The sequence below is a fragment of the Myxocyprinus asiaticus genome, chromosome 1 (assembly GCF_019703515.2).
Source record: "Myxocyprinus asiaticus isolate MX2 ecotype Aquarium Trade chromosome 1, UBuf_Myxa_2, whole genome shotgun sequence".
Lineage (NCBI taxonomy): Eukaryota > Metazoa > Chordata > Actinopteri > Cypriniformes > Catostomidae > Myxocyprinus > Myxocyprinus asiaticus.
Window position 1 is genome coordinate 6,694,062 of NC_059344.1, and position 217,733 is coordinate 6,911,794.

The 217,733-nt window shown below is 38.4% G+C and overlaps 2 protein-coding genes and 1 pseudogene across 5 annotated transcripts; 1 reads left to right on the forward strand and 2 right to left on the reverse strand.

Moving 5' to 3' along the window:
• Nucleotides 1-4,832: 4,832 nt before the first annotated feature.
• Nucleotides 4,833-120,090, reverse strand: LOC127448761 (phosphofurin acidic cluster sorting protein 1-like). Of its 4 annotated transcripts, none has more exons than XM_051711624.1 (25): nucleotides 119,996-120,090; nucleotides 119,661-119,820; nucleotides 56,794-56,881; nucleotides 54,791-54,880; nucleotides 50,853-50,978; nucleotides 50,624-50,768; nucleotides 50,222-50,310; nucleotides 49,990-50,067; nucleotides 46,008-46,067; nucleotides 45,495-45,655; nucleotides 43,579-43,672; nucleotides 40,983-41,066; nucleotides 40,707-40,828; nucleotides 31,599-31,728; nucleotides 28,319-28,423; nucleotides 22,009-22,115; nucleotides 18,166-18,320; nucleotides 17,860-17,970; nucleotides 17,591-17,693; nucleotides 16,589-16,631; nucleotides 15,527-15,569; nucleotides 15,261-15,399; nucleotides 11,883-12,121; nucleotides 11,324-11,443; nucleotides 4,833-10,134 (listed from the first exon to the last, which is right to left on the reverse strand). In XM_051711624.1, the coding sequence occupies exons 2-25, from the start codon at nucleotides 119,807-119,809 to the stop codon at nucleotides 10,016-10,018; spliced, it is 2,700 nt and encodes an 899-aa protein (XP_051567584.1). In that variant the 5' UTR covers nucleotides 119,810-119,820; nucleotides 119,996-120,090; the 3' UTR covers nucleotides 4,833-10,015. The 4 variants fall into 4 exon arrangements, with proteins under 4 accessions (XP_051567584.1, XP_051567578.1, XP_051567587.1 ...); XM_051711618.1 differs by having other exon boundaries at nucleotides 119,926-120,082; XM_051711627.1 differs by having other exon boundaries at nucleotides 40,983-41,063; nucleotides 119,661-120,082.
• Nucleotides 120,091-126,558: 6,468 nt separating this feature from the next.
• LOC127448806 (splicing factor 3B subunit 2-like) lies at nucleotides 126,559-157,088 on the reverse strand. Its single transcript, XM_051711640.1, has 22 exons — nucleotides 156,956-157,088; nucleotides 156,509-156,552; nucleotides 156,364-156,420; nucleotides 154,784-154,939; nucleotides 154,518-154,580; nucleotides 152,699-152,825; nucleotides 151,545-151,648; nucleotides 151,349-151,457; nucleotides 148,567-148,655; nucleotides 148,259-148,453; nucleotides 142,297-142,416; nucleotides 142,131-142,211; nucleotides 138,491-138,718; nucleotides 136,231-136,380; nucleotides 133,458-133,547; nucleotides 133,151-133,258; nucleotides 131,889-131,996; nucleotides 131,292-131,434; nucleotides 127,806-127,907; nucleotides 127,521-127,620; nucleotides 127,006-127,209; nucleotides 126,559-126,807 (listed from the first exon to the last, which is right to left on the reverse strand). Exons 1-22 carry the CDS (start codon nucleotides 157,059-157,061, stop codon nucleotides 126,736-126,738), a joined length of 2,556 nt encoding a protein of 851 aa, XP_051567600.1. The 5' UTR covers nucleotides 157,062-157,088; the 3' UTR covers nucleotides 126,559-126,735.
• Nucleotides 157,089-183,884: 26,796 nt separating this feature from the next.
• LOC127445825 (calpain-1 catalytic subunit-like) lies at nucleotides 183,885-199,732 on the forward strand (annotated as a pseudogene).
• Nucleotides 199,733-217,733: the final 18,001 nt, after the last annotated feature.

The following is a 217,733-nucleotide window of genomic DNA, read 5'->3' on the forward strand; positions in this document are numbered from 1 at the left end:
CGCATTTTCCATGTTAACATACTACTCGCACTACTTACACTACAAAATGCCTTAGAATAGTGAAGAAGTGTGTGGTTTGGGATGCACCAATAGATATAGGCTGAGTTCAAAATGACATACTATTACTACTTCTGCCATAAATAGTAAGACTAGTGTCATTTTGAACTCAGTCAATGTCTACTATAGGTGCGTACCAAACCTAGAAATAGTAAGAGTAGTATGGTAGTGTGCCATTTCGAACTCAGTGATTGTAAAGTTGAGTAGATTTTTTTTCTTTTTTTTTTTTTGTCAAAGCACCTCCAGTGGTGAGTATAGGAAAAGTAGTTTAAAGGCTACATGCACCCTGTGTCCAAAATCACATACTGTCCGAGTATGTACTGTATTTGATGAAGGATGCACTTCTCAGCAGGTGAAACAGTATGTTCTTTATGTATGCATGTGAGTAGTATGAATAGATTCCAGACATACTTCATACAGGGACGTGGGTATTGACCCGTGACCCGAATATATGAAGTAAGAACAACCGTTGAAATAATTTACATTTATTCATTTGGCAGACGCTTTTATCCAAAGCGACTTACAGAAGAGGAAAACATACTGTAAGCGAATCATCTTAAGGAGACAGTGGTATGAAAAGTGCCGTATTACAAAGTTTCACTAGCATCAGAATAGTATTCAAAACAGAATAAAGTGCAACAGGAAATTTTTTATTTTTTATGACGGGTTAAGTGCTCATGGAAAAGATGTGTTTTTAGTCGTTTTTTGAAGACAGAGAGAGAGTCAGCTTCACGGATGGAGTTGGGAAGGTCGTTCCACCAACGTGGTATGATGAAGCTGAAAGTCCGGGAAAGCTTTTTGGTGCCTCTTTGTGTTGGTACAACAAGGCGACATTCCTTAGCAGACTGCAGGCTTTTAGTGGGCGTGTAGCTCTGCGTAAATGATTTTAGGTATGCTAGAGCAGACCCAGTGACTGTTCTGTATGCCAGCATCAGAGCCTTGAATTTGATACGTGCATCAACCGGCAGCCAGTGGAGAGAGACAAGGAGTGCTGTAATATGTGCTCTCTTTGGTTCATTAAAGACCAGACATGCTGCTGCATTCTGGATCATTTGCAGGGGTCTAATTGCACATGCAGGGAGGCCTGCAATGAGAGCGTTACAGTAGTCCAGTCTAGTTATGACAAGTGACTGGACAAGCAGTTGTGTGGCATGTTCAGAGAAGAAGGGTCTTATCTTCCTGATATTGTAGACTGTAAATCTACATGATCTTGCGGTCTTTGAGATGTGGTCTGTGAAATTTAGTCTGTTGTCGATGGTTACCCCTAGATTTCTGACTGATTTGGAAGGTGTTACTGTAGTTGCACCCAGCTGCACGGTGATGTTGTGTTCAACAGCAGGGTTGGCTGGAAAGACAAGGAGTTCAGTCTTGGCTGGATTGAGTTGCAGGTGGTGTTCCTTCATCCAGGCCGAGATGTCTGCCAGGCAGGCAGAAATTCGAGCAGTCACTGTGGTGTCGTTGGGCTGGAAATTCAAGTAGAGTTGCGTGTCATCAGCGTAGCAGTGAGAAACCATATGCCTGAATGATGGGTCCCAGTGATGTTGTGTATATAGAGAAGAGAAGTGGCCCAAGCACTGATCCCTGAGGTACCCCAGTAAGTAGCTGATGTGGCTTGGATACCTCACCTCTCCAGGCTACCTTGAAGGACCTACCTGAGAGATAGAAGTTAAACCAGTCAAGCACAGTTCCTGTGATGCCCAGCGAGGAGAGGGTAGAGAGTAAGGTCTGATGGTTGACTGTGTCAAAGGCTGCAGATAGGTCCAACAGAATCAGAACGGATGATCTGGATTCAGCTTTCGCCTGTCTCAGTGACTCAGTGACAGACAGCAGGGCAGTCTTGGTGGAGTGTCCACTTTTGAAGCCTGACTGATTGTCATCCAGCAGCTTGTTCTGTGAGAGATAGGCAGATATTTAATTGAAAACTGCCCTTTCAAGTGTTTTTGCCATGAATGGGATGAGAGAGACTGGTCTGTAGTGTTCTATTTGTGTGGGGTTAAGTGCAGGTTTCTTCAGCAGCAGGGTTACTCGAGCCTGCTTAAATGTAGTGGGAAAAGTGCCTGTAAGTAGAGATGTGTTAATTATGTGTGTGAGTGCAGGTAGGATGGATGGAGAAATGGCCTGGAGAAGGTGAGAAGGAATGGGGTCAAGGGAACAGGTGGTGGGGTGGTTGGATAGGAGGAGTTTAGAGACCTCACTGTCAGTCAGAGGAGAGAACATAGAGACAGAAGAGTTGCATAAAGGAGACAGGTGTTTGACAGGGTGTGGTGCTGAGAATGTATTGCTGATGGTTGTAACCTTGTTAGTAAAAAATGTGGCGAAGACATCTGTTGTCAGTGATGTGTCAGGTGGTGGAGGGGGAGGGCAGAGAAGTGTGTTGAATGTTCTAAACAAGCTGCGAGTGTCTGTGGTGCTGTTCATCTTGTTCTGGTAATAGGAGGTTTTTTGCAGATTTAACATTATCTGAAAAAGTTGCAAGCAGAGACTGATATTTACCTAGATCTGCTGGATCTTTAGATTTCCGCCATCTCCTCTCAGCTGCCCTGAGGTCAGTCCAATGTTCACGAAGGACGTCAGACACCCAGGGGCTGGGTGGTGTAGCACGTGCTGGCCTAGAGGAGATAGGACAGATGTTGTCTAGACAGGTTGTTAAAGTAGAGCTTAGTGTGTCTGTGGCAGTGTTTACATCAAGCGTGGTAAATACATTTAGTGTGGGAAGAGAGGTAGAGACAGCAGTGGAAAGGCATGAGGGTGAAAGAGAATGGAGGTTATGGCGAAAGGAAACCAAAGGTGGAGACTGGGGTCGCGTGGGAACAAACGTGACTTCCGTACACTGCAAATAAATTATGCTGCACTTTAGCAATAAATAATACTCTAAAACAAGTGAAGCACTGTTTATAGACACTAAAAACCATGATAGTTTTACACACACTGGACAACCAAAGCTAAATCTAGCAGTGAATACCCTGGGACAAGTCAAAACAATATAGCACACACACACACACCAACCCACGTTTAAGCGACGCGAGTTCAAGACAGTAAACAAACAGCACAAGTCTAGCAATGAATACCACTCTACAACAAAGTAAAACAATGAAATAAACACACACGCAACTGCAGACTCCTTTAGATAGATCGCTGCTCTGGTTTTGTTAAACAAGCACCATTTAAGCACAAGAAACAATTTTCTTGGTATATTTATCAACTACAGTTGTGAAGAGCTGTTTGACTCACGGTTCACTGCCGTTCTTTTAAATCCAGTGTTTTGAACGTGACGTCGCCTCAGCTCCTGAGGGATTGTGGGATCGTAAAGTGTTCAGTCGATCCGCACTTCAGAATCTCAATGGAAATAGCAGGTCATCCGAGTATTTCTGGCTTACTGCTTCATGAATACTGAGGGTTCGTACATACTATTCCATTGACATACTGGTTTTGGCATACTACATAGTAGGGAAGTATGGATATTCGGACACGGCAAATGTGTACTATTGTCCCAAATACAACACTTTTCACTATTTTTTTTACTACACGGAAACATTCACCATTTAACAACTGATGTTTGAACATGTGATGTGTTGTCGCTAGCTTTAGCGCGTTAGCCAAACTCAGTTCATCACTTAGGCTAAGTCTCAAATAATGAACATAGTTACACAGTGTGGGGTGATGGTAAAACATTCAACTCACATTTGTAAGGTGTTGTCTTCACTAAAGTTTAGCTAGTTTCTACATTCTCCATTATTTACAATTGTTTTGTCAGACCAGCGTCGCAGCCAGGTAACTGCTCCTTACGCTGCATACGGCAAGCCTCGAGCGCTGAGTGCACGAATGTCCAACATTCCACACTCTATTTTGACGAATGAAGTAGTAAATTTTTCAGGTACTCGTAATACACTTTTTTTTGTTGCATTTCCATTGTTAACATACTCCTCGAACTACTAACACTACAGAATGCTGTAGAATAGTGCAGAAGTGTGCGGTTTGTAATGCTCTTATAGACACAGGCTGTTCGAAATTACATAGTACTAGGGTAGTACCTACTTCTAGTAGAATGGTAGAGTGGCATTTTGAACACCTCCATTGCAAAGTTGAGTTGATTTGTTTGGTCTCAGCATTCCCAGTGGTGAATTTAGGCTACACCTAGATTTACCATTACAACTAACATATGACCAGTGGGTGGTGCTGTAAACACAAATGTGGAATTCTCATGGCAATGTTGGCAAAGACACATACAAGTTTTGTGTCAATATGCAAATCCATGTTGTAACCTTTTAATAGATAAACTAAGCCAATTTTGGCTTAGATTGGACAAACTTTGTAGAAGGCCAGGCAAATGGCAGGCCGTGAAAACATGTTAAATGAATCTTCTGGGTTCAATTCAAGTTAAGCACAATCACCATTTGTGGCATAATGTTGATTACCACAATAAAAGTAATTTTGACTCATTACCTAATTTCCTTAAAAAAATTAAAAAAATAAATAAGAAATAAATTTAGGTTGCAATGAGGCTCCTACAATGAAAGTGATTGGGGCCAGTTTTTGAAAGGGTTAAAGCCAGACATGTGACGCTTATTATTTTTTAAAGCACTTACATGAATTCTTCTGTTAAAACTTGTGTATTATTTGAGCTGTTAAGTTGTTTAAATCATCTAAATCCTTTACTGGGATTACAGGGTTTATGGCGTTACATCATAATGGAAGTTTTAAAATTGGGTATAACTTTATGCAGAAAAGGTTAGTAAGTGATTTTTATCACACAAAAATCACACAACACAAAGGAATACAAATCAGGTGTGTTTATTAATTAAAAAAAGAATACAAGTAACACTTCCACTGTCCATACCACATCTATTGATTGACAACTTAATTATGAAAAAGCAGTACTACAAAACATGTTAAATAATTAAAAAAACACACACAATAAAGGAACATAAGTTCTTATTACAAGCACTTTGGATATGTACAAGCATTACTGTCTAGAAGCAAAAAGGCAAACAGCTGAACACTGCTAAAAGATAATAAACGCATGTGCAAAATACTTCTCTCATCCACAAGCTTGGCTTCTTAGTGTTCCACATCTAAATATTGTGGGTTATTATTTTTACATTTGCTAACTTTGGCCAAATCTGCTGTTTGTAATCCGAAGCTTGTGGAATTCAGGAATATTATCTCTTGAACATCAACAAAAAGTATTTAATGAAGTGGACAGAGACCATTCTGATTGGCTGTTCAGATATTTAGTTTATCAAACAGAATGCTCAAATCCACTTCATGGTTTCTGAAGAAATTTCACATTACAAACCATCACAGAGGTACATAAGTAAAGAGGTACAGGTACAGCCAGGCAAAGACCAGACTCCAAACAGCACATGGATAAAAAGACAGTGCATGTTTGGATGAAGCAAAAGGTATTTTGTAGTTGTTGAAAACAGAATGGAATGTGGTGTGCCCATGAGTTTCTTTTTTCATATTGAAATGAACATTCGGAAAAATTCTGTTTTTCCAGACTGCTCCAAAAATACTGAAACTTGAATTTTTCAACTATACACAAACAAACAAAAACTAAATGTAACAGCTGAGACTCTTTTGCAGTAACACTTTTTTTTTTGCCTCTCCTTATTTCGTTTCAAGAAACACATTCACATACAATTTAAACCAGAACCCCAAAATAGATGCCATTTAAGGTGTAAACTTGTAAATGTGATTTACCTTAAAAGCTTGTATAAAGGTGGCTGCAAATTTTTGTTTGCCCATCATATAAGTTTAAAACACAAACAGCAAATGTAACATCATTACATACATTTGTATTTCTTTTAAAATGTAGCCTATAACGATCTAAATAAATGTAAAAAATAAATGCCATTAAAACTCAGAGTACTATATAGAAACTAGTAAAAGTGAACACATGTTAAGGTTTTTTTCTATTATTTGCCTTGACAGGATTTTTGTTCAATAGTGTGTTGTATTATAGTCACCCTAATGGATGGGAAACATCATTTTGAAGGTTTATTTAATCTTTTATAAGAATATGGGTAGAAATAAGAGAGCTGCATTTAATATACATGAAAGAAAACACTTCAAAAACAAAACACAAACCTAAAACTATTGCTAAACAAATATGTAAGGAGCAGGATGAAAGAATAAAACTAATTTACATTTATATTTTAATACTTAGTTGTTCAAAAATCACAAAAGTTGCTGTCTGCACACTGGATGACACTTTTTTCCCCCACACTGCACACTTTCATTATGCAAGTGAAAAAAAAAAAAAAAAAAATTTTTTTTTTTGCTAGACTCTTTTTCAGTCTGATTGTTATACAGTGTGCAGACAGCAACCTTTGTGATTTTTGTAGTATTAAGTTTTGTTTGAGTGAAACAATTCCCTCTACTTTTTAATACTAAGTTGTTCGTAATACTTTTTGCCACATAGGGATACTCTCATTGTGGAAAGAGACATGGAAAATATGACAAGTTACGCAAATTAGAAAGATTTTGAGAGAATTTTGTGAAAAAATGTCCGGGTCACATAAAAACTGTTAAGCCTAATTATGACCATTAAGATTTTTTGCATTGTGTCATTATTTTCATAAAAATTAAGTACATTTTTGAACTCAAATTTCTCATGACCATTATGCGTCCAGATGTTTTACATTTGTTTTTTGATAATTCCCTTTTTTTTTTTTTTATTGTCATTACTGTTCAAAAGTATTTTTACTGTATATACAGTATTTTTTATTGTATTAAAGTAAAAAAAAAAAAAAAAAGCATAAATTATAACAAAATGCAGTAAATATTTCCATGATTTACAAAATTTCAATTTCTTTATGCAAAATACAATTTCTAATTTGCTTCTGTTTTTGTAGTGAAATAGGACCCGGGCATGTTCTTGACAGATTTTGTCAGATTCAACCTTTCAGTCTGTAAGTGGAATTAATAATGAAATTCACAAGTAAATTGGGTAACACTTTACAATAAGGTTCCATTCATAAACATTAGTTAATGCATTAGGTTTCATGAACAAACAATTAACAATATATTTTTACAGCATTTTAATTTTAGATTTGTTTTTTGTTTTGTTTTTTATGTTAATCTTTGTTAATGTTAGTTAATAAAATACAATTGTTCATTGTTAGTTCATTTTAGTTTATAGTGCATTGACTAATGTTAATTTCAGCATATACAAATACATTTTTAAAATGCTGTAAAAGTATACACTGGCGGCCAAAAGTTTGGAATAATGTACAGATTTTGCTCTTATGGAAATAAATTGGTACTTTTATTCACCAAAGTGGCATTCAACTGATCACAATGTATAGTCAGGACATTAATAACGCTGTTTCTTTTTTGCCATTTTTGACCTAATATTGACCTTAAGACATGCCAGTCTATTGCATACTGTGGCAACTCAAAAACAAACACAAAGACAATGTTAAGCTTCATTTACCGAACCAAATAGCTTTCAACTGTGTTGGATATGATGACAAGTGATTTTCTAGTACCAAATTAGCTATTTAGCATGATTACTCAAGGATAAGGTGTTGGAGGGATGGCTGCTGGAAATGGGGCCTGTCTAGATTTGACCAAAAATGACTCTTTTCAAATAGTGATGGTGCTGTTTTTTTTTTACATCAGTGATGTCCTGACTATACTTTGTGATGTGAAGTTGAATGCCACTTTGGTGAATTAAAGTACCAACTTACTTCCGAAACAGCAAAATCTGTACATTATTTCAAACTTTTGGCCGCCAGTGTAGTTCATTGTTAGTTCATGTTAACTAATGTTAACAAAAAGGACCTTATTGCAAATTGTCACCATGAATTGTTATGTAACAATAATGATATGTTAATTCTTTAGTAGTTAAATTTTCAATTCTTAGAAGTAGGCAGGGTAAAAAAATGCTGAATCTTGTGTTGTGACCGAAGTGAATGTTTAGTGTACACCACAGACTAACCTTACCAGTGACCATTATTATCCCCCCCCCCCCAAAAAAGGCACACAAATCAACACACACAACATACTTGTATCACTCTAACTGTGGCACAACATTGTTTCATAGATAATGTTTTTTTTTTTTTTATCATTTCTTTTGTTCTTATTTAAAACCACATCACAAACATTTACATCTTTGTTAGTTACCCAACACTCACAAGAATATCTAACAAATGTTCTAGACAAAATAGAACAATGTTACATTCGTGAAAGCTGCCTTAAATAGTATTGTAACAGCTAGCAAATAAAGGGAGCTTGTAGCTCTAAAATGACTGATCCAAGATCAGTTATGCTGTTTAGCTCATGACTTTAAAGGTAGGTACTAATCGTGAGTGACGGTCTGATCCCATGCTTGTTTTAACTGGGCATTTTGTATGAGGATCTAGCTGGCAAAAACATTGTGCTTTGGATGAAGATGTGTAAGAGTAAAGTTGATTTGAAGTGCATAGCATCTAGCCCAGGTTGCCCTTCGGAAGATCTCCTCTAACCTGTTTACAACTGTAAAGATTCATACAAGAACACAAAATTGATAGATTTCCTCAATTCTGCTGACTACGCCACAACATTTTCACGTCTAACCTAGTCCAACCCTTTAGCTAATCGATATGACATCATTCTTTTTAGCTCTCTTTCGACAACACACTTTAAAATTTTTGCCATTGCCCATATTACCAAGGTGGCTTGGTCTTCATCCATCCTATCAATGTTCTGTAATGTTTACATTGTGATTGGCCAGAGTGATCTTTGAAGATATGGTTTATGTAAATAAATAAACAGACGAGCTACATATTTGAGCTAAAAGGTCACTTTTAAAAGTAGAACTAAACAATCACTTGCTCTTCTGACATGTTAAAGCATAATCCGTGTACAAAATAATATAAAACTAATGGAACTAGTTTATTCTAGTTATACTGATTAACCACTGTCACTGTGAACCACTACTTGTTAAGTCACTGATGTTAACCTTCTGTATACTGAGGGAAACGCAAGTTGTGGGATATAGCAGCACAGTAAGCACAGCTCAACACATGCACAAGTGCATAAAGTGCACCACAGAACCAACGTTAAAATAACGTTTTTTTTTTTTTTTTTTTTTTTTTTTATGGTTGTAATTTAAGACATGCAAGCTAGAGGTTAATGATGCATTTCTGAGTTTTGTCAACTAGAGGGAAGATGGCATGTGAGAGCAAGAGTAGTTTAAAGAATTGTTAAAAATTCACCAGTTGGCTAATGGGCAACTGGTCTTTAACTCCATCCTCTTCAATAATTGGAGGGTTCTTAATAGTTTTGAAATGCTAATTGGTGCTTTTTTTCCTCAAATTAGACAAAAACAGTAATCTTCTCCTACAAAAATGTATTACGATAACCATAGTTTCTACCAAAATACAATAGATATTGTAGCTAAGGTTAGTATAACAACTCAGTTGAAGCGATTGAAAGATTCTGAAAATTTCTAACACTTTTAGGAGATATCATATTAATTTGTTGTGATTTTACAGTACTAACAATAACTGCAGTAATAACTACAGTATTTTGGTGGAAACTACGGTTCCCATGGAACATTTTTATTGGTTTAAACTGCATTTGTTGGTTATGCTTAAATTTTAACGTTAATGAAAGCGATCCATTGTCAGGTCAGGCATTATATTTTAGGGACAAATGCCTTGTCATGTTGTTCAATAGTGATCAATAGTAATCAGGTTGATGGTTGACAGGTGGTGTATTCAAATTTTGTGCTTGGCCCCCCACATGTGGCTGTAGGACCTTTTGATTAATAAAAGTGACTAGCGCTCATAAAAGTCTACCAAACCTGCTAAATCCAACTTCTTTGACTACACCTTTCCACCCACCAGAGACTGCTACATAGGAGAGTCCTGTCTCACAACTACAACTGGCCGGCATTCTAAGCGGCGGGGGCAGTGTGCAATGGGGTGTAGGTTGCGGGTTGAAGGCGGGGTTTAGAGTGTGGGCCGTCCTAGGAGGGTGGTTTGCTGTAGCCAAACAATCCAACTGGGAGATACTTGACGTGAGTCGGCCATTGAGCTGCTAACTGGAAGAACTTCACGTCATTCCACTCACCTCCATCAATGGTAACTGAGAAAAGAGAGACAGACATTGTTTGTGAATTGATAGAGTCAGACATTTCTGTTTTGTTTTGTACTAAAGCACAATTAATAAAATTAAAATTGAAGTCGTGACATGGATATGTGCGATTATTAAACTGCAAAATGCTTTTGTTTAATTAAACAACTATTAGTGCGGTCAATCGATTAAAAATGTAGTTTAATTAAAGAGACAGTTCACCCAAAAATTTAAATTCTGTCATCATTTACTTACATAAAGGAAAAGGCAATGTATCTCAGTCACCATTCACTTTCATTGCATCTTTTTTTTTTTCCATATAATAAAAGTGAAAGGTGACTGGGGCTTACATTCTGCAAAACATTTCTCCTAACATTTCTCCTAACTATCCCTTAAAAAATGTTGTTCTCCTATAACAAATTGTTAATGCAAATCATTCCAAGTTTACTTTCACGTAACTTCGAATGATTTGCATCTTACAAGTAATTACTGAAATCTGGGGAGCAGTAAATCAAGTTTTGTTGTCAAGGAGGTGTAGGCGACTGAAACAGCACAAGCAAAAATGCTTGTGGTCCATGTTGACTTAATGGGTCTGTTCCAAAACCTAGTGAGCATCCTCCGGGGGCAGATTTTTAAGACATCATTTGCCTGATCCTGACACGAAGGCTGTTCCAAAAGCTAGGTACCTTAATTATGCTGCCTCCTAAGATCTCGTTTTGGCCAAAATCTAAGGTAGCATCGGATGTATCCTTCCGATAGGTAGGTGATCCCAAAATGCACCATGATGAGATTGGTGGAAAAACAAATCCAAGACGGCAGACAAAGTGAGAGAAATTTGGAATATAAATATACTTATCCATTTAATACTGAAAAGTATCGAAAAGTAACAGTTTAATATGATACAAAACCAATTATTTTACCCAAAATGTGTGCATGCTGTGCTTATTTATGCTCATTAGGAGTATAGTGTTGTTCCTCTCACGTCCCCTTGAAATCAGCTGCGAGTTGAGTGTCCTGTGCGCTGCGTGTGAGGAGTGCTATTTGAAAGATATGCAGAGCTGCCGCCTATGTAAAGCGTTCCAAACCGCTCTCTTATGATGCTCCATTTTCAGCTAGAATCTGAGCTGGCTCTTGTCCTACAGCACATCATACCCTATGAAGTATGGTATGTTTTTTTCTTACTGTAATCAAAGTCTGGTACCTTTCAGGATAGTCTGCTGCTGTTTGGCTGAGCAAATAAGCCGGCTGATGCCCTCAATGACCTGACTCTTAGAGTCCATCTCCCGCTCTTTAGGTTTCTTCCCCAGGAAAATAGTGGGAACTGCAAAAAGAAAGAGAGAAAAAGACCATATTAATTTGTGTGATTTTATAGTACTAACAATAACTGCAGTAACCAAATACCACTAAATCAAAAATAAAATTAAATATGGATTTTTTTTCTAGCAGTGCTGAATCTTTCTGTCTGTATCCATCCATCTGTCCAATCCATCTTTCCATCCATCCATCCATTTATCCATGTATCTAAATATGTATTTACACAAATATTTGTATTTTTCCACAAATGGTCAAAGAAGAGGAGGACAAACAAACAATTTTTTGGCAACCCTGTTACCAAAATTTGGTTTGTGTCTAACTAAGGTTTAAAAGATTACCTTTCTTGTTCTTCTCTTTGGTGACCACTTTCATGGCCATAGTTTTTAAGATCAGAATTATTTGATACTTTTCTTTCTTTTTTCTTCGCTTCCTTATGGTCTGCTTACCTTTCTTGTTCTTCTCTTTGGTGACCACTGTCATGGCCATAGTGTTGACGGGCGCTTGTGGCTCGCTGGCCCCCCCTCCTGGCAGCCGGCTGACCTGCAGGGACCAGAATGCGCTCTTCAGAGTATTCTTACAACTCGTATCTCTCCTTTCTCCCTCCCGACGCTTTTCAGCCAGAGACGCCAGCCAGTAATCCACCTGCAGTCCAATGGCATCCACGCCATGAGACATACTGGGGCTCCTGAGAGAGACACATTACACAGAAATCCAATCATACTAGCCAGAATACTTTTTTCCTCTTTGATACAAATGAGAATTGTCTTTTAACGATGCTGTAGGTGATTTTTTTATGGAATGGTATGCAGAAAATATTCCAACTACCTGAAAGATATCACTGGAAAAAAGTGTCCTGAGATATCTCACTGGTCCCTGTGACAGCACTAGACTGCAAACAACAAACGAAAATGTGGCCATGGGTGCTGTCCAACTCCTTGATAAGCCAATTAGAAGACTCTGATGCGCTTTCTGCCTGTCAATCATTTTGCACAATCTCAAAGCAGGAAGCTCAAGAAATCTCAAAGATAGAGGACTCAGCTGATGGAATTTATACTGCTCTTGGGTTTTTGAATTTTATACTTGCTTACGGACATAGCAACTGGATTACATTGATTCAACCCACAGGAACTTTCTCCCACCAGGCTTGCTGTTGTTAACCGGTCAAAAATTAAAGTTGTTACCAGCGATTTCCATGATAAAACATCTTTTGAATATCTTACCTTTAAAGTTGTTGAACGTACCCCGCTTTTCATATTATTAGTTCCTCTCCAGGACCCTGGAATAGGCTTTCCCAGGTAGGCTGAGAAGTGTAATCCATCAATAGATGGAACACACAATACGGTCCCCCTTTTTAAAAATGGGAATCACCACACCTGTCTGCCAATCCCCAGGTACTGCCCCCAACCTCCACGCAGTGCTGAAAAGGCATGTCTGCCATGACAGCCCAACAACATCCAGGGCCTTCAGCATCTCAGGGCGAATATCATCCACCCTTGGCGCCTTGCCACTTCAGAGCTCTCTGATCACCTCAGTGACCTCTGCTGGGGTAATGGGCTTTGGACCCCCTCCAAGTCCTTCGTCCCTGCCTCCTCCACAAAGTGTGTGTCGTCAGGTTTAGGAGTTCCTCAAAGTGTTCCTTCCACCGCTTGACTATACCGCCAGCAGTTCCCTGTCCAAGCCAACAATGGCCTGGGCAAAACCCTGCTTTCCATGCCTGAGCCATCTTACGGTTTGCCACAACCTCTTGTGGACTGCCAGAACCTGCCCGCTGAGTCTGGAGTTCCGCAGTCTAACCAGTCCCGAAAAGCCTACTCCTTCAGCCTGATGCTTCCTTCACCGCCGGTGTCCATCAGTGGGTTTTTTGGTTGCTGCCTGACAGCTGCCTCCATGATGAAGGCCTGGAATAGGATCCACTTGGACTCCTTGTCTCCATCCTCCTTCGGGATATGGGAGAAGCTCCTCAACAGGTGGTGGTTAAAGATCCAATGGACAGTGGTCTCCGCCTAACATTCCCAGTTCACCCTCACAATCCATTTAGGTTTGTCAGGTCTGTCCGGCAGTTTTCCCCACCATCTGATCCAATTCACCACCAGATGGTGATCAGTTGACAGCTCTGCTCCTCTCTTTACCAGAGTGTTCAAAACATAGAGCCGCAGGTGTGATATGAAAAAAATCGATGATTGACCTTTGGCCAAATGTGCTCTGGGTAAGTACACTTATGAACAACCTTATGCTCGAACATGGTGTTCGTTATGGCCAATCCATGACTAGCACAGAAGTTCAATATCAAAACAACGCTCGGGTTCAGATCAGGCAGGTCGTTCCTCCCAATCACTTTCCTCCAGGTTTCTCTGTCTTTGCCAACATAGGCGTAGAATTCGCCCAGCAGAACTATGGAGTCCCTAGATGGCGGCACCTCCAGAGGAACTTTGGATCGTTCTTCGTCTGGCCTCTCACCTGGGACCAATTTGCCCAGGGAGACCCTACCAGGAGCCAATGCTCCAGACAACACAGCTCTCAGGGTCATCGGGGCACACATACCCCTCCACCACTATGAGGTGTCTATCCATAATACATAATATATAAACTGTACATAATATCTCTGGTAGTAATGCTTACTCCCACCTGTTCATCCACTGTAAAATAATTAATTCTAAAATCAAATTCTTCATGTCAGCTCGGCTCTGCCCCTACATCTCTCCTCAAAACCTGTCTATCTCAGATTTCAACCCCGATCTCTCACTTGCTAGTGTCCCTCTGAAGCTAAAAACTGTGGCAATAATACAAATTTTGAAGAAACCTGGATTTTACCCTTCTGACTTCACCAGCTACAGGCCCATTTCCAATCCAAGTGGACCACCTTTTCTGGTATGTCCTGGATTTTTCCAGCAGGGATTATTAAGTAATTTGATAAACCTTGTGACAGCACAAATTCCCTCAACAATTCGGAAATGGGGGGCCTGGGTAGCTCAGCAAGAACTGATGCTTACTAACACCCCTGGAATCCAGGGCATGCTGAATGACTCCAGCCAGGTCTCCTAAGCAACAAAATTGGCCCGGTTGCTAGGGAGGGTAGAGTCACATGGGGGTAACCTCCTCGTGGTCGCTATAATGTGTGGTTCTCGCTCTCGGTAGGGCGCGTGATGAGTTGTGCGTGGATGCCGTGGAGAATAGCGTGGGCCTCCAGACGCGCTACGTCTCCGCGGTATCGCGCTCAACAAGCCACGTGATAAGATGCGCGTATTGACATCTCAGACGCGGAAGCAACTGAGATTCGTCCTTCGCCACCCGGATTGAGGCGAGTCACGACGTCACCACGAGGACTTAGAGCGCACTGGGAATTGGGCATTCCAAATTGGGGAGAAAAAGGGAGAGGAAAAAAAAAACAATTCGTAAATGTGCATGGAACAAATCCATGGCAGCTCAAACTAGCTCAACCCTCACAAATACATTTAAAACAAAAATGGGACAATTGCCATGGGAACTACTCAAGTAACCAAGATACTGCTACCCACATATGACTCAAACACCCTGAAAAAGTGAGTGTGTGCAAATATACAGATTTGAGGCTGAGTTTTTGATTTGTACTGCACCAGAATGCCACATTTAGGAACAATTATTTAGAGTAAATTTTGGTAGCTAGATAGATTGACTAGATAGACATCTCGTGTAAATGCCCACCCAAAGAAAGACGTCAGATCGGAGTCAGGTGAACCTAAAACCAGGTTATAGAGGGACTCCTTAAGACCAATTATTCGACTAGTCGTTCAAGCAACTAGTCGATTTTTTAAAATATGTAGTTTTCTCAGTGATTGGACACTCACCCCTGTACAGCCAATCCTCCACCCACTGACGGAGAGGAGGGGGGTGTGGCCGTCTCTTTCAGGCTGGCAGGTGATCCGTGAGAGGGTGGAGATGTGGAGGGAATGGCCAAACTCACAGCAACACTCTCTTCCATGTCACCTAGATAACAAAGGACAGATGGCAACACGGTGAGCTTTTGTAAACCATAAAATTATATCACATGCATAAAAAGCCACATGCAGAGTTATTATAAGCAATCAGTGCTTTTGTCTCCATGGAAACACACCTGCTGATGTTTGGCCAGGCTCAATCAATCCCACTTTCACCACCTGTGACACATCAAAAGATTCAATTAAATCTGCTTTGACAAATAAAGATTTATACCTCAAATTTTGTTTTAGCTGAACCAATATGACTGAACCCTAGACATCCACATGATGATACCCAACATCCACATGGGTCCAGAATTAAATGCAACTAAAATTGCCTTCATGGGAACCCCAGGAAGCTGTTCTATTACGGTATACTGTTAACTAAATTAAAGCAAAAATTATTTGGACACTTTCTGGTTGTCAAATGTTTTGGAACATGTCCATAGTTACTACAAGGTAGTTCCATGAAATATATAATCATCTCAAGTTGCTTGAAATGTATAGATATCATAGCACATTAATCTACATATTAATTTGTTTAGTGTGTATCTATTATAACTTTACTGCTAAAGAAATTATTAAACATATTATTGTAATTTTTATATTGCATATTTCTGCATATTATTTTCAGATTTAATGAAGTATATTTCAACCCCATTGTTATTGAATCCTCATTTTATGTTTTTGTTCATGGTGTTAGTGTGCAGTACATAGTGTCACACTCAGTGCACACTAAGTGTGACATGCACATGTGTCAGAAAAGCGCTTTGTGTAAAATTAATTCAAAATATGTAAATACGAGTGTAGTTTTTCTTTATCAAAGCAAGTCATATTTCTGTTTTAAACGTTTAACAGAATAATATTATATCAACTGAAAACTCCGGCTCTGAATATCTCCCAGTCATGATCAAACACAGGCGATGCCCAGGTAAAATCATGAGCTTCATCCACGTAGAAGAGCAGTGCCAAAACACAACTCTTGTAAAGTGCTCTTCCGCAAATTACACGCAATTTTAAGTTTCAACCACAGATGTCGCTAGAGAGAACAAAATTCCGTAGTTCAGCTTTAAGCAAATATTGCAAAATACAGTTTTGGGTGTTTATGGGCGCGTCAAATTTCCTCAACTCACCCGCCATGCGTTCAAAAGTCAATTTTGTAATCTTTGTATACAACCATCATTAGTTATACCACTCACCCCAATAAAAGGGACAAACTTCTGATAGGAATCCTCATCCCTCCTGCAGAAAAACAGAAAATTCAGACATATTCAAACACACGACTGTGTCTGTCATGGTATATTAACTAGAGGACGACCAATAGTGGAATTTGCAGAAACCGATAGCTAAGGTGGTGGAAAAGGCTGAAAACCTATTAATCAACCAATAGTTTTTAAAATCGATTTATTGAATAGAAAAACATTTTTAGTCTTTCCTTACTATGACGGGCACAGACACATAGGCTACAAAAGTCCAAAATGGAAAAAATAAATAAATAAATAAATAAATTCCAAAATACACCCGGGACTCTTATTTTGAAATGACGGAGACTTGGCTCCGTTACAGTGCTTTATTTTGAAGTATTTACTAAATTAAGCTTTTTATAGCCTATTCACCAGATGAAGGGTTTTGTATATATTCATCAAATGAGGTATAAGGTTTGCTATTTACTATAAGGTTTACTATTTACTATACACAAGATATGAAGTTGGAGACACGATGTATGTGCTGACGGGGCACATTTTTATACGTAGTTGCATTTTTCTTTGCATGCCCTTCAATTTATAACACTTGATTTATCTAATCAAAAAATAACAAAATATGCATTGAAGTGAGGATAAAACATATGGATGAATATTGTCAGTGATGACAGATTTATACACAGCAAATCCCCAAGAGGTGTCCCTGATTGTTTTATTTCACCTCTAGAGGCCGCTGTTACACTGTAGGACCAAGATGTTCTAACTATAGACTCCTCCAGCGATGGCAGCAAAGTAAAACACTGAGGAATACATTTTTTTTTTTAAGTATCGGCATAGACTTTTGCGCACAAATGAAAAAAGCAGTTCCAAAGAGCAACTAGCGGCACCAATTAATTGGTAAAACCGCTATATTGGTCCACCTCTAATATTAACCCTTTAATATATAGCTCACTAAACACTCAGACATTCACAAAACAAAAAACAGAGTTCCTGACATACGTTCTGTGTTTGCAGGTAAGCATGGCCTCTGCGATGGGCAGCTGGTGAGTGAGAACGGCTCCACTGATGTACTGAGCAATGCGACCAGCTACATCCACCAAATCTACAGAAAAACAGTTATATGACCGTCTCAGAACAGACAGTTCTCTGAATACCATTGTTTTTTAAATGCATTCAGAAAAGCGGAATCTGTGTGTGGGCGAATTTCTGTGTGCATTGATCTGTTGGATTGTCAGTGTGTGTGTGTGTGTGTGTGTGTGTGTGTGTACCTGTCTGTGGCGGTTCTGATCGGTTGAACAGGTCTCTCCAAGCTCCATCAAGGAAAGCTGCGCTGTAGCGGCTGTCAAGGACACCCAGGTGCTTAGCAACAGGATGAGAACCTGAATGAGAGTTTGAGGGAGAAGAAAAAACAACACAGAAAACTGAGAGCTGAAATTAACATCCAAATGCCAAGAGTAAAAAAAAAAAATCTAATTTAAATAGAAAAATTGCACAATGCAGCAATGATGATGTCATTAACAGTGTCATAACCTGAGTGATATCATGAGATGTTGGTCTTAATGTTGTATTCTTACCCAGAGGCACGATCAGAAAGCGGATGTGATTGAGCCAATCAGATGTCTTATTGGCCAATTGGGTGACGAAAAACTGCAACACAGAGCCCAGATAACTTTGACCTCCAACCACCGCCACCTTCACCGGCCGGGGCATGGATGAGTTACAGTTACAACTATAAACAGATAGACAGGCAGACAGAGAGAGAAAGACTGGTAATGAGAATTTACAGTACACAACACATTTCTAAAAAATTAAAGACCCGTTCACACCAAGCACAAATCTTTGCTGCAAATTTCACAGTGAAAAAAGACTTTTGTTGCCTTCAAGTGCACCTGGGAAGCTCCTACGTCCTAGTTGGACATTCGTTATAACTAAATGTCTCTCATTCAAGTCGGAAACAATAATAGGGAAGAAGCCAAATTAAAGCAACACAAAATTAACCTTGACTTCGCTATACGCAACACATAATTTAAATGAATTAAACCACCTGAATACTGTTCACAACACTCTACACTGTCATTTAAGGGTTAAACGTCTGGCGCACCGCGTCACGTGACAACAGCATGATGTCGATTTCTGTGAAGCACTACTACGGCCGCAGAGCCGACAAAAATGCCTCTGGTAAGAAACCTCTAAGTTTTTTGAATGAATCCTGTTTGGTTGTAAAGAGTAGCGTCTCAAGTTTAGTTTGATATCCCGCTTTAATAAATCCATTCATTTTTTGTGCATCAGCACGCTGATAAAAATCCACATATGAGGAAAATCTGACCTTATTCCCTCTAAAGTTGAAAAAAAAATGTTAGTTATTTTAAATAATTTTCAACATCTGTGGGTCATTTTGCTTCATTTTAATATAAACTTTGTTATATTTTATTTTATAACTGTACAACATTAATAAATGTATTTTCACACTAAGAATAAATGTATTCATCCAAAAGCTAAAAAAATATTGCTTTCAGAGGCTTTATATGGAATTAGGATGAAAATAAGTTGTTCTGAGACCAGTGTGGACAGACAGCACACTGGAGGTTAAGTCATTCACTTAATAGGGAGAAAGGGAGCAAGGAGACATCCTATAGCTTTCTATGCAGCCAAGTGCATTCACTCCTAAAATCTGACTAAAAGTTCAGTTTCAGGCTGCAGATGAAGTTTGGACCTCTCAACATGTTTGGCAGACATGGGTGAATGGTAATCAGTACATAGATTACACAGAATTTATAATGCTAAATTTTATTTTAACATGTTTGGCATTGATTTGATGATGCTGGCCGTTACTTTTAATCAGAATGATTTATTCAGCATTATAGAAAACCAGCTGTAATGTCTATAACGTCTTAAAAACATGCATAACCAACACTCCTGAACATATAATAAGCAATTTGATGAACAAAAATCTGACTTTCTATAGCTTGGCATTACTTAAAATTTCACAACTTAGTCCAACTGTCCACATATGTGGACATAAATTTTAAGAAAAACAATTTCCTCTATATTTTTTATTTTTTTATTTGCTTGTTTATTAGGCGCTACTAGTTACAAATCAAAAAGAGAAACGGAAAATGCACACAACAGTCATGCGGGGTCTCAGGAGGATAATGATGGCAAAAGCATGGTATCTAACAAATTACAATGCAAAGAGTGAGTCATAAGCTTATAACTGTGCTGGCTGTTTTGAACCAGGTCTGCTATAAGAAAGGGGGGATCACTTCTGCAAAATATCCAAATGGATACAGTGTACATCAAAACTGAAATAAAGTGTATGAATGACCAAATGACAACAGAAATTATTTTCATAAGTATATTCAACTATTTACAAACATATTTACAAAACTGAAATGGTCCATGAAGCAAACAATAACAAAATAAACCAATCCAAAAACGATGAACCAAGTGTGCTGTGAGAGTGTGCTTGGGAATGAGGTATGTCAGGTAAATGTAGTTGATGAATGAGCCAGTTCATGAGAATGAGAACATTCTTATCTGTGGGTATGATGAGTAATGATGGTTAGATGTCCTCTTCGTCAGCCTTGTGTTTCTTATCGACAGTCCATGGGCAGTTGCAATACTTCACCCAAGTGTAGTCAAATGTATCAGCATTCTCAGAATATAATCCAAGAAAAAAAATCCTAAATTTGAGAAGCAAACCAAACGCTGCGTCTCGTTTGGAAGGATGCGTCCTCCGGAGGTCGCATTTGTTGGCCGCATACGTCATCGAGGCTGTCTAGTTTCATTTTTATTAATTTTTTTGTCTTTCTTTTTCTTATTTTGTATCTATTGTTAATGCCTTTTATGTATATGCACTTATACAACTGTTAACCTTTTTTGCATTCCCAATAAAAAAAAAAAAGAAAAAAAAAAAGAAAAAAAAAAGAAACGAGACAGCCTCGATTAGGTATGCAGCCGACAAATCCGACCTCCGTAGGACACATCCTTCCAAACGAGACACAGCCAACGTTTCTCAAACAAGGATTTTTTTTACTACTTCCTGTATTTATACAAATCTGGAGTGCTAACTGAGACCCCTAGTGGCTAGGATGAGCATAACCACCAACAACAATACATGCCATGTGACAGGCAATGAGACTGTTCCAACCTTAACATTATTTTAAAATATGTTGTCATATATAGCAAATTTATGTTATTGAAATAAAGCACTGACATTGAATTTATTCTGCAAAATCACTGCCTTACATTATGTTTCATGCAAGGGACTCGCCCCTTCCAACGTTGCAACTCAGGTATCATCTAGTTTATGTAAATACGAGTTTGCTTGGTCATATGTGCTTGTAACTCGTAATTACGATATTTCCGGACTTCACTTGTAGGCCGGATTTATTGAGGACTTAAGGCCCTTTCACGCTGCACAAGCTCAAGCCCGTTTCAGGTACTTTTTGAGGAACTACTCTGTTTTCTGCGTTTTCGCGCATGAGGAACTATAGCCTCTCTTAGCCATTTAGAGGGAATTTTTTTAGCTCCTACTCTGGGCTAGGTACTTTTTGGGGGTAGAGGAACTGTGGGAGGTACTGCAGCCTGTGATTGGTCAAATGTGTATGACACACAAAGACATGAAGCAAAAAAATAAGTCAGCAGCTACCAGAAGTAAACAAACTTGTAGCTGCTAGCCTGCTACACAGAGGACTGCGCTAATTCCCTTAACATAAATAACAAAGATAACATACAGCCAACAAAGTATCCATAGATTATTGGCTGTTTCACCTATACTGTGTATGCGAGGCGTGACTTTAATGGCAGACACACTTTGGGTTTTAACCGCATCTCTATTGTGTGACAGCTGCTGCACTAATGGACATTAATAATAAGATATTTATAGAGAGTGGGTAATTGAGAACTATGATAAACTTAACCGTCATGAAATCTAATTTACATGAGGAAAGTATGGTGTGCCAGTTACGGTGTGTTTAACTTGCATCAAGACTTCACAATAAGTTTCCATTTGTTAACATTAGTTAACAGTGAACAATAGTTTTACAGCATTTATTAATCTGGTTAATGTTAATTTCAACATGTACTAATACATTTTCAAAAAGTTGTTTAGTTAACATTAGTTAACTAACATGAACTAACATAACAATATACAAATGTATTTTTATAAACTAACATATTAACATACAAAGATTATTAAATGTTGTAACAAATATATTGTTCCTTTTTTTGTTCACGATACCTAATGCATTAACTAATGTTAACGAATGGAATCTTATTGTAAAGTGTTATCCACAGATGTATTTTTTCATTCAATGGGTGAAACTGCAGCATTTTATTCAGTCAATTTGTTTCACTTTGTTATAACAGTCTTGTTGTGAATAGCGTTGTTGTGTATGTGCGCTTGTGTGACTCACAATTTCTGTATGCGTGTGAGCAGAGCGGACAGAACGGCCTGAATCTCTGCACCAGAACACGTGCACACCATAGGATGCTTCTGGACCTGCAACTGCTCTGTAACATACTGTGCGCACACACGCACACACACACACACACACACACACACACAAACTGTCAATATCAGTAGATCTAAAGCAAAACTGGCCAATTTATAAGCCTTTTTTTGACACACACACAAACATTTTGATTTTTGAACCTGTACAACAGAAAATTAAAGCATGAATGTTAGGTCTGTCTTAAAGGTGCACTCAGTCATTTTTCCTCATTAAAAAAAAGTTTTACTTCAAAAGAAATTAACAATAATTCTGAAATGTATGTAAAAATCAAGACCACATACATGAGAAGACGACTGCAGTCATATCAGTAACCTTATGAAAACTGTTTTATTCTACATAGAGGGGGTCCCCTCATGGGGGCAGCCAGGTAAAAAAAAAAAAAAATTACATGACCAGTTGTTGACCAGACCAATACTACTCACTTAATCTCAGTAACCACCCTGTTATTGGACACTTACTAATGGGTTAAATTAATCACGGCTGACTGTGTATAGTGAACTTATACAATGGCGTTGGCAACTGTAAACTATTGAATTTGAATGATACTGCATCCACACCAGTAGGTGTCACTGTAAAACCAAAACGAACACAAAGTTACTGAGTGCACCTTTAAGCAGTAAAAAGAGTAAAATAATTAATCACAATTATTGTCATGATTTTTTGTAGTGAATGCCTTAAAGGATGAGTTTAAAGGAACACATTTCTGGTTTGGTGTTGATTAAACGGTACTATTTTTATTTATGAGAATGTGGGGCTACATAAGACACAAAAGGTTGTGTAACACTGTGCTAGGAGATATAGTCCCTGACATGTACAGGTTAACAGTTGGCCTCTCTCTGAGATGAGCAGTGATATACATAGCAGCTAGGTGAACAGGTGTTTCACTTTATAGCTATATTGTGTATTTTAGCATGGCTGGAATGCTCTCTTAAACCAATCAACATCCAGGACCAGAACTGTCCATTTTATAACTGAGATTTAGGGGCCAAGATCCGGCGGGGAATAGCCCCTTGTTTCAGTTAGTTTTCTTATTATCATTTATCTGGCTGGGAGTCCAATAAACCATACATACAGTAGGAAAATTATGAAATTTGGCACACTGTTTGTATGAATACTCCCCAGACCAAATTTGGGGTCTTTAGGACAGACTCCATTCTACCACTACCACTTCTAACATTCCCTTTTCTTTTGTGCATATCTTTTGAACAGTTTGGTCTAGAAACAAAATTATTTTTGTCTATTTTCTCTCCTCATGTTGATTGTAAAGGATCCCTTATGTTAAAACTCCACCAATTACAATGGCCGCCATCTTGGATTATGACATTTATCCTTTAAACTTTTAACGTCCATCAACCTTCGTCTGATTCACCCTAAAAGTTGCTCAGATAATATTCAGACCTAGCCACACAGAAATTATTTTTTGCTTTTGTTGAAAAGTTACGGCAACGCAAAATTAACAAAGTCGAAGTAAAATGAGATGTGAAGCTGTATCTCCCCGATGCTTTGTCCTATTGAAACGAAACTTGGTTTGCTTCATTAGGACCATGGTCTGAGGGTACATGCCAAGTTTGATGACAGTGCCACCTATGGGTCAAGAAATGTCAAAAATGGGGCCTGGGTAGCTCAGTGGTAAAAGACGCTGGCTACCACCCCTGGAGTTCGCTAGTTCACTAGTTCGAATCCCAGGGCATGCTGAGTGACTCCAGCCAGGTCTCCTAAGCAACCAAATTGTCCCGGTTGCTAGGGAGTATAGAGTCACATGGGGTAACCTCCTCGTGGTCGCTATAATGTGGTTCATTTTCCGTGGGGCACGTGAGTTGAGCGCGGAGGATGGCGTGAAGCCTCCACACGCGCTATGTCTCCGTGGCAACGTGCTCAATAAGCCACGTGATAAGATGCACGGGTTGATGGTCTTAGACGTGGAGGCAACTGGGATTCATCCTCCACCACCCGGATTGAGGCGAATCATTACGCGACCACGAGGACTTAAAAGCGCACTGGGAATTGGTCATTCCAAACTGGGTGGAAAAAAACAAAAAATGGCTTTTTTTGCCCGTAACTTTTGAACCGTTTGTCCGTATAAGGTTGGTGTCAATTGATTCCTTGGGTCATGAAGATTTCGGCTATACCATTTTTCCCCAACATTGGCCATACTGACTCTCTCTCTAAAGTTTTGAAAAGCTTTCAGTTTTTCAGCCAGAAAGCTGGCAAGATGGCGCCAGGGTGGTTGTTGGAGTGTCGTCGCTCCTGTCCCGTGTTACCTGTCCTGGGTATGTTCGAGTTACTCGTGTGTGTACGCACAAGGGATTAGTGCCTTTGTGTGCTATGATGGCCAAGCTCTTCTTAACATACAATCCTCTGTTGTTGTCCTGTGCACTCGAAATCCTGGTGGAGAGCGATTTTTTTTTTTTTTTTTTTATACCCGCTTTTCTTCACATTTTCTCGTGAGTTTGTGCTGTTTGCCCGCCTGCACTCTCCATTGTAAGAAGTGCCATCCAGGTTAGGATTAAGAGATCTCTGGACATGTCTATGGTGATTGTCGGGTCTGCGTTTAGTGATCTTCGTGGAGATGATGGCTGGCAAAAATACAGCATCCCTCAGTGTTTCCTGGATCCCCAATACAACTGTCTCTTGCCCGTTCTGCCTAATTTGACTTTCTCTATGTGCACTCCAGTGATACCGCAAATCATCAGAATAGGTGCCAATTTCCGAAATCTTTGATCTCTGGAATACTCCAAGCCATTTAAAAGCACCATTTTTCGCTACAAGCTGGAAATTCCTAGAGTTTTGGTAACCGCATGATCTCTTTCCAATAAACCGGTTGTCTTAAATGACTTCATATCAAATAAACTGGATTTCTTATTTGTGACAGAGACTTGGCTGAATGTTGGTGAGTTGGATCCTTTATCCAGGGTTTGTACAGATGCTTCAAAGTTAAATTCAAGGATTTTCAAGCACATTTTTATTTGTTTTCAAGGACTATGCTCGAGATGTCATTAAAACTAATTATTTTGGTTAATTTTAAATAAAAATATTTTAACCATTCAGTTAATTTATTTTTATAAAACACCACTTATTACAAGTACAGCAATGAACATCTTTAACTACATATTCTCACAGTAACAATTCTTGGTTCATCCATGACGAAACGGATGTGCAATTGTAGTGTGCTCCCTTAAAACGCACTTCGCTTTCCAACAAAAGTGAATAACTGGGTCCATAAACAGTAGTCCATATGACTCATGTGCTGTGTTCCATGTTTTCTAGGGTGTGTTCACACTTGTAGTTCGGTTCTTTTGGTCCGGACCAAAAAAGAAAATGATACATATAGTCCTGGTTCGCTTAGCGTTCACACTGGCATTTTTAACACTGAACCTAACGATACAACACAAAAGGCATCAGGAAAAATTCATAACCTGATTGGACAGCTTTTATGACATATATTTTGCGACGGAACTTTCCGAACATCCAAAACAATGCTGGGCAAAATGTGCTATTTATATATGGTGGTATTTTTACCAGCTGAGAACAAACGAAGAGCTAATAAAATGTGTAAAGGAGTCAAAACAGTGCCAGGAATTCCTCCGTTGCACACACAAACGAAGATATGCTGCAAGGACAGCTGATGGCTGTTCTGACACCTGTACCGAACTGTAATGGGCAACATAGCTCCTATGATGAGAAGAACCAGGTATGCTTGAGGTCAGTATTAACTTGAGGGCAAATTAATTCCTATTTTTGGTCCGTTTAGACGTCTTTGGTCCATGTTGCATTCATATATCAATTGAACCGCACCAGAGTTTGTTTGGAAGCGGACCGAGACCCCACTATTCATGCGGTTTCGGTCCGCTTGTTTGGTGCGCACCAAGGTTCGGATGGCAGCGTTCACACTTGTTCAAATGATCCGCACTAACAGAGCAATCACACCCCTAAAGTCACACAACAGGTTTATATGAAGAACTTACCGAAATTACAAATGGGTAATTCTCAACAAAGTTTGACTTTCCAACTTACAAAATATTGACATTTTCCATTTAGTTAATTTTTTACCTATAAACGCTGAGGGTAAACATTTTGTAACATGCTGACATGAATTTTTATTCATAAAGGACAACTTGGCTGTTGTTCTTTTATTATTTAATTTTGTTTCACAAATTAAGCAAGTTAACACTAAGTTAACACTAATGAGGGTTAAATGGGGTACAACACCAAATATTTTTGTGTGAAAATATTAGTTAAAATGTGAATAACTTTTTAACATGCTGGGAAAAATCACTATATACATATGTAAGCAGCCACTGAACTTAAACCTTAATTATTTTCTACAACTTTTTGTATTTAAAAAAAATTTTAAACATAAAAAAAAAAGAAAATTAAAAAAAGGTTTTAACATTGACAAAACCAATAACATGAAATCAAGGGACAAACATTCTTTTTAAATTAAAAATAATAATAATTTTGTTTTGCTTTTTTGCACTAATGCTTTTATTAAAAATAAGTACAAAATAAATACACAAATAACTTTACATGTCATAGAAGTGGTGTACCAGATGAAGGGAACAAGGATTTTTTCAGGCAATTAACAATTTCAAATATATTTTCTGAAAAATTTGCAAAACAGAGTCAAGCCATTTCATATCATTAAAGGTTAGGTTATAAAAATGTTTTTTTTTTTTTCTTCACTATTTCATGACTAAAAAAGTCAAGGGACATGTTTATCAACATATTTTGATATTGACCCAAATGTTGTCAGAAATAACATATTTTGTGAACACAAAGCTTTCTTTACAGCAGGGGGCGCTAGATAGCTCACAAAACTGAATCCTCCACTGATCTGCATTCAAATCATTCAAAAGGTTTTACATCTCATATAATTGTGGAGAGTGAATTGTAAATAAAACTGATAGTTGCAAGGATTCATACTTGTTAAATCCACAACAGCAATATCTATAAAATATATATTTTTTAAATCCTCCAGTAACACTTGATTGTGATTGGCCCATTCTGAACAGCGCTGCCAAAAGTAACAGGTGCCACATGAAAGCGCCGTCTATGCACTGCCTGCTTCAGCAGTGGTCTAGTGGTCTGTCATCATGTTTTTCCCAAAATAAATAAATACATTTCATTTATTAAATGATTTAAGCAAAGTATTTTGAGATTTTCTATAATTCAAGAGCTTTTTAAGCAAATTTAAGCTAAATTCAGGTACTTCAAGTACTTCAAGCTCCTTGTACGAACCCTGTTTATCTGAACTCTCTCCAAGTGACTGTGACCTTTTTTTTAGCTGCTGTTGAAATGTGGGGCTAAGTGGGGGGCTGGCTTCAGTTTTTAAAAATCGTTTCAAGTTCAGATCACTGCCTTCAGAACATTATAATAGTTTTAAAGTGCAATTATGTGTCATCAACATCATTTCCTGAGCGTACTTGAGCAGTTTAAAGACAGTACCACATATTGGACAAAATGCTTAGTTAATTTAAACAAAACTTTGTATGTATCATTGCTTCCTTATCCTAAGTCTTCAGACAATGGCGGAAAGAATTAATGTTTTTTTTTTTTTTGTGTGTGTGTACTGACTCTGAGCTTGGTATGTCTCTTTGGCATAATCTAGACTTTTCGATAGTGTTGCGCAGTGGTTAAAGCTCTAGACTACAGTTCCAAAGGATGGGTGTTTGAGTCCAGCAAAGGGCGGTTTTAAAAATTTTACATCTGTTGACCTTTAAGTCTTCACATTGGGCTTACCACAACATAGGCCGTACTTCACTGCATTATTAAATGCTTCAATTCAAATTCTACTTAACTATGACAACATTTTCTCAGCAATAATTTTGTCCCAGCAACCCAGAATGTCTCTTTGGCATCATTTAGACTTGTCAATTGTGTGGTGTAGTGGTTAAAGCTCTGGACTACGGTTTAAAGATTGGGTGTTCTTGTGATTGAGTCTTACTGTTGTGCCTCTGTTGTACAAGAGCTTTTTGCATCGTGCTTAGTGAATGCCAGCGGGGCTTGGCCCTGATCATTGCTAACTGCAGCTATATTTGTAATTACAATTACTGTATATGTGGTGTCTATGTTTGTCATTCGACCTTACATCTTTTCCAAGGGTAAGTAAATGACAGAATTTTCATTTTTAGATGAAATGTCCCTTTAATGCTATATTAAACACACACACACACACACACACACACACACACACACACACACACTCTTGTACCTGTCCTTGCCAGTCTGTGCCATTGATCAGAATGAGACTTTCAGGAAGAACCGCATCAGATAACAGAATCTGATTTAACTGATCAAATACAGCCTTCCTGAGCACCTGCACACACACACACACACACAAAGGGAAAGGTTACATTGGGATGAGTCAGCCAAACATTAATAATTCAAAGTGACTCTGCAGAACATGTTGAAACAGCACATTAACATTCCTTATTTAAACCACAGAGAGCGCAAGAGAGAGCAGAAAATCACAGAGAATCCTTGAAGAACTACCTTTGATATTTAGTTTATTAATTTATTAATGAATTGTTTTAATAAATGGTATTCATCTTAGGATGTTGGTGGAGTAGAGTTCTATAAAACGGTGTAAAAGTGGTCAGACAACTCATCACATTTTGAGGTGGACAGAAATGCGTGTAACAAATCATAACAAAAAGCTAGACATCTCACCATCACTGTGTTGCATAAAACATTTCTCTAGAAGACAGTGGCTGCAGAGGCCATCAAGGACAAACATAAAGCAACTCTGTTTACCCTAGGCCAGGTCGTGATCACAAATATTTAATCCAACCGCGATTATTTGAGACAATCATGATTATTGTGCACTTCAGATTCTATTTTTACTATCTATTTTTGCACATTTACTCCCAAATAAGGGAACTTTAAGGGAAAATACAAATGCCATTAACTCATTGTGTCTCATTTTCTTGTATAATTTCATTATGTGAGCAGTGCACACCATCTGTAGATGTTCGTGCCAAATTCCCACGGAAAATATGAGTGAGGATTTTAATAGTGGACACAAAGTGCTCCGGTTTCACTTTAAATTATCGCTTGCATAATGACAAATGTTCTTCGTTGCGGGTTTATTACACGCAGTTTTAATGACACGCAGTTCAAAAGATGCGCAAAAACCTCCATTACTAAATCGAAAACGTCACTTTAGGACTAGAAACGATGGCTTGGGCTGTTTCTAACAAGTTATTGGAGAAACAAGGATGTGTGTTTGAGAGAGAGAGAGCGATTAAGCATGTGTGATTACCTGTGTGTCGCGACTCCCAAGCAGTGATGAACAGTAAAGCTATAGCTGTTTAACTTTAGTATAGCTGTAGTATAGTGTTAGCTTGCTGAAGATGATGGAATTTTGCTAAAATACATCCTATTTACTCTGTAAAAATAACCGTCCGAGCAGTGGGTCCCCCTCCGAGTATTTCGCGGTGGCCGGTGCGTATTCTCCTCTGTCATGTTGAATATTTACATTTCCCAACACGGAAACTCCGGTATTAGGTAAGTGCCCCGAGTATGTGTGATTACTCCATCGGATGCGTCTCTCAGCTGTGATAAGCCTTGATGCTAAAGCTGTTCCCATATATAAAGTAATATAATATGTAAGGAATAACTGACGACGGACCGCTGAATTATTGAAAAATAATGCACACCCAAGGTGGTAATTATTTTTCAATAATTCAATGGGCGGAGTCAATAATTCAGCTTATACCATGGTTACTCCTTAAGACATCATTTTGGGTTTTATCTCAAGACATTTCCTGATTTTGTCCCTAAAACGCTCTTGTGAGAGGAACTACTTTCTTCCGCTGGATTCAGCATCTAGCTTTGATAAAGCTCAAGCCTTTGTTGCTAGTTCAAAAACGTCATTTTAGAACTAGCAACGGCAGTGCTTAAGCTGCATTCCAGCACTTATTGAAGCAACAAGGTATTATTTGTGCGTGCGTGCGTGCGTGCAAGAGAGAGAGAGAGAAAGAAAGAAAGAAAAAACAACAGAGATCACGTCTGGAATTATAACTGTTTGTTTGTTGCGGCTCTCGTCAGCAGCTACATCGCTTCAAAAAGCAAGATGTAAGTGTAAGTAGCCTATACTTCTCAGCAGAAATTCTTGTATGTACAGTGTTGCTACACAACTGTTTTATTAAGTCACGGGGGTACGTTGATAAGCGTTCCAGCTCGCGAGTATGCGTGTGTGTACAGTATGTGTGTGTGTCCATGTGTGCGAGCGCGAGAGAGGGGGGTGCTTTTCATTGATATTAAAAGTTATTTCTGATAATATAGAAACTGTTGTATTGATCAATTCGTGGGAATGCTTTTTATATCAAGGCTCTGTTTGTTGGTCGCGACTCGAGTCTCTATGTGTGTGTGCATATGCGTGTGTTTGTTTGTATGTAGGTATGTGTCAGTGTGTGCACGTAAGTTTGTGTGTCTGTGTGCGTGTACGTGTATTTGTGTGTGTGTGCTCGTGTGCGTTTGTGTGACAGGGTGGGTGAGATTAAATTACGATTTCGATTTGATCCAATTCATGTGGGTACATTTCAGTTGTAATGTCCCTTTTACTTACATATGAAAGTAATTCTCTCCCAGCTAATGCTATTAATTATACAGGGGACCTTCTAACTAGGTACATTATGAAAATATAAATTTTACTAATTATATTTTATTACTTTTTCATAATTTTGGTCATATTTTAGCTTTTTAAAAATGAAAACTGGTAAATAAAAATTGTATTTAATAAAAATAAAAATATATATGAACATTTACCAGCCTAAAATAAATAATAAATAAATACATTTTAGTCACATAGCATGAAATTTGGCTGCAAATGAGAGTGATTTCCTCACTGTAGTAGAGGGTTGCACATAAGAGTAAAAGATTAATCTTGGGATTTAAGAATCGATAATGAGATTGTTCAAATGAAGATCACGATGCATTGAAAAATCTATATTTCTACCCACCCCATAATACTCTGGTATCATTAAAATAAAATGTAAACATTTAGGACAGAAAATATTACTACTGCAAAAATATAATATAATATAATACAATATATGATATAATAAAATATAATAACAAAAACAGTGTAAATGTAAAGTTGACAAAGACTATATTCCTATTATGTGCTTTTTATTGTGACAATATGTATGACAATTAATCATCATAATCTTGACAAGCACTTAAACAGCCAAATTTCATTATCACGACAAAATTTCGCAATGGTAGTCACCATCTCTCTTATGTCAAAGAGTCTAAAAATCAGAACAGAAATAATGGAGTCCTTTGTTGACACAGGTTTGCCAAAACTGTTTGACAGCAGTGGCAGATATTTGCATGTATGCCATAGAATACTGTGCAAACAGTTGTGAAAAACAGCCCTTTGTGATGCATATTCACCAGAGCTGCAAACATCTGGCAACTATTTGCTGCAAACTGTTTTATTTGCCTCAAATGACCCACCCAATGATCAGATTTTGCCAGGATCTCACCTGTGTGCTGTGGCCAAGCTCAGGTGATCTCTCACTATCTGAGCTGTTGGTTCGTTCACTCAGCGGTTTACAGAGCTGTCGATCCTTCACAGGAGTGCTACGCTTCCGGGGTGTGTGTCCTCCGTCCAACCTACACACACAAACACACACACTCCATCGATGCATGTCCAAACATGTGTTTCCTGACTTTAAGAGTTCCATCCTTTGCAAACTATACTTTGGGTACAAATTTACAAAAAATGTCTCCAGAAGTTAGCAAAATCTGATAAAATCTCCTTATGGGGAATCTCAAACTGAAAAATAAAATCATAAATAAAGTGAATATTGCTGAATTCTATAGTGATTTGTGACGAGGAGGAGGGCATGGGCGCTGAATCAGTTGATCAACAGGAGAGAGAGATAAAGGGGCGGCCGGAGACGCCAGTTCGAAAGAGAGAGACGCATGCGGCCGTGCTGCACCTTTGTTTATGTTGGTTTAAGTTTACCATTAAACTTTATATTTACTGTTCAGCTGGTTCCCGCCTCCTCCTTGCCCGTCCATTTTTTGGTGAAATGTGTGTGGCACTTCCCCACTCCTATCTACTTAAATGGTGAAAGATTGAAATCTCCAAAACAGTTGGTCAAGATCACGATCAAATAAAATATTTCAAATCAGCAGTAAAATCTGACAACAATCATATCATAATTTGTGCTACTTTAGCTCAGATCACACAATATATACATACACACACAGTATATACTACTGTGCAGAAGTCTTAGGCGCATTATATTTTCCACAAAACATTTGTCTTAAAACGGTTATATTATCTATTCTGCTTTTAGTTTATCAGTAGGAAATATACAATTTAGATTCCAACTTTCCCTTTGCAAATAAAATTGAATAGAAGAACAAGGAGCACTACAACAGATGGTATGGCCCCCACAGAGCCCGGATCTCAACATCGAAACAGCCAGCATTGATAGAAGAACTGTGGCAAGTTCTCCAAGAAGCTTGGAACATCCTGTCTGCCAACTATCAAGAAAAACTGTGTCCAGGTGAACCTAGGAGAATTGGTGCTGTTTTGAAGGCAAAGTTTGTCACACCAAATATTGATTTACCTTGTTTTATTTTTCCTGGACTTTGTATGACAATAATTGATGAATGAAAACTATTTATGGCATTATTATATACTACCTTTTTGAACTGTTGCCTTCTGGCCGGCGCTTCAGAGCTCTGAGCACCAGAACCGTCAGGCACAGGAACAGTTTTTTCCCTCAGGATATCCATCTCATGAACACTTAAAACTGCTCCATTGAGCAATAATTAATGTGCAATACACAGCTTAGTCTTTTATATTATCCAACACATCCAACCTCTTTTGCCATTACATTCCCTTGCACTGTACATAACCGATTTGTATTTAGATTTGCACTACATATGTGTATGTGTGTATGTATATATATATATATATATATAGATATATATATATATAATATATGTATATATGTATATATACTCTACCGTTCAAAAGTTTAGGGTCACTTATTCTTTATTTTGTTTTTTTTGTTTTTTCACATTTTAGAATAATAGTAAAGTCATCACAACTATGGAATAATAGAAATGGAAATATGGGAATTATGTTGTGACAAAAAAAAAAAAAAATCCAAAATAAATCAAAACTGTGTTATATTTTAGCATCTTCAAAGTGGCCACACTTTGCCTAGATTTTGCAGAAATGTACTCTTGACATTTTCTCAACCACCTTCTTGAGGTATCACCCTGGGATGCTTTTTAAACAGTATTGAAGGAGTTCTCATCTATATGCTGGGCAGTTATTGGCTGCTTTTCTTTATTATTCGGTCCAAGTCATCCATTTCAAAACCTTTTTTTTTTTTTTAAATAAAATTTTTGTTTTGTAATTAAATAAATTAATATGTTGGCACAATTATATTTTTGTCTACAAAACTTGTTTCAAACATTTAAGCATCTATATATATTGTCTATTGTGCATTCTATATATACTTTTTTCTTTTCAATATATATTTATTTTTTATTCAATTTTTAATTATTTTTTAAAAGTCTTGTTGCTGTTTTGTATTGTTGTGTACTGGAAGCTCTTGTCACCAAGACAAATTCCTTGTATGTGTAAGCATACTTGGCAATAAAGCTCATTCTGATTCTGATTATTTTTGAAGACATCCTCACTATGCAACATTTTTCACAAGTGCCTAAAGCTTTTGCACAGTACTGTTTGTGTTTTATATATATATATATATATATATATATATATATATATATATATATATATATATATATATATATATATATATATATATATATATGTGTGTGTGTATGTATGTATGTATGTATGTATGTATGTATGTATTTGTTAATACATGGAATTTGTACTTTTTAAAAAGTTGTTGCTTGTCTCTGTGGCTTTGTTCACACTGCAATGAAAAACTAATTTTTTCCTCAAATCTTATCACTAGTCGATATTCCTGTGATTTTCAGGAGTAAGCTTCATTAAAATAATCACCAGCCAGTAGGTCAGCGATGAAGCGCGCATTAGTGTCTCTCAGTGGGAGGTCGTTAATAACTTGACCGTCTGGTCTCCCTGCTTATTTAATGGCTTCAAAAACTGAAAAAGCACATCAAGCATGCTTGAAAAAAATAATTCTGTTGCCAGGATGGGCTCTTGTGTTCTCTTCAAGTGACCAATGAGTTTCTTCTTTTAAAGAAGAACTGATATGACGTCAAGCTGATCTGAACATTTTCATCTCTGATCACACTCAGCTGTAAACCATCACAAATGCTTATTTTAATCCATAGTGATTCTGTCACCAAGTGTTTTTCATGCTCTTTTCTCCTACACTAAAATGACATCAGAATGCAGAGCCACAACAGTCTGTTTTTATTGAACATACTGTAATTTCCTTCTGAAAGCTGCATATGGAAATACACATTCTATGGCAAGCCTCTTGGGGATAAAAACACAATCAAGCACTTTCACATGGTATGTTATTCCATGAATCATACACCTGGCTCATTTGGAGCATTTGTTTCGGAACCTTGTGCGTTTTTCTCCCTTGGTTCAGATCGTATAGGCATAGAATAGATGAACACGGCAATCGCACTCGGATCCACAGCAAAACAATCGGTCCGAGATCATCTGGACAGAGAAGAACTCTGTAGGTCAGCTTATCACTGTAATTCATCATCAAAACGTTACCTTTTGGCGGCTATGTTATAAAGGTCGATTTACACGATCGCTTCTCTCTTTTGGATGGCGGCAGAACAGACACAGATATAAACATGGCTTCACTCTGTCTGTGTGTGATTGTGTGCGTGCGCGAGTGGGAGAGAGAGAGCTCCATGACCGTGAGAGCAGGTACTTTTCAATGCAGAAATAATGCAAAAGCAACCAATGAAGGATAAAAATAACCACAACGGAAAATGTACAGTTTTGGACTGTTTTGAAAGCAAACTAAACCATGAAGAAAATCAAGCAAGCTACAGGCCTGAAAAAAATCTCTAAATCACTCTTTTACAATAGTTCATGCGAGACTTCCGGTTTGGCGATGCAGGGTTAGGATGCAAGAAAGCAGAGCTCCTGACATATTCTTATAATATACACTTTAAAGTGTCATTTAAGGCATCTAAGTCGTTCTTATAAGTATTGTAGTGGAGTTTGTCGCACTTCTAATGACAGCAGGATGAGCAAGAACATATCAGTATGTAGGGCTTTACTGGTTGTTTAGATCAGTGTTACTATCAGAAATAATTAATAATTATTTCTGTAGTTATTAATCAATATTTAAATTAATTATTTGGATCTAACTCATTAAAACCTCATATGGGGCTCCAGTAAATGTAGTTTGCTACGTTTAGGAGCAAGTTTGGTTATTAGCAATAATTAATAATTATCAAAGATCATTATTAATTATTAAAATCAATAGAACATTGATGAGAATCAATGTTAGCTTTTTTTAATCCTTTAAATCAACATTTATCAAAGATAATCGTTAATTGTTAACGTCGATGAAACATTAATTAAAATTAACACTAGCTTATTGATCATTCAAATTCAATCAAAGGTAATTATCAATTATCAAAAATCAATAGAATATTAATAAGGATTAACATTGACGGGGCACCACCCTTAAATCAGGGACTAATAACCGAATATTAAAACAGTCTCAATATTAGATTGTTTTCTTAGGAAAATCGGCATCCGAAGAATATCGATTTTCGGGAAAAAAAAACCCAATGAATGAAGGTTTGAATCCGAGCACTGACATCCCGTCAGCATGACACAGGCGTATGCAAAACAAACCAAAACACTTCTCTTTGTAATATAAACAAAAGTTTATTTATACAGTAATATCAATTAATAATTAATACAATGCAGTCAATAAACTTCCGACATACAACTACAAACTAAACAGTGATATGATTAGATATGGAAATAAAAATAATCCTATAACACAGAAGGTGTGTGTGACAGTGTGTGTGTGTGTGTGTGTGTGTGTGTGTGTGTGTGTCAGTATGGTTAGTGAGAGAGAGAGAGAGAAAGAGATTATTAAGTGACAGCCCGAAAGCTGATTTCGCGATAGCTGGAGATAAAGCAGCTGTGTTCATCACTCAGAGACGCGGTTTTACGAGCGGGGCTCGTAAAAGTCCTGCGTTATTTGACTCTAATGAATGAACTCAGTTTCTGTCTCACCCGCGAAGGCGAAAATGCACAACAATCCAATTTGGTTGGACCACAATACAGCAAAACAAATTTGTGATAATTAATACCCTGAGTGTTAATAATGAGCGGACATGGCGGTTCGTAAACTGTACAAGCAAAAACCTTGAAACACAAGAATAACACGCTATAATATTCTATCTCTGCCCAGACGTAAACCTCTTACTTGAATCGCATGAGGACACAGGTAGAATGTGTTTTCCTCCGTCCTTTAACTCTGACCCGGTTCCTTGAGGCTCGTGTGATGACGGGAGGCCGTTTCCTCGCGCTGTCGGCGGGCGGTACAGCTGTTGATTCTCGGCGGGCTGGCGGAAAACTCAGAAATGCCGACTTGATTGAAGATGGAAGAGAAATCTTTAATCTCTTCACTTCTGTAGGCCAGCGGATGAAGATGCGAATTGCTCGGCGGTCTCCTTCGGATCCGTTAGAGTGTTCGGCTGAGCGAGATGGAGATTGTATGGCTACAGTTTCAAGTCGGACATTACTTCCTTAAGCCACGAGGTTGCACCGGAGAGCAGCAAAAAGCTACGTCCGTATTCGGTGAACTAAGTCGCTGGAAGCAACTCTGGAAGCATTTTAGAATTATTTGAAGTCCTGATGATGTCATGTTTGAGGGACGTTCTGTCATGTGCCTCATCCAATAGGAGTTGAGAGCTCGATCCTTTAGAGGGCAAGGCTTCATGGATCTGTAGTCTGTTTTGGACTCCCTTTGTTTGATTTTGGTGTGATTTTTATCAGTAAAATTTACGACTTAGAAGGTGGGGGCTTGAGTTATGTTTTTATGACTGTTAGGCCTGCCTTTGTCTTCTATCTGAACACATGAGGCCCAACAAGTAGCAAATGCTCCTCTAACAACGCGAACTAGCATAGCTAGCATATAAGCCACAATGGCAAGAGCGGAAAAGTCTGACGGTGTCTCTATGAACCAACTAATAACAGAGCTGACAAAACAACGAATTTCGCTGAAAGAAGATATCTCTTCCCTTATTTGGCCCAGCTTCAAGCGTCCGTAAATGTGTTAACAGAGACAGTCACTGGTTTTCAGGCCCGCTTGTGTGCAACAGAATCGCTGGTGGGCGATAATTTCAACGCACTGACTGCCGCCGTAACAACTATCAAAACTCTGAAAGAACAAAATGCAACACTCTTAGATCGAGTCAAGGACTTGGAGAACCAATCTCGGAAAGCAAATCTCAGGATCCAGAGGACAGCGAGAAAGGCCAAACTACAACCACATTTGTAAATATATATGTTTCCAGTTGCTCCATCCAGCACGATTACGCGTTCACTTTGAAGATGAAACATTACTCTTCAGTACGCCTGACGAAGCTCAGCAGTTAATGATCGACGGGTTGCTTCACGTGAATAAATCTTTGGTGTGGTCGGAAAACAATTATGTGAATTACAGAAGAGCCATGGTCTATAGTATGTAGGAGCACTTGTCCTGGCATAACTGTTGTTTACACTTTGTCATATTGTTTTTTATGTGCTGTTATTTGTCCTGACACAATTGATATGCCCTGTTTAAATAGATTGCTGAGAATTTTCCTGGTTCGAGGTGGTTTAATGTTAAGTTAATGTCAAGCACTTTGTTAAAAAAATTATGTTGGATACCAATTTATTCAGTGTCCAAGAGAAGGAGAGCTACATTATTGTTGAATAGTTTATAAAGGTTTTGCTCTGCACTGTTTGAATGTTTATGCCACTGCAGTCCATTTAAGTGCTTATGCTCGTGGTCCATTTTGCTACTTATGTATGTATACCTAATTTCATATTGTATGCCTTGATTTACTTATTTAACCAACCATGCTGGGAGCCCTGGGGATAAGGTATGCAAAGACATGGACTTGAACAATCAGGAGTCATGTGACAATGGGGAGCTGTGGTTTGTCTTTGTTCAGAGGGCAAATCTAGAAAGTGCAGGTTTTTTTTTTTTTATTTGTTGTATGGTTTACCAACTGCTGACAGATAGCTTTCTTTTAGCGAATAAAACAGATTAAATATCACCATCATTATTGTGGGAGACGTTCAAGGTTGGAATAAGGGGAGAAATTATACCATATTCATTCTTATGCAATAAAGTAAAGAAACAAGCACAGGAAAAACGTAAGGATGTACTGTCACCCTAAACAAGCAGATATTACAGCTTTTCCTACTTGCATTACAACTTGTGGACAGTTTTGCTGCTTCATTTGGTGATTGTTGTGCTGCACTGATAGACTGAACACCGGGGCAGGTGAATGCTCTGACATCGCGATCCGCATATATCTTCTCCCTCGTAATGAATATTATCCATAACAAGCAAATCAAACAGAAATAGAGCTGTTCAGGTTGTAGTCCAAAAACCTGGAAGACCATTCGTTTTTTTCAGCAGTGGGTTCTTTTTGGATTTTCCTATGGGGTTTTATTATGGTGGTTTTGAATGAGTAAAATAAGGTCTGTGGTCAACATTATATGAAGATACTTCTACAACATAAATTAAACACAGTCATTGTGGCGTACATAAATCGCCAAGGGGGGAGTGCGATTGCGTCTGATGTAGGCTCTTGCTTGTTGTATTCTTTGGAGTGAGTGTCATCTCCAAGCGATACATGAGACCAGGGCTGTAACCACAATATACATTAAGGGGGACGAGTGCACTCCCCTCACTACAGTCCATTATGCACTTCTGTGTAATTGTCACTAAGTTGTTGCGAGAATAACATAACGGGTTAAAAAAAGTAAACTTTTTAGCATGCTCAATAGTCTAACACCGCTTGTCAATGTCATTTCAACCAGTCATGGGACTTAAGAAGCTATAGTGGGAACCTCGTGGATTATTCCAGCGCCAAGCATCAGCAAGTAGTTAATTTGAAAAGTGTTAGTGTCATGTAAGATGTAAGGATCTAACTAAACATGCAATATTTGCACTGTTTTATGATTGAAATGTTGTTCAAATTATACTCGTCTTTTCTTTGGGACAGCACAAAATAAGAAAGAAAAGATGACTGAAACAAGCAAATTGCTAGCGATGCAGAGACAGTGTTTGCTTGTATTGTGTGAACTTAAAAAAAACATGTATCTTTAAAACCAAAAATGATCAAATTTTGGGCTTTTATTGCATTTATAGCCTTTATTCAGAAAATTATTGCATTCAGTGCCTTAAATATTTTGAAGGAATTAAGAGGCTCATTACACCCGTGACCCCCACCCCCAAAATGGTTTGGTCCCCCCAGTGTTCATGGTTACGGCTTTGCATGCGACGAACATCCCCAGTCACCTGAACTGCAGGGCAGACTTGCTCTAGCGTCAGGGAATCAGACTGGGGGGAATGGAGACTTCATCCTCAAACAGTTCAGAGGATTTGGGAAGTATCTGGGGAAGCTGAGGTGGACCTGTTTGCCTCCCCATATACAATGCATTGTCGCTTCTGGTTCTCCATGACTCAAGCTCTGCTGGGCTTAGACGCCCTAGCTCACAAATGGCCAGCGAAATGCAAGTATACATCTCCTTCGGTCCACTCGTTACACCAAGTGATGTGCAAGGTTTCGGGAAGAAGTAAACTGTGCTTTGCACCGGAGTGGCCCAGCTACCCTTGGTTTTCGTAGCTGGTAGAGCTGTTAGATGCTCCCCCATGGGAAATACCCTTGAGGAGGGATCTGCTCTCGGAAGCTCGAGGCATGACCTAGCATCCCCTGACAGAGCTTTGAAGAATTCAAGTCTGGCCCCTGAACGGGACAAGTCAGACACTCAGTGCTCGACAGCCAGTGCTCGACACCATACTACAGGCTAGAGCCCTGATGAAGTGCCACCTTTTTGCTGACTGGTGCTCCTCCCAAGGTGAGGACCCAGCGCGTTGCCCTGTGAAGATGATACTTTAAGTTTTCAAGAGCATTTGGATGCATGACTCTCTCCATCCACGCTTAAGGTGTATCCTCCTGAGGCCCGAGCGTGACTGCTGTGTGCGTTTTTCATTTCCCTTTTTTATTTGTAGAGCAAATAGTTTTCCTAAAAAATTTATGTCCTCATATGGAGACAGCGGAACTAAGAATGCAAGCTATAGAAAGTCAGATTTTTTTTTTTAATCAAATTGTTTATTATGTTTCCATTAACTACTTTAAGTTGTTACGACCACCAACAACTGCACAAGTTGAGCCTGAAATTCCTTTTTACTCCAAATAACACTTAAATGGTTGTTGTTATCCATTTGGATAACTCATTTCGGTTAGTTTTACCTCGCGTCTTAAAACCAATCATTACAATCATCATGGCGCCGCCCAGTGGTTGCTTGAGTAAACTGTGGATATAGCAGGAACTTCCCACATTCATCTTTGAATGGTATATAGCATAAGGTCCCCATTTAGATAGTTGGGTATATGCGTGTGTGTGCTCTGACCTGGGTGACGGCATGGACTGTATCTCGCTCTTGCTTGTTTTTAATGGTGTTCGGGGTTTCTCAGCCACAGACACCATTATACAGGGACCGACTTCACTAAACAACTCCTGGTCATTCAGCTCCTACAAATACACACACACACACACACATTAAACCCAAAAGAGCATTACAAAACAAATAATAATAATCTCTGTGTTCATGAGCTTAGAACAGGGTGAGAGACACATTGTGTGTGTGTGTTTGTGTGTGTGTAAAATATGTGGGTCAGTGTCTCACCAGTGTGTCATTCTCAGACAGCGGCTCCTCCAGGTTGCTGCTAGGAGAGTGTTTGAGTTTATTTGATGGTGGCTGCTCCCCCTGCTGGACACACAAGGGAATTACATTCACTTAAATCAACTAAACACTCACCACTAATGATCATCCATATGGATTTAAGAAGCAGAGTGGCTGATGGCCAAAATAATGGTGGGATCCAAAAGTCTGAGACCACTAGTGAAAATTCTATTTAGCCTTTCTTCTAATTTGAAAATTACAAATATATTACCAGCACAACAATTAAGAGTAAAAATTGACAAATGCACATGAATTTCATGAATTGTGCAAGATGCTTTAATGAGTATGAACTCAAGCTGGCATAAACTCACGATCGTTTTAAATTAAATATTTTGAACTCACAAAACAAAACAAAAAATTAGAGGTCGACTGATAGCGGATTTTGCCAATACCGATAATTAAAGTGGTGGAAAAGACAGATAATCAATTAATCGGCCGATACTTTTTAAAAATTGATTTATAGAATAATACAAAATTTAAAAAAAACTTAGTCTTAGTTCCAAAATGCAACTATCGGCACAGATTAATCGGTAAAACCGATATATTGGTCTATCGCTATTTAAAAATTAAACCGTATTTACTCCAAACTCACTTCAAATATTCAGAAAAAAAAGAGACTGTATATTACCAATTGACTAGGCAGTTTTTCCTAACTGACACAAAGGAGAGAGAAATCTTATTAAATGACCAAGCAGGCAGAGTTATTGGCCAATGCCCATAATCTCAAAATGGTCAATATCGGATTTATCAGCCTGGCTGATATATTGAATTATCAATGCTCACCTCACACATGTACAAAAAAAAAAAAAAAAAAAAAAGAGAACAGATACATCACTAAGCTACTTGCCCATTTAATTTGTACCCTAGACACTAAGGGTACGTTTACACGACAACAATGTACTAAAAACAGAAAGTTTCGCGTACAGACGATAACGTTGTCAAAACGGTCCCCGTTCACACGGATCCACGAAAACGACTTAAATGCTGTATTATGCATGCCAGGCCAGTAGTTGGCGCTGTCACTTTGTAAAGAAACACTACACGCCTGCGCACATAAGCATTCTTCCACAGAGCGGTGAATACAAACAATGAAGATGGCGAAAGTATCGAGCAATTTTGTCTGGATGGACGATGAGGTTGCTTTATTACTACAATTACTTTGCTGGAGAAGCGTCAATAAACTCAAAATCTTGAGCAGCACAAACACAGTCCTGTAGTCCGCCATTGTAGTTTTGAATCTCTTGCGAGTTGTTTTCAAGTACTCGTGCGCATGCCTATAGACTAAACTCTCAAGATTATTCAATAAACTCTGCTCATTTTTACCATCACTTCGTCTCCTGCCTTCTGTATTCCCCCTGCTGACTCTTGGGCTGGTAGGAGAGTAAGTTAACATAACAAGCTGTTGATGTTGACTGGTTTTGGATATCAGACAGAACTCTGATATATGGATATCTTCTGACGGAGAGAGAGGTCTTGTGTACACTGGATCTAACATGCATTTTCACTGCCTCATGTTTTCATATTCTAAGCATATCATTGAATACTGTACATAGCATCACATCTCTGTCTATAGGCTATATACATAAGCGGTGGATGAATGAATTGCAAGATAAAGCTACATCAGATAAAATTAAGTAAATAAATATTTAAAATACAAATACATTTTCCCCATCTGAATCCATATATTAATTTCAAGATTTTCAAATTACAGGTTCTGCCTACTGTACAATGTTCACACTCCATACAAAACACTCCAAATGAATAAATTGTTGATTATTGTTATTTACACTGATACCAGTATTCATATTGATAATTATAAATCTCAAATTGATGCCTATCCATCCATCATTCTTTATATAACACGTAATACTCGTGCGCATGACGTCATCGTTTTCACAAATTCGAGTTTTTGTATGTTTACACGGAAACGATAACAGTATCGTTTTCAAAAACTTGCACTTTGAAACCCGTTTTCAAAAGTTTGCGTTTTCAGTCCCGAAAACGCCGTTGTAAACGAACAGCCAAAACGCATAAAAAGTTTTCCGTTTTTAGTTGAAAACTTTGAAGTGTAAACGGCCCCTAAGAGCACATGGGGCAGGGTTTTGATGAATGAGCTAGTTGTGATGTAATTTCTGATCTGGTCCACAATCTATTGAGCCCTGGCAGAGTTCAGTGCAAGCTTTGACTCACTGAACACTTCTAACACCTCAGAGCTGAATGTTAATGGATGTGTCAGTGGACAGCAGCAAGTTTTTTAAGCTTTCACACCACCGCTGGCATCACTAATTATACAGCTTGCAAGGCAGCAAGCACACTCTATTGATAGTCTTTAAACATTCTGGTTAACGGTTAACGTTTGTTCTTAACCGTATAACGCAAGTATTAAAATTCTGAAATTTCATTTACATAAAACCAAGGCCTAAAACCTAAGCTTACTCTGGCTGCCTTGAAAATTAAATTCTACTAGATACTAGTAGCGTAGAAACTACATACTACAGCTTTAAGCTTCCCACAAATACTCATGCAAACACACACTCACAGGGCTGAAGGGGTCTCTACTCAGACTTCCTTTACTGTTCAAGCTGCCGATTTCTGTCTGAGAGCTCGACTGAGACATTCCCTCGAAGAATGGTCTGTGAGAAACACAGTCAGGGAGGGAATGGGAGAGAAAGAGATTGCTAAATTAATATAATATAAAGAAAGTTAAAGCGTAAAAACACACAGGCAAAGCTGACTATATCCCATTTCTGTGTTCATAACTTTAGGTCAGCATAAAACTGCATTTGCAACCAATTTTACTTCCATAATGTGACACATTTCTGAGCGAAACAGGATATTCAACAAGAAATAAATGAAAGTGACTTGATTTTGTCCTTCAGGAATTGCAAAAAAAATGAATAAAACATAGGTCATAAAAAAGTTAACACTTATTACACATTTTCTGATAAAATAAACTTAAAGTCCTCCAGTCCTCTGATGAACTCAAGGCATGAAAATATTTCAGCAAGTAAAGGCCTGTCTTAAAGATTCACCCAAAATGAAGAAACAACAGTGAAGATTATCAGCAAAGACAACTTTGACAACTGACCAAGACAACTACTGGATCATGAGTTCATTATCAATGATCAAGGCTGTGCATTTTGATTGGACGGTTATGAGGTTTAAGCAAACAGAAGTATTTGGTTGTTAACCTCTTCAATTCCAAAAAGGGTTGCTATATCGCGAGAAAAGTTTTGCTTAAAATGTTCAAGTCCCCGGATACATAAGTCAGATATATGTGGCATCGTTTGAAAGCTTAGAATCTGAACTTTTCATAGATAACCATCATTTCTGCATTTATGTTGCATGAAATAACAAAATAAGGCTTGAAAATATCTGCATCGCAAATAAGCATCACCTACTGGTAATGTGGTAGAAATATTCAAATGAATATAAAAGTCTTTCAAATAACACTTAAATAGATAAGTCAAATATCAAATTACAGCGCTCATTCTCAGGAATGGATTTGTACAGTTTATTTTGTTGCCCTAATACCACAGTTCAAAAGATTATCAAAAGAATCACAAAGTGAAATATGATTTCTGTAAGACATCAAATACAAACATCTCAACCTCAAACCACCCCAAAAAGCTAAAAACTTTATATCTGCTCTTACCTTAGGCAGTTTTCTACAAAATGATTTTTTACTTGTCTGTGAGCTTGCTTGTGTGAATAATCTAATGTTTTATCTTAGATGTCCAGAAAAAAATGTGTGATCCAGCAGGAAAAACATGTTAAACAATTCATCAGAAATATATTTTATTATATATGTTATATGGGGAGGGATCTCAGCTTTCTAATGACAACTAGATTGAGCTTATAGTCCACTCAGAGGCCGAGATATTTGATGAAACAATGGGGATAGTGAACTGAAAATTAGACTGAATATTTATGGACAAGCACATCTGTGAGGGCTAAAATGTGTTAGAGCGACCACCTACATTTCAGATCTGTATATTGTGATGGAAGTTGATAGAGGTAAAGTTATTTTTCTAGTACTTGCTGCCATCAAGTGAAATAAAATAAGACCTTTGGAGGGATATAGAGCAAACAGAACCAGAATTCCGTGCTTACAACTTTAGGACAACAAAAAAAGATTTTCCTTTTTTTCAAACTTTTATTCATCATAAGATTGTAAATATACTGTATACAATATTATTTATGAACAACTGAAGTCTTTCTAAAAAAAAAATACAATAAAAAAATTGGCAATTAGTCCACAGTATGTATGACTGGTGAGCTTTTAAATTTGAATGTGAAAAATTGCAGGGAGCAGCCCAAAAATGTCCCACAGTTGAAGAGGTTAAAGAGCTGGTAGAGAGCTGATGGTTACGTAACAAGGGCAGACAGCCTGAACTCGCCACCAGAGGACGCCGCAGACAGTCTGAATTAGGTCTGTGTGAGTGTGCGTGTTACCTGAGTTTAGGTTTCGGAGTGCTGAGGATGCTGTCGGTCTCCTCCATCTCTGGTCCGCTGTCGCTGGGGTTGTACATCTCCAGACTGTCGTAGAGTTCATCCAGATCCTCCTCCACTTCCTGAATCTGCTCTCGAGACACATGCTCTAAACCAAATCCCACCTTCAAACACACACACAAATGTAGTTTTATTGCAGATGCAACTTGGTTTGATATTTTGTTTTCGAATGCAATGACATTCTGACATTTGTATGTGTCCAAAACAGTTTGAGGGGGCCAATGTATAACAGCAGTGAAGCTCAGATAAGACAATTTTTTTGAGAGAAAAGTGAGAATGGGAAGGTGTGAGACTAACAGACGGAGGTGAGACAGACCGAGAGAGAATGAAAGAAACATTAACATTACAAGAACATGAGTGTACAGAGAAGCGTCATCACAAGTCATTTTTCAGCAGTGTTCAAGCGAGCCGTCAGATGAGAAAAGCAGAGAGGAGCGAGACGAGAGGAGACGTTACCTCATCTGACACCTTAAACCTCTTCAACAATGCCACAAACTTCTGCTTGATGTTGGGTTGCTGGAGGATAAAAACAGAATTAAAGAGACAGATCAAAACAAGATTAAAACATAAATAACCTGCCAACCCAACCCTTAACTCAAATAGTTCTAAATAGACCCTTTTTTATTTCTTAATATGTGTTCCTGGTCTTACTGTACATGATTCATCAATGCACATTATAAATGTTCAAAAATATGTTTTGGTAATCTTTTATCATTATAATAACTCGCTCTGACTCTGAAACAACTTCCCTTTTTGGAAGACAAATCCCTCTTATTTTCAACCTCTAGCCTCCAACCACCATACCTGAAGAGCCCAATTTTACCATCCAATCAATTCTCGATGGATAAAGTTCCATCCTACATATTTCTCTCTGGATATCCTGTTTTACTTAGAAATGTCATATTGCCAACACCATTTCATGTTGATTTTAAAGGAGTAATATCATGGGGGGCCTGGGTAGCTCAGTGGTAAAAGACGCTGGCTACCACCCCTGGAGCTCGCTAGTTCGAATCCCAGGGTGTGCTGAGTGACTCCAGCCAGGTCTCCTAAGCAACCAAATTGGTCCGGTTGCTAGGGTGGGAAGAGTCACATGGGGTAACCTCCTCGTGGTCACTATAATGTGGTTCGTTCTCGGTGGGGCACGTGGTGAGTTGAGCGCGGATGCCTCGGTGGATGGCGTGAAGCCTCCACACGCGCTATGTCTCCGTGGCAACGCGCTCAACAAGCCACGTGATAAGATGCTCTGGTTGATGGTCACAGACGTGGAGACAACTGGGATTCATCCTCCGCCACCCGGATTGAGGCAAATCACTACGCAACCACAAGGACTTAAAAGCACACTGGGAGTAATATCATGAAAAACAGGATTTTTCTTGCTTTTAAAATTTAACAGTTTGTCGTACTAGGTATCAAAGTAATAATAGTTCTGACTTTTTCATTGAGTTTACTTAAATTGTCAGTTTCCAAATCTAATTTAGTTTGTCAGGATGTGTTTGTTAATTAGTTTGTTTGGATAATTAATTGTTATTGTATTTTATTATTATTATTCTTATATATATTCTTTTTTTTGTGATCATCATTTTTGATTGATTCTATTTAAAAAAAAAAATGATAACAGAAGTCGGTAATAGATGACAGGCTGGGATTTTTTTTTCCTGAAATAGTTTTGCCTGCCCTTGCAATAATTTTGCGTTCCCTCGCAATAAATTTACCATGGTTTTACAACAGTAACCATATTGTAACCTTGATATTCATAATAAAGCCATAATAAAGGCATGGTTTCCACCAAAAATACATGGTTAGCCTACAACAGGGATACTACAATATTACAATAGAAACATTATTTCCGCCAAAAACTAGGCTTACAGTCTACAATATTACTATAGCAAAACCACCGTTAAACTATGGTATTTGTATAGTAAAACCATAATAACCACAACATTATGGATTTTATTTCCATAGTTTTCGTTTTACTGTATTATCACTATGGTTTCACTACGACTATCATGGTTAAAATATGGTTACTGTAGTAAAACCATGGTAAATCTATTACGAGGGAATGCAAAACTGTTGCGAGGGAAAATCCTGCCCTGTCATCTAAGTGGCTCCATCGTAATGGATTTTCAAATTACTAATATTTAAAAATAATTTACACATTTTGTCAACCACAGTACGGACCTAATGCAAATGAAAACAAAAAAGAATTCATGGTAATTTCATTTTAGTTAGTTGAGCAATTTGTGCATTACAGCTGTTGTTTAATTTTAACCTCTTAAACCCTGAGCGACCTAGTTCCGGGCCCTCTAGGGGGCGCTGATCATGAATAAATATATATTATGGTGTTACTCAACAACCACTTGCTTGATCGGCAAAAATTAGGTGTCGTTTAAAAGCTTAAACTCTTATCTTTACAATGAATGTAGCTGATCTGACCTATTCTAAAATACTGCTTTTAAATTTGCAGATTAATTAGAACTGTTCCATTTGTATTTATTTTTTTATTCATGCACAGCAGCCCAGATGAGTTTGAATCAATCAGAATGGATATTCATCGTCATCTGCTTCCTTTCAAAATGCAGCCAAAAAAGGCAAAACGGAGGTAAAATGAAATATGCCTCCTTCCGCAGTTATACCAATCATTATCAGAGGTAACCATTCAAGCCAATAAGCTTTCAGTATCACATTAATGTGTCACAAAGCCTGCTTGTGGTTAACGCAACAGGTGAAGAGAAACTTTCAAAATTTGCCAAAATATCAATTAAATAAATTATTGGGAGGATCTGAAAACACACGAAAGACTGAACAACAGGATCATATATACATTTATTATATACAACTTATCGTACAGTGGCAAGAAAAAGTATGTGAACCCTTTGGGATTACCTGCATTTATGTATAAATTCTTAAAATCTGGTTTGATCATCATCTGCGTTACAATAATGAATAAACAGCACCTGTTTTAACTAATAACACACAAATTATTGTTTTGTTCTTGTACATATTGAATACATCATTCAAACATTCACAGTAGAGGTTGGAAAACGTATGTGAACCCCTAGGCTAATGATGTCAACAAAAGCTAATTAGAGTTTGGAGTTGGCAAACCTGGCATCCAATTAATGAAACGAGATTGGAGGTGTGGGTTAGAGCTACTTTGACTTATAAAAAGTACTCAAACATTTTGAGTGTGCTATTCACAAGAAACATCTGCTGACGTGGACCATACCTCATAAGAAAGCGATCTCAGAAGACCTACAATCAACAATTGTTGCTTTGCACAAAGCTGAGAAAGGGTTACAACGTTATCTTGAAGAGCTTAGATATTCATCTGTCCACAGTGAGACAAACCAACTATAAATGGTAACGATTTAGTACTGTGGCTACTCTCCCTTGAAGAGGCCGTCCAGCTAAGATGACTCAAAGGGTACACCACAGAATGCTCAATGAGGTAAAAAAAAAGACCCCTAGAGTGACAGCTAAAGACTTGAAGGAATCATTGGAACTGGATTACATCTCTGTTCATGAGTCTACTATACGAAAACATTAAACAAGCATGGTGTCCATGGCAGGACACCACGAAGGAAGTTGCTGCTTTCCAACAAAAAACACTTTGCTGCGCGCCTGAAGTTTGCAAAAGACCACCTTGACACTCCACAATGCTACTGGGAAATTTTTTTGTGGACTGATGAAACTAATGCATCAAATCCATTCCTTCCTTCTAATGTCAAACAATTTGTTGCAGTGTAAAGGCCCATGCACACTTCATATGAAATTGAAAAATAAACGGGTGTGACATCATTTAGAACAAAATCTGGCCAAAATGAAGGTGTTTTTGAGTTCGTTTTGGTGGTTCAACAGCTCGCCACCATGACCTTTCAGGAAAACTTCTAGCCAGCTGGTAGATATACTATAACTACCAGCCGGAAATAACCACTGAAACAGTTTTGTCTATCTACATAACCTTGGTAGATTTACTATAACGTTCATCTATTGCTGTAGATTTACTATAACATTCACAACTCAAACCTTCCTTTTCAGTCTGCCCAGCCAATTAAGTAATAAGAAACAAAACGCAAGCTGGCACATTCAGATCTCTTTGTGGTTGTGATGTCACAACCATGAACTCATTAACATATGACTGCCCAGTATGTGGAGGTTAGTTAATGATAACAGAGGTCATGTACATATTTACTTAAAGGTACAGTAGCAAAAACCACATGTTTAATTTTAAGTGTCAGAAATAAATTATAACCATTTCTGATGCAAGAAACTTTCTTGACTAAGATCAAAAGTGGATTTGAGGGAAAATGTAACATGCACAAATGTGTAGAAAGTGACCTCTTTAAGTGTAATGGCTGCATGTACGAGAGTGTTAAATGGAGCTCAGTATTGTAATTTACATCCATTAGTAAAGCTACTTGGAGAGTGTGTGTCTTACTCTGGTGATGGATGCGTTGGAGGTGAGTTTGCGTCTGGGTTTCTTCTTCCTCACCTCATCCTCTTCATCATCTAGATACTGAAACAGACACACACAACCTATTTAAGAAACACACTATACACACATAAACAGACACATTATTTATAGTCCCTGACACGTGAAATAAGGTTAACAGTTGGCCTCGGCGTGAGCTGCACAGCGGTATAAACAGTAACACACAAAATTAACTTACATGATGAACGGGGTCATCACTGCCCTCTTGTTCAGATGAATAGCTCTCCTCCTCTTCCTCCGAGTAGTTGTCAATGTCTGGAGAACGATCTGACCCAGAAAGGCACAAAAGAAAATGTATGAGAAAACAAGTACATGAAAAATAAGTTCATCTTATTTAGTGTTGTACTTGGTATGCAAGAGTTTCTCCCTCTGACTATATGAAGACTGTTCCATTGTTACATCAAACAATCTGTTTGACCGACCAACGGCTGAAAGGTGGAGTGTTCAGGAGTGTTTAAAATTGCGTTCGATGCCACTAGTGCACACTTCAGCTTTACATGCAAGGGATTAAACCTGATAAAATAAATGCTTTGGCTTAAAAGAAATGTTGTTTTCTCTGCTGAAATATATCAACTCTCACCGTTCATCTTGGCTTTGGGCCCCTCGTGGTCGATGGGTTGACTGGAAACAGAGTAAACTCTGATCTCAGCCACAGGGACAGACACTTCCTTCAGCTGACTGTGCAATCCCAGTACCTGAGCACCCTCCATCGGGTGTTGCATCACCTAACAACACAATCAATCATCAGTTACCATGTAAATTAATGAAAGATGGATTCAAGCTGAAATACTGTATGTTTTGGTGTTTACCTCTGCCATGTTGATGAGTCCGTGCGCGAGGGTCTTGTAGCCCAGGATGGTTCTGTTCTTGTATCTCTTCCTCCTCTGCAGCATGATCTGGAGTTTGTTGGCATCCCGTTTCAGGAAGTGAGGATACTGACAACCGACAGTGACATGATGAAGAAAACGAGTTAAGTTATAAAGTCACTAAGAATCTGTTACAGAACCTTGAGAGCTTCCAAAAAGACAGAACTTTAAGGCATCATAGATGCACTCCTGCAGAACGGCCTCTAAAATACCATCTTTTGGCAAAATTCTAATACCCTGTCTACACCAGATGCATTCGTTGACATGCCACGCTACAATGGCTTGAGGCTGACTACACTGCGAGCATCGAAGTAAACATTCTATATCAGCACCTTCTGTAAGGCTGAATTACCCCTTTACTGACACAAAAGCAAAGATGTGTATAAAAAGAGACATTATCAATGACAAATGGATTGCGTGGATCTCGTCTTTGGACACAGAACGAGTAAAACGAAACTCAGCAAGCTGTGAAAGGATATCTCTTAACTTTGCATATTAAAAGATCGATCTTGGGAGTTTAAGAATGGCTATCGAGATTGTTCAAATGAAGATCGCGATTAATTAGAAACATTTTTTTTTTTACCCAGTCCAATGTTTTATAAGTTCAAAATAGAAAAATCCAATTATTTTTGCATAACTCCTGGTATCTGCTTACGGGAATCACTGTTCTAAATGATGTGCAGAAAGCACAGACCAGTCACCTTGTGAGCTTGAGTATACTTCAGCAAATGTTAAATGGGTTAATAACTTGTATCTTTATTTTCAACGGAAATCCACTGGTATAAACATTTACTTATTATACTGTATAAGTATTATTGTTATTGTTATATATTATAATTATATTGTTACTAAAACTGTGGATACATGCATTTGATATTTAAATTAAACAAAAGATATTTTAAATCAGACAAAAAAATCTAAAACTTGCTGCAAATTTGTCACTTGTTATTTTCACATGAAAATGAGCTTTTCATTCACCGCAAACGTTTGTCAGAAGTTTGCAGCTCTTCACGGTAGTGGTGAACCTCCAGAAAACCTTTGGCAACAATGGACAATTTGCCGCAAAGATAATTTGCATGTGAAAATGATCAGTGGCGAATTTGCCATGAACTCTCGATTGTCGTAAGGGCAGTCAATCAGAGACCAGAAACATCACAAGCTAGCTTTAATGTAACAATCAGAAGTTGTTTTTATTTTTTTTATATGTGACAAATAAAATTCAATTAAAAAATACAGCTGCAAGCAGTGATTACAGGGCCAAGAACACCAATGGCAAACATTTACATTGAATATAGAATTCCGGTGATGATTTTAAGCAGAGTGGTTAAAAAAGACATTAGTTTTATTAACTTTAGTGTTATACAAATGCTTATAATTTCTGACCAATTGGTAGCGCTGTCACCAAATTGATATGGTATTGTAAGGGCTTGGTCACAATGCCATATATGAAGTTTCATGTCAAAACACCAAAGGTTTCAAGAGATACAGCCTCAGATCTTTATTGGCATCTTGCCATAAAATTTGTTGATGCGTTAAACGAGAATGGTTTGATCACTCAAAAAGCTTTTCATAACTTTTTGTCATGAGTATCTCTAGATGATACATGCAAAATTTTGTGAAAATCGGATTTAAGTTCTAGGAACAGTTTGAAAAAGTAAATTTTCAATGAAACTGAATTTAGGCCAAACTATTCAGAAGTTACAAGCAAAAATAGCCATTTTCTCATCTCTCCTGACCACTAGGTGGCACTGCGCCAAAACGCTGCAGGTTATGGTTATGATGACATATACCAAGGTTCGTGTCAATATGCTTAAGCATTGCCTAGTTAAAGCCCTTTTGGCATGCTTGCAGTCAAATTCTTTGAAGCGTAATTCGCGAACGATTAGGTCTATAATAATAAATCTCAAACCATTTTGTCATGAGTGACTCAAGATTTTACTCATGAAATTTCAAGCAAATCAAGCATATGGCCTAGGAGGAGTTTGAAAAAGTAAAGTTTTTGAAAATTCAAAATGGCGGAAAATCGAGTGGGCAAAGCTGAAAAATGATGCAATGTTTCGTTATGCGTCATGACCATTATGCATGATTTTCCTCCCTAAATCACTTAAGTGCAGACATCGCCCCACAGTCATGACTAAACCCTCAAGAACATTTTCACTGGTCATCTCAATCACGCAGTCACATGAAAGATTGTGAATGAATCTGATGCCGACAAAAACAGTAAGATACGCCTGCTGGTAATTTACAGTAACATTTTAATTTATTGTCAGAATTACGTGTTGCTTTTTGAAGAATTCAATGCGAGGTTTTTTCTTTTTTCATTTTCATCTCCATCGTATTAAGTCCATGTTATGAATTCTAGGATAGGACTGCATGTTACAAAGTCATATTAATTGCAAGGCTTTATTAAAGAATGATGAATGACTTAAAGCATTGAAAAGAATGTTTTTTTTTTTTTTATAAACATTTTTATTGTGTTGGCAGGGCCACAAATTGTCAGAATTTGTGGCAATCAATTGCTCACATCATACCAAGCTTGAAATGGTAAAAAGAAAATTTGTTTTTTTTGCATAGATTTAAAATTATATTTTTGGACACTGGTTAACACCAGCAAGTGCACAGAAAAAAACATGTCATAATCAAATCCCTTTATTGTCATTCCAAGCATATACACATGTGCAACAGTGGGTGCAGTTCCAAGCAACATAGTAGTATGACAATTACAATAAACATCTGATTTACACATAACACAGTTTTACACATCTGTTACACAACACAATATATAATATACACCTAATAATATACAATATACAGTATACACAAAATAAGATAACTGTATACAATAAAAATACACTGCCCCCCCCCCCCCAATGTAATCAGTGGAAATAAATATGAAGTGTTGTGTTGACATTCAGCTGTCGGTTGATTGTCAGTTGCCAGTGTGTTATTAAGAGAAGTATAAAATGTGTGTCCAGTCTGAGGCTAATAAAGTGCGGTGCTGATATATGTATCGTGATCAATCAAGAGTTCAAAAGTCTGATTGCTTGGGGGAAGAAGCTGTCATGAAGTCGGTTGGTGCGGGTTCTGATGCTGCGATACCGCCTGCCTGATGATAGCAGTGAGAGCAGCCCATATGGCTGGAGTCTCTGATGATCCTCAGAGCTTTTTTCACACACCGCCTGGTGTATATGTCCTGGAGGGAGGGAAGCTCACCTCCGATGATGTGTCTGGCACCTTTTTTAAGGTTTTTGTTTGTTTGTTTTTATAATTTGTAATTTGTATGTAATGTCTCATTTTGTTTATCCATTTCTGTACTTCTGACATTTTTGTATTTTGTGTATTTTAAAAAAAAATCCCACTTGGCGTAGCATTGTGTGGCCAATCAACACTGTGATTAAGATGACCAATGAAAAAGTTCCTGAGGGTTTAGTCATGACTGCAGGGTGTGATTTGTGCTTTAGTGGTTTGGGGGGGGGGGGGGGGGAAATCATGTGACCAGTGTTTTGAGGGGGGGTTTGGGGGGACCCCCCTTAAGAGTTAAGGGACCCCTCATAAGACCAAAATAATGTAACTTGGAAGTAACTTCAATGTAATTAAGTAACTTAATGTAACTTCATTCCAATAGGAGTCGAGCACCACACTAGTGAGATTTATTCTTTCCAGAATGAATTAAAAACACCCGCTAAGCTTCGCTCACCACGCACCAGTTGACACGTGCCATTAAAAGGTACTGGTACGTGTCATGTTCCTGCAAAAACCCCACCACATGCAGAGGTACAGTAATTTGGCCCATTTTTAGTGTATGTTCTGAGGTGACGCGCTGCATTGCTTCCAACGTTCACAGTGTAAGGTGCTAAAGAAGTGTTCAAAAACACACACACCTGCAATGAGAACGTGAGCTGCAGGTCTGTTTCTGTCTGGCCAGTTGATGGCAACAAGATCTCATTGGAACGAAGGATTCGCTTTGAGCCCTGAGAGAGAGAGAGAGAGAGAGAGAGAGAGAGAGAGAGAGAGAGATAGGTGAAGGAACAGAGGAAGGATGAATAAAGAAACAAGTGCTTAAATTGCTAGAGTGATTAAACAGAAGAAAGGGTGTTGTCTTCTGGATATCAAAAAGAGAAAGCAGGGAATGCAAGCCTCTTACAAAATCACAATCATGGTATCAGATGGTGATACCATGGTACTTTTATATATACCATGACTTTGACTAATTACCATTTTGATGTAACACAGTTTTTAAATACCACTTCAAGGTTCAGCACCAATCAAAACTTTGGACATACCAAACTCATGCTTTATTATTAGCCCACTATTTCACACATTTTTAAATAACGGTGAAGTCATAAAAACTATCAACACAAATGATAATTATATCATGTATTCACTTCTTCAAAGTTGCCACCTTTTGTCTAGATACAGCTCTGCACACTCTGGGCATTCTCAAACTAATTTCATAAAGTGCATTCTGGGATGCTTTTTAAACAGTATTTCCCACATATGATGGCCTTTTGTGGGCTGCTGATTCTTCACTATTTGGTCCAAGTACCTCATTAAAATATGATAATATAATTTTGTGAAGAAATTCATACATAAGCAGAATTTATAATTGTCTACAAAACAAATTTCAAGCATTTAAGCATCTAGATCAGGGGTGTCAAACTCGGTTCCTGGAGGGCCACAGTCCAGCTAACCTGAAGCAGCTAATCAAGGTCTTCAGGAGTGCTTGAAGATTACAAGGAGGCATTTTGGAGCAGGGCTGGAACTAAACTCTGCAGGGCTGCGGCCCTCCAGGAACTGAGTTTGACACCCCTGATCTAGATCATGATCATGACAAACATAAATTCAGTCAAAAAGTGTGTCAATACTTTTTTCTGGTAGTGTACTTCAAAAGGATGCAACTGTATTACCATTGTATGTCCAAAAACTATGCTATAACAATACAATTACTCCTTTTTCACTGTACATCTAGCCATTACAGTCTCTAGGTACGATCATGATTTCAAGCTCAATTACACTTCCTAGCACTTGACGCACGCACAGAGCGCTAGATGCCGCTATAGGATGTGTAATCGAGCTTGAAATCATGATCGCCAAGGAGAATGCTGTCAAGATTTACAGTGAAAAAGAAGAATATTTTAGTCTGTTCTCACTTAAACCAATTGCATTGCTTCAGAAGACATTGATTAAATTATGCATTATGATGCCTTTGTGATATTTGGACCTTCAGAGTTCTGGTCACCATTCACTTGCATTGTATGGAACCTACAGAGCTGAAATATTCTTCTAAAAATCTTTATTTGTGTTCAGCAGAAGAAAGACATACATCTTGGATGGCATGAGGGTGAGTAAATGAGAGAATTTTCATTTTTGGATGAACTATCCCTTTTTAGTCAAGAAGTTTTCTCAGGGTTACACCAAATGGCCTAAACAAAATGTGCCTTTTTATTAAAATGTCAAAATATTGATAATGATATGACAAATATATATATATATATATATATATATATATATATGCACACAAATGTATTTATTTTTATTCCCCAAACAGTCTCGAGGGTATAAAGAGGGCCTTCTCTCTCTTTTTTTATTTTTGTATTTTTTTTTATGGCTACCTGTATGTTAATTACACCACAAGAAATAAAATAAAATTGTTTCACTGCTTATTGTTTTAAGAAATAATAATAAAACATTATTGTACACTACTCAGCTTCTAATGAGACTTTTTCTTTGTTTTTAATGAGATTATTACAGTTACACAACAAGATTTTTTTTTTTTTTTTTAAGCCCCAGAAAAAAACATCAAAATGACTTTGAACTCAGCAACTGAAAAGAAGTCTTTAAGAATAATGAGTGCAGGAACATAAGTAAGGAGAAGTGTGAGCACCTGGAGTTTTACAGCAATAACCACAGAGGTCAAATCTTTATCCAGCTCTTTAAGCATGACCAGCTTCTTCAGCGTCAGGTTGAAGAGTCTGTGAACACACAGCATGAAGAAACTGTTAAAACACACAATGCAAAGCTACAAAGCTCTGATCCATTCATCAGTAGGTTAAACAGTTTAACACCCCTTATAAAATGGATATTTACAACTTAAATTGTGAATAGTGAATTGTACTAATTGAAAAACTAAACATTGCATTAACAGTGCTTGCACGTTTTGAAGATGCTGTTTCACATGGTTGTATATGAAAGCTTTGAATATTTCAATTGAAAACATTTCAGCATTAAACATTTAAGAAAAAATATTCGCCTTCCAAAGTTCACATCCAAAATATTTATTATTATTTACTAGGTTACATTCAGTTCATTATATTTTACTTTGCAAATGTGGCAAAAATTTCAGTGGTTAAAATTTGTTTGGAAATTCAACCTTGTACATCCTGGCATTGCATGTGCTGATGCACAATTTTCTGTGATGGGAGAAATGTGCCTCAGGTTGTTCCTAGCAGGGTACTCAGCCTTACAGGCTCCATATGGTTAGGATTAGGGTGGAGGCAGGGTTAGGGTATCTGGAGCCTGCCAGGAACAAACAAAGGCACCTTTGTACAATGGGCCCAATTTTCACTTGCTGCTACTAGCCTTCACCACTAGGTGGTGCAATCGGGTGTTGATGAAGACAAAGAGCAACAGGGAGAGGTTCTCCACAAACAAACCTTGATCACAATCTGTATATCACGTTCAGCTCCGACTAGTAGGGTTATAAAAGTTCCACATGCATTGTTGTCAATGGAAAATAGTCAGCTTTTATAAATCAGTTAAACTTAGCTGAACTTGACAAAGTCATTTTAAATTGTTTCTTCAGTGTTTCTGCTTTAAAGAAACTGTTTCTTGCTTTAAATAAAGCAATATTTCCAGCCAAACATTTGATTTCTTAAAGTATTTATATCCTCCCGTGTTGAGTGCAGTGATTGGGGAAGCATTCACTGGTGACCAAATATACAGTATATAACAAGAATGGCAGTCTGAGTTTAAATTTGTTGGTACTAATCTGATTTGAATGCATTGTAAATAAATAAATAAATAAATAAAAAAGATGAAAAAGTAATGGTGTCTACAACTGTATTATGCTTAAAATATAGAAGGACGATTAATCTAACATGCTAAAACAATGACAGTAATATTTAAAATACATTTTTTAGTCTCTTCGGACTTGAGTTGTGTTCATTAGTCTATTAGACTATTAGCCTGAATAGCAGCTCCTCTTTTTTTCTCATAAACAAGGAAAACTGGCCTGACAATTTCCTCACTCAGATACAGCTGTACATTAAAATGGAAGATGACACACATAGTAAAGCGTCATGTCAAACTGAAGAAACTGTTAAAAATGATTATTGTTCACTGTCAAGTCAGTTTAATTGATTTATCAAAACTGGTAATTGTCCAGGTCCTCTTCCTGTTCCTTATTGATATTCAATAATACTGGATTGCACCACCTAGTGGTGAACAATAGTAGCAGCAAGTGAAGATTGTCCATCTGCATTCTACATTTGCTACAATGCCAGGACGTAAAGGTGAATTTACAACATAATTTAAACTATTTACATTTTAGAGGCAAATTTAGAAAGCAAAATATAAATGGACCGAATAATAACTGTTGAATAATAAAGATAATAAAAATAATTATATTTTGGATGTGAACTTCGGAAGGTGAATATTTATTATTGAAAATGTAATGATGAAAGTTTGTGCAAAATGTTTTCAATTAAAATATCCAACCATATAAAACTGCATCACCAAAAAATGCTAGCACTGTTAATGCAGTGCGTTTATTTTTCAATTAGCTCAATTCAGTTTGCTTTTTTCCCCAAAGATATTTGACATCAATATACTTCCACAGCAGTTGAGCAGAAATGTCTGGGTCATAAGAAACCAAAGCTTATTTTTAGGACCATTAAGATTTTTGCATTTTGCCATGCAGCACTATAATCACTTCTGGAGCGATCTAGTTGTGTCACTGATCATGCAAAAGGTACGTTCACACTGACTATATCGTTGATCAACAGTAGGCAGATTTGTATATAAAGCGGTGAGACATATGGTTTGTTATAAGATCAACATGTAAAAATCAATGTGTGCAAATTTTGTTTTTGTCTTGTTTTGTAGAATGAGTTAAGGCTACTGACTGAATTATTTACGATTGCTCTTGAGAAGCCCCTGAAATGGAGGCTCTTCTGTCATACAGATCAATAACAATCTAAAACAGCTACTGACCAGACAACAACATAACCAGAAATCAATAAAGCACACATTTATTTTAACATCAATGCTGGGGGTTTTTCATTTATAAGGCATTTGCCTAAAAAAAATAATAAAAAAAAGTTAAAATACCTCTTCTATTCAACAATTTCAAAGCATATCACAATTCAATGTCTCTTTTTCAGCATGAGAAAGATACTAAAAAGTAAAGTGCAGAAAAAAAAGAAAAATAAATTCTCTGTGAAAGATGCAGAGTTAACAGACCAACATTATACATGACAGAAAACAATTTTAAAACAGTACTGAATATGAAGTGTTTTGTTCTGTTTATATCTGCAACATATTTGTCTCATCATCGATTGTTTTACTAGATAGTCACTAATGTCTTCATTGTTACAACTTTGCTGTCTTATTTCTGTGTATTATAAAAGGGTTGAAATTTTAATAAAATGTAGTTTTTGTAAACTATAACAAACTATCGTTTACCTTTTTTACTTTTATTTTTTATTATTTTAATTAATAAAGTTTGCACAAACATAAATTTCAAACTACTACTGTAATTTTAATTCAATTTACAAAATTTGTGTAATTTGAATAACATAAACTGTTTTTTTAATTAATTTAATTATTGTATTCTTATTCTTATTTATATATATATATATATATATATATATATATATATATATATATATATATATATATATATATAGACAGACACAGATATAAATAGTGTATATGTTTTGTTTTCTCATTTGTAGGTTGCTTCACACATTTTTTAATCTATATGGGCATATAAAATGTACTAATTTCAAATTATGATGAATTCTGAATATTTCTGTGCAATTTCAATTAGATATTACATTAATATTTTTTGATAATATTTAGAAACATTTCTTGTACACTGTATAATACAAACTGTTGTTTCCATTTGTACTTTTATAATTTTATTATTTAATCTGTTTTTTATCAGTGTATATACAGATTAAAATAATAAAATTATAAAAGTACAAACGGAAACAACATTTTGTGTGTGTATATGTATGTATGTATATATATATATATATATATATATATATATACACACACACACACACACACACACACACATATAGTATATATATATATATTAATCGGTACATAGTTAACTTGGTACATAATCGGATAGTTGCTTTTTTTTTTTTAATCGGTTATTGGCCTTTTCCACCACCTTAGTTATCGGTATCGGCAAAATCCACTGTCTGTCGACCTCTAACGTGGACGATCGGAGCTTGCCTTACGTAGCGGAACTGTTGGGGTAATCTGGCTGCAATCCTTGTCTGACAAACCTTTGTAATTCATTGTAATATTGTTAACTAGTTAAACATCTGTGAGGACAGCACCTTGCAAATGTAAGTTGAATGCTTAATCATCACCCCATGCTGTGTCAATTTTGAGATTATTTGAGATATAAATGTTGGACCGAGGTGGGTAACATGCTAAAGCTAACAAGAGCACATCATGTGTGTTTAAAACATCAATTTCTTAAATTGAAAAATTGTGAATGCTTCCATGTAGTAAAAAAAAGCTACTGTTCCATAATAATGTGTGTTTGGAATTAACTTATAACTGAATCATTCCTGTAGCATGTTGTGTTCCTCAAAATGGCAGAAATATGTCTTATTTGGGTTATTTGTGGTTTGATTGGTTTAGTCAATAACAAGTTCACAAATGGACCATCTTGTAGCCATGACAACACTAACAACAATGCAGCGGTGAAATTGCACTGAATGCACAGATGGCAGCAGTTGTCCTTGTGGGCCACGATCACAGCACACACACACACACACACACTAAAACAGGAGTCGGGAACCTTTTTTCAAGAAGGAGCCAATTTTTTAATTTTTGGTTGATGCATTTTTTTGAAAGAGACATAGCACAAACTAATAATTTACTGCTTTCAAAAAACTACATTTTCAATCAAATAAAATGTTTATTATGCCTATAAACTACTCAAAAACAAATATGCAAAAATTAATAGGTAACATGTTGCAATATGGAATTGAGTACACGTGGTTGTACGGGTCACCATGAAATTACTTCATTTTACAATTGTTCATGAAAAAGTTCACTTCCCTTTTAGGCTGGGTGATATGTAAAAAAAATCGTTTAACGATAGTCATAAAAAAAAAAATACCGCAATATCCGATTATATCTTCAACCCCCCCTGCCCAGGGTCAGTGAATATTTTTGCTTTATTGATTTTGCTCTAAAAATTAATTTATTGAAACACAAAAAAACTTAAGACATTTTCTAAATTCAAATTGCACTTTAAATTAAACGAAAAAGCAATTAAAATAATGAAGTAATCAAAAAATCATATACACTATAACCACCTCCCCAAATCCAAACATTTACCATCTCCAATGGCCCCATCTGCCATCACGCAAGCACCCGTCAACGACAACAGGTGGAAAATTACTTATAGCCTACAAATTAAGAACTAAAGACAATTATAAATGTAAAGTTATTAATAATCATCATAATAAATAAGCCTAATAAATTCCCATGTGTTCCCAAAAAATGCTGCCAAATGTGTGTTCTTTTCAAATGTGTATGTATTGCGTTTTGGTAATACAGTTTATGCTGCCTAAAGAAAACAAAACAAAACAAAATTTTAGGTTCAAGGTGTCTCATATTATTTTATGATTTAATCACTTTCCTCTTTGTTTAATATATATACATACACTGGTGGCCAAAAGTTTGGAATAATGTACAGATTTTGCTCATATGGAAAGAAATTGGTACTTTTATTCACCAAAGTGGCATTCAACTGATCAGAATGTATAGTCAGGACATTAATAACGTGAAAAATTACTATTACAATTTGAATTTTTTTTTCAGAACTTCTTAAACTATTTCAAAGATTTCTCATAAACAAATCCTCTACGTGCAGCAATGACAGCTTTGCAGATCCTTGGCATTCTAGCTATCAGTTTGTCCAGATACTCAGGTGACATTTCACCCCACGCTTCCTGTAGCACTTGCCATTGTATAGCCTTCATTCCTCAAAACAATGATTGACTGACGTGTTTCTAGAGAAAGCTGTTCCTTTTTTGCGATTTTTGACCTAATATTGACCTTAAGACATGCCAGTCTATTGCAAACTGTGGCAACTCAAAAGAAACACAAAGACAATGTTAAGCTTAGTTTAATGAACCAAATAGCTTTCAACTGTGTTTGATATGATGACAAGGGATTTTCTAGTACCAAATTAGCAATTTATGCTCAAGAAAGCCTAATTTTAACTGCAGCATGACTGTTTTGTGAAATGAACGTCTCCTGAACAGACATTCAAAAATCATAATTTTTCATATGAATCTACCAAGCAGGTCTATAATACCTGGAAAAATCTATCTAATAATATTTGCAATTTAAATGTAGCTTGCAATAAATTTCATTTCGTCAGGGTACACGGTTATGCTGCTTTCCATTCAAGCTGGATGTGGGATATTCCTACTTGATATCTCCGACCATAAATGCATTCCATTCCCCGATATTCGGAACTGCAATGCTCCCGTTAGCTTAGCAGGAGTTTGACTATAATTAGAGATGATGTCTCCTATCAACCCAACTGATAAACAATGCTGCAGCGCTAGCATTTGTGCTACAGGTGTACAATTATCAAAAGAGATAATGTTTTATACACCTGTTTCTGCAGGCGTTTGTTAAACAAGCTTTAATATCATGTAATGTGGAAACTAACTAATTTATCGATATTACTTAATAAAGTGAATGTTTATCACTTACTTTGTATATCTCCCTGAGTGTGGACATGTTTGTATGACATCATGCCCCTGCATCTCGGCGAAATCGGAGTTGAGAATTTCTGCACGAGCCACAAGTTGTAATTCTGACTTCAAGATGCATTCCATTGCACTTTTCCTAGTAGGAAGTTGTAAAATCCGACTTTCCGAGTTGAATGGAACGCAGCACTACTTTTCAAAACTTGATCCGACACTGAATGCTCAAGCAGCCTAATTTACACTTTGAAAATTCCTGATGTTGCTATAACAATGCAAAAAGCACTTACCAATTTACTTGAAGTGAAAATCAGCCCTCCTTTCCTGTTTAATAAATGAAGCAATCACACAGTCATGCAGAACATCTCGTGTTTTTAAATCCATAAGGATCTCTTTCTCAGCGGTGATGTGGCAGTGACAGCCAACTCGTCAGCAAGATCTCGTGTTTTTCTCTCTTGAATTACATACATCACTTAAAGCCTGATTGCGTCACTCAAGGCCAGCTAGAAGGCCTCGACTGGGACCTTTACTAAAGATCACACCCACCAAGAACAAATAAATCAATTTGACTGGCTGATGAATCTGACAATCTGACTTTAGTTGCCCATTCATTTGCACTGTTGAGGGATTCTGAAGAAATTCTGAAGGCCTGACGGGATGGAGCTCAAACTCACACGCTGCTTCGGGCATGCGATTTGTGAAACAGTTGTCACACTTTGCTTGTAAGCATCAAGGAATAAATTCAGACTGGATAAACTTTTTGTTTTTCTCTATTTGTTTGTAGATTAATTAAGAGTGGAAAGCGATTAAAAATACATAGGCAAAAAGGTGATTGACAATGAAAGGAATTATGAATATTATGTATATTATGAAAAATATTTCTTTATTTGGCATGTTAGGCCAGCAGAGAAGGCTTTGCTGGCCCTGAGAAATCGCCACTATATGTTACTAAACCTGCAGAATTGCATTCACAATGTGTAAGAGCGAACTGCTCCGTGGAAATATAGCGAACTAAACTCACAGCACCTCCTGAGATGATCGGAGATCATTTGCAGCATTTTCACAGACAACATTATTCTTGCAAACTGTTTTCAGACGAATGAAACGGAAGAAAGTAAGAGTGAAAACTCTTTACATGTGCTTGTTTCACGAGACAGGCTCGTGCTGCATGCCTCTGAACAAACAGTGAATCAAAAATCAAAAATCAAATCACTTTGTCACACAGCCATATACACAAGTGCAATGGTGTGTGAAATTCTTGGGTGCAGTTCCGATCAACATAGCAGTCGTGACAGTGATGAGACAGTACCAATACAATAACATCAAATTAACACAGCACAATTTAAACATCTGATATACACATAATTACACTCAACAATATACAAATAATAACATACACTGTACAGTATACAATACGCACTATATAGATACACATTATTCAATAAAATTAAAAAATAAAAATATATAAAAAAAGTATATATAGTAGTATATATAGAATGTACAGTATTGTATTGTATTGACATTCAGGCTGTCGGTTGATAGTCAGTTGTTAAGAGAGAATATAATATAATAATAATATAATTTATGACAGTCTGGTGTAAGATATAAGAGTAAGGGTAATAAAGTGCAGTGCTGATGTATTTTGATCGTGGGAGATCAAGAGTTCAAAAGTCTGATTGCTTGGGGGAAGAAGCTGTCATGGAGTCGGCTGGTGCGGGTCCTGATGCTGCGATACCGCCTACCTGATGGTGGCAGTGAGAACAGCCCATGGCTCGGGTGGCTGGAGTCTCTGATGATCCTCCAAGCTTTTTTCACACACCGCCTTGTATATATTTCCTGGAGGGAGGGAAGCTCACCTCCAATGATGTGTCTGGCAGTTCGCACCACCCTTTGCAGTGCTTTGCGGTTGTGGGCGATGCTATTGCCGTACCAGGCGGAGATGCTGCCAGTCAGGATGCACTCTACAGTGCAGGTGTAGAACCGTGTGAGGATGTGGTGGTTCATTCCAAACTTCCTCAGTCGTCTCAGGAATAAGAGGCGCTGATGAGCCTTCTTCACAATGACTTCAGTGTGGATGGACCATGTGAGTTCCTCAGTGATGTGGACACCCAGGAACTTGAAGCTGCTGACTCTCTCCACTGGTGCTCTATTGATAGTGATGGGACTGTGCTCTCTGTCTTTTCTTCTGAAGTCCACCACAAGCTCCTTTGTCTTACTGACATTGAGGGAGAGGTTGAGCTCCTGACACCAGTGTGTCAGAGTGTGCACCTCCTCTCTGTAGGCTGTTTCATCATTGTCAGTGATCAGACCTACCACCGTCGTGTCATCAGCAAACTTAATGATGGCACTGGAGCTATGTGTTGCCACACAGTCATGTGTGTACAAGGAATACAGTAGTGGGCTGAGAACACAGCCCTGCGGGGCTCCAGTGTCCGCTTGACAGGAAGTCCAGGATCCAGCTGCACAGCGAGCTGTTTAAGCCCAGAGCCCGGAGTTTCTCATCTAGCTTGGAGGGCACTATGGTGTTGAATGCTGAGCTGTAGTCTACAAACAGCATTCTCACATAAGTGTTCCTTTTTTCCAGGTGGGAAAGAGCAGTGTGTATTGTAGATGCAATGGCATCATCAGTGGAGCGGTTGTTGCGGTAAGCAAACTGCAACGGGTCAAGAGAGAGAGGCAGCACAGAGCAGATGTAATCTCTGATTAGTCTCTCAAAGCATTTGCTGATGATGGGGGTCAGAGCAACAGGACGCCAGTCATTTAAGCAAGTTATTTTTGATTGCTTTGGAACAGGCACAATGGTGGATGTTTTAAAGCATATGGGGACTACAGACAAAGAGAGGGAACGGTTGAAAATGTCCGTAAAAACACCAGCCAGCTGGTTCGCATGCTCTGATGACACGGCCCGGAATGCCGTCTGGGCCCGCGGCTTTGCGGATATTCACCCGTCAGAAGGATCGGGTTACATCCGCTACAGAGACGGAGAGTAAACTAACCTCTGTAGCTTTGGCCGCGAGAGCTCTCTCCGCGAGGGCGGTGTTATTTCCCTCAAAACGAGCATAAAAAGTATTTAGCTCATCCGGGAGAGAGGCAGCAGTGTTCATGGCGGAGTTTTAAAGTCTGTGATGATGTTAATTCCCTGCCACATGCTTCTAGAGTTGGTGGTGTTAAACTGTCCTTCAATCTTGCTCCTGAACTGGCTTGTTTATGCTCCTCCGCGTTCCCGGAATTAAAAGCGGAGGTCTGCACATTAAGTGCCGCGCGAACATCGTTATTCATCCATGGTTTCTGATTCGGATAGATCCGTATTGTTCTGGTCGGAACCACGTCCTCCACGCACTTTTTGATGAAACACATTATGCTATCAGCGTAGAGCTCGATGTCGTCATCAGAGGCGGACCGGAACATCTCCCAGTCCGTGTGATCAAAACAGTCTTGTAGCGTAGAATCTGATTGGTCTGACCAGCACTGGATCGTTCTGAGGGTGGGTGCTTCCTGTTTCAGTTTCTGCCTGTAAGCGGGCAGAAGCAGAATGGAAGAGTGGTCCGATTTGCCAAATGGTGGGCGGGGGAGGGATTTGTAGCCATCCCGGAAGGGAGAGTAGCAATGGTCCAAAACCCGGTCCCCTCGTGTGTTGAAACTAATATGCTGGTGGTATTTTGGTGCGACTGATTTTAAACTGGCTTTATTAAAGTCCCCGGTCACAATGAACGTGGCCTCATGGTGCGCGGTTTCCTGCTCACTTATACTCCCATACAGTTCCTTGAGTGCCCGGTCTGTGTCAGCTTGTGGGGGGGATGTACACAGCAGTGATAATGACCGCTGTGAATTCCCTCGGTAGCCAGAATGGTCGACACAGAAGCATGAGAAATTCCAGATCAGGAGAGCAGAAAGACTTGATAGAATGTACGTTCCTCTGATCACACCAGGAATTGTTGATCATAAAACATACACCACCACCTCTGCTTTTAACTGAGAGGTCTTTCGCTCTGTCCACTCGGTGCACAGAGAACCCCGCGAGTTCAATGGCTGAGTCTGGAATCTCCGCAGATATCCAAGTTTCTGTAAGGCAGATAATGCAGCAGTTCCTTGTATCTCGTTGGAAAGAGATCCGCGCTTTCAGCTCGCAGAGCTTGTTATCCAGAGACTGAACATTTGCCAGTAGAATACTGGGTAGCGGGGGTCGATTTGCGCAGCGTCTTACTCTGATGAGAACGCCGGCTCTGTTTCCCCTTTTCCTTTTCTTGTAAGACGTTTGGAGTGACACATTACAGGTCGCCCGCCTGTTGCGGGTAGATGAGCAAAATTACTCGCGCTTGAAATACATTTGGACGAGGAGCTTGCGAACTGGATTGAGCCTTGTCGCATTTGGCGGGTGCTATTTCACACCCTGGGCGCACATAAAAAATAACGAATATTCATAAAATCACTCATAACAAATGCACTTAACCAGGGACATAGCTAGGCCTATTTAACCCCCCCCAAGTCAATATATTTTCAATATCAGTCAATAGATTTTATCTGTGATTTTTTATTCATCAACTGTTCCACTGCATTTTAAACTTCTTACCGTGCAGGCACTAGGCTGCAGCTGCAGAGGCTGCTGCATGCACTAGTGACTGTACACAGCACGCTGAACCAGGACAGAAGCAGTGCTTATTGTTTTCGCCATCTATGTTAACAAATGAATGTATTTACATCGGAAGCAGAAGCAGCGCGTGAGCTGCACTGCAGCGGGAGTTTGGTCAAGTCTATTTTTGCAGCACAGCTCACACTGATATAGTCACACTGCACTGCTGATGGACATCATGAAGAGGAAATTATATAAAAAGTAGATATTGCGCAGAATAAGCATATATTTGTAGTCTTGTGTGTTTTTATTTTAATTACAGCTCACAGAGAATCCAAATAATAATAATAATAAAATAAAATCACAAAAACGAAATTAAATTTATTTTTTTTTTTTTTTTTTTTTTTTTGTGGTTTTATTACCATTATTATTATTTGGTTTTCCTGTGAGCTATAATTAAAATAAAAACATATATACCATATGACATATACCATATATCTGCATACAGTTTAAGTCAGAAGTTTACATACACCATAGCCAAATACATTTAAACTCAGTTTTTCACAATTTCTGACATTTAATCATAGAAAACATTCCCTGTCTTAGGTCAGTTAGGATCACTACTTTATTTTAAGAATGTGAAATGTCAGAATAATAGTAGATAGAATGATTTATTTCAACTTTTATTTCTTTCATCACATTCCCAGTGGGTCAGAAGTTTACATGCACTTTGTTAGTATTTGGTAGCATTGTCTTTAAATTGTTTAACTTGGGTCAAACGTTTTGGGTAGCCTTCCACAAGCTTCTCACAATAAGTTGCTGGAATTTTGTCCCATTCCTCCAGACAGAACTGGTGTAACTGAGTCAGGATTGTAGGCCTCCTTGCTCACACATGCTTTTTCAGTTCTGCCCACAAATTGAGGTCAGGGCTTTGTGATGGCCACTCCAATACCTTGACTTTGTTGTTCTTAAGCCATTTTGCCACAACTTTGGTGGTATGCTTGGGGTCATTGTCCGTTCGGAAGACCCATTTGCGACCGAGCTTTAACTTCCTGGCTGATGTCTCGAGATGTTGCTTCAGTATATCCACATAATTTTCCTTCCTCATGATGCCATCTATTCTGTGAAGTGCACCAGTCCCTCCTGCAGCAAAGCACCCCCACAAAATGATGCTGCCACCCCCATGCTTCACGGTTGGGATGTTGTTCTTGAAAGCCTCACACTTTTTCCTTTAAACATAATGATGGTCATTCTGGCCAAACAGTTATATTTTTGTTTCATCAGACCAGAGGACATTTCTCATAAAAGTAAGTTCTTTGTCCCCATGTGCACTTGTAACTGTAGTCTGGCTTTTTTTTATGGCAGTTTTGGAGTAGTGGCTCCTTCCTTGCTGAGCAGCCTTTCAGGTTATGTCAATATATGACTCGTTTTATTTTTCTGACGTCTTGGCTGATTTCTTTTGATTTTCCCTGATGTCAAGCAAAGAGGCACAGAGTTTGAAGGTAGGCCTTGAAATACATCCACAGGTACACCTCCAATTGACTCCAATTAGCCTATCAGAAGCTAATTGCCTAAAGGCTTGACATCATTTTCTGGAATTTTCCAAGCTGCTTAAAGGCACAGTTAACTTAGTGTATGTAAACTTCTGACCCACTGGAATTGTGATAGTCAATTAAATGTGAAACAATCTGTCTGTAAACAATTGTTGGAAAAAGTAATAATATGAAGTCTGTGGAGTGGTTAAAAAAATGAGTTTTAATGACTTCAGCCTAAGTGGATGTAAACTTCTGACTTCAACTGTAAATGCATAACTAGTCATAAGATCTGAAAACAAAAAATCAGTTTGCTACAATTTGCTACGGGCAAATGAGTTGACCTCTGCAGCCATCTGCTGGTTATATGTTGGAATTTAATTTCTAACGGGTTTTTTCTTCTTCTCTCCAACAGATGGCAGTAATCTGCACACAATGCATGACAATATGTCCATGAATAAAACTGTTACATAGTTAGAGTGTAAAAGTGAATTTAACATTAAATGTTCTTATTTTATATAAAAATGAATGGTGTTGTTTAGTAATTTAGAGGTAAACATGCCACAAACCCCACAAAAACGTCATAACTTTTACATTTTTAAATAAAACGTTAGTGATATAATTTTTTTTTTTTTTTAATCATGAGTTTGGTACAAATTACACTCTTAGTGTGTGAGGGTCAAAATTGACCCCTAACACACAGCATGTAAACCCTTAACGAACAGAATACAAGGGTTAAAATAAAGAAATTTTGGATAAGCTTCGGAGTTTCTCGTACCGCTTCGCATTTTCTTTCCACCATAAAAACAGGTCCTTGTCTGTAGGTATGTATGATTAACAAGAACTGAATACCAATTGACCTGTTTCATGTGACATCACTGTATGACCACGACACCATTTTTGTTACCAATATTCCATATACCTTCATTGTGCTGCGCTGTGAGACATGACAAAAACTAGTTAAATGAAGCTCTTACATTCATACAGATGGGATCATCTCAGATGTTTTTAAATACTGTGACTAAATCAGACCAGAAAACAACACAAAAACATTTGTAACTTCTGAATGAGAGATGTTTACAGGGATGTGCTGGTGGGCATGTGTACTCATCTGTTCACACATCAGACTTGCCTGCATCCGTGGATGAATCATGTATAAAATATCTTTAAATGTCGCGAAAAAATGCAAAAGTTCAATTTGGCAATATTTGTGCTGTCTTCAGACCTATATGAACTTTTTCTGGGATTTGGCATGGATCAAAAGCAATTTTTAATGTTTTTCTTGATATCGTTTTTCAGGTGTTTTTCCATTCACTGCCATTGTTTCCTCCCGCTGATGGTCACAAATATGGCAGCTGCAGGGAAAAGTGACCACTGAAACAAGTCAATAGAGTAGAATTCAATAAGAATAAAAATATCACAAGTATTGTTACACTTGTTGAAAGCGCTCACCAAAGACGCCATGATATCTTCTCTCTCCGACACCTTGACGACTCACATCCACAGCGCCCCCCAGTGGGCGCAGTTGTAACTGTGAGATTTGGTGAGAGATTCAGAAGGAAAGCACAGTATTCAGCGCTGCCCACAGCTGGCAAATGCGCAAAGGAATATCTATTTGAGTATTTAATAGAAACCACATAAAAAGGCTCTGACAATCACACAGCATTTTAGCACGGGCAGGCACCATTTTTCTAAGAAAATATAAAAATCTATTAGGCTAATCTTATTTTTCTATGCCCATCTAGCCTTGATTACATAAACAGAAAAGTGGTTTCAGAAGTTGTGAAAGTTATCATTTTGATGATAGATTCAGAAAACAACTTTTTAAAAATGTTTTATATATATATAATGTGCACTGATGACTTGTGAGGAATGTGTATTAACTTTAATGAGGCCAATTTTTTTCTTGTCTTTATTATTGCCACTTAAACTTCAAAACTAGGACAGGAGGAGCAGTAAAAGGATGTGTCATGTAGTTTCTGAGCTGGGCAGAAGACAGGAAGCCAAACCACATAGAGGACTTTCCAACAAGTGTCTTTAACAATAACAAACCTGATAAATGACTCGCAAGACCTTCAGTTCAGGTGCAGTGAGTGTGAGTGCAGTATATTGACTGAGTGTCTGATTATTTCTGGTGTGAAAATCAGATGTTTGACATCATGTGTCTCCCCGCATCATTCTAGAGTGTTAGATATTCAAAAACAAGTGCTTTACCAGGTGAATCTCATGAAGACTGCCAAGATATGTCCAGGTATGGGATGAAATATTCATTTATTTCTCAACTATTTGAAATCTGAAATATGACCTTACACCTCTTTGTGAAAATCACCCCAACAGTGTGTGTGTGGTAGACTGGCTTGGAGGTAATGAGAGGTAGATGGCAGGGATGCACCACCTACTCGAGTATAAAAAAAACAGTACTCGGAATATTGCAAATTAATTTTCGTTTGTGCATTTGCCTGCTGTGAGCAGCACTGAATTACACTCTTTTTCCTCTGAATCACTCACCAAATCTCGCAGTTACAATTGAGTCCACTGGGGGGCGCTGTGGATGTGTCATCGAGGTGTTGGAAAAAAGATGATGATATCATGGTGTCTGTGCTATTGAAAGCCAAGTCTGCCAAGTGTGGCAATAATTGTGATTCTTATTTAATTTTACTCTATTTATATTCAGTTCTTATTGGAGTCATGCAAACCAACGGACGAGGATCTACTTTTATGGTGGAAAGATTGAAGTAACTCGGAGGCATATCAGACCAGTATGTGTGTGCGCTAATTCTGAACACCGTCAGAGCACATTTTATAAAAAGCTAACTTTCACCATTTTTTTTCTGAATAATAACATGTGAAATGAAATGGCGTGATAGCCTTTAAGTAGACTCATAGTTTATATATGTGCTTTACCGTAATATATTTTTACCGTAAAATATTTTTGCTGATATTTTTTTTTATCTTTTTTGTTTTCAATTTTTATTAATGCATATTAAGTACATTTTCATAGTTTAAGTTTTATGAATCTTATTTTGAAACTGTCCTTGGTAACGTTTGTGAATAAATCAAAATATAAATTTCACGTACATGTCATGTGTGTTATTTTTAACATGCATTTGAATTAACCAGTAATCGGGTGCTCGTTTTTTGTTGGTTAGAGTACTCGACTACAAAATTACTCGAAAATGCCCATCCCTAGTAGATGGATCAATTCTGCCTATATAAAAAGAGAAGGGACTACACACACACACATACACACACTAACCTAAGACAGAACAGAGACTGTCTGGATCAACCAAATAAGCATGCATACTAATCAACTCTCCTTTTATTTCTTATCAGCTGTGTGTATGTTTGTGGGTGTGTGTTTATTGTAAGCATTAGCAGTGTGTTATGGTCCTGCAATAGTGTGTTTCTCAGTGTCTGTGTAAGTAAGTGACCTGCATACTAATCATACACTGTCTCTAACCCTCTCTCTCTCTCTCTCTCTCACCCACACACACACACACACACACACACACACACACACACACTCCCTCACTCTCACAGAGAGAGAGATCATTTATCATCTACATGGCTTATGAGGATAAACTTGTGAAATTGTCCTTGGAGACAGTTATGTATCTATATTATACACTATATTGCCAAAAGTATTCGCTCATCTGCCTTTAGACACATATGAACTTAAGTGACATCCCATTCTTAATCCATAGGGTTTAATATGACATCGGCCCACCCTGTGCAGCTATAACAGCTTCAACTCTTCTGGGAAGGCTTTCCACAAGGTTTAGGAGTGTGTTTATGGGAATTTTTGACCATTCTTCCAGAAGCGCATTTGTGAGGTCAGACACTGATGTTGGACGAGAAGGCCTGGCTCGCAGTCTTCGCTCTAATTCATCCCAAAGGTGCTCTATCGGGTTGAGGTCAGGACTCTGTGCAGGCCAGTCAAGTTCTTCCACACCAAACTCGCTCATCCATGTCTTTATGGACCTTGCTTTGTGCACTGGTGCGCAGTCATGTTGGAACAGGAAGGGGCCATCCCCAAACTGTTCCCACAAAGTTGGGAGCATGGAATTGTCCAAAATCTCTTGGTATGCTGAAGCATTCAGAGTTCCTTTCACTGGAACTAAGGGGCCAAGCCCAGCTCCTGAAAAACAACCCCACACCATAATCCCCCCTCCACCAAACTTCACAGTTGGCACAATGCAGTCAGACAAGTACCGTTCTCCTGGCAACCGCCAAACCCAGACTCGTCCATCAGATTGCCAGATGGAGAAGCGTGATTCGTCACTCCAGAGAACGCGTCTCCACTGCTCTAGAGTCCAGTGGCGGCGTGCTTTACACCACTGCATCCGACGCTTTGCATTGCACTTGGTGATGTATGGCTTGGATGCAGCTGCTCGGCCATGGAAACCCATTCCATGAAGCTCTCTACGCACTGTTCTTGAGCTAATCTGAAGGCCACATGAACTTTGGAGGTCTGTAGAGATTGACTCTGCAGAAAGTTGGCGACCTCTCCGCACTATGCGCCTCAGCATCCGCTGACCCCGCTCTGTCATTTTACGTGGCCTACCACTTCGTGGCTGAGTTGCTGTCATTCCCAATCGCTTCCACTTTGTTATAATACCACTGACAGTTGACTGTGGAATATTTAGTAGCGAGGAAATTTTACGACTGGACTTGTTGCACAGGTGGCATCCTATCACAGTACCACGCTGGAATTCACTGAGCTCCTGAGAGCGGCCCATTCTTTCACAAATGTTTGTAGAAGCAGTCTGCATGCCTAGGTGCTTCATTTTATACACATGTGGCCATGGAAGTGATTGGAACACCTGAATTCAATTATTTGGATGGGTGAGCGAATACTTTTGGCAATATAGTGTATTTGCATCCAAATATAACACACACACGCACACTATTCCTATACTGGTCTCATAATACTGTCAGGTCTTGATAGACTGATTGATTACTGTGGATGCTCCCAATGAGTAGTAAATGTTATGAACTCTTATCTTATAAAGACAGAAATATGGTTTTAGCCTTATTTACTATTAAGTGTCTCATGACCCTCACATACAAATCCAGTGACTAGTTCTTCCTCTGAAGCACTCATTGTAGCAGTCTGAAAACTTGTCAACTTAACTTTCCCAGATTGATAATAAACGTGACTCAGGGAAATTTCTGAAAGCAAGCCAATCGGATTAGAGCTTTTTTGAAAAAGCTCTTGCCATGTTTAGTGTGCAATTGCATCAGACAGTCTGTAAACAGTCAGTGGGGGTGCTGAATGAGACTAATGAACATTTAGCTTCTTGCATTGCTCATGCCTCTGTATCGCTGTGAGGGATAGACTTACTCTTCAATGGCACAAACAGTATAAAGCTGTAAAAAGATCCTTGATCACATCTGATTTTCCACAACTCGTGTTGTCTGGAGTTCTTTGTATACTGAATGTTCTTGGACAGATATTTGATCAATGTTTTGTCCGTGGAACGATCCAAAAACACTAAACAGCTGTACAGCCCATTGAAGAGATGGTAAGTCTATCCCTCACAACTTCGTTGCCATTCCCATTAGAAATCAAAGATGGCACTAGCGTGAATAAGGTCTATGCAAGTAATGGTGGCCAAAATTTTGAAGCTCCAAAAGAACATAAAGGGAGCATTAAAGTAACCCATAACACTCCAGTGGTTAAATCAATGTCTTGAGAAGCGACATAAGTGTGGGTGAGAAACAGATCAATATTTAAGACCTTTTTTACTATAAATTGTCCTCCCTGCCCAGTAGGTGGCGATACGCATGAAGAATGCGGATCACCAAAAGCAAAAGTAATGTGGAGATTTTTTCAGTGAACAATTCCTTTAATGCAAGGTGTTAATGGGGCCACAGGGTTGTTAAAGATACACATGGGTTTTGTTGTTAGTGGAATTTTAGAAAAGATTCAATTAAATATTTAATCAAATTTTTTGTTTGTTTATGATTTGTATTTAACATAGCCTTTAGTTAGGATCAATTATTGGATTGCATTTATGCCTCTTAAAACTCTGTGTAAACATACCTTTTACAAGAATTATATAACATTTATCTTAGATTTGTAATAAATGTTCTGTTGAAAAATAAAATTATCTAATCAATGGGCAGCAGGCTGCAGAGGGCATTCAATGCAACAAGAATTGCATTTCTTTTTTCCAAAAAATCACCACTCAGAAAGAATGGTTAATAAAAACGATTGAGGAACCAGAATTGTTAAGAGAAATTGGAAACAGAATCGTCAAATTCCTTACAATTCCATCCCTATTTCTCAGGCTGTGTATACACATGAACTCCCCCCCCCCAACCCCTGGAGGTCAGGATGTGTTGCAGGAGCCACGCCTATGTTGATGATCATGTCCACAGGTTGCGGTAAAAATAATTTTGACTCGATTGCACATTTTGTGTCATGCTATTTACCCATCTTTGTTTTCATTTTCGACTGACAAGTGTGAGTTTGGTCAAACACAAACCAGAGAGCCTACCTTATTTTTTATTTTTTTTTATCAAATGACGAAAAGCATTGTGAATTTGTTTTTCTTTAAAATTCTGTAAATGACTAAATGTTTTCTGTTAACACAACCTCTGGTCACATCCACCTCTAGGACAGTGGTGTTGGGGAGGTTAAACAGCATCTGTAGGCATGTTTGATGAATGGCGTTTCAGAGCTGTTCATGTTAGAGAATGGAGTGGGACAACAGCGGATCAAAGCTGTTCCAAAAGCGAATGATACTGAATTTGGACGCCAATCAGAGCGTCAGGTCGCAGTGGGAAAAGGGCTGTTTGGATTAGCTAGAACTTCCAAAGCTCCCAGACTGCTGCGGTTGGCTGATTAATGGATTGAGTTTCATCCAGTGCTGCGTCAGTTTGTTTGATTTTAATGTGTTTGTGTACGTGTGAATTTAACTGGTCTGTGAGTAAAAAAAAAAAAATGCCTGTGGACTCATGAATCTGTTACTTTGATGGGGGTTAATTCACCTAAATGTGACTAACACAAAATTACTCACTGATAATTTCACGGCTGTATCTGCAGTAGCAGGCTCATGATGAGCTTACACACTGGTGCTGTGTGACAGAGCTACAGCTCAATACAGATAATAAAATGATTTTTGTGTTATTATATTGAATATTTCCTATAATAACGGCCATACATTATAAAAAGATTATAGTAAAATTTTGGCCATTGAGAATTATTACAAACTTTTTCATTGTGAAATCTAATTTACACGAGGTGAGGTACTGCAGTACATGTGGATGGTGGTTAATCTAAACTGAAGGGAACATAAACCTCAAAATGTAGCTATAAGCTGCTTAAACCTTCTGTATTCATTCAGTTGTACTGAATAGAAAGTTTGTGAGGCTGCCACAAAAAAGACTGTTTGTGTACCTGTCACTCTGTGTGGAACTTGAATCAAACCCAACAGCCTGATTTCAAACATTTTATACTGCTTCATAAAAGCAAACATTTGTGAACCCTTATATGGTTGAATAGGGTTATACAAGGGTTCCCCCGATCATGGAAAGCTCATTGAAAAAGTAATTTTTTACATTTTAAAGTTATTTAAGTTAAAACAGTTTGGAAATTGTTTCAAAGTAAAAAATCTGTATCGAGTGATCACAAATGCCTGGAAAATCATGGAAATTCATTGGTCAAAAAGACCTGAAGACCTGATTTTATCATGCATTTTCACTGTATTTTATGCTGCAACGGCATTAATACTGTGACCTCTTAATACGGGCGCTGAAAAAAAAACACATGCACTGCATACACACTGCTTTCGCTTGCAGTGTGAAACAAACCTTAAAGTATACAACTTGAACCAACTAGGGATGTGAAAAAAAACACAATCACGCTAGTTGATTTTGATCACGCTACTTGTCTGGTCACACTAGCTGGTATTCAATATCAATTTGTTGAAGCTAAATAAAAACAGCAGTATATGTTGAGTTCACTGAAAACTTTGAACACTGGCTCTGTGGCGCTATCAAAACATGTTTGCTTGTGCATCCCGACAACAAAATATATAGATAAAATAGTCAACATTTGTGATCCATCCCTAAACCACACACACCGAGACCACCATAAAAACATTATATTAGTAAACTTTAATGATCACAAAAGTAAAAGTAAACATTATTTTTCAGAGGGCTATTGGTAGAGTTTACAACTGACGCAAGGAGAATTACAATTTCAGTTAATTGGCAAATACCGATATTCTCAAAATGGCCAAATATTGGAAGATTGATTGGCTTGTCAATATATCATTCTGGTAAATCATAATCGTCATAGTAGTTATAGTAGTGACCCTTTAGTTAGCACACTCTTCCCCACACCATCCAAACCTGATCTTTATTTCTCTTCATTTTCATCTAGTTTTTTCCCCACATGTATCTCTCTTGCATTTTCTCTCCTTCTTTATAGTCGTGATAAACTATAAAGAAGGAGAGAAAAAGTGCAAGAAAGAAACTAGATGAAAATGAAGAGAAATAAAGATCGAGTTTGGATGGTGTGGGGAAGAGTGTGATAACTAAAGGGTGAGGCAGAAAGAAAGAGTATGGAGGGAGGACAGGTACTCTGGGGAGGCTGGGAATTAAAAACAGACAAGTGTGTGGTACAATGAGCCTATCACCTCCCAGCATCTGTGTTGCTACTGAAGGTCATGGAAAATCAGTCATGTAATGAGAGGCCTTTTGGGAGGTGTGTGCGTTTGTGTATATGTGTGTGTATACTTGTGAACGGTGTGCTCATTGACAAGGTCAAATGTGCATGTGTGTGTGAGCAGAATATCTTAAGAACCTTTGTTAAGCCTCATTTATAGGCTGACCATTATAGTGTTCAAAGACACACCAAATAAATTAGATTTTTAAAAAGAGCATTTATTATGCATTACTACGAGTTCTCTGCAATATTCATTCAGTCTGTTGGAGAATGACCGATGCGAGGAATATTCTGAGTTATTTTTTAGTGCTGTGAGTTTAGAAGCTCTAACCAGAAGCTCTGCAAATGTTAAGGCCAGTTCACACCATGAAACGAATTGCAGGTGAAATGCGTATTCACAACACGTGTGAAGTGATAAAGTGAAACGAATTGCAGACAAATGGCCTTTTTACAACAACACCACAAAGATATTGTGAAATTAATTGCTTATTATGTAGAGACAATTGGAAATAAGCCATTTGTAGGTTGATTTCTAGAGATAGACCGATAATCGGTTTAACCGATTTTTTCAACTGATATTTACACTTTTCCACTTAATTGGTTAACACTTCTTTAATATCTGGTTTACCGATAAAGTTGGACACAAGACTTTACATTTTAAATATGAATAAGGCTAAGTGAGGGGTTTTGAACAAGTGTATAATGCAACTAAAACTAGTCAAATTAATTCTTTGTAGACTGTGTGCAATATTAGATTTGTAAAGCGGTTCACCAGAGGTTAGTGATAAATGATTAAGCTGTTAATGTTACTAAAAGCAGAAATAAAACAATAATTAAAAATTGGTTATGCATATCAGTAATCGGACACTTGCACAAAAATAATTAGTATCATATCGGTCTTTAAAAAACAATATCGATCGAACACTGTGTCTCTTTGGAGCTAAAAAAAAAAAATGATCTTTGTTTTGAGCTGCCTGGACAGACCGACACAGCAACATTGGCTCGATCAACGGCTTGATTTGGGGGCGGGACTATTTGTTTGTTTGATCAATGGCAAATGGGGGAGTGTTCAAAAAAGCTGTTTGAAAACAATGTTTATTTTTGCAATTCTCTTTGGTGATGCTAGCATCTCAGAAATTACACGCTTCCACTTTAATTGTAGCGAACAAGTCAATCAGGTTGACCGATTTATTCAAAGATCGACTTTGCCACAAAGTGATCAAATCTCATCTTTACACCCAACTATGTTGATTATTGACAAGCAAATCAAAGCGCACAAATACACATGCTAACAGAGAAATGGCGGTCATCTCCGCATGGACAGCGGTTTATGATTAATGATGTGTTGTCTGAAGCTGAAGGGACACTGTAGCACTGGAGGGAGTGTTTGACAAATGACCATCTGTCCGCACAAATCATGTAGGACCAGCTGAAGTCGGGAGCCTCTGTAGTTTACGGGGCTGCGCTTTCACCTCTGTGTGTGGCAGCAAACGGTCGACGCTGAGGGGTTCACAGCTGAAGTTAGAGAGTAATGGCTTCACAACAGTCTGCTAGAGAAGAGATAAGACCTAAACAACCAGAATTTTGCCACAAGTTTGTTTGTGTGTGTTCTTGTTTCAAAACTGCGCTTCTCAAAAATATAGTAAAACCTTTTAAAAGCAGTCCTCGGCATTAGAAAAGATCCATAAAGAGAGAACATTTTGTCTTAGTTAATAATAGGAATGCACCGATCCGATACCTGGATCGGTATCGGCTCCGAAACTGAAGCTTTTAGACGGATCGGGTATCGGTCCGACGAGCCCGATCCAAATCCGATACTTTGTGTTAGTCATGTTCGTTACTGTCAAGCTCCAAAAATGACATAAAAGAACCATAAAAACACCATTAAAGTAGTTCATATGACTCAGGCATTTTATTCAAAGCCACTTGAAGACGTGCGATAGCTCTGTGAATCACAAAAGGCTGTGTTTAATAAGTAAATATATAGTATGCGCAGCGCCAGCGCGTTAGTGAATGGTGCTGCTCTGTTGACACAAACTCACACACAGGCTGGTGATGCACTCGCGGCTATTTTTAGCCTTCACAGCGGTGTGCAATATTTGAGCGTTACTCAAGAACAGCATCTCAATGGGGGCCTGGGTAGCTCAGTGGTAAAATACGCTTGCTACCACCCCTGGAGTTCGCTAGCTCGCTAGTTTGAATCCCAGGGCATGCTGAATGACTCCAGCCAAGTCTCCTAAGCAAGGGAGGGTAGAGTCACATGGGGTAAATCCTCGTGGTCGCTATAATGTGGTTCGTTCTCTGGTGGGGCACGTGGTGAGTTGAGCATGGTTGCCGCAGTGGATGGTGTGAAGCCTCCACACGCGCTATGTCTCTGTGGCAACGCGCTAAACAAGCCACGTGATAAGATGCGCAGGTTGACAGTCTCAGACGCGGAGGCAACTGGGATTCGTCCTCCGCCACCCAGACTGAGGTGAATCACTACACGATCACGAGGACTTAAAAGCACATTCGGAATTGGGCATTCCAAATTGGGATTAAATAAATAAATAAATAAAATAAAAAACAGCATCTCAGATGTAGATGCTCAATAGTTCGGTTCACTTATAATATGCATTTAGAATGGCACCAGAGGTGCATTTTACCAGAATTTGAATAAGAAGCTAATTAAACTACTGTGAACTTGCCTACAAACACACACATACAGGACTTCCTGGAGAGTTTAGAATGTCAAAATAAAAGCGTGAGGGTTTAAAAAGTGCACGATTTAAATATATTACTGTTGTATTTAAAATTAAAAGTCAATAATAATAATAATAATAATAATAATATTAATAACAATTTATTATTATTATTATTGTCATCATTAGTATTTGTTTACAATTTATAATAATATTTAAGTTGAATGGGTTCCAAAAAATAACTGTGTGAATGAAAAGTGGACTGATGACTTGCAACTAAACTGAACAAAAAAGAGATCTGAATCCTAAGTCCAGATGCAAGTTGAAACATTTTTGGAAGAAAAAAAAATAAATAAATAAATCTGGTTTATTTTCTACTGAAGACTTGAAGACTGGAATTACTGTTAATTTTGCTGCTACATTATCCAGTATACTAGTTAATAATTAAGTTTTTCTTAATAAGCTATACATTTATATTGAAATAATGTGTAGTTAGAGGTTTGTGTTTCTTTACATATTAAAGAGCACACCCAATTAGTTCCACACAATAATGTAAAGATATTCTAAACTGATTATGCAAAAAAACAACACTGGTATCGGATCAGGATCGGTATCGGCCGATACTGAGATTTCCGATATCGGAATCGGAAGAGAAAAAAAGGTATTGGTGCATCCCTAGTTAATAATGGTGGTTTTAGGGTAATGGTAGGGGTGGTCTCATGTAGCCAGACATTTGTCTATCAGAATAAAATCTGGTCCTGACTTTTGCTTACTCTCACCCACTGAGACAAGAAGAACCATCTGATCAACATGGGAAGTGACCAACCACAATTATTTGTGTTTTTATATGCAGCTTAAGGGCAGGTTTATCTGAAATAATTGATACGATAATAAAAGATCAGTGCGTAACAAAACTTAAAATTTAAATAATGGCACTGCAGTGTCAGACCACAAAAAACAAAAAAAAAAACACCAGAATTTTTTTTGTTGCTGTCATCAGAACTTCTCTCCATCCAAAAGTATTAAGTACCAATTATTTCACCAGTATGCCTATATTCAGTTCTACTTGTGGATATCCACTTTACTTAGTAGAGTATCTTTCAATCTTTGATGCCACTAATCTGGGAAACTTTGGTAAATCCAGTTTGGGTTGGGTAAAATTATTGATTTTCTGATGAATTGCAACCTTCATTTGAACAATCTTAATGTTATTTACTATACATTTACATTTATGCATTTGGCCAACACTTTTATCCAAAGCGAGAAATTTTTTATCAATTTGTGTGCGAGATCAATTCTTAAATTCCAAAATCGATCTTTTACTCTATGCGAGGCCCTCTACAATGTGAGTAAATCACTTGCATATGCGACCAAATTTCCTGCTATCCGACTAAAAATATATGTAATTTGCCACTGGCTATTACATTTTCAGATTTCACTCACCAGTGATTGAGTATAGTGCCAAAGATGTTTAGCACCAAGATCCTTTCACTGGGTACTGAGAGTAAAATTATTTTCGACTTGTTCCGTGTAATGTGGGTATAAAGACATGATCCTTTGATTGCATAATATATGCAATTTTAACACATACTTATTTACGTAATACTTGGATTTGTAAATAATAATAATTTTTTTTTTTAAAAGTGTCAAAAACCAATGATAAAGTTTGTAAAACTCATATTTTTGTAAAGAAGGGCTTCTCTATTATTAACAGCATTAGCATTTTCTTCATATGTAAGCAAAATGGACATTATAAATGAAATATACTCAAATTAATTGGAATCAAATCAAATCAGAATCGAATTGAGAGTTTGTGAATTGAATCGAATTGGGAAATCTGTTTCAATACCCAGCCCTAAATCCACTGATTAGTTCATACTCAGTGCTCTTTATTTTAATCCTCTACTTTGTACCTGTAGTCGTGAATATTCAGGAATGCCTAGATTGGTTTAAACTAGGGATATAAATTTTCAGACATTTTCATAATCGATTGTCGTCGAAATTAACGATCAATTCATCGATTAACTGTTAACGTTAATATCGCAATACGCATGTGGAGGACTCCAAATAATATGAGCATGCAGCATACTGTTTAAATATAATTTACATTATATAATCTACATAATCCTCTTAAAATATTCTTCAGTGTATTTTAATACATTTAAGCTATGTTTATACCAATTTTGTGAGTTTTATTACTGTTAATGAATTAGGCCACCTCCAAAAAATTACTCGTGTACAAGATATATCACTTGTATACAAATTTGAGTTCATTAAAACTTGAGTTCACGTTGTGGATTGTGGGATATTTCAAACCTATGGACTTATTTTTTTTATTTGACATCAATTCAAATCATAACACGTTGCGTAAATACATTAACATACCGTTTCTAAGGTGATGATGTCAGCTGAATGTGCCTTTGTGCTTTCTCGGTGATCGCAGACTTAATTGTAGGTTGGGATGAAACAAGATCAACAGCGCTTGTTGACATGTTGTACTTTAACAAACTATCACGGTGTGAGCAGAAAACATTAAAGTTAATTTATAGAGAAACGCTCCAACATTGTTTACATTGACAATGTAAACTTCATAACTTCATTACAAGTGCAGCGCCAGGCAGCTATATACACAGCCTTATCAACATACAGTATGATTGCATGATTTCTGAAAGCATTTGTCCTGAAATTAATTAATTGACGATCGATAAGCTTAATCGATCAAATTATTCATGAAAATGTATCAATTTTCAATTAATCATTAACATCCCTAGTATAAACACGTGCACCCTGACTCCCACATGTTGCGTAAACCCAGCCAATCAAATTAGAGCTTGCCAGATCCAGAAAGTGATTTTTTTTTTATTTATTTTTTTATGCATCAGGACCGTGGGTGGTAGTGATAGGGTTATGGTGTAATTAGTATAATTTAAGAACAATAAAAGTAAATCAGAGATCCTCACAAGTATTTGTATGAATGTGCGCATGGCTGCAAGTTAAATTCCTAAAAAAACACTGCTTACTGACTGACTCAGATTGAGAGGTCATCTATGTTTTTCTTTCTCGTTTGTTCATTGACTTTTGAAAACACAGGCCATGATTGCAGTGGCAGTTCATTGTAAGATTTTATGAACCCATACAGCTGCAATCTTCGGCTTTATTACTGTAATAACCTGATTTATTATGCGGTTTATGAAAGATAAACTTGCAGTCCTGCAACTGCAAACATTTAGTCTATACACACACACACCCACACACATACAATCCAAAGAGCAGTTAGCTTTATATATTATTAATCAAAGAAATCAGTCACCGCTTAAATGTTTGTTCCATTCTGGCCAGGTCATGTATGCTCTTGCTATGACCATGTTGTGCTGTAATATACATACATCGACCATATCTGTCTTGAGTCTCTTTATTTAGCATATTTAAACAGATGTGTTTTAGTACAGTACACATACAAGAGGCTCATCGTCGGAAGCGGACGTGTCTTCAGTTCCCTGCTGATGTCAGTGTTTAATATTAATTCAGTTTAGTGTGCTCATGTTCCTACTTAAACATGCTATACTAAATGCCCCATTCACTCTCCATGCTAAACATACATTTACAGTAGCTGAATGATTTTCTGTTCAAGCATTACAAATTCCCCAAAATTCCTGATGACAAATGGAGTTTGAGTTTCTATTTTCCCATCTAAGCAAACTGCTGTCATCTGTGTTATTGTTCATGAACTCCAGACATCCTGAGGCAGGCGGAGGGCAGTTGCCGACATTTATGAATGCTACTTTCACCCAGATTTTCGCTGTGAGCAGCAGTGTCATTTTTGCAATGTGAAAGCATTTCACAAAAAAGACTCGTGACTTTAATGTCACAATGTTCTACTTCTGTTGCACAACCAGCTGAAAGACCTCCTAAATGATCTGAGATCAGTTTATATTAGGCCCTATAGTAGGATCAGATGTTAACTGGCTGCCACTCGCTACAATAAACCTGCAATAAAATACGTCACTTGCTATGTTTTTGCATCACTTTGTATTCTCTTGCGTCATTCACTATGTTTTGTGTGTGTGTTTGACATAGTTTAGTTGTCTGCAGTCAGGTGAGTTCAGTTTACTGTCTGTCTGCAACACATAGGTGCAGCTGTCTGTGCATAACATGAATGGCTTTTACGGTTTCTTTTATGATGGTTATTAGTTTTACCCTGTCTTCTCATGTTGACCACGTGTGTTTGTTGGGGAGTGCAAGTAGTGTATACAATATGGTTTAGAGTAGTTTCGACTAATGGATAATCTATAGCATCTATAATATTAAAACATACTGATTATTTGTATTGTCATTTTTAATGTCATGTTAAATTTTTTGCATCATAACAGGATAATAATAGGATTAAAAAAAGTTAACATAGGATTTAAAAAAAAGAATAATGAAATAATTCATCATAATATGAATTTATTAAACTTACATGCCCATATAGATTAAAAAATGTGCAATAAATTTATGTATCGATCTTATAAAATAGGAACAAAAATTAAATAAAAATTAAAACAACAGCTTATGTTATAGTTTACAAAAATTTTGTAAAATTAATTTCAAATTTCAAATTATATGCAGTTTGAAATGTGTGTGTGTATATATTTATATACACTACCGGTCAAAAGTTTTGAAACACTTGACTGAAATGTTTCTCATGATGTTAAAAATATTTTGTTTTAAAGGCGTATGCTTAAATGTTTGAAATTAGTTTTGTAGACAAAAATATAATTGTGCCACCATATTAATTTATTTCATTATAAAACTAAAATTTAATTAAAAAAAAAAGAAAAAAATTTGAAATTGATGATTTGGACCAAATAATAAAGAAAAGCTGCCAATAAGTGCCCAACGTAGATGGAAACTCCTTCAGTACTGTTTAAAAAGCATCTCAGGGTGATACCTCAAGAAGTTGGTTGATAAAATGTCAAGAGTACATGTCTGCAGATTCTAGGCAAAGGGTGACTACTATTAAGATGCTAAAATATAACACAGTTTTTATTTAATTTGGATTTTGTTTAGTCACAACATAATTCCCATAGTTCCATTTGTTATTCCATAGTTTTGATGACTTTACTATTATTCTAAAATGTGAAGAAAAAAAAAAAAAAAAAAACACACACACACACACACACACACACACACACACACACACACACACACACACACACACACACACAAACACACACACAAACACACACACACACACACCCCGATGAGCCACAAAATTAAAACCACCTGCCTAATATTGTGGCGCTGAATGTGATAAATGTTGTTTGTTCAATGACATGCACAGAATATGCAGTCATACATGCATAAACAAGCTAAGGTAAAGAGCCAGAGGAATGAGGACAGTGTATATATATATATATATATATATATATATATATATATATATATATATATATATATATATATACATACACACACACACACACACACACACACACACACTTCTCTTTCCCTCTCTCACTCCCACAGTGAATTCATCTAAAATTAAATGGGAAAGTAGGTGGGCAAACACAAACAAGAACAAGAGACATTTGGCTCAATCAGAGCTTAATGGACATTGTACAATTGATCAGTGGCTTTTTGCCAAATGCAAAATCCGTTTTGACAAAACACTCTCCTCCTTTCCATTCCTCCAGCTTCTCCTCCGTAATAACGCTCATTCCTGACCTGGACAGCGCTTGCGGGAAGGACGAGTCTGTTCCTTCACATCCTCAGTGACGATCCACTCACAAGTGGAACTCATTTTCCCAGACATGTGAAGAACCCCAGGGCTATGTTCATCTTACACACACTTTCTGCTCACTTGAACAGGCACACACACTTTGAATAGGGTTAGCCATGTCTCTGGTCCCATTAGCTGTTCCCACATCATCCATTAATGTTTTGAGAGTGAAGTTAACTTTATTAATATAGCATTTTTGGTTCATGTTGCTTACCACAACAACCACTCCACTGATGATGCCATTGCATCCACAATACACACTGCTGTCTCCCACTTGAAAAAAAGAACACTTATGTGAGAATGTTGTTTGTAGACTACAGCTCAGCATTCAACACCATAGTGCCCTCCAAGCTTTATGTGAAACTCTGGGCTCTGGGCTTAAACAGCTCGATGTGCAGCTGGATCCTGGACTTCCTGTCAAGCAGACGCCAGGTGGTTAGAATGGGCAGCAACATCTCCTCATCACTGACCCTCAACACTGGAGCCCCGCAGGGCTGTGTTCTCAGCCCACTCCTGTATTCTATAACACACAGCTCCAATGCCATCATTAAGTTTGCTGATGATACGACGGTGGTAGGTCTGATCACTGACAATGATGAAACAGCCTACAGAGAGGAGGTGCACACTCTGACACACTGGTGTCAGGAGCACAACCTCTCCCTCAACGTCAGTAAGACAAAGGAGCTTGTGGTGGACTTCAGGAGAAGAGAAAGAGAACACAGCCCCATCACCATCAATGGAGTACCAGTGGAGAGAGTCAGCAGCTTCAAGTTCCTGGGTGTCCACATCACTGAGGAACTCACATGGTCGGTCCACACTGAGGCTGTTGTGAAGAAGGCTCATCAGTGCCTCTTCTTCCTGAGACGGCTGAGGAAGTTTGGAATGAACCACCACATCCTCACGCGGTTCTACACCAGCACTGTAGAGAGCATCCTGACTGGCTGCATCTCCGCCTGGTACGGCAACAGCACCGCCCACAACCGCAAAGCCCTGTAAAGGGTGGTGCGAACTGCCAGACACATCATCAGAGGTGAGCTTACCTCCCTCCAGGACATATATACCAGGCGGTGTGTGAAAAAAGCTTGGAGGATCATCAGAGACTCCAGCCACCCGAGCCATGGGCTGTTCTCACTGCTACCATCAGGCAGGCGGTATCGCAGCATCAGGACCCGCACCAGCCGACTTCATGACAGCTTCTTCCCCCAAGCAATCAGACTTTTGGACTCTTGATGTCTCACGATCAATATACATCAGCACTGCACTTTATTACTCTTATTATCTCACACCGGACTGTCATAAATTATGTTCTCTCTTAACACACTGGCAACTTACTATCAACCGACAGCCTGAATGTCAATACAGTACAATACAACCTACTGTACATTTTATATTTACTATATATACTATTTTTATTGTATAATGTGTATTCTATATTGTGTGTATTGTATAATGTACATTGTATGTTATTATTTGTATATTGTGTTGTGTGTAATTATGTGTATATTAGATTTTAAATTGTGTTGTAAATCTGATGTTTATTGTAAATTGGTATATGTCTCATCACTGTCATGACTACTATGTTGCTCGGAACTGCACCCAAGAATTTCACACACTATTGCACTTGTGTATTGGTTGTGTGACAATAAAAGTGATTTGATTTTGATTTGATGACCGTCACGTTAGAGGGATAGTTCACCCAAAAATGAAAACTGTCTCATCATTTACTCACCCTCATGCCATCCCAAATGTGTATGACTTTTTCTTCTTGTGCTTGCAGAACACAAAGTTTTTAGAAGAATATCTCTGCTCTGTAGGTCCATACAATACAAAAGAATGGTGATCAGACCTTTGTAGCTCCAAAAATTACAAAGGAAACAAAAGTAATCCATATGACTCCAGTGTTTAAATCCATACCTTCAGAAGCAAAATAATAGGTGTGGGTGAGAAACAGAACAATATTTAAGTCATTTTTAAACTCTAAATCTCCACTTTAACATTCACTTTTATATCTGAAAGCCACATGTGGTGCTTGAATAGTTTTACTTTCACATCTGAAAGTGAAAGTTAAAGTGGATATTTAGCATAAAAAAATTGACTTGAATATTGTTCTGTTTCTCACCCACACCTACAGTGCGTTCAGAAAGTATTCAGACCCCTTCGTTTATTTTCCACATTTTGTTACATTGCAGCCTTATGATAAAATGCTTTAAATTATTTTATTTTTTTTCACATCAATCTACATTCCATACCCCATAATGACAAAGCAAAAACAAGATTTTTTAATAAATCTGCAAATATATTAAATAGAACAAACTGAAACATCACAGAAGTATTTAGACCCTTTGCTATGATACTTGAAATTTAGCTCAGGTGCATCCCATTTCTCTGGATCATCTTTGAGATGTTTCTACACTATGATTGGAGTCCACCTGTGGCAAATTCCATTGATTGGAGATGATTTGGAAAGGCACACACCTGTCTATATAAGGTCTCACAGTTGAAAATGCATATCATAGCAAAAACAAAACCATGAGGTCAAAGGAACTGCCTGCATACTTCAGAGACAGGATTGTGTCGAGGCACAGATCTGGGGAAGGCTAAACATTTTTTTGGCTGCATTGAAGGTGGCCTCCATAATTAAAAAAAGTGAAAGTGAGTCATGTTGAAAGTTCATTGAAAGTGGCCTCCATGATTCTTAAATGGAAGTTTGGAACAAACAGGACTCTTTCTAGAGCTGGCCGCCCAGCCAAACTGAGCAATCGGGGAGAAGTGCCTTGTTAAGAGAGGTGACCAAGAAACCGATGGTCACTCTGGTTAAGCTCCAGAGATCATGTGTGGAGATGGGAGAAACTTACAGAAGGACAACTATCACTGCAACACTCCACTGATCTGGGCTTTATGACAGAGTGGCCAGATGGAAACCTCTCCTCAGTGCAAGACACATGAAAGCCCGCTTGGAATTTGCAAAAAAAGCACCTAAAGGACTCTCAAACTGTGAGAAACAAGATTCTGTTCATCACCTGCACAATACCATCCCAACGGTGAAGCATGGTGGTGATAGCATCATGCTGCGGGGGTGTTTTTCAGTGACAGGGACTGGGGGACTGGTCAGGGTTGAAGGAAAGCAGTTTGCAGCAAAATACAGAGATATCCTTAATGAAAACCTGGTCCAGAGCGCTCAGGACCTCAGACTGGGCTGAAGGTTCACCTTCCAACAGGACAATGACCCTAAGCACACAGCCAAGACAATGCAAGAGTGGCTTAGGGACAACTCTGTGAATGTCCCCGAGTGGCCCAGCCAGAGCCCGGACATGAACCCAATCGAACATCTCTGGAGAGACCTGAAAATGGCTGTCCACCAATGGCCCCCATCAAACCTGACAGAGCTTGAGAGGATCTGCAGAGATGAATGGCAGAAAATCCCCAAATCCAGGTGTGCAAAGCTTGTCGCATCATAACCAAAAAGAATTGAGTAATCGCTGCCAAAAGGTGCTTCAACGTAGTACTGAGTTAAGGGTCTGAATACTTATGTCAATGTGATATTTCAGTTTTTCCTTTTTAATAAATTTGCAAATTTATAAAAAATCTGGTTTTTGCTTTGTCATTATGGGGTATGGAGTGTAGATTGAGGTGTAAAATAAATAATTTAAAGCCTTTTTAGCATGAGGCTGCAACATAACAAAATGTGAACAAATGAAATAGTTTCTGAATGTACTGTATTATTTTGCTTCTGTAAATATGAATTTTACCACTGGAGTCATATGGATTACTTTTATGTTTCCTTTGTGCTTTTTGGAGCTTCAAAAGGTCTGATCACCATTCACTTGCATTTTTAGGTCCAACTGAGCTGAGATATATTTGTATTTTTATTAAAAATGTGTTCTGCTGAAGAAAGAAAATCATACACATCTGGGATGGTATGAGGGTGAGTAAATGATGAGAACATTTTCATTTTTGGGTGAACTATCCCTTTATGGTCGAAATTTGCAAAGTTTTAATAAGGGGTTTGTGTTTGATATATTGCACTTTGACTTAAACTTGGTTTTTTTAGGGTGAATCTCACTAATATTGTCAAGAATTTAAGAAATACAACATACAATTGTAGTGTATTCACACCAACATAAAGGAAACGATAAATAAATAAACAATATACTGTAAATAGAAAAATATGTTTAGGATCATTAAAGTTTTTCCATTGTGACATTTTTTCATAATTAAACACATTCTCAGTAGACTACAGTCATGTGAAAAAAATAAATATTATTTTCATGACTAATGCAAAAAATAATAACACTGTTTAAATTGTAATGTACATTTGTGAAGTACAATTTGTTGCACTAAATTTAAACTGACGGTTTGTTGATTAAGTTAAAAATTAAATCACTGTTACAGTAATGAGAATGGGATTTTGTTTGCATTACAGTAAGCAAACTGCTTAATTTGTATGATAAATAATATCACAATTCAAACAATCAAAATGGTCCTAAAATACACTTAAGTTTCTTTATGCAAAATTGTGTTTATTATAATTGTATAATAATAATAAAAACATTATAGAGATTCACTCTTTAACATTATTAAACTTTCCATGTTTGTGAGATCAGCATCTCATTGTACAGCAGCAGTAATAAAAAGCAAAAATAAATAAACATGCTTGTGACGCAAACATATCACTGAGGCTAAACAAATTTTCTCTTTTGAGACTATGGCATGGGCTTATGTGACTGTGACCTTTCTGAGGGGTGTGTTCTGAGCAGATAAGAGACAGTACGGAAACACACATACGTCATGGAACTCCAGGCATGATGGGATGCCTAAAACAGAATTAGTAAATGACTGAATGTCCCACCCACCAGTAGTATAGTCTAAACCTAGTCTTTTATATTGTCCTTTTCTTTTTTTTTTAAACCAAAAAAAAACAAAAAACAAAATAGGTTTAAATTGTCTTTGTAAAAAAAAAAAAATTTTTTTTTTGGCTTATGGCAAATTTATAAAATATGCTAGATAAATTATCAAAACTGGACTCTAAGTCAAGACATTACAGGACATGTTGAGCAGTTCATGAGAACTGGTAAACAGTTCTTGGTTTTTCAAACTAGCATGGCAGCCTTATATTTCCAACATAACTGCAAGGAAAGTCGGTATGTTGCTATCGAATGTTCCAGTACCCTGACATCGGCCCCATTCTGCTAGGTTACTGACAAGCAGCAACATCTCCTTTCAGACATTTTCGCATCAGTTCAAGGGTGTTCACCTTCTCCTGTGGTGTCACCGATAGTGCACTGTGTCAGCAGCGTGGGTGACCCGAATTCTCATCCTCACATTTGAGAACACTAGTGCTCCATAAAGGGATATATCAGGACAGCAGCTGATATCTTAGAGTTAAATGACATCCAGCAAACTCTTGTTGACATAAGTAACTGTTTTCTATTAATAAAGTATTAGTGAGTCTAAGAAAGCAGACTTTTTTTCAGACCATTATGTGTCATTCAGGGCTCTATTTTTGTCATTGTGCGAAGCGCAACATCTTATAAAATTTTTGTGAGAGCACTTATTCTAAGCACAATTTCCGCGCCAGCGGAAAAGCGCATGGGGGGTGGGAGTGTTTGCACTATCTGTGGGTGTATGTGCGCAAACTGTGGGTGTATCGTATGTTAATGAAGTGGCGCAATGTGTAATTTGCTGTTTTCCTGAGAAATAGGTCAGTGCGCCAAGATGTTTCAAAGCACGTCTGTTTTCAGCGCAGTCTAAATTCAGTTCCTGCATTTGCAGTTTGGAGATTCCACCAGCAGGTGGTAATAAATTCATGTCCAAACTCTGAAAATATAGTGGAACATCATTCCAAAAAGTGGAACCCTGACAATCACGGTTGTAGCCGTTTTATGAAACAAAAATGTTACGCTATCTATAGGTCATGGTTTATTTTTCAATTATTATTATTACTATGTTTATATTTACAGTTTTATTTATGATCTAATTTGTATTAGTAATTTTTCTAATTTGTGTTAGTTAGATTTTTCAGTCACTGCAAAAGGGGCCGGTGGATGAATTGGAGAGGGAAAAATATTTGGATTTGGGGAGGTCGTTTTATAAAAAATTTTGACCACTGTTATTTTGATTATATTTTTGTTTTGTTTTAAGTGCAATTTGACTTTAGAAATATTACTTTTGGTTTAAGTTTTCCATGTTTAAATAAATTAATTACATTTTAAAAGCAAAAGAGTGAAGTGTGTGAAAAAACAAAACAAACAAAAAACATCTCTCGATCCGATACAAATCACTGTTAATACTAGCCATGTTTTGTGTGTCACTTGATCAATATGATTAATTATACTGAAATTCTCTATAGTTTTAACAAAGCCTAAATTCAAATGCAGAACCAAATTTTCCATGCGTATAAAAGGAGCGTGTGTCACTGTGATTGAAATATGCCTGACTTTCAACAAGGACACAGTTAATGCACAAAAGAATGTAAGCACATATTTCTATTCTTCTAATTCACTGCATACAGTCCATTTACAGTACCAACTTTTTATGAATGTGCTGTCTTTATATCGCTGGTGCTTGACAGAGAATGGACAATAATATAGGATGCAGACGGTTCAATAACTGGAGAAGAACCTCAGAATTAAATTGCACTTGACCCAGCCCATTAGGGCTTTTCGAGTGCAATTTTGCCAAACCCACTTGCGCCTAGATTTAAGGCCCAGGTATACTTTGTTTTTGCGTGTTCCTGATCGCTTCGCGCCTGGTCGACAGCATTGGCTTTGTGAGTATACTCTTCTGACTGCGATCGAATAAGAACGTTTTTGACGCATGCCCGCTACAACTTCTTTGTGATACTCTTTTTGTAGAGTCAATGGCTGGCGCATGCGCCGACAATGTGCACAGACGATGTCCGAGTCAGCGAGTCAAGAAAATGTGGCGGGCATTACGGTCAGGCCAGATTGGATTATTACTAAATTTATGCCATGCGTAAAGTATACGCATGACTTAAAGTATAGCGCTGTGCTTAACGTTAACACTCTTAAAGTAGGGCCCTTAATTTTACTGCGAACTACTTCAGAGGGTAAAAACTAAATTTGAGGTTAATTCAAGCGGTCAGCCAATTTGACCAATATTGGTCAGCCCAAATTTTTGATTTTTAAATTATCCACAGATTTTAGGGATGAAGACGGTTCACCGATTAACCGGCATTAACAATTTGTTCAACTAATAATATTGTTTAAAAATTAACCGAGAGGTTAATTCAAGAAATAACAGAGAAGTAATTTCCATAGGTTTATTTCGTAGGGCATGCTATGGACACACAAGGCCACTGTTAACACGTAAACCACTAGCTTCCTCTCAATCTGATAGACAAGGAAGAAAATATAAAGCGTGCAATGTGGTAAAATTTCGTCCGTGAAGACATGTTCTGCAAATTATAAACTAGGACTTTAAAGTTTAGTTGTAGCACGAGTACAATGCGGAACCATATGAAAAACAAACAAGCCTCGATAACTAAGAGCATACGTATATAGCTTCTGCTTTTGTTGTACGGGAGATGGGAGTGCGATGCATGGCGGGACTTCAGTGCCTTCGAAAGGGGTTTCAGTCTCGGCTTACCGTCAACCGGCAGCGAACCATACTGACAAGTTTGGCCACTTGTTTGATTCATTGCTTAACGGTTAACTGGTTAATAACCGGCTAATACTGGCAGATACTTGGTTAAAAGCAATTGCCAAAATTTTCTAGCATATATTCAATAAATGTTCTCATTTGCCCACTAAGTTTCAGAAGCCGCGATGGCACTGAGAATCACCTGCCATCATGTTACCACAATAATAGTGCAATAGTTGCCAGTGTGCAAAAAAAGTCAAATTTAAAGTGTACCCCGTCTCAGTAGATGAGCTCATGTTTAAAGGTTTTGTGAAAACTTTGATTAAATATAATGCTCAAAAGTAACATTTTTGCAATTTTATGTACTTGCCATTTATTATAATATAAAAATGTATTAAAAAAAACCTTGCTCCCTAGATATCTGTTAATCACTGTATTGGTCAATCACACTTGCCCAACCATTTTAGAGAAATATTGGCTTTTTAAAATGACATATTATCAGGTGCACCTCCTGCAAACAAATACAGATTATGACTGAGTTTGCACACTCCAATTCACATACTTTGTGTTTGATAATAGTATGAGAGATTGATATCAGTGCGTTCCAAATCCTAGTACATTTGAAAATAGTAATCAAAGATGCCCAAAAGAAACACCATTTCCAAAAGATTTTGGAAGTGTATTAATCAATGCATTTTGGGTAATTTTACCTACAACACCTTGTGCTATGAAAGAGGAGTTTGTGATGTTTCTCTATTGACTTTTTCAGAAGAAGAAAAATGGCAAGATATGCGAGGCCGAAGCTGCTACAGTACATATATGAACCAAAAAGAAATCATTAATTTCAAGGTAATTAATTTAGCTAGACACCAACACTCACATCTGTGGGGTCTGTCTTACTACATACAAATTTCCCATCACCAGTGAAGCGCATACATCTATTGTGTACTTTTAGTGGTGTATTGGTAAATAGCAGAACATGTGTTATGCAATCTCTAGTAAGACACAGATCATATCTGTGACTTATCTGATGAGGAAACTAACATGAGCTACAACACTCTGCCGCACACACATACAAACACACAGCGGTGAGCTGGCCTCTTATTAAAACAATTAGCTGCTAATGATGTAAAGAACAGTAATCTCATTTGGAGATGCAATGGAAACACAAGGAGGCACACAGAGCGACAGAGACACAGAGAGTGTTGTACATTAATAGTGGTGTTTGCTAAGCCAAGCATGACTAGTACTATTGCTCATACTTAGGGTCATGAATTTTTCAAAACTCTGAAGTATTAATCTTTAGTGTATAACTCTTCCCGCACTGCTTGTGATCTGGACACGAATGATAACTCAAATGGCTTGTTGAGGAGAGACGTGCTGTTACTTTTCTAAGTAGAGACTTAAAAAAGGACCCGAGCCATATCTTATTACATCTCTTGGGGGTGGGACAGTACGCAACGACCCGATAACCACCCATAACCCCCCAGCAACAACCTACAGTAGAAGCAACAAACTAAAAACAACTAAGAACACCTCAGCAACTGCACTGCAATGGCATTGCAACAACCCACCACACTTCTGAGTTCTGCATGGACAAGCATAGAGCTGGCCGGAATGACGATACAGAACATGGCAATGGTATAAAAAGTCAACCGGTAGAGTTGTGCATATACGGTGTATTTCACGATATGTAAATATCCTTGGGAGTGCGGCTAACACTGCACAGCAAACCCTTGGAGAACAAATTTGGTGAATTTTGACAGGCGAATTTGCATTAAGGCTCGAGTATACTTCGGTTGCCCGCGTTGCTGATCGCTCAGCGCACAGTACACGTGATGCAAATTTAGTCTTCAGCACAGTCCGCACGGCCTGACTATGCGCGGCCCAAATTTTCTCGCCTTGTCTGTGCGCAACATCAGCACATGCGCTGGCCATTGACTGTAAAGCAATTTTTTCATGGAAAAGTATGCAAAAAATTTTGCCACTCCCTTAAAGATATTAATGAAATAAGTGTCCTGAGATATCTCACCGGTCTCTGTAACAGCTGTAGACTTTGTAAACCGCAAACAAAAATGTGTCCATGTCAATATAGTGTTGTATCTTAAGCGGATCATTAAGGCTATGATTCATAATGTTTGTCAGTTGAGGGCGCTATTGTGCCTATGTTGAATTTGACAGCCACAGGAAAAAAAACAATGGTGCTCTTTTGCTCGGTCTAAAATTATCTTTGTAGGGCGGGGTTTTGGAATGAGGGGGTAATGGCTAATTCAATGGCTCAATCACGTGAAAGCTTTAGAAAGCTAAAATCGCATACAGCACTGTGACAAATCACAAACTCTCTTCTGGAGGAGGAAGTGGGAGCCGGGTGAACAATCCTAACGCAAGTCCTTTTATTTGCAACACTAACTGGATTTTCAGCCCAATAAATAAGCACACGGATTCACTTTTCAACAGTTACTTTAACGGTTTGCTTTTTAGCAGTCCCGTCAACACCGACACACATACAGCTCCGTGTCTCTCTCTCGCTCTCTCTCTCTCTCCCCTCTGGAGGTTTGGATTGCCCTTTTATCCCTCTCCAGCTCTCACGCCAACACAAAACAGCTGTTAGAGGTGATTTCTGACAGGTGTTAATCCTTACCGTTCTTCCTCTCCCAGCCTCTCTCCCCACAGACGTCGCTTGGCCACGCCCGCATCACCACAAGCATCATTAATTGTTTCCCAGTAGCCTATACCGGTGCTATAGTACTACCACAGTCTCTGATAATAAAGCAAGGCATAGTCTTGACACAGCCGCCAAAGACTTCCTCTGGGGGCTGTTTACTCTGAACACATCCATCTTTTTCTACGTAAGCATGTGCTAATCGGATGTCTTTGGCCATTGAGCCGTGTCTCACGTTATTTTCTTTTCTTTCCAGCATCTCATGCAGTAAACGATGCGTTCTGCATTCGTTGCACTGCATCTGTTTTAGCCCAAGACAGACACCATCAGTGCTTGGCACACATCTAAAACTCGAATGTTTATTTTAGCATTCAATTGTGCATTTTCTTAAATTCAAAGAATATTGGAATATTAATTTTAGTCAGAACTTGTCTGAGAACTTTTGTCATATTACCCATTATTTGTATTTATTTATTATCCTTTAATGTGATCCATTTTAGCTTTCTTTATCAATTACTCCATTTTCAATTATTTTGTCTTTTGATCCTTTCCTTCATTTACAACCTTGTTTTGTACCTTTTTGTTTAGCATAAAATTATTTGTATGCAGCTAATCAGCAAATGCAATCTGAGCAATTATTTGTCATGCCAATAAAGCAACTTAAAAAATGAGAGAGAGAGAGAGAGAGAGAGAGAGAGAGAGAGAGAGCGCGCTTGTGTTTCCCTCCATCACAGAAATGAGCTGATATCATGTGGCTCAAAATCCACTGGCATTAAGGAATGCAGGACTTCTGCTGAACAGAAAGAAATGACAAACAAACCGTGTCGCTCTGTTGCTACACCAACTGAGACATTCCTGAGAAACGATGGTGTGAAGAAAAACACACCAACACATGCTATAAAAAGAATGCATGCGTACAATCAAAGGCACTTAAATATGCGACACACATTTTGACTTGTTATTCTAATGTGTTAATCTGAGTGATGACATCATAATTTAAATTGAAAGACATCCACACCGTATGATGATGTCATGATCTTAAGCCATCTCCTGTGACTCACATATTCCAGAGGTTGATCTCTCTCTCTCTCTCTCTCTCTCTCTCTCACACACACACACACACACACACACACCTTCATCACATGCAGTAGTAACATACAGATTCTCTCATAAGAATGTGGTGAGCTGTCCATTAGATTTTCTACAATGTGATTCCTAACCAATGATTCATGATTCAAGGTTCACATATAAGACATTATGGTATGAAAACATTCTGATATGGAACACCCACTTTTCATGATCCAATCAATTCCTGAGGGATACAATTTAGCCCCGCTCTAACTGTTCTCTCATTGAATATCATGTTTCACTTGGAAACACGTCAAAAAATGGAAATACAAAGGGTTTGCGAATGTCATTTCAGGTTGACTTTAAAAATCAGACCTATAGCACAGTATATTAAGAATTTTAGTTACATGGTTAATTTTAGAAATAAGCACTATTTTTATCTGCAAGAGAGAGAGTACAGGAAAGAAATATGAAGAACTGAGAATCTGTACCGCAGATGTGACTGTAATGTCATTGAGTCTGTAATATCATGTCATAACTTGATGTTGAGAATGATTGAAGACATGTGGCTGCTGTATCACTGTGTTAGTGGGTCAGTGTATCAGTGACCTAATATAACATAAGTGAATGTGAACCCTTATCCAAAAATATGGTAACATGTTGTTGCACTTTTAACAGTGACATAATGAATCTAAAGAACCGGTTATATATGCTGTGTTTCCAGATCTCTTGATACCAAGCCAAGGTCATGTAGACCAAGAAAGATTTCAGCCACAACTGCCAGAAGAATTGTTTGGGATACAAAGAAAAACCCACAGGTAACCTCAGGAGAAATACAGGCTGCTCTGGAAAAAGACAGTGTGGTTGTTTCAAGGAGCACAATATGACGATACTTGAACAAAAATGAGCTGCATGGTCGAGTTGCCAGAAAAAAAGCCTTTACTGCGCCAAATGCCACAAAAAAGCCCGGTTACAATATGCCCGACAACACCTTGACACGCCTCACAGCTTCTGGCACACTGTAATTTGGAGTGACGAGACCAAAATAGAGCTTTATGGTCACAACCATAAGCGCTATGTTTGGAGAGGGGTCAACAAGGCCTATAGTGAAAAGAATACCATCCCCAATGTGAAGCATGGTGGTGGCTCACTGATGTTTTGGGGGTGTATGAGCTCTAAAGGCACGGGGAATCTAGTGAAAACTGATGGCATGTTGAATGCAGCATGTTATCAGAAAATACTGGCAGACAATTTGCATTCTTCTGTACGAAAGCTGCGCATGGGATGCTCTTGGACTTTCCAGCACGACAATTACCCTAGGCACAAGGCCAAGTTGACCCTCCAGTGGTTACAGCAGAAAAAGGTGAAGGTTCTGGAGTGGCCATCACAGTCTTCTGACCTTAATATCATCAAGATCTCAAACGTGCAGTTCATGCAAGACGACCCAAGACTTTGCATGACCTGGAGGCATTTTGCCAAGACAAATGAGCAGCTATACCACCTGCAAGAATTTGGGGCCTCATAGACAACTATTATGAAAGACTGGACTCTGTCATTGATGCTAAAGGGGGCAATACACAGTATTAAGAACTGTATGCAGACTTTTGAACAGGGGTCATTTTTTTTTCATTGTTGCCATGTTTTGTTTTATGATTGTGCCATTCATAAAACAACCTACAGTTGAATATGAATCCCATAAGAAATAAAAGAAATGTGTTTTGCCTGCTCACTCATGTTTTCTTTAAAAATGGTACATATATTACCAATTCTCCAAGGGTATGCAAACTTTTGAGCACAACTGTACTGTTATTAAACCTCCAATTAATGGGTTATCAGCTGTCTTTTCTTCAGCTTTCTATCTTGTTTCTGAACAGAGCAATTCTGTGATTTGTTGACTAAAAAAATGTTTCAGTTTTGGAGCCACTGGCTCCTAAGTAATTTTTTTAGTCTGGAATCCTGTTATGCCGACTCACTGACAAGAGGCATCTCCTGACATGTTTGCACCAGCTCCACTATGTTTACATTCCCCTGTGGTGCGACCGTAAGTATGTTGCGTTAGTAGCGTGGGGGTCCCGGGTTCGGATCCCACATTAATCAGTGACACATAATAAATAACGAGCGTGATTCGGAGGTTGGATTTTTCCATCCATATAGGGGTAGGCTAGTTTACCCAAAAAGGACAATTCTGTCATTATTTATCTTCCTGTGGAACACAAAATGAGATGTAAGGTAGAATGTTAGGCTCAGTCACCATTCACTTTGATTGCATCTTTTTTCCATACAATGAAAGTGAATAGTGACTGAGGCTAACATTCTGACTAACATCTCCATTTGTGTTCCACAGAAGAAAGTCATTTCGGTTAGAAACGACATGTAACCCATCTTTTTAATTACTGCAATTATCACAACCATCTGTAATTCAGAAACACACACTAACATATTAAATAATTTGGTAACTGAATGGCATGATTAAGGCGTCCACATGTCAGTGTTAAGCCTTTGTAATGAGCTTTGGTAATTCAGCATGTCAGTAGTTTTGTGGCTCAGGCATTGCCAACAACGTTGTTGTGACACCCTGCATGCGGCGGCTGTGATAAACTGTGCCAGTATTTCACCATTCCAGTAGGTCAGTGCTGCAGGGTTAACACTGACTTTGTCAGAGTTACACTGTTACCGCACCCGGCATGCATGGATTGAGTCAGCTGACTGAATGAATTGGCTTTGTTTAGATTCTATATTGGCATTTAGCACCGATAGTTTCATGACAATAATATTGATAACATGAAGACAAACTCTGGACAGGAACAAAGGCGTGAAAATAAACCCATGCACTGCATGACATAGGTTAAAATCTGGATCAAAGACAGAGACACAATGCCTCTTGTAAGGATGAAACTGTATGATATTTTCCCATCACAAAATATACCACAGTATTAAGGTGCATTGCTAATATTAGCAGTTTAATATTCAGTTATTTCAAGACTTATGGAATTGAATTTGGCAAAAACTAAAACAAAACAACTAATAATTGGCAATGATTACTGCCCATGTTAACAGTTCAGATACGTATCTGATTCAGTAATTGGTTTCTTTCGTAATTTAGTTTGATTCTAAACAATACCTACTCAAAAACAGATTATTAATTTGCAGTTTATTTATTGGTGGTTTTTTCCAGTATTATCTAGTATATTGGCAAAAATGCCAAATGTAAAGAACCCTACACAGTACACTCACCAAGCACTTTATTATACACCTGTACACCTACTTATTCATGTGATTATCTAATCAGCCAATTGTGTGGCAGCGTTAATTAATGTTCAAGTCAACCATCAGAATGGGGAAAAAATGTGATCTCAGTGATTTTGACCATGGCATGATTGTTGGAGCAAGATGGGCTGGTTTGTGTATTTCTGTAACTGCTGATCTCCTGGAATTTTCAAGCACAACAGTCTCTAGGGATGCACAGATACCACTTTTTCAGTTCCGATCCGATTCCGATATCGGAAATCTCAGTATCGGCCGATACCAGTGTTGTTTTTTTGCATAATCAGTTTAGAATATCTTTACATTATTGTGTGGAACTAATTGGGTGTGCTCTTTAATATGTAAAGAAACACAAACCTTTAAGTACACATTATTTCAAAATAAATGTATTGCTTATTAAGAAAAACTTTATTGTTAACTAGTATGCTGGATAATGTAGCAGCAAAATTAACAGTAATTCCAGTATAAGTCATCAGTAGAAAAGAAGCCATTTTTTTTGGGCAAAAATTTTTCAACTTGCATCTGAACTTTAAAGGATTCAGATATCTTTTTTGTTCAATTTAGTTGTAAGACATCAGTCCACTTTTCATTCACACAGTTATTTTCTGGAACCTATTTCAACTTATTATTATCATTTGTAAACAAATGATAATAATAATAATAATAATAATAATAATATATTATAATAGTAATATATCTCAATCGTGCACCTTTAACTTTTAAACCCTCACGCTTTTATTTTGACGTTCTGAACTCTCCAGGAAGTCCTGTATGTGTCTGTTTGTAGGCAAGCTCACAGTAGTTTAATTCGCTTCTTATTCAAATTCTGGTTAAAAATAAATAAATAAATATAAAAAAAAGCACCTCCAGTGCCATTCTAAATGCATATGAACCGAACTTTTGAGCATCTACATCTGAGATGTTGTTCATGAGTAGTGTTCAAATATTGCGCACCGCTGTGAAGGCTAAAAATAGCCGCGTGTAAACAGAGCAGCGCCATTCACTGACGCGCTGCACGTGCATTTTATATATTTACTTATTAAACACAGCCTTTTGTGATTCACAGAGCTATTGCACATCTTCAAGTGGCTTTGAATAAAATGCACAAGTCATATGAACTGCTTTAATGGTGTTTTTATGGTTCTTTTATGTCATTTTTTTTTTTAGCTTGAGAGTAACGAACATGACTAACACACAGTATCGGATTTGGATCGGGCTCCTCGGACTGATACCCGATCCATTTAAAAACGTCAGTATCGGAGCCGATACCGATCCAGGTACCGGATTGGTGCATCCCTAACAGTCTCTAGAGTTTACTCAAAATGGTGCCACAGTGTTCCCCATTAATTACCTAGACACAGTCTAATTGTTTCATAATGAACCAAAAATATTTTTACACTTCTCATAATAACATCTAATGTTGAGTTTTGCACCGTTGCTTCGGCAAAGCATCTCTCACTCTCACTTATTACTGACTGTTTACTAGTCTTAAATAATTACCTAAGAACTTGAAACCATTCTTCCATAATTAACATATTAGTTAGTGTTATTATTTGTTGTGGTATTAAAGCTGGTATTGAGAATCATCAAATTTCACTACATACTACTGACATTTTGGTATTGGTATAATGTATAGCCTTTATTGTACATGGTAGATCTTGCTGCAATAACATTATAAAAAAGTAGATCTCATTCCATAGAAGTGTGAAAACCCCTGCTGTAAATGATGGCGATGGAGGCTTTTCTTCATTTGACTACCATACGTAACATAATATAATTATCATATGACAATAGCCTCCTCCCCTACCCAGTGCAGTTTACATTTCTGTCGCAGAAAATTTAGTTGATTGCATAGGTACACTATTAGGCTGGGCATCGTTCATAATTTTTGAAAAATATACAACATAAACTTTGACTTGTTACTTGAGCTTGTAACTTAAATGTCCTTTTTTTCTCTCCGGACAAGTAACTTTTTTACTCGGACAAGTGAATGACCAATTCTAGCCTCTTTATTTTGCTCTCAAAGTGCACCAGATTGATGCATTTAACTTCAAATATTTACAAAATATTCTTACAGGGGACCATGCCCCTGGACCCAGAGGGTCTGAGATCCACTCACCACAGTCTCACAAAATCCTGTGGAAAACACTGGAGCCATAAACAAAAAACATCCAGTGAGCTCCAGTTCTGCAGAAACACTTTGTTGATGAGAGAGGTCAACGGAGAATGGCCAGTCTGGTTCGAGCTGACAGAAAGTCTACAGTAACAGAGATAACCACTCTATACAATTGTTGAGCATGAAAATCCTAGGAGATCAGCAGTTACAGATATACTCAAACCAGCCCTTCTGACACCAACAATAATGCCTCGGTCGAAAGTAAAAAATGTTCCCCATTCTAATGGTTGATGTGAACATTAACTGAAGCTCCAGACCCATATCTGCATGACTTTATGCAATGCACTGCTGCCACACGATTGGCTGATTAGATAATCGTATGAATAAGTAGGTGTACATGTGTTCCTAATAAAGTGCTTGGAGAGTGTAGTTCTTGATAAGAAGCTGAGATCTTTGCTGAACCTAAACTTCTGCAAAGAACAACCAAAGAGCGTTTATTTTTAATAGTGTGTCAAAGTATCTAGCTGACTCTGAAAAAGAAAGGATAATCTCCAACTCGAGAAAGGAAAAAAGCTAAATGGGTAAGTCCTTTTTAATCAGCTCTGTCATGAGCAGATGGGATCCTACTTATGGATGCCGGCACCTCAGGGCTAATATCTGAACTGCAGAGGTAACAACACACTCATAATCAAGACAAAGTCATGGGAATTTCCCTCACCTCCTGAACGCTTTCAAGAGATTAAAGAATGGAAAAGAAAGTGATCTCCTTTCACTTCACGCCACCCAAGGAATCCAGTACCCAGAATGCAACTGTTGAAAATTCCCTTATACTTTCAGTAAAGGCTAGACAGATCTTGAATAGTCCTAGTGTGAACAATCAAAAATTCCCAATTTAACTTGCTGAAAAAAAGTCGTAGACATAGCCATTTACTGCACATATTATGAAGCAATAAGCCTTGAGAGGTTGTGTGCTACAGTGATTTTACCAAAAGAAGAAGAGGCTTACTGTTTTTAAAAAAACAAGACAATGTGCACTATTCATTGGTGAGGCCATCAGATTTTGAAACGGACAGAACGGGCTGATAATACTACTGCTGATCGGCCAAGCAGGCTTGATTATCTCAAAATGGCCAAATATTCTGACTTATCAGTCTGGGAAATTATATATCGGTCTACCGCCAGCAAGATCTGTAGACTTTATGCATTCGTTTAGAATTAAACTGATGTGCAGTCGCAGTCGCAGCTGTGCATATTACAATTAGACCAATATATTGGTTTTACCGATTAATCAGTGCCAATAATTGATTTTTGGAACTATCGGTTATCGCCAATAATCTATACAGATAGTTGCCTAAAGTTTTTTTTCCTCCATAGTTCCTCTGTGGCCGTCGCTAGAGAACTCAACTGTTAGAACGATCGTGGCCTCTAGAGGTGAAATAAAACAATCATGTGGGTATTTGCTGTATCGAAATCTTGTATCATTGACATTATTCTTATTCATCCATATTTTTATCCTCATTTCAATGCATATTTTGTTATTTTTAATAAGATAATCAAGTGTTTTAAAATGAAACAAGGGCATGCAAAGAAAAATGTTTAGAAGCATGCCCCGTCACAGCATCGTGTCTCCAACTTCATATCTGTTGTGAATAATAGTAAATCTTCATTCTAATTAAACCTCATCTGGTAAAAAAAAATACATACACAAAGCCCTACATCTGGTAAACATATTGAGGCGATAAAAAGCTTAGTTAGCTAAATACTTGATATTAGTGCGTTGTAACAGAGCAAAGTCTCTTTCATTTCAAAATAAGTGTCCTGTGTGTGTTTTTGGTTTGTTTATATTTAAGTCCCATGTTATGCACCAAATATTCATTTTTATTTAGTAGATTTTTATTTTATATTTTTTGCGTGTTATTATTATGATTTTGGTTGAACACTAAACTACATCTGTGATTTTATTCATTTTGGATTCTTGTAGCCTCTGTGCCGGTCATAGTAAGGAAAGTTTTTAAAGGAATGCTCCGGTTTAATACAAGTTAAAGGGATAGTTCACCCTCTCATCATTTACTCACCCTTATGCCATCCCAGATGTGTATGACCTTCTTTCATCTGCTGAACTCTTTTGTTCTACAAGATTTGAAGAAGAATGTTTCAGCACTTTTAGTCCATACAATGCAAGTGATAGGGTGCCAAAATTTTGAAGCTCCAAAATGCATAAAAGTAATCCATACAATTCCAGTGGTTAAATCCATATCTTCAGAAGCGATATGATAGGTGTGGGTGAGAAACAGATCACTTTTACATTCTTCTTCTTGTGAAGGCAAAAAATTTGTTAAATATTTATCTGTTTCTCACCCACACCTATCATTACATTTCTGAAAATATGGATTAAAACACGAGTCGTATGGATTACTTTTATGATGCCTTTATGTGCTTTTTGTAGTGTAAACATTTTGGCACCCATTCACTTACATTGTATGGACCTACAGAGCAGAAATATTCTTTTAAAAAACATAATTTGTGCTCTGCAGAAGAAATAAAGTCATACACATCTGGGATGGCATGAGGGTGAGTAAATGATGAGAATTGTTTTATTTTTGGGTGAAATATTACTTTAAACTCAATCGACAGAATTTGTGGCATAATGTTGATTACCACAAAAATTTATTTCGACTTGCCCCTCCTTTTCTTTAAAAAAAGCAAATCGAGGTTACATTGAGGCACTTACAATTAAAGTGAATATGGCCAATTTGTGGAGGGTTTAAAAGCAGAAAAATGAAGCTTATAATTTTACAAAAGCACTTACATTAATTCTTCTGTTAAAACTAATGTATTATTTGAGCTGTAAAGTTGTTTAAATCATAATTTTTACAGTCTTTTTAGGGTTTGTTGACATTACATCGTCATGGCAACGAAGATGTAAAACTGGCTATAACTTTACACAGAAAAGGTTAGTAAGTTATTTTATCACACTGAAATCATTTTAACATGCATACTGTTTGTCTTGTGCTAAACTTATGAAACAGCAAGTATTTTAACATCCAAAAATTACCCCATTCACTTCCATTGCAAGCGCCTTACTGTATCCAAGATTTTAGCTTTTTTTTTCTAAATAAAATCGAAATAAACATTTGTTCTAATCAATATTATACTAAAATGCTGTCGATTGAGCTTAACTTGTACTGAACCCGGAATATTCCTTTAACATTCTATAAAACTGATTAACCGGTTATCAGCCTTTTCCCCCACCTTAGTTATCGGTATCAGTATAATCCACTCTCGGTCGACCTCTAATGCATATAATAGGCCTATTTTAAAACACTTTTGAATCCTCATGCAATCATATTTCAGAGTTGGAACTACTTGTTTAATGAAATCTCCTTGACAGTCAGCTTTGATTTACAGTATTTTCCATTTGCACAGCCATAAACCAAAATCAATAGATGTTCTTTACCGTTAAAGCCCTGATCAGTTCAATGGCAATCATTTTTTACTCCTGAATTCAGGCATTGCATCAGTTTCATTGTTTGGCCTTGTAGATACAGAGGTGAATTAAATATATTAGCACTGACCTAAGAACAGGTAGTTTTAGAGTGGATTGCCAAGAAGCCTGGATGTATTGATTGGGTGCCAGATGGTTTTGCTTTTCTCACTCAGAATCTTACCATCTTGCTGCAGTAGCAATTACCTTTTCACCACCACCTATTTATCTCCCCCCATTTCACATTTTCAGAGTGTCTCTTTGTGTCTCTCTTCATCCACGTCTCTCAGACCATCGGCTTCATTCTTTCTCTTTTATGCACCGCAATCAAATCAGGCGAGCAGAGTGTGACTACAGCCACACTCTGAAATTGGTTGCAGCACAAACAAAAGGAAGTGACATTGTCAGACTACACAGGGAAACGGATGCAGATGAACAAGAAACAAGCAGTGTCTCTGTACCAAACACCGCATTAAAAGTGTCACATTCAAAGAATCCAAGCCACAGTACCTTAGAGAATGAAAGGTAAACTTGCTGAAAATGCATGTTTACAATAGGGATGTGCAAAACCATATAATTTCATAATCAACAAGTCAGTGTATTGTCTAAGCAGCTAGTTGGTGAGATTTTAAGCTAAGAGAATGCAGGCATCTCAAGATGCATTTTTAAATTATTTCTGACATGACATGCGGTCTTAAGTTTTTACTGTCATAGTGCAACAGCATGAGACAGCACTGCAATCCGTCTGTGTACATAAACCAACATGTAAAAAAAAAATAGCTGAATTATGAGCGCTGCTGCTGAAATTTTACATAGTTCATTAATATTCTTGACACAACATAATGCTTGCTTGGTCTGTTCGGATAGGGTCACGGACAGAAGGGAGAGTTACAAGTTACAAGTCTTTTTGTGGTTTGACAGCATGAATGAAAACCTATATGGGATGGGATGATACGGTTATCTCACGATTCGGTTCGATATATGAGGTTTCGATTCGATATTATCTTGATTCGATATGATAGCACTTAAATGACAACGTATGGCAGAATACTGTGTTTATTTTTTTGAAAAATAATTGCGCAAAAGGCACATAATTTCTCATCAAAATAAAGTTCTTTAATACACAATTTAAATAATAAGATTTTCTCATATACCTTTCACTATAAGAAAAGATCACAAACAAATAAGCCCTCAAAAAAAGTGGACTACATTTAGGCTGATCAGGTGCAGAACAAGCAATAGAATTGAACAGAACCTGTCCTGAAAAAGTATGTGAAAGTTTATATTATATATATATACACTATATTGCCAAAAGTATTCGCTCACCCATCCAAATAATTGAATTCAGGTGTTCCAATCACTTCCATGGCCACATGTGTATAAAATGAAGCACCTAGGCATGCAGACTGCTTCTACAAACATATGTGAAAGAATGGGCCGCTCTCAGGAGCTCAGTGAATTCCAGCATGGTATTGTGATAGGATGCCGCCTGTGCAAACAGTCAACTGTCAGTGGTATTATAACAAAGTGGAAGCGATTGGGAATGACAGCAACTCAGCCACGAAGTGGTAGGCCACGTAAAATGACAGAGCGGGGTCAGCGGATGCTGAGGATCATAGTGCGCAGAGGTCGCCAACTTTCTGCAGAGTCAATCGCTACAGACCTCCAAAGTTCATGTGGCCTTCAGATTAGCTCAAGACAGTGCGTAGAGAGCTTCATGGACTGGGTTTCCATGGCCGAGCAGCTGCATGGTGGTGTAAAGCACGCCGCCACTGAACTCTAGAGCAGTGGAGACGCGTTCTCTGGAGTGACGAATCACGCTTCTCCATCTGGCAATCTGATGGACGAGTCTGGGTTTGGCGGTTGCCAGGAGAACGGTACTTGTCTGACTGCATTGTGCCAACTGTGAAATTTGGTGGAGGGGGGATTATGGTGTGGGGTTGTTTTTCAGGAGCTGGGCTTGGCCCCTTAGTTCCAGTGAAAGAAACTCTGAATGCTTCAGCATACCAAGAGATTTTGGACAATTCCATGCCCCCAACTTTGTGGGAACAGTTTGGGGATGGCCCCTTCCTGTTCCAACATGACTGCGCACCAGTGCACAAAGCAAGGTCCATAAAGACATGGATGAGCGAGTTTGGTGTGGAAGAACTTGACTGGCCTGCACAGAGTCCTGACCTCAACCCGATAGAGCACCTTTGGGATGAATTAGAGCGAAGACTGCGAGCCAGGTCTTCTCGTCCAACATCAGTGTCTGACCTCACAAATGCGCTTCTGGAAGAATGGTCAAAAATTCCCATAAACACACTCCTAAACCTTGTGGAAAGCCTTCCCAGAAGAGTTGAAGCTGTTATAGCTGCAAAGGGTGGGCCGACATCATATTAAACCCTATGGATTAAGAATGGGATGTCACTTAAAGTTCATATGCGTCTAAAGGCAGATGAGCGAATACTTTTGGCAATATAGTGTGTATATATATATATATATATATATATATATATATATATATATATATATATATATATATAAAAAATATCTGTTTGTCTTATTATAAATCACATTTTAACTTTTTAATATATAAAAATTCTACTTTCTATCAAATAATATTATTTCTTGAAATTGTATATACAATAATTATACAAGCTGTCAATGTTTGAAATAATGTGTTGCACCAACAAGGATTAAATTAAGCAGAGTTTAGAGCTAATCCAAGGTTTGTTGATCCAAGTTTTATTTTAATTTGTGTTGTGTTGCACCACTTAATTTTAAATACGGTTTAACAAATCAGAGATTAAACTTTTAACCCATGATTAAAACGCTCATCTGCGATTCATTTTGTCCGCCATGATGGATTCTGAATTTAGCAGCTGTATATCATTAGTACACTGGGCCGATCAAGGAGGTTAAGGAAATTTCACAGCAGCGTGTACAATGTCACAAGTTTTAAAATATGGCATCATAATTTAAGAAAAAAGGACCACATGGGTCTCGGATCGACCGCCTCCCCTCGTCAGCGCCATTATTGTGGCCAGAAATTAACAGCCCATGCTGCCTGCTGAAATGAGTATAAGAGAGGAGGGGAGTAATAACGATGTCGCTTGTAACCACTCTCGTTAAATTCTGAAATTACGCACTACTCTCGCCTCTCGAGAGACCCATCTCTGTCCGGTATCTCTGCATGTAAAGGATGGGGAAGCGGGTAATCACACCGCCACTGAGACGAACCGCCGCACTCACACACTGAATTTGAAAGCACACATTACGGCCAACTGCCCAACATTTCGGACAATAATAAACATAAATATTATGATAAACGTCTCTCAGAAGGCAGACTGCACATCCACTGTTCATTTACCTAGTCATTCATGTTTCATTGTAGGTCCATTTTTTATTTAAACCACCTCAGCTGCAAGTTTAAAGTTAATCCCTAACTGAGATTTAAATAAGAGTTTAAAGTATTGGAGCAACAGGATCAAATTTCATTCAGATTTACTGTCAAATTTAAATCAGGATCAAATCGATGGTTAAAATGTAACCCAGATTATTTTTAAACAATGTTTAAAGCTTGGTGCAACAAAATTATCAGATAAACCTTGATTTAATCTAAATTTAAGATTAATCCTAGTTGGTGCAACCCACCCTAAGAGTTTAACGCGCATCTCATGGACTTGCACAGGTGTTGCGGTTCATTCATTAATGAAAGAAAAGTCTCATTTTTTTAGCGCATCCGTGCTATTTGTGATTAAAATTCAAATTTCTTTTTACTTTTTTTTATCTGACTGTAAAGAACAGATAGGATATTAAAAGACACATTATTCAACGAAAGTGGAGTGCGGGATCTCATTTTTGATGGACACACATTACACTGAAGAAATGGTTAATCTCAAGCACTTTTCAACAAAACAAGGTGATTATCAAGGTATTCCAGTACTTACATTTTCAAGAGCTAAATTCAAGCACTTCTAGGACCTTGTGCGAACCCTGTAAACAGTGTAGGAAAAAATCTCAGTAGTAGTAAAACAGAGTGATTTCACTTTCGTTCATTCTTGAAGAAGTGCAAAAAAATATTTAACTTTTGAATGTACGGTTACTAGATTCACAGTTTTGGACAGCCACCTGCAACGCATCTGCGCATCCGGTGTGCGATACCAGTGCCTTGTCCTACCTGCGATGTGATGCAGTGCTTCTTGTCCGGTGTGTGACCAGCTTAACACTGTGGCATTATCACTACATTCCTCAGTTTGATTGGGCAGCCCATCCAGCCTGACACAGTAATATTGGTCCGACCAATGGTGAGAGTAGGCATGTGACGGTATTCGGTTATACGGTATATCACGGTAATTAACATGCACGATATTGTTATCGTGGGCACTTCAAAATACCGTAAATAATTCTAGATAACCTTTTAGCCAGATTGTTTAGATTTTTCTGACTGCACAGCAGTTTACGGTCCATCAACGAATCAAGATTCACAACACTGTGTTTACGTGGCACAAATGATACATGTGCACTCTGATGTAAACAAGCCAGCGTGGACTAGAAGCATGGCTGGAGGAGGACCGCAGCCGACCCTTTATCCGTATTCTAAAAGGATTAAGTCGGAAGTGTGGAAATATTTTGGGTTCCATAAAAATGCAGAGGGATTGTTGGTTGGAGACGGTTTCCCTTTGTGTAAAATATGTGGCAGAAAAGTGGCAGCAAAACACGGGAACACCACCAACATGTTTCTCACATCTGCGGGACAATCATCCCATGCAAATCAGATAAAAATCGAGATAAAAGTAAGTTTTGCTCGCTTTTCCAAACTGTTTTTGAAAACTGAGAGACAACACTTTAAGAGACACCTAGCTAAGACTACATCTACATTAATCTGGATACATTTGAAAATGGCATTTTCGTTTTTTGAAACGCTCTCCTTCAACACTGCCGTTTTCATGCATTTTCCACAAGTTCGCCGTCCACACTGAAACATATGAAAATGCTTAAATCCCCTTACTGTGCATGCGAAAAATCGCCGTTGCGTGTATGGTCTGATATGTAATTGTTCTCATGTTCCGTCGCCGGACACCAATTCCGAGTAAACTTCCCCTTGTCTTTGAAAGAATGCAATGTGAATGTTGTACAACGTAACATTTATCTTTAACAACACTTTCAAAGTGAATATCAGGCACAACAGCGCTACTATAACACAGGGTGCCATCTTGATTGTTTTGGTTGAATGGATCACAAGACTGCGTCACATGACAAGAAATACGTCATCGTTTTCAGATATCTCTGATTTCCCAGTCCACACTACAATGCGAAGACGGCGTTTTCAAATTCATCCCCTTGGGAGAGCGTTGTTAAAAAGCTGACAAAAAAAACGCTGTCTCAGTGCGGACAGAAGGCCAAAACGTAGAGAAAAAGATGCATATTATTGTGGACGTGGCCTAAGTGACAATAAAGACGACTAAGAAAGTGAACTGTTGTTGCTACTTGCAGATAATGTGTAGCTTGCTTTCAAGTGCCCGAAGAGTAGTTCTCCACTAGCTACACAGTAACCTTTGCATCTTGTAGTAACAACTAGAGTTGTAATCAGCTAACACTAAGTCCTGTAATTTAGGGCAGTCAATTGAGCAGAGAAACTAAATTCAAATTTTTACCTTAAATATTTTCAAAATTCGAATAATGTTCGAATTTTAAAGTCAGCTGATTTTTAAATTGACGTTGTTTCCTTAGTCCACTAGAGGGCGCATTAAATACATAAACCATACAGCACCATTAAATTATTGCAAAGAACATTCCTGGTTGTTAAAAAAAAAAAAGGCAGTCCACATGGTTACACATGCACTGATGCCACAGTATACTACTCCAGACTCAAGCTATAATAACAGTGAAATAGCACATTGCTTTTTTATTAATTACAGTTGTATGAAGTATAGAAATATTCACAGATAGCATTGGTATTCGGCTGAACTCGGTGGTGTAGCGGTTCAATCAGATGGAACACAACAGAATGGAACCAAACACGAGGATCTCGAGACACACATTTCCAAGTTGAACTCCTTTCCTGACAAAGCATTTAAAAACTCTTATTTGCTTAATCTGAGAAACACTTATAAGAGAGCAAGATGCAACGACCAAAGACCTCCACCACCTGTAAGCGGCTGTTCACACCAAACGCTTTTGCAACCATCTATTTGTTTTTCTTTGTAAACGCACGCTAGACAAACGTCTTTGTTTTTGTTTATTCAGCGTCTAATAAACTATTCCATTTTAGATGCTGCATCTAATTAAAAAGAACTTGAAAAAGCATCTTGAAACACCTGCTTTCTGTTAAACTGCATTTGTTGTACTGTGTCTAGCCTTTTTCAGCACAAGAATGCGATCGATCTGAAGTCTTCATCAGTTCTTGACACACATCCAAAATTCAAATGCAGTTTTAGAATTCGAATGTGCATATTTTTCTTAAATTTGACGAATATTCAAATTTTAATTTAACAGCCCTAATGTAATTAATAATGGCAATGTGGCACAAAAATTATGATTTCAATATTAAGTTCAAGTTGGAACACAACGCAATCATATGTTGCCATACAGTGTGTGTGAACTTAAATTTGTAGCTAGCGCCTAGCTATATATTAGCAACTGGTTTGCTATCCTGATAAACATCCTTACTTGTTGTAGCCGGCTTGATAAAATTAGACTAGCCTTACTTTAACATTAGCCTAAGCAAGACAAGATCTGCACTGATCTGTAATGATCAGTGGCCCATGGCATAATGACCATTTAAATATTAAGACATCAACTAAATGTTATATTTGTATATGGTGTTGATTGTAGTTTTTTAAACGTTCAGGGTTCTGGTTCTTTGTTTTATGTTCATTTAAAGGCCAATTTGGTATTGAAAAATGTCACTTGTTATTAAGAGAACAACAATAAATTTAGTTTATTGTTCAACCCATTTTTGTAATGTAATTCAATACCGTGATAACACCGTTTACCATGATAAAAGCTTCAGCAATTATTGACATGAAAATTTGATACCATTACATGCCTAGCTGTGACAGAAAGATCTGTTTGTACAACCAATTGAAGAAGGGGAGAGTTTTATGATCAATTTCATGAATATTGCAATGACTTTAATGTTTTATTGGCCATTTAGTTTCATAAAGAGCATATCAGTACACTAATTTCACGATCCTTCAGGGCTGCACAATTAATCAAAATGGCAAGTTGGTCATATGTGATTATTAATCCACAAAATGCTGCAATTTAAAGAGAGATATACATGGTATGTGTGTGATTCGGAACAAACCGGTGAAGCACTGAACTTTGTACAAGCGCATCGCGTCGCTCTCTGATCAGTTCACGTGCATTGTGAAAACAAAGTAACGCAGGTCCAAGCATCCGCGCAATTCCAAACATTAGTAACCACTACAAGTTATTACACAAATTTACAGAAATAACAAAAAAGGAGGAAATTACAGCATTTCAGGAAACCTGAAACATTGTCAAATACACATTGCCTTTTCTGTGTCAAAATAAAAGCTCCTTGTGAAGGTGAAGTAAACAGGACAGAAATATATTACTTTTGTATAAAGCAAATCTATTCAAAGAAATTTAATCAATGCACTCTACTATTTCAGGGTACGTAGATCCTTAAACAGTCTAAAAACAAAATGATACGCACTCCTTTTTCTCAATTTCTTCACATTTTATTTGACATCTCACAGAACAGGAGAACACAGACGTTTCAGTCTCACGGCCTTCCTCAGTGTCTGTGTCTTTAACAGCAATCTTATAGTCAGAATAATAATAATTCAGCATTATATTATAATAATCAACCTGACGTTCCCCACAGTAATGAATTAGTATTATGCAATGTTCAACTGGGTTTCAAAAAGAAGTCAGTGAAGTAGCTTTACACACATTGTTCATTAACAAAAAATGTATTAGTAAAATCATATGAAGGTAAATAATGTGCTTTATTAAGCTACTATGAATCACTGTATGTGAAATATAAAAATGCATATCAATGAATTTGAATTTCACTCTCCCATTTTTTTATTTTGTGAAAAACAAATTCTTTTTGAATAGATTTTCATTTAATGTCTTTAAAATATAATGGCTACAATGGCTTTTTGGATGAATTTATGGTTCCTCTGATGATAAAAAAAACAAACACTTTTGAGCCATTTCAGTGCACACTGCAAAAAATGATTTTCAAGACAATTATTTTTGTCTTGCTTTCCTGTAAAATTATCTAAACATTCTTAAAACATGATTTATTGTCAAGCAAAATGGGATAAGCTACTAAGTCATGTTTTAAGATAAATCTGACAAAATTTGTGAACTTTAGACTTAAAACAAGAAAAAAAAAAAAAATCTGCCAATGGGGTAAGCAAAATAAACTTAATTCAAAGGGAAAACAAGTTTATTTTGCTTACCCCATTGGCAGATTATTTTTTTCATGTCTTAAGTTCACTAAATTTGATTAGATTTCTCTCAAAACAAGACTTAAAATCTTATGCCAGTTTGCTTGTAAAGTAAATAAATCACATTTTAAGAATGTTTAGATGTTTTTACAGGAAAACGACAAAAATAGTCTTGAAAATCATTTTTTGCAGTGTAAATACATAATTATCGAGATATACACTGGCAGGCAAAGGTTTTGAATTATGTACAGATTTTTGCTGTTTCAGAAGAAAATTTTTATTTAATTCACCAAAGTGGCATTCAATTGATCACAAAGTATAGTCAGGACATTACTGATGTAAAAAACATCACCATCTCTATTTGAAAAAAGTCATTTTTTATCAAATCTAAACAGGCCACATTTCTAGCAGCCATCACTCCAACACCTTATCCTTGAGTAATCATGCTAAATTGCTAATTTGGAACTTGAAAATCACTTGCCATTATATCAAACACTGCTGGAAACTATTTGTTTCATTAAATGAAGCTTAACATTGTCTTTGTGTTTGTTTTTGAGTTACCACAGTATGCAATAGACTGGCATGTCTTTAGGTCAATATTAGGTAAAACATGCCAAAAAAGAAACAGCTTTCTCTAGAAACTCGTCAGTCAATCATTCCTTTGAAGATTTCATACAAAGGTGTACAATCTACACCAGCTCTCTGTTCCCACATCTATCTGTCAGTGGATCACCAGCTTTCTGACGGACAGGAAGCAGCTTGTGAGACAGGGGAAATTCACTTCCAGCACCTGTAAAATCAGCACTGGTGCCCCCCAGGGATGTGTGCTCTCCCCACTACACTTCTCCCTCAACACCAACGACTGCATCGCCAAGGACCCCTCTGTCAAGCTCCTGAAGTTTGCAGACGACACCACTGTCATCGGCCTCATCCGAGATGACGATGAGTCTGCATACAGAAGGGAGGTTAAACAGCTGGCTGTCTGGTGCAGTCAAAACAACCTTGAGCTGAACATGCTCAAAACAGTGGAGATGATAGTGACTTTAGAAGGAACACTCCAACACTGACCCCCCTCACCATTCTAAACAGCACAGTGGCAGCAGTGGAGTCATTCAGGTTCCTGGGCACTACCATCTCACAGGACCTAAAGTGGAAGACCCATATTGACTCCACTGTGAAAAAGGCCCAGCAGAGGTTGTACTTCCTCCATCAGTTGAGGAAGTTCAACCTGCCACAGTTGCTGCTGATGATACAGTTCTACTCAGCAGTCATTGAGTCTGTCCTCTGCACTTCAACAACTGTCTGGTTTGGTTCAGCTATGAAATCAGATATCAGAAGACTACAAAAGACTGCTGAGAGGATTATTGGTTGCCCCCTGCCCTCCCTTCAAGAACTATACACTTCCAGAGTGAGGAAAAAGGCAGGAAAAATCACTCTGGACCCCACTCACCCTGCCCACTACCTTTTTATACTGTTGTCTTCTGGCCGGCGCTTCAGAGCTCTGAGCACCAGAACCGTCAGGCACAGACACAGTTTTTTTCCCCTCAGGATATCCATCTCATGAACAGTTAAAATTGCCCCATTGAGCAATAATTATGTGCAATACACAGTTTAGTCTTTTTATATTTATCCAACACATCCAACCTCTTCTGCCATTACATTCCCATGTGTGTGTGTATATATATGTATGCATATATGTATATGTGTATTATATATATATGTGTCTTATTGTGTATTATATATACATTATTTTCTATCCAATTTTTATTTATTTATTATTATTATTTTTTTTATTATTATCTGTCTTGTTGCTGTTTTGTATTGTTGTGAACAGGAAGCTCCTGTCACCAAGACAAATTCCTTGTATGTGTAAGCATACTTGGCAATAAAGCTGATTCTGACTACAGTCTTCAAAGACAAAGGACAACTGGCTCTAACAAGGACAGAAATAGATGTGGAAGGCCAGATGTACAACTAAACAAGAGGATAAGTACATCAGAGACTCTAGTTTGAGAAATAGACGCTTCACATGTCCTCAGCTGACAGCTTCATTAGGTTCTACCCGCTCAACACCAGTTTCATGTACAACAGTAAAGAGAAGACTCAGGTGTGCAGGCCTTTGAGAACAATTGCAAAGAAAAAGCCACTTTTGAAACAGAAAAACAAAAAAAAAAAAGGTTAGAGTGGGCAAAGAAACACAGACATTGGACAACAGATAATTGGAAAAGAGTGTTATGGATTTTAACCCCATTGAGCATTTGTGGGATCAGCTAGACTGTATGGTGCATGAGAAGTCCCCGACAAGACAGCCACATCTATGGCAAGTGCTACAGGAAGCGTGGGGTGAAATGTCACCGGAGTATCTGGACAAACTGACAGCTAGAATGCCAAGGATCTGCAAAGCTACCATTGCTGCACGTTGAGGATTTTTTTGATGAGAACACTTTGAAGTAGTTTAAGAAGTTCTGAAAATGTTTTTCAAATTGTAATAGTAATTTTTCACGTTATTAATGTCCTGACTGTACATTGTGATCAGCTGAATGTCGGGTTGCAAATGGGCGGAAAATTTCAGGTAAATTTCCGGAAACTTTTCATGGGAAGTTAAGCTGGGGAATTTTGGAAATACTGGAAAAAACTTTGGGCACTTGGCTATATGCTGCTGCATCTTTGTGGCATTCTTAACATAGGTCTTTGCACAGTATTTGCAAATGTACACAGCCTTTCCTTCTACATTGGCTGAGGTGAAATGTATCCACACATCAGATGGCGCACATGGCATTGTTCTGTAGAATAAGATTAGAAAAAAAAGTTGTAAAAAAACACTAATGCTATGCCATGCACAGATTATATAAATAGTTAGCTAAACAATTGGAATATTCTGGAATGGTAAAAATATTTTACAATTGATGCTGGACAAATTAATAGAAATAGGCTAGATGAATAGATGAACACTCCTCAGTCAGCATACTAAACCAAACTATAACCTACGTTCTTGTATGATAACAGAAAACTGGCTAGCAGAAGGCAGAAGAAACAGCATCACAGCAGCATCACATTTTGATTTAGTATTTGCAAGTTAAACTTTGATACCATAGATCAAATATATTTACCCTAGTAATATCATCAAAACTTACTTGACTGGATGTAGTCCTTGGGCTCAAATGCAGTAGTGTGGCTTCAATAGTCCTGCTGTAGTAAGTAGCCTACAGTAAGTAGTGTGCTGTGTGCATGTGATTGAGGAATGCGCAGGGTAGAAATTCAACTAAAACTGCATTAAATCTGGTTGTTTTAACCAAGATTATGCTGCAAGATGTTTTTTTTTTCCAACTACATTTAAGTTCCCTATTATAGGCTAACTTGCAATTTCGCAAATTTCCAGTTTATTCTCATTAATTCCCATATATTCCCGTTAATTCCCATGGAAAGTTTCCAACTTTGAAAATTCCTGGAATTTTGCAACCCTAGTTCAATGCCACTTTGGGGAATAAAAGTACCAATTTCTTTCCATAAGAGCAAAATCTGTACATTATTCCAAACTTTTGGCTGCCAGTGTATATCGAAAATCGTCAATAGGCTGACATACCGCTCCCCCTAGTGATCGGACTAATGATTTTCTGGAAGACAATAAAACAGCCTAAGTAATGCCTTGGACTTACCTTGAATCCAAACCATATCTAAGGATCAGAATTACTTAGAAATTTTGTGCTGGGCCCTTTTGACATCCACCCACTAGCAACTGCACTGCAACGTCCTGACAATCACCCTCAACATCCATGGCAGTGAGCTGTGCGCAGGCAAGCACCAATCGAGGTACCTGTTATCCTCTTTTCACACACTCACACACAGTTGACCAGAAAACTGATGCACGCATTTAGACGCTCTGCCAAACACGTACACAAACCCACAACACAGGGAGAAATCAGACACGCACCACATGGGTGCACAGGTGCCCTACGCCACTCATTGTACCTGGGGTGAGTTACAGGGCTATTGTCCCCCTGAATTAGGCATAAAACAAGCTCACGTTAATTTTTAATAACAGTCCCAAGCAAGGTGATAGTGGTGGAAATAGAAGAGATATGCTTTTTTTCCTTATGCATTACATTTTGAATACAGCCACCGGTTCCAGACAAACAAAAAACATCAAGACGATCAATATTTTTCTATATTTTTAGAGTATTTGATCAATCTTGGCAGCGGGATGTCATATAGAACACAAGCACAAACAGTGCAACACTGATCTATCCCAATTACTCTATCAATACACAATAAAATTAAACCAACTGGCTTCAATGGACACATGCCTCTGTTTCCTGTTAACTACAGGAGAAAACATCATACTATGGGGAATAATGATCTCGAAGGAGAAGAACATTTGAACATTGACACATATGTTAACCATGCCTTTCATGGGCCCTACTGTTACCATTCCAGAATCTCTCAAACCAATATTTCAGACCATAGCCAGGTTGGAATCTCAACACATACTAAACCAGCATCTCTAAGATCAGTCAATTGCTCAAATATATTCTGGACCACAAGATTGGAATATAGGAATGAACTATACAGTTGCCACCAAACCAATATTCCAGATCACTGAATACAATGCATGGATCTTAACATGTATGAAGAGGTCACCCCCACCAGCTCTTTGTTAAGCAGAAGTTGCACTTCAAAAACTGGCTGCCTGGCGCAATGCTGTGTACAAGATTAAAACCACACCGCATTCTTCGTATCGCTTTCGCTGCAAACCGCGAAGGATCGTGGTGAAATGTATACGCGCTAATTTTATGCATTTCATTGTGGCTCATTTTATCCACTGTCACGGTTCCTCTGGTTATACTCACTGCGTTGCCCAAAGTAAATGCTCTAAAAAAAACTCGAACGCACCCGCGTTATCCAGCGGTACACTGCCGCTTCCCTCCCCGGCGTACAGGCGCCTTACCTCGGTACGCAGCTCGGAGATGATCGGTCCACTTCCCAGGTGGCGTACAAGTTCATGTGCACCGGGCGATTGGAAGTGATCGCCGCCGGTTTGGAGGGCTGCGGAGACGGTACATTTCCAGTCCTTGGGAGCCCTCCCCGCTCCGACATACTGGAGGTACCTTATGTTTATCAAAAACAAAAGAAAACACAAATAAAACGGCGAGCTTTGGAAGCGCGAATCCTACTGCACAACAATCATCCGTCCGCGAGGATCGAGGTGGCACCTGTCCGCTTGTAACGATCCTTTCGCCCGCGGTGCGCTGCAGTTGTATCCGTTCGTTGCAGTAAACTCACCGCGAATGTTTTCTTAAGTTGCGTTAGTTGTTTATCAGTGCAGGAAGCGGAAATTTATTTTTTGCCTTCCAGACTAGCCCCACTGCCGAAGAGCTACGCCTCTTGTGAAAGACGTACACTAACCCAACCCTTAAAGAGAGAGAGAGAGAGAGAGAGAGAGAGAGAGAGAGAGAGACGAGGGGGTTGCTTTTTGTTCGTTTTGATATGAAAGTACAGAATTTCCAAGATTGTTCTTAGAATCACAGACAGTGGATGAATTATAAATTTACGCGCCCGAATTTCGTGCATTCTTTCACCTTTATGACGTCATACGACCTTAGGGGAAAACGTGTTATTCCATCATAATTTAACAAAAAGCTTATATTTATGGTTTTTGAGAACACAAAAGAGTATCGCAATTATAGCGGTGAGCTAAATATTGAAATTAAAAACTGTGAGCTTAAAGGGATAGTTCACCCAAAAATGAAAATTCTCTCATCATTTACTCACCCTCATGACATCCCAGATATGTATGACTTTCTTTCTTCTGCAAAACAGAAATGAAGATTTTTAGAAGAATATCTCAGTTCTGTCGGTCCATACAATGCAAGTCAACAAGTTCCTGAATTTTTAAGCTCCAAAAAGCACATAAATGCAGCATAAAAGCAATCCATATGACTCCAGTGGTTAAATCCATGTCTTCAGAAGCAATATGATAGGTGTGGGTGAGAAACAGATCATTATTTAAGTCCTTTTTTTTTTTTACTATAAATTATCCTCCGTGCCCAGTAGGTGCCGATATGCACGAACAGTGGCGCCTGCAGCTGTACAGCCATACGCACTGTGCGTACCATGAGTGACTGACTGCACTGTCGCACTGATCTGAGAAATATTTACTCTCAGAATATTCCACCAATCATGAAATGTGTCCCGTATTTCTGTTGGCTGTTTAAAAGAACTAGCAATGCCCAATTTGTGAATGAATAATTCTTTTGAGTCGGTTCTTTTCAGTGAATTTGCCAAACGGGCTTGAAAACGGTCTGAATCGATTCGTGATTCAGTACATTTCGTTCAGTGCGCTCTCTCACTGAATCATTTGGAGCGGTTTCTCACAGAGTAAAACAGAATCGGGATATTTACGAATAGAGCGCTGGATACAGTGTAAATTTACCTACAGTCAACTGAAACAAAAGGCTGTCTTTTTGAGAGGTATCTCTGAGAAACTTCAGTTAGTGCTGTGTCATGTGAACAAGGGGCTGTTCAAACTGTACGTGTTTTTGCGTCCGCTCGCGCTTTTTTCAATCGTTTTCCATGTAAACATTCGTTAGATGGATGTCTTTTGACAATTGCGTCACGTTTCACTGTGATTTTAGTATCTCTCACAGGAGCGCTGCATTTTTAGACGCTGTCAAGTTAAAATAACTTCAGCTTTTTTAGCGCGTAAACGCATCAGTCTGAAGGTTTACTGAGAGAAATGCTTAAGCCAATAGTTACATGAATGCTACTCATACTCGACCAAATAAATAAATGCTTATCTTCAAAGTCACCAGAATTGAACTTTCATTGTTTCAACTTTCATTGTTTCATTGACTTGCATTGTATGGACCCACAGAGCTGAGATATACTTCTAAAAATCTTCATTTGTGTTCTGCTGAAGAAAGAAAGTCATACACCTCTGGGATGGCATGAGGGTGAGTAAAGGATGAGAGAATTTCCATTTTTAGGTGAGCTATTCCTTTTAGCTTAAGTTATTTTTGTAATGTGTTCTTACGTTATATTTATTTTATTTATATGATATGTGTTAAAATACATTTTGTATTATTATACTTTTTTTTAGTAGTCCTACCTTGTGTTATATTCTCATGGCATTAAAAAGACAAAAATCTAACCCTATTCCATTTTCCATAATTACACAAATTATAAGATTTGTTATTGATTTCAAAGCTGCCGAAACAGCACTTTGTAATGTTGAATCCCGCCAGTATTCGTTTGATAAGTTTTACAGTTTGTTGATGTCCAAGGATTTATGGATATCAGGTACAGTGGCACCCAAAAGTATTTGGACATTTAAGCAACACTGAAATATGTACAGTATGAATGTCGTTGCAACAGATAACAAAATATCAAACCAAATGGCATCTCCAAAGAAGATTCTGTTAAAGTGGAGATTTAGAGTGAAAAAAAGGACTTCAATTTTGTTCTGTTTCTCACCCACACCTATTGTATTTCTCTGAAGACATGGATTTAAACACTGGAGTCATATGGATTACTTTTATGTTTCCTTTATGTGATTTTTGGAACTACAAAGTTCTGATCACCATTCACTTGCATTGTATGGACATACAGAGCTGAGATATTCTTCTAAAAATCTTCATTTGTGTTCTGCTGAAGACAGAAAGTCATACATTTCTGGGATTGCATGAGGGGGAGTAAATGATGAGAGAATTTTTATTTTTGGGTGAACTATCCCTTTAACATCTTCCTGTCTCATTTATGATTTTGACTGTCAAAAGACAATTTTACTTAAATTATTAAAAATGCCATTTGAATTAAAATGCAAAATAAGTATTTTATTTCCAAGATGATAATTTAATGCCACTCTATGAATTAAACATGCATGCAATGAGGCCACATTTTTCTTTGTAATTTTAAGGTAAATCTTATTAGTTTTATATTTATGTGTACTTTTATATTCAAACGCTTTAATTCTGGATGCAAATTTAGCAAACTTTTTTCATTACATCAAACACAATCCATTGCCTTTTTGAAAGAGTACAAAGCTGCACTGCTCTCGAGGCTGAAACTTTCAGTCATATTACACCTTTGGCCACACCAAATCAGTGATGTCACAGTGAGTAAAAGCACATAAATGCCAATGAATGTGACAAAAGTAAAATGAGTAAAGTCCTCAAAATGTCCTCACTAATATACTGAAACCTGTAGAAAACCAACTAGTGAGACATTTTAGGTGGTCCTCACTAGTAAAAATGGCTCATAAATTGGCCAAATCATGTTTAGCTTTAAGTCTACTAGGATGCCCATTTCTGTGAGGGTTAGGGGATATCAAATATCTTTAGCCTTCTATGAACTCAGTGGAAGTCTATGAGATGTCCTCACTATTATAGTGGAACAAGCGTATATGTATTAATAACTTTACCATACATTATTCAATTTTTATATTTATTATTTTACATCTTCCTGCTAAATTCTTATTTTGAGCGAATTTGAGTTGTTGAATGTCAACTGAGAAAAAAAAAAGAAAAAAAAACGAGCTGTTTGATCACGTAAGTTAAGAGAACTTGTATCTTGCAAAAATATGGCTATATCATGTAAGAAAACATTTTCCCTGTTATTTTCTGTAACAACCTAACGTAACGTTATGTTTTGTTTTCACACCCTTAATTTATGTAGCCCAGTCTAAAAATAGGGAAAAAAGACGAGACCTGTGAAAGTTGTAAAACCTGCCGGAGTGTAATTACGCCCATTAAAAATTTCACCAACGGGTAACAGACATATCGCAACCTGCAGAAGTTAAATACCTCGGTATGTGTATATTTACTTCTTCATCAAGATGTCGTGTGTTAAAGTGTTCAGGCCCTTTGCTATAACACTTGAAATTTAGCTCTGGATCATCTTTGAGATGTTTCTACACTTTGATTTGAGTCCACCTGTGGCAAATTTAATTAATTGGACATGATTTGAAAAGGCACACACCTGTCTATATAAGGTCTTACAGCTGAAAATGCATATCAGAGCAAAAACCAAGCCATGTGGTCAGAGGAACTGCTCAGAGACAGGATTATGTCAAGGCACAGATCTGGGGAAGGCTACAAAAAATTCTGCTGCATTGAAGGTTCCCAAGAGCACAGTGGCCTCCATAATTTTTTATTTTATTTTTAATTTTCTCCACTTTTTCTCCCCAATTTGGAGTGCCCAGTGCGCTCTAAGTCCTTGTGGTGGCATAGTGACTCGCCTCAATCCGGGTGGCGGAGGACAAATCTCAGTTGCCTCCGCATCTGAGACCATCAATTCACATATCTTAACACGTGGCTTGTGGAGAAATCATGTGGAGACATAACGAGGCTTCGCGCTATTCTCCACGGTATCCACGTACAACTCACCACGCGCCCCGCCGACAACGAGAATCACATTATAGCGACCACGAGGAGGTTACACCATGTGACTCTACCCTCCCTAGCAACCGGGCCAATATGGTTGCTTAGGAGACCTGGCTGGAGTCACTCAGCACACCCTGGATTCGAACTCACGACTCCAGAGGGTGGTAGTCAGCGTCAATACTCGCTGAGGTACCCAGGCCCCTTTTTTTTTTATTTTTAATACATTTGCAAAGTTATCACAAATCTGTTTTTTGCTTTGTCATTATGGGGTATGGAGGCTGGTCATTCCCACTAAATTATCCAGGAAGTAACTCTGCAATCTGATGGCCACTGTAATATGCATTCTGGGTAAAAAACCTTTAACTTGGACTCTTTTAAACTTCAAAATATGCACATTTGATAGCTGAATTAAAATAGACTTCATAAAACACTTGACATAACGTGGCACCAATGGATGATAAAACTATCAGACAGGTAGCCGTGTGAGTAAATTATGATCTGGACAAGCCATTGTCATGTCCATCAATGCAAATTAGCAGTTTATAATTTTTTTTTTTTCTGTTTGTTTTACAAACGTTTCCTTTAACTACACATAAATATGTACTTGTCTTGGAGATATGTTATATTTGGCCCAAATCTGTTATGTACTGTATGTGTAGCTGCCTGTTTCTTTGAGCAGTTTTTACATTCCCATTTCCAACACTGATAACTGCTAATGATAAGAAACTTGCTTAAATGTTTTTAGATCAAGCATTGGAACAAGGTTTACGGGGGAGAACAGACACCCAACAGAGAGACGAGTCCATCACTAGTAAGTATCAACTGCAGTATTATATAAAATAAGATATTAGTCATCATCATCATCAATCCTTTATTTAATTTTCAGGAGAACATTAAGGGAAAGACCCTCAGACATGTTATAACAGGGTAAATGCAGCAGATTACTCGCAATTTGAGGAGGATTGTTTTTTATCTGCTATGTTGCACTGTCACTTCTAGTACAGATTATTTTATTTTTTTTATTTTTTATGTTTTGATTTGACTTATTAATACACTGTATAGTTAGGATTCTGAATTAAAAGACAGTGTAATGTTTGTCCATTATATATTAGCAAGTAATTTGAACATTTTTATTTTTTTTTATATGTTTTACAGTGCAGTACGCTAGTAGCCATTATATCAACATAGCCATTCAGATCTCAGATGTTGATGGACCCTGGTTGCTGAATTTAAAATATAATCTTGACGTTTTCTGTGTTTTGGTTGGCAGGAAATTAAACTCAGAGTCATATCAAGCGACCAGATTATAATTTTGATTTGAGGGCTCTTGTAGCATCTATGTCTGTGCCCATCTTAGTAAGTAAAGATTATAATTAGATTTTTAAAACTATAGGCAAAATCCAATATCTGTTGATCTCTAATAGCGACACATAAAAAAAAAAGTAAACAAAAATGTTCAAAACACCTTAGCAACCAAACAGCAATGCCTTGGCAACCACCATCCTAGCCTTTAGCCTTGTGACAACAGCTTATGTATGGGCAAGCACAATTTACATTTTCTTCAGAGATTCTAAAAATCTACTTGGTATTACAGCAAGCAGGCAGTATAGGAAAGGAAACCATTAGAGGATGCCGGTGATGAAAGCACAACTATATTTGTAGGAGTGATTAGAGAACATGACCCAGCCGATGCATGACGCAGCTGGGATTCTCCTGAGTGGGTGTGTGTGTCCATGTCTGAGTAAGGTGAAACGTGTATGTGTGTGGGTGGTCCGCCATACCTGAGCCTGTTGCTTTTGTTGCATCTACAACTTATCATTGCATCATGTTTTAACAAGTGAAGCGTAAAGGATGCTGATGATGATGATGATGATGTACAGACTTAAATATTGATCTGTTTCTCACCCACACCTATCATATCGCTTCTTAAGACATGGATTTAAACACTGGAGTCGTATGGCTTAATTTTATGCCTCCTTTATGTCCTTTTTGGACCTTCTGAGTTCTGGTCACCATTCACTTGCATTGTGAGGATCAACAGAGTGGAGATATTCTTCTAAAAATCTTCATTTCATTCTGCAGAAGAAAGGTTATACATATCTGGGATGGCATGAGGGCAAGTAAATGAGAGAATTTTCATTTTTGGGTGAACTATCCCTTTAAATATTGATCTTTTTTTCTTACCCACACAACCACATCAATTCCGGAGACAGATTCTACCACTGGAGTCGCATGGATTACCTTTACGCTGCATTTATGTGCTTTTTGGACCTTCAAAGTTCTGGTCACCATTCACTTGCACTGTGAGGACCAACAGAGCAGAGATCTTTTTCTAAAAATCCTAATTTGTGTTCAGCAGAAGAAAGTCATACACATCTGGGATGGCATGAGTGCAAGTAAATCATGAGAGAATTTTACATTTTTGATGAACTATCCCTTTAAATGGAGACATGAAAAACACCAACATCAGTTTGTCACAGACTGGCATTTTATTTACAAAAACATTAACCATATATGCAAAAACGTTGCTCTTGTAAAAATACAGGTACGAACACAAGGGTGATTCTACAGAACTTAAATCAGTTAAAAAGAATAACAAAATGAAGGATGAATATGGGTGGTCTTCCATAGCTCTCTCTGCGGTTAAAATTTGAATTCTTTGTATTTCTTTGCTCCCGCACGTGTGTCCTGTGGCTGCGCCTTTCGTTTCTTTTGCTGTGAGGATGACAGAGGAGAGAAAAAAAAAGTTTAGGCACCGAAATCATTAACCATTAGCTTATGCACAAAGACTCTTCATTAAAAGATTTAAATGATTTTTCATACCATCAGAAGCATTTTAAATTCTCCAATCGCTGATTATGCTCATCAGAAGGCACATGCACAATCCTCCAGTTACTAGTAAACTCATCTCACCTTTTGTTTGGCTGCATGTTCGGCCACCATGTCGCTGAAATCTTCTTTCTCAACCTGCGCCTGCTGCTCTCGGACGTGCTCCTCGTACTTTTGCGTCATGGCCATGGGGTCCAACTCCAGCTCCTCTGGGGCCAGAGCCACTTCCACACCCTGAGTCTCTCCACCCAGACCTGAAACGCCACCCACTTTACGCCCTGCCACCGCCTGGACAATGAAAAGAGAAGGCGAGAGATCAAACTAGCCATATGGCACTCATTTGCATTTAAAATTATTGTGAGAATATAGTCATGTGCATGTGATGGCTTTGAGCGATGAGAGCCAGCTGTAGGAGGAGAAGCGGTGAACCCAGCGCTCTGTTATCTGAAGTGTGTAAAAGTTATCTGCCCACCACATTTAAATCAGATCAGACAGTCTGGGCTATGCGCAGAATAAGATGCTCTCTGGCTCTGCATGTTGATACGTAAACACCTAACCATCTCACACACGCACACACACACGCGCGCACACAATCGTACCGCAGACATGTCATAGATGTGAGTGGAGGCCATCATAGCAGCGCCCACTGGTCCTGTTCTCCTCTCCGGCAGCACTGTGAACAGCTGAGGCGTCTCGTTTCTGAAAACAGACACATTTAGTCATTCAGCACAGGGTTTTCAGGGTGCAGATTAGTTTTTTGTTTACAAAAGTAGTGTTTTTAACAGTTATACATATCGCATAAACAGTGACCCCACTTAAGCTCCACACACACACACACACACACACACACACACACACACACACACACACACACACACACTCACCCGTCCATGGCCTCTTCGATCTTCTTCTTCCTGAGCTCAATGAGCTCTGGAGTTTCCATGCCAGTAGGAACAGAGGAGAACCCACCAGGAGTGATCAACCCACTGACAAAACAAGAGACATAACAACCTCTATAATGTTCCACATTGTGAATGTACTATTAAAAACATGGTTTTAAACTCCGGTGCATTTTTTGGCTGCCACCTGCAATTTTTCACACCCGAATTGGAAAGCTCACCTTAGACACATACAGTGGACTAATTGCAAAATTGGTCTAATTTTACCAAAAATCCATACAAGAAAAAGAAAAAAGATTCCAATACTTCATAAATAATACTGTATGTTTACAATACTATGATGAACATATATACAATATCTATTTTTTATTTTATTATTACTTAGTAATAAGCATGTAATTCTGGTTCTGGCCACTCAATCTCCCAGCAAAAAAAAAAAAAAAAAAAAAGTATTTTCATTCCACTAGATGGCAGCAAGCACTAGGAATTTTTTCCTCTATCACCTTCTATGCATCATTTAGATCTGAAATGTAGGTAGCGCTCTAACGCAGCTGAGCACTCACACCACAGACCAGTGCAGTGGTTCCCAAATTGGGTTTCGCAAAATCTCTGCTCAGTTTAATTTTAGTTTTTTCGTTAGATTACTTTTTTAATGTTTTTATAGCACAATTTGTTTAATGATTAACTGCTGTTTAAAAATTAAAGCACTGTTTCCTCTATTCTCTATTTTATTTCTTTTTTTTTTATTACTAGCTCTTAATAATAATACTTTAAACACTTAAAGCAATGTTTAGAGAAACACCTGAAGGCTACATTGTTTTAATTTATTTTTTAATATTTACATCAATATTAAAAAAATTTATATTGTATTTTCAGTTGCATATTTGTTTATTTTTCAGTGGTTAGGGTGCCGTTAAAAAAAAAAAAAAACTATAAAGGGGAGCCGTAATTTAAAAAATTTGAAAACCATAGACATTCGGTCCATTTTGGATTGCATGCATGTTCCCCACTGTTTTATCAAATATCTCGGCCTCTGAATGGACTAGAAAGCTGAGATCCTCAGCTTTGCGATGATTTATAAAATTAATTTATCATTAATTGTTGATAACATATTTTGACGATTTGTCTTGCTTTCTGCTGGACTGCAAATTTTGTTCTGGACATCGGAGACTAACATTGGATTCTTTAACCTAACAAGCTCACAGATAAGTAAAAAAAGGCTAATTTTGAAGAAAACAGCCTAAAGTAAGCACTGATATAGGGTTTGTGGCTACTTGAGGTTTACAGAAGCAGCAATCGGAACAGACATGAGACGTTTGACTTTGCTTTCTTACAGAGATCATATTTTTTTTTTTTCTCCCCAATTTGGCATGCCCAATTCCCAGTGTGCTCTAAGTCCTCATGGTAGCGTAGTGACTCGCCTCAATCTGGGTGGCAGAGGACGAATCTCAGTTATCTTCACGTCTAAGACCGTCAATCCACGTATCTTATCACGTGGCTTGTTGAGCGCGTTACTGCGGAGACGTAGCGCGTGTGGAGGCTTCACGCTATTCTCCGTCTATTTAAGTGCTATGTGAAAATCTTTCACCTTCAGGTGGTGCACATTTGCGAGTTTTTCAGGCTTTATTTTGATATTTGATCAAACATGAATGCCAAATTGATGGTATTCTATGAAAAACTCATTCTATGCTTTCAAATGGTACCATGAGTGACTTACAGTTGAAGTCAGATGTTTACATACACCTCAGCCAAATATATTTAAACTCAGTTTTTTCACAATTCCTGACATTTAATCATAGAAAACTTTCCCTGTCTTAGGTCAGTTAGGATCACTACTTTATTTTAAGAATGTGAAATGTCAGAATAATAGTAAAGAGAATTATTTATTTCAGATTTTATTTCTTTCATCACATTCTGAGTGGGTCAGATGTTTACATACACTTTGTTAATATTTGGTAGCATTGCCTATATATTGTTTAACTTGGGTCAAACATTTTGGGTTGCCTTCCACAAGCTTCTCACAATAAGTTGCTGGAATTTTGGCCCATTCCTCCAGACAGAACTGGTGTAAGTCACATTTGTAGGCCTCCTTGCTCGCACATCCGTTATTTCAGTTCTCCCCACAAATTTTCTATCGGACTGAGGTCAGGGCTTTGTGATGGCCATTCCAATACCTTGACTTTGTTGTCCTTAAGCCATTTTGCCACAACTCTGGAGGTATGCTTGGGGTCATTGTCCATTTGGAAGACCCATTTGTGACCGAGCTTTAACTTCATGGCTGAAGTCTTGAGATGTTGCTTCAATATATCCACATAATTTTCCTTCCTCATGATGCCATCTATTTTGTGAAGTGCACCAGTCCCTCCTGTAGCAAATTACCCCTACAGCATGATGCTGCCTCCCCCATGCTTCATGGTTGGTATGGTGTTCTTTGGCTTGCAAGCCTCACCCTTTTTCCTCCAAACATAACAATGGTCATTATGGCTAAACAGTTAAATATTTGTTTCATTAGACCAGAGGACATTTCTCCAAAAAGTAAGATCTTTATCCCCGTGTGCACTTGCAAACTGGCTTTTTAATGTTGGTTTTTGAGCAGTGACTTCTTCCTTGCTGAGCAGCCTTTCAGCTTATGTCGATATAGGACTCATTTTACTGTGGATATAGATACTTGTCTACCCGTTTTCTCCAGCATCTTCACAAGGTCCCTTGCTGTTGTTCTGGGACTGATTTGCACTTTCGCACCAAACTACGTTCATCACTAGGAGACAGAATGTGTCTCCTTCCTGAGTGGTATGATGGCTGCGTGGTCCCATGGTGTTTATACTTGCGTACTATTGTTTGTACAGATGAACGTGGTACCTTCAGGCGTTTGGAAATTGCTCCCAAGGATGAACCATACTTGTGGAGGTCCACAATTTTTTTTTCTGAGGTCTTGGCTGATTTCTTTTTATTTTCCCATGATGTCAAGCAAAGAGGCACTGAGTTTGAAGGTAGGCCTTAAAATACATCCACAGGTACACCTCCAATTCAGTACACCTCCTATCAGAAGCTAATTGGCTAATTGTCTAAAGGTTTGACAATTTTCTGGAATTTCCAAGCTAATTAAAGTCACAGTTAACTTAGTGTATGTAAACTTCTCACCCACTGGAATTGTGATAGTCATTTAAAAGTGAAACAATATGTCTGTAAACAAATGTTGGAAAAATTACTTGTGTCATGCACAAAGTAGATGTCCTAAACGACTTGCCAGAACTATAGTTTGCTAATACTGAATCTGTAGAGTGGTTGAAAAATTAGTTTTAATGGCTTCAACCTCAGTGTATGTAAACTTCTGACTTCAACTGTATGTCTTCAGGGACTTTTACAATTTAAGCGTAAACTTACCGCATGCTTTTAGCCCTGCCCACAAGTTTAAGAGAATAAAGAGTTTATTTGTATCACGACAGGCTGTGAGTAGAAATTAATCAGTACCTGTCTGCAGGTGTGAAGAAACCAGTTTCATCTGGTTTCTCTTCATCGCTCTCCTCCTCCTCTTCTTCCTCAGATGATTCCTCGTCAGATGGCTCCAGCTCACCCCAAGGGGTTCGATCCACTTCTTCCTCCTCTGCTTTGGCCTGTCAACAGATCAGACCAACAAAACAACACAAAGGAAACACTGAGTGAACAAGTAGTGTGAAAGCTACAAGGATTTAGTTCTGATCCTTGATGCTGATCAATACAGCATACCAGCTTTGCTAAAATACATAATACAGCAACAGCTATGTTCACCTACACACTGTTTATCAGCACTCATAGCGACCAATAGAGATCTTCTAGCAGAAGGATGCCACTTCATGAATTTGCTTAATATGGTTTTAATGAAACGTGTGTCCTTAATATTTGTATTATCCAGTAAATGTTACATAAAAGCAATTAAGTACACAAGGCTGTGCAATATTATCATTATTCTGGTGCACATCGTGCCTAACTGCATCCTCTAGCCCTGACTACATTCACAATATAGCACAGCCTCTCATTGCTTATTCCTTAAATATGTGCGAGTTAACATGGTTGCACATGTGTTCTGACCTGGAAGTCCACTGCATTGGTTCCAAACACATCTCCGTACAGAGGTTTTCCCATCTCATCCACAGGAGGTTTACCCCAGCCGCCTGCATGATACCCAAATGAACAGCCCTGAAAGAGACAAACAGACAGTCAAACATATAACTGGGGGAGTAAATTTGCATTCTTTTTAACTTAATGCAAGAAAGGTCAGTGGAACAGTTGTTGCAAGCAAACTATGAACACTTCACATCAACAACTAAAAAAATAAATAGGATGTTCCTTCAATTTCAGGCACTTTCATGTCCCAGGGGTTGATCTTTATTAAAAACTTTTTCAACACTTTTTGTTATATGACAGTCTCATTAAAACTGAATTGGAAACTTTTTTCCCATGGCTTCATTTATTTTTACTGTTTTAGCTTTGTTCCACACAAAATACATGATTTTCAATATGAAAATCAATTATACAAATACAAAGTATTGTTTAAAACAAAGATAATTTAAAAGTGTAACAAACAAACCATTTTAATAATAATTGTGTGAAAAAGATTTCTATCAATTTTCCCATACCTGTGACATAATTTCCACCACCACAATAAAAAATTCCCCTAAAGTTTTTTCTTTTTTAAGTTGGTGTGCTTGTTTACCAAGTCAACAAAAATGTCAAAGAGCATGCTTGAAATGAAATATGATGTTTGATATAATGAATGTGATGTTTGAAGAAATTTCTATAAGGCATTTGAGTATATTTTATTGTGTTATTTCCAATCAAGCTGTAATTTTGCCAAATTTCACAAAGTATGAAAATATTATTTAATTGTGTGTATTCAGGGTACATAACATGTTCACTATGAAATTAGCCTTAGCACAACAAAGGGGTCTTTATTCCTTAAAAACATTTTAATAGCCATTTTATTCAAAAACATTAAAGATGTCATCACGAAATTCTATTAAACAATACAGAATTTGAGACTGGAATTTTCATGACTTTCAGGAAAAAATTAAATTATCAATCTCCTGTCATGCATGTACTTACACTGTTGGACATTGTAAGTAGACAAATGAACTAAAATGATTTGGAGTGTGAAATGTTTTAAAAAGATTTTATTTTCTAGAATTTCAAAGTGCCTTAAGTTGAAGAAACATCCATATAAAACTTTCAAAAATGTAAGACACCTTGATCATAGTCAAGCCAAGCTTAGCACTATCATTCTGCAATAATGTAATGCATTACTTCTCAAAGTAACATTCCCCAACACTGGTTAAGGTTTGTGTGTATCTGACCTCTGGGATGGGGGCGTTCAGCCCAGGGATCTTCAAGTTAGGGTAGGAGGGTGGGGGTCCGTATCTCTGCATGGCGATCAGCCACGGCGGAGGAACTTTATGAGAGTTCTGACGAAGGAGAGACAAACCAATAAATAGAACTTATACAGGTGAACAGGTAGAATTACAAAATCTCTCTTGCAATTTTAATGGGACAAAAACAGCAGAATAGTTTTGCATGGTAGCGACAAAAATAAAAACCAAAGAACTTTGCAAATTTGCAGTGTAATGATAAGTAGGCAGATTGTTCTAGGGTTAAAGCACTCACGGGTCCAGTGGGCATTCCCAGAGCAATCCTAAGCTCATCGGACAGATCACCCGGCTTCTTCTCCTTCAGCCTTGTTTCAAATTCTTTACCCTGACAAAGGAAAAGATTATTTTTTAATTCCCAAAAAAAATGGCAGAATAGCCCAGCATCGGAACAGTTTGGTCAAATGATCGATACTGAGGTGCACAACAGCAGCGTTCACTCAGCAACACCTGAAACACCTTTAGGCGATTAACAGGTATTAACTGACCTTCGGATGTGTGTGCTTCTCATCTGTCACTTTATGTTGATCGAAAATAGACCAGGACGGCAAATTTTATGACTCAGTCTGAGTGATGGATAAAAAATTATTTCCTAGCGCAACCTCTGGCTGACATCTTATTTGATGTACGTCATCATGAAATTAGAGACCTTCCCCTCGAAATCCAAACACAAGTGATCACAGGAGATGCATTTGAGCAACCAGGTGTAAACAGCGTTGTGTCTCGTCTGACCACATGTGATCGGTTCACTGATGCATTTTAATACCAGGTGTAAAAGAAGTCTCTATGGCCAAAAGTACAATGGAAGAGAAAGGGGCCAGTGCATGAACATTAAAATACAAACAGTTTAAAAATTATAGCCATAAGACATAAACATTATACGTTAATATGATTTAAATGTGATAAAATATTTTACTAACCATATCTGTGTAAAGTTATATCAAAAAGTAGGCCCTTTCCCACTGCAGGGACTTAAGCCTGTTTTAGGTACTTTTCCCCGGGACTAGTACTTTTCGTTGTTTTTGCACCTGAGGAACTATATTTCCTCAGAGCCGTTTTAAGGAACATTTTTAGATCCTACTCTGGGGTAGGTACTTTTGGGGGTGTAGAGGGACTGTGGGAGGTGCTGCAGCCTGTGATTGGTCAAAAACCTGTGATGCACCAAGCTTTGAGAAACACAAGGAGTCCGCAGCCTCCATTTGTAAACAAACTTGTAGCTGTTAGCCTGCTACTCAAAGGATTGTGCCAAGTTTACAATTCCCTTAACAAAAATAACAAAAACATCAAAGTATCCAAAGAGAATCACCCATATCACGTGCGTGCAAGGGGTCAGCCGAGCTGCTGCGTGAGACGCACAACGCGGGAGACGCATTGAGTTTTCATCACATCTTTACTGTACTGTGTGACTACAGAGAAAATAGTGATTTCTGGATTACTACATTTAATTTTTCCTGGGATGATGGATATAAATAAGAGGTTTATCGAGAGTGGGTAATTGAACTCTATTGTACACTAAACTGTCATGAAATCTAGTTAACATGAGGGAAGTATTGCGTGCCTGTTATTGCATAGTTAACTTCATTAAAATGTATTTTTAAAGTCATTAAGTATTTCAGTACAGTACTTATGTGGCTCGTCGTGCATGACACAGCGGAGACTCACAGCATGTGGAGGCTCATGCTACTCTCCGCTTTACATACACTACTCGTTGCTTAGGAGACCTAGCTGGAGTCACTCAGCACACCCTGGATTCGAACTCGCGACTCCAGGGGTGGTAGTCAGTGTCAATACTCGCTGAGCTACCCAGGCCCCCCAGAGACCAGTTTTCTTAAGAGGTCCATTCATTCAAAAATGCTGTCGTTAAATCCATTAACTGATTAGATTGCAAGGCAGCTGCCAACATTTTCAGATGGAGCCAAAGTTTGTGTAAAACAGCCCTAACAAAAGTGTAGCTCCGATCTTGGCATCCTCCGTCGGTGTTGTTGATTTTGTTGCTATTGAATCGCATGTGCCAACAACATCTGAAAACAAATGGTCGGAACTAAATGACATCACTACAGGGGTTACATTTGTGAGTGCGAATGCAACCGGGGAAATCTCCTCAGGTTTTCCGTTCCTTGTAAGAGTTCTCAACTTGAAAAGCACTAAGGGAAAAGTACCAGGACTGTAGGTGGGAAAGGGGCTAGTGATGTCAAAAGTACAGGTACTTCAGTACCAAGTCGAAACTAAAAAAATAAAATAAAAATGTAACGACACCAGTTTTTCTGCAATACCGGTAGTAATGAGCACCGACTCAATTCGGTTCCTGAGCACTGTTTGACTGACACACAGCTATTTTCAAATGCTCACGCTTATGAGCGTGTTGTGATACTCCTTTTACACAGAAATAGACAATTAATCAAATTAAAAGTGTGACATATCCCAGTGTGATTTATTAAATCGCAATGTGGTTTAATGGATTTAAACCACATAATGCCAGGATTGTTAGTCTAAAACGCCATACAATGTGCCGTTTTTAGGGGGGGGGAAGGCGTTTCGAAAGTGCCGATACACGACCCTTTTGGATTTCCATACAAAAACATATAATGCCCAGATTACAAGTGCGTGGCTGTGTAAGCAGAAAATGCAGGTGCTAGACTGGCCTGCCTGCAGTCCTGACCTGTCTCCAATTGAGAACGTGCGGCACATTATGAAGCATAAAATACATCAACAAATGCCCCGTACAACTGCGCAGCTGAAGACCTGCATAATGAATAAATGGGAGATAATTGTGCTTGCTAAACTTATACTTGTATCTTCAGTGCCCAAACGCTTAATAGGAGTTATTAGAAGTGATGTTATGCAGTAATCACTCAACTGTCCCAACTCAGATTTTATATGTGTATATTTTCAAGAAAACAATAAAATTAACAAGACATCAAATAATGTGTTGTTGTAGTGCTTTCAATATAGCACAGGCTGAACAGAGTTTACATATCACTCCTTTTTGGTTTTATTGGCATTTTTCTTACCTCATAATACAGGTCCCCGTGTATGGTGAGCTTTGGTTTGATCTGCCATTTGAAGAAGGCATCGTGAAGTTTCTGGTAGTCAATGTCGATCTTCCCCATTTTGGGCCGAACTTTCTCTCTCATTTTGGTCTTCATGGTTTTGGCATCTTCCTACAGAAAGGCGGAACATCAGTAAAACTGACAGCATTGGGAGAAATCTCAGGCCACAACACTGAAGTTCAAGTAAATTGTACTTGCAAAATTATAAAATGTCATTAAAATGTGGCCTCATAAGTCAATAGCATAACTGACGAGCCAAAATAAATGAAAATTACTGTCAGTTTTCAAGGCATCAGAGTTAATGTGTCAGATTTAAGAGAGAAGTGAAATACTGAGCAGCTCCCCTCAAGGATTTACTTAATGCTGGTGAGCTAGTTTTGGTGAATAACAGATTTCTCAATGGTCAATAAAGCGTTGTGCTAAAATACACAACACAGTAAACACCCCCAAACAAATTTTGCCAATGTGGACGTGCCTTTAAAGGTGATCTTTTGAGGAAAGGTTATAAATGGTTTAAGTAGAGATCAACCGAAATATTTTCCAATATTCAAGCATTTTTCTTTAATCGGACATCGTTTTTGTAATATCGGATCCACCGATATCTGCCGCCATCTAGCGGGAGTTTCTGAAATTGCACGCAAGATGGACATTGCAGCAGTATGTATGAGAGGAAACAATGCTGGGGGTTGTCCACTGGTAATGTAACTTGCTTTTGCAATGTATTGCTTGAATTAATAAATTTTATTAAACGTAACAGCCATTCATGCTCTAGTGAGTCCTCAAGAGTCCTTGCCTTCACTATGCCTTCTGATCACATTACACCTCTTCTACATGATCTCCAATGGCTGCCTGTTGCATCTCGCATTAAATACAAAATACTCCCAACATTTAAGGCTTTAAATGGTCTTGCCCCAACTTATTTGTCTGATTTACTTCACCCATATCTCACACCTCGGTCTCTCAGATGCTCCGAACTTGGTCTTTTGTCAGTTCCTAGATTTAAACTGGCCACAGTGGGCAGTAGGTCATTCTGTGTTGTTGCTCCTAAACTGTGGAACTCACTACCTCTTAATCTTCGCAATATCTCCTCTTTAACTGCTTTCAAGTCAACTAAAAACATATCTTTTTTTTTATACTCATTTTGACATACCATCTCAGATGTAACAGATACTTGATGTTGATGGCTTGATACCTTTTGTGTGTGTGTGGCGCTATATAAAATAAACTTCTAGTGAGATGTGTTACATAAATGCTTGATGTGTAGTTTAAGTGCTAAGAAACAGAGACAAACTCACGTAAAGACAAATCCTGCAAAGTCTCAAAGATTTAACATTACGTCACATTAATCAACTCGAAGAGCCTTGGATGAGTGCATGTTGGAAATATGACCATTTAATGTAATTCTCTGTTGGCTGTGCTTATTAGTCTTGTAAAGTTGCCATTCAGGTAGATGCTCCAATGGAATGACTGGCCGTATGCCAGAATGGCCACCATATGCCAGCGCAGTTTTTAAACAAGATCCACTTGTTAAAAATTCCCTAAATTATATTAACATTTACTATTAAACTTTATTTAGCTATTAATCATCTTCATAATGATTACAGCTCTTTGGAAATTATCACGCAACACCGTTCGAGTAAAAGTTTTGCATAAACGCATAGACATTCATGGGGCAAAGTACTCGTGTCACAATAAGTGTCTAAAATAGCTTTGAGTCGGGTGATTATTATTGTAATATAAAATTTTTGCAAATTTGTTCTCTGTTGAATATTTTCTCTGTAAAATAAAGATGAATTAAACATTTATTAAATTAAAAAAAAAAATCGGTTCTGCATTTCGGTTATCGGATATGTAAACATACAAATAATCATCGTATCGGTTTAAAAAAAAATATTTTTTTTTAAAAATAAAAAAAATCAATATCGGTCGATCTCTAGTTTAAAGAAATCCAATTGATACACCTAGATTATTACCCGTTACCACCAATCTGTCAGCATATTCAATGTGCACAATGTTTTTATGACCTTTTCACAGAAATTGTCGTGAGGGGTGTGAATTTGTTTGTGATACAATTTAGTATGATCATAAGAGCTAGCTAAAAAAATTATAATAATAAATAAAAATGAAAGTTCTCAATGTGGGCATGCCTAGGCAATGTAATCTATAAAAAAAAATGTTTCAGACCATCTCTATTGGTCTGACAGTTCTGTGGTTCTGGTACCTTCTCCTGCAAGGCTTCTCTCATCTCCTGGATGCCGGTCCTCTTGATAAACTCAGGCAGCTCAAACGGAGGTTTCTCAATGCCTCTCTTCCCCTGCAGGTACTTCCTCTTGAAGCACCAGTGACGAGGCACAGACACAGTATTCCTGGTGGCTTTCAGGTGCACCAGCAGTTTGGGCTCCTGTGCCGTCACGTCATGCATTTCGACCACATCAGGACGAGCCACCAGCTGATGGGGAGAGGGAGGTTAAAGGTCATGGTGACATGGGTTGCACTAGCCTTATACAAAGTCATAGAGTTTTTTTTTTAAATTAGTGTATCTTAAACTCGTGTAACTCTACGTACACATGCATGGACGTTGTATTTTAGCTTCGCTATTCGCAATGCATAGTTTAAATTAATTTACGGCGACTGATCTCAGTTAAGATACTCTGGGCTGTCAGTAAAGGGTTGAACTTTCGACGAACAGAGTCATGTGACAAAACAACATGGCGCCGATCACAGCAGAGTTTGTCTTTGGAAGAAACGGCAACAAAAATACATCTGGTAAGAAACCTAATTAAGTTGACACTGAAACCTGTTTGAGTCAAAAGATTAGTCTCTGGTTTCATCCGATATGCCATTTTTAAAATCTGCGTGATTTATCGCGAAACGTCACGCTGTTAAATACAGTGTACACTATTGTGTACTTTAACGCTTTTTTCCTTGGAAATCCTATATTTACTGTGCATTTTCACATTGAGAATCAATGGGTTTATCCAAAGCTGAAAAATTTGCTTTCAGAGCCTTTATATGAAGTTACGATGAAAATAAGGTGCATTTATAATCAGAATAAATTATATTTATAAAATTATATAAGGTCAGAATTTATAATGCTTAATTTTATTTTAATATGACTGCCAGTGATTGGATGATGCTGGCCATTACTTTGTATCAGAATTAATTATGCTAATTTCTGATTGGTAAAATGCTTCAGTACTAGCGATCACTTGTTTGTTTGAAAACATTGAGATTTTGTTGCCAAAAAACCCATTGTAACATAAGTCAAATCAAGTCAAATAACTTTTATTTGTATAGTTTATTTGTGCTTTTCCCAATACACATTGTTCCAAAGCAGCTTTACAGAAAATCAGCTGTAATGTCTGTAACGTCTCTCAAAAACATGAATAACCAACACTCCTGGAAACAAACAATTTGATAAAAATAAAAATCTGACTTTCTATAGCTTTGTATTATTTCACATTTCATAACTTAGTCCTGCTGTCCACATAAGTGACATACAATTTTAGAAAAACTTTTTGTTCTGTTTTTTTTTTTTTTGCATGTTTATTAGGTGCTACCAGTTACAAATCAAAAAAGGAAATGGAAAATGCACACAGCAGTCACACTCTGGTCTCAGGAGTTTAAAAGAATAGTTTACTCGAAAATACAAGTCCTGTCTTTTACTCTATTGGCCCAAATGTCAGTCCAAACCTGTGTGACTTTCTTCCATGGAACACAAAAAGATTAACAAAAAAAGATATTATAGATCAATATCATTGCCATATCATTAAAAAAAGAATAGTGTCTCCAGTCTGTAAAATGCACCATAAAACCGCAGTAAAAGCAATTGATACAACACATGAACTATCTTCCAAGTTTTCTGAAGCCATTCAACCATTTCGAAAAACATTTTAGGCTGTTATTTACTCCTTAAAGTGCTGAAATAGGGTGATGTTGATAACAACAAACTTTATTAGTTCTTACGACATCTGGTCACGAGATGCGATGAGAACCAATGAGGTTAGACGTAACCACCAAATTTGATTTTAGTGCTTTATCAATGATTTGAGAAAGAAAACGGCTTGTTCATCTGTATGGATTACCAATTCTCAGCTACATTTAAAAGTGAATAAAAGTGTGTGGAATTTCCCCACATTATGAACGTGGACCTTGCGGGAATTATTCAAATTGTGCGCAATACCCGTGCCGAATTTCAGTCCCTGCATCTCTGCTCTGCCCTCCTTCTCTCCCTCCCACATTCTCCCTAACAGCTGATGAATGTGCTGCTTTTTTCACAAACTAAATAAAAACCATCAGCAGTCAATTCTCCACACCACAGCCGCACTAACACCCATCACCAACACACAACCCCCTGCTCCCCTCTGATCACTCTCAGATCCAATTCCTTCCCATCATCACCTTTAAGCCATCTCTCCTTCAATCCTACCTGCACTCACATACATTATCAACACATCTATTCTCACTAGTACCTATCCCCCTACACTTGAGTAACGCCACCACATTAGTCCACACAAAACCCTGAACTCATAGAAAATTACCGTTCGGTCTCTTCCCTTCATGGCAAAAACACCTAAATGACTCGTGTTTAAACAGGTCTCCAGTTTCTCTCTCAGAACAACCTGCAACTGGTCTGGCTTCAAATGCAGACACCCAACTGAGGCTGCCTTTCATTCCATCACATATATAGAACAACCACTGGCTCAGCATCTTCCTATCTACACTCACTACTTCAACTCTATGTGCCCTCCAAGAGCTTGGGATCAGCGTGTGAGCTGTGCCTCCTGTTGATATAGACACAAATCACTTAGCCGGACTTTCACTTCCACTGTTTCTCGCTGGTGGAGCGACCTTCCGAACTCCACCCGAACAGTTTCTCTAGCTACTTTCAAGAAACATCTAAGGATGCATCACTTCTGTGATTGTCCCAATTTGGAATGCCCAATTCCCACTACTTAGTAGGTCCTCGTGGTGGCGTGGTTACTCACCTCAATCCGGGTGGCGGAGGACAAGTCTCAGTTGCCTCCGCTTCTGAGACCGTGAACCCACACATCTTATCACGTGGCTCGCTTTGCATGACACCTCGGAGAGTCCGCATGTGAAGGCTCATGCTACTCTCCGCAATCCACGCACAACTTACCACGTACCCCATTGAGAGCGAGAACCACTAATCACGACCACAAGGAGGTTACCCCACGTGACTCTACCCTCCCTAGCAACCGGGCCAATTTGGTTGCTTAGGAGACTTGGCTGGAGTCACTCAGCACACCCTGGATTCGAACTCGCGACTCCAGTGGTGGTAGTCCGCGTCAATACTCGCTGAGTTACCCAGGCCCCCTTTTTTATTTTTTATTAAAAAACTTATAATATATGTGTTTAAAAAACAAGTGTAAATGTAAAATTGACCAAAACTAAAGTTGACCAAAAAGAGAGACATCTTTTAAGTATTTGGGAATGTTTTGATATTTAAAACATTATATTTCATGTCATTCATAAGTTTTTAAAGCCTTAAATGGAAATCATAGTTTATTCCTATCTTATTATTTGATTTATATATTTGAAGTTAAGTATGTAAAAATGACTTCTTAAGGTATATGAAGCACACATGCAGAAAAAAAAAAAAGCACACCTTAAAAAATATGAGAATTTATAAGACAATAAATCTTGAAAGCCCTTAACAAGACAATCATCATAATCACAGTTATTTGTTTGACAATTAATCATCAGGCAAATTTCATAATCGTGACAGCCCTACCGATAGCAGTTGATATCTGATTTTGTTTAGCAAGTATTGTGTGTCTTGGCACAGACAATAAGATGCTTGTTTAAGAGAAATGTGACTCATCTCTTCACTGCGTTACCTGTTTGAGCTCCGCCACTGTCAGTCTGTTCATTCTCCTCAGTTTCTTCTTGGAAAGCTTGGGCATGTCCTTCTTTATTTCCTGTCAAATAGGAAGGGGAGGAGTTGGACAGGAAAAACACCAGGAAAATAAATGCTGGAAGGCTTTGAAATGGTTTTGAACTCACCTCATCACTGTCATCGCTATCTTTCCTCTCCAGCTCGAATCCCTTCTTTTTCAAGGAAATCATTTCTGGCTTTTCAGGCTTCTCCGGCTCCTTTTCCTTCTTTTTCATATCATCTGTCAGCTGTGATTGAAAGCCATACAAAGCGGTATTCATCAAAAAATGAGAAATCCTTCACAAAAACACATTTTCTGTGATTAAAAAATTCATTCTAGGTAAATTAAACTGCTGCATGAATTTCAAATAGGGATGGATGGTCAAGAATTATACATCTAATCAGAAGACTTGTATATATAAAAATACAACACCAGACAAGATTCACTCGTCAATCTTTTTCTTGAAGATGCCATTTTCTACACATAGCTTTCTGTATTTTCCTTCAAGTCAACTTAATCTTAGTCAAAGTCGTAATTAAGGATGGTAATCATAAGAAATTTAATGATTCCGGTTCAGATTCCTTAATGATTCTAATTACGATTCTTAGTCATTTTGAGGAAGAAATATTTGGAAATAAGAAATTCAGTTCTTATTGGATTTACTGCCCTGAGCAGTCTGTACCTGATATCATTACATATTTTAACAACAGATTCTTGCAAATGGTGTTTACACAGACTTTGTAGCTAAGATAAATGCCACTAATTACTACAAAACTCATAATGTGTCTCTTTTAAGTCAGACATGACAAAATTAATGACTTGTGGTTTTCCGTTCCCTAAAAAGAATAGGTTGATAAAAGTCATTTGTTCAGTAGGAACCGCTAAATTGAAAAGAACTGACTCACGAGAGTCATTCACTCAGGAATCAGACTACACTGGTCCACTGTATGTTTCACGCAGCTAATTCAATAGCTGTGTTGCAGTGCTGCTGAATGGTGGCAGCAAACAAGGTCAAGAGTATTTTAGCATGGCGTTACATTTGCAGCGGTGGGAGAATGCACGTTCGAGAACAGTTAACAGAGACACAAGTCATGATAAATAGCTACGGTATTTTTTTTAATTTAACCGGTTCTGAATAAGATCGTAAATAGTCATAGACCGATATTTTGGCTGATATTACCTACATTAGCTAATAACCATGTCCATTTGGCGAATTAACAGAAGTGTTACCTCCTCGTGACAATTAAAAAAATCTAGTGGCAGCATTGTTTAAATGGAAAGTTTTCAAAGTTTTAAATACATGTAAATAAATGGTGTAGCACAGTTTTGTGTACATCTCATTTCTTTTAAAAAAATTAAACTACAGTGCTGTGAAAAAGTATTTGCCTGATTATATTTCCTGATTTCTTCTGTTTTCGTGTATATTTCATACTAAATTAGTTTCAAAAATTCAAAATCTAACATAAAACAAAAGGCAATCTGTGTAAACACAAAATACTGTTTTTAAATGATAATGTTATTTATTGAAGCAAAAAAGTTATCCAATACCAACTGGACTTGTTTGAAAAAGTTTTTGCCCCTTAGTTTCTAAATTCCCAAATCTATGAGACTGCATTCATAATGGGGTTCAGCTGGACTAGACACACCCAAGCCTGATTACCCAGGCCCTGTTCAATCAAATCAACACCTAAATCGAACTTTTTCAGCAGCAGGAAGTTGGCTAAAAGGTCTCATCCAGTAGCACACTATGCCAAGGTGGAAAGAAATTCCAGAAATGAGGAGGAAAAAGGTGACTGAAATACATCACTCTGGGAAGGGTTACAAAGCTATTTCAAAGGCCTGGGACTCCAAAAAACCACAGTGAGAGCCATTATCTCCAAATGGAGAAAACTTGGCACAGTAGTGAACCTTCCCATAAGTGGCCGACCTTCCAAAATTCCTCCAAGAGCACAGCGACGACTCATCCAGGAAGTCACAAAAAAGCCAAGGACAACATCCAAGCAACTGCAAGCCTCTCTCACATCAATAAAGGTCACTGTTCATGACTCCACTCTCAAAAAGACACTGGCAAAAATACCATCCATGGAAAAGTGGCAAGTTGAAAACCACTGCTAACCCAAGATTTTGCCAAAACACACCTTGATGATCCTCAAACCTTTTGTGAGAATGTTCTGTGGACTGATGGGTCGAAAGTGGAACAGTTTGGCAGACAGAGGTCCCGTTACATCTGGCGTAAATAAAACACAGAATTCCACAAAAAGAACATCATACCTACGGTTAGGTATGGTGGTGGTAGTGTGATGGTGTGGGTATACTTTGCTGCTTCAGGGCCAAGGAGACTTGCAATAATTGAGGGAAACATGAATTCTGCTCTCTAGCAGAAAATCCTAACGTACAGTCATCGGTCCGTGAGTTGAAGCTCAAGCGCAACTGTATTATGCAGCAAGACAATGATCCAAAGCATAGCAAAAAGTCCACATATGAATGGCTCAAAAGAAGCTAAATTAAAGTTTTGGAGTGGCCTAGTCAGATGTTATGGCAGGACCTTAAACAGGCAGTTCATGCTCAGAAAACCCTCCAATGTGGCTGAATTAAAACAGTTCTGCAAAGAAGAGTGGGCCAAAATTCCACCACAGCGTTGTGAAAAACTGATCTCCAGTTACCAGAAGCATTTGGTTGCAGCTGTTGCTGCTAAAGCTGGCACAACTAGCTATTAAGTTTAAGAGGGCAGTTAGCTTTTCACATGGGTGATATAGGTGTAGAATAACTTTTTTTGCTTCAATAAAAAGAAATATACATTTCAAAACTGTATTTTGTGTTTTCTCCGGTCGCCTTTGTTTTATGTTACATCTTGTTTGAAGATAAAAAAAATTTGTATGAAAAACATTTTTCACAGCACTGTATGTACAGAGTCATATCAGCCATCAGTGCACCATGCCCTCTGAAAACCCCACTGACCATTCTGATCATTGCAGTATGTCTACATTGTACTTAAACTTTCATTTCAAAAGAAAAAAAAAGAAGAAAATTGTTTAACATGATTCCTCTTTCAATTCCATTACGAAGCATCTGGAGTAGAAGTAGACCGATATATAAATGAATCGGTGCCGATAGCTGATTTTTGGAACTACCGGTTAATGGCAAAAATCTGTGCCGATAGCTGCTGATAGATTGTTTCTTTTCACTCCTCCGTGTTACTCTGTGGCCGGCGTTGAAGGATTTTACAGTTAGAATGGTTTGATTCTACAGTATATCAGGGGCCTCTAGAGGTGAAATAAACAATCACTGAGACCTCGTGGGTATTTGCTATATCTAAATCTGTCATCATTGACAATGTTCATTCATATTTTTATCCTCACTTCAATGCATATTTTGTTATTCTGATGAAATAATGACGTGTTCTAAACTGAAGCAAAATGCATGCAAAGAAAAAAATGGACTATATGGAAACGTGCCCCGTCAGCACATACATAGTTTCTCCAACTTCATATCTTGTGAATAATAATAAACCTTTTTCCTGGTGAAATATATTTATATAAAAACCCTTCATCTGGTGAATATATAGGCTGTAAAAACCTTAAAAAACCTACTTAACCACAGAGCACTGTAACGGAGCCAAGTCTCTGACATTACAAAATAAGAGTCCCTAGTGTGTTTTCCCACATTATGCACCAAATCTTAATTTTTGCTAGTTATTATTTGGATTTGTGTAGTAAAATAAATTGTATCTGGAATTTTTATTTTTTTCATTGTGGACTCTTGCAGTACCTGTGTCTGTGCCTGTCACAGTAAGGAAAGACTAAGAACATTTTTAACATACCAATACCGTGCTCATATTCTTGTACTCGTACTCACAATAAATGCTCCAATACCAAAAACTGATACCATCCGCGTACGAATGTCATTTTGTAAACATTCAGGGCTCAAACTAATATCAAATTATGTACTAGTGTAATTATTAAACCACAAAGGCTGCGATTTAATGAGATAAACATATAGTTTGCATGTGCTGCATGTGAGCACTTGTAAATATGTGGAGCCAGTATTGTGCTGCTCATACCTTTAAGAGCTCCTTGGCTTATAAACGGTAAACACAGTCATGAGCATCACCCTCTCTGTTTGTAGCAGATGACAGAGCAGAGCGCTAATTCACTTTGTAGTGCGAGGCACATACAGACTACATATTTATGAATTAAATAGCAGCCTTTTGTGGTTTACGCCAAAATAAAAGCTCGATTTAAATGGAAAAAAGCACGACAGAAATATATCACTACTGTATAGTTACGTAATATTCATTGTAATAATACTACTACTACTACTACTAATAATAATAATAAAAATAATAAATAGTAATTGTATTATATTCAAGCAATATCTCACATCTGTGATGCTCTGTTAGGCAGCACTTTATTTGACAAAAATAACTTAAATTTTGTATTTTGGATTGTACTGTGAGGTTCTGTATAAAAGCACTTCATTTGATAAAATAATGCAATATGTTGAATATTAACTGTTAAATTTTCATTTGATTAAAGTTAATGAATTCATTTATTTAAAGACCATTTTTGATTAAAATTGAAATAGTGTTGGAATTCAGAAAAAAAAAATAAAAAAAATAAAAACGGTATCGATATCTGTGAATACCTAAAAGGGAGTATCGTGGCATTTAGGGCTGCCCCCGACTAAAGATTTTCCTAGTCGACTAGTAGGCATTAGTTTAAGCCATTAGTCAGACTAGTCATCACACGTTTATGATATTAATTTAATTACTTAAATAATTATATGTTGGGGGGCATCAGAAAATGGTTTGAGTTCCAGGTCTGAGAATGTTATAAGTAACATTGCTAACACTGTTCTACATTACAGAGAAATACTAAACTGTAATAATGAGCCTTTAAAATATAAATTTTACAAGCACATGCATGAAATGAGCTGCAGCGACACCGGCAAAAGCGGTAATGATTCTGAATGTGTCGGAAAAACCAGCAAGGAGACTGTCTGAACATTTAGTTAATTTATAGAGAAATGCACATTAGGGTTGTGCCAACAGATGATGATCTCGGGGATCGACGATGGTCAGAGTGATCGCCAATAGCTGATGCCTTTGACCATGTCAAGACGAAATTTGGCTCATTTTCCCATGTATTAAATTATTATTATTATTATTAATATTATTATTATCAAATTAATATTTCAAATAATTTGCCCGTAGACACACAGACACGCGCTTGAAGACACACTTTATTATATTATCAAAAACAGATGACACAAAAGCCGTCTATACGCATGTATGACACGCTGCTATTTGTACGGAGGTGTGCAGTCTCGTGGAACACGTGTGTGTGTGTGTATAATATATATATATTATACACACACACACACACACGTGTGTGTGTGTTTGTGTATATATATATATATATATATATATATATATTATACATGCATACATACACACACACACATATATAGATAGATATCTCGTGAAGGAGGGAACAAAACCAATTTATTCACACACATGATGTATTTTCCCGGACAACGAAATACCCGACCGGGAGAGAATGCACAGATGAAGTTCTTTGCCAGAGAGATGTTGCTCTTCACAACTGTTGTAAAGCCATCTTTCAAAAAGTTGAACAACACACATTTTAATTGCACTTAATTTTTTTTCCAGTTTCATTTTAATTTTCAGTTAAAATATATAAAAAATAAAGTTCAATTTTGAAATCAATGTGTCTTGCTTTATTGTGTAGGCTTAACCCTAACCCTGCTTAACGAAAATTACCACATAGTACCACCTAGCGTCCAACCAGCGGTTCGTCGGTTTCCTGTGGAGTTTCTTTTTTCTGCGACCAACCAACCAACCAATCAAAACTCGGTCGACCAAGACTCTTCTCATCGACTATCATTTGGTTGACTATTAGGTGACAGCCCTAGTGGCATCCCTAATTTTTTACATTTTAAAAACTATCAGCCGATTAATTAATAATCACCCTTTTCCACCACTCTAGTTTTCGGTATAGGCAAAATCCACAATCGGTCGAACTTCAATGTGGAGTTTATCAACTCAACTGATCTAAACAGCTCCTGACCTTGAAGGCTTCAAAGATCCTCTTGAAGAAGATGAAATTGGGGTCGTATATCTCTGGCTCTTCTGTGACGTACTCTATCTCCACCTCTGGCTCTTTCTCACGGTTCTCCTCTTTTTTCCTGTTCTCCTCCTGCTCCTTTTCCTGCTCACGCTTCTTCTTCTTGTTCTTCTTCCGGTTCCTGCGTTTGCGATTCTTCTGCAGGTAAAACAGGAAGATAGTCAGTGTTCAGAAAAACAAGTTAAAGCAATGACTCTTGCAAATGGTGTGATGCTGATACAAATGCTAATAAATCATGCAAGGACACCTACATCTTTTTTAGAAAGAGCACTTTCATCATCCTCAGAGTATCGAGCAGAGTTGTTGATCATGCCCATCTCTTCATCATCATCTTCCTCCTCTGAAGAAGAAATCACACACAAAAACAATTTAACAGTAACTCATTATTTTGATTAACTAAGGAATTACCAATAACATTAAGCTCGCAAAGATGTCTTGCTGCCTTCAAAAGCCACTCATGAAATTGCTACTTGAGAGTTCATAAGTCATATTGTGTTACAGTGTGCATACAAGCGATATTTGGGCTAAATGTTTTTCCATTTACACCTTTCAAAACAGGAAGCTTTCCAGTGCTCCTGTAACAGCATGAACAGTTTTGAGTGTAACTGATGTTTACAGTAGGGTTGGGCAATATAGCTGCAAAAATTATATCTCAATATTTTTTAGCCTATTGATGGCATTCGATATAATTACGTATTTGCTCTGAAATGGCTCAAAAGTTTTTTTTGTTTTTTTTTTAAATCAGCCAAGTAGATTCAATATGCTAAAGGAAATTAAATAATTTTTATTGATATGCACTTTTATATTTTATATGCAAACATTTTATATATAAAAAATGTTTGTTTATGAACAAGTTGTGCAAGAAATACTTATTTTTTGGAACCCAGTGAATATTGCAAAATACTAAATTATTACTGTGGGACCCAGTCAAGTTTATTCTTATAATTAGGGATGCACCAATCCAATACCTGGATCAGTATCGGCTCCGATACTGAAGCTTCTAAATGGATCGGGTATCGGTCCGACGAGCCCGATCCAAATCTGATACTGTGTGTTAGTCATGTTCGTTACTGTTAAGCTCAAAAAAATGACATAAAAGAACCATAAAAACACAAAGTAGTTCATATGACTCGTGCATTTTATTCAAAGCCACTCGAAGACGTGCAATAGCTTTGTGAATCACAAAAGGCTGTGTTTAATAAGTAAATATATTAAATGCATGCGCAGCTCCAGCGTGTCAGTGCTGAATTATCTGAATACTGAATTATCATTATTATTTTGAGGATTAAATTTGTTTTATATAAAAGTAATATTTCAGTTATATTTAATTCACCTTCACATGGAGCTTTTATTTTGACACTTCACCTTTAACAGTAACTTTTTTGATACTTCACCTTCACCTGGTGCTTTTATTTTGACACTTCACCTTCACCTGGTGCTTTATTTTGACAATTCACATGGAGCTTTTATTTTGACAGAAAGTGCTGCGTGTATCTGACAAGTGTACAATGTTCTGCAGCTGGTGAAACACGGTCATCTCCTTTTGTTATACTGTGCCGTCTTTGTAGATTTGTATAACAGCTTGGAGCGGTTTCTAATGTTTGGAATTGCACGAATACTTGAACTTAATGTACTTTTCTATTACAATGCATGTTAACTGCTCTAAAAGCGCTAAAAACACGAGCCCGTGAGCCCCACACTTGCACAGAACAGCGAGTCACCAGTTTATTCTGAAGCGCACACAGACCATGTTTATCTGTCTTTAATTGCAGCCTTCTGCAGTTTAATTATCACATATGACCATATCGTCATTTTGATGTTATTTTGATTAATTGTGCAGCCCTGGGGAATCGTGAAATTAGTCGAGTGATGCTCCTTATGAAATTAGGCGAAGCACATTAAAGCCATCGCGATATTCACGATATTGCATAATTTTATTTTGTTAGAAAAATCATATAAAATCATATACAATTTATATTTATATTTATATTTCAATTTATATTATATTTATATTTATATTTACAATTATATTGTAAATATTCAATATATCGCCTACTTCACAATGCATTTTATCATTCCCAGGCTGCCAGAGAGAATAGTGGAATAGGTAGTTCTGATGCATAAGCCTGTTGCCGATATTTCAACCGCTATTAAAATATAGTTAAAATATTAAATTAGTTAAGCAATATTTTAGCATTTCGAGATAACCATTCAGCCGATTAACAGCAGTCTAAACTTCTATCAGTTCCAAAATTTACAGACAGCCTTGTCAATGGATGAACAATTTCTGTTTTCAAATTTGTTTGGTGAATTGAGTGAAGTGTGTAAGTGTTTTTTTTTTGTTGTTTTTACAGTATATCACCCTGCTCTCTAGACTTCAGTCAACCACTACAAAAAGAGCATTTAAATAATACATTATACTTAATTATATAGTCAACATTAACAATTAGAATGATCAAAACTAATCAACTTCTGCCATGATTCTTAATTAACCCACCTCTAACTTTGAAACTCAAAGAAAATACCGAGTTTTCAGCTGGTAATTTCAAAATTGTGGTGCCATTTGTGTGCTCATCTCCCAAATATGATCATTCTGACATGTCTTGAAGGCAGCATCTGAGACCCAAAGTCTACTTGGTCAGACGTGAATGTTACGCATCTGCGTACAGGACGCATGCAGCAAATTGTCACCAGCAGAGTGAGGCACGATTTTTCAAACCGCACCCACTATGAACAAGAACAGTATGCACAAGCGCCTGGAATTATTTGCACTAATTAGTGGGTCCACAAAGTGGTGACACTCAGTTGTGCCGTTGCTGTCACAAAGAAGTGCCAGAACATATAATCACCGCTAAACAAATGGAGACAAAGGTGGAAAACAACAACAGTCGATGTGCATGTCAATACTTCGCAAAGTCAAATAAAGTATACTTTGAAAGGCTGAGCATTTGACAGTACCCTTGAAAACTGAAGTATACTTTAGGCTTGAGGCTAAAATTGTATGTGGATCACAAATCAGTTTCTTATTATGACCTGTAGGGGCAGTGCTGAGCTGTTCCTGTCTCATTTCCTTCAGCTGCAGGATCTTCTCCAGAGCCTGAGGAATCTTCAGCCCGATGCCCACATCTTCACCCTGCCACACCTGAACAAACAATAATACAAACGCCGCTGATTAATGTGTCAAATACTCTCAAACAGAAGATGTGTTGAGTCATTCACTGTTTCACACCTCTCTGACATCCTCTCCAGGAGGGGGTGGGACCTTCTGCCTCTGATTGGCAGACTGGGGTGCCACAGAAACACCTGGAGGGGGCAGACCGCTCTGTGACCCAACTGTGACCCAAAAAAAAAAAAATCAGGGTTAGATTAACAAAAGCTCACGGATCGATATACATTATCACAGGCTTCACAGATTCTCACGATGCAGGTCTCAAATAGGCAATCCTGAAAGGGTTTACAAGATAAGTGCACAAAGGACACCCAATGAAAGTGATTTGATATGATGGGGAATCTTTTGTCAACTGAATTTCAGTTCAGAGTCACATTGCAATTACAAATCAATTCTTGATGCATGTAAATTTTTCAACAATTGCTTTGATAATTGCTGGAAGTTCCTCTGTACAGAATTGACAAAAATAGGACATGCTTCCTCCAGCTCTGGGTGGAATATTCAATATGACTCCACATAAGGATGAACAATATATCGTGACCATAATGGTTATCGGCCAACATGGTGTTCAAATTATTTAATCAGTCAATATTAATTAGCTTATTTTATGTAATTGCAGAACTCTCCGCCTATTCAAGAAGTTTTAAAACCACATTAATGTAACATTAAGAGAACTATTTCTTGAAAAGCGCTTTCCTTTTGAGAGTGCTGTCCCATTAAAAGTGCATATTAAAATGAGTTGCTGTGTAGATGTCTGTTCAAGCAATATCTTTCATACAGTAATTATGTTGTGATGCCTTACATCACTTTAGTAGGATATAAAATTGTTGATTTGAATTTTAGTGTTTTACTTTTCTTTTTTTTTACAGTAGTATTGTGTGTTTGTTTTTTTTAATGCCATGCCGACGAGTAGATTTATTTCAGCAATCACATAAAAATAATTATGGACCAGAATTTCTGATTTTGTAGTAGTGGGTTTTACACATTTTTTTTACACAGATACATATTTGAACCATGCAATGTTTTGCATTAATTTTTTACTTTATTTTCTGATTCTGAATTTTTGTGCATTGGTGCAAAAATCTGAGAAAGCATCACGGTACATCTGTGAATTGGATTTTCCCTCTGCCATCTTTGATTTCATATCCACTTTGTTGGAGCTTCTGTAACGCTGTACAGCTCGATTACAGTATGAAAGCTGTGGGGCAGCTAACCTCTGAGAGGAGGAATGGGGGGCAGGAGGTTTGGTCGTGGTCCCAGCTCAGGTCCTCTGGTGCCTAGTGGCCCCTGCTGGATTTTAGCAATTTCCTGCTGCCTTTCATGTTCCAGCAGCACAGCAGCCTTAGAGACGGAGAGAAACACTCAATTTAATGGGGCTTTTCCACTGCACGGAACGGCTCGACTCTGCTCGCTTTTTGGGGGTTTTCCACTGTGGATAGTACTTGGTACTTTTTTAGTACCACCTCGGTTGATGTTCCAAGCGAGCCGAGCCGATACTAATGCTGCGTTCCATTTGTCTTGGAAGTCGGACTCGGGACTCGGATCGACGTCATATTCGTTAAAAAAAACAAGAAATCCGAGTTGGATGCATTCCTTTTACACACAAGTCGGAAAAAAAAGATGGACATCTCCAGGAAAGTAATTGTTGCACTAGCTCTTTTGGAGTACAGAGACCTACAAAATAAGTATGCCCTTCACCTAAGAGACCTTGAGGAAGATGACAGAAAGCGGAAAAGGTATGTTAATGTTTCCGCGCATTTGATTGTATCAAAACATGTTAACCACGTTTTAATCGAACCAGCGGTGTAAACAAAGGGCAATGCCCTATGGAAGTACAAATGTATATTTGCAATATAAATTTGCCAAACTGTGTTATGTGTAAACGGTTTTACTGTTTGTAATGTTAGGCAGTGTTGTTGTAGCAACACTGACCATTGTTCTTGTAGCAGCAGCGACCATTGTTGTTGTTAGCAGCAGCAACCTAGCCAATTTTAGCTGTACCAGTTTATAAACAACACATAACGTGGTAATTCACGCATAACAGGATCGTAGCAACATGCCTATTGGCAATTTTAATACAGTACTGTGTATACGACTTACTAAATTGGACACAAAAAAGACAAAAGTGCTAAAAAAAAAACTTTAAACCCACAGCATACTACAGTCGATGCTCTTCGTAGCCATCTTGCTTTCTGAACTCGGGGTCCTCCGAGTTCGTCCGACTTTCTGAGTAGGAATTCCGATATCGGGGGGCGTTCCATTTGTCAGTTCCGGTCTCGGAACTTGGAAAATAACTCAGAGCTCCGACTTCCGAGACAAATGGAACGCAGCATAAATGTGACGTCAAAACCCTGCAGATCACTGATTGGTCATAGAGAATCTATAAGCTAGATGGCAGGTTAGCTTACCCTTGTGCATCATCGAGCTAACACAGTGATGTCCTTGTCTGCGCTTTGGTGTATGATTTCCTAAACTCTCCTGTTTTTTTTAGCGGTATATTTTCTTGCTGCTATCAGACTCTTTTGAAACAAAGTTTGTCGTCTTGCTGTGAAAAACAGCCACATGCCGAGAATCAAGAACACCATTCCTTCGATATCCTCCATTGCTCCTTTGTTGTGTGTTTGTGTCACGTTTAAGATGATGTCACGGCAGTAGAGCTGGCGCAACTATGACGATCAATTTATAATCCCACCCATGTTAAGGCTGCACTAATCTGCAGTGGAAATGCAAGCTCAGAAAAGTAAAGCGAGCAGAGTCGAATCGAACCGTAACGTGCAGCGGAAAAGTGCCATAAGACCATCAAACATTATGAATGTATTATTTCAGATCAACTAATAATACAAATAATACCTACATAATCTATCTACACTGCAAAATGTTTTCATGTACAAAAATTGACTTAACAGGACAGAGAAAAATTTAGGTGAATAAACATAAATAGCCTGATATTTTAATACACTTGCTAACCTTGTGTAACAAAAATCCTCTTATTAACGATACATTACCAATAGCAATACAAGAGCTTTTTCTCACCCGTTTCTGCTGCTCTAGAAGCTCTTGTTCCTTCATCTGCTCCTTCATCCCATGTGAATCACCCTAAAACACACCAACACGTTTATAAAACAGCAGTCTGTAAACTGCAGTCAAGCACTTCTACACTCCGCAAAAATATAAATATATATTATATATCATGACGGTGTTTCTTCCTTTTCCCCTCTTCTCACCTTCCTCTGCTGCTTCAGTCACATGTCACATCAATATAATAGTGTACATTTCACATGCAGCGCTGTCTCTCTCACCTGAGCGGCTCTGTCGTCGTGCTGCATCATGCCGGGTGGCTCGATGCCCATGTGTATGGGTGGAGGGCCGCCCATCATGTTCATGGCCTGCATCATGTTCATGCCTGGCGGCAGGGGCATGGAAGGCATTGGGGGCATGGGCGGCAGGCCTGGCATCTAAGAGTAACCCAGAAAACAGCAGAACTTTCAGCAGTGCTTTGATTGGACAAAACAGCAAAGAAGCTGATTGGATAAGAACAGGGATGCACCGAAAACACCATTAAAAGTCAGTTTTGCTTTTCAGCCGAAAGAAAAAATAGGCCAGAAATCTTAGCAGGAAGCATTACTTTAACAGTCCTGCTAACAGGAAAAGGCAGATGATGCAATAGCCAAGAATCAGTTTACAAGTTAATTTGAGACCATTGTTAGCATAGCATTTTTCTACACAACATGGTGCTTATCAAAAGTTTTATATTTCATACTAGAACAATTTAGAAGACTGTATCATTTTAAAGTGTATTTAAAATATAAAAACAAAAAATCATTTTCAGTTGTCTGCCAAGAATTAGTATTTTGGAGCATCATTTAGTAAGACAAGTCTGAGAAATAGGTAAACTCACAAAATAGTACACAAAGACACAAATTCATGCCATTAATATTCTTATTATACAATAACTGTTTTCTAAAAGCAATAAGGCACTCAAGGCTGCTAGTGAAAATGATGATAATTCTTGATATCAAATGGAAATTTCAACATTTCTGATATGTGCAACTGCATTTTCTCAATGACCTGTAATTCATTCCTGTTCAAAATGCAATTACAGATATCTATAATTTCTTCCTAGTGAAAATTCCAAACACATCAACTAGGTACTTACTAGTAAATTATTATTATTATTTTTTAATCAATAATTTGTTACTAGTGCAAATGTCAAATCCTGACATAAACAACTGAAGTACAACAATAGTAAAAAAATGCTCATTTCTTTATATCTGTCATTTGGATTTCACTAGTGCCAATGTTAATTTTAGATATCTTTAATGAGATTGTAACTACTAAGAAAGCCTTTTACGATATCTTTAATAAATATCTTAAATATGGCCACAAATGAAAACCAAAGAACAGATATAAAAATTAGCATTTTTACTAGTTGTAATTCAATTGTTAATATAAGGAATGCACATTTGCACTAGTAAGAAAGCAATTATTGATTTCAAAATTCTTGTTTTTACTAATAATTAGTACATTGCTAATATGTGATTTTTGGAATTTCAAATAGTAATTAATTATCGATATCTGTAATTGCAATTGGAACAGGAGTGAATGACAGATCAATGTGAAATTTTACTATTGAAAATTCAGTTACAGATCAAAGTTTTTTAACAGTTTCGATTGCATTTTTGATATCAATAGTTAAAGTTTTTAGAGTGCAAATTAAATTAGAATTTGCACAAGTAGTAAGTCCACTGCTGATATCAAGAACAACCATTTTAACTAGTGAAAATGCATTATAGATATCTGTAATTCATATCCCGCACCCAGGATTATAGGTAAATTCTTGACATAATAAACACAATAATGGACAGAGATGCTGCAGTACCGTTGTCATGCCCTTATCTCCTCCTGACATGTTTGGCTTAGTCAAGATCATCCCAGACTGTGGGCAAAATAAAATATAAAGTCATACGCGGGTAAGAAATCAAAGATACAATCAGACTTTGCAGATAAACCCCAGATTCACTTACTTGAGCATACGCTTTCAATCTGTCTATGAGCTCCTCTCTGGGACCTGAATGAACAGAGAATATATATTAAAAAAAATAATAATAAAAAAATAAAAATAAAAAAACTTTAGTTGAATGTGTGCTGCTTTGTAACTACAATATCGACAGTAATGCAGCAATCGAGTGTGATAAAAACACACTCGAAGTTCAGGACATACTGCGCTCGTGAGCAACTTCATTCACACATGAACTGCACACAACAAAATATATTTTCACCAGCCCAAGAGGACAAAAATGTTAATAAAATTTCCCATTTAACATATTTAAATGCAAAAAAACACAACAACTCAAGAAGTTTAGTGCACTAACCAGAGGAAATAACAGGCTAACCTGCTAATGTTAGCTATCAAGAGAAAGATCGACTAAAACATCCGCAAATGTCTTCTTATTAAAACATATTTAACTCACCCATATTAGGAGCTCCAAACTCCGCCAGTTTGGCCTGTAGCTCGCCGTGGCTCCATGAATTAAATTCGGCGTTTGATCCAGAGCCCGGCGGCCCGTCGGTTGCCATGATGAACCTCTATAGGCACAAACACGTTCACTTCACACACAGAGGAATGACGGGAAGAACAGCATAGAACTGCATCATGGGCTTTGTAGTTCATTAGTGCGTTTGCTGAACACAAACGTCCCCAGAGCATTTTTTTTTTTTAATTAACAGTTCACTTTTTTTTTTACAATACATCAACATCCAAACTAAATATGATAGGTGAGGATGAGAAACAGATCAATACTTAAATCCTTTGTAACTATAAATCCACTTTCAAACAGCCTATGTATGTTCATGAGAGTTCTTCTTCTGTTTTTTTCCGATTTGCATTTTTTGTGCATGTTCCCACCTACTGAGCTATTGTGCATATATTATTTATTTATTCTTTTCCTTTGCCTTATCCCTCCCATTTTTTATCCTCCATGCCCAGTAGGTGGGGATATGCATGAAGAATGTGAATCGCTAAAACACAGAAGAAGAACTCGGTGCTCTTGTGAATATGCCTAGAAAGGCTGGTCAAAGTGGAGATTTAGAGTATAAAATTACTTTATAAAAATATTGATCTGTTTCTCACTCACACCTATCATATCACTTCTGTAGACATGGATTTGTCCACCGTCATATGGATAATGTTAACTTCTGGCCACCATTCACTTGCATTTTATGGTCCAACAGAGCTTTTAGAGATATTCTTCTAAAAATCTTTGTTTATGTTCAGCAGAGAAAGTCATTCACATCTGGGATGGTATGATGGTGAGTAAATAATGAGGGAATTTACATTTTTGGTTGAACTATCCCTTTTATGGTTCATGTTTGGTTAATTTTGGGAACTTTCTAGGAACGTTCTTTGTGGGTTTAAAAAACGCTTTTTGAGTGTTGCAATGAGGTTTTTATGTGAACCTAATTAGATTTACATTGAAATATTTCTAATGGTTAGGTTTTTTATAACCATAAAATAACATTCCCAGAACATTGTTTTGATGTTTGTTTATGTGTGTGTGTGTGTGTGTGTGTGTGTGTGTGTGTGTGAAAACCTAATATGAACTTGGTGGATAACGACTATAACATTAGAGCCTAATACTAGTATTTTATAAAATACTGGATTACAATGTATGCAATTGAAAATGCACGTTTTATACTATTAACGTTTGTAATTGAACACTCTGCCAAGCATTACATCGTTGTTGAATATTTCACAGGAATGCGTTTGCCATGTTGTGGCACAGGGAGGCAGTCTTTCACCCATAATGATCCCTTTCCAGTCTAATCTAGTTAACCATGACAGTAAATTGGATAAGTGGGAAATAAAAGCTCCTGTAAGTACATGAAAATAACGCATTCCAAGTATTAAGTAAAAGGCTGTGCTACACTGCACAGCGAGGCGAAAAAATAGAGCCTTCCTGTCAAAGCAAACCTTCAAGCGCGCGCGTCTCGCCTTCATAAAAATGTCTTTTGATTGGTCAAGTCGGCGCTGACGGAAATAACTCCACCCACTACCACGAGAGACGCGTCGCTTCGAGTCGCTAGCAGTGTTGTTGCTGTGTTAGAGCGGCTGTCAATCACACAGTGCGCAGACGCGCCACGCAACTACTGGGCGTTTCTGCTGTGGGCGGAGGGAAATCAGTGATATGTTCTTAATTTCTACAAGGGCTCCACATGTTTAAAAGATCAAGCAGTCATAACCTCTGCATAATCATCTGATAGTACTAGGAAGTGCAGTAAAAATAAAGACACTAAGTAGGTCTGAACGCAACAATACAAATGCTTTGACACTTTTCTCTTATTAGTATTATGTATATTTTGTCATGTTTTTGTTTTTTGTTTTTTTTTGTTTTGTTTTTTTGTTTTTTAGAAAACAGCATTAGCAACGTTTAAACTGTGTGAACAAGGGATATGTCAATTTCCAACTCCATTTCCTTGTTTAGCAGTTTAAAGTTGGACTTGAAAAAGTCATTTTAAACCTTTAATTCTCACAATATAGTGTTAAAAGTGTATATGTATCATATTATAAACTGGTAAATCATGCAATAACGTGTTTAATGGTTATGGATGTTTATAGTTGTTTCAGTTTCTAAAAGTTTGTACTTTTTTGTATATATTTAGATGCAATATTTATGCCACAGCTGTTTTCCTTTCCTATAATAACATTTGGATTGTTTAAGACAGAATGCATGCAAGTCCAAAAGATTTTTAAATGACAGGGTGGTCAGGGTGAGTTTCTTAAATTACTGCTCTAATGGCTAATACTAGTGGCCTAAACACAGGAAGTGATGAAAGCATGGTCTGTTTCACCTTATTACCCCAGCATTCCTTATCTATGAACCACATGCACCAGGGCAAGAAATTTTATACAGCACACACATAACTTTCAAATTGCAAAAAGTGTTCCATTAAAAAAAAGTGCTGTGGTGGTACCATGGTACCTTGATGGTAGATGGAATCATTGTACTGATTATCATTTTTATGCACCATTATGTTACTTCAAAGAATTCCATGGTCCATGTCCAAACAACAGTGGTTGTAACGTTGTACTTTTTGGTAACTTTTTGTTAGTCTATTGTTATTGTGGTAAATTTAAGTAAAAAAAAAAAAAATCACTGTCTTATCCTTGTGGCACTAATTTACTTTGTTCAAGTTAAAATAATTAGACTAATGTAAACTTTTTTTCACTTAGGTTGTTTACAAATACAAAAACAATGTTCCTGCCATTAGTAGAGCCCTATGAAAATCTGTTTAATTTTAATTTTATTTTTTTCAAATTCAGTCTTATTTTTTCTGAATTTGGTGTTTGAAGTTAAATTCATTTTTATCATAAGAAAAAAAATCATAGAACTTTATTGAAATGAAAAACAGAACAATTACTTTTCAACATATCTTGGCATTTTTATCAAATGAAGTGCTTTTATACAGATCCTCACAGCACAATCCGAAAAACAACATTGGATTTATGTATTTATTTATTTTTGTGAAATACAGTGTTGCACAGCAGAACATCACAGTATTTATTCAGTCCAACAGCACTCGTGCTTGTAAGATATTGCTTGAATATTATGTAATTAGGCCTCTTATTGGTGTATTTATTGTTATTAATTATTATTACTACATTGAATGTTATATTTTACTATACATTACTAATATATTTCTGTTACAATTTCTCTTAATTTCAGGTATCTAGTTAAATTAAGAGCATTTATTTTGGTGGAAAAGCAAATGGAGCACTTTATTTTTTATGTTTTTGACAACAGCTTCACAGCTCCAGTTCGCTAAATGGCTTAAATGTGCGTATTAATTATAAAAGTAAATAGGGCCCAATTTTAAGATTGCTAGCGCTAAATTTTGGTATTTTCATGCATGTATGCGCTAAGGCTAGGCACAAGTGGGTTTGTTGAAATTGCACGCGTAAAGCGCTCATGAGCTGGATCAAGTACTTAATTCAGAGGTTCCTCTCCGGTTATTGCAGCATTTGCGTCCTATTATGTAGTCCATATATAGGTAGTGTAAATGGACTCTATGCAATGAATTAGAAGTTCTCTTGTGCATTAACGGTGTCCTAGTTGAATGTTAGGCCTGTTTCTATGACGGTGACATGCTCCTTTTATAAGAGTGGAAAATGTGGTTCTCATCATGATTTGGATTTACAGTCCATTAAATCATAGAGAATGTAAGTATTATTAATCATTTTCATCTACGGACACACAAATCATGGCTAATATTAACAGTGATTGTATCGGAACACACTTCACTTCTATTTGGATTTTGAAAAATTAAATAAATTATAGAAATACAAAAAATGTAACCAAAAATAATTCTAAATTCAAATTATACATCAAATGAAATAAAAATAGAATCAAAATGACGAAATGGTCAAAAAAAATCTTATACCAAATCCAAACATTTTACTCTCTCCAACGCCTCTTTTGCAGTGACGTAAACATCACTCTATGACAACAAGTGGAAAAATACCAATAAAAATTTGATCATATATTCAATTATAAATATAAACATAATTAAAATAACTGAAAAATAAACCATGACATGTAGATAGTTTAACACAAATATCATAAAAATTTGTTTCATAAAGCAGCTACAACTGTGATTGTTGTGAAATAATTTGATGTTCCACTATATTTTCAGAAATTGCGCTTTGCGCCACTTCATTAACATAAAATACACCCACAGTTAGCACGCATACACCCACAGATAGCGGCAACACTCCCATCCACGGCCACTTGTGCTTTGCGCTGGCACGAAAATTGCACTTACAATAAGATGCAGCGCACGGTCATTGCGTGTAGTGCTGCGTTTTATGCGCTCATGAAAATAGAGCCCATAGTCTGCATGTGCTGTGCACTTCAAGGTTAATGCACACTTTTCTGTCTATCATCTATTCCAAAAAGGAATTTTTTTTATTTCTTCCTTCAATAAATTACATAGAAGGTCAAATTTACATTAACTGCATAAAAGACAATTTTATATCCCATGTGAATACACCCCAGCAGCTATCCCTCCCGTTATTTACTATTCAACTAGCAGTGAACAATAAAAATAAATCACACATCAAAACAACCCAGTTAGCTAATTTGTCTACCCACTTCTTCATAACTTTTTTTTTTTAGTGATTATGCAGATAATTAAAAATAAATACCTGTTTATAGTATTGAGTATATTCTGGGTCGTGTTTATCCAAAACTTTTGCACCAACTCGCACTTACAAAGTAAGTGCAGCATATTTCCTTCCTTCTTTTGACATTTATTACATAAACCATTATCATATCTTGCCATCTTCAACAATTTACTAGGTGTACAATAAATACAATTTAAAATCTTAAATTGCAGTAGTTTATTATTTACAGCTCTGAACGGATACCTCGCATTTCACCATATTGATTTTAAATTTAATTCACTGACTGGTGTATGTAGCTCAAATGCCCATTGTTTTGCAAAATTATCAAATTCAGTGTATGTTTCTTTATTTAATAAATCATAGAAGATACGTCTTTTATTAATACCATTATCATCATCAGCAAAAAGAGCATGCTTGGTGCTTCTTTTTTGTGTATGAGCGGCCGGCTTTACACATTTCCTTTGAAGTGCAGAGCATTTGAGTTAACATTAACTTAATGTTAACTCAAAGTCAACATGACACAGGGTTTGCATCCCATTTTACTTATTAAACTTATTAAATATATTCAACAAGAACTTGCTTTTATCTGAAATTGATTGAATGTTGAAATGTAGACTCCACATGACAGGTGGTTAGAGGGTAGAAGTTGAAAACTTAGAGGACTTGGTAACATCAGATAACAAGTTATTACATATTGATGAGAGATCACAAAGACAAACCTTTGATTTTATTTTAATTTTATTTGGAATACTGTACTGTGATGAATCATGCACAGTAAGACCATGATGGAAGTAAATAGAATACATTTTTTATTTCATGTCGCCTTTAGGGTTAATGAATGCTTTTACATTTTTAAACACCATACTTGTTACAGCCGATGCTAAACAAACTGAACTTCAGTAAACAAATGGTTGCTAAACCATGTTCCCACACATGGCATAAGCCTACAGTATATTGTGTAGCTAGTGGTCTTGGTATTGTTTTACGTAAGATGCTTGTGGAACACGTTTTACTTAAAACAATTCTTCAAATATCCATGTTTCCACACTCCATGTCTTCTGCGTCTCTCTGCATCTCGGTAATAACTGAGGTTTTGTGATGTGTTTTTACTTGCGTTTCGTGTTTTGTCAGCTCTCTTCGATTAGTCTTTCTCCAGAGATTTCATTTTTTTAATTACATTTATCTCCCCCAAAAGTGATAAATTCAATGTTAATTTCAGTTTTTGTCAGCTTCTGCCAGAGCATTTCAAGTTACTTTAGGCCCGAGTGCCATAACTTTAACATTTAGAGTTGAAGTCAGACGTTTACATACACTTAGGTTGAAGTCATTAAAACTTTTTTTTTTTTAACCACTCCACAGATTTAATATTAGCAAACTATAGTTTTGGAAAGTCGTTTAGGACATCTACTTTGTGCATGACATGAGTAATTTTTCCAACAATTGTTTACAGACAGATAGTTTCACTTTTAATTGACTATATCACAATTCTAGTGGGTCAGAAGTTTACATACACTAAGTTAACTGTGACTTTAATTAGCATGGAAATTCCAGAAAATTATGTCAAACCTTTTGACAATTAGCCAATTGGCTTCTGATAGGAGGTGTACTGAATTGGAGGTGTACCTGTGGATGTATATGAAGGCCTACCTTCAAACTCAGTGCCTACTTGCTTGACATCATGGTATAATCAAAAGAAATCAGCCAAGACCTCAGAAAAAAAATGTGGACCTCCACAAGTCTGGTTCATCCTTGGAAGCAATTTCCAAATGCCTGAAGGTACCACGTTCATCTGTACAAACAATAGAACGCAAGTATAAACACCATGGGACCACGCAGCCATCATACCGCTCAGGAAGGAGACACGTTCTGTCTCCTAGAGATGAATGTAGTTTGGTGCGAAAAGTGCAAATCAATCCCAGAACAACATTTAATCGCAAAAAAACATTCCCTATCTTAGGTCAGTTAGGTCACTACTTTATTTTAAGAATATGAAATGTCAGAATAATAGTAGAGAAAATTATTTATTTTAGCTTTTATTTCTTTCATCACATTCCCAGTGGGTCAGAAGTTTACATACAATTAGTTAGTATTTGATAGCATTGCCTTTAAATTGTTTAACTTGGGTCAAACGTTTTGGGTAGCCTTCCACTAGCTTCTCACAATAAGTTGCTGGAATTTTGGCCTATTCCTCCAGACAGAACTGGTGTAACTGTGTCAGGTTTGTAGGACTCCTTGCTCGCACACGCTTTTTCAGTTCTGCCCACAAATTTTCTATCGGATTGAGGTCAGGGCTTTGTGATGGCCACTCCAATACCTTGACTTTGTTGTCCTTCAGCCATTTTGCCACAACTTTGGAGGTATGCTTGGGGTCATTGTCCATTTGGAAGACCCATTTGCGACCGAGCTTTAAATTCATGGCTGATGTCTTGAGATGTTGCTTCAATATATCCACATAATTTTCCTTCCTCATGATGCCATCTATTCTGTGAAGTTCATCAGTCCCTCCTGCAGCTAAGCACCCCAACATGATGCTGCCACCCCCATGTTTCATGGTTGGGATGGTGTTCTTCGGCTTGTAAGCCCCACTCTTTTTCCTCCAAACATAATGATGGTCATTATGGCCAAAAAGTTCAATTTTTGTTTCATCAGACCAGAGGAAATTTCCCCAAAAAGTAAGATCGTTGTCCCCATGTGCACTTGCAAACTGTAGTCTGGCTTTTTTATGGCAGTTTTGGAGCATTGGCTTCTTCCTTGCTGAGCAGCCTTTCAGGTTATGTTGATATAGGTCTCATTTTACTGTGGCTATAGATACTTGTCTACCTGTTTCCTCCAGCATCTTCACAAGGTCCTTTGCTGTTGTTCTGGGATTGATTTGCACTTTTCGCCCCAAACTATGTTCATCTCTAGGAGACAGAATGCGTCTCCTTCCTGAGCTGTATGATGGCTGTGTGGTCCCATGGAGTTTATACTTCTGTACTATTGTTTGTACAGATGAATGTGGTACCTTCAGGTGTTTGGAAATTGCTCCCAAGGATGAACCAGACTTGTGGAGGTCCACATTTTTTTTCTGAGGTCTTGGCTGATTTATTTTGATTTCAAAATCAAATCACTTTATTGTCACACAGCCATATACACAAGTGCAATGGTGTGTGAAATTCTTGGGTGCAGTTCCGATCAACATAGCAGTCGTGACAGTGATGAGACATACGCCAATCTACAATAAACATCAAATTAACACAACACAATTTAAACATCTGTTATACATAATTAAACTCGACTTAAAACATCAAATTAACACAGCACAATTTAAACATCTGTTATACACAATTACACTCAACAATATACAATAATAACATACATTGCACAGTATACAATATGCTGTTTTTTTTTTTTTTTTTTTTTTTTTTGTTTTTTACTATATAGATACTATATAGATACACATTATTCAATAAAAATTAAAATATATATGAAAAAAGTATATATATAGAATGTACAGTATTGTACTGTATTGACATTCAGGCTGTCGGTTGATAGTCAGTTGTTAAGAGAGACATAATATAATGACAGTAATATAATTTATGACAGTCCGGTGTGAGATAAAAGAGTAATAAAGTGCAGGGATGATGTATTTTGATCGTGGGAGATCAAGAGTTCAGAAGTCTGATTGCTTGGGGGAAGAAGCTATCATGGAGTCGGCTGGTGCGTGTCCTGATGCTGCGATACCGCCTACCTGATGGTAGCAGTGAGAACAGCCCATGGCTCGGGTGGCTGGAGTCTCTGATGATCCTCCGAGCTTTTTTCACACACCGCCTTGTATATATTTCCTGGAGGGAGGGAAGCTCACCTCCGATGATGTGTTTGGCAGTTCGCACCACCCTTTGCAGTGCTTTGCGGTTGTGGGCAGTGCTATTGCCGTACCAGGCGGAGATGCAGCCAGTCAGGATGCTCTCCACAGTGCAGGTGTAGAACCGTGTGAGGATGTGGCGGTTCATTCCAAACTTCCTCAGCCGTCTCAGGAAGAAAAGGCGCTGATGAGCCTTCTTCACAACGACTTCAGTGTGGACGGACCATGTGAGTTCCTCAGTGATGTGGACACCGAGGAACTTGAAGCTGCTGACTCTCTCCACTGGTGCTCCATTGATGGTGATTGGACTGTGTTCTCTGTCTTTTCTCCTGAAGTCCACCACAAGCTCCTTTGTCTTACTGACGTTGAGGGAGAGGTTGTGCTCCTGACACCAGTGTGTCAGAGTGTGCACCTCCTCTCTGTAGGCTGTTTCATCATTGTCAGTGATCAGACCTACCACCGTCGTGTCATCAGCAAACTTAATGATGGCATTGGAGTTATGTGTTGCCACACAGTCATGTGTGTACAGGGAATACAGTAGTGGGCTGAGAACACAGCCCTGCGGGGCTCCAGTGTTGAGGGTCAGTGATGAGGAGATGTTGCTGCCTATTCTAACCACCTGGCGTCTGCTTGACAGGAAGTCCAGGATCCAGCTGCACAGCGAGCTGTTTAAGCCCAGAGCCCGGAGTTTCTCATCTAGCTTGGAGGGCACTATGGTGTTGAATGCTGAGCTGTAGTCTACAAACAGCATTCTCACATAAGTGTTCTTTTTTTCCAGGTGGGAGAGAGCAGTGTGTATTGTAGATGCAATGGCATCATCAGTGGAGCGGTTGTTACGGTAAGCAAACTGCAGCGGGTCAAGATTGAGTGGTAATACAGAGCAGATGTAATCTCTGATTAGTCTCTCAAAACATTTGCTGATGATGGGGGTCAGAGCAACAGGACGCCAGTCATTTAAACAAGTTATTTTCGATTGTTTTGGAACAGGCACAATGGTGGATGTTTTAAAGCATGTGGGGACTACAGACAAAGAGAGGGAAAGGTTGAAAATGTCCGTAAAAACACCAGCCAGCTGGTTCACGCACGCTCTGATGACGCGGCCCGGAATGCCGTCTGGACCCGCGGCTTTGCGGATATTCACCCGTCGGAATGATCGGGTTACATCCGCTACAGAGACGGAGAGTGAACTAACCTCTGTAGCTTCGGCCGTGAGAGCTCTCTCCGCGAGGGCGGTGTTATTTCCCTCGAAACGAGCATAAAAAGTATTTAGCTCATCCGGTAGAGAGGCAGCGGTGTTCATGGCGGAGTTTTTATTCCCTTTAAAGTCCGTGATGATGTTAATTCCCTGCCACATGCTTCTAGAGTTGGTGGTGTTAAACTGTCCTTCAATCTTACTCCTGTACTGGCGTTTTGCTGTTTTGATAGTTTTTCGGAGGGCATAACTGGCTTGTTTATGCTCCTCCGCGTTCCCGGAATTAAAAGCGGAGGTCCGCACATTAAGTGCTGCGCGAACATCGCTGTTGATCCACGGCTTCTGATTCGGATAGATTCGCACAGTTCTGGTCGGAATCACTTCCTCTACACACGTTCTGATGAAGCACATTACGCTATCAGCGTAAAGCTCGATGTCGTCATCAGAGGCGGACCGGAACATCTCCCAGTCCGTGCGATCAAAACAGTCTTGTAGCGTAGAGTCTGATTGGTCCGACCAGCACTGGATCGTTCTGAGGGTGGGTGCTTCCTGTTTCAGTTTCTGCCTGTAAGCGGGCAGAAGCAGAATGGAAGAGTGGTCCGATTTTCCAAATGGTGGGCGGGGGAGGGATTTGTAGCCATCCCGGAACGGAGAGTAGCAATGGTCCAAAACCCGGTCCCCTCGTGTGTTGAAACTAATGTGCTGGTGATATTTTGGTGCGACTGATTTTAAACTGGCTTTATTAAAGTCCCCGGTCACAATGAACGCGGCCTCAGGGTGCGCGGTTTCCTGCTCACTTATACTCCCATACAGTTCCTTGAGTGCCCGGTCTGTGTCGGCTTGTGGGGGGATGTACACAGCAGTGATAATGACCGCTGTGAATTCCCTCGGTAGCCAGAATGGTCGACACAGAAGCATAAGAAATTCCAGATCAGGAGAACAGAAAGACTTGATAGAATGTATGTTCCTCTGATCACACCAGGATTTGTTGATCATAAAACATACACCACCTCCTCTAGTTTTACCTGAGAGGTCTTTCGCTCTGTCCGCTCGGAGCATGGAGAACCCCGCGGGTTCAATGGCTGAGTCTGGAATCTCCGCAGACATCCAAGTTTCCGTAAGGCAGATAACGCAGCAGTCCCTCGTCTCTCGTTGGAAAGAGATCCGCGCTTTCAGCTCGCAGAGCTTGTTATCCAGAGACTGAACATTTGCCAGTAGAATAGTGGGTAGCGGGGGTCGATTTGCGCGGCGTCTTACTCTGATGAGAACGCCGGCTCTGTTTCCCCTTTTCCTCCTGCGTTTCCGCGGCCGTGCTGCCCAGACAAAGGGCTCCGCTTGCGTGTTTGTAAACAGCGGGTCGGCATTGAGGAATGTGAAGTCCGGTTTACGGTGTGAGATCGCTGAGCCAATGTCCAAAAGTGTTTGTCTGTCGTAGACAATAAGGCAGGCAACATCCAAGACAAGAAACATAAGAATTGTAAACAAAACAAACAAACCATTGCTAAGTTGTGTCGGAGCTCGCAACGCAGCAGCCATACTCAGCGCCATCTTGAGTCCAATGATATGATTTTCCCCTGATGTCAAGCAGAAAGGCACTGAGTTTAAAGGTAGGCCTTAAAATACATCCACAGGTACACCTCCAATTCAGTACACCTCCTATCAGAAGCTAATTGTCTAAAGGCTTGATCATTTTCTGGAATTTTCCAAGCTGCTTAAAGTCACAGTTAACTTAGTGTATGTAAACTTCTGACCCACTGGAATTGTGATAGTCAATTAAAAGTGAAATAATCTGTCTGTAAACCATTGTTGGAAAGATTACTTGTGTCATGCACAAAGTAGATGTCCTAAACGACTTGCCACAACTATACTTTGCTAATATGAAATCTGTGGAGTGGTTAAACAATTAGTTTTAATGACCTAAGTGTAGGTAAACTTCTGACTTCAACTGTATATTAGGATTCAATAAGTTGTGAGCCATCACGTTATAATCTAGCTTGATGGACGAGCGTCCCCGTGCCAGAGTGTGCATCAGCCAGGTACAGTTTCAGTCTCTCCCCCTTAGATCAGGACACTTCGCACAACTCATAGAAGAGGCGCTGACTGCACAGAGAAATGCCAGTTTCGGAGTTTGTAGTTATTTACATAATCAGCTTCCTTATTATTTGAACTTTAATAAAGCTATAAAGCATTACATATAACTGCATTTAAGATGCAACGCAGGGGTGTTTCCCGGATCCACTTATTCCACGAGAGTGCTTCTGTATTTACTTATTTGGCATTTTTGTATAATTCCCTCCATACTTTGCAATCTACATCACCTGAAGCTGTTTGGAAAGTTTAGAGTGCATCTGGACTGTGAGCTGTGTAATTCTTCCTCTCCTCTGTCAGGCGCGAACTGCAGTGCAACTCTCGCGTGTCATCATTATAGTTTAATGTGATCTCATGTTACGTTAAATGAGGTCAAATGACTATTCGACAACATACATTTTTGTCGACAATTTTTTATTGTTGACGTTGTCAAAAACGTCGACTAATCGTTTCAGCCCTAATAGCCATGCCTATCTACTACATTATGCATCTAATTTTACCTGCCGCAAATCCGAAATGGAAACAAAATAATTATAATAACCCCCAACCCCCTCCTTTTCCTCTACAGTTGACATTAAATTAATATTTGCATGTAATATATATTTTTTACTGTTATCATTATGTTTGCATCATGGAGCTCAGCAACAAATACCTGTACTGGCATATAACTTCATATAACGTCTTCGACAGCATGGGGGCCCCCTGCCGGATCGGGGGCCCAACGCAACTTGCGTACATTGCGTATAGGAAGGACCAACACTGAGCTCATAGAAGCTTACTGTTAAGTTCAATCTCGCATACATTTTCTGGAAAGCATAGAAGTAAACATTCTAAATAACATGCAGCTTACATGGACCAATCAGATGTGAGCCTAAGAGTACCGATGCTTGCAGTGTAGACAATACCTTTGATTATAATGGGAGCAATTTTTTTTTTATTTTTATTTTTTTTTTCAGGTGTAGACTGAGATCCAGACCATCAATCTGGATATCGATCTCGACCGGGCTTCCCGCAAAACACGAGCTCCAGACCAGTGACAGGATCAGTGCGAGCACGTCAGCCGGGCTTCCTGCAAAACGCAAGCTCCAGAACAGTGACTGGATCAGTGTGCGCGCGTTAACCAGGCGCTAGGGATGGGCGATACCACTTATTTTCTTTTCGATCCGATACCAAGTACTTTTAGGCCAATATCGCCGATATCGATACCAATACCGATACCTCTATTAAAATGAATTTTTACGAATTATTTGGATAAGATTAGTAACTTTATTATTACTTACATTTTTTTATATATTTATGTGCCTAAACAGAAAATTATTAGGCTGCTTTGTTAATTATTAGGCTGCTTTGTTGCTTAATGTCAAACCTAGGCATGACATGTATTATAATGGGCTTGTGTGACCATTGTGAATAACTCCAGATGCTGTTTTTCTGTCATTACGTCAGTAAAGCACTGCTCCCTCTTTGAATGAGCACTATGACTGAAAGGGTGAGTGCTGTCTGCTGGTGTATTTTTGCATTTCTGCGCATCAAGATGAGAGGAAGAAAAAATAGTTCCGGTGCCATTCGGATTCATTCAATACGCTCATATAATTCTTTTTTCCACTTCGAAGCTTATGAGATGCATTAATATTCATGTCATCTAAATAATAAGATCACTTGTTAAAAAAAAGTAAAAAATCAGAATTGATATTTTTATGTGAGGATCGATATTCTTGATACCACATCAGTATCGGAAGTATCGATACTTTAGTACTGATCCGCCCATTCCTACCAGACGCTCCTTTTAAATGCGAGCTCTCCTGACAAACGCAGAAATGCTCGCATGTGCGATTTATTCGGGCTTTCGTCGATATCGTTGCGCATGGGACCCATTTGAAATTTACATGAGAATTTGCTATTTAAAAGTACCATGGAGCAGTTCAACCATCATGTGAATCATCTAGACAACGCCGACAGTCTGAACAGCACTAATGAGGGAAAGAGAAATTACCTGCTGCCCAGGGCTACCATAAGTTATAAGACTTTACACATCTACACATCAACACTCTTAGTAACATTTATCCCAGTTAACTGTAACAGAATTTTTCATTACAACTGTGGAAGTTGTAGCCAAGAAAACCACGGATAGCACGGATAGTTGGAAACTATCAACATCTGAAGTACCTTATTTTGTTGTGGATGTCCCAATGTGGATACTAAATTTGCACTTTTCACAGAGCTCAATAAAATATTCAAATTATATTTTGGTTGCATTTGAGAAAAAAAAAATTAATTGTGTAAAATAGGCACGTAATATCGGAATATCAATCGCAGGACCCTGAATCGAATCAAATCGAAATCGTATCGCAACAGACTTTGAAGTATCGGCAAATATCGGATCGCAGGCCAAGAGAATCGATATAAGATCATAGCATGATGAAACGTCCAATTTACAACCCTAGTGTAGACAGGGTGTCAGAACTGTTGGTCTCAGGTTAGAGATTTTGGAAAAATTCTAATAAACCATTCCCCCTGCCACTGGCTGACAAAATAGTCCTGTCCCAAACTGGGCTGGGCTTTGTTTCACAAAAGTATCATAAGCCTAAGTAGAGCGTAGAAACCATTGGAAGACACATTTATTTATTTATTTATTTATTTATTTTTAAAGGTTGCCCATCTTTTAGCACAGGTGTGTAATGCTAAGTCTCTGTACAAGCACTAAATGCTCTATTTGTACACTTGGCAAACATTCTTACGCATTCACTTACAGTGAGTTAATGCACTTTTGGCAGTGTGTCGTCTAACTTTCCAGGAATTTCACGAATCACACCATTCCACTGCTCTGCATTCTCTCATTTGTTTGAATGAAGTTAATTTCAAAGTGCTCACAGATCACTGCAGAGTCACAGTCACAACTACACTGCAATAAACTACAACAAATAACAAAAGTAGATCGACCAAATCCATCTGAAATAACCAGTAGCATACGTTTATTAGGGACATGTAGTATGTCATAACCTTATGTAATTTAGCCATAAAATATAAGGCGCTTTAGTGATCTGTAATTAAGACCTAGCCCTAATCCTGACCCCAACATGATCCCAGGACAATGACTAGCCTAATATTTGTGTACAGTTTACCAAACAAAGATAAAGTGAATTTGAAGGGTGACTAAAGAGCATGGTTTTTCTTCCAAATTTAGCGCAGTCTGAGAGTGGACGACAGAGGGGGAGGGGAAAAGAAGACTGATTTGGCTTAAACTGCTATATATGACCTTACAGGGTGAAAAGCCATCATTTAGGAGAAAGGGAGAGTGTACTTGCACTGTAAACTGAAGAAAAGTTATGATATATAATGAATGGGAAAATGTTCATATTCTGCCCTATTTCTTGGTCACTAATCAAATACAATCAAATTTGTGACAAAGGTCAGATTTCCTTGCTTCCATTGGAACATTCTCCACTTAAAATGGAAGTTAACAGGACCAGTCTAAGGCTGGGCGATATGGCCAAAAATATTTTCACAATATTTTTTTCAGATCATTTGGTATTGATATTTATCACGATATACATTACATACCATTAATGAGGGAGGAAATGCATTCCACATGTTTGTTAGACCTCAAGAATGAATGTAAATATAACTTGTTTGTTTATAAGTAAACTCCAGAGGGTAAAGGCGGGTTTAAGGCGGTTTTACATGGGATGCGGTGGGTGGCAGGCTTTGCTTGCATTCTTGCCGCCTCTCATGTGTACAGGCGTTTTACATTCATACGAGAAGCGGTGCGAAATGCTCCAGTAAAAGTCAAATGCCCCCTATTGCTTCTGCTCAGATACTGTGTCTCTGAGGCGATTACTGTAAATATTGTATTAGTTTTTATATAAGTGATTGCACATAAATAAAATGCCACTTATTTTTTCATAAAATCCTTCATAACTATAAATATTGTAATAAGCTATTTTTTATATTAATGATGACGGTCCATGGCCCGTTTGTATACATCGCCCAGTCATCTATCTTCCAAATAAGCTATCCATGTTTCTGTTGTCTATTTTCACCTGGTACAACAATTCGTCCATTCACAGCTTCCCATGAGGCTGTTTTCCTATTTATGTCTCTATAAACACTCAAAGAATAATTATATAGGTCAGGAAATTCAGCAACAGCGAGTTTATACTACAGCATGTTGTTTTTGACTACACAAAAGCTAAATGTTTTGATTGGATAAATTCAGCTCTGATTGGTCAATGACAAGCGGCAGCTGCGGAGAGATAAAATATTTGTATCTTGCGCTGTGTGCACTGCAAGCAGTCGTACACAACATAGCGGCAGGATTCTCATGAACCAGCTTGGAAAGCGGCACCGCTTCAACTGCCGCTTCTGTTTGGCCGGCTCTCTCTTGTTGAAAAGGAATAGGGAATGTGCGGGGACCGTGTCCCATGTAAAGCTACCTTTAAAGTATACTGCGTTTAGGATTTAATCCTACATCAGGTGTGTGTGACCTCTTTTCGATGAAATTTCGCCAATTTCATCGCCTTCAGCAGACGTTTCACAATCCAGCTCAGTAGGTGGCGGTAATGCACCGAGTTGGATTGCTAACTGACTATAAACATCACAAGAAGACGATTTGTTGCCTGTGACAGCGCTATGGATCATGAAGAAAACAAAAAAACAAACAAACAATCAAACAAACAAACAAACAAAAAAAAAAAGTTTAACTAAATAATACATTAATAAACAGCAATTGTGTCGATAGCTGTATTGTATTGTCAATGCTGTCTTGTTCGATACACAACAATATCATATTAGCCTGACTAGCCGCTAGCCAGCTAATACTTCCTAACAGGCTGATTTCATGACTGTGATTCAGTTAGCTAGTGGTGTGTATAGCTTTGCTAAATTTAAAAAATGACTCAAAGGTTTATCACTGATATCAAAAATGTATTTTTTCTGATTAATACCAGTATCGTTTTATCGCTCAGCCCTAGACCAGTCCACAAAACTTTTAAGTACACATGGTTTCAAAAGTGTGCTATAGCCACAGAGCTTAAACTAATGCGTCTTAACATGACTCTAGTGCGATAAAATCAATTACTAAACTTAGTGTGAAGTTATTTCAACTTTGTTGTTAACAGTGCCGGAAAACCCTGTAATCTCAGTAGCTTTCAAAAATAGGCCTCTACACCCTCTGAAATCGGGCACCTTTTAATTCCATTGTAAGTGCCTTACTCTCACTCTGATTTGAAATACATTTTTTTGTTGTAATCAGCATTATGCAACAAATGTTGTTGATTGAGTTTAACATTTATATAACCTGAAACATATTCCATAAAATGTGCCTTGTTATATACTACTTATTTTGGCAAACATAGGAAGTCATCTGTGTTTTCTATGCATGTAGACAATTTGCGAATTGTACACCATATACTTGGGGAATACTTAAATTGAGGTATGCACTCTTAGAAGAAAAAGTTTCATATAGAACCCAAAAGGGTTCTATAGCTCGCTTCATATTTGGAACCCCTAAAAGGTTCTTTTTAAGGGTTCTATCAAAAGAACCCTCAAGGGTTCTTTGAGTCAGGTGAAAAGGTTTTATATCAAACCTTTTAGGGGTTCCCAACATGGAATTGTAACATTTGGTTTTTGTTCCGTTTTTAAATTTAGTTTTTGTTTTATTACCAGAATAACGTTTGATAGTTGTGAATTAAATATTTCATATAGATATGAAATCATTTATAAAGATAAATAACCATATAAAACACATTCGAGTAATATTTAGTAAAGCATTTTTATTTGTTTGTATTTACAACACTAGCAATAAATAACAATTCATAATGCAATAGTTATAAGAATTGACTTAATCCACAGGTTTGTAATTAGAAGCTAATTATTAGTAATATTATTTATATAAAAAATCATAAACATTACATCATTTAACATTAACCATAAATTAAAATTATAACCATAAGTTAAAATAAATAAATAAAAACAAATCACCTATGAAAATCTGCAAAAGAATACAGAATAGTTTTGTTGCCACTGGGTTTTTTTCCCAACAGCATGGTTATAATTAAACGCACTGAGTGAAGTCTTTTGGATACAACAAATTAAACAAAACTTCACTTTAGTCATCTCCATGTCATCAGTTTGATGCCGACTCTCTGCATTGAGGGGTCTTGACACCATATGGAAGATCAGGTTGAGGATGGATGTGCTGATCCCTGTAAGAGACACATTTAATAGACATGCTGTCAGTATGCACGGTAATTAAAAACACAGTTAAGATGCAATTTAGAGATATACAATTTGTTTCTCTCTAAATTGCATTTTAAAACTTACATGAAGAAGAGGAGGTGTTGTGTTTTCTCTGTGTTAAGATGGTCAAACAAGTAATGTCACACTCCAGAGACACTGCAAAAAGAAATGAACAATTTAGTATCATAAAAACCTTGATGCAATGCAAAATAATGAGAAATAATGGGAAAAGATATACCTTTTATGACATTGTTTGTCATTGTTTTGAAGTCAGACGTCCCCTTTGACTTCCACTTGTCATGATACTGATGATGTTGGTGGTCAGAACTTTGGAAGTGCTCTCTGAGTTTAGGTGAAGGTCTTTGCTAAAAACCTATGTTAAATTAATATAGCATCTTCAATAAAAATACATAATTTGGCTTAATTCAGTTCTCTGATGTGCTCCTGGAAACTTTAGTTTTTCCCCCATGTTTTCTAGGTGAAAAGAAAAGTAAATAATAACATAACATATCATCAGCATTACTAGTCAAACCACAAAAGAGATTTTAGTGATTCTTGCGTCCTATCAGAGAATATTGCAGGCCTGGATGAAACCTTTTTGTCGACTTTTCGTCTTTGTGCTTAAGTAAACGTGTAAGGAGTTAGGTCAAAATAAGTCAAAATAACATAAAATTTATCAATAAATTCATGTAATTCTCTCACTTACCACAGTTATGTCGCTCTCTCATGCTTTCAGCTAAATTTGAAATAGGATGCTCATGTGTTTTGATCACTTGCGCGAGTTGCTCCTCTGAGAGTGCGCAGCTTAAAGGAATATTCCGGGTTCAATACAAGTTAAACTCAACTGACAGCATTTGTGACATAATATTGATGACCACACAAATTTATTTTGACTTGTTCCTCCTTTTCTTTAAAAAAAGCAAAAATCGTGGTTACAGTGAGGCACTTACAATGGAAGTGAATGTGGCCAATTTTTGGAGGGTTTAAAGGCAGAAATGTGAAGCTTATGATTTTATAAAAGCACTTACATTAATTCTCTGTTAAAACCTGTGTATTATTTGAGCTGTAAAGTTTACATTGTCATTTTTACAGTCGTTTTAGTGTTTGTTGACATTACATTGTCTTGGTTGTAAAATTGGCTAGAACTTTACACAGAAAAGGTTTGTAAGTGATTTTGTCACACTAAAATCATGTTTACACGCATATCCTTTGTCTTGTGGCTATACTTTTGAAACAGTGAGTATTTTAACGTTAAAAAATTGGTCCCTATTCACTTTCAAGTGCCTCACTGTAACCCAGATTTTTGGTTTTTTAAAGAAAAGGAGGGACGAGTTGAAATTAGTAATCACCATTATGCCACAAATGCTGACAATTGAGCTTAACTTGTATTTGGAACATCACCCTGGGATGCTACTCTCAATGGACAAAAATATAATTGTGCCACCATATTAATTTATTTCATTATAAAACTAAAATTTTATTGAAATTGAAATTGATAACTTGGACCAAATATTAAAGAAAAGCAGCCAATAAGTGCCCAACATAGATGGGAACTCCTTCAATACTGTTTAAAAAGCATCCCAGGGTGATACCTCAAGAAGTAGGTTGAGAAAATGTCAAGTCATTTTTATTTGTATAGCGCCTTTCACAACACACATTGTTTCAAAGCAGCTTTACAGAAGATCAGGCATTAACAGAATATGTTAATATATAATAACATAATTTACATGTCTGCAAATTCTAGGCAAAGGGTGACTACTTTGAAGATGCTAAACTATAACACAGTTTTGATTTATTTTGGATTTTGTTTAGTCACAACATAATTCCCATAGTTCCATTTATGTTATTCCATAGTTTTGATGACTTTACTATTATTCTAAAATGTGAAAAAAAAAAAAAAAAAAAATTATAATAAAGAATGAGTAAGTGTTTGACCGGTAGTGTATATGTGGGGATATCTAGTTTACTTGCTACTATATGCCTAAAACATACTTTTTATATACCTTAGAAAGATACAATGCCAATAGTGTTGGAAATTAACTCGGAGGACTCTGAGCAAAAATGCCACTGAAATTGACAAAAATATCCCCAAAATTAAAAATATGGGGGCAAAAAATGCCTGTAGTGCAACTGTACTACAATAATACATATACAAAACAACCACTTTTAGTGTTTGAATTAATCATCTCTCACTAAACACTGTTTGAAATGTTTATTTTTGCCTTTTTAATTTTTAAAAAAATTATTATTCAGTTGGCATGTAGGATTTGAGAAGTTTGCTTAATAATCTCATTCCATATCTGGATAATTGCTGCAATATTATAGAGGATACATTTCCTCCTCTATGATATTGCATTATATTAGATTTGTACAGTATATTAACTTAATAGCCAAAATACCTGGACATACGTGAATGAGAATAAACCTGAAATAGGAATGTGTTTCAATCACAATGCACATTATGTAGTTTAGAGGTGATTTAGAGACATAAAGAATATGGCTATTTCTATTTAAATAAATGGTGTATTCTTAAAATGTTCTGTTTGTCCAAGAAACCTCTTGCAGCAATGCAGGTCTTTGGCATTTAGAAGCTGCTAGTTTAGGACCTGTCTCCAGTCTGTTTCTCAAACTGGAGACTGATTTACTTGTCTTTTTGTTGTGCATCTGGCCATCCACTTCCCTCTCTATCCTGGTTAGAGATTCTTTTTCAAAACAGTAATACATGGAATAGCCAATAGATTTTAGGAGAAAATGGAATTTCAGGAGAAATGTGTTTCTTTTTGCCTATTTTTAAAACCAAAATTTGACTTGCAAGTGTAAAGCAACTTGTAAGAACTCAATACCTCAGCAAATGGGGAAAAAACCCACTGTATTGTGATTTCCGCATGGTATCACAACCATTTTCAATTGTTCTAATAATAAGACAATTTTCTTGAGTACCAAATTAGCACTTTAGAATGCTTTTGTAAGGAATAGGTGACACAGTATATGTTTGCCATCATGGGTAAAGAATATTTTTTATAAATATCACTTAAAACAATTATTTCAAACCGTAAAAATAATTTGCAATTAATGATTTTGGCAGTATTTTTGACCAATTTAATGAATCCTTAGTGAAAGGAAGCATCAATATTTTTCAAGAACAAAAATGTCTTTGTGTTCTAAAAATGGAAGCGTATATACTATATATAATTTTCATAAAGTAACTTGTAACGTAATTACTTGAGTATTTTTTCGGCTAGCTACTTATTTACTTTTACTTGAGTCATAATATTTCTCAGAACTACTACTTGTGCTTAAGTGAATTATTTCTTCAGTAGCAGTACTTTTACTTAAGGAAAAAAAATCAGTACTCTTTCCACCACTGCTCTCTACGTCATCACTACTTTCTCTATACTCCATCACTGCTTCCGTTATACTCATCTCTACTTCATCTTTACTTCACCTCTATTTCCTGCTTATAGATAATGGCTTCCTCAACACTCCATTACTCTCTGTTACTCATAGCCACTTCCCCATACTCCATAATTGCTTTCTGCTTTTAGATTACCTCTACTTCTGCTCTTTATCACTGCTTCCTCTATAATATATTAATGTTTCCTGCTTATAGCCACTTCACAATACTCCATCATTGCTGCCGCTCTTAGATTACCACTTCCTCTACACTCCATCATTGCTTCCTCTATACTCAATCACTGCTTCTTGTTTATAGCCTTTTCCCCTATACTCCATCATTGCTTCTTGCTCTTAGAGGACCACTTCCTCAACACTACATCACTGCATCCTGATTCTTGCCACTTTCCCATACTTCGTCAATGCTTCCTTCACTTAGATGACCACTTCCTCTGCACTTCATCACTGCTTCTACACACCATCACTGCTTACTGATAATCGTCACTTCCCTCATACTCCATCATTGCTTTCTGCTCTAAGATAAGCACTTCCTCTACACCCCATCACTGCTTCCTGCTTGTAGTCACTTCCCCTATACTCCATTATTGCTTCCTCCTTTTAGATGACCACTTCCACTACACTTCTTCACTGCTTCCCCTGTACACCATCAATGCTTCCTGCTATTAGTCACTTCACCTATACTCCATCACTGCTTCCTGCTCTTAGATGACCACTTCCTCTACACTCTATCACTGCTTCTTCTATACACCATCACTGCTTCCTGCTAATAGTCACTTCCCTCATACTCCATTATTGCTTCCTCCTTTTAGATGACCACTTCCACTACACTTCTTCACTGCTTCCCCTGTACACCATCAATGCTTCCTGCTATTAGTCACTTCACCTATACTCCATCACTGCTTCCTGCTCTTAGATGACCACTTCCTCTACACTCTATCACTGCTTCTTCTATACACCATCACTGCTTCCTGCTAATAGTCACTTCCCTCATACTCCATTATTGCTTCCTCCTTTTAGATGACCACTTCCACTACACTTCTTCACTGCTTCCCCTGTACACCATCAATGCTTCCTGCTATTAGTCCACTTCCACCCTCCATACCCCTGCACCATCACTGCTTCCTGCTCTTAGATGACCATTTCCTCTACACTTCATCACTGTTTCCCCTATACACCATCACTGCTTCCTGCTATTAGTCACTTCACCTATACACCATCACTGCTTCCTGCTTGTAGTCACTTCCCCTATACTCCATTATTGCTTCCTGCTCTTAGATGACCACTTTCTCTGCATTTTATCACTGCTTCCTCTATACACCATCACTGCTTCCTGCTATTAGTCACTTCCCCTATACTCCATCTCTGCTTTCTGCTCTTAGATGACCACTTCCTTTACACTACATCACAGCTTCCTACTTACAGCCACTTTCCCATACTCCATCATTGCTTCCTGCTCTTAGAGTGCCACTTCCTCTGCACTTTATTACTGCTTCCTGCTAATAGTCACTTTCCCTATACTCCCATCACTGCTTCCTGCTCTTAAATTACCACTTCCTCTACATTCCATCACTTCTTTCTTCTTATAGCCACTTCCCCAATACTCCATCATTGCTTCCGGCTCTTAGATGTCCATTTCCCCTATACTCTAACACTTCTTCCTGTTTAAAGCCCCTTCCCCTATACTCCCATCATTGCTTCCTGCTCTTAGATACAGTACTTCCTCTACGCCCCATTACTGCTTTCAGTTCCATTCATTCTTCTTCCGTGACTGCATTATTTTAATCACGCATCACCACTGCCATCCCATGTTTTTATCCATTCCCCTATCTCTCTTCTCTCTCTCTCTCTCCTCTCAGTGTTTTCTGCACACTCAGAACACATTTTTAAATATTCCTGTATCTATCAGGTCAACTCTGCTAACTTGACATCCCACAGGATTTAATGCCTTCTGACCAGTACATTAATGTTTGGCTTTTATAACCACATATCTCATACTTGTTGCTATGGTCGGGTCAAGAGCTGAAATTGAGCTGAAATGATTTCCCTTACTCCTCAGGAGAACATTAATTTATCCATCCCACCCTGAGAGTCTTGCGAGAAAGCAGTGTGTAGTTCAGAGAGAATTTGAAAGTGTTTTCATACTTAACTGCATGTGGTAGTCACTAGGGCTGGGCGAAATGTAGAAAAGGTTTTATTGAGAATCGCCTTAAATATTGCGATATGCGATTATATTGTCAACCCCCCTTGACGAGGGTCGGTGATTATTTTTGCTTCATTGATTTTGCTTTAAAAATTACATTTATTTATTGTAACATGAAAAACATCAAATATATTTCTACATTCAAATTGCACTTTAAACTAAACAAAAAAGCAATTAAAATAACGAAGTCATCAAAAATCTTATTTAACCACCTCCACAAATCCAAACATTTACCATCTCCAACGACCCCATTTGCCCTCACACAAGCATCCGTCAACGAGAACAGATGGAAAATTACAGCCTACAGATTAAGAACTAAAGACAATTATAAATGTAAAGATAATAATAATCATAATAATAAAGCCTAATAAATTTCCATGTGTTCCCAAAATAATGCTGCCAAATGTCTGTTCTTATCGAATTTGTGTTTGTATTGCGTAATACAGTTAGGCTAAAACTGCCTAAAGAAAATAAAATAGAACTAAATTTTAGGCTCAAGGTAAATGTGTCTTGTATTATTTTATGATTTTATCACTTTCGTCTTTGTTTCTTTAATACAAAGATATACTGTATATTAGGCTACTGGACCTGCAGAGTTGCGTTCACAATGCATGTTAACCGCAAACTGGTCCGTGGAAATAAAGCGAACTAAACTCACAGCACCTTCTGAGATGATCGGAGATCATTTGAAGCATTCTCATAGACAACATTATTCTTGCAAACAGTTTTCAGATGAATGAAACTGAGAAAAAAGACTGAGAACTCTTTACATGCATGTCATTTACCATGAGACAAGACGCCTCTGAACAAACAGCGAATCAGACACAAGCATTGATGGCTTTTCTTTTGTCTGTTCAAATATAATAAAGTGTGTTTCTTCAAGCTCCTCTTTGTGACTAACAGCAATTCTTGTCATGTGTCATTCCGAGACATTTTACAGGTTGCTCGCCTGTTGCGGGTACATGAGCAAAATTACCCTTGCATGAAATACCTGCCTTTGGATGAGGAAATTGCAAACTGGATTCAGCCTTGTCGCATTTGACAGGTTGCGGGTGCTAGTTTCACACCCTGGCCACTGTTTAATATATTTGGCGACTTCCCAGATCTATGGTTTTGCCATTTCCTGATTTTGTCGATCATCGTCTGTCAATTGAGTGTCGCAGTTGGCATCGGGATCTTTGTTAGATTTCGTCAATATCCGATAACATCGTCCTTTCGCCCAGCCTTAGTAGTCACAGCTTACAAACATGAATCAGTCACAGATAGCAGAACTTTTTAAGTCAAATTTTCCAATCGGATGGTTATTTCATTTCAAAGCCTCACATAATCGACAAAGTTTAAAACTCTTGTTTTAGCACAGCAGTTGATTGAAATCTGAGTAGGCTGCTGTTTGAATGCTTTCGAACTGATGAGTGTTCACACTACAAACCCAATGTGGTTACATGCGTTTTCGACCACCTCTGAATGTGGTTGGCAAATCTCAATCTGTTTTTAACAGGGGCCTGGGTAGCTCAACAAGTATTGACGTTGACTACCACCCCTGGAGTCATGAGTACAGGGTGTGCTGAGTGACTCCAGCCAGGTCTCCTATGCAACCAAATTGGCCCCCAAATTGGCCCGGTTGCCAATAGAGGGTAGAGTCACATGAGGTAAACTCCTCGTGGTCGCGATTAGTGTTCTCGCTCTCAATGGGGCGCATGGTAATTTGTTTGTGGATCGCAGAGAATAGTATGAGCCTCCACTTGCTGTGAGTCTCCGCGGTGTCATACACAGTGAGCCACCTGATAAGATGCGCGGACTGACTGTCTCAGAAGCAGAAGCAACTGAGACTTGTCCTCCACCACCCGTATTGAGGTGAGTAATCGCATCACCACGAGGACCTAGTAAGCAGTGGGAATTGTGCATGCCAAAAGAAAAGGAGATAAAAAAATAAATAAAAATCTGTTTTTAACATAGTCCCATTTCAAAAATATCGCCCAAAACACATCTTAATACCAGGTGTAAAAGTGAGAGAGACAGAGAAAGAACTTGAAGTAGAAGGAGAGACTGTGATTTTCATAAATTTTAAGACAGTCTGCAAGCACTCGCATTATTATCAATCAGACTAACTTTCTGCATTTGTGTAGAAGAGAAAGAGGCAAAGAATCAAAAAAGTTTGTAAAATATAGCGATTTGTTTTGTTTATACAAGATTTAGTTGTGGTCGTTTAATCTGATTTCATCTGACAATCAGTGTTCAAGAGTGTTAATGTTTAGTATAATATTTAGTAGTAATGATTGAGAATAATTCAAATAATTCAATAAATGAGATGGTTCATTGTTTGTATCACTCCACTTGTCTGTGCCTTGCTCGGCAACATGCAACGGTTGATCCAGCTTTGGCTTAATTTGGAACTATTTTCGTTAGTGGAGCAAAAATAGACATATTGTGTAAAAAATTTTGAATTCCAAAAGTTACTCGATATTAACTTCTTGTTTGTAATGCTACTGTATGAAATTGATATTGCACTCGCAGTCATGCTGTTGTAATGAATATCAGCACGGCTGTTATTACCTGTGACCATGTGGCAAATCACAGCTGTGCTGATATTCAGAACAACAGCACCCTTTCTTGTTTGATCTTGCTTAATACATTTATTACTCAACACTGTGAAATACTTGATTCTGATTGGTCAGTTACTGCATTCTGCAATTAAATATTTTTATGTAGTGACTGCTTTATTCAATAAATGACAGCTGTTTAAGGCAATTGAAGTCCTACATGCAAGTTTCATGTTCACAGTCTCATTTTTTTCTCACCTAATAAAATAATTCTAATAAAACTCAAATCAATATTTCTTTGTATATTTATTTGGAGAATAGCCATGTATTAGGCAGAATAATGTACTGTCAGCCATTCATTATCGCTTCAGGGTCCTGATCCAGACTGATCTCACAGTGAAATTGGAAACAGCGGATTGACTTTTCTTTAGTTAAAATCGGTGTGTGCTTACTGAAATTCGAAGCACTGCCCCTAGTGGCCAAAGCAGTAAGTGTAGTTGGGCGGATGTGCACAAGTTAACTTCTTCACCACAGGGGAAGGAAACACGCTGGAGCAGATGTAAAAATGTCTGATAGGAGGTGGTGCTTGTCAGTGAGTTAGTATAATGTGGCCGATCCTTGGGTACCTGAACTCTTGGAAACAACATGCCAACTTACAGTGTGATCATGTTTCCTGATCACCCTGTCTGGGTTTATTTTGTAATAATGACGGGCTTTCTCAATATTATCGGTTATGTGTGTATGTACATCCACTCCCCCACCCCGCATCCTTACGCCCTCTGTAAGGGCCCAGACATACTTCACGCAAGTACGCAAATGCAAACGCGAGCGCATTGCCAACACGTGGTCCTGTTGTACATGCATTACGTGCGTTCTTGCGTTGCTATGGCAGTTACAAACCTCGGACCACAAATGGGCGAAATACTTTTTTAGGCGCCACGAAACCGGATGTGGTGGAGTCAACATGTCAACAGTTGAGGATGTGCTTTTATATTTGCTGAAAAGACGAATTGCTGCTCTGCCATGACAGTTATTGATTATAAAAAGAAAATCCGCTGTAGCGCCTCTTGCGGCAATGCTGAGAATACAGCACGTACTTGCATTAGGTTATGACTTGCGCTCTGACACATTTCACAACACAACGACTCGTGAAACCGAGCTTGCGTAGCAAGATGCGTCTGCGTTCATGTACTTGCGTAGAGTATGTTTGGGCCTTTAGTGATTGTTACAGCTGTAACTGTGCGTTTGTGTGTTTGCAGGAGATTTGTTTGCATCCTCAGTTCATCATGGATGGAGCCACTTGCACTGACATTTGTCAGGGAGCTCTGGGTGAGTCTGTCTCCATCGTGATCACGGTGGTAATATGAGGGGCATGGATATTACCTTGGTGAACACTGACCGCACTGCAGCCTCACTAAAGCTGAAACCTCAACCTGTCATTTACACCAAAACAAACCATCTCAATGCAGTGGAGAGCACTGAAAAGGAGAGTTTGAATCTGTATGGGTGAATATGGACTCTATATGGGTACAAGAAGGATAATAACTAATTGGATAAACTGGTATACACATATAAATACACTATAAAAATTTAAAGTTGTGATGTGAACAACAGTTGTTAGGGTTAGGATAGTTGGTAGGATAGTTCACCCTAAAAAAGTTAAAATTCTGTTATCATTTACTCACCCTCATGTTGTTCCAAACCTGTATGACTTTCTTTTTTCCTTGGAACACAATAGATGTTAGGCAGAATGTTTGCCTCAGTCAATTTTCACTTTACTTGTAAAGACATGTGGGTAAAGTAATATTTTGGGTAGACTATATTTTTAAGAAGCTCTCTCTACCTGACCCTTAAAAATTTATTTTAGTGTAATTAGTGTAACTGGTAGTAAGGCTGATTCAGTCAAATAAAATTATATTTTTAACTATAAAACTTTTAGTAAATTTAGATTTTCTTCCTTTTGTTACTGACAACTTTTTAACAGTGTACATGTGTAAAAGCTTACACAGTTCATACATAAAATAGCCATTGCATTAAGCACATTAAATGTAACTTATAATTCAAGTAAATTAATATAATAAACTGAATTAAAGAGTAAATATCCACAGAGACCAGGAGAGAACAATAAATGTAAACACTGACATTTGATACCTTTAAAAGCAATATGACATATTTCAAAAAAGGAGGGAAAAGCTATAATAAAATGGCGTGATGTTTACTCCAAACATGGCTGTTCATGCATAATAAAAGCTCTGAGATATCTTTGTTCCAAATGGGTAGATAATTTAAGTTACGTATTTACTCATTCTGTTCCTTGTAATGAACCAGCTTATCTTCCAAAAATAGATGTCTTGTTTTGTTTGGGGCAATACATTTTCTTGGTTAAGGGATCCCAGGCCCTAGGATATGTACAGTAGATGTCAAAGAAGGGGGGTGAGTGGGGTTAGACAGCCTCTGGCTAAACCGCATGAGTGCAACGGCAATATTAGTTATCTATGTGTAATACAAGTCTTGTTTTAAATAAATAAAGTGAGTAGATGTTGATGGCCAGTGTTTAAACTAAAGGATTTTGTACGAACTATAAGATTAATGATTAAGTATCAGTTAGTTCCATCCCAAATGTTTTGCAGAAGTGCACATAGATGCAATGTCCATTTATTTGACTGATTAGTTAGTATTAATTTATCATCTATGCATTCTATTAAAAGAGAGTGTAGTACATCCTATGACTCAGACATCAAACTTCAAATTTCAATAACTCAGAGTAAATGAATAAAAATTTAAATTAAACAAACAGCAATAAACAGATATGAACAGCAATGATCAGTAATATCAGTAATAATAATAGTTTTGTACAAACAAAAGACTTTGCCATGGCAGACTTGCAATTTTTTGCGACCATAAAAATTCTAAACAGCAATAATGTGGGGTCAGACTTTGATCTGTATTTGTGCGCATGTGTGCATGTGTGTGCTGCATTTTGGCTGATTGATTGATTTTCTTTGATAAAAAAAAAAAAAAATTCTATGTTTTAGTGTCACCCATTCATTTCCCATGGCGGGTCAAATTTGACCTGGAACAGTAAGAGTTTCACCCATTTTTTTTTCTTTTCTTTTTTTTCTGACCAATTATACTCAACAAATCCAGTCCAATCCAGTTTTGTGTGTGTGTGTGTGTGTGTGTGTGTGTGTGTGTGTTCAGATGGCAAGTGGAGGAAAAGTCACAAAGCCTTGTACTGCTCCGATGAAGAAGACCATTTTTAATTGTAAAAAGTCAAATGGGTCAAAAATGACCCAAATAGTAATGGAGGGTTAATTCTTAACATGTTTATTGATTGAAAAATTATCCCCCAAAAATATCAACTTTCATAAACGTAATGCTGGGCATTAGTGGCCAAAACTTTTTCTATATTCATACAATTGAACCTATTCTGTAAATCCTATATAAATTATTCCCATTGATTTTCATTTTGTTTTTTTGTTTTTTTTGCTGTTCTGTTGTTAAAAATCTTTGTTTTATGGTGTTTATGGTATATTGAACATACTACACTACATAATGTTTTTATTATTATTATTTTGATCATACCAGCAAATACTGTATATCACCATTATCAATATTCCTTATTAAAATATGCATAAAAAAAATTATAACCTCTGGGTTCCTAAAAAAAACACTTTAATGGAGGAGAAAAAAATATAGATCTTCATTATCAATGATTGTCACTGATGGTTAATTAATATTTGTATTCAGTGTTATATTGATATTATTAAGTTGTTGATTTCAAGTACATTTTTAAGGATACTGTTTTTTTGCACTGTGTAGAGTTGCCACTTGAAGCAACTGCTCTTTTCAGCACATCTAAAAGCATTGTATAGATGTTTTGTGAGTGACCATTATCTGTACACAAATCTGGAAAAAAAAAAGCAAAAATATTTTGTGTCTGCTAGATTTGACTGTTCATTATTCTGGTGTTTCTTGTTCGTAGGTGACTGTTGGTTGCTGGCGGCCATTGCATCTCTGACTCTGAATGAAAACCTCCTGCACCGCGTAGTGCCGCATGGACAAGAGCTTTGACAGTGGCTATACTGGAATCTTTCACTTCCAGGTACTTCATTTTAAATAAAACTGTTCATAACAGAGCATGCTCAGAAAGGAAGAAGAGTCCTGATGTCTTCCGAACATCATAGAGTGCAAATGACCAGGCAGTCAATGAAATGAGCTAAGTACTAGTCTGAACACAGACTAGTAAAGGCCAGCAAAACACACATATAAGGTGTATATGTAGTATGAAAACATGTGACACTGCCTAGCAACAATGTGTGGTTAATGCACCATGGCTAAGCTGTTCTTCTTGTGGTGTAATAATGCTAGTGCATACACATCTCATCGGCCTTGTGTGTGTGCAGATTTACTTAGCTATATTTTGGGGACAATTATTCCCAGAAGTGAGCTTAATCTGACACAATCTGCCATTAGGGAAAATTGGGGATGTCCTCAATTGGATAAAAATTATTCATAAATATAGTAAATCGTGTTTTTTTTATTAATTTTTTTATGGGTAGGGTTATGGTTTAGTTTAGAATTAGTGTATAGTAATTATAATTAGCTTTATGTAAAAGCAACAAAAGATGTCCTTATTAAGAACGGGTTGAAAATTTTAAAACAATCAGTAAAGTTGTGTAGCAAACATTCTCCAGAAAGTGTGTTTTTAATGTAGCTTACATAAAGTTACATTATAACTATATTATGTTTGCAACTTTATATGGTTCAAAATCAATATTATTATTTAAAAATATTTTTGTAAAGAAAACACACTTAAAAATATATATATATTAGAAAAAAATTCTGGGGAGTCACGTGACGCCATGCAAGAGGCAGACATGTGAGCGACGAGCTCTGCGCACTTTGCTAAATTTTTTATTATTTTCATGTTATAATCTGGTGAAATTTGATACACCCAGTTACACATTTGCTCTTTGAGGCAAAACATGGCAAAGAAGTCAAAATCCTCAGGCTCTGGAGACATTAAAAGACATTAACTTACAGTTCATGTTCAGGTTGAAAGCCCCGACAGGCCTACAGACCGGGGACTCGATTTGGATGGCGCGGCGGGAGAGGAGATCCAGCGTCAGTTGTCCAACATGTCGGTGATGTTGATGAAGATTCTTGCTGACTTGGAGGATCTCGCTGTAATACGTCGATCGAATACGGTGATGGAAATAAAATTCTCTGAGCTATAGTTACAAGAGTGACGAATCGATTTTCTGGAATCTTCGGAGAGGGAATAATGTTCGAATTGTTGGAATTCCTGAGCATGAGGAGGGCAGAGATATGATGAAATTCCTAGACGAGCTTTTCCCGAGTCTGCTCAACATAACAGACCATAAACTGGAAATCGAGCGAGCTCACAGAGTCCCAGCTCACAGATCTGCTGAGGGAGGGCCATTCTGGCCCAAATTTCTGAAATCATCCGATAAAGATCTTGTGTTGCGCCAGGCGAGGAGCAAAGGGGAGCTTTCTTGGAAGAACCATAATATTTTCTTGTTCCCGGACTTTGCGAGTTCGACGAGAGAAATGCGATCGGTTTAAGGAATGTAAGAAACTCTTACATCGGCGAAAGATCTCGTTTGCTCTGATGTTTCCGGCCAAGCTGAGAATTGAAACGAAGGTCGGTTGTAAAGTATTTACATGTCCAAATCAAGCAATGTCTTTTATTGAATCAATAAGCGAGTAAACTGTGTTGGCTCCACCGTGCGGCTGGAGCTTGTTTTGTGAATAACACTTTCCTTAAAGAAACTTTTGCATTGACGGAAGATTACTTTTTGCATTGAAGTTCCCGGCCAGTTTGAGAGTGGACACTACGGATAACCGCAAAATATCTACATGCTCACACAAAGGATGTCTTTTATAAAGTTGACGGATTGTGTAAGTCATGATATTTACGTTTATGCAGCCTCCGAGTGAATTGACTCGACCATCCGGGGAACCGGGATGCTGGTTTTTTTCTTTTTGTATTGGTTCCGCCTAGTGGCTGGAGCTTGTTCTGTTGAATAACACTCCTTTGGAACAGCTGTGGATTAATCTGTTCGATCTTAGTGCTTACTCCGCCTGCTGGCTGTAGTTTGTTTTGTTGAGTAATTTTACAGGACACAGGAATGATTACGTCATCCGCTGATCTCATAACAGCCGGGTCACTGAACATTCGTTTGTCTGTCCAAGGAATCTGAATGGTTTTATATCAGCTGGAATTTGTTTTGTGGAAGATCACACCTTTGAGACAGTTCTGTGAATGAATCCACACGTCCTTTGTGTTCATTTTTCCTGTTTGCTGGGGCTTATTTTACAAAGTATTTTCTGTTATGTAATTTTGCCTCACAAATTTGTGAGGCAAATTTGTGCAGTCCGATGGCAAAGTTGTCGTGGGGGCTCATGGGCATTCATGGACATTTTGAGTTTGGAGGGATTGTTGCCGGTTGGCGCTTTCGTGCACGGGGTTAATGCGCACGTTTTTCTTTTTTCTGTTTGTTTTGTTCGGGGGGAAGTTCGGGGTTTGATTGTTTCATGGAATCGGGGAATGTGGTCTGTATAATTTTGTTTTTGACACACAATTTATTTTTTCTACTGTATCAAAATGTCAAATGTTAATATGAGTGTACTGTCTCTCTCCACATGGAATGTAAATGGGTTGGGGAACCCCATAAAAAGAAGGAAGGTTATTACTTTTCTTAAACATAAGAAATATGATATAGTGTTTCTTCAAGAAACACATCTCTCCCCGCAGGAAGCTGAAAAAATTGGGAAGATATGGGGTGGACATGTTTTTTTTTTAGTGCTGGCTCAAGTAAGGGCAAGGGAGTCATTATATTGGTAAATAAACACTTATAATTCAAATGTCTCAAACAGACTAAAGATAAATTAGGGAGAGTCATTATTGTTTTAGCTGAAATTCAAGGGCAAAGGTTGATATTGGCTAATATTTACATACCTAACGCTGATGATCAGGGCTTTTTTATAGATCTTGAAGGGATGCTGCAAGCCGCTGGCACCCCTCATGATATAATATTGGGAGGAGACTTTTGATGGACTCAGTCCTTGATCATAGTGAAGCAAAAGCGTGTAAACCCCCTAGAGCAACATTGACACTTCACAGAATGTGTAAAAATCTTGGTCTTACGGATATTTGGAAAATTTTGAACCCATCTGGTAGGGACTATAAATTTTTTTCATCAGTCCATAAGATTTATTCTAGAATAGATTTTTTGTTTTTTTATATCCAAATCTCTCATTTCATCTGTTGTGGATTGCTCAGTTGGAAATATCTTACTCTCAGATCATGCCCTGGTGAGTTTAGAGGTGTTTCCATATACAGAGAAAAAGAAATCATATAGTTGGCACCTTAATGTGTCCCTTTTGCAAAATCCTGATTTCCAACAAATGTTAAAGACTGAAATCAATGTTTATATGGAGACTAACTGGTCCTCAGTATCCTCTGTGGGCGTGGCTTGGGAGGCACTTAAGGCGGTTCTTAGGGGTTGGATCATACAGTATGCCTCATTCATCAAAAAATCCAAAGCATAAGAACTTGTGGAGTTGGAAGGAAATATTAAAAGTGCCGAGGCAGAGCTGAAGCGGCGTATGTCATCTGATGGCCTCAGAGAATTGACCCGATCGAAATATAGATATAATACTATTTTGTCACGGAAAGTGGAGTTTTGGTTATTCAGGGCAAGACAGTCATACTTTGAGTCAGGGGACAAAGTAGTTACATAACTCAATACAGAATAACTCAACACTGCAGTTCGGAGTGTAGCAATAAGAACACAACTGTAGCCAAACTTTCACTACTAACAAAACTGAATAGGACTTTGCACTGATAAATATATAATCAACAAATGCTCAGTATCAGTATCAGATTCAAGATATTAAAATTCAGCAAGCTATTAAAGTGCAAAGTAAGTATAAAGAAATGGACATTACAATAAGAAATACTATCATTATATATAAACATTTTACAATTTGAATAATTCACATTTACATTACAGTAATGGGAGTTATGGTCCTAAGGCTTAATTGTTATGGTCCTAAGGCTTAATTTTCTTTATGCTATCTTACATATTGGTAATCAAATAACATGAAAAGAAACTGCTGAGAAGAGAATAACATGATTCGAGAGCAGTATTGTAATATAACCTTCCAATTCAGCATTATTTGAGTAGCTCTTGGGGCTCATATGTTTTCGTGAGGGTGTGTAGACATGTTGTGTGTGTGTATGTGTGTGTGTGTGTGTGTGTGTGCTGGAGAAATAGAAACACAGTATTGGTATTCGGTGTTGGGAGGGTTACTTCTGAAATGTATTCCGCTACAGATTACAGAATACATGCTGTAAAATGTCATTTGTAACATATTCCGTTTGATTACTCAAGGTCAGTAACATATTCTAAATACTTTGGAATACTCTTCAGCACTGGTAGATTTTTTTCACTTGTTTTGACTATAAAAACTCTGCCAGTACAGTTAGACAGAATACACATGTTAAAAAAAACATTCTCTGAAAAACCTAAATATCTTATGCAGTGTTGTTTCTAAAACAAGATAAATCAAAGTGATTTTGTTTTAAGGATTTTTAGATATTTTTACAGGAAAACAATACAAAAATTATCAAGAATAAGATTTTTGTCCTAATATCAAAGGACTTAATAGAAAAAAGAAATTATGATCTAACATGAATTTTCTTGATAAAAAAACTATGATCGTGCCTGGTAACATGTCCATGTAAAATGGCTAGAAATAGCATTTTAGCTTGGCGTAAAGCTGACAATTTACACAAGGTTTATTTCTATTTCTTCTGCTCCAAACTTACTTCAAACTTCTCTGTGTGCTTGTATGAATGTAACACATCATAAGAAAGTGTTTCACCACTGTTCAAATGCACTTTGGATCGCATCATTTATACGTAACCCTAACCCATCTGAAAGGACTAAATTTTAAATTAAACAAATGACAGTAAAATGCAAAGTAATCTCTTCAGTAATCAAAATACTTTTTGAATGTAACTGTATTCTAATTACCAATGATTTCAATTGTAACTGTAGTGGAATGCAGTTACTAATATTTTGTATTTTAAATACGTAATCCCGTTACATGTATTCCATTACTCCCCAACCCTATTGGTATTAACTGATTAGAAAGCAGAGATTCAGCTTGACTCAGCAGTATCCTGAACCAATAGGATTTACATTGAATGTGCGCTCCACCTGGTGGTCGTTTATGGAACCTCACTCTTTGTTTGTCTGTAGTTCTGGCAGTTTGGTGAGCGGGTGGAAGTGGTGATTGATGACCGGCTGCCTGTGAAGGATGGTAAACTGTTGTTTGTGCACTCAGCGGAGGGTGGAGAATTCTGGAGTGCCCTGCTGGAGAAAGCTTATGCCAAGTATGACAATCCATTTCAACTAAATTTTCCGTTACTATATATTCCTTGATGTCATGCATCTGTGAGTTGTATTAGTGGTGTTTGCTAAGGCTCAAATATTAACCAATCGTAACTCGTCCTGCATAGTTTTTTTTCTATGGACATGAATGACACCTTAATCATGAGGCTTAGAGGAGAGGCACGCTATTTCTTTTGCCTGGTGGGTGATTACAAAAAATCCCAAAAACTTACATTGAGGGAGGGACCTGAGCAATAAATAGGGACCTGAATATCATAGGAACAATGCTGTGAAAAAGTATTAGCCTCATTCCTGATTTCTTCTATTTTTGTTTATTTTTCATACTACATTTTTTAGATCTTCAAACGAGATATAACATGAAACAAAGGCAACCTGAGTAAACACAAAATGCAGTTTTCAATTATATATATATTTTCATTGAAGCAAAAATGTTATCCAACATCTATATCACCCACATGAAAAAGTAACTGCCCTCATAAATTTAATAGCTGGCTGTGCCACCTTTAGCAGCAACAACTGCAACCAAATGCTTCTGATAACTGGAGATCAGTCTTTCACAACTCTATGGCAGAATTTTGGCCCACTCTTCTTTGTAGAACTGCTTTAATTCAGCCACATTGGAGGATTTTCAAGCATGAACTGCCCATTTAAGGTCCTGCCACAACATCTCAATCGGGTTCAAGTCAGGACTTTGACTTGGCCACTCCAGAACTTTAATTTTGCTTCTACTGAGCAATTCAGAGATGGACTTACTCCTATGCTTTGGATCATTGTCTTGCTGCATAATCCAGTTGCGCTTGAGCTTCAACTCAAGGACTGATGACCGGACGTTCTCCTTTAGGATTTTCTGGTAGAGAGCAAAATTCATGTTTCCCTCAATTATTGCAAGTGGCCCTGTCCCTGAAGCAGCAAAGCATACCCACACCATCACACTACCACCACCATTCTTTTTTTGTGGAATTCTGTGTTTGATTTACGCCAGATGTAACGGGACCCCTGTCTTCCAAACAGTTCCACTTTTTACTCATCAGTCCACAGAACATTCTCCCAAAAGGTTCGAGGATCATCAAGGTGTGTTTTGGCAAAATTCAGACGAGCCTAACTGTTCTTCTGTGTTAGCAGTGTTTTTGCCTCACCACTCTTCCATGGATGCCATTTTTGCCCAGTGTCTTTCTGATAGTGGAGTCATGAACATTGACCTTTATTGATGCAAGAGATGCCTGCAGTTCTTTGGATGTTGTCCTTGGCTTTTTGGTGACTTCCTGGATGAACCGTCGCTGTGCTCTTGGAGGAAGTTTGGAAGGTCGGCCACTTCTGGGAAGGTTCACTACTGTGCCAAGTTTTCTCCATTTGGAGATAATGGCTCTCACTGTGGTTCTTTGGAGTCCCAGAGCCTTTGAAATCGCTTTGTAACCCTTCCCAAACTGATGTATTTCAATCACCTTTTTCCTCATCATTTCTGGAATTTCTTTTGACCTTGACATAGTGTGCTACTGGGTGACACCTTTTAGCCAACTTCATGCTGCTGAAAAAATTCAATTTGGGTGTTGATTTGATTGAACAGGGCTGGCATTAATCAGGCTTGGGTGTGTCTAGTCCAGCTGAACCCCATTCTGAATGCAGTTTCATAGATTTGGGGATTTAGTAACTAAATACTTTAATACTTTTTCACACAGGCCCAGTTGGTATTGGATTACTTTTTTGCTTCAATAAATAACATTAGCATTTAAAAACTGTATTTTGTGTTTATTCAAAATGCCTTTGTTTTATGTTAGCTTTTGTTCAAATTTTTGAAACAATTTAGTATGAGATATACACAAAAAATGAAAAATATGGATCGGGGAAATATTTTCACAGCACTTTACCTGGTTGGGGTGGACCCTTTTGTCTCGGATCAGGAAGCAATCACACAGAATGCCCTAGCACAGTGGTTCCCAAACCAGTGCCTTCACGACTGGCTAGAATTGCCGTGGAATCTCTGCTCAGTTCAATATTTTAATATTTAACACCAATGGTAAAAGTACCGCTGTACCGGGTACTGGCTCAGTTCGGTAGCTGTGTGCAGTTTGACTACATCCGACTGCTTTCAAATGCTCACATGCGTATGTCTGCGCGTGCTCCATAGCGCTCGTGTTTCAGGGATAAATGCAGCTGCGCCCGTGAACAGTCAAATGCGCTTCTTGGTTAAAATGCCACTCTTGGCCAAAGTCCCTTTGTCCACTTGGCTATTTTCTATGGATACAAGTGGCATTAAAGTACAGCTCCTATCTAATTGAATGGGTAAAAACAGAAATCTCCATAACAGTTGGTCAAGATTACGATCAAACATGACCGAGTCTTAGGGGGAAGCTAGGGGAGCATAGTTCCCCTATGTTCCCTGTGATCCCCAGGAAATTCTGACACCACCACCCTCTCAGTCCTATGAAGAGACAACCACTTGCCCACCCTAAACATCAAAATGCCCCCCAAAGATCACATTTAGGTACCAGTCCTGTGATCAAAGAACAAATCAGCAGTAAAATCTGACAACATTGGTTTCATAAATAATGTTTCTTTAGCTTAGATCATGCCATAAAACACTTTTTCAAGCTTGAACAAATAATGCACATGCGGGTTCTCCAGTTGACTGACAACATCTGTATCTGAAAGGTGACTGGCTCTTTTATCTGTAAGGCGGGACTACCTTTTGAACATCCACCATATTTGGTGTTCCAATTTGTCCCATTCATTTGAATACAAGTGATCTGTCTCGGGCTAAATAGTCTCTGTCTTGACGCAAGATGAATGTAAACAGCTGTTACGAGAGCGCATGCTGACAGGAAAAACATTTTATAGATCAAAATATCCAGTCTGTGCAATGTGTAAACACAGCCTACTTGTCCTGCTGCAGTGGTTATAAGCCTATCGTTAAACATTACTCAAACAGCAATATTGAGAAGAAAAAGGGAAAAGCACTCGCCATCCTTGACTGGATAACTTTAGTGGATATGAGCCCAGTAAATTTCAATAAAAGGTCTGCTTCTTAGTCAAATTCTGACTGCATTGAATCAGGATTAATGTATATCTAAAAATCATGTAATAATAAGTATGTCAATAATTTAAGTAATTTTATTTTGCATTATAGGTTACTTTTTAATGTTTGATATAATTATGTTTTATTGTTTAATTGCTGATGTTACTGAAAAACTACTGAATTGTTTTAGTCTATTTTTTACTGGCTCTTGAATAATAACATAAACTTGTTTAAGCAATGTTAAGAAACTCTTAAAAATTATATTGTTTTAATTCAATGGGCCCCATTTTAAGAGCACTAGTGCTAAGCACAGCGCTATGCCATAAATCATAAGTGCAAAGTCAATGGTCATGGCCATGAAGTTTTGTTATTTTTGTGCAAGTATGCACTAAGTCTAGGCGCAGGTGGGTTTGTAGAACTCTTGCGTGCAAATCGCTAATGGGCTAGGTCAAGTGCAATTTCATTCTGAGGTTCTTCTCCGATTATTGCACCATCTGCGTCCTATAATATAGTTCATTACCTCAAGCACCTGCGATTATAAACAAAGACAGCACATTCATAAGAAGCTTTTAGTGTAAATAGACTATGCAATGAATTAGAAGAATTGAAATATTTCTATGACAGTGACATGCTTCAAAAGTGTGATTCTTGTCAGCATTTGGACGTACGTTCCGTTAAATTATAGCGGTGAAAGTATTATTAATAATTTTCATCTACTGACTCACAAATCATGGCTAGTATTAATAGTGATTGTATCGGCACGCACTTCACTTGTACCGGTTGGTTTTGATTCTGAAAAATTAAACCTAAATTCAAAATACACTTCAACTGAAACAAAAATATAATCAAAATAACGAAATGCAGTCACTTAATAGTAGTAAAAAAACACATTGGGAACCACTGGCCTAGCAACCACATAAAACACCCTTTCAACTGCATTGCAATGTGCTAAAAACCACTGAGAACCCCTTCTAACGCACAAGTACATGAGAAAATGTAAAAGAAACAATACATTTTGGTCTTTTGAGTGGTAAATTTGAATCTTGAACAGGAAAATCTTATTTATTCTGTCCTTTTGTGTGTGTACATCAGACTGAACCGCTGTTATGAAGCTCTGTCAGGTGGCAGAATGTCTGAGGGGTTTGAGGATTTCACAGGCTGTCACGGAGATGTATAAGTTAAATAAAGCACCGTCTGACCTATTCAGCATCGTTGGCTGAGCCATCGAGAGGGGCTTACTGCTGGGCTGCTCTATAGATGTGAGGACTGAACTCACTTCTCTGCATATATTTACTTTGTGTGTATTTCTTTGCGATCAAAGCTTTGACCAGTTTCTGGGAAAAAGCTAATTTTGGAAGAATAATTATTTTGCTCATTATATTACATTATACAGTTATACTTCGTATAATTGAGTGTGTGATCGTGTTACACTTCTTTTTGTCCTCCAGATCACTAGTAAGTTTGACATGGAGGCAGTGACCTTCAAGAAGCTGGTCAAAGGTCATGCGTACTCAGTGACTGGAGTGGAGGAGGTGAGCCAGAGACCCTAACCCATAAACAATGAAAACACAAAGGCTGCAGCCCAAAAACCATGTGAGATTAGAATAAGCACAACCTCAATAAACAGACAAGCCATCGATAGACACATTTTTAAAATTTATAATAAATCTTTATTATATATATAGTCATTAAAATCAGCGACAACATATTTTGGAAGATTAATAAAGATCTTTTCTGCAACCCTGCTGTACGTCAATACCATACTGAAAAGTGAGCCTTGATTTTGCGTTTCCTAAAACACTGCACCTGATCAGATCCGGAAATTATTACCAGAAAGTAAATTATTCTAAACAACCAATGATTTTAACAAAGTTGAGAGTTTCTACAATCAAAAATTTATTGACTGAATGAACATTTAATTAACCTTAAAGAAATTGAATTTAAAAAAGAAATTAAATGAATTAAATTCTCTTATCTTTTTCTCACCCACATGCCATCCCAGATGTGTATGGCCACAGTCAGGGGTGGACTGGGAAGAGAAATCAGCCCTGGATTTTACATAAAACAAATCATTGGTGGGGGGGGGGGAGTAGGGTAGTTGTGTTCGGCCCCGTTTCGCAGCTAGCCCACTGGATTAGGGGCCAGATTTGCAGCATCACGACCCGGCCCCGCCCTCCTCCCTGCCACACTGTCTTTATATGCTTTCTGAGCTTCTAAGTTTTTGACCCTATTGACTTGCACTGTATGGGCCTACAGAGCTGAGATATTCTTCTAAAAATCTTCATTTGTGTTCCCATGGCCACATACACTCTGGCCATGGATGGACTGGCCATAGGGAGAATTCCTAAAGGAAGTTTCTTTTTCTCTCTCTCCTCTCTCTCTCTCGCTATCGCTAGTGTAGCAAGGTAAAAGGGAAAGGAGGAGGCGAGAACATAAATTATCATTTAATGATTAACTTAAACAAAAAGACAAACACATGCCGGACAGCTGCCCATAACTCACTCTCTCTCTGGAACTACCACCTCCGGTCGCCTTTATCCCTCTCGTGGGCTTGATTAGCCTGATTAGTGGCTGGGTGTGCAGCATCACGACCCGGCCCTGCCGCCCTCCCTGCCACAGACAGCATAAAAAAAATCCATGAACTATTCCTTTAACTAGGATAACATTAGATTAATTTATTTTCAATGAAGTGTACAGTTTAGCATAGACATCTCTGCTTCTCTTAATTTGTAGTCAGTAAACATAAAAATTCTCAGTAACGCTTTTCGATTAAATGAGTCAAATCTTTATCAAATCAATTACAAATATATTTAATCTTGTAAATATAATAATTTATTCAGGAAATCAATAAACGAATGTCAGTGGGTCAGTCCATCTGAATGAATGTTAATTTTTCAATTGTGCAAGCACTTGGGTTTCTGTAGAAAAATAAAGCACGTGCACATCAGATGCAATGTGATGGATTGGAAGATAGAAGGTACGTATTATATGATGTTTGCTTTTCACATCTGTTCATTAAAATGTGTTCAAATCCCATACAATGTGATCTTTGTTTCTACATTCAGTTAAATGCTGTACTACACTAATGTCAGTCATTGTTGTCTATCTGTACAATTGATTAAAAAAAAAAAAAAAATGATCATGTAAAATATGAATGAAAAATAAAACCTAACAATATCCATAGAATGTTCTGTATAAGTTCTTTATTAGTTTGTCACACTAAAACTTCCCTGCACTGTTCTTGGAAGGTTAGTTTATGGTTATAAAAATAAAACCTAGCAATAATCATTAGAGAGTTCTTTTTAGGTTGTCCCAAAAAAACCTTCCCTCAACATTCTGGGAACATTAGTTTGTGGTTAAAAAAACAGAACCTAAAGAGATTGTTCCTAGAACATTAGAAATTTGTTCCCAAATAAATAACCAAATGGGAACCATACGCTAATGTTAGGGGAACATTCTTTGTTTATTGGGCTGTCTGGATGGTATACTATTTCCAATTATATTTTTATACAATTATACTTATGCTTCACTAAAAGTACAGATTTTATATAGTATACATATTTTATTATTTATATATATGTATAGTCAGGCCCTGGGCATTACTGTTTTATGTATACTACAAAAAGTTTTTGTTAACTGATCTTACTTACTAAAATACTTACTATCCAAAACAACTATCGAAAGATTGGGCAGAATTTGGTTGTTTGAAGTACCTGCCATGCTTTAAACATTGTTCATGTGCCCACAACTGTGTAGACTGAAGTGCAAAAGGGAGTTTGAATATGTCTGTGTACCAGGTGGTCTACAGGGGAAACATGACTAAACGTCTCAGAACGTCTCAGAAGCGTATCAGAAACCCCTGGGGTGAAGTGGAGTGGACTGGAGCCTGGAGCGATGAGTAAGATAAACACACAAGCGTGCACATACTACACTCTTACTGTGGTCTTACTAACTTATGTGCTGCGTAGTGCATTACTGTTCTGATAATAGTATGGAAATGCGTGTGTCTCAGCTCTCGGGAATGGGACAATGTGGACCGCTCTGTCAGGGGCAGATTACAGAGCCGCAGTGAGGACGGAGAGTTCTGTTGAGTGGATCATGATCAATTGTGTATCAGCAAAGAATAATCATCATTCATTTAAATATAGCCAGTGGTACTAGTTAATAGAGGTCTGTTATGGAGCTAGAACAATGATTTAAGTATTTAAATCTGAAATTTGTTCATTTGAATTCTAGACATGTGACATTTAATAAAACTGAAGATTTTTGCAGCATATTTTATAGTTCCCTGTCTGTCACTCACTCGACGTTGTGTCATTGTAGTGACACTAGGGGTCACTCTTGGGAGCCCGAGACACCTCTGGTCTTTGATAAAAGGCCAATGAAAATTGGCGAGTGGTATTTGCATGCCACTCCCCTGGACATACGGGTATAAAAGGAGCTGGTATGCAACCACTCATTCAGATTTTCTCTTCGGAGCCGAACGGTCATGCTCACTGAGCTGAATTTCTACTGTTCATTCACCTCTGCTGGATCTGACGGCGCATTTCAGCGGCTTCTCCCTCCTCTGCACTGGTGCACTGCAGAGAACGCCCCTGGGCGCTTCGGCAGAAAAAAGAGAGTATATTTTCTGAAAGAGCTTTTTCCTCTAAAAGAGTGTATTTCTCTAAAAGAGCAACACACACGGAATGTCTTTTTAAAGACGCATCTTTTTAAAGATGCCTTTCCGATTGTGTGTTATTCCTGGTTACGGTAGTTATCTCTCAACTTCTGATGGTCATGATCGCTGTCTTTCGTGTCTGGGCGCGACCCACATGGAGGCAGTGTTTGTGGATAGTTCTACTGCCCTCGATGACGGGGCGGCCAGGGGCTATACGCCGATTCCCCCGGTGGATAAGGCGCTCGCAGTGCACCTATGCCCGCAGAGCACCGCCACCTGGCGTGGATGCCCTAAGCTCCCATCCAAGCCCTGTAGGTTCATGTCGTCCCTGAACAGCTAAAGCCTACAGCGCTGTTGGACAAGCCGCCTCTGCCCTGCACGTCATGGCTCTCCTGCAGGTCCACCAAGCCAAGGTGTTGAAAGAACTGCACGAGGGTAGTTCTGTCCCAGATTTGATGCAGGAACTGCGCTCGGCGACCGACCTTGCTCTTTGAGCGACGAAGGTCACGCCTCGGTCTCTCGGGCGGACGATGGCCACATTAGTGGTCCAGGAGCGCCACCTTTGGCTCAACCTGGTCGAGATGGGTGAAGCCGACAAGACACGGTTTCTTGCTGCCCCCATTTCCCAGGCTGGCCTATTCGGCGACACCGTCGAGGACTTTGCCCAGCAGTTCTCGGCGGTGAAGCAGCAGACGGAGGCTATCCGGCACATCCTGCCCCGACGCGGCTCAAGATCCCGCACCCCGTCTGCTTGTCCTCCTGCGGTTCTGCCGCAGCCCGCCCCTTCGGCCCGTCCCCGGTGTGGAGCCCACCGCAGGAAGCAGACGCCACTCGTCTCACAGTCGGCTGCTAAGAATCCACAGAGGTCGTCAAAGCACCCCTGAGATGGGCGACCCAGGGACGATGAAACCCACTCACCTGGAGCTGGTAAGAAGACCACTCCATCCCCCGGTGGAGGGCCGGGTGGAAAATCTTTTGTTGCCATTTTGTTTGATTTCGCAACAGTTCAGCAAAAGAGCGGTTTCCTTCTTCCCTGGGTCACATACCCGGTGCACACGGTCGTCATCACGACTACCGTCCACGGGTTTTTCCTTGCAGGATTGGCGCTCCAGCAGTGGTCTTCCTGCCCCTGAGCGCCCAGCTGTGGCACACAGCCGCCCCGATGTGGCAGTCTCCACGGGTTACGAGGACAGGCCTCTTCCTCCCCATCCCAGGCTGTATCGGGGGTGGTCACAAGGAGCCAGGTAAGTGCTTCGATGTCCCTAGACTCAGCACGGCCACGACGTGGTGTGGCACCTTGAGCTCTGCCCCGTCGTGAGGCCCCACCTGCCGGTACGTCCGACGACGTTGTCCCCTTGGTCCCCCTTGCGCGGAACTTGGATGCGTGGCTTGCGCTTTCCAATCCGTCGCGTTGGCTGATCCGGACCGTCCGACTCGGCTACGCGATTCAGTTCGCCAGGCGCCCGCCCAGGTTCAGCGGTATCCACTTCACCTTGGTCCTATGGAAGGGCGCGATAGAACCTGTCCCTCCGGTCGAGATGAAGAAGGGGTTTTACTGCCCCTACTTCATTGTACCAAAAAAAGGCGGTGGGTTGCGGCCAATCTTGGACCTGCGAGTACTGAACTGGGCCTTACACAGACTCCCGTTCAAAATGCTGATGCAAAAACGCATTCTGGCGAGCATCCGGCATCAAGATTGGTACAAGGCGGTAGACCTGAAGGACGCGTACTTCCACGTCTCGATCCTTCCTCGACACAGACCCTTCTTGCGGCTTGCATTCGAGGGTAAGGCGTACCAGTACAAAGTCCTCCCTTTCGGCCTCTCCCTGTCTCCTCGTGTCTTCACGAAGGTCGCAGAGGCAGCCTTTGCCCCGTTAAGGGAGGTACTATCTCAACAACTGGCTAATCCTAGCTCACTCTTGGGACATGTTGTGCGCACACAGGGACTTGGTGCTCTCACACTTCAGCCGACTAGGGCTTCAGGTCAACTGGGAAAAGAGCAAGCTCCTCCTGGTTCAGAGCATCTCTTTTCTAGGTTTGGAGCTGGACTCAGTCTCTTTGACAGCACGCCTTATGAATGAGCACACCCAGTCAGTGCTGGCCTGTTTGAAGGCATTCAAACAGAAAACAGTGGTTCCACTGAAACTTTTTCAGAGGCTCCTGGGGCATATGGAATCCTCAGCGGTAGCCACCCCACTCGGGTTGATGCATATGGGATCGCTTCAGCACTGGCTTCAGACTCAAGTCCCGAGATGGGCATGGCGCCACGGGACACATCGCGTGGTCATCACGCCGTTCTGTCACTGTCTTTTCAGCCCCTGGACCGACCTCTCGTATCTACGGGCAGGTGTTCCCCTAGAACTGGTCTCCAGGCGCGTCGTGGTCACGATGGACGCCTCCAAAATGGGCTGGGGCACTGTTTGCAATGGGCACGCAGCCACCGGCCTGTGGACGGGCCAGTGACTGCATTGGCACATCAACTGCCTTGAGTTGTTGGCAATTCTGCTCACCCTGCGGAGGTTTTGGCCGTTGATCCAGGGCTAGCACGTGTTAGTTCGGACAGACAACACGGCAACAGTAGCAAATGTCAACCGCCAAGGTGGTCTGCGCTCTCGTTGTATGTCACAACTCGCCCGCCGTCTCCTCCTCTGGAGTCAGCAGCACTTCAAGTCACTGCGAGCCACTCACATCCCGGGCAACCTCAACACTATAGCTGACGCGCTATCATGGCAGGTTACCCTCAGGGGAGAGTGGAGACTCCACCCTCAGGTGGTCCAGCTGATTTGGAGTCGATTCGGACGGGCACAGGTGGACCTGTTCGCCTCCCAAGAATCCTCCCACTGCCCGCTCTGGTATGCCCCCCTTGGCATAGACGCGCTGGCACACAGCTGGCCCCCTGGCCTGCGCAAATATGCGTTTCCCCCAGTGAGCTTACTTGCACAGACCCTGTGCAAGGTCAGGGAGGACGAGGAGCAGGTCATCCTGGTAGCACCCTACTGGCCCACCCAGACGTGGTTCTCGGACCTCACGCTCCTCGCGACAGCCCCCCCCCCCGGCGAATTCCCCTGAGGAAGGACCTTCTTTCTCAGGGATGGGGCACCATCTGACACCCATGACCAGACCTCTGGAATCTCCATGTCTGGCCCCTGGACGGGACGTGGAAGATCTAAGTGGTGGTAGATACGATCACTCAAGCTAGGGCCCCCTCTACAAGGCACCTGTTTGCCTTTAAGTGGCGTCTGTTCGCTAAGTGGTGTTCTTCCCGACGAGAAGACCCCCAGAGATGTGCAGTCGGATTGGTGCTTTCCTTCCTGCAGGAGAGGTTGGAAGGGAGGCTGTCCCCTTCTACCTTGAAGGTGTACATTGCCGCCATAGCAGCACACCATGACGCAGTCGACGGTAAGTCCTTAGGGAAGCACAACCTGATGATCAGGTTCCTAAGAGGCGCCAGGAGGCTGAATCCCTCCAGACCGCACCTCGTTTCCTCATGGGAAATCTCTGTAGTTCTTCAGGGTCTACAGAGAGCTCCCTTTGAGCCTTTGCAGTCAGCCGAGCTTAAGGCACTCTCCTTGAAGACTGCCCTCCTGACTGCGCTCACTTCCATCAAGAGGGTAGGAGACCTGTAAGCGTTCTCTGTCAGGGACCTTTAGGGACCAGGTGGTGAACCTGCAAGCGCTGCCCCAGGAGGAGGCAGACCCAGCCCTGTCGTCGCTGTGTCCGGTGCGCGCTTTACGCATCTATTTGGATCGCACGCAGAGCTTTAGGATCTCTGAGCAGCTCTTTGTCTGCTTTGGTGCACAGCGGAAAGGAAGCGCTGTCTCCAAGCAGAGGATCGCCCACTGGCTCATTGATGCCATAACTATGGCATATCACGCCCAGGACATGCCGCCCCCGGTAGGGCTATAGCCCATTCTACCAGGGGTGTAGTGGCCTCCTGGGCCCTGGCCAGGGATGCCTCTCTAACAGACATTTGCAGAGCAGCAGGCTGGGCAACACCCAACACCTTTGCAAGGTTCTACAACCTCTGGGTGGAACCGGTTTTGTCCCAGGTAGTGGCACGCAATACAACTGGATAAGCCTGGGATAGCCGGCCGGGTGTATCGCTTGCACATAGCGCCTTCCACCTCCTTTTGAGCTGAAGACGTGCGCCATTAATTCCCAGTAGTGTTCACAAACTTAGTTCCCTGGTTGACTTCCTCCGAGCCCTGTGGCAGTCGAGTTTTCAGGGAGACTCGCTGCCGGCCCAGTACACGTGCTAACTAAGAGTCCTGTTCTGGGGTAGGTGCTCCGCATGTGCCGGTTCCCTGTAAGGCTAACCCCATGCGATATATATCTTCTGCTAATTAGTTTCCCTGTTGGCAAACTGCGTCTTCCTTGGGCAAAGCCCCTCTGCCCCAGTCTACATGTTTGTAGTAACTGCTGCCCCGTTGGGTAGGATCTACCTTGAAGACTCTCCACATGGTCTGTGAAGTATTTTTCCACTTAAATATCCCCCCCTCTCTTTGGGGAGGTGTGATCTCCGCAGTGTCTTCCCCTTGGGAGGGACACCCCATGACTAGACCTGGCAGCCCAGTTAGATAATCCCCCTTCTTTTTTAGGGAGTGGAAAAAAGAGAAGGGGAAAAGAGGTCATGATTGGGTTAGCCTGTCTCTATCTTTTGGGTAGTTGACTTGTCCCCAAAGGGCCGTTCGACACTCATAACTATGTTGGGGGAGGTTACGTGTCGACCTGGTGTGCTGGCTATGAGGCACACAGTGGTCTGCCCACCACACACCGGCAGTTCACGTAACACAGTTCAACCAGTTGTGGCGTTTCGTATAGGGACCTCTGGTGTCACTACATTGTCACAACGTCGAGTGAGTGACAGATAGGGAACATCATGGTTACTTGTGTAACCTCCGTTCCCTGATGGAGGAAACGAGACGTTGTGTCCCTCCTGCCACAATGCTGAACTACCCGCTGAAATGGCCGGACCTTATATCGGCTCCTCAGCATAAAACCTGAATGAGTGGTTGCATACCAGCTCCTTTTATACCCATATGTCCGGGGGAGTGGCATGCAAATACCACTCGCCAATTTTCATTGGCCTTTTATCAAAGACCAGAGGTGTCTCGGGCTCCCAAGAGTGACCCTTAGTGTCACTACTTCGACACAACGTCTCGTTCCCTCCATCAGGGAACGGAGCTTACACAAGTAACCATGATGTTTTGTATTTTTAAACAGCAGAATTTTTTCTTTTTTAATTTTTCAGAGGTCTAATTAGCTGTAAAAATTTACATAATAGAAGATTAAGAAGAAATTCAGAACTCCAAATACAAATCTCTCAAATTCAGTCCTCAGAAATTCAGATTACAATTGTGCTCAAAAGTTTGCATACCCTTGGAGAATTGGTAATATATGTACCATTTTTAAAGAAAACATGAGTGAGCAGGCAAAACACATTTCTTTTATTTCTTATAGGATTCATATTCAACTGTAGGTTATAACAGAATGGCACAATCATAAAAAAAAACATGGCAACAAAGAAAAACATTAAATGACCCCTGTTCAAAAGTCTGCATACCCTTAGTTCTTAATACTGTGTATTGCCCCCTTTAGCATCAATGACAGCATGCAGTCTTTTGTAATAGTTGTCTGTGCGGCCCCAAATTCTTGCAGGTGGTATAGCTGCCCATTCGTCTTGGCAAAATGCCTCCAGATCATGCAAAGTCTTTGGTTGTCTTGCATGAACCGCACGTTTGAGATCTCCCCAGAGTGGCTCGATGATATTAAGGTCAGGAGACTGTGCTGGCCACTCCAGAACCTTCACCTTTTTCTGCTGTAACCACTGGAGGGTCAACTTAGCCTTGTGCTTAGGGTCATTGTTGTGCTGGAATGTCCAAGAGCGTCCCATGCGCAGCTTTCGTGCAGAAGAATGCAAATTGTCTGCCAGTATTTTCTGATAACATGCTGCATTCATCTTGCCATCAATTTTCACTAGATTCCCCGTGCCTTTAGAGCACACACACCCCCAAAACATTAGTGAGCCATCACCATGCTTCACAGTGGGGATGGTATTCTTTTCATTATAGGCCTTGTTGACCCTTCTCCAAACATAGTGCTTATGGTTGTGACAATAAAGCTCTATTTTGGTCTCGTCGCTCCAAATTACAGTGTGCCAGAAGCTGTGAGGCGTGTCAAGGTGTTGTTGGGCATATTGTAACCGGGCTTTTTTGTGGCATTGGCGCAGTAAAGGCTTCTTTCTGGCAACTCGACCATGCAGCTCATTTTTGTTCAAGTATTGTCGTATTATGCTCCTTGAAACAACCACACCGTCTTTTTCCAGAGCAGCCTGTATTTCTCCTGAGGTTACCTGTGGGTTTTTCTTTGTATCACGAACAATTCTTCTGGCAGTTGTGGCTGAAATCTTTCTTGGTCTACCTGACCTTGGCTTGGTATCAAGAGATCCCAGAATTTTCCACTTCTTAATAAGTGATTGAACAGTACTGATTGGCATTTTCAAGGCTTTGGATATCTTTTTATATCCTTTTCCATCTTTATAAAGTTCCATTACCTTGTTATGCAGGTCTTTTGACAGTTCTTGTCTGCTCCCCATGGCTCAGTATCTAGCCTGCTCAGTGCATCCATGTGAGAGCTAACAAACTCATTGACTATTTATACACAGATACTAATTGCAATTTAAAAAGCCACAGGTGTGGGAAATTAACCTTTAATTGCCATTTAAACCTGTGTGTGTCACCTTGTGTGTCTGTAACAAGGCCAAACATTCAAGGGTTATGTAAACTTTTGATCAGGGCCATTTGGGTGATTTCTGTTATCATTATGATTTAAAAAGGAGCCAGACAACTATGTGATAATAAATGCCTTCATATGATCACTATCTTTAAATAAAAGGCAGTTTTTTTGCATGATCAGTCAAATTTTCAAAATCAATGCCAAAATTTCACAATTTCTGCCAGGGTATGCAAACTTTTGAGCACAACTATATAAACAAACTAGGTCATAAAGTCAAGAAAAGCTGGGTTATTTAATTGTGTCACCACATGCACAGGATTGGGAACTTGGTAATTGCTCCACCACCGAGCTGAGCCATCGTACTTGTACCCAAGGTTTGAAAGCATGTGTCACGACGGCCTGAGATTTCAGACATAATAAACATAAATAATATGATAAACATCTCTCAGAGGGCTGACAGCACATCCACTGTTTGCTTACCTGGTCATTCATGTTTAATTGTAGGTGTGTTTTTTTATTTAAGTTATTAAAGTTAATCCCCAACTGAGATTTAAATCAGAGTTTAAAGCAATAGATCAGCAGGATTAAAGTTCATTCAGATTTACTGTGAAATTTAAATTTCACAGGATCAAGGCGATGGTCAGAATGATCAGATTAACCTTGATTTAACTCTTAATTAGATTTAACTGATTTAACTTTTAACTATTGAATATCCTTCTATCCCAGCTTAATATGCAGAGACAACTACTAAGTCATTCAGAGGTTTATTTTCTCTAAAACTGTAAAGGCTTTGTCTCTGTGGCACTATAAAATTCCTATGACCCGCCCCAACAACATTACTCAACCAATGATGTGAGTTGAGGGCGGGACTATCTTATCTAAAAGCTGTTTTGAAAACAATGATTATTTTTGCAATTCCTTTCGGTGGCGCTAATGTTGCAGAAATTATATACTTCAGATTTAATCTAATTTTAAGATGAATCCTTATTGGTGCAATCCACCCTAAATAAGAACAGTCTGAGGGTCTGTGCAACGCACAGTATATGTAGCAAAAGGCATCTCAGAATAATAATAAGAACTATAATAAAAATAATGTTCAAATAGAATATCAGTATGTTGGCCTTGTCAAAGCAACATAATGAAACCTCAAATCATCTGGCTTGTTAAGGAGAGATGTGCTTTTACTTTTCAAAGTGATCTGACTTTTGATTTTTGTGTGGCGAATAATAAAACTGATGAAAAATCCCATAGATGTTCATTGAAGCAGGGACCCAAGCCATATCTATGGAGCAGAATATTACAGAGAGTAGGTGAGGGCTTTTTTTTTTTTTTTTACTTAGGCCAGTAAGCAACCACCTACGTAGCAACCACCCAGAACGTTTCTTTGAAACCACATAGCAATGCCCTAGCAACCACCCACAACAACCTAGCATCATGGCAACAATGTTTGGTGTGGGCAAGCAACAATCACCTTTTCTTCAGAAAATTAAAAAAATATATAAAATAGTTATTAAAAAAATTAGAGTATGAATTTTAATGTAAATTGTTTTGTGCATACTGTACATGTACACACACTTTTTGTGTCAGAGTCTTGTCACTTCTTGGAGCGGAAATAAAGAGTGAGCAATTTCGTTTTTTGTCCTAAAATTTGACAGTACAGGTCAGTTTGGGTCACCTGGTTTTGTCTTGTCAACTTAACAAGATTAGGTAAGGTTGCCGATTCAGACCTGTAATAGTGAACACATTACAATATTACTGGTTACCTATATTCGATACCACCTGATCTAGCAGGTTTGCGTTTTACAACATCATGAAAATCAGACCTTTCTTGTCTGAATATGCTGCGCAGCTCCTGGTCCAAGCTCTTGTCATTTCACAACAGGACTACCGCAACGCACTGTTGGTCGGCCTCCCAGCTAGCATACTTAAGCTGCTGCAGATGATACAGAGCGTGGCGGCATGTTTGGCATTCAATCAACCAAAGAGGGCTCACATCACCACCCCTCTTGATTTTACTTCACTGGCTACCTGTAGCTACCCGCGTCAAATTCAAGTCTTGACTCTGGCCTTCAGGACAGCCAATGGAAAAGCACCCTCATACTTCAACTCACTTCAAAAGGTCTATGTCCCCACTCGCTCTCTATGCGGTCAAAGAACAAATCACATCGAGGTACAAAGTCCATTTCACAATCATTCTTTATCTCTGTTCCACTGTTGTGTAATGCGCTTCCAACCACCACCTCAGTCCTTGATCACAGTGAAGCAAAAGTGTGTAAACCCCCTAGAGCAACATTGACGCTTCACAGGATGTGTAAAATTCTTGGTCTTACGGATATTTGGAGACTTTTGAACCCATCTGGTAGGGACTATAATTTTTTTTCATCAGTCCATAAGATTTATTCTAGAATAGATTTTTTTTTTTTGATATCCAAATCCCTCATTTCATCTGTTGTTGATTGCTCAATTGGAAATATCTTAGTCTCAGATCATGCCCTGGTGAGTTTAGAGGTGTTGCCATATACAGAGAAAAAGAAATCATATAGTTGGCGCCTTAATGTGTCCCTTTTGCAAAATCCTGATTTCCAACAAATGTTAAAGACTGAAATCAGTGTTTAAATGGAGACCAACTGGTCCTCAGTATCCTCTGTGGGCGTGGCTTAGGAGGCACTTAAGGCTGTTCTTAGGGGTCGGATCATACTGTATGCCTCATTCATCAAAAAATCCAAAGCACGAGAACTCGTGGAGTTGGAAGAGAATATTAAAAGTGCAGAGGCAGAGCTGAAGCGCCGTATGTCAGCTGATGGCCTCAGAGAATTGACCCGATTGAAATATAGATATAACACTATTTTGTCACGGAAAGTGGAGTTTGGGTTATATGGGGTAAGACTGTCATACTTTGAGTCGGGTGACAAAGCAGGGAAGCTTTTGGCCAGATATATAAAGCAGAGAGAGTCTCTTTCTATCATTCCCTCAATGAAATCTGTTGGTGGTGAAATATTTACCTCAGCCATTGATATTAATAATGCCTTTAAAGTGTTCTATCTTGATCTTTATAGTTCCACATCTTCGTCTACTGATGAAGATATTAGAAACTTTGTGGAACCATTAGATCTTCCTAAACTGACAATTGAGCAAAAAAACTCTCTTGATTCTGAGATAACCTTGGAGGAGCTTGACAAGGTAATTAAGTCCCTACCTACTGGCAAGGCTCTGGGGACAGATGGTTTTGCCGCAGAATTTTTTAGATCCTATGCTACAGAACCGGCTCCACTTTTGTTAGAAGTTTATACTGAATCATTAAAGAATGGAAAGCTTCCTCCAACCATGACACAAGCCCGGATCAGTCTGATTCTTAAAAAGGACAAAGATCCAAGTGAGTGTAAAAGTTACCGTCCAGTCTCCCTGATCCAACTAGATGTAAAAATATTGTCAAAAATTCTGGCTAACTGATTAAGTAAGGTTATGACATCTCTTATACATATAGATCAGGTGGGGTTTATTCGGGGCCGTAGCTCTTCTGATAACATCAGGAGTCTCATCAATATCATGTGGTCAGTAGCGAATGATCAGTCTCCTGTCGCTGCCATCTCACTTGACGCCGAAAAGCCGTGATATGGTAGAATGGGATTATCTTTTTAAGATTTTGGAAATGTATGGGTTCGGGAGTACATTTATTGGTTGGATTAAGTTACTTTATAGACACCCTGTAGCAGCGGTGCAAACAAACGGGTTAATTTCAGATTATTTTACTCTGGATAGGGGCACTCGGCAGGGCTTTATTGTTCTGTCTTGCCTTGGAACCATTAGCAGCCACGATAAGAAAGGAGAATGATTTTCCAGGGGTGGTTGCGGGAGGTGTGGCGCATAAGCTTCTGCTTTACACAGATGATATTTTATTATTTGTCTCTGAACCTACTAGATCTATGCCTTGCCTCCACAGAATTATTAATTCCTTTTCCAAGTTCTCAGGATACAAAGTCAATTGGTCTAAATACGAAGCTTTGGCTCTGACAGCCTACTGTCCAGTAACGGCTTTCTAGCCGGGTGCCTTCCAGTGGCCCAAACAGGGCATTAAGTATTTGGGGATTTTATTCCCAGCAAATTTGTCTGATTTAGTTAGTGTTAATTTTGACCATTTAATAAAAAGTTTTTCGAGTGATGTGGGCAGGTGGGCTTCATTACATTTATCGATGATTGGGAAGGTTAATGTTATTAAAATGAATTGTATTCCAAAATTTAACTACCTGCTACAGTCTCTCCCTGTAGGTGTCCCCCTCTCTTATTTCAAGCAATTTGTTAGCATAACGAAGTCCTTCATTTGGAATGGTAAACATCCCAGATTGCATTTTAATAAGTTACATAGGCCGATAGACAAAGGTGGGCTAGGCCTACTCAAGATTTTTTTTTTATTATTATGCGTTTGGCCTCAGGCAATTGGCTCATTGGTCGCTTCCACCTGAGAGAGTCCCTCCCTGGTTTTCTATTGAACAGGAAGTCCTTGCTGCTATTTTGCCACTGCAAATCCTTTCTATCAAAGTAACCAGTGAAGTTAAATCACACCCCGTTATTTCACATTTGCACGTGATTTGGGCAAGAGTGGCCAGAGTATTTAATTCAGACATTTATTTAAATGTTGCCTCAAGCATATGGCTGAACCCCAAATTATGTATCAACAAGTCCCCTTTCTGCTGGTCAGAGTGGATTGTGAGGGGGGTTACTACACTCGGTGACCTGTATGAGATTGCAGTGTTGAGATCTTTTGAGAATTTGGTTCATCATTTTGGGATTCCCAGATCTCAGTTCTGTAAGTATTTACAGCTGCGCCACATGCTCTGTGCTGTTTTTGGGAGTAGCACACACCCCCGTAAGGCGGCAGGTGCTTTGGGAGAGGTGATTGCTGCTTTTGGAAAAGGTCATGAGGCATCAGTGTATTACTCCCTGCTAATTCAGAGTCGGGGGTATGGAGCCTTGACTTCTTGACTTCTCTCAAGAGAGTATGGGTTAAAAGATTTGAATTTGGTATTAGAGGATGGAGTGTGGACTAAGATTCTGAAAAATGTCAAGTCTGTATCTAGAAATGCAAGGGTTCACCTTAAGCAATTTAAGATTTTACCTAGATTTTATTGGACCCCCTCTAGATTATATAGGCTTGGTCTTAAAGACACACCCACCTGCTGGCGATGCCAATCAGAAGTTGAAGACACTACCCATGTCTTTTGGGGGGTGTTAAGATCCAGGAGTTTTGGTTGAGGGTTCGGAGTTATTTGTGCGATGTTTTGAACATTCAGGTTTTGCTTTGTCCCAGACTCTGTATTTTGGGTGATGGAGCGGTCATGAATTTAGGGGATAATCACATTAAAAATTGGGTTCTGACCAGTCTTATGATTGGCAGGCAAGTAATTTTAAGGGGTTGGAAGTCAAATGGAGCACCCTCTTTTTTGGAGTGGTGTGTGCAAATGGGGAGGGTAGCTGCATTTGAGGAAGCGGTAAGTAGAAGTCTGGGGTTTAGGGACTTATTTGTTAAATATATTATATATATATATATATATATATATATATATATATATATATATATATATATATATTATTTATTTTTATTTCTTTTGGGGGGGGGGGGGATTGTGTGTGTGTGTTATGTGGGACCACAGGGGTGTTCGTTAGGGGTCAGGGTGGGATTGTATTAGTGGGATTTAAATGTAAAATATTGATTCTTTATATATGTGTTAAGTTTTTCACTGTCATGTGCATATGAATCAATAAAAATGTTAATTACAAAAAAAGCCAGATTTATAATACAAAAGCATTTTTTAAATATCAGAGAAATTGATTAGTTACCAAAAAATATATATTTTCAAGATGCAGAAAAGTGCTTGCATTCATTACTTCAAGACTTCAAGATTTTTTAAGGATGCCCTAAAGTCACCAAAAATAAAGCTGCTGTCACATATTCCCTGTTTTTTGTCTTGACTTTTATGTTGAAATTCTGGTTTAGTTCCCTGTTCCTGTTTCCTGTTAGTTTTGTAGTCCTTTTGTAGTTTCTTTTCATGATTCCCTTGTTTTCCCTTGTGTATTTAAGCCCTTGTTTTCCCCTGGTTTTTTGTCAGTCTTCATCTGTATCATGCTGTGCTTTGTTCCCTGTGTTTTGTTTCATTGTGTTCTGAGTTACCTGGTTTACCTTTATTTTATTAAGAAGGCTGCATTTAGATCCTCATTCCTCTCCTGTCTTGTCGCAGAAAGACTGACCAAGAAATGGATCTAGCGTCCATCAGGATTCAGCTCCTTCAGCAAGGGGACCGTCCAGTTGAGGATCATGCCCGTGAGTTTTTAGAGCTGGGAAATGTAGTGCACTATCCAGACTGCTCTCTGGTGTTTTTCTTCTGGGCCGGTCTGAATAGTGCACTGAGGGAACTCATGCCTTTGGCTGATCCTCACTGTACGATCGGCGATTATGTGGAGAAGGCTCAGGAACATAGCGGTTCCCCTTATACAGTGGATTATGGAGGGTACCCCTGGCCAAAACCTGCGTCCACGGCCCCTGTCTCGAAGCCTTCCACGGCCCCTGTCTCCAAGTTGTATGATCTGCCACTGATGTCGGTGCATAGGTCTATGAAGACCCTACCTCAAAAATTGTCTGCACCCTGCCACGGTCAACGAGCTAGCGCCCCCGCCTGCCACGGTCAACGAGCCAACATCCACGCCTGCCATGGCCAATGAGTTGCCAGCCTCGTCTGTCCCAGAGCCAGCGTTGCCAACTTCGGCCATCCGGAGGAGGAGGAAGAGAAGAAAAGTCTCCGTTCCCAAGTTTTTTTTTTAAAAAGCAGCAGAACCAAGATAATATGATCATAGCTGGATAAGTTTATCAGAGCAACACTGACCATTTTCAGGAGTTGGCAAACCTGGTTTCCAATTATTGAAACAAGTTCAGATGTCTGAGTTAGAGCTACTTTGACTCATAAAAAGCACTCAATTATTTTGAGTTTGCTATTCACAAAAAGTATCTGCTGGTGTGGACCTTGCCTATCAAAAATTGATCTCAGAAGACCTATGATCAAGAATTGTTGCTTTGCATAAAGCTGCAAAGTTTTATTGAAAAGCTTAGATATTCATCTGTTCATGGTTGGACAAACTGTCTATATATAGAGATGATTTGGTACCTTGAACTTCTCCCTAGAAGTGACTCAAATGACACCGCAGAATGCTCAGTGAGGTAAAAAAAGAACCCTAGATTGACAACAAAATACTTGAAGGAATCATTAGAACTGATTAACATCTCTGTTCATGACTTTACTATATAGAAAAGATTAAAACGAAGGCACAACGAAGGAAGCCGGTGCTTTCCAACAAAAACATTGCCACATCCCTGAAGCCTCCATAGTAACATATATCCCCAGCATAAATGTGATGTCTCTGTGATCATTTAATCATAAGATTGGGAGGGCACTACAATTTCGACAGTTGTAATGATAACATTGCCAAATTGATAATCCCCCTGGTAAACCCATTTTATTAAAGCTACAGTCAAATGCTTTGAGCGTAAATATAATGTCTCTGTGATCTTTTAATCCTGAGATTGGGAGGGCACTACAATTTCGACAGCTGTAATGATAACATTGCCAAAATGATAATCCCCCCGGTAAACCCATTTTATTAAAGATACAGTCAAATGCTTTTGAGGACACAGCCCCCATAGGAAGATATGTCTGCAGCGTAAATGTGATGTCTCTGTGATCTTTTAATCCTGAGATTGGGAGGGCACTACAGTTTTGGCAGGTGTAATGATAACATTGCCAAAATTATAATCCCCCCTGGTAAACTCATTTTTTTAAAGCTATAGTCAAATGTTTTTGAGGACACAGCCTTCATAGGAAGATATGTCACCAGTGTAAATGTGATGTGACCTCATAATGCTGAGTTGAGGGAGAGCAATATAATTTTAGCAGGTGTTCAGATGACATTGCCGAAATTATTCTGCCCACTGGTAAACCCATGTTTTATGGATAATGGATATTACAATTGATATGCTATAGCAAAAGGAAATTGGTATTACAGATAAGATTAATCTTTATACAAAAATAATCAGAAATTTCCTTGTTGCACTAAGTATATGAGCAAATAATACTTGCATTGTGGGAATAAATGTATATTACAAAGTTAAATCATTAAATCCTTTAGCAATTTTGGGATCTACCTTTCCCCTTTGGTGAAAATGCGAGTATGCCATCCACAAACATACTGGCTTACTTATTTAACTTACCCTCATATATTCACTTCCATTGTCAGATTTGTCTGTGTGCCTTACTATCTATAACAATATGTTACTTATTCTCTTATGTATGGTCTCGTTGTATATACACAAGTTTTATTAATGTAGTTTAGTATGTTTATTGAAATGTTATGTGTAAACCATAATGATACAGATGAATTAATATACATTTTTTTGATGTTCATATTTAGGTCCAAAGATAAGAGCTCATATAGACAATATTACATATAAAATGACTAGAATTACACCATAACCTACATGAAAAGCATGTCAGTGCAGTTCAATTCTAGTTTGTTTTATCTGTGAAAGCAGTGAAATTCCTTGAATGCTTGTTCCACGAAAGTGCAGTCCTCTTACACATCATATAAACATATTAAACTATTTAGCATAATGTACACATTTGACATAATATACATATAACAGTGCACATTACACAAACAGATTATCCACAGCTGCGACGCTAGCAATATGGTGTACTTCTACACATCCAACATCACAAACGCTGAGGCCGCTGGACATTTAAGTTCAATTACATGGAAATATAAAACACACTGAGTTTGGCAAAAGACCAAATCAAAGAGAAGTGCACAAACTGTCCTGTAATGCTTGCACTGTCAAAGCCTCTGCTCAGTTTCAGAATAACAAGCGTAGGCTACATCTCTGCTTCCGTTGTTACTTTATCCAAATTAATATACTTAATGCTTTTTAATTCACACTTTCATGCATTTAATTAACAAATTCCTACTTTGCCTTAGCGTTAATTGTGTGGAAAAGATTGATTATAAACGGCTTTGTAGACGGAAGTGTTCTAAACTCGCTGCACCGCTGTCTCGTCAACTGACGTCATGCACGTGCACACGAGGGGCAGTCAGATTCTGGCAGGGATTCCAATTTCGGCACAACAGGGACCTGGGTAGCTCAGCGAGTAAAGATGCTGACTACCACACCTGGAGTCGCGAGTTCAAATCCAGGGTGTGCTGAGTGACTCCAGCCAGGTCTCCTAATCAACCAAATTGGCCTGGTTGCTAGGGAGGGTAGAGTCACATGGGGTTTGCTCTTGGTGGGGTGGGTGGTGAGTTGTGCATGGATGCGGCAGAGCATAGCTTGAAGCCTCCACAAGCACTGTGTCTCCGCGGTAATGTGTGCAACAAGCCACGTGAGAAGATGCACGGATTGATGGTCTCAGAAGCAGAGGCAACTGAGATTCATCCTCCGCCACCCGGATTGAGTCACTACACCACCACGAGGACTTAAGAGTGCACTGGGAATTGGGCATTCCAAATTGGGGAGAAAAAAATAAATTAAAAAATCATGGACATTTTTATAGTAAATATGTCTTTTTACACCTAATTCTTGCTCTAGGTTAGTAGCTTTTGTAGAGGACAGGGCAGAAATGGTTCTTTTCTGAAATAGTTTTGCTTGCCCTCACAGTAAATTTACCATGGTTTTTACTACAGTAACCATATTTTAACCATGATATTCATATTTAAACCTTAGGAATAATATAGGAAAACTATGGTAATAAAAATTATAATTTTGTGGTAACTATGGTTTTACACGGTATTTGTAGTGAAACCATAGTAACCGATTAACCATTGTCAGTCAGTCTATGGTAAAACCATGGTTACTATATGGATACCGTATACTGTATTAAAACAATGGTTTCAAAACAAACAAACAAACAAACAAACGAACTTGGTTTGCTTTTTTGTGACTACAATATTACTACAGTAAAACCATGATTTCCGCCAAAAAAACTATGGTTACTACAATCACGGTTAGGCTACTACAGTATTACTATAGTAAGTCTGTGGTTTCTTTTAAGACCTTAACCCAGTAGCGGTTCTAGCTTGTATGGTGCCCTGGGCGAAACCCGCTTCATTACTATAGTAAAACCATGGTTTCTGACAAAAAACTACGGTTACTACAGCCTAAAGTATTACTATAGTAAAACCATTCTTCCGGCAATAAAAGGAGGTAATGCAAAACTATTCAGTGGCCACGCAAAACTTGTTGCGAGGGAATCCAAAAATTTGCGAGGGAATGCAACATATTTCGAGGGAATGCAAACTATTGCAAGGGTTCGCAAAACGTATGACGAGGGAACACAAAACGTACTGCAAGGGAATACAAACTATTACGAGGGAATGCAAAACTAATTGCAAGGGAACGCAAACTACTGCGAGGGACCGCGGTAAAGTTAGTTTGACTTTCGACATTCGTTAGATATTCGGTTTCGCTTACCCGCGTTCTCTTCAGTCGACAATCTTACAAAGATGTCATTAGCACACTTTGTTTAAGGGGAGTACAACTATACTATATGGGCATACAAATTGGATTCAGAACAGTCAACGCTTGGTGTGGCTGCAAAATTATGCCTGAAATGCTCCGGTGCGTTTTGACTGCCTTCAGATGTAAGGGACCGTCTGAAAAC

Bases quoted from the DNA above. Each gene is read 5' to 3' on its own strand.
- LOC127448806 (XM_051711640.1), bottom strand. From the start codon at position 157,061: ATGGCAACCGACGGGCCGCCGGGCTCTGGATCAAACGCCGAATTTAAT. The intron at 152,826-154,517 runs GTGAGAAAAAGC...TCCGTCTCTAAG, and splicing joins TTCTAGAGCAGCAGAAACGG to GCTGCTGTGCTGCTGGAACA. The intron at 126,808-127,005 runs GTGAGATGAGTT...TCATCCTCACAG, and splicing joins AACATGCAGCCAAACAAAAG to CAAAAGAAACGAAAGGCGCA.
- LOC127448761 (XM_051711624.1), bottom strand. From the start codon at position 119,809: ATGTCGGAGCGGGGAGGGCTCCCAAGGACTGGAAATGTACCGTCTCCG. The intron at 50,979-54,790 runs GTGTGTGTGTTT...GTCGGTTGTCAG, and splicing joins AGCTCACGTTCTCATTGCAG to TATCCTCACTTCCTGAAACG. The intron at 17,694-17,859 runs GTACACACACAC...GTTTTTCTGTAG, and splicing joins ATCAGAACCGCCACAGACAG to ATTTGGTGGATGTAGCTGGT.